Raw genomic sequence first — 288,358 nt, 5'->3', positions numbered from 1 at the left:
AGTTTCTCACCTATGAAGTAAGAACGTTTGTTTTCTTCCATCACTTTCATTTGTTTATCCATTTGTTTACTCCACGAGTACTTATTTAGTGCCTCCCATGTGCCAGGAATTGAGAACAGAGGAGGAAGCATAGCAGACAAAGCGTGGGTTATAAAGTTGCTAAACTGGAGCTTTAGTCTGAAGAAGATCTCCGAGATGATCTGGTGCCTCACACCTTATTGTGTGAATAAGCAAACCGAGGGTTGAATAACCTTCTATGCCTGGAGGTCACATAGTCAGAACCTCAGGTGCTCACACACCCAGCCTAGCACCTGTGATTTCCAGAGTGGACACAAACTCCGAGTGCAGGAAATGCGTTTACAGAAGACATGGGTATCGAGGAAAGACAGGCAGAATAATGTTGTTTTACAGACACAATGGGAACTTCCTCATAGATGTCTACCTTTGATCAAACATAACAGCCAGTCTGGAAAAAGATAAGATCTGTGGAATGTTCTAGTAGTGGAAAAGTTTAATACATTATTAGTAATAATAATAAAATTTAATACCTCTGGAGCATTCACAATATGCCAGGCATTGTGTAAAGAGTTTTATGGCCGGGAGGAGCCATTTAAGTTGCCTGCCCCCTTTTAAACAAGGGGCTACTGCGGCACCAAAGGGCAGGAACTTGCCTGCTGAGGTGGTGGGTGACATGGTCCCTGAGGGAGTCAGGGCTCTCCCGCTCCCCAGGCAGCCCTCCACCTGGGCGCACAGCCACAGGGAGAGGCAGCTGTAACTCCCCACATCGCACCGTGTATCCCATGGAGAGAAGGGAAGAGAAGAGTGGCCCTCCTCCTTTTCCTCCTCACCTGAATCTCTTTCTAGAACATTCTATGGATACTTTCTCTTTCTGTGTTGAAGACACGATTACAATTTTCTACCTCACACATGGCCACTGTGTCAGAGAGGGCGAAATCGTTGCTGTGCTTTGTGGCTTGTCCGTACGATGTTGTCACGGTGACAGAGAGAACAGGGACGGATTGGCAGGAAGAGCGATGGAAAGGTCTTATTTTAACAAAGTGGCCTCTCTTCAGGAATCATCACCCCAGAGCGGTTGCTTGGCAATCGAGCCCTCACTTGTTAGAAATGCCCATATTTCTAAGAGGCACGAGGCGCGGACAAAAACATCCCCCTGCCATCACGCGTCAGTTCTACCGCCCGGGATGAATACGGATGACAAGGAGCGGGCATCCTACATGGCTCCGTGCAGACTCATCGCTGAGCTCCTGACAGTTGACGAGCTGGTTTTCAAGCAGAACTTCAGGGCACGGGCTGGCAGTTGGTGGTGTCAACACCACGCACCCCTTGGGACCAGAATCTCTACATGAGTATTCTCTGCAGGGAGGCTGCCAGCTGCAGGGTCTAATCACACGAGCCACACTGGTGCATCTCCAATAGCTCGCAGGTAGAAGTCCTCCTGATTGAGGGGCTCTAGTCCTGCTTTTAGAACTGGAGTGGCTTGCTCTGACTGTCACGGCACCGAAGTGAGGGAATGGTGTTGTCAGGGAGGAGGGCTGGTTGGCTTAGTCATCGTCCTATAATTTGTCCCCCTACGTTAGCACCGTAAATAACACCGTATACCCTCTGGGAGGGGCCAACACGGACATTACGGGCACTGATCTTTTTTTGACTCTTCACATTGTCTCAATTAAACTTTGTAAAATAAGCCCTAAAATGGCAAAAAGTAAAGTTTTAAGAAGTCGCGGGGATGGCTTTTTTTCTTTGCTCACGAGGGAGGCTGGTGGTGGTACCTGAAGTCTCCTCGTGCCCGTTCCCAAGGCTCTGAGGTGGTCCCGCAGGGGAGGGGCTCGGGCGCCTACGCCTTCCCCCAGCACAGAGGAAGGGAGGGTGCTCTCCCTGCCACCCCTCCTCTGGAAACGGGGGTAGCAATGAAATGTGAAACTAACGCATGCCATCTAAAATTAAAAGGCCTTAATTTTTTTAAAATTCAGAATAGTGTGTGAAAATGACAATAACGGTTGTTCCTTAGCATCCCTGTGAAAGAATGCAGGGCTCAGGAAGGCGAGTGAGGCCGGGGAGGGTGGCAGGAACCCAAGCAAACCAACACTACCAAGAAAGGAATCTTCAAGAATGTACCAGAAGCCTAAGGGTGAGGGTGGCCTTGGGGATTCCAAGGATGAGGTACTCCTGGAGTGCCAGGAGCATGCTACTCCCTCCTCTCTCTCTTTTTCTCTCTCTTTTTTTAAGATTATTTATTTACTTATTTTTAGAGAGGGAAGGGAGAGAGAAACATCAATGTGCAGTTGCTGGGGGCCATGGCCTGCAACCCAGGTATGTGTGTGGCCTGACTGGGAATCGAACCTGCGACACTTTGGTTCGAAGCCCGCGCTCAATCCACTGAACTATGCCAACCAGGGCCTCTTATTTCTTGTTCTCATTTATTCTCCATCCTCCCCCCTCCTCCTTGCCCTCTCCTCCTCCCCTCCGCCTTCTCCATGGTCCCCTCCTTCCCTCCCCCTCTTCCCCCTTCTCCTACTCCTCCCCCTCCTCTCACTTGTGCTTGGCTCTCTCTGTTCCGTTCGTTCTCGTTCGTTCTCGCCTACTACAGACAGGATTTCCCCTGTGGGATAGGAAGCATGGATTCCCCCAGCAAACGAGGTTAACAGTTTCAGCAACCTGCTCGCATTGCACATCTGGTAAGAGGAAGAGCCAGGTGTCCCCAAACGCTGTGACACACGCTGCTCAGATACACAGGGGAGCCCCTGGGAAGCCCTACCTCGCACTTACTTAGGTTGTGCTCACAGTGGCAGAGTCAGCCGGAAAATTGGGGGAGTTTGACTTTGGCCATTGTTGGAAGAATGTTCTTCTCACCTGAGATCAAAAGACCATTGTGGTCACACCACATATTTCACCGGACAAGCTTATCTGGGCCTCCTGCCACTGGTGACGAGAACAGAAAGTGTGTCTCCTAACACAGCATCCCCTGTGGAGAGAGGACCTGGCGCGGGTGCTCTCTGCATACCCTCTGGTAGAAAGAGGAAGAGGGCGCCAGACAGGACAGGAACCCAGGGACACGAGCAGCAGGGAGTCCAGCCAGTGCGATAAAGAGGACTTAGAGGTGGACGTGTGGATCTTAGGGCTACTTGCCCGGAAAAAGAGGGAAGGAGTAAAGGGGGGAGGAGAGAGAGAGGGGGGCTTTCTTACAATACGAAGACTGCAGCATGGGAAGTTTGACGTGCACCTGAAACGTGGAGGGTAAATGTGAGACTGTTGCTCCTTTGGGTGAAGTGCTTTCCCCCAGGGTGTCTCCCAACCACTCCTCAGACACCAGCTCACAGCCCCCTTTCTCGCTGGGAACCCTCTTGACCTTCCAAACGAGACCAGCCCCGTTCCTCATTTCCTCCTCTCCTCAGCCCCTGCATGTCCCTTTCACACGATGATCACAGTTTGCAACAATATGTGGCATAATCCTTCATGAATGACTGTCTCCTTCACTAAACTACGAGTCACAGGAGAGCAGTTTTGCTCCTCGCTACATCCCCAGTATCTCACATACCTGGTGCCTAGTAGATGCTCAATTAACACATCTGGAATTATTATTGATTTTAATCTAGGAGATTTTTATCAGCCAACTAAACAAATAGAAGTAGTATATAATATGATACCCTTTTAACTAATTATATAGCAATATAAACCAAGTTATTTAGAATGCTTATGGGCGAGTAGTGGTATTTATATTTCAACATTCTCTAATTTTTCGACAGGGACAACTTTGTTATATAATGTCTAGTATAGTAAAAATGATCAAGAGAAAAATGGTTGTATTATCGAGGGATCGTATTTTAAAATGATCAGAAGTTTCTGGACATTTAGCCAGCCAAGTTCCCAGCCCTCGCCATCCCAATGGCACACACGTCGTCCCCAGGTTTACGCACTTCCTCTGGTAACACAGATGAGCAGGGGCTCCTGCGTGCTGACATTCGCGTGGGCGGGCGTCATTTGCATGCATGTGCGTCGTGTTCAGAAGTGCTGCTGTAATTTCAGCAAAATCTAAATCGGTCCCTGAATCACTTCACCAAGTGGCAACAGTCAGACGCAATGCTTCCCAGTTTCGCACGTCCTGGGAGGCCGGCCCCGCACTGTGACATGTCATTAAAAAGTGGTCCCTCCGTCTGCAGAAGTGTCTGCACATCTTGAACCTTAATTAAGTTTGCAGGGCGAAACCACTGAGGGTGTGAGAATGGAGGCGAAAATGTGTCCAGAGACTAACATGGGAGGGGAGGGCCCTGTGCACCAGCCCCAGCAGGTAGGGGCTGGGGACGCCCAAACGGGTCATCCGCCGACAACTCCAAAGCAGTCCAGCCCTGGTCACTCTGGGAGGCTCTGACCTACTTACCATCCTCAGAAAAACTTCCGCTGGAACGAACCACACAGGCCATCACTGTTGGAGGCTCTTTGTACATGGATATTTTTTTGCGATATTAATATATATCTTTATGTTGCTCATCTTTGGGGAAAAAACTGAATTGATTAAGTTGCGCAGTATGGAAGCACAAGCTTAAACTGATTAACAAGAGATGGAGGAAAGCTGAGAAACCCTGAATGGGGAGAACCATTGTGGATTTGGGGGACTTACCCATAAAATGTACTTTTAATCCACAGCCCAGTTTCCCTGCCCACTTCCCCACCTTAGTGTAGGGCCTTGAGGCCTGCGGCCTGAGACCTGAACAATTCCGGAAGGCAACCCACTCATCTTCAGCCTCCAGCGTTCTGCCATGTGGATTTCAGTAAACTCTTCATAAGCAAAACACTTTCTTTTAAAGCAAATGAGTGCCCTGGCTGGCGTAGCTCAGTGGATTGAGCACGGACCTGAGAACCAAAGGATCGAGGTTCGATTCCCAGTCAGGGTACATGCCTGGGTTGCAGGCCACAGCCCCCAGCAACTGCACATTGATGTTTCTCTCTCTCTCTCTTTCTCCCTCCCTTCCCTCTCTAAAAATAATAAATAAATAAAATCTTTAAAAAAAAAAGCAAATGAGCAATTCCCCACTCTAGAGTGGGATGCGTATTTGCAGGGTCCCCCCTCCCACTAGCCCTCTGCATGGGGGGCTCTGCCCTGCAGGCTATGTCACTCGGGGGAAGAATCACAGATCAGGGAGGGCCCCAGGGAGGGCATGGCCTCGCTGTCAGCTGGCGCCACACTCTGCCCTCGACTCTGACTTCACATGGAGCCTGTGTCTCTCTGATGTCCTGCTCGCCCAGGCTATAAATATCGGGTGAATGAATAAACACATCATCCACTCTGTGCAAGACACAGTCTGGGATGTTCTATCGGATTTGTGGAATCCCAGATTTAAAGACAAACAGGCAAGGGAGGTGGGGCCTGCAGATGAGATTCCTCAGAGGAGACACAGTCTGTGGAAGGCTGGGTTTTCACCAGGACAGAGTCCCCTGTCCCCGAGCAGCTTCTCTCATGCAACACAAATACCCTGACACGGCAGACATGCTCTGGATGTGCTAAAATGGAATGCCAGGTATGGGTCCCGGCACACAGGTTTAAAAATAAAAAAACAACTCCATTGAAGATTCTGGAATATACCTGATTAAAAAGCATTGATCTTAAATAGTGCTTTAAGAAATATCTGTTCTGCGGACATAATTTCCACTCTCTTGAGCACGCATCAGTGTTTCTGAGAAATCAGGGGGAACAACAAAGCCACTTCACATGGGGATGCTGAACTTTTTTTTTAAGATTTTATTTATTTATTTTTAGAGAGGGAAGGGAGGGAGATAGAGAGAGAAACATCAATGTGCGGTTGCTGGGGGCTGTGGCCTGCAACCCAGGCATGTTCCCTGGCTGGGAATCGAACCTGCAATGCTTTGGTTCGCAGCCCGTGCTCAATCCACTGAGCTATGCCAGCCAGGGCTCGAGATGCTGAACGTTTTAGGAAATTAAGACCAAAACAATAAGGTCTCGGATTGCATCTGAAACTGACGAACAAAACAGGAAGTTCTACCAGCAATCATCTCAAATCTCTTTGAAGTGATTGGAGAATATAAATGTAGCGGGATGTTTACACATACCCTCCAAGTCCCAAACTGAAATGCCAGAGACAGATCTCAATAGAATGATCCCAACACTACGAGCAGCTGCAGTGCTCATGAACCTCTCAGCACCAGATGTGAAAAGGTGGGCGTGAGCGTGGAGACAGGTGAGGCTCCGAGGAGAATTTGTTCCGCATGAGCTACACTGCAAGGTTCTGGGTGACAGATAGGTGCCTGCCCCTCACCCAGGGCCCAGCGAGAGAGTCCGGAGGACTCATGAGTAAATCTCACGGTGGACCCTTGTACCTGGGGTGCGGTGGGGAGCAGACACATGTCTGATTCTTCTCGAGACTTCTGAGGTTCTAGAGGCTGGCTGGCTGGCTGCTGACAGAGGATTCTAAAGACAGATGTCAGTGGTGTTGGGATTGGCTTCCTCCCAGATCAAGTTCAAGAGAGAACAGATGTGTGCGCGTGCAGGAAGCTCGTGGACTTGGATTTGGGCCAGCAGGAGTTGGCACGCAATGAGGAAGCTGGCTCTGTGTTTGGGGTCTGACTGCTGCCCACTCTCCAGCCTCACCACCTTCCCCTTGTGCCCCACGCCTGCCCAGGCTGCTGAGAAAGCCTGGAGACTCACTCCATTGGGGCCAGACTGAGGGTCAAATCATGCACACCCGAGCCCTTGACATGAAAGGCCCAGGGCTGTCTGCTTCCCATGACTCTCAGGACATTTGGGACCTGCTCAAGAGGCCTCCCTGCCCACCCCTGAGACCTCTAGTATGTGAGTTACAAACTCCTCTAACGCGTTCCAGTCCCTCTGCGTGTGCGCGGGGCCTGGCCTTGAGTGCCACGCTCCAGCCACAGGGCGGGGGCTCCCACAAAGGGCAGGGAGAGCCGCTCCCAAGCCCCTGTCCTCCTATGAGTCCGTATCCGTCAGTACAGCAGGCATGCGCACAAGCAATACTATGTAGTCCTTTGTGGTTTACAAAGCACTTTCCCAGGTGCTATCTCCAGCTTTCATAGCAGAAGCAATGCATACAATGCAACACGTATGTACACATGACGTTGTATGGTGCTTTGTGGTTTACAGAACATTTGCCCATATGCTGTTTAGCCTTGATGGCAGCCAACTCAACACAGTAAACCCACTTCAAAAATGTTAATAATTAGAACTGCTGGTCTTTCTTGTAGATGTTGATACTGAAAAGACTTTGTCCTTTTTCAGTATTTGAATGGGAACTTCTAGAACATGAGTGAAGCTTCATTAAGAAGTTAAGCATGTGACATTTCATTTTGGAAGGTTCTGATCATTCCAGGTTGTCAGGATTCCTGTAGACCTCCCCTCCTCCAACCCGCATGAATGTGAACCACTGGGAGACAGCAGGGTCCTGTGGTTAGGACTCTGGGCAATGGAATCAGAAAAACTGGGTCCTGATCTTGGCTCCTACCCTTTGTGGTGTTGGGTATATTTCCGTTCTTTGCACCTGTTTGCTTAGGTAATAAAGGGCTCATCATCAGACCTATCTGCTGCGGGTGTCAACTGCGATTCGTGTGTATGATGCCCAGCACAGAGCCTGGCAGATGCTTAGCCCTTGCTCACTATTACGTGTGTTTCTTATCGTTGCCCGTGGTGATAATTTGGACGTGGTTGATTTCCATTCCCAGAGTATTGGTTGACAGTGCCGAAGACAAGCCCTGTACTTACTGAGAGAAAATACCCCTCAGGAGACATCGATTCATTTACCAATCATTTAACATAAACACTAGCTTCCTGAATTTCTTTTGAACTTGACCCATATGTTTAGATTTCTCTAACCTACAAACCTAGTCATGCCTTCTACTTCAAGCTTTTGAAATTTTTCACGTTACTTTGTTCTCATCCTAAGTTCATTGCCTACTAGTAAAATTCTAAAATAAGCTGTTCTACAAAGTGTTTTTTTTTTATTCTGACCATCAACATGGGTTTTCTGCCAGGTATCAATTATTGCATCCACAATGTCTTTGTCAAAACGTGAAAGCGTGACAGAAGGAAGGGAGGAACTCATTCTTGCTCCCGGGCTGTCATCAGTCCAGACGTGCACTTGAGTCTGTTCTTCCCGGTTGCAGCGATGACTTTCGTATCTGTGTCCTCCAGCCATTAAATAAACAGCAACAACAGCAACAACAACAACAACAAAAACAAGGAAATCCTACCATTCACGACAACACGGATGGACCTTGAAGGCGTTATGTTGAGAGAAATAAGTCAGACAGAGAAAGACAGATACTGTATGATCTCACTTATATGTGAAACCTTAAAAAAAAAAAACCCTCCCAGGAAAAGAGATCAGACTTGTAGTTACCAGGGATGGAGGGTAGGGGAAGGGGGACTGGAGGAAGAGGCCCACAAGTACAAACTTTCGTTTCTAAGATAAATGAGTACGGGGGATGCGATCACATCAAGAGAGCTCCCGTGAGCACTGCTGTGTGATACACAGGAAAGTAGTTACGGGAGTCAACGGCAAATCCTAAGAGCTCCCATCACAAGGAGAATTTTTGTTCCTTTTCTCTGTTCTTTTCTTTTTCTTGCACCTAGACCAGAGGATGGGTGGTGAGCATCTCCCAACATGTGTAAATGAAACCATGATGCTGTGAGCCTTAAACTTATACAACGAGGTGTGTCCATTATGTCTCACTGAAACCAGGGGAAAGAATCATGTCCATACACGGGACATCAAGAAAGAAATTATGAAAATCATGATGGACTTAATGAGGTTAAACTGACATGCAAACTGTCTGATAAGGAGTTCTTCCAGCCCAACACGGAGGAAGCGGTGGAAAACAAGGAGGCGTACCTGCTCTCGGGCTCTGAGGGGGGAGACCACTACCTAACACGTGACCACAGGGGAGGGCGGACCCGGAGGCATAGCGGGATGCAGAGCGGGGGCCCTGGTGCAGGACAGCGCAGGCGCAGGGAAGCCGGCACGACGGCGTGGCGCGGACCCTCCGGCAGTGAAGCTGCTGGTCACCCTCATTCCAGCAGACCGGGCAGGCTCTGCCAGCTGCCAGGAAGCACGCCATTTACCCGGAGCAGCACGGGACTTGTGACGCTCAGACGGAACTAGACGTGTCATCCCTTGACATGTTCTGCCACGAGTCTGATTTCTCTCTCTGTTCAGCGCCGCACAGCTGATGTGGACAACAGTGTCTAGACAGAACAACACGAACAACTGTAGTTAAATTACTCTTTGTAATTAAGTTCATTGGGGTGACGTTCCTTAATGAGATTGCATAGGTTAGGAGTGCACATTTCTAGGGTACATGACCTGTATATTGTGTTGTGTGCCCATCGGCCAAGGCCAAACCATCTTCCATCACCACACATTGGACCCCCTTTCCCCTTTCCCGTCCGACCTTACCCCCTTCCCTCCGGTCACCACCATGCTGCTGTCTGTGTCTCTGAGTTGCGGTTTGTTTGTTTTCCTTGTTTGTTCCCTCGTTGCCTTCGGTCTGATGTTCCACGTAGGAGTGGAGTCACACGGTTTAACGACTGTTACGGACCTCACTGCTAACTTCTTGTTCCACTTCTGTCACCGCCATTCCTTACATCTGCCCCCTCCAGCCCCGCCAGCCTGGAGGTAGCGCAGGCTCCCCATGACGGCTGCTCAGAATGTCTCTCTGTCCCCAGGTGTCGCCTTCACCCACGGCTTTGTAAAGAGCTGGCTTATTAAAGCCTCCTCAACTATTCCATCTGGGCGTGTCATCTGGTCCTTGCAGGACTCTGCCTGATACGGCTTCCCTTTCTTTTTCTTTTCATAACACAGCCTTTTAAAAAAAGGGAAATAACAGAATAATTTCAAGGCATCTGAGGACACGGTGTTATTAGGAACCTCCCACATGGTTTACTCAATAAAATTGCCTGTAGTCTTTATGAGGGAGGTCTGTCGGATCGTGGCTGGGTTATTATGCAGGAACTCCTGCACAGAACAGCATGTATTTTATCATAATACAAAGCGATCTTTCACAGTGAGAGTTCCAAGAATGTGAGGCTGATGACTTAAGTCAGGTGATTGCATTGTACCCAGGAACGAGAGGTAGAAACCTAAGACCTTTAATAACTGCATCAGAAAACAGATGCAGCGGGAGGCGACACAGTTACATGAAAGGAACCCTAGGTCTGAATAAAACCTGTTTCGCTCCGTTAATGGCAATGGACTTGCGCTGGCGTCCAAGTGTGACCCATAGACCGTGGTACCGCGACACTGGAACTGGGTGAGGGCTACCCAGAGGGGCACTCTACACTGGCTGCAACCGTTCTTCAGAAGTTCATTTATTTTTTAAATAACCCTCTTGATTACAAACCATTTCACCTCTACTCACACACTGACATCTAAGAAATGAAACTCTCCTGAACAAAATTTAAATTTCAGAAAAGTCGTTCTTAAAAGCATGCTTCTTATAAACATCCACCAATCTTTTTTTTCCCCTTGCTTTATTTTTAGGCTAGTTTTTAAGATTTTATACACTCCTTGTGGACTACGCTTGTAAGAAAATAATTGTGTTATATTTTACCATGAAATCTGTTCCAGTTTAAAAAAGAAAGAGCTCTGGATGCGTGGGCGTCCGCCCCACCTGCGCTGTCGGGCGACGGGAGGTCAGCAGCCCCTGCTGCCAGCAGGTCCCGTCTCAGGTTTGAAGCTCAGTCTCCACTTCCGAGGCCACGGCGCTGGAGGAGCAGCCACTCAAGCCTGGAGAGCGTCCAATCCCCTTCCTGACCCCGCCCCCATCCCAGCAGGCCTTTTTCTCGGTCCCCGGCCCTGACCGAGAACTCTCCTCTGAGGAGGCGGTCCGCACAGGGCCCCAAGCTGGGCCATGGCAGCTGGCACTTCTCTTGTTGCCACCAGCCCCCGCCCCCACAACACGCGGCTTTTCTCGCAGCTCTGCCTTCTGTGTTGGAATGGAAAGCACGCTTCGGGCGGAGCTCCCCTGCGGGGTGCAGCCCTTGGGGTGCGCATGTGCTGTGGTGTGAGCCCCTTGGCCCACAGGAGTGTCTGGCACCTCCAGGCTGCCGCCAACCTTAGTCATCTCTTTGTGCTGTGGGCCAAACAGCCTCAGGCGAGAACGGCTCGCGAACAGGAGTGGATCCACTACAGGCCCCGGGCGCGCGGAGTGCAGACTGGACCGTGCTGAACGCTGGTGCCTCGGCCGTGCTCATCGTGGTGAACCAAGGAATCCTGCTCCCAAAGCCGCATGAGCGGCAAGGAGAGATGGCTCTTCTAGGAACCTTTTTCAGACTCCCTCCTCCTCCCCACACGGTCAGAGCCCAGACACTCCGAAGGCAGCCTGTGGTCAAGGTCAGCCCCCTCGCCATACTTCCTATTCCACCCGGAGTGCTTTGATGGCCCCCAACATGCTTAGGCGTATTTCCTGCAAGCCATCCGGCATGGCTGAGTGTTTCTTCCCAGGATGGATGGTGACGAAGAAGAGGACGAGGATGAAGATGACGACGGTGATGGTGATGAAGAGCCTGAAACAGTCTCAGACTGTGACTATGTTCAGCATATACAAGAATCTAATAAATGTTATTGCATGAATTGCAAAAAGTGCGTTAATACAGGATTTGAGATGGGGTGGACAACAAAATTGCCCTCCCCAGCCCCCCGCAACATGAGCCCATTAATGTAGCCTGCTGACATTGGGGGTTTTAGCTAAAAAGTAGTAAATGATATAACTATATCTATGAATCAACTGAGGGAGGAAACCCAAACTACTGGCTGCCGGACAGGAGAAGGAGCCCCTCCCCGCGGAGACACGGGGGACCTGCCCAGCCGGAGGCTCGAGAAAGTTGGTGACGAAGAGAGTAAGCGCACCGCAGAGCTGCGGAAAGTGAGGGTGGGCGGAAAGCGGACTGGGCGCTCACAGACAACCCTGTGGAGTGAGGGCGAGCCGCCGTGCAATTGGTCGGTCGCTGTCGACCCTCCTGCAGCCCTGGCAAGTGGGCACCACTCCTGGCATCATCCCACTTCACAAAGGAGGAAACTGAGGCGGAGAGACATTCAACAGTCGTAAAGCGAGGGGACTTCAGCAAACAGCCTGCCTCTGAGACATAAGCTCCTCGCTGTGGACTGTAAGAAGGATTATTTCCAAAACTGGGGGGTGGAATATATAGCTTTCTCAAGGGGAAAAAAAATCTAAATCAAGGAAACATTCGTCAGGTCCTAAAACTATTATCTTCTGTATTTGCTCTGAAAGAACAGGTAGATAATTCTCACTGTATGGATTTAATGGTTTTCATGTGTTTCTTCGACGGCCTCAGGATGGGCTGAATCCAAACAGCTGCGAGAAAGCCTCCCCGGCCACTGTGTAATCGGCTTTCTCCTCGTAGTTAACAGCGGTTCCCCCTCGTCCCGATCCTCCTCCCCACGGCTTTAACGGCAGCGTCTGACCCTCCTTATTACGTGTCATCTCCCTGGCAATCCGTCATGAGCACTGTTTATTGTCCCATCGTGCCGGAAAGCCAGTAGGTCTTTCTCGTAGTCAGTCTTGCCCAACAGGACGATTGGTTTATTTCTGCAATAAAATCGTTAAGCTCGTTCTTATGACCGACTGATGACAGAGCGTTTTCCCTTTGCATCTTAAAGGGAAATTGTTTTCTGCTTCCCCCAACCCTCTCTCCCTCCACACATCTCCAGTGGAACTGACTCCAGCCGCAGCAGGCTCCTTGGTGACCCCCAAATCACAGGGTTTCTGTGGCTCTCTCCTGCCTCCTGAGTCCCATTGCCTCTGTGCGCCCTGCCTTACAGTGGGAGGGGTGGGGGAGTCCTGCATCCCTGAGTCATCTGTCTGACTTCCTAGGGCAATTACCCGTTGATGTTCCCACAATCTCCCTTTCTGGTGTTGTCTGGGGCACTTCATTAAAGTCTTGTGCTCATGTAATGTTGTCTGTGTTTCTGCGCTGAAGTCTACACTCAGACTGTGACCTTTCTGGGGCTCTCATCTCTTTGCGTGTCCCCAGATACCTAGTCACTGCCCTCCCTGCAGCGGCGGGCCCCTGAGGGGCTGCCTCATTGACAGATGTGCTCCCCCCTCCTTTGCTCCTCTCTGTCCCAGTGCCCCCCCCCCCCAGTCTTCATGCTGGAGCAGTAGCTCAGCCCTATGTAGTGCAGCAAAGCCCACCACTCTGCCGTGAAAGGGACCTTCCTACTGTCCTCATCTCCCCCACAACCACCCGGGTTACTGCAACAGTCTCCCTGCTGGGATCTTTGCGCTGGGATTGCTTCCCTCTGGAATGTCCTCCAAGGAGGAGTCAGAGCAGACTTTTTCCTGTGTTTTGTAACAGCCTGATGGAGACGTAACTCACACACCATACGACTCACTCATTTAAAGTGCACAAGTCAATGGTTTCCGGTGCGTTCACAGGGCTGGGCAACCCCACCACAATCGATTCTAGAGCATTTGTGTTAACCCAGAGAGAAACCCCACACCCTTACTCATCAGCCCCTTTCCCCCTTTGCCCAGGGCCCTGGCAACCACCAGTCTGCTCTGTGTCCCGGGATTTGCTTCTGCTGGACATTTCTAACAAGCAGGATCATGTGATAAGTGGCCTTTTATGTCTGACTCCTGTCTCTCAGCACAATGTCTTCAAGGGTCACTCATGCTTTAGCATTTCTCAGCCCCCCATTACTTTTGCCGCCAATTAATATTCTACTGTGTGGATATAATGCATTTTATGTGGATTTTTACTATTTTTGACTATTGTGAACAACGCTTCCATCAACGTTTGTGGACTAGTTTCTGTGGGCGTGTTCTCATTTGTCTTGAACATATACCTCGGGGTCCAGTGGTTGGATCCTCTGGTAATTGTATCTCTTACCTTTTGAGGAACCTCCAGACTGTTCTCAAAGGCAGTTGCACCATTTTACATTCTCACCAGTGGTCTGTGAGAGTCCCGATGTCTCCACATCGTTGTCAACACTTGTTATTATCTTTTTCATTGTAGCCACCCTGGTGGGTGTGAAGTGGCATCTCACCGTGGTTTTGATTGGTAGTTCCCTTTGTGTGGTTAATGATGTTGAACATCTTCTCATGCTCGACATCACTGGCAGTTCGGGAAATGCCATTATGCCGTTTGTATTAGCCATTTGTCCATCTTCTTTGGAGAAAGGTCTATTCAAACTCTTTGCTCATTTATCTTTCTTATTATTGAGTGTAAGCATTCTTTATATATTCAAGGTATGTGTCCCTTGTCAGAGATACGATTTGCAAATGTGTTTGCACTTGCTGTCTTTTCAAAATTCTTTCACGCATGTCTCGTTACCCCTGTGGCATGCATTTGCTAGAGCTTAGATTTGACAGGCACCCATCTGCTCTGCCCCCTCCCGTTACCAGCCTGACCCCGTCTCTGACTACTCAGCTCACTCACCCTGCTCCAACCACACAGGCCTCCTGGACAGTCCTCCTGACTTCGCATCTGCTCTTCCCTCTTCCCCCCAAATATCTACGAGGCTCCATCCTCTCCCCCAAGTCTTCATTCAAACAGCAGTGTCTCAGAGCAGCCTCCCCCGCCCACCCCATTCCATCGGCAACCCCCCTCTGGTCTGGAGCTCCTTCTCCACCTCCCTGCTTTGCTTGTCTCTGCAGAGGTCATGGCCAGGGCACAGGACATACTGTACTGACTTCTCTGCCCACTTCCTGTCTCCCCAGCCGGGCTACACCTCCCTGCCTCTGGGGCCTTACCCGTTCTAGCTGCTGTATCCTCATCACCCACAAATCCTTGCAGGCATCGAAGCAACGATTGCATACCTGAAAACCTGCAAGGAAATCCAAGTTCCAACATTCAAAACGTATTTTGAATTCAACCGAGGAGCACATTTCTTAAAGTAAACACGCCCTTTGATTATATGTCCTTAATACAAAAGCGGCCCTTTCAGACCTGCCCGTTTTATATGTTCTCAAAGGTTTTTTAATGTTTTATTTTTCACACAGTACCATTGAACCGCCCCAAGGAGGCAAATATGACAAATCCAAAAAAAAAAAAAAGTGCAGGAGGGAGGAAATGAACCTGCAGCAGAGAGCGGGAACCCCCGTGTTCCCTCGCGCTGTGGAAGGCAAGGATGGGGCTGTGCTCCTGGCCCGTCCCGAAAACCAATTACGGGAGTAAACAGAAATGCGTTTCTGCCTGTGGTCCAGGAGCTCCTCTGTGTGTGTGTTCACTGACCCGATGTGCTTTTCATCCCGTAATTGGAAAACCAAACCAATAAAGCAATTTTATCCTCTCAATTTACTTGCGCTGCTCTCTGCCACCGTCTAAAATGAACCCGCCCCTGGACTGGTTCCGTGGTTTTACGGAGATGGACAGCGGCCACCCTTTGGCCGGGACGCCAGCCCTCTCCCTCTGCCGTGAGCTCATTCACACACGCCCGAGCAAGCAGCCCGGCAGCCGGAATCTGCTCTCACCGCTCCTTGAGCTGTCTTGATTGTCTTCACCTGGATTTTCTCACGAACTCCACAGCAAAGCCTCACGTCGCTTCACCCTCCTCCTCCTCTCCTCCAAGGACGGCGGGAGAACTCATTCAAGTCACCACCCCCTGCCCCTGCAGTCCCCTGGTCCAAGGTGTCACCATGTCTTGCTGGATTATTGCAACAGCCTCTTAAGTGGTCTTCTTGCTTCCACACCCCTGAGCAAGTAACTCTGCTCCCCCGGGGATCCTTTTGAAATCCGAGTCCCATCATGTGAGTCCCCTGTCCCAGACTCTCTGTGGCTCCCCTTTCTTTCGGAGACAGCCATCCACTCGGCCCCCACCCACCCCCTCTCATCCGACCCCTCTGGTCTTGCTATCCCTGGGGTGTGCCAGGAACACTCCCACCTCAGGGCCATGGACAACCCTTGCTGTCCTTTCGTCTGGAACATTCTTCTCCCAGATACCTGTCTGACTCTCTCCTCCTGCTCCTCCTTCAGGTCTTTACTCATAGGACACCTTTCCAGCAAGGCTGCCCCGGCCATCCGATTTAAAATCGCAACACCTCCCCCGACCCCAACACCCCTGCCTAACTTACCCCACACTCTGCCTGGGCAGTTAATCCTCTGTGTCTCCCCGCTGGCTTGTAAGGTAATAAGGGCAGGGTCCTCGGTCCATTTTGTTCACTACTGTTCCCCTAGACACGCATTCGGGGGGTGAGGGAGTGACATGAATGGATGCATGCTGGCTGCCCTTCCAGCCCAGCAGAAGAGGACGGGTTTCCGTTTCTCCTGCGTGTATCCCTGGCCGTGGCGTTGTTGGACCCATATGGCAATTCTGTGTTGAACCTTTTGAGGAACCCAGACTGTTTTCTAAAGCGGCTGCACCATCTTACATTCCCACCGGGGGTCCCGATTCACGCTCGTCCTTGCCAGTATCTGTCACCATCTGTCTCTCGGATTACAACCCCATGGGTCAGATCTCAGTGTGGTTTTGAGCTGTTTATTCCTGCAGATGGAAGCTGCCAGGCTGGCATCCAAGGGACCCAGGGACAACCTCTAGGAACCTGGGATCGCCTCCAACAGACCCTTGACCCGAGGGACACGGGAGACAAAGCTGGCCATGGGTCATGAGAAAACGTGGGTCCTGGGAAATAGAGGAGACCCAACAGGGGCAGTAGGCTGGCACCCCAGTTTGTCAGGCTTCATCTTTGAGGGTGAAGGGGGTTTACTTAAGGGTCTCCCAAGGAATGACTCTTATCTGAAGGGTGAGAATGATGAGAGTATTAGTGAAAACACCAGCCTTACAAATAATTGGAGAATCACAATGTCTATACAAGTCCAGCGTGTCCCTTGTACCTTGGCCTCACTACGCTGGCCATCTTTCAAGCTTGACCTTCAAGATTTACCTTCTGTGGGCGCCCAGGGGCCTCGGCTGGGCTTCTGAGCTGAGAGCATGAAGGATCTACGTGAGAACTCCATGGATTAACAGCCCTGTTGTCCCCGGGGCTTGAGGGCATGGCAGTCCCCACCCTTGCCCCCACCCCCGCCCCATGCCCGCAGCTGCTTAGCTGTTGAAAAGAACCACCAGGCTCCCCCACAGCCCTGGCTGGCTGAAGGAAACTTGGCCGTCCCCTCCCTGGTGCATAGGCGGCCCTTTGTGCTTCTGCTCCACTGCTGTGGAATCTTGGGGAAGGACCCTCCAGCCAAGGTGGTCCCCAACAGTCAGGACAGGCCCTCCCACATCTCCCTCAGCCGCCTGCCCACCTTCTGTGAGAGGACAGGGACTGAGAATGGGGGGTCAGCTGTAGGAAAGAGAATGAGGGTTGTGGGTCTTCCCTGATGCATCCTGAGTGTCAGTACCACCGGCTGCAGCTCTGGGAGCCAAACCAGTGGGACTCTCACTGAGGGTCCCTTCGTTTGTCCCGTCATCACCCCCACTGTGTTTTTATATTACGGTGCCTGGGCCGCCGCCTCCTCTCCACAGTGACCTTGGAGACTCTCCAGGGTTTTTGCGTCCCTCAGACACCTTGTCACTGTCTGTTTTTTCCCTCAGAGTGCTCACGGGGCCAGCGCCAGCTTCCCAGTGGGTGTCCAGCAGACTTTCGCAGCAGGCCACCCACCAGTGCCATCCACGCCTTCAGAATCTCCGTGACAAAGCGGAGAAATGTGCAGGGACACAGGTCGCATCAGGAGCAGCATCTTTTCCAGTGGCTCCTGTGACACCAATGGGAGCAGAGGCAAGGCTCATTCCATTAGGGATGGGCCCCTGCCCCATGGGCCCTCGAATCGCCTCCCTATGGCTGTTTCCCAGACACCTCTAAGCATCTGTGCACTCCCAGATGGCAACAGAAGGCAAGTCCCCAGCTTCTCACCTTTGAAGAATCTCAGACTCATGGAAACCACACTATTAGCTTCATCTTGAAAGAAAACTTGACTTTTGAGTCTGGCCCAGGTTTTAGCCTCTCCCTTCAGGCTTAACTCCCTGAGCCACACAAAGTTTTAAAGATTATTTTTAAAAAGCTCTTATCCTCTCTTTCAAAAGTCTAACTCACTGCTCAACAACAACGAAACCCCAAGTCAGAAATTGACAAAGGGCTTGAATAGACATTTTTCCAATGTTGGTATATGAACAACTAATAAGCTTATAAAAGATTCTCGACATCACAAATCTTCAGAGAAATGCAAATCAAAACCACAATGAGCCCTGGCTGGCATAGCTCAGTGGATTGAGCGCGGGCTGCGAACCAGGCATCGCAGGTTGGATTCCCAGTCAGGGCACATGCCTGGGTTGCAGGCCACGGCCCCCAGCAACCACACATTGATGTTTCTCTCTCTCTCTTTCTCCTTCCCTCCTCTCTCTAAAAATAAATAAATAAAATCTTTTTTAAAAAGTTCGAAAGCTTTCTGAATAATGGGACCTAGATCCTTTAAAAAAAAAAAAACAACCACAATGAGATACCACCTCACCCATCCAGATGGCTACTACTTTTAAATAGTCAGAAAATAACAGGTGTTGGAGAGAATGGAAAAAATTGGAACATCTGTGCGTTGTTCATGGGAATGTTAAATGGTGCGTCCATTATAGAAAAACAGTATGGAGGTTTCTCAAAAATTAAAAATCCAGTTACCTTGGAGTCCAGCATGTGACTCCGGTATGTACCCGAATGAACTGAAAGCAGGGTCTGGAAGAGATATTTGTCCACTGATGTTTATGGCAGCATATTTGCAACAGCTTCAGTGTGGGAGCAACCCAAGTGTCCGTCGGAAAGGATAAGTGAAATGTGGTCTGTCCATACAATGGAATATGATCCTGCCTTAGAAAAGAAGGAAATTCTGCAATGCACTACCACATGGGTGGACCTCGAACACATGCTGAGTGAAGTAAGCCAGTCACAAAAAAGATAGTGTATAATTCCACTAATATGAGGTACTTAGAATAGTCAGAATTATAAAAACAGAAAGACCCCTGGCTGGTGTGGCTCAGTGCATTGTGCACTGGCCTATAAACCAAAGGGTCGCTGGTTCAATCCCCAGTCAGGGCACATTCCCCAGTTGCAGACCAGGTCAGGCCCCCCTAGGGGGCATGTGAGAGGCAACCACACATTGATGTGTCTCCCTCTCTTTCTTCTTCCATTCCCCGCTCTCTACAAACAAATTTATATATTTTTGTTTTTCTTAAAATATATTTTATTGGTTATGCTATTACAGTTGTCCCATTTCCCCCCCTTTATTCCCCTCTGCCCTGCACATCCCCTCCCACCCACATTCTCCCCCTTTAGTTCATGACCATGTATTTTACATATAAGTTCTTTGGCTTCTATATTTCCTATACTATTCTTAACCTCCCCCTGTCTATTGTGTACCTACCATTTATGCTTCTTATGCCCTGTACCTTTTTCCTCTCTCTCCCCCTGCCACTCCCCCAACCCCTCCACCCCGATAACCCTCCATGTGATCTCCATTTCTGTGGTTCTGGTCCTCTTCTAGTTGTTTCTTCAGTTTTTATTTTTATTTTATAGATTTAGTTGTTGATAGTTGTGAGTTTGTTGTCATTTTACTGTGCGTATTTTTTACCTTCTTTTTCTTAGATAAGTCCCTTTAACATTTCATACAATAAGGGCTTGGTAGTGATAAACTCTTTTAACTTGACCTTATCTGGGAAGCACGCTACCTGCCCTCCCATTCTAAATGATAGCTTTGTTGGATGGAGTAATCTTGGATGTAGGTCCTTGCCTTTCATGACTTGGAATACTTCTTTCCAGCCCCTTCTTGCCTGTAAGGTTGCTTTTGAGAAACCAGCTGACAGTCTTATGGGAACTCCTTTGTAGGTTACTGTCTCCTTTCCTCTTGCTGCTTCTAGGATTCTCTCCTTCATTTTTACCTTGGCTAATGTAATTATGATGTGCCTTGGTGTGTTTCTCTTTGGGTCCAACTTCTTTGGGGCTCTCTGAGCTTCCTGGACTTCCTGGAAGTCTATTTCCTTTGCCAGTTTGGGAAAGTTCTCCTTTGTTATGTTTTCAAATAAGTTTTCAATTTCTTGCTCTTCCTCTTCTCCTTCTGGACCCCCTATAATTTGGTTGTTGGAACGTTTAAAGTTGTCCCAAAGGTTCCTAAGCCTCTCTTTCTTTTGAATTCGTGTTTCTTCATTCTGTTCTGGTTAAATGTTTCTTTCTTCCTTCTGTTCCAAATCATTGATTTAAGTCCCAGTTTCCTTCCTGACACTGTTGGTTCCATGCACATTTTCCTTTATTTCACTTTTAATAGCCTTAATTTTTTCCTCTACTTTGCAACCACAATGAACTAATTCTGTGAGCATCCTGATTACCAGTGTTTTGAACTGTGCATCTGATAGGTTGGCTATCTCTTCATTGCTTAATTGTATTTTTTCTGTAGCTTTAATCTGTTCTTTCATTTGGGCCATTTTTTTTTGTCTGGGCACTCCTGTTACATAGTAATGGGTGGAGCCTTAGGTGTTCACCCGGGCGGGGCAACCCACAGTGCTGTGTAGTGACACTGTTAGAGGGGAGGGGTCCTCAAGGGAACAGTGCGGCTTGCTCCACTCTCTGCTGGTTTTCAGTCACTTCTGTGCCATGCACAAGCACATTGGGCCCTTCTGGTGCTGATTCCTAGGTGGGTGGGTTTATGTATGTCCTAAGACCCTGCGGGTCTCTCCAATGGACTCTCTCTCCTGTGAGGCTGGGAGTTTCTTTCACTACCTCAACACCCACAGGTTTTTTCAGTCAGAGGTTTTGGGGCTTTATTTCCCTGCACTGGAACCCTGGGTTGTGCAGTCTGTCTCCCTCCCCAGTTGTTCCTCCAGGTTTATCCGCACATATCTATGGGACCTCCTGCTCTGCCAGCCACCACCTTGCCCACCCAGATCCTCCAGCTGCCACCTTGCCACAAGTCCTCTTTGCCTGCCTGCCTGTCTCCACCCCTCCTACCAGTCTGGATGTATGTTTCTTTAACTCCTTGGTTGTTGGACTTCCATACAGTTCGATTTTCTGTGAGTTCCGGTTGTATTTGTTTTTAAATTTGTTGTCCTTCTTTTGGTTGTGTGAGGAGGCATAATATGTCTACCTACACCAGCATTTTGGACAAAAAAGACAGAAAGAGTGGTGGTTTTCAGGGGCTGGAGGGAGGAAGAGCAATGGGGAGTTAGTGTTTAATGGGAATAGTTTCCTATAGATAGAGTCTTTCAAGATAAGAAAGGTTTTGTGGTGATGATTGCACAACAATGACAATGCAGATGTATTTAAAATCACTGAACTGCACACTTAAAAAATGATTAAGATGGTAAATTTTACATGTATATTTTACCACAATAAAAAAAGCCTAACTTGGTCTTCAAAGGCTGCCTCTTTCCTACTCACACGAATATCCCTTTGCCTTATGGTCTGCAGCCTGCTCATCGGACCCATGGCGTGAACTCAATAAATACGGTGAGCACAGTAAAGCTGCTGGAAGTATGTTGGAGCAGGAGGCCCGCATGAATTCACAAATTATTTATGACAGCACCCCATGCGCCCATGACAGTGCACTGGGGGCCCTCAGCAGATCAGGCCAAGCAGTTGAGCTTACGATTTGCTTTTCTCCTTCAGCATCCTTCAAATGCACTCTCCCTGGTGGACACGCCACCTCTTACTTCCTACCTTTTGTTTTGTGGGAAATTAAATCACACTGGGGTCCTTGAATTGACCACCTGACAGGTCGTACACATTTTAATTTTGAGGCCACTATTGCTGAGAACATGTTTTAAACAGATATTCACTCTGGGGCTGAGCAAGAGGCTGGTTGGTGGTTGCCGTGGCACTGGCTGGGCTGGCAGACCCAAGAGGCCAGCAGATCACAGTTTTGTTTTACAGTCAGTCAAATCCTTCAGCAGAAAGTCTGCAGACACTGCCCACCTGCCCCGCCAGACCTACCCTGCCCCTCACCAGTGGCCCTGGGCTTGCCAAAGAGCAGCAGGCAAATAGAAGGGAGAGCAGCTGTAGCTTTGCATGGAAGAGTGATTTCCCAAGTGGAAGTTCATGTGACAGAGTCCACAGCTCACCCAGCAGAAGATCCAGGACTCAAGAGAATGGACTATACCCTGCTTTATGAGCTTGGCATCAGCTCACACATTGTGCACGGAAGAACAGGGCTACCTGTTTTTGTCACTTCTCTGGGAGATCTCAAGGCGAGGGACAATCTAAGTCACATTTCCGTTTTTCTGAGCCAGCTGGGGAACCTCTGTTGTTGTGCAAGAAGGCTCAGTGAGTTTAAGCGGCATACGGAGGACTTGGCCCAGAGGTGTGCCAGCATTCTGCTAAACCTACCAAGCGTCCCCATGCAGGCTGTGTGACCGCCTCTGAGGCCACTTGCGTGTCACCCATCATATCCTGGAAAGAAGGCTTTCTCTGGTCTACAGACTATAACTATCTATCTATCTCTATCTGCTTAGCCTGCCAGTACATTGCCTAACGTCCTCATCCTCCTTTGATGGTAGTTTGTCCCTGACGTCAGTCTCTCCATGATGCTTGGGCCTGACACCATGAGAGGCTCACGTGGCTTCTTGCTGGATGTGATGTTTGAGACCCAGGACCGATGGTGGCACTGCACCCAAACTGGGGCTGTGTGTTCTAGAAAAAGCAAAATTCAAAACTCTCGCTAAAGGTGCAAAAGAAATTCAATGAAGGCAAGATGATCTTTTCAACAATGGTGCAGGAGAACTGGGCACCCACAGGCAGACAAAAATGACCCTGCCTCCAACTCACAGTTTTTACAAAAATTAACTCGGCATGGACCACAGATTTAAAGGAAAGGTGTGAAGTATAAAACTTTTAGAGGCTAAGACTAGAAGACTTTCATGACTTAAAGACAAGAAAAGAGTTCAACATAATGCAGAATATGGTCATCAATAAATTGAACTTCCTTAAAATTCAAAATTTGACTCTGAGAGATCCCATGAAAAGGATGAAAGGAAAGCAGCATTCTGGTAGAAAACTATGTTCAAGCCACATATTGGGCAAAAGATCTGTATTCAGAATATGTAAAGAATCCTCAAAACTCAACAATGGAAAAAAATAGTCAATCCAATGAGAAATAATCCAGTAGACATGAGACACTTCGCTAAAGAGACTGTATTGGCCACAAAGAAACACACGACAAAATGTTCCCTGTCATTAGCCATCAGAGAAACGAAAATGTAGACCATGATGAGGTAACACTTCACACCTGGCAGAAGAAGCAAAAGAAAAGATAGAGACTCTACCAGGATGTGGAGAGACTGGACCTTTCCAATGTTGCCAGGGAAAATGTAAAATGGCACAGCCATTCCGGAAGGTAATGTGGCAGTTCATCAAGAAACTGGACACTCCTGGGCACGTATCCCAGAGAAATGAAGAGTGATATCCTCACTGAGGCCTGTGCTTGAATTTTCATAGCCATTTTACTTGTAATTGCCTGAAACTGGACCAGATAAATGAAACCCAAATGTCCCTCAATAGGTGAGCAGTTAAACAAAATACGTCCACAGCACGGATACCGCTCAGCCAGAAAAGGAGTGAAATACAGGCATGTACAACGACGTGGGTGGGTCTCATGGAGGTGATGCCCAGTTTAAAAGCCATCTCAAAGGCTTATTTATGGCATGATTTTATTTGAGTAATATTCTTCAGATGACAAAATTATGGAGCTAGAGAACCCTGTAGTGTTTGCAGGGGTCGGGCGGCTGGGGAGGCGGCTGTACAGGGTTAGGATGAGGGACATCTTTGTGTGGGTGGAATGATTCTGTATGTTGGTTGTGGTGCTGCTTACAAGAATCTACACATACAAGATGGCATAGAACTGCACCCAACCTTGTACCAATGTCAGTACCCTGGATTTGATAGTGAACTACAGCTATGTAAAATGTAACCACTGGGGGAACCTGAGGCAGGGGGACATGAACTCTCTCCATCCTATCTTTTCACCTTCCCGTGGATCTGTAATTATTGGAAAACAAAAGCTTGGAAAGAAGCCCAACTTTCCTATTTAGTTCACCTGAAAGCACAAGGGACCTGTGAAAATAGGCAGGAACGTATAAGGAATGTGTTACTCCTTATTGCTTAGAAGAGATGGGGGAGGTCAACATGCAGGGACTCCTCTGCCTGGAGTCACGTGGATTCTGGAAACACAGTCCGCCCCATTAACGACTGACGGAGAGCACAGAGCTTTGATTTGTGGTGCTCATAAATCCAGCTCCTGTTTTAATGGCTGTGAGCTGCAGGTGTTCCTGACACCCCCCGAGCTTACAGCACCTGTGCACTTCTGATGGGACGTGACCTGGCCAGGGACAGCTGCGTCCTCAGCAGGGCCAGGTGAAGTGTGCAGCTGAGGAGCCCCGTGGAACCTGGGTTTAGGAGGGGCGCTGACCCTCATTGGAGGCATGCGTCTCTTGAGCTTATCAGAATTGTTCTCAAAATGAGGAGCATGTGTGGCTGAAAGGAGTTCTTAGGTGTTGAAGGGACAGGAAGGCGGGTGTGGTGCCTCGGGTGCAGATAAACGAAACCCCATGGAGTGGCCTGGGTCCCTGCATCCACAGCACAGGGTTTCCTTGTATAGATTTGGGTTTGGAACAAGGACTTCCTTCTTTTCCCGGCATGGCATTAAGGTCCCCAGACATAAGCCCACTGATTAGAGGTCACTGATGAAACCCCACAGTGGCCCTAAGGAGCACGGGGCAGAATCCAGAGGGTCCAGGTGTATCCAGGTTGCTCTCTGCATTGTTTACGGAGTGGGAACAAGTTTGTGACGGTGGCCAAGAGGAGAATGGCAGGCGATGAAAACGCAGAGCCAGGCTTCCAAGTCAGCGTTATTCTCAAAACATGAGCTTGTCATTGGCTATCTGTCCCTTAAGTACCTGTACTTCCATATTGTTTTTTGACCTTCTGCTACGTAAGCAACTTACAGTATGGATTGTGTGCTCTGGTCCCTTAGACTTCAGCAGTGAGCTCCTGCAGCTGCAGTAACAAGTTACTGCCCACTTGGTGACCGAAAACAACACAGATTTATTACCTTCCAGTTCTAGAGGTCAGAAACCCTCCAGGAAGTGGCCAGTGGAGCTGAGCTCCTTTTGGAGGCTCTTGGAGAGAATCCACTTCCTTTCTTTTTTTCAGCTTCTAGAAACGTCTGCATTCCTTGGCTTGTGGCCTCTTCCTCCACCTTCAAAGCCAGCAGGGTAGCACCTCCCAATCTCTGTCTCCTTGCTTCCACCCTCTCACCTCCACCCCTGACTCTGCCCCTGGAGCCTCCCTCTTGTAAGGATCCCTGTGATTACGCTGAGTCCACCTCATAGTCCTGGATACAGCCTCCATCGCAAGATCTTAAGTCAACCACACCTGCAGTGTCGGTTTTGCCACGTCAGGTAACACATGCACAGGTTCTACAGGGACAAGGCTGTGCATAGCTTGGGGGCCCTTATTCAGCCCAACACAGGTCTTCAAGAAAAGTGGTCGTGGTATTTTAATCAATGATTTCTTTAATAAATATAGGGTAAATGAATGAATAAATGGTTAAAATGAAACAACTAAACACCATTTATGAAGATAGCGCCACCTGAAACAGACACACACCCTACAGGAGAGAATCTGCAAGGACATGAGAATCATTCATGTTTGGCAGAGGAGCAGGAATCCTTTTTACTTTGTTAGCAAAGACATGTAAAAGGTAAGCACATGATGCAAAAGGAATTTCTTAAATCAATTGCTTTCCTATGTAGCATTAATAATCAAAACATGATCAAGAAAAGATTTCTGTCACAGTAGCCAAGAACTTAAAATGCCAATTAATAAATAAGTAACCTATTAATATAAATTAATAAGGAATGTATAAAACTTTTGGAGGAATATTTTGAAACTTTATGGAAGGACATAAAAATACTTAAGTAACTACATAGATTCTTTATATTCTGGATGGAAAAACTCAGTATAGTAAAGATGTTGTTTCTCTATCCAAATTTATATGTTCAATACGATAAAATTTTAAAAATGAAACTTGAAAACTGATTCTCAAGTTTTCAAGTAGTTTTAAAAAAATAAAAATAATGAAGAATAATTCAAATATTCTATCAGATATTTGGGAATATTTATAAAGTTATGACTTAACAAATAATGCTTCAGGCTGAAGAATCATTAGACAGGTCAATGCAACAAAACAGACATTCTTAAGCAGGCTTGAATGTGCAAATGGGAATTGAATATATTAGTTAAGATGACAAAAAAAATGTCATTGTGGAAAAAAATAATTATTGGATAAAGTCGTTTAGATTAACTAGTTTAGTATTTACAGAAAAAAAAATGTACAGTCCCATCTCCTACTATACTCCAAAGGAAATTCCTAGTGGATTAAAAAAAAGTCAACAATAAAAGTCCTGGAAAAAAGTTATCTGATGGGGATGAAAAAGCAAACTTCTGAACACACAAAAAAAATGATGGAAGAAGTCACAAAGCAAAAAACTCATCTCATAAAAATTTTATATGTCTATATGTTGAAAAACTAAACACAATGTTAAGGAACTAAATGAGGCAGGATGTGTATCACAAACAGCATAGACCAAGTGTCACTACTCTGAATACCTGACGTGGTTACAACCCAGTGAAAAACAGAGAAGAACTAAATCTGAGGAGGAACATAAATGACTAATTAGCATAGAATGTTCTGCCTCACTCTTTTGTAGACACCTTTTTTCATCTATCAAATTAACAAAGTTTCGTTTATTAGTTATTTTTTCTGTTGGCGACGTGGTCAAATGGGCACCCCTCTGCGTAGAAGCTCTTCCCTTTCTGGGAGCCCAAACAAGCACGTCTAATCAAGGGGATGATTTCAGAGGCAAGTTTATAGGCTCACATTTGGCTTTGTAACCAGTGGTGAGCATTTTTCTACCATGTGTGTCACGTGCTGATACCATCTCCAGTCGGGGATGTCAAGACAGGCCCATCTCGTGACAAAGGCAGCATGGCCAGAACCCTAACACACAGTGTCTCCTTGGCTGCTAACAGGATTTGCTGGGTAAGAGCATCAGCAAGTGGACGATTTGGGTTTCAGTTACCAAATGTCATTCACCTGCAACAGATCAGACCCTAGGCATCCTGGGAAGATGGTCTTGCATCCTGTGTATGAACTTTCAACCTAATGAACCTTCAAAATTAAATACAAAAAAGTTGAAACCTCAGAGCAAAAGCTCATCAATTTAACCTTGTGACAATCTGAACAGAGAATCCAGCCTCAGTGTGCTGAACTATGACCTGCAGAGCTGAGAGCTAACACGAAGGTGTTGCTGTTGCAAGCTGATAAGTTTGCAATCATTTATTATGCATCAGTGCAAAACTACTAACCAAACACTAGTATCAAGGAGACATATAAACAGACTTATAATGAGTTTCTAGAAGCTTCCTGGTTGCTAGGTAGAGGAGCTCCTTTTTTAAGTATATTTTACTAATTATGCTATTACAGTTTTCCCAGTTTTTCCCCCCTTATCCCCCACCACCCTGCATCGCCCAACCCTCCATCATCCCCCATTTACTTCATGCCCATGGGTTGTATGTATAAGTTCTCTGAGTTCTCTGTTTCATATACCATTTTGGACCTCTCCCTGTCTATTTTATGCCTACCAATTATGCTTCTTCTTCCCTGTGCCTTTTCCCCCCTATTCCTCCCCTCGCCCTCCCCACTGAAAACCCTCCATGTGATGTCCATTTCTCTGATTCTGTCCCTGTTCTAGTTATTTGCTTAGTTTTTGCTTTCAATGGTTTTTTTTAGGTTCATTTGTTGATAGTTGTGAGTTCGTTGTCATTTTACTGTTCCTATTTCTGATCTTTTTCTTAGATAAGTCCCCTTAACATTTCATATAGTAAGGGCTTGGTGATGATGAACTCCTTTAACTTGACCTTGTCTGAGAAGCACTTTATCTGCCCTTCCATTCTAAATGATAGCTTTACTGGATAGAGTCATCTGGGATGTAGGTCCTTGCCTTTCATGACTTGGAATACTTCTTTGCAGCCCCTTCTTGCCTGCAAGGTTCCTTTTGAGAAACCAGCTGATAGTCTAATGGGAACTCCTTTGTAGGTAACTCTCGCATTTCCTCCTGTTGCTTTTAAGAGTCTCTCTTTATCTTTCATCTTGGGTAACTTAATGATGATGTGCCTTGGTGTGTTCCTCTTTGGGTCCAACTTCTTTGGGACTCTCTGGGCTTCCTGGACTTCCTGGAAGTCTGTTTCTTTCACCAAATTGGGGGATTTTTTCTTTCCTTATTTGTTCAAATAAGTTTCCAATTTCTTGCTGTTGTTCTCCTTCTGGCACCCCTTTAATTCAGATATCAAAACATTTCAAGTTGTCCCAGAGGTTCATAAGCCTCTCTTCAGTTTTTTGAATTCTTATTTCTTCATTCTGTTCTTGTTAGATGTGTATTTCTTCCTTTTGTTCCAAGGCATTGATTTGAGTCCTGGTTTCCTTCCTGTCACTGTTGGTTCCCTGAATATTTTGCTTTATTTTACTTTGGGTATCTTTCATTTGTTCTTTAATTTTTCGATGAAGCTCAATCAGTTATGTGAGCATTTTGATCACCAGGGCTTTAAATTCTCCATCAGATAGGTTGGCTATCTCCTCATCCCTTAGATCTCTTTCTAGAGTTTTGCTCTGTTCTTTCATTTGGGCCCTATTTCTTTGTCTCGGGGCCCCTGTTAAGTTGTAAGGGGGCATTAGGTATTCTCCAGGGTAGGGGAACCCTCCTTGTTGTGCTGTGGTGCTGCCTTTGGGTGGGGGGGGGGGGAGCAGAGAGGGAACAATGGAGGCTCTACCCTCACTTTCCAATGAACTCCTGTGTGAGACTGGGAGTTTCTCCCACCACGGCAACCCCCGCCATGTCCACAGTCAGGTCTGAGTCTCAGTTTCCCATTCAGTCGCCCTGCCTGCATGGTCCTCGGCCTTGTCCCAGATTCTCTCCATCTGCCCGTCTTACTGGTCTGGTTGGTATGGTTGACTGTTTCTTTAACTCCTTGGTTGTTGAAGTTCCACACAGTTTGATTTTCTGCCCCTTCTGCTTGTTTATTGATTTTAGATTGGTTGCTATCCTCCTTTTGGTTATGCAAGGAAGCGAAGGGTTTCTACCTAGCCCTCCATCTTGGCCGGAACTCTAGAAGAGCTCTTAATATTGGTTGTGGGGCCATGGTGGCCAGACACATCCTGCATCAAAGGCAATTCACAGTAATTTTTAAGAGTCTCTGACCTGCCAAGTCCATATCCTGGAAATGAGGAAAAGATTGAAATACAAAGCTCATCAGGAGTTGTTTAAAGAATCAAAAAATTTTTAATTGACAAATAAGTATGTATGTCTACAGCCTTGCTTCTCAAAGTGTGGCCCGTGGTCCAGCACCAGGATCACAGGGGCGCTGGATGCAGAATCGTGGCCCCCAGACCAGACCTCGTAAAGCTGCACACCTGTGCTAATAAGATCCAGAGGACTCGCAGGCACACGGACATTTGAGAAGTGCTAATCTATGCAGTGGGAGAGCACGTAACAGTGAGAATCTTGCTAATTTTTTTAATACACCATGAACAAATTGGTTTATTTGAGGAATGACAATTTGGTTTAACAATTGAATGTCAGCTAATGTAATTGATCACATTAATAGATTGAACAGAAAAAATATGACCATCTCAGTAGATGCAGAAATAAATATTTGATGAATTCAATATTAATTCATTTTTTTTAAAAAACACATGGCAAGTTAGCAAAAGATGGCAGCACCTTTTTTCTGATAAAGTACAGTTATGAAATGCTTGGTGATGAAGTACTGGGAACCTTGCGTGGGGATCCAGAGCACCAGGTTACCCACTGTCACAGCTTCTACTCAGCGACGTACTGGGGGTCTCAGCCACTGCATCAAGGCAAGAGAAAGAAATGAGCCCTGGCTGGCGTAGCTCAGTCGATCGAGCGTGGGCTGCGAACCAAAGCATCGCAGGTTCGATCCCCAGTCAGGGCACATGCCTGGGTTGCAGGCCATGGCCCCCAGCAACCGCACATTGATGTTTCTCTCTCTTTCTCTCTCTCCCTCCCTTCCCTCTCTAAAAATAAATAAGTAGAATTTTAAAAAAAAGAAATGAAAGCTTAGAGACTGGTTAGTAAGAAACAAATCTCTCATTAGTCACAGGTAATAAGATAAAAAATCCAAATAAGTATATAGATAATTTAATAGAATTAGCAATACTTTTTAAAATGCTGGAATATGTATATATATATATATATATAATTTATAATATATAATATATGTATAATTGTATTTTTACTACCAGAGACAAAGAGTGTCAAAATGAAATTTGAATGTTCTTAATATTTTTTAAAAAATCAAATGTCTAGAAATCTGCTGGAAGATGTGCAAAAGCTCAATAGGCTAGATCCACGGGAAAGACTAAAAAGCTCAGAAACGCACACACCACCTGTGATCACTGATTCACATCAGAGGAGGAAGAAAGGGAGAGCGTGGAGTCTCACATACAGGAACCCAGCCGTGAAAATAACAAATTCCACAGGGCCGGCCCCAAAATTCTGTCTCTCATCAGGGTTCTCCAGACCTCGGGCAATTCTTGGTTTTGTCTGTTTGATTGATTGTTTATTATTATGTTTTGTGGTTTGATCTTCTGGTTATAAAAGGCTGTCTTCGTTGTCTGAAAGACAGAAGATAAAGCATGTGCTAACTCAATCTCTACCTTCTTGGTTGGATTGTGCTGGGGAGTGTGTTGTAGGTCGCAGCCAAAGTCACTGATGCATAAGATGAATGTGACGCCCTATCCATTCAGCCCTTAGCAAGCCCCATCATGATGAAATTCAAGTGTTCTTGTGATGTTCTATTGTCCTGGAATCAAAACAACACTGGAGGCTGCAAATACAAGATCAAGGTGTTGGCAGGACTGGTTCTTTCTGAGGCTGTGAGGGACCATCTGTTCCAGGTCTCTCTCAGCGTCTGGCAGTTGCTGGCGACCTTGGGAGTTCCTTGGCTTGTAGAAGCATCAGCCCAGTGTCTGCCCCCACCAACACATGGCCTTCTCCCTGTGTGTTTCCAATCATGCTTCAAACAGGCTACTGAGTGACCTAGAAAATGTTTCAGAAGTTCATAGTGAATTTTAAAACAGGAACGCAAAACCATTGCATAGTCCCAATTTTATAAAAATCGTCGTGGGTATGCATTTTTAAAGGTTAAAATAAAACAGAATAAGAAGCCAGAGATTATGCATGGTTTATTTTAGCGCTCATGTTTTCTAAATTTTTCGCTGAGAGCAAATGTTACTTTTACAATATGAACAGTAAACAAATGGAAGAAGTGTGGGTAGAAATCTTTTACGTAAGAGCGTCGGGTGCGTGGGAGGAATATAAAGAGATGGTCCACTGCATAACGACCCCCACAAAGGTCGGCACTCGCTGTGTGTCAGCGGTGCTCTCACGGCCCCGCGTATTCATACACAACCCATGGCACCTGAATGCAAGTCCCATGAAGCCGGCACCTCTTTTATGCCCATTTCACAGATGAGGAGAGAGCAGTAGGGTCTGCAAGTCTAGGACAATTCAAGGGCTGAGGTGACACCTCCTGGTTCTGTCCACTTGGTAGCTAACCTCTTTGGTTGAATTTACTGTTTTAAAGATAGGTTGATTGCAGCGCAATTAAATTCATTTGTTTTTTTTCTGGTGACCAGGGAGGGAACTGGTGGGTTGTTAACTATTTTGTTTTTCACTCATTTAAGTTGGGTTAGTTACATATTCATTCCCATAGTATCCAATAAATACTTTAACTGTATTTTTCACTTTCAGCCTTAAGTATTGTGTTTATACTGCCTTGCTATTGTTTACCCACAATTCACCCTGGCCATGATCAAACAGGAGTTTTAACTCCCTGGCCTCTCCAGCTCTTCCTGGAAGGGGGCAGGGAGAAGAAAGAAGTTGCTCTTGTCCCGACTCCGGGGTCCCCAGTCCCCTGCAACCCAGTGGTGAGACCTACCTCTCCAAGTTCTCCATCTACACAGGGGTGTCTGGGTGGGTCACCAGCCACTGCTTTCCAAAAGCCTCCGCCAGGAACCAGCAGAGCTGAGCTGACACTAGCTTCTTGATCCCCATGTCAACCTCACTTAGAACTTACAGCTCCTCTTTCTCCTGCCACGGATGAGGCTACAGAGATACCCGTCATGGTGTCCCATCATGGGCATTGCTTGGGGGCTGACATTCACCCTGCTGGCCAGGACTTGCCGTCAGCCATCCTCGTGTCCCCGAAAGCCCCATATGAAATGCTGACTGATGGCTTAGTGTCTGTGTGTCTGCCACGCCATTTGGAGCACCACAGTCCTGGGGACACTTTGCAGATGCTCACTGTGGCCACCACTCCTCTCAGTATATTTTATATACTTTCAGACTCAGCGTGCAGAACCCAAACTCACCCTCCCAGAGGAGTCATGGTGCTAGACTCTGTGCCACCCCCACGGCTTCCTGTTTTAATCACAGTGGACCCTTGGGCAGCATCAGTGTGAACTGCACGGGTCCACTTACACAGGGACTTTTTCCAATTCACACCGGTAGTGTTTCCATCGCAGCTGGGAGTTTGTAAATTTGGATATCTGATTCTATGCTTGTTCCATGCCATTTTATGTGGGAGACTTGAGCATCCATGGATTTTGGTAACCACAGGGGTCCTGGAACCAATCCCCCAGCAGTACCCATAAGTTTGGGGAGACTCAAAGGTTATGCATGGGTGTTTGACTGTGGGAGGTTGGCAACCCTGACCACTGAGTTATTCAATGGTCCACTGTATTGCAAAATATAGGCACAATCCATGGGGTAAAAGGTGTGGTGGTTTTGCAAAGTCTTTCGAATTTCAAACCATCCCTTGTGTCTCCTGCTCTCTCTAAAGGCAAGAGGACAATCTAAAGACATCAGCTGATGGTGGCTGGTGGCTCTGGCCAGACCCTGACCCAACCCTGTGGGGGAAAAGGGAGGGAACAGAGAGTCACAGGAAGGAAGAGAGAGGGACATTCCAGACTTTGCTGGTACCAAAGGCACAAACATGCACAGAGTGTGAGGTGTGAGGAGTTTCTACAAGGATCAGAGGAGAAATTGCCTGGCTCAGTAGCCCATGTCTCCCTGAAGAAGCTGTGCTAATTGTAGTGTGTTGAATGTGTTCCCCAGAAAAGATGTGTTCAAGTCCTACCCCTGATACACATGAATGTGACCCCATTTGGAAATAGGGTCTTTGCCAGCCTAATCAAGCTAAGATGTGGTCATACTGGATTAGGGTGGGCCTGGCTGACTGGTTTGTGTCCTCGTGGAAGAGGGAAATTTGGACACAGGCACAAACAGAGAGAAGAACTCCACTGGAAGACCAAAGTCAATATTGGAGACGCATGTACAAGCCAAGGAATTCCAAGGATTGCTGGCCACCACCAGAAGCTACAAGGGAGTCATGGAAACAGGTTATCCCCTGGAACCTCCAAACAGAACCAACCTGCTGACACCTTCATCTTGGACTTCTAGTCTCCAGAACCGTGAGAGAATAAATTTCTGTTATTTTAAGCCATTTAGTTTGTGGTAACATATCAGAGCAGTGCTGGGAATTTAAAACACTTAAGAGCAAAGTCTACTCCACAGTCACCTTCCAATACAGGAACCGTGCCTTTCCCACTAAGGATGACACCTTCTGGCTGAAAGATCAATACTTCCGGACCACACAGCCCAGTCAAGGCTCCGTCCGGGGTCACCAAACTGAAAGAACCTACACACACCATCCCTGCTCTGACCATAAGAAAATCTATAGCTAAAATCTTCCGAGGCCAACAGCCATAATCCTGCTTTGCCAGAACTTTGAAAAGGAGTTTTCCGGGTGAGTGGGCTGGAATGGGAGTAAAAGGGAGAAAACTGTACTTGAACAATAATTAAAAACAATTTTTAAAAAGAAGGGAAAAAAGTACAGGGAAGTTAAGACATTTGTGTAGTGAGTAGTACAGACTGGCAGGAGACAGTTTTGTGAATATGAAACTGAGTATGAATCTAACTGTCCATTTTCTGTAAAAAGTACATTTCTCTCAGAATGAACAGTAATGAACTCTTTCAACACTAGTAATTCACACCGAAATGTGACTGCCTTGAACAAAACAGGTTTAATTAAACATGTTGCACAGAGTTTAAAAAAAAATGAGTTTCCCAACCAACTATCCTTTCCAGTCCTTTCCAGAGGCACATTGTCCTTCAAGCAAGTTCTTCCTTAAGCTCTTCCCTCCATGCCCGTATTCCTAGGGTTTCTTCAGACAACAGAGCCAGAACGAAGGCCTTTCCCTCCAGCCCAAACAAGCCCTGGCACCCTGAGTCCCACAGAACATCCTTTCTATCGAGGTGACTGAAGTCTCTGGAACTCCTAGCTTTCCTGACCCCCTTCTAAACTCACATGTTTTGTAGTATCCAGTGTAACACACGGAGACAATTTACAAATGACCTTAAGAGAAGAATATAATTTTGTTTTAAATTCTGCCATCAGACACATTTTTAAAGCCGTAGGAAAAAATTACTCCTCTTTTTTTTTTAATAGAACAAAAAGAAAACCAAGAAGTAATAGAGTCTGGGTGTGGGAATCAGGCCACTGTCACCAGGCTCAGGCTGTCTGGGGGCTGAGCAGGGGGCGCTGGGGCTGCTTGGCACTGCTCCCTGCTTCCCAGCAAGGGCAGCGGAAGGGCTGCCTGCCGACTCAGCAAGGTGCACAGCCTCGTTCCAAGAAGGTGCATCGAAACCCCTACACTATTTTAAACCTGAAGTATTTACTGCCACCTCATAGATTTTTGCTGTAGGTCTTAAGAATTCCCAGAACACTCATCACATGGGTCATTAGACATCTATCCCTTAACTCGGAATAAGGTTGGATGCATGGCAAACAACACCCTCCGTGGCAAGGAGCATTATTTGTTTTGGATGGAGGTTTACAGACACTGAAGTTAGTAGTGGGAGTGTCATTTGTCATCTCATAAAAACTAGGAAATAGTTTTCCTAGTTTTCATAATAACTCGGATAATATTCATTTTCATTCTAGACCCCATGAATTTTACCAAAAGCAGGGGTTAGCATGCATTTTCTGCAAGGGCTCGATAGTAACCATGTTAACATTTGCCCCCCTTGTGATCTCTCTGCAGCAACAACTCAACTCTGCTCTTAGAGCAGGAAACCGCCACAGACTGTGCAGAAAATGGGGTGTCGCGAGAAAGAGCTGGAGCGAGAATCACCGGTGCAGAGGGAGATGAGCCGGCTTCAGAGCCAGATGATGTGAGTGCATGCAGGAAGTGTAACTAGGCACTCAATGAGTGTTTGTTTTCCTCCCTTGAACCAAGAAGGTCATTCATGTATTTAACACAAGCTGAAAAAATAGTACTCTACTAGCTGCCTTACAGAGTTGAATCTTTCAGAACACTATTCCTCACCAGTCTCCAGCCATGATGCAATAGCCCAATGAAGATACTCAGAGACAATCGATAAAAGCCATGGTTAATTATTCTCATATTTCACCTATCCAATCGACCCAGCAAATTCAGTTGCATCATCTGTGATAGGCTGGGTAGCCAAAAGAGAACTTTTTGTAGAAAGCCCACAGATAAATACGATGGTGGAACTTTGGATGACAGGCCAAACATCGAGTTTATTTTCTTTCTAGTTTTTGCTCAGGCTAGAGAGGTACAAGGATGTGACACTATGATTTGAGAACGCTGGAGATCGTCACCTGGGGATGAAATCATAGGCGATAAAAGCCTAACATGGTCTTTTATGTGATGGTGATTAACCCAGAAAATATTACCCTACAGCATTTTTATTGATGCATCATAATAGCCACTGAAAGGGCTAACACTTAAGCTCTTGCAATGCATGACGCCGTGTAAAGACGGCCAAAACTATTAGGTGGAACTCTAACAGTAATGGAGGAAATCCAAAAACAAGTCAAAGAAATCATCTATTTATCCAACTCTTGTACCATAAATATTTTCAAAATTGAGAAGAAGATGTCCTTTGGCATTAATTAAATATCGACATTAATTTAAGATATTCCACTATGAATACATCACATTGTGTAACTGCTAAGAGATAGACAGGTACAGGATAGTGAGCAGTTAGGCTTGGCATAGAGCACTGTAGTGTAATGGACTACAGACACAGGTAAAACCATTCAAGTGATGAAAAATTTAATGACATAGCCAGTACTCAAACCCGCACCTTTTGGAACACAAGGCATCCCTGGTCTCTTTGGTAGGGAAAGCAGGAGGGTCAGAGAGCAGCTCCTAGAAACTCTGGCCTAGAACTGACCTCCATGACCTTCTCCTTCAGCATATGGGTCAGGGGCTCTGTCTAAGTGAGCATGCAGACAACGGGTGGTGAGCGATAATCACAGAAGGTAATGTAGACACCGATTAGAAATACAAAAGGAGTGGTTGGCTGTGGCTTGGTCAGTGAACTTGAATCTGAAGCATAAGAGAGAGATCAAGGAGAAATCAGCTAAGGAGGGGAAGAGGAAGAAGGAGAGGGAGGAGAAGGAAGAGGAGAGGAAGAGGAAGGAGAAGAAGAGAGAGAGAGAGAGGGAGGGAGAGAAGTCCAAAACCCAACTACCTATCTGAATTTCATTTGAAAGGCAATAGCTTAATGACAGCAATGAGGATTGAAAAAAACTAAACTTCTCAGGAGATTATAGATACAGTATGAAGCATCGAAGCACAAATTTTAAATTAAGTTATATGAATAGAGTTATGTTTTTAAGAAAAGGGAGATGATATTCTGTTCTTGTCTAATCTGTCCAAATTACAGTTGGTGTACTATATTCAGATTGGAATAATGAGGGAAGGGTCTGGAAAAATTTGGAATAAGTTCCAACTGCATACATCAGGCTGCAGCACTGCCCTTCTCTCTGGCAGCTTGGAATGTGGCGAGAGGGAAAGAGAGTGTGTCTTTGTAAGTGTGTAAGGGTGTGTGCATGTGAGAGTACAGGTGTGTGTGTGAGAGCAGGTGTGTTTCCTAGGTGACCAGTGCCTGTGATCCTCGGAGACCGTGGGAAACCTCCTCTAGTCTTCCCTTGGGATGAATACAGACATCGCCAAGGGCCCTATATAGTCAGAAATTTGTATCCACTTCTGATCACAGTCAAGGAACAGGGCAACTCTCGGAGATCCTTAACTGGGAGCACCATTCCGAGGTCCCTCTGACGTCAACAATACGTTAGATGAATTGTTTTTATTTTGCTAGAGAGACATGTGACGTGTGTCTCACTCTACACTGTAATGATGTCCTCGCTGCTAGAAGTTAACGTTGGGCTAGAGAACTGACCTTGGCCACGAGCAGGGCTCCATTGCTGGGGGAAAGGGCGTCACTGGCTGGTTTGTGAGCTTGGGGCCCGGAAGGACCACAGCCACCCTGGCTTTGGTTCAGAAGAACCAAAAGGCTCCTGGTAGGACTGTAGCCATTTCAACCTTTCAGGGACACAGGCACATTTTAATATTCTGGGGGGGGGTTGTTTTTGTTTGTCATCAAATGTGTCACATATACTTATGAGAACAATCCTAGCACAATTTACAGTGGCCAAAAGCTGGAAACAGCCTAAGTACCCGCCAACAGTAGACTGCATAAGAGTGGACATGTTTACACAATGGGACCCTATACAGCCCAGAGAACACAGGGACCACGCCACAGGGTGGACGACCTCACATATGTAACACGGAAAAACGTTATGTTGAAGGCAGGTACAAAAGAGTACAGTCTCAGTAATTCTGCACATATGAAGGCCAAACTAGAAAGAAACGTTAATTGATGGGTTCAGGACAGTGGGAAAGTATTAACGAAGAGAGGGCAGGAAGGTTGCCTTTGGAATGTTAGAAATATTCTGTTTCTTTTTTCTTCTTTTTTTTTTTACTTTGGTAAGAGCGCTTAGTATGAGACCCACCCTCTTAACACAATTCAGGTGTGCGATGCCCCACTGTTAACGGCAGCACAGGCTTGTATGGAAGGTTTCTAGAGCTTACCCGTTTTGCACAACCAAAATTCTTTGCCTGTTGACTAAGAATTCCTCCTCCTGAGCTCCCAGCACCCACCACTCCACCCTGTTTCTGTGAATTTTGCCACTTGAGACACCTCACATACGCGGAATCACGCAGTGTTCGTTCTTTGGGACTGTCTCGTCTCACCCAGCAGCGTGTCCTGAGGCGCACCCATGCTGTAGCACATGGCAGGACTTTCTCCCTGTAAGGCTGAATAATAATCCGTTGTGGAAGCATACCGCATTGTCCTTATCCCTCTATCCATCAGTGGCCATGAGCCAGGCAGCTGTAGATCTGATTTGCCTGGTTTCTGAAGACGCTTTGATCTTGCACTTCCGTCCTCTACAACTGTGATAAAATTAAACCTCTGCTGTTTAGCCACTGGATCCGTGATATTGCCTTATGGCAGCCCTAGCAGACCCATACAGATGCCAAAGGGGTTGCCACAGAAAATAAGTTGTCACAAACACGCCTTTGTGACCAGGTAGGCTTGGTGTACTCGTCATTTTGTTGCACGTGTATTCTGCCATAGCCTCTCCAGAACAATCCTCTTGGACAAGAGTGGGGAGGAGCTATGCAGAGCTGTGGCTCAGCAAAGAGCACTCTAAAGCTAGCTTTTCACATAGCACCCGTCACAACAGCGCTGGGCAGGCTGCTCAGGGGCTGCTGCCCTCACAAACTATGAAAACATTTGAAAGAGGACGAGCTTACCATTTTCCCAAGCAGGTAGAGAAAGCCTTACAAAAAAGAAAACTGTGAGCTATGACTTATTCCAGGATACATAATCACTGTCTTAGGCAACCCGGAAGGCAGCCATGGGCGCATCACTCACCCCACAAACAAGGACATAAGCAAGTCCCTGTCCCAAGGCCCTGCCTGAGGGGCCGTGCCAGAGAGCAGATAAAAGACTCCTTCTGCATCAAATGCTAGTTATGGGGTGAAATGAGTGATAAGCTGTCTAAACCCATGAAACGGGTAGTAATGAGTTGTGCAAATATCAGCTAGCAAATATGCAGCTACAGGGGGCGGAGCTGTTCGCCAAGTTAATTTAGGTTATGTTTTATGGCGCCATATACCTGGAAATGATGCGTAGGGGCCGTGTTCTGTTGCAGATAATTTGGAAAGTCATAAGACCGGAATGGAGCCAACAGTCAGTGTGTGTTTAGAGAGTCTTCCCATTACAGGAAGATAATATTTGTGACATCTGTGAACTGCGTCAGGAGGCCAGACGTGCCAGCTGCCTGCCACCTCGCAGGCCCGGTAATGAGGGTTTGGATGACAAGGGACAATCTGGTCAGGAGAGAGTGTTCCCAGAACGTGAAAGGCACGGGGTTTCTGAACAGTGGCTTAATCCGTTTGTGTATAATAAGGCCACTCTTTTAAATATGCTTCAATACACTAAATACGCTAGCTGTCCTTATTCTTAGGTTCATACTATGATGCTAATGAGATATCGGTTTTGGCATCAAAATAGAAAAAAAGAGCTGGGTGTTTAGCTTTGAGACTAACAGTCTATCCCTACCGCAAACCAAACTGGTTAACTTTAGGCAAATCACCATACTCCTGGAGTTTCAGTTTTCTCAACAGGAACATGAGGAGGATTGAACAAGAAAAACTTCAAGAGCGTTTCCAATTTTATGACACAACAAAAGGTGAAAGGAAGCGTGAACCTGACTGACATTAACCTGGTGTAATTCTTACTTTTTCACAGGGCTATTAATAAAGATTCCTCCTTTCAAGATAGGTGTAAAGGCCATGAATTCTGTAACAATTGGAGGCCTGAGATAAGAGTGTTTCTGGGAGTATGGAACTGTCTTCTTTGCAAATTTCAGTTGAGGGAGACATAGGGGTAGGTGGAGATTTTTTAAAAAGCCAGAAAGAAAGTGATTTAAAATTGTCGGAAGTATAGAACAAACACTAGAAGGAACAACGTGAAGGAAGCAGAATGAATGAGAGAGAGAGAGGGAAGAATGCGGTGGGGAGAGCAGATGAGTAAGCAGATGGAGGGGCGCCCTCGCAGGCTGGCCGTGGTGGCTGTGGGGCTGTGGAGACCAGGATGGCCAAGGCAACGAGAATGGCAGGTCCCGCTGCCACCAGGTCCAGCCCCTTCTGCTTTGGCAATGAGAGAACACAGAACAACCCAGAGAAAACAGAAGAGAGAGGATGCTTAGGAAGCATCCAGAACGAGATCCACCAATAACATTTTGGGCTGAGCTCTCCCACCATTTCCACGGTCTCTGTTTTCTGACAGGTTTCCCTAGACCACGGCCCCTCCCAGCCACGCTCTGGGTGTGGCCTTAGAGTGTGTTCCTCCCAACGCGGTGCTTGTGAAGGAGTTTAAACTCATCAATCAGAGATGGTTTTGGAGCTGAAGTATGCTTGCCATCCTGACTCTGGTACAAAACCCTCATGCCATCCATGAGGTTCCTGGCAAAATGCTTAAACAGAGCTATGCCATTGGTCCGGGAATAACTTAATTCTGCAGTTTAAATCCAGGGTATTTCCCCTGTAATATCAAACTTCCTCCCATGTAAACATGTGATTTGCTGCACATTGGTATTTGAACAGTGGCTTTGGGAAGTGAAGGACTTGACCTCAAGGAGAGCCTGTGACTTTAGGCATCTCAGCAAAGTGACAACAGGGAACAGTCCACCACCATGTGGGGACCCCTCCTCTCCCACCATTCAGGACCTGCCCACGTACTGGCCTGAGCTGGTTCCCGTTCCCGGGCCAGCATTGAAGGACTCCATGGTCTCCCAGAAAGCAGACCCTTTTCCACTAAGACAGGCTCCTAACTGACTCAGCATCTCCACAGACAACTAGTCTACCGGACTAGGATGGTTCATGTCACTGTCACCTTGACCGGGCCACAGAATGCTCAGAAGGCTGGTGAAACATTATTTCTTGGGGTGTCTGTGAGCATGCTTCTGATTAAACCCCCTGTGAATCAGGAGACTGAGGAAAGCGGGTTGCCCTTCCCAGTGTGGGCGGGGCTCATATGATCCAGTGCGAGCCTGAATCCAACCAAAGGAAAGAGAGAGGAGGAATTCTTTCTCTCTGCCTCACTGCACGAGCTGGGACACCTGCCTTGTGCCCTCGGACTCAGACTGGCGCTGGTACCACTGGCTCCCCTGATTCCTGGGCCTTTGTTCTAGGGCTGGAATTACAGCACTGGCCTCCCTGGGCCTCCAGCTTACAGCCAGCAAGTCACGGGCTTCTCAGCCTTCATAACTGTGTGAGCCAATCCCTTACCATTCATAGGTAGGTAGATAGATGGATAGATAGATAGATAGATAGATAGATAATGGATAAATGGGTACATAGATAGATGGAAGATGGATAAATGGATGATGGGTGGATGGATAGATAGACAAACAGAGAGATAGGTAGAGGTGTATATGTCCATTGTTTCTGCTTCTCTGGAGAACCCTTACTAGTTTGTGGACCAGTAGTCATTTCTAATATGAAGGAGTCACCCAGATGTGACTTACTGTGCCCTGTGGGCAGAGAAAGAGCTGTCCACCCTGACAGGCTGACCTCCACCTCAGGGTGGCCTCGTGCAGCCCAGGGTCACCTCTGTGAACACTGATCGCTGTGAAGAGGACGTGAGGACAGACAGAATGGAGACAATGTCTTTGTTCCCACCTGAGATCCACCTTCTCTTTGAACAAACAGGTTTGGGAGGACCAGGTGCCGAGTCCTCACGGGGCGGCAGGAGCAGCCCACCCCCACCGCCCCCCTGGGCCAGCAAGAGTCTCATGGAGGGTGAGGGGGTTTTCAAACCACAAGGCTTTGCCAGATAATCTTCAGTGGAACCATAATTAAACGCCAACATGTAACGACTTTTGACTCAGACAATGGCAACTCTGAACAGTTCAGTCTAACAAGAGCTGACATTTATTGAACACGCTGCGAAGAGGCGGCTTATCTCATCCCATTCAGACCTCTAAACAGCCATGACAGCAAACAGCAGACAGTATTGCCGCGGCCCGGAAACACGGGCAGAGCCACAGAGAGCCTGGGCTAACACAGGCGACCGCCAAAGTCACCGAAACCCTTCAAGCCTGTGCCTGCGCCCCCGGACGCTGTGCTCCAATACCTCGGGGTGCAGAGGGATGCACCTCTCATCCCGTGGGCTGCAGGCACAGGGGGAGCTCAGGGGCAGGTGGGCAGGCTGTCTCCGTCCCCCACCCATGCGACATTGCCTCTCCGGAAGCAGGAGACCCTCACTGAGCAGAGAAGAGTCCGAAGGTCCCCGGAAATGCTATTGCACAAAACCGAGACGGCAGGTGGGGACCTCACTTTCAGTAAAGGCGCATGCGAGCACCTGTTCCCTCCTACAGCAAACTTGGCAGGGGAGCGTGAGAGGAAATGCCTGGATTGTTCTCGAGGGAGGATGAGAACAGCGCCCTGGAGAGGGGACGGCGAGGACGCAAGCCGTCCCCGAGGGGTGGGAGCTGCAGGGAGCCAGAGCTTGGCCACAGCCTGTGATCGTGAGCAACAGCAGCGGGACAGAGAACACGAGTAGGTGGCGGACCTGGGGGTCGGTGGCTCTGGGCTCCGGCTCTGCCGCTCATTCCTGGGGGAGACTGGGGGCGGGGGGGCCCTCTGTGCTGCGGGCCCACAGCGCCCTGCCCCTGAAACCCACACTCACGAGTAAGCACGCGTAGGTGTCGGGGTGTAGAGTCCAGAGACAGAGGCACAGGCTTTACCTGTTTCCATTCCTTTGGTCGTCACCTGAGCTGCCATGTCCTGAAGCCTGCTGCGAAGAAAGTTCCGGGAGAAAGGTTTCAAAGCGCACTTTGCTTGAACTCATACAAAAATAAGGTTAGTAAAGTGCAAAACAACGCGAGTTTAAACAGGGGGATAGCCACACGGTGTCTAGTTTTCTCTCTTTGCTTTAAAGATAACACCGCTGTCCCACAATTATGAAATATTTTGCAGATTCTTGGTTCCCCACCCCTGCCCTGCCTTGTTCTCATTATAGAACTCTGTGTCGCTGGTGTGCTGTCTCTGCCAAGCCAGAGAAGGTAACACCAGGGGACAAGGAGAATCTATGAGTGTGTTTTGCAGAAGGAATAAATACCTTTGAGAGAGCTCTGTCCACCTGAAGTCCGGCTGCACCCAATGTTGTCTGTGACTAAAGAAACGCAGGCGCTGTTCTCGGTTCCCGGGAACTCACGCTCCCCGCCTACCCAGCCGCAGACCACCCCCTACTTTGCTTTCCTGGGAGGATAGCTTTGAGAGATCTTCGTCCCGCGTCCTGTTGCTTTGGCCAAATCGAATATAACTCTCTCTCCTGGCACGGGAGTCTCCATGGCCTGGCTCACTGGCACCTCAGACACCCGAACCTGAGCGGGGGAGGTGACCCTGCACCTCTCTGTGCTCCTCGGAGGCCTGTGTGACGCCGGGATCTGGAATGAGTGGGTGTCTCACAAAGGAAGTCCCTTTGTTTTAAGTTAAGGAGACAGGCACTCAACGAAGTAAACTGCGGCAGCCACAGGAAGGTGCCTCGCAGACCTCCAGTGGCTGGGAGTGCCAGGGACTCCGGCCTCCCACCTTTGAAACCTGTCATCACCTTGTTTGCAGGAGGCCACATCCCCGCCCGCCAGGATGCTGGCAGCCAGTGGCCGGCAGGCTTGTGCCTGAGAGACACAGGCGTGCCCCACAGCCCTGCAGAACCTTCCAGAGACTGCAGCATGGCCGGCCAGGATGCATCCTCCCAGCCTTGCCTGCTTCCTTTTCCACATCCTCTCCCACCGTGGTTTCCCGTAATAAAACCACGCACATTTAATCTCATCCTGGCATGTGCTGCCCGGAGGACCCAGACAACACACGGTTTGGTGTGCCAGGAGATCCTCGCTCAGATTTCGTTCTAGTTCCAAAGCTCCCTCCTCTTTTCTGCACAATTCCTGATTGTTTCCGTCTCTCTCTTTCGGGCAGCTGCTGCAACCAGCATACCGTCAGACTTGTAGTTAAGCGATGCTGAGGTATGCGAGTTCTTTCTTCAGAAGACAGGTGACTCGCTGGGCTACAGAAGCACACACTGCCCCAATGCCATTACCAGAAAGGTGCTGACTTTTCCCTTCTTCCTGCAGCGCGTCCACGGCCCCGAGGAGCCTGCGTGGTGGAGCCAGCTCTCGGGAGGACACGGAGCTGTAGGATCAGCTTCAACGCCTCAGCCCAAAGGTAAGTCAGAGGCAGAATCGGTGACGCTGAGACATCTCCCCACGAAGCAGCCACACACACACGTGGGCAAAACCCTCTATGTCCTCCCCCTCGGAGCTGCAGCAGGGCCACCCGTCTCTGTGCAAACATGCCCACGTGTCCCTTCTCAAACAGCCACATCCAAAGGCCACGTAGTAAGAGTAGGAAGCATGGGTGACATAGAGCCAGTCTCATGGCAGCCAAGACTCCCGGTGGCCTCGGAATCCTACAAAGGTGTTTAAAAATCGTAGGCTTGACAGTAATCAGGTGTAGCCCTGCAGAAACGTGTCACCCTGCTCTTGGCGAATGTGCTCGTCTGAGGTCACTGGGCTGCGCACGAGCAGAGGCTCTGACCGGACGGGACAAACAGGCTCCCTGCCGGCCCACGGTGAAGGGCTTTTCCGAGCTCCAGGACCCCAGCGAGATGACAATGGCTTCACATGACTTCTCCCTGACCAGCCCCTCTGCCAGCAGGCTGCGAAAATGCCCGAGGGTCAGGTGTTGGCCACTATCAAATGGGGAAATACGGCGGGAGCCCCAAGTCCTCTATCAGGGGGTCAGTGCATCCTGAGTGAAATAAAGAATGTCCCTCACAGACTCTGCAATGAGGTTTTGAGTCGAATTAGTTGTTTCCAGCCCCAGTTTACCATGCAGATCATTAACAGGATTTGCGCCTGAAGCCCGTGGCATTCGGACCAACGGCCAGGACACGGTCTTGTTATTATGCATCGTCTTGGCCGAAGCAGTGACCGCGAGTACTTGGGATTGTTTGCAGGCCGCCTTCTGCGAGGCCCTGCTTCCGAAGCTGAACTGACAACGGAGCAGAGTGGCGTTTCCTCCTGTTGTAACAGCGGCGGCCGAGGCGGCGCCTCTCATGGCTTCTGAGGGTGTTGGGCTGGTGTTAACGAGAAACGAGGGAGCCTGGGCCCTGGGAGCCTCGCAGACGTTAGCTTTGATTACGAACGTTAACACGGGTGACGTCACGCTGATCTTTTTAAACATTTGCTCACACACAACACCAGCACAATATTTTGAGCAAGGAGGAGAGAATGACTTTTCCTAAATTCAGACTAGATGAAACTCCTGGATTCTTCTTAATCTCCTTATGAGCCTCAGTTCTTTCCACCCCTCCTCCCCTCACATACACCAAAGCAGGCTCCTTGGTCCCAAAACAGAACAGAGGAAGAGTGTGGCCAGTGAGCCAGCGGCCAGGGGTCTCCAGGCCGTGTTTCTGCTCCTCCCCCACCCGTGCCCCACCCACTCCAGAGGTGTTAGATCCGCCTCTTGTGCTGGTTAGGCCCCTCTGCACCGGCTCTAACCCAGCCAATAGGACCATCACCGGGACACCTTGCCTGTGGGCAGACTGGAGGGGAACCTGCTATGCTAGCAGACTGGTGACATGAATGATGGCATTACCCAGTCACCTCCCTTGGCACAAGGGATGAGCTTTTCAGACAAGCTGTATTTACGATCACAGAACAAACCGCGGGTTCCGATCCTCCCTCTGCCTCTGACTGTATGACTCTAGGTGAGTGGTTTAACCTCTCGCAACCTCCGTTTCCCCGTCTCTTCAACAAAGATAACAGCGCCACCAAGCTTGCAAGGTTGCTGTGAAGAACAAATGGGAAAATGGACCTGAAACACTCAGCCAATCAACTAGCACAGAGCACAGATCTTACAGTTGCTTCTGAATCTTCTCTCCTCGGGGGAGAGAACAAAGACACTGAAGGTGAGGGAACCCACTGGATCTCACAGCACAGCACCGGAAGGAAAAGGCATGAGGGCGAAGTGGGCCATCCTGGCCACACGGGCAGAGGCACAGTGACGGTCCCTTGACCTGCACTGCACACACACACCAGCTCCATGACCTTCCATACACAAGAAATGAGAACCGCTGTGGACACATAGGACGTTCTGAAAAGAAAGTACAATCAGCAGGAATCGTAGGTCCAACAAACTATGCCCACATCAAAGATACCGTATCTACTCACAGTCAATGGTTCAAGAAGCCATCTCCAGCCAACATCATTAAAAAGTCAAATCCTAGCCCTGGCTGGCGTAGCTCAGTGGATTGAGCACGGGCTGTAGACCAAAGTGTCGCAGGTTCGATTCCCAGTCAGGGTACATGACTGGGTTGCGGGCCATGACCCCCAGCAACTGCACATTGATGTTTCTCTCTCTCTCTCTATCTCCCTCCCTTCCCTCTCTAAAAATAAATAAATAAAATCCTTTAAAAAAAAGTCAAATCCTGACTACTTAAATCTTGTCATCACATTCTCCAGACCAGGAGGAGGTAGCCGGTAGCTTTTACAAGGTTCAACAGGAAGTGGCTTCCCAGAGTTTTCTGTAGAGAAAGATTCTGAGACTGAGTCGGGGTGACGTCCCCATTTAGTCATGCTGCCCAGTTGACTGTCAGAGCAGGGGGCATCACGCTACAGACGTGTCAACCCTCCCAGACAACTAGACATGAAAACCAGCTACACAAACACAGTGCTTAGAAATGCAGTGTCTTGATCACCGAGGAGTGAGGTCATCATTGTAAACAATACTGAGAGCAATCAATGTTCCTACAAATCTTTGGCTGACTTTTAACACCGAAGAAAATGTGGGGGGACATTAGCTCCTGGCTTTGTGGTGTCACACGGAGACAGCGAGTGGTGCTGAAACCAGGGTCCACCCACTCGTTGGCCCCTCGGAAGGGGGTCCTGAGGCCGGACAAGTGAGTCAGCCCCTGGTTTCATGCCGCAGTAATGAAAATTGTGCACACGCGAGTCATCATTTTGAACTGTTACTGTCAGACAACTGCAACATGAGTTCTTTAGCGGTGAGTATAAATGGGTAGAAAGACAATGAACGGAATGAATAAGATAGTTCGATTTTCATTTTCTGTATGACCATAAAATCCATCAAATTTACCTCTTGGTCATCAAGGTTTGAAAATAATAAAAGAATAGAAAAAAGGAACAAAAATCAATTACCTTTTATGTACAAAATGCAGGTTACTGGAATTCAAAGTATCGCTTCCCTTTCTTTCTACTCTCCATCTTTATAACTGCTTTTTTTTTATAATTAGCAAGTGGAGTGTATCCTCTAAATAAATCCACTGATTTCTTAAGCACATCACATGCCAAACTCGTTCTGAAGAAGCAAAGCAAAAACCTGCATGGCCCCATGGCTCCCTGGCCTTGCAGAGCTCATAAAACAATGATGTCAGATTTGCCAAGATTTTCTGCAAAGCAACAAAATTTCCATTTTTGGTCATATCAGCTTATCATAATCTCCATTTCTTACCCTGTGTGATAAACTCTCCATAAATTTACCACGGGGCAAAACGTCGGTGCTCAGAATCCTCCGGCTCACCAAGCAGGTCGGAGAGAATGCCGGGTGCTTGCTGGGGGGAGCCGGGCGGAAGGACACACCAGCTCCGGGCCAGGGTGAGGGGTCGGAGCCCTGTCCCCTGGGCCCTGGGGGAGGCTGTGGCCGTGGGACAGACAGGCCAGAAAGTCTCTGGGACAGAGAGCCGCAGCCCGTGCCTCCCTGCTGAGACTCCCTTTGGCCCTCCGCAGCTTGCTGACGTGAGGGCCCCCCAGAGCCGCCAGCAGCAAGCCCAGTAGAACTACACTTGTGCGGGCCCAGCTAGGGGCCACGGGAGCCAGGCTGCACGAGTATTTTTGAACAAGGGCGGATGTTTCCAAAGAAGCATGTTTAGGTGACAAGCTAGCTTTCTTCTCAGCTTCGTTTAGGCTCTCAGATGAATGAATGCAGATGCCCAGGCGGTAAGAGGTACACACGGGAAAAGGGGGAAGCCGAGAAAGGGAGATGCGAGAGGGACACAAAGAACGAAAAGGAGAGAAGAAAGGAGGGGAGCAGAGATGCCCGAGGAGAGGAGACCTTGGTGAGAACCGGGCCCCAGTCCCACAGCATGGCCCAGGATCCCGTGTGCCTGCGTGTGCACATGCCTGTGTGTGCCTGTGCGTGCACGTGTGCGTGCAATGCCAGCAACGTACACTGTGACAGCGTCCCAATGCTCACTCCCTGACATGAGGGAACTGGAGTGACACTTTTCACTCCGCCACAAGTGAACTGGATGAGTGTGTCTCTAGGGAGGGAAACGCCCATTTCCAGAGTTAAACCAAAGTCACTTTTCAACACGTAATTCCTTTTACAGCTTGGCCAAGTGATCTCTCTGAGGTCTCCCTGTGATCCAGTCCAGGCAATACATCCTGGCTGGAATCCTACCTGGTGGCAGTTTGTCCTTCTGAGGGCATCGTGTCCAGAGGCGTGGAATGTCCACAGCTGCTGGCAGGCGGCAGTCACTTTGGTCACCAGGCAGGGATCTGTCTGGGATCTCCACTGCATTCATAACCAACGTTTGGAGGCCATGCCAATTGTCCTTGCATAATTGAGTATCCACTGATGACCTTGTCCAAATTGGTCTTTGCTACAATGGTCAAGGTGCAAAACAACTTCAAGGTTCTTTTTAAGAACTTTTCATCAACAGGCTGAAGCAGAATATTTGATTTTTAACTGCAGCTAGAGAAGCCCATGAAATCACCCAGCCTTCTTTACTTCCCAAGGGAGCGCTTTCTGGGTCCCTGGGCTCCACAGCCCATCCAGGTGCAGGGAGGAGGACCCCTGGCAGGTACCATGTCCCCAGGTGGAGAGAGTGAGGGATTTCATCCAAAGTCCAAAACGGGACACCTGTTTCTCACATAAATGTCTAAGTGTTTATGCCAAACCTATAGCATCGTTTTCTGAAATGGAAATTACATGTTTTTCTGATCGTGACGATAACTCACCTTCTTTATGAAACAGAAATCAGCAAACACAAAGGCATGGAGAAAAAAGGAACACTGCTGCTCGACTCTGTGTATCAGCTTGTTCAGTTGTGCTGCTGCTTTGGCTTCCACGCATGCTCGCGCCCGTTCCCACCTTTGATTTTCACGACCACACTGCATGCAACACGGCTGAGCTCGGAGCGCTGCATTCCCCTGTTTTCAGCTGAAGATGCTGCTGCCACGGGAGATTCCTCCTGGAAGTCTCCTTCTGTCTGCACCATATCCATCACCTTGCCCCAGGGACACACGAAGGGAAACGCGGTCGCAACTGTAACATTGATAATGGCTAACAAGGCCACGTCCTTACCAGGCCTCTGAAGCTCTCAGCCATCGTAGGAGGCAGGCACGTGGAGAAAGTGACGCTCTATGAAGAGAGGCAGTTACTCAGTCTGTCTCCCAGCCGGCTCGCAGGGGTGGCTCTGGGACTCAAACTCAGGCCTGCCTGGGTTCTATGCAGAGTCTGTGGCCACTATGGTCTAACCACTTTACAGTTTTTTTAAATCAGTCTCACCACAGCTTGGTTTGCAGTCAATCAAATGCACCCTTTTCAGGGTACAATTCCATGAATTTGGGAAAGTTGTACGTGATGCAACCATGACCACACTCAGGACTTTGAATACTCATGTCAACCCCAGAAGTCTCCCTGTGACTGTGTTGCAGCCACTGCCCGCCCCCAGCGCCGTCCCCAGGCAGCCACTCCTCTGCCTGTTGTCACCGCAGCTTCGTTTGCCTTTGTAGATGGTCGCGTCAATGGAATGTTACCCTTTAGTATAACGAGGCTGAATTTGACCTGAGCCCTGTGCTCCTGGAACACAGCAAAGGTTGAAGGTGTGCCCCGCCCTTTCGCGGTCCGAGAAACAACTTACCTCGAAGAGCACCCTTCCCCAAAAGGTCTTGTAAGACTCCCAGGTGCCCTCCTTGTTGACCGATGGCCGTGCCTGACTCGGACCCTGCCAAGCCCCTTCCCTCACCTCGCAAAGACGCGCAGAACTGTTCGTGCCATTAACCGTCAGAATGACAAGCTTGTCAACCCACCCTGGGTCAAGAGTCTCTCCTCCCCCAGATCTGAGCTTCAGCCTGCCCTCAGCCCGAGCGGCAGACAGCCCCGCCCAGAACAACGGCCTCCCAGAAACACCCTGGGTCTGCCGTCCGCCACCCCCATTCCACATACCCCCCACCCCGTCCCCACACTCAGCGGCCCCCTCACTCCTCTCTGCGAAAGGAAGACCCCGTGCCTGACCCTCCTGCAGACGCCCCCTGATTGTGGGTCTCCTGTTACCACGGCCTCGGAACGAGGTCTCTCCCCACAGGGTCCACATTGCTTGTTATTTGACACACGTCTGGCCTCACTCGCCCAGCACGACGTTTTTAAGACTCAACGTTTTCCCACATGTCAGCAGTCGGTTTCTTTTTCCTGCTGCGTGATGCTCCACGGTCTGACTTCCCGACGCATTGTCACCTGTTCCCGCTCGAGCTGATGGCCATTCGAGGTGTGTCCTGGGTATGGGCTGCCAGGACCCATCTGGACCAGGTCTCGGTGTGGGGCTGTGCTGCCCCGGCTCCAGGTGGACATCAGGAGGGCAGCGGCTGGGTGACTCACGTGGCATGTAGGGCTCGCCCGTCTCCTCCGACGATGGTGTCCGCCCCGTGAGGCGGGGCAGAAGAGTGTTTTCTGACTGAAGAGCTCCCAGTAGTGAGCTGCGGTGTGTTTTCACTCATGCGTCAGCACAACCCATGATTCTTTCAAAACCGTGAGCTTCACATCAAATTCTGCCGTCCCCATCCGGGCAGCTCCATGTTCCGCACCATTGCAATGGAGAGATGGAAACACGTGCCTATGAGTTTGGAGCAACGCGCATGTCCTGCCTGCTGACGGACCGACTTAATCTGCCCACTTTTAACGCCCTTACTGTGCCCTGTGTGTGTCATAACCCGTACGCCCCTTTTCCACGCATCTGCTGCCCCCCTCCACCGTCTCCTGGAAGCCTGGTTGGTTGTGTTCAGAAATATGAAACGCAAACATGCACTCTTTTAAAAAAAAAACCCAGAGGCACATTCTTGTTCATCCAAACAAATTAAGTTCAGCTATTCTATCAGGTAAACATTACGCGAGACAGTTCCAGAGAGGAAGGAAGAAACCAGCCTTTGAAACAAAAGCACCGTCGGAATGAAGAGGAGAGAGGATAAACGAGGGTGCAACTCAAGGCTTCCTCCGTGAATTTGCATTTCTACCTTAAATGGCTTCCGCTCAAATGCTCATTGAACCTTTTCTTTTAAATTTTATTCAATGTTTTGGGGCGACACTGGTTGCTAAAATTATGTAGGTTTCAAGGACACAGTTCAGTGAGCCGTCCCCTGCATATGGCGTTGCGCGTTCACCGGTCCTGCCAGGTCTCCTTCCCTCAGCACGTGTCTGACCCCCTTACCCTCTCCGACCATCCCCCACCCCTCCCCTCTGGTAACCACCTCGCATGTGTCTGTGTTTGTCTGGGTCAGTTCCAAATCCCACGTATGAGTGGCATCAGTGGTCCCTGGCACTTTCCGTCTGCCATTTCCCTTAGCTCGGTTGTCTCAGGATCCATCCATGTTGTCACACACGGCAGCATTCCGTCTTTTCTTAGGGCTGAGCAGCGTTCCATTGAATGGCACATCTTAAATTCGAAAGCCTTTATTCATAAAGATACATGTACCTTTATGTGTGCTGCAGCCTTATTCACAGTGGCCACAGCGTGGAAGCAGCCACTTACCTCTTCCGCCTGGGAGTGTCCTCCTGTCCCGTGCCCAGAGCAGGGAGCCGAGGACGCGGGCGTGGACACAGCCTGGAGGGGTGAAGGGATGAGACGGAGCAGGGACCCCAGGGAGGGGCAGAGCTGGCTGTGGGTCTTTGTTCCACAGTCTTCCAGTTCTGGAAAAGAACTTGCCGGAACTCTAGTTTTACTCCGGACATCTCCACCTCCCTGAGGAGACGCTTTCCAGCCTCCCGGCAGCCCCTCGCCCTGTGCAGTGCTTGTCAGAAGCAGTGACCACTGCCATCGGCAATGTGTAGGCTTCCGATGGGCAAGCTCTACTGTTCCCCAGACACAGGCTTACCTGGATACGGTGGACTTTTAACAGAAGCCCGTAGACGTAGGTTAATGAAGGAGGGCTCACGGCTCCACTCTCCAATTAACGCCATTGAATCCCCCAGCGATAGCCTGCAATTTTATCATCGTTGCCACCCAAGCTGTAATTACAGATTTATAAAAACAGAACATTGAGCCCCATATTAAGTAAGACATTTCGAAGGAGTAAATAAATACACTTCTTGTTAAATGTATCTGTCGGCTTATTTTGCTGCTGGTTTCTTTTTTTTTTCTTTCTTTCTTTCTTTGTCTCCCAGAACAAAGCAGCCTGTTTCTTTGCTTTTGTTTTTCAGCAGGAGTAGGGCACAGTGTAGTCACTTTTAAGAGGTTCCTTAACCGCCCTGTTGTCGTTGATCTCTCTCTTTCTGTCACTTTCTGTCTCTTTCTATGTGGTTGAGTATCACAAAAGGGGAGCAAAGTGAGGGGTTACTCTCCGGCCACACTGCCTCTTTCTAGGCAACGTCAGCACCAGCTGAACCCCAACCCTGGAAGCAGACAGGACTAGACTGGGGCCGGCGTCCCTCCTTCACCGCCCAGAGCCAGTTCCTCCGATGAGACCGTCACTGTCGTCCAGATAGTAGAGTCGCCAGCTTCGCCAAATGCAATCACAGGCTATCCGGCTACATTGGATGTTCAGGTAGCTGCAAAACAAAATTAGCATAACTATGTCCCAAACAGTACATGAGACACTAAAGACAATGACTCCTTTATCTAAAGTTTAAATTGAACTGGGCAACCTGCATTGTATCTGGCAACCCTGCCAGGCAGGGCAGCCCACACCCACACCCACACCCAGAATTCCACGGGAGGTCTGCAGTCTGTGTTCGATTCTTGGAAAGGTCTAACTGGACTTAAATAATGACGATCAGGAATATAATTTCATTGACTCTTTGTTTTTACGGACTAGATCCTTTGCTGAGTACTTCCCCTGCCTGGATCACTCATCCCTACAGCCCCCTTATGAGGCAGGTATTATTGTTATTACCATTTCACGGAGAAGAAAAAAGAAGGTGTACAGAGGTGACGTCAGCTGCCCCAGGCTCTGAGCAGTCCCCCTGGGCCCATGCTCTTCACCTGTACGCAGTACTGCCCTCTCCGTATATTGCTGCTTCCCCATTGCTGTTGAGTACGACTGAGAGAGAGCGCCAAGGAAACCTCCTGCCAGCAGACACACGGACTAGCTGCTCCGAGACTTCGGCTGCACGGGAATTTCCTGGGGGAAATACTTGGCATTTCTAACCATCTCCGAGGTGCTGCTGATCAGGTCGGGTCCCTGATCTGGACCCAGGGGCTAATAGAGAAGGGAATGAGCAGAAACCTGCATGGATACAAGCCGTGAGCCTTGACCTTTGCAGGCTGTGGGCCGGATTTCTTCCTGCCGCCAGCAGAGAGATGGAGCCGAACATTCTCATTTCCAAATCAATGGTCACACGATGTTCTAACATCACTCTCAAGTCACCAAAGTGCATCAGGCTGGCTTTCCAAGCTAGCGTCACACCAGGGTCTCCTCCCTGGGCCGATAACACACACCGCAGAGCCTCATTCTCTGCAGATGCAGTATTTGCAAATTCACTGGCTGTATAAAATCACTGGCAGCCCCAAAACCAATACTTGTGGTGCATTCATAGTAATGTGTGGCATGTGCAAAGCGGGGAACACTTGAGTCACCTGACAGGCGTGTCCCGGATGAGGAAGAACAAGGTGACCATCTGCCCTCTTGTTTCAGTTCTCAATACCGTAAACAAGTGCCCTCCTCTTGGTCTACTTAGTGCCACCTTTTTGTTTTACGTGGTTGTGCATTTTGCTGGTGGCATTGCCGTTTGAAACGGCCCCGAGTGAGGCGTGACAGTGCTGGCCAGTGTCTGTCAGTGCGAGAAGGCTGTGAGGCTCCTTAGAAAGAAGATGAGCTTCCTCCAGGCTTCCTGGGTGATGGTGTCGTTGGCCACGAGGTTCATGTTAAGAAGTCAACGATACAAATTCAAAGAGGCGTCTGTAACCCTCATAAATACATAAATGCATAGATACAACATAAAGCATGGTTATATATTGGTCAGCTGATGAGACGGTTGTGACCAGAGGCCCACGGGAACCTGCCTTCTATTGCCCCCGGAAGAACAATTGATTGTCCCTTATTTTGACATCTGTGGCATCGTGAGAGGCTATGCCCGCCACAGGTAATGAGAACCAGTTGTGCCCAGAGAGACTTGGGCCGGGTCCCAAGCCCCCGTAGGAGAACAGGGGAGGCGGGGTGAAAGCAAATCTCCCGTGGGTTTAAGCCATGACCTGCCTTACTCTCTTCCACAGCCCACGTGCCCATGGGCATGATGCATTATGCACATTTTTAAATAGGCTTTTATATTTTAGAAATATAAATTTCTGCAGTATCACACGGAGCATCACCGCTGCACCACACGTCCTCTGTGCCGCCCCCGTTCCCCCTTCTCCTCCCTCGGCCCCGAGCAGCCACTGGCCACCTGACAGCCATGGTAGTCCCGCCTTTTCCAAAATAGCATCGAGTCAAATCACACACTTCCCCACCTTCCCAGATGGGCCTCTTTCACTGAATAATATGCACCCCTGCATACGGTTTGGACATATCAGGGATTCAACGCCACACTTTCTGGTCATCGGCAGAGGGAACCAGGGGCAGTTACTCCTCTGACCGCTGGAGGCGCCAGGTGCCCGGCCGGGGCCTGCTCGGCTGAGAGGTGATGGCAGCCACAGGAAAGCCCATCCCAGGCTCTTCCTCGGATGGGCCACGTGCAGGAGGAGCTATTTTGTAACAGCCCGAGGAAGTGATTTCTAAAAAAGAACCGAAGGTTAAAGATAGTCTTCAAGGGTTGTTTTTTTAAAAATAGCTTTAGAGAAGAGGTGAATATTATTTAAAACCTACTATTTCCCTGCTGTTTGAAGTAAAGCCTTGCCTAGAAATGCCCAGCAAAGCCGTGTGGTCGTCTAGAAAACATTTGCCTCCACCCCCCTCGCTGTCAGGGGTCCATGCCCCAGTTAAGCCAACCCCGCCTCTCTGAGTAGAACACAACGAAAGATCAAACCTGGACATTTTAAGAATCAGGGTCCTATTTACGTGGAAGGCCGTGCCACAGTGTTCCACTTTCTTTAGATGTTAACTCTTCGCGCTGCCGCTTTATTCCGAGCAGTGCTTGCAGTGACACTGGTACGGCGTCGCTGGTGTTCTGCCTGGGCCCGGCTTCCCATCAGCCTCTTGGGTCAGGGCTGCTGTTCACTTAGGCTCTGTTTGTTTCATATTATGTTTCCAGGCTCTCGGGGCTAACTTTCTGCTTATTCATTGTTTGCCCCATTCTTTTAAAGCTACAAGGCTCAGAAACACATTCTTGGGAATGTTTGCGGGGGGGGGGGGGGGGGGGGGGGGGGTTGACCAAGACGCTGTCCTTGACCAAACTTCAGTCCGGCTCCCCTGAGTGCTGTCCTCAACTCTTCCTGACCTTGGCCTTCATGGCTCGTCCTTGCGGAGCTCAGTTTTCACAAGGATTCCCACTGTCCTGTGCTCAAGTCTTAATTTATTAAGGAGACTGAGTGACGACATGAGTAGTAGGTCAATACCATTGAAAGACGCGTTTAATGCCACTTGCAGCTGCCCTAGGACTGGGAGATGCCACTCGCTGGGCAAGGCCACAGCAGACACAGCACATGTTGCTCAGGAAGCAGAAGCAGGAGTGAGGGGGAGGCCTGGGCCTTTATTGGGGTCCTTGTGGGGAAGAGACCCACAACATTCATCGGGGTCCTCGTGGGAAGGAGACACGGAGTAAACCGTTTAAGGGCAGTTCGTATGGATAACTTTGGCGAGCTTTGGGCTGTAGGGCTGTCCCTAGTTGACTGATCCCTGGCCCCAGATTGGCTAGGGGCTGGGGGAGCGCTGGCTGGGTGTGCGAGCGTCAGGCAAGAATGTGGGTTTGGGGGTGAGGGGGCGTGGATCAGACTAGCCCATCTGCTCCTAGAAGTCAGGCTCCAAGCACGCTGTTCACCCCTCCCCCCAATGAATGAGCTAAGCCAGGGAGAGGCAGTCTCTCCTGAGGTCCTTAAGGTCCCTGACAGATGTCAAAACATCATAAGACAAAAAATATAAGCATAACTAACATGCCTGCTAAGTCAGTTTAGCGAGAGGCATCCTACCCTTGACATCGAACTCCCAGACCTGCTTCAGTAAGAACTCCCATCCCCGGGGCTCCTCTCAGTAAGCCCCCCCCCCCCCCCATGCGCTCTCTCTGCACGTGGGCTTGAAATGCCCGCTGTCTGTGCTGTTCGGGCTGTCTCCCCCACTGCAAGTCCTAGATAGAATCTTCCAGGACACTTTAGCAAGTGTCTGAGTAATTTCTTAAACTTGACTTTAATGATGACTGCCCTTCCCTCCCCCGCCTGTTCACCCCCCTGAATCGGGGACAAGGGGGCCGCACGTCCGAGCACAGCGCCTCTGTCAGGTGGAAACGCCTCCGTCAGCACATTGTCAGCTGCCTGGGCCGGGGTTTTGTTCATTCAAACTCATCTCACTCAGTCTGAAGACGTTTTTAAGGCTTTGGCGGAAAGAATGTCTGTTTTCTAACCGCAATGGGACAGAAGTGATTTTTGCATAAAACCGATGGTAAACATCAGTAATCTAAGAATTTAGTAACCCAACGTGAAGCTGAAAAGTATTCTAGAAAAAAAAGGAAGAATCATTATCGAGAGTATTAGTTACCAGAGAATGCTAAAGAAGAAAGTTTCTGCAATTAAAGCAATTACCATCAAACTCAAGCTGCCCCAAATTCTAGGACTGCTCAGGGAATTCATGAAGATACTAATGTATCGTAGTGGGTGCTGATGGTATGCAGCCCAGAGGCCTGTCGCCAGCCAGTACACCCTGGGGTGCCAACCAGGAAGTGCCCACAGCTGCCCTTTCCCTGGAGAGCTGGCCTTGGCTATGAATGCGCCTTCCCACCAGCCCTGCCCCCAGCCTGCAGCCAGTGACCCACCGATAGCAGGACCAAAAGGCCACCGTCTGCTTTCCAGGAGCAGGGCCAGGCTCTGTGGTGGGTGTCAGGCCCCAGAGTCAGGCCCAGGCAGGCAGGCCTTCTGAGCCCACGGCCCTGCTCATCATCTTCCCGCCCTCGCCAGCATGGCCCCTGACAGCGCGGTCTCTACCAGCCAGGGTCTCTGCCCCCCCGGCCGCAGGCTCAGCCTCCAGGAAACCCAACGTGTTCCAAAGGCATAGGAAGCTACCCGCCCTCACCTGTTCCCACCACGTACCTCACACCCCAAATGTCACCAAGAGAGCCCCTAAAGGACAACCCCAAGCCAGTCTCCCCAGCATACTGTTCAAGGCCCTCTGTGACCCAGTTCCATTTTCATCTTCCTGCCGTGCCTTGCACTCGATCGTTCAGAAATGTAGAATTACTTGTGTTTGCCTGGCCCTCCCTTGCCAAGTCCACCACACAGGCATGCAGGGCTCACACAGAGGCACACACACACACACACATAAACATGCTCTTGCACATGCACACATGCAGAAACAATTTGCACATACATACATGCACACGTGAATAAGCATGTATACACACACAAACACACATGCTCACATTGACACACTACCCACATTCCTCTTTCTTGCATCTGTGGCTTTGTCCATCCTCCCCTCTTCCTGGGACGTCCTGCCCCCCTTGCGGGCTAGCTAGTGTTAGCCACACTTCCAGGCTGATCTCGGGGCCACCTTCTTCACGAAGCCTTCCCGTTTGGGTTCATTTTCCCCCGTGCTCCTGGGGCGCCCTGAACTTGCTGCTACCATAGTCCCCGAGTGCTGTAGCAGTGTGACCTGCCCATGTCCGGTCCTCTGGCTAGACCTGGAGCTCCCTGAGCTGACTGAGGTCACGGGATTTTTTATGGATCCCGCCAGACACTGTTCACTATCCAGAAGGTACTCATTCAGTGCTTCCTGGATAAGCTGGGGAAGAAAAAGATGGAAAGAACTTGAAGATGAAAAGAACTCAAGGTAATCTGAAACAATGGCCCAGGTTGACTTTAGTTTTCAGAATAAAAGGGGTTTTTATTTAAGTATATATAGAATAAGTTCTTTCTAGAACAAAAGGTCTAATATCTCCTTTGAGAGGTTTCAACATCTCACAAAATGAAAGAGAAATGGGAGGCTGGCAGCCAGTTCATAAAGCAGGAACAGGTGGGGTCTCTGATGGGAAGGGGGCGAGCCAAGCACAGTGTCAGGGGTGGCTCATCTGGGGGCCTGAGTGTGGTCCTCCTCGGTGGCAGCTGCCTGACAAAAGGATGCTGAGCCTCGGCCCTTGCACCTGCCTCCTACCCAGGCAAGGCATTCTGGGAGCTCCTCTGCCTGCCTATCCAAACCCTTGGGGGTGGCTCCACCCTCTCCGTTTCAGCGATGGCCCGCGGTGACCAGAGAAACGGTGGCTGGAACAACGGCTAACAGTGCCAGCCAGCGCTCTACAGTCCCCTTGCTGGAAGAACGGTCCAGGTGTCTCCCAGTGCTGGGGCGTCCTCCCCTGCCACCAGGAGCTCGGAGGAGGCGGAGTTCAGGGAGGAACCACCCACCCCCGGGGCGGCCACCCAAGGGGCCTGCGGTAACAAGGGAGCACCGAGGCTGCACGCTCAGCTCATCTGTAATCCGCCGTCTCACGGTGCTTCCTGCCTCCTCTGCTGACTCTCCCTCAACCCCCGCCCAGCCCTCCTGCCAGGCCCCACCCCTGTTCGCCTCTCACTCCCTTGGCTTCAGGCTCCTTCTCATTGTGTTCTGAGGGAAGGGGCCCAGGCAGCCCATGGTAACCACGGTTACCAAGCACAACGCCAGCCCAGGCTCTCCTATTTGAGACACTGTTCCACGGACGGTCCTAGCTGGTACAAGTCTGTGGTCTCAGGGACGTGGCAGATCTGAAGCTCCTCTCCCTTCCCCTGCAAGGCCCCACCCCAGCCATCCTTGTCCTAAGCAGCCTTTCAGGCGATTCTGACGGCCGTGAAAGGGGAAAACCAGTCACCACATCCCTATGGCTTGATGGCCATCTGAGGCTTTTCATGTTGGTCAGCAGGAGGCCTTGGAAACGCAGCGCCACCAGGGACAGTAACGAGGACATGGGAGGAACGCATTTGGTCTCGGCCTCTCCAAGGCCAGCCGCCCTCTGCATGTGGGGCAGACCAGACACAGACATCAGCTGCCATCCCCTTCTTGCCTTTTTGGATTAATCAAGATCCATGATCTTTGAGAATAGTGGACCCCAACCTAAGAGACCTTATGTGAAAAGGGTAGTGAATCACAATAAGGTGGGACTTATCCCCAGACTGTAGATCAGTTTAATATTCAAAAAAGCAAACTAAAAAAAAGAAAAGAAAAAAAAAGCACATGGTCATCTCAACAATTGCAGAAAATACATTTGACAAACTATGGTGTTCATTCTTGATTTTTCAAAATATCTTAGCAAATTAAGAACAAAAGAGAGTGTCCTCAACTTGACAAAAACATGTATGAAAATCCCACATTTCCCAGCCTCTTAATGGTGAAAGCCAGGAGGCTTTACCCCTACGAGCAGTAACAAGTCAAGAAGGTCCGGTCTCACCGCGCATAGTCAGTGTTGTCCTGGAGGTTCCGGCCGGCGCAATCGGGCAGGGAGAAACAAGAGGCATCCAGACCAGAGAGGAAGTGGTGTGACTGTCTTTATTCACAGATGACAGGGTCATTTGTGCAGGAAACCCTCTGCAACACACCAAAAACTCATGAGAGTGAGTGAGTGAGTTTAGCAATGTTTCGGGATACGAGAACGATATACAAAAGGTGATTGCATTTCTATGGACCAGTAACAAACAATAAATACTTAGGAATACAAGTGACAAAAGATATGAGTAACCTATACACTAAAAGCTAAAAACAGTGCTGACTGAAAAAATAAAGACATAAATTAATGGAGAGATAAGCCTCTTTTGTTCAATGATTGTTACTTTGAAAATGTAACTTTTCCCCAAGTTGATTGATCAAGTCAATGCAATTCCGATCAAAATCCCAGGAAGCTTTTTTGCTGTAATTGATAAACAGATCCTGAAATTCATGTGGAAATGCCCACCTAGAATAGTCAAAGCAACGTGGAAGAGGAGGAACAAAGCTGGAGAGCGACCACTACCTGGTTTCAAGAATTATTATGAAGCGACAGTAACAGAAGCCAGTGCGGTGCTGGTGCATGGACAGACAAGGCATTAGAACAGGACAGAGAGTCCAGTACAAGACCCACACGTACACAGGGAATACAACAACACAATAATCCCATAGAACTTCACAATCAATGCTTGTCCTACAGTGAAATAGACACCTCCTGCCATGCATCGTGTGTTCATTCTGTGCCATGCACAGAGCTAAGTGCTTGAACAGACTAGAAAATGGTCCATGTTAATCTGTGAACTGCATTTTACAAACGACTGTGCTGGAACCAGAGATAAGAACGCCCTTGCCTGAGTCACCCAGCCTCAATGGCAGAGCTTGGATCTGATCGTAAGACGTACGTTTTTACCCACCTGGGGAAGGAAGGGGCCCCCATGTGGTGACCAGCTACACGAGCATGGTGAGTACCCTGTCTGATGGGCCCCTGCCTCACTCTTCCATGTTACGATGTTGGGATCACTGATGCATGTGCAGGTGGGTGTCACCTGTTCTCTAAGACTGGACAAGATCGGTCAGGTGACCACTCACTCCCCACCAGGCGCACACGTAGCCTGGCTGTGGGATTGGATCTAGAAATCCACCCACCTTGTCTCATGTCCTGGATGTTTATCCTGCCAGCCTCCTACGCAGGGATGCTGTTCGCAGCAGAGAGGCAACCAGCCTCCACCAGGAGCTTCTCCGCCCTTTCCTGCCTCCGCAGGGGCGTCTGGCCCAAGGCCAGGGCTCCAATCTCTCAGACTGCTACTGTAGTCGACGTCCCGGAACAGGACAGGTGCGGCCGGCTGCCTTTCTCAACAAGCCGGCAAGCCAGCCTACAGTGACACCAAGCAACGAGGGCTGACAACAAGCTGTCTCTCCCATGTGGGTGTCCTTGGCGGATAAGGTGTCTAATCACGTCTAAGCTGCTGATTCCAATCAGCATTTGGGGGGCCCCTTCTGTTATCTGAACCCACACCCTTCTCTGGTTGGAGTTTTGTAAGGAGGAGCAATGGTTGATGTTCTATGAACGCTTGAATGACAACATCCATATACGGTCTGGGGAAGTTCTCTGTGGAAGACCCAAAGACACCTGTTCTTGTAAAAAATACTTCCCAGAATCTTGGCTCTAAAGGTAGATAGATATGTGATATGCAAAGATATTGAACAGCATGAATAAAATGTTTACAGAAGAGAAGGTTAAAAAGAGGAACATGGCCTGTGTTAATAGCCTGGTCATCAGCGTTATCGGCCACTGCTCCGTGATTCATCTCTAGATGATCAAAACCTCCTCAGCTCACCTCAGAATTAATTCAAATAATTGAGCTATTTTAATGGACATTGTTCTAAAGTGCACAGCGTGGTTTCCTTCTTTCTAAAAAAGAGAACAATGAACACAATTGCAAATTTCCCTGGTGAATCATGGTTATTTAATACAGTACACTAAATAAATACAACGTCATTTCTTTTACCTTCAGTGTTTCTGCTGTTTGTTAGCGGGTTTGCTCCCAAGACCTCACTGCTTCTCACTTGCTGTGAGCTAGAAGTCTAAATAATCACGTTTGTTAGGACTGGATGTAAAGTAAAGGTCAGTAAGGAATACATAGTGAAACGCACCATGTGAACACCAAATGCTTTGGAAATTTTATTTTCCGTATTAAAGGCCTTTATTTGCACATTCAAGGTTACATTTTATAAAGCTGATGCATAGGAAGGGAATATTTCCACAAAATAAATGAAATACAAGGGATATAACAACAACAAATAGCTACACACTTATAATAAAAAAGCTTTTTGGTCAGTGGCTTTTTTGTTCATTCTCAACACTGAGTCCCGAGGTCAGTGAGCGATGCTTTAAAGCCACCTTGTCACTGTTTAGAGACGAATTCTGGCCCGAAGCCTGCGTGCTTGTGCGGAAGAAGCCAGCGACTTGCGGAGCGTGGAGCGTCAGACACGCGGTCCGTAGAACAAGTTTGCGGAGACTGTCCCGGGCTGGGTGTTGGTCCAGGCCGAGCTCGACGTCTTCACGTCTGTCGCAGCTACAGTCTGGCGACGACAGTCTGCATGCAAGGAGGAGGCGAAGCCCGAGTGACTCCCCAGCCCTCAGATAAATCATAGCCATCACGCTCCATGTAATGAAAATGAGTCTATTTCCTTATCCTCCAGTAACGTGGGCTGTAGTAATTTATATGCGGATCAGATGATTCGTTAACACAGCACCCCTCGACTACTCTAAATAAACATAATTTTATGCAGGGCAGGCAAAATGTATATCAAGGGCTGGTCACCTGCTGTCACACACACAGCTGCATCAGAACACAGACATACTCATTGGTTTACCTGTTAGCTATGGTTATGTTTGCTCTACAATGGCATAGGTGAGTAACAAAGTCGAATATAGGGGCCACCATGCCCAAAATGTTTACCATCTGGCCCTTTAAGAAAATGTTTTCCCAGCTCCTGGCTTATGGTATACATCATGATAATATTTCCAAAGCTCACATTTGAAACACGGCCTGACAAATATCAATGTATTCCCAGGATAATGCTCCGTTTATTCAGTAAATATTATATCCATGGAGCGTGGCCTGTGGGTCGGGCACAGATAGGGAGCAGTGATAAAAAAAAAAAAAAAAAGAAAGAAAAGCAACTCCCACCCTTCGAGACAGACAGCAGTCACATAATCCAACATCAAAGTACAATGACGACTCGGGTAAATTCCACAGAACAAAATCGGAGCATGCTTGGAATCCGTTGCCAGGGCTGGGATTCCGGCAGGGCAGGGGGCGGGCAGGGCCGGCAGGGCCGCACACTGGCTGCAGCTGACTTCACGAGGAGTCTCTTTCTCCAGAGAAGGCTCAGCTCCACTGGGATGGAGTTAGGCCCACCCAGGCCACCTAGGAAAGTCGCCTTTCCTTCAAGTCACTGTTTAGGAGCCTTAATCCCACACACTAAATGCCTAGATTAGTGCTTGATTGAATAAATGGGGACTTGGCTTCATCGGGGGTGACACGTCAGAAGACTATCACAGTGCTAAACTATTATATTTACTTTTATTTTATTAGATTTTTATTTTCTTATTTTTACAGAGATAAGGGAGGGAGATGGGGAGAAAGAGAAACATCGATCAGTTGCCTCTCACACACCCCCAGCTAGGGACCTGGCCCGCAACCCAGGCATGTGCCCTGACCTGGAATCGAGCCAACAACCTTTTGGTTGGCAGGTTGGTGCTCAATCCACTGAGCCACACCAGCCAGGGCTACTTTCCTTTATTAGAGATGTTAATGTTTTTAACAGTTCTATTGCGGTATAGTTTACATACAATAAAATCCACCCATTGTATTTTTTCCAGTTTTATTGAGATACAATTGAAATACAACATTCTATTAGCTTAAGGTGTAGAAAATAATGTTTTGATATTTGCATATATTGCAAAATGATTACCACAACAAGTTTAGTTAGCATTAATCACTTCACGTAATTACAATTTTTTCCTTGTAATGAGAACTTCTAAGATATTTTTGAAGGCACCCATTTTAAGTGTACAGGTTGATGAGACTTGATGAGTATATACATTTGTGTGTGTGTGTGTGTGTGTGTGCAAACATCACCACTCGATGGTGAAAACATTTTTATGTCCCTGGCTGGCATGGTGCCGCTGGTTGGAGCATCATCCCATTACCCAAGGGTTGCGGGGTTTGATTCCCAGTCAGGGCACATACATGGATTACAATCCGATCCTCAATCCAGGTATGTTCAGGAAGTTTCTCTCTCTCCCTTCCTTTCTCTCTAAAAGCAATGGAAATAAATGTCCTTGGGTGAGGATATACGTATATAGATACATACATACACACACACACGTACATTTTTATGCCCCAGAGAGTTCCCCTGCACCTCTTGGGAGTCCATTGCCAGCCCCACTTCCAGCCCAAAGAAACCAGGATAACAGCCCCATTTCCAGGTGTTTGTCCTGGATCGCATTTGCAATGTCCCTTTTTCCATGTAAGGTTTGGGGGATTTAGAACAAGGACATCCTTGGGGGGAAGAGGAGTCATTATTCTGCCTACCACACGTGGTATATGACATTCATGGATTTAGGGAATTATTTTTATTTTTTTACTTTTAATACATATTATTGATTATGCTATTACAGTTGTACCATTTCCCCCCCTTGATCCCCCTCCACCTGCACCCCCCTCCCACCAGCATTCACCCCCCTTAGTTCATGTCCATGGGTCATGCATGTAAGTTCTTTGGCTTCTACATTTCCTATACCATTCTTAAACTCCCCCTGTCTATTTTGAACCTACCATTTATGCTTCTTATTTCCTATACCTGTTCCCCCATTCTCCCCCCTCCACCTTCCCACTGATAACCCTCCATGTGATCTCCATTTCCATGATTCTGTTCCTGTTCTAGTTGTTTGCTTAGTTTGTTTTCATTTTTGTTTTTTTAGGTTCAGTTGTTGATAGTTGTGAGTTTGTTGTCATTTTACTGTTCATGGGTTTGATCTTCTTTTTCTTAGATAAGTCTCTTTAACATTTCATATAATAAGGGCTTGTTGATGATTAACTCCTTTAACTTGACCTTATCTGGGAAGCACTTTATCTGCCCTCCCATTCTAAATGATACCTTTGTTGGATGGAGTAATCTTGGATGTACATCCCTGCCTTTCATGATTTTTAATACTTCTTTCCAGGCCCTTCTTGCCTGTAAGATTTCTTTTGAGAATCAGCTGATAGTCTTATGGGAACTCCTTTGTAGGTAACTGTCTCCTTTCCTCTTGCTGCTTTTAAAATTCTCTCTTCCTCTTTAATCTTGGCTAATGTAATTATGATGTGCCTTGCTGTGTGCTTCCTTGGGTCCAACTTCTTTGGGACTCTCTGAACTTCCTGGACACCCTGGAAGTCTATTTCCTTTGCCAGATTGGGGAAATTCTCCTTCATTATGTTTTCAAGTGAGTTTTCAACTTCTTGCTCTTCCTTTTCTCCTTCTGGCACCCCTATCATTCAGATGTTGGAACATTTAAAGTTATCCTGGAAGTCCCTAAGCCTCTCATTTTTTTGAGTTCTTGTTTCTTTGTTCTGTTCTGGTTAAATGTTTACTTCTTCCTTCTACTCCACACCATTGATTTGAGACCTGGTTTCCTTCCCACCACTGTTGGTTCCCTGTGCATTTTCTTTTATTTTATGATCATAGCCTTCACTTTTTCCTCTATTTTGTGGCCATACTCAACCATTTCTGTGAACATCCTGATTACTAGTGTTTTGAACTGATAGGTTGGCTATCTCTTCATTGCTTAGTTGTATTTTTTCTGGAGCTTTGATCTGCTCTTTCATTTGGGCCATTTTTTTTGTCTCAGTGCACCTATTACATAGTAAGGGTGTGGAGCCTTAGGTATTCTCCAGGGTAGGGCAACCCACATGGCTACCTTGTGGCGCTGTATGTGGGGGAGGAGTCAGAGTGGGAACAGTGCCGCTTGCTCAGCTCTTGTCTGGCTTTCAGTCACTTCCTCCACTTCCCACAAGCAAATTGGGCTCTTCTGGTGCTGAATGCCAGGTGAGTGGTTTTGTATACATTCTAGAACCTTAAGGGTCTCTCCAGCAATCTCTCCTGTGAGGCTGGGAGTTTCTCCTGCTGCCACAATACCCACAGGTTTTTTCAGTGAGAGGTTTTGAGGCTTTATTTCCCCACGCTGGAACCCTGGGTTGCTCTATCTGTCTTGCTCCCCTGTTGTTCTTCCCGGTTTATCTGCACTCAAATGTGGGACTTCCTGCTCCGGCAGCTGCCACAAACCCCGGTCCTGCAGCTGTTGCCTTGCCATGCATCCTCCCTACCCAGCTGCCCACCTCTGCCCCTCCCACTGGTCTTGATGAACGTTTCTTCTTTAACTCCTTGGTTGTCGGACTTCCATACAATTCGATATTCTGGCGGTTCTGATTGGTTTTTGTTTTTAAATTTGCTGTTGTCCTTTTTTTGGTTGTGCGAGGAGGCACAGTGTATCCTCCTTTCCCTCCATCTTGGGGAAGGTCTCAGATTGGGAGAATTCAAACCCACCTTGCATTCCCAAGGTGAAACCCAGTTGGTCTTAATGTATCATCATTTTTCACACACTGTTGGATTCAGCTGGCTAATTTTGTTTAAAACTTTTACATGTATATTCCTGAAGGATATTACTCTCTAGTTTGGTATCAGAACAATGGTAGCCTCATAAAATGAATTAAGAATTAACTCTTCTTCCTTTACTGAAAGAGAACTGGTATCATTTCTTCCCTTAATGTTTGATAAAACTCATCACCAAACTCACAGTAATTTTTGCAAGAATATTTAAAATTACTAATTCAATTATTTTATTTCATATAGAAATAGTTCAATGTATTATTTTTTCTTGTGTCATCAAGATGGTGTGTTTTTCAAGGAATTTATCTATTTCATACAAGTGGTGAAATTTGTTGAGACAAAATTGTTCATGGTATTCTTTCATCATTCTTTTAAAGACTGTATTACCCAGGTACTGATAATATGTGTCTTTTCTCTTTTTGTCTTCATCAGTGAGCTAAGCTTATTCTATCTGATTAGTTTTTTAAAAACTAGCTTGACAACCCAATTAAAAAATGGGCAAAGGACTTGAACAGACACTTCTCCAAGGAGGACATACAGAGGATCCAGAGACACATGAAACAATGCTCAGTATTGCTAGCTATCAGAGAGATGCAAATTAAAACCACAATGAGATACCACTTCACACCAGTCAGAATGGCCATCATAAACAAAGCAACAAACAACAAGTGTTGGAGAGGTTGTGGAGAAAAGGGGACCCTAGTGCACTGTTGGTGGGACTGCAGACTGGTACAACCACTGTGGAAAACAGTATGGAATTTTCTCAAAAAAACTAAAAATGGATCTGCCTTTTGACCCAGCAATTCCACTGCTGGGACTATATCCTAAGAACACTGAAACACCAAGCCAAAAGAACCTACGCACCCCAATGTTCATAGCAGCACAATTTACAATAGCTAAGTGTTGGAAGCAACGTAGGTGCCCATCAGTAAATGAATGGATCAAAAACCTATGGTACATTTACACAATGGAATTCTATGCAGCAGAAAGAAAGAAGGAGCTCCTACCCTTTGCAACAGCATGGATGGAGCTGGAAAGCATTATGCTAAGCGAAACAAGCCAGGCAGTGAAAGACAAATACCATATGATCTCACCTTTGACAGGAACCTAAACAACAAAACAAAGAAACAAGCAAAATATAACCAAAGTCACTGAAATAGAGAACAGGCTGACAGTGACCAGAGGGGAGAGAGGAGGGTATTTCAGGGGAATTTCAGGGGAAAAGGGAAAGGGTTTACAGGAACAAATATGAAGGACATGTGGACAAAAACTGGGGAGGGTGGTAATGGGAGGGAAGTGGGGAGGGTTGGGTGGGGAGGCTGGGATGGGAGTAAAAGATAGAAAACTGTACTTGAACAACAATTAAAATGTTTTTTTAAAAAAAACTAGCTTGACACTAATTGTTTTTCTATGTTTATTCATTCTTTATGTCATTGATCCATTCTGACTTTTTTCTTTTTCCTTCTCAAATTTACCTTGATCTTCCTTTTCCAGCTTCTTAAAGTGAAAACTTCAAGCATTCACTTTGGGTCTTCTTTTCTAAAGCTACAGTTTCTAAGATCTATCTTAACTGCATCCCACAGATTTTGTTATGTTTACATAGTCACGTTATTATTTTCACATACTTGGGATTTTCCTAGATCTCTCTTTTTTCCTTGATTTCTAACTTACATGGCGAGCACAGAATATTCCCTGTATAATTGAAATTATTTTAAATTGTGGGGGACTTGTATTATGAATGTGCACATGGTCTACCCTGATAAATGTTCTATGTGCTTAAAAGAATGTATATCCTGCTCTTGTTTGGTGCAGTGTTCTATAGTTGTCACTTAGATTAACTTGGTTTATAATGTTGCCCAAGTGGCCAATATCCTTACTGATTTTCAGTCTGTGTGACCCATCAGTTACTGACAGAGGAATAGGGGAATTCTCAACAATAATTGTCATTCGTCTACTTCTCTTTTTAATCCTGTTAGTATTTGTTTCTTGCATCTTGCAGCTCATTGTCAGATACATATGCATTATGATTGTTTCATCTTCCTACTGTATTGGACCTTTTATCATAATAAATGCTCTTCTTTGTCTCTAGAAACATTTCTTATTTTAAAGTCTATTTTGTCTGATACAGATGCTTAATCCCGCTTATGTTTCTGTTTGTATGGTATACTTTTTCCATTTATTTTACTTTCAACTTGTACCTTTGAATTTAAAGTGCATCTTTTATAGGCAGCATATAATTGGATCTTGAGTTTTTTACTGAAAATATCTACCTTTTGATCACAGTGTTTTGTGCATTCATATTTCATCATTATTGTGTGATGAAATTTAGTTTTGCCAATATGCTGATAGTTTTGGTGTCATCTTTTTTTCCCTGTTTTTGTACTACTTTCTTTTGTGTTAAACACATATTTCTTAGCATACAATTTTCCCAATGACATTAGTTATATTTCTTTGCCTTTTTCTGTCATATGGGTATACTAATGAGAAGAATGGAGTTGCTTTCTGAAGGGGTAACATTTACTTAATTGAGTGTGTAGCCTGGTGATTGGATGCATGTGGTATTCTTTTGGTACAACCATATGCATTCCATTAAAAAACACACAACAATGCTTTCCCATCTAACTCAGTAACAAAAGATCCACACTCGAACTTCATTTTTCTCTCCATTTCTTATTTTGACATGATGATTATGCAATAGTAATAAAAACATATACAGAAAATGTTGAAGCCCACCTCATATTTTCACAGATCTGTACATGTGCCCAAGTCTCTCTGATCCACACCTACATTTATCACCGGCACACACACTCTTGTGCAACGACAACTGACTGAGTTCACCTAGATTTAACCCAAACGTCAGCCGACCTGCATTCCACCCTCGGGCCCTGGCAGAGATCCTTTCTTTGATCTGTTTTTGCACATCCTGGCTGCAGAGTGAAGGGTACATCTGGAGTCCTCTTGAACTGCCCACTGTCCCTCAGCCCTGCAAGTTCACTCTCAAAGCCACCTCGCCTGGGCCACCATCACCATGAATGACAGCATTCTGGAACCCTGAGAAGGGTCTGCAATTGGAAACTTCTTCCTCCCAAAGACCTCAACAGAGGAGAGTAAATGGCTACGGTCATGATCAATCTGCCCCTCCCTCTGTCTAAAGCTGAGACTCCGATGCTGGCACCTAGGACTCTCTACTGAGAGCCTGGGATAATTCACAAAAGAAACTTCTGCACATGAGAGAAAGGGGGAAGGGAGGTGCTAAATAGGTATTTCCCAGAACTCACAGGGAAAGCACCTACAGCTTGCTCACAACAGTGACCTCATGGGTAGGTCTCAACTGGTTTACTTGACATAGAAAAAGTGCCTCCCTCCAAAAATTCCTGTCAGATTTTTCTTTCCCGAATCTCCTCCCACCTCTTGGAGACCATCACCCTTACTGACCCAGAGGGACTCGCCTACACACAGAGCTTCACGGGTCATCAGCTTCTCTCCTTCCATTAATGTATTTCCTGAACACGAGGCATTTAGCCTGGGTGTCAGTATTGGTCCTCAGCCCTCCGGGTTCCATGGACAGGTGGATGGAAGGGCCTTGGGCCCCCAAGGATAGACCTCAGGTGGGGTCTGTTAGGGCGACCTTGGAGTGCTGTCAGCTCAAGTTGCAGACATACCTGCTTCTATCCCTGGCCTCTATTTATTCTGGCAACACCACCCACACTCAGACATATGCCTGCACACGCACACATACATGCCTTCTTTTCTCTGAGGCACACACTCATTCCCAGGGATAACACTGACTACACAGTAAGGGAGAAAACCCTTTTGCAATTTGAACAGTTTCCTTATCTGCAGTTACTCAGTTGATTTCCATATGGGTTTTGCAAAGTAAAAATGGCTCCCCATCCATGGTAAATAGCTTTTCCCTTAGTGACAAGAGACTCTTTGAAAGAATTCTCTTAATAATGGCTTGATCAAGTTCTTTTCCAAGAGCCTTGGTTCTCCATAGTTATAACTGAAGGGAAAGGAAATGGGTAACCTATTATTCCATTAAAAATATAACACTTGACCTGTCTGGTGTAGCTCAGTGGATTGAGCACGGGCTGCGAACCAATGTGTTGCAGGTTTGATTCCCAGCCAAGGTACATGCCTGGGTTGCAGGCCATAACCGCCAGCAACCACACATTGATCTCTCTCTCTCTCTCTCTCTCTCTCTCTCTCTCTCTCTCTCTCTCTCTCTCTCTCTCTCCCTCCCTTCCCTCTCTAAAAATAAATAAACAAAATCTTTAAAATATATATATATAACACCTAAGACTGCTTGATGGATTGCAGCCAATTGTTTGGGGTGAGGATAAGAATCTTCTTATCCATACATGTCCACATGTGTGAGTGTGTATGTTTTAACTGTCTTGTTTTTTACAATTACCTGGGAAACAGAGCTTCTTGAAAACCCATCTGTCAAGTCCATTTTTTCATCCAAAAGCACCATGAATATTTCAATAGACCAATTAATAATCTAACACCGTTGCTGTTCAGACAAAATTTATTATTAAAGGAAAAGGAACAGTGTATGATGTGTTTCATTTCAGGGAACTACAAACGAGAATTCCCCATTTCTGTAAACCCTGTGATTTATCGCTCACCCTGTCTCAAATCATAACTTACAACCTGGCTGTGAAGGAAAAAGACATACATCAGAAGAGAAATTAAAATGTAGAAAGATAATTTTATGCTCCCTGCAGGAGTTAGACAGTCAGGATCTGGGTCATCGTGACCATGGCATTCTGGAGTCTGTGGTGCCACTGCCGCAGGTCACACATGGGACTTGGTCCTTGCTGCTGGGACCTTGCGAGTCAGCGATGAGCCAGAGCCACGTAATGGTGTGAGCCGGAGTCCACCGGGCACTTCGCTGTCTAGCAATTTACTTCACATTTTATTTGGCTTATCCACAGTCACCTAAAAGCATAGAGTTCTTTTTTCCCTCTCACTCTCCTTCAATTAAATATATCCCAAGATTATTTTCTCCATTATGAGGAATCCCCATTTGTCTGAATTCATTGGTTAATATTTATCATTTAAATACCCACTGAGATCCATTCCACTCTGAGTTAAGAACTGTGGTCACATAAAAGAACCAGGAGATGTGTTCTATTACTCTCTATTGTCAGCTATAAGGGCTAACAGAGCAAAAGTGAATATACAAATAAACAAACAAGCAAATAGCAATGCACACCTGTGAAGACTGCTCTGTTATGAGAAATGATCTAGCTACTTCTGTGGCTGCTTGAATGCAACATCCCCAAACATCCAACATGTCCAATATTGCAGTAATAGAATTCATTACCTGGTGTCTCCTGATATTTGTAACTCTCTTTGTCTACTGAGTTAGTCATTTCATAATTAAGAATTGATTTGTCCAAGACTCCTCCTGTTCCTACTGAGATAATCAGGTTATCTAGAATTCCCAGAATCCACTAATAATAAAGAATCCAAAATAAAACAAATAAATCATACATGTCTACACAGAAATAGCAATGCTTTGAAAGCCATAACCTGAACTTCCATCCACTATAAGTCTCAGGACTGGAGAGATGACCGATGTTTTGGGATCCAATCGGTGATGGCATCCTTAGGAATGAAATAGATGCTTCCGCTTATTGCTATTGTTCTGCCTATAAAATCAGAAAAACTTAGATCTGGAGGGTGGGTCTAATTCTAACTCAAGTTCCATTCACGGGGTTCATAGCCTCCTACCCGTTCCCAGACCTAAGTCAGCTCTAAGTCCAGAGTCCCATGAGGAGGAGGAAGTCGGGTCTTTAAGGAAGAACCCTGCAGTGTGGTCACAGATGTCAGCCAGGGAAGGGTATGGAGCCTTCAGGAAGTTCCCGTAGGAGGATCGTAGAACCAATTCTTGAGCTTTAGAAATAAAGCCATGCTCTCTTCTGCTAGCAGCAGGCTTCCATTTGAAAAGCAACTCCCTGCTTGATTTGGGGCTCTGGTAAAGATGCAATGCCCACCATGCATCACCAAGAGATCATGCAACTCAAGCCACTTCTCATTAAGTGGCTGTTACCTGATGCTGTGAACCATCCACACTGATGGATTCTGCTGGTTTTGCCTGGGCTCACAAGGGCAGGCTGTGATTCCCTGGGACTGACTGTTGCTGTGATGGTGCAGCATGTGTATATGTAAGACAGGTCTGATCAGGTCTGGGAAGCATGAGAAGTTTGAAAAACAATGGCCAAGAGAATGGCCCAAGACTACTAGATAGTTGCTACTACGCTTCTCCTGTTCATCAACACGCACCTATCTTAGATGTCTTAAAAAGGTAATTTGCCCAAAATTGCTTAAATTTCTAAAGGCTGTATTATTGTCTTGTTGCCCCATAAAACTGGGCAAAAATCCATCCAGCATTCTCTTATTATCTTGTACCATGTTTCTCTCCTGAGTTATATTTATTTGAAAAGGATCACATAACTCTGTGGGAAATAAGTTTGTGCCTTCCATATTTGTAGAACTATAAATAATCTGTCTGATACATGACACAGAATGGAGGAACTAGAAACTAGGGCAAGGAACAAGCCAACAGAGGTCAAAGTTGAGAACCTACAGTTTCAAGGAGAGGAAAATTATTCTGGGGGAAGAAGGAGCAACAGTAAGAAATAAGCTAAACATGTAAGAGTTGGTGTCAAAGACTTTGACCTTGTCAGAAAGTGCTACTGACCAGAGTTGGAAAGTGGAAATGACTCAACCTGTTCAGGCGACATAAGCAGCCTGGGGCGGGGTGGGGTGTGGTTCTTCACGGAACCCAGAGAAAGTCTAATCTCTAACACAGTTTTTCAGTTCTGGTCTGTGGTTCTATCATCTCTACACTGTTATTTTTAACCAGTGTTCTCTTTCCTGCCACCTGGTGGGTCTTGAGTCCACAGTAGTGACAACAGCAAGGTGACTGCGACTACAAATGTGATCCGGTCTTTGTTAGCCTCAAGCCGTGGGTTGCAGGGATGCGGGTGGTGGACCACAGCATCACCACACTTTCCAGGCCGGATGCTTGCTTTCCGTGTGAACTCTTTGGAATTTTTACTGGCTCTGTAGTTCATTTCTTCCACTTTAGTTCTAAATAAAGAGAAAATTGAAGGCAAAAGCTGAAGGCTAAATAAATCACTGAGTGTTAAGAGTTACTCTAGCAAGGCAACGTGAACCTATTATCAATGGTTCCTGAAGTCTCCTACGAGCAGGCAACTAGATAACTCTTACCACGAACTATTTTCCACAAAGAGAGGGAGAACCAAACCTCCTTGTGTCGCAGTGAGGGGGTTACATGACGCTTGCTGAACATTTACTCTCCTCTAGTCCCCTTTGCTTTCAGCCCGAAGGGGAAATAGTTGGTGCCAGAGCTTTGAGTCCCACTTACTCCGGACAATGTTACAACAGGGGTGTCCCAAGTTCAGCTCTGCTGTTAAGTTACTTCCTGAATGTTGATTAAGGTGCCCTGCTCCTGAGTCGCAGTACCAGAACTAGGCAGAAATAGGAGCCAGGTACCAACAGACCGTGTCTACTCTCAGCAACAGTAATTGACTCAGGGGTGGGGCTTAATGACTCATCAGAAACCATAAGAAACAGCCCTGGCTGGCGTAGCTCAGTGGATTGAGCGCAGGCTGCAAAGCAAAGTGTCTCAGGTTTGATTCCCAGCCAGGGTACATGCCTGGGTTGCAGGCCATGACCCCCAGCAACCGCATATTGATGTTTCTCTCTCTCTCTCTCTATCTCCCTCCCTTCCCGCTCTAAAAAGAAATAAATAAAATCTTAAAAAAAACCATAAGAAACATTTTCAGCATTTTATTAGTCCTTGAAGAGGGGCTTGACACTGAGTTAATAAAAAATACGGAGCTTCTTGAAAAGACACAATCCTGAGTTTGCTCGATCGTAAAGCATCACCCGTAAGTTAGGTAGCTGACATGTATTAAGCATTTACTATATATCGGACCCTGTGCTCCACTTTTATATGAAAATTATGTCATAGATGTAGCGACAGGAACCCTGTGCAGTAGGCAATGCTGTCATTTCCATTTACAGTAGACATGGAGGTGTGTTACCATAATCCCTCTTCGAGAAAGAACTTGGCCTAGCTGCTAGAAGGCTAAGGACACAGCTTTTCACCCTCAAATGCAGGCTCTTTGACTCAGTAAAGAATAACTTAATGGTCCATTTTATCTTCAGGGCTCCCAGTGGGATTGGCCCTGGGGCCTCCTCTGCCCACTCACATTTAATCCCTTCCCTTCCCTCCCTTCCCCAGAGGTTGGTCCCGTGGACATAACATCCCTTAGCAATGTCCCCAAAGAACCTCCAGCACAGTAACTGCATATCAGCATCTGCTTTCCTATGAACCCTGCGACACTACCTCACCAGTAACTAATAAAGCGGGAGACCCCTGGTTAAACTCATCACTTAGCATGGACCCTGCAGCACAGACAGCTAAAGTACGTCAGCCTTGCTAAGACCACCAAGGCTGATCTGGGGTTTGGGGCCGGGCTCTGGACCGGGTCTCTCGGAAGGAAGGCTGGGAAGACCCCCAGGGGGAGCCAAGGAAGCCTACCGATGCCCAGCGGGAGCTCCATCTCTATTGAAAGCCAGCAAGGTCTAGTCCATTAGTGACTGCGTGGCATGCAGGGTGGCAGGAGGGGTGGCGCACAGACACTGCAGCAGCATACAAAAGGAGACACTTCGTCACATCCTCGCCTACTCAAAGCCTCTGCCAAGAATGTCAGCAGAAAAATAAATAAATAAATAAAGAACCTGGGCATCTTAGCAAATGGTTAACTGCAGAAAGAAAGAGCCTCTTTCAAGTTCGCTTCCTTTTTTTTTTTTTTTTTTTTTTTGCTTTTGGCCTTCTATGTTTCTGTTATGCAGATTTCCTGTTAATTAAGCTTATTTCCAATAGGAAGCCCAGGAAAACTGATTTACACAATTGTTTGCCATCATCACCTCCTGTGTGGCCTTTTGAACCCATTATTGTATATTTGAAGCTACCATGGTTTGCTAATTGCAAAGAATTCTTTGTGGGTCATTGTGATTCAACAGGGCAATGCCTACTAAACAATGAACAAATAAAACATTCTATGAGAAAAATGTATCAGATGAGTCTTCAGAGTCCATTCACTTACCAGGTCATGGGCCACAAATAAGAGTGTATAATTTCAAAATGTTTATAACCATATAATTTAAGATTAGTAGGAATAGTGAATGGAATTCCAAAGCAAGGAGAATGTGTAGGAGATAAGACTGTATCAAAAAAAAGAAGTAATAACTGAATGACTGAGGAAAAAAATGCTAACAATTGCCACTAACATGCCCAGCATGCTAAAATCCATCTGAAACACACTTCTTAGCAGAGTATCTTAATTGTTTATATCTGGAGATATTTATTTTTTTAAGATTTTATTTATTTATTTTTAGAGAGGGAAGGGAGGGAGAAAGAGAGAGAGAGAGAAACATCAATGTGCGGTTGCTGGGCGCCATGGCCTGCAACCCAGGCATGTGCCCTGACTGGGAATCGAACCTGCGATGATTTGGTTTGCAGCCTGCACTCAGTCCACTGAGCTACACCAGCCAGGTGGAGATATTTATTAAGAATGTATCTCCAAATTTATAATCAAAATACAAAAAGGAAATACAATAGCTGCTTATAGATATTCCCTTGTCATAAAGCATGGATGAAACCCATCCCGTCCATGGGAAGTGGAGCTGTGGAATAACTTTTAAATTTCTCTTTCTTGATTCTCTTAAAGATGTCCTTTTATCATTAAAGTAAATTATTTAAAAAGCATACACCCATGTCAGCATTTTAAAGATGTTTTCTATGTTGGGTTTTGGGGGTTTTGTGTTTTAGTGGAGGGGGGTTGGGAGGGAGGGAGCAACATGGAGGAGGAGCTGGGTCTCTGGAGTAGCCTATGGTCCTGAATGTTAAAAAGTAGACAAACTAAAGATAAGCCAGAGAGCAGAAAGAGCCACGCACCTTAGTTCTAGTGCGGGCCTGCCCAAAGCCGGGCCAGGGCCACACGTGGGTGAAGGAGATAGATTGGGCTGCAAACTGCCACAATCAGCGACAGAGAAAACTGAGATTACCCCCAACAAATGATACCCAGGGGTGATTCAGTTAGTCAATGTTGCTACTAATGAGCCTCCATTACAGTCTGATATGTGAGGGAAAATCCAGCCTCATCCATTCCAGGTTCAATCAACCTCAGGAGCCACCGTCTTTGCCAGCTTTGGAGCACTGACCCACCCAGAGATGGAAGGAGCTAAAGGCTTGGAAGCCCCCCACTCCCTGGCCTTATCTTCATCCAAAATCATGAAATAGATACATAAGTTAGATGCCAGGCATGCTGAACACAGCATCGTCTGAGACAGGGCTCTTGGAAGCTCAGAGCCCACCCCATCTGGCTTCAGGGTGTCACAGAAACCCCGGGCTCCACCCGTGCCGGTCACCGTCTGAGCTCTGACCGGAACTGATGGATTCGGTCAGGCCAATCGCTCTTGTACCCGCCGTGTTCATGTGACCTGTCTCATTTAACACGGGCTCCCGCACCCCCGGGAAGAGGGGCAGCCCGCAGCCCCTGGCAACTGTTTCCAGTTAAGGGATTTTCAAAGTGTTGCAAGGAGATGCCCAGGTTGTTTCACTCCTTCACTCACTTATTCAGTCTGATGACTTGCAAGAAAGAAACTTTGTGAAATCGTTCTACAAGTGGGAACTTATATAATAATCAGAATTAGTGGGAAGATCCTTAATTTGATCCACAGATCAAAGGGAATGCTCTTTAGACAAGGAGCCAATGTGGGTCCTTCCTTTCGTGCCCAAGAGCTGGTTCCCCTAGCATCCTGCCTCCTTCATCCTTACTCTGCGACCCCCCAGGCAGGTTGAGTTCCGTTGTTCCTGGGTTATCTGTATCTCCGACACAATCACTAGCTCAAGCGAGCACAATGGAGCATAAAAACCACATACGACCCTTACTAATATCTTCTGCACACAAGACACGGGACTCAGAAGCAGGAGCAAGTGAGATTACAGCCTCTCGGGGAAAATCAGCAATATGAGCTCGAGGCTGTGTGTGCGGTGGATTTGAACACAACTGTCGATGCAAATGGAGGGAACTGTGTCTCCACACTGAAGACATCTTGACAGAGCAGGCAGCTTTCTTGAGGGGCCGACGGCTGTGCAAGTGGAATGCATGACTGCAGGATAAAATAATCTTGGACATGAGAGGTCTCCATCGGCCCTTTTTATGGAACAAGGCCACCGTCTTGGAGACGGAGACTCTGTGTCTTGCAGAGGGAAAGCCACTTTGCAGAGTGGCACCGAATAGCCAGTTGTTAAAAGAGCCATTACCGCCCTGGCTGGCATAGCTCAGTGGATTGAGCGCAGGCTGGGAACCAAAGTGTCCCAGGTTCGATTCCCAGCCAGGGTACATTCCTGGGTTGCAGGCCATAACCCCCAGCAACCACACATTGATGTTTCTCTCTCTCTCTCTCCCTCCCTTCCTTCCCTCTCTAAAAATAAATAAATAAAATCTTTAAAAAAAAAAAGAGCCATTACCAAACTACCAGCCAATTGTATTCATTGTTCTTGCAGTGTGGTCGTCAACCCACTTATCCCCAGGGGAAAGACAGGAGAAGTAAGTTGTGGAAAGGCTTTGAAAATGTGGAAGCATTGTTTGTGATGATCATAAGAAAAAGAGGGGGGTGCAGAAAGGCACATGGTGAGGTGCGTCCCGGATAATGATGCAAAGCAAGTTAAAATCAAAGGAGGGACAGGGTGTCTGTCCAAGGCAGGACGAAGTCAACTTTGAAGGCAACCTGGATCACGCCCGAAAAAGGCCTTCTCTGTCTCCAGCGCCACCAGAGACAGCAGGGTGGGATGGGCGTTGCAGCGCTGAGCCCCCGGTTCCAGATGCAGTGGACAGGACAGACTGAACGGAACAGCGGGCTGGGCCCTGGTGGGTGCAGCGAAACCCTGGGGTGTGAGCCTTGCCCTCCCCTCCCATCCATCCCGCCCACTGCTCCCTCTCCCGGCCGAGGGGACCATACGCGCACTCCAGCTCCGGCGCCCTGGCTGACTCTCCATTTCATCCCAGAGGGAGAGAGTTAACAAGACCCCCTTCTGTCCTGGTGTCGCAAAGCCTTAAAGAAGGAGCCCCTCCAATCAACTGGTAAAAGCTGATTCCCGAGCTACGGCCCTTACTTGCTTTCCAGGTTTTTCTCTGGAAATTACTTACTTGGTGACATGGGGGTAAAGGTGCGAACAGGGTGGCTAAATCCACGTTTCCAGTTTGTTTCGGAGGGTGGGGGAGAATTGGTGGTTCCGAGTTTGGGAGAGGTCGGTGGAGTGCCACCCCCTCCCAACCTGGGCCACTAAGAGCGACAGTAAAAGTCAGGATGGGCGGGTGGGCATCCGCCGGTCTCCGGCTCCGTCCCTCGCCTCCCCCGCCCCCACCGCGCCTCTCCGGAAGGGACCCTGCGTGGCCGCTGTTCTCCAGCGCGCGGCGCTGCGCTCGCTTTTATCTTGGGAACCACGTTGGTTCTTGCGCTGACAGCGGGGCTCAGCCAGTCAGTCGGCTGGCATTGAGTAGCAGTCCCTGAATCTGCGGCTTTCATGACGTCTCCCTGCGTGGTCCATCACTTTTCCCCCAGCCGGAGATTCTTTTTTTTTCCACCACTCTTGTCTTTTCCCTCTCCCCTCCACCCGGTCTCCCTCCCCCGCCCCTGCCCTAGCGCACACGGCCCCCTGCCCCTCCTCTGGCCCTGGCGCGCAGCCCTCCTCCCAGCGCCCGGCCGGAGGGAGCCGGTGGAGACGACCGCACCTGCCGGAGAGGGCGGGCAGGCGGGCGGCGGGGTGAGACCCGCGGGCACCGGGAAGCCAGCCCCAGAGCCGGATGCCTCGCGAGGAGGATGGAGTCTCTTGACAGCCTCAGGGGGCTGCTGTGACATTTGACCATCTGATATCAGTTTTTTTTTCTTTTTCTGTTTTTTTTTTTTTTTTTGTAATTTCCTCCTCTTGCCATCCAACGTGTAGTCAATTATTGCATCTTACTCCGTTCCAAGAGAGGAGACCATGATTGAGTGAAGCCACCGTCCGCAGCAAGGTAAGCGGTGCGCCTACTTGTTCGAAGGCGAGACGCGGGCATCCATCCGGGCAAGACGTTCCGTGCCCTCGGGTGCCCGGCTCCCCCTCCCCGGTCGCCGCCGCCGCCGCGCGCATCTCCGCTCCTCCGCTCCTCCGAGGAGGAACAGGATGCCCAAGTCAGGGGAAGGGAGCAGCTGGTTACATAACAGAAGGGAAATCTGTTTCACACGGTTTTCGGTAGCGACTGAAAACTCGCAGGGGGGTGGGGAAGAGAGGAGGGGTCTGCAAAGCCCCGGCGCGGGGACACCCAGCCAGTTACTGCGGACGGCATCTCGGCGGCGTGGGCAGGGACCACACAGGCTCTGGCGAAGTGGCAGGGGCAGCTCGCGCCGTGGTCGCTTACAGTTGGGAAAAGCCCATTGTCTTAATGGACAGCTGCACGCTTGTTCTTTGCTTAGAGGAGAGAGAGAGGGAGAGGGAGAGAACCAGAGAGAACCTGGGGAGGAAAACGGAAAGTGCGGTGGGAGGAAGCGGGGGGGGGGGGGGGGGGGGGGAAGACTGGCAGAGAATGGAAACCAGCAACTCCTGTGTTCTATCGGTATGACCAGAAATGTGATATGACTGTAAACAGTGAATTAGCAGCTCTCCCTGTAAGCCAACCGAATTATTTTGCAATGGGAAGCGGGGTGGGGGGGGGGGGGGGGAGCCTTCAGGTAAGATGAGATTTTGTGGCATGTAGGGGGTTGGATGAATCCACTGACTCGCTTCCTCCCGGGGAATATTTTCATTTGCATCGAGACATGCAGCGAGGATTTAGTTGTAACAGAAATAACATTCGTATTCCCCAAAACCCAGTAATACCTCGGGTCGATCCACAGGTATAGCTCTCGCACCTGACTCAATATGGAGAGACTCTTTGGGGAGGAAACATATTTTAATAGAAACAGCCACAGAAATAGGGTGAGGTTAGTGGAGAAACAGAATACCAGAATTTTCCAAAGAATCCCGCCTCCACTCCTAAAAATGGAAGTGGGGGGGGAGGGGGCTCGTGTTTGGGAGTTGGAGATTTATTATACGTCTGGAGTGTCTCCTGCCTGCCATCACCCAGATTCGGAAGGTCGGAGGGAGCCCACACGAAGCAGGGTGCAATGCCACGCTCCTGCTAGCTCCGTGGCCTGCCCACCTTTCTTCTGCTGAAACACGGAAGAAGGGGTGCCCAGTAGCCGCTGGGAGAGAGAGAGGGGCTTGTTCTCTTCGCGGCTGAGCTAATGAAGCTTCGCCCATTTTGCCTGGAGAAAGAGAAAAAAAAAAAAAAGCTCGAGTCTCCATGGCGACTCAGGTGGGAGGGGAGAAGGCAGCGCCAGTTACCAAAATAATATATATTGAAAAAAAAAAAAACTGTTGGACAAAACTTTCCCAGCTCCAGGAAAGACATAAGCCAGCCGCGTGCCCCGTGGAGGGTCCCAGGCCCCCGGCTCTTCCCAACTCCCTGCCTGCGACCTTGGATGGGGCGCCTAGAACCCGCTGTGGTCCCACGAACCTCCCCCCAAGTTGTCCTGGGGCCACTGAGACAGTGAGGGCCTGGGGTCCGGATTCAGCACCAAGGCCAGAGCACAGGCTTCCGGCTTGCACCCCCCTCCACCCCCGCCCCTTGCGGCTGCAGCCCCAGCGAACTGTATTCGCTGTTAGGTCGCGGGAAGTCAATCACTTTCCACAAAAGACTGCTTCCCTTCCCGTGCACAGTCTGGGTATCTGATCCTCCGCGGGATTGCGTGGGACAGAGAAGCTTGCAAATCATCCATTTCACGCGTGGCGGTGCATCAGAGTAGCTGTTCAAAATCAAGGGCACGGAAACAGCCACAGATCTGAGGTGAACTGAGAATGGAGAAAGATCCGGTCCTTGGGGGGGACAAGGGACAGGAAGAGAGAGCGCGACATCGCAGATCAGTCCCTGAGGACGGTTGTTTGGCTTTTGGAAGCCAGAGGCTTCTGAGGCATCCATTCGTTCCTCACCCTCCGGCTGTCCTCTCTGCAACTTTCTGTGGGAGGTAGAGGGCAGAAAGGCGCTTCGGCTGGGGAGACACCAGCCAACCAAGTCCTGCGCAGGGGTCCTGAGACCCACCTGGGAGGGTGGAGAAATGCTGTTCCCTGAGTCCCACCTGGCAAGCTCCTCTGCGGCGCCCTGAACTCCAGGACACGGGAGAGGGTGTGTGAGTGAGAAAGACCAGGTGACTGTTTGGAGCCAGTGTGTGAGCAGAGGGGCCCCGTGCCTAAGCTTGCTGTCGGCCGTAGGAAACTGAGAGCAGGACTCACTTTTCTTAATAGAAACAAGGAAGAAACTGCAAGAGGGGGCAGTCGGTTTTCACTGGAGTTGCATTCAAGGGAACGCAGGTGAGTTGCTCTCGCATCCTGCCTTCAGCTCAGGCGAGGCTGGTCTCTGCCCTGCTTGCTCTCCTCGCCTTTGGTGGTAGGTCCAGGCTCTCCCGCCCCCCAAACTGAGGCTGATAAGGAGAATAGCAGGGAAGGTGATAGTTACCTTTCAGGTAGGCAGTTTTTTTTAAAGTGGCATTCAGGTGTTGCAGGCACAGTTGGAATGGCAGAGCCCGGTCAAGGTTTGGCAAACAGTTGGAAATGCCAGTCAAGCCTCTAGCATATCCCTGGAGATTTTTCTCTTTGGAGGATACCATTGTGCGTGTGTGGTCTGGAGCTGGTTCTGGTTTGTTATTTTTGAGGGCAAATAAGGTACATCTTGGGTTTTCTGGCTGGGCATGCCGTGGCTTTCCGAAGGCGATGTGTGCAGAGTGCTCAGGACTTGGTGAAGACGGTGTGTTTATGCCTTCTGGTTTGTTTTGTTTTGTTTTGTTTTGTTTTTCGTGATCACTAGTGAAGGCCGAAGCAATCTAGAAATCTATTGCAAAGCTGGGCAAAGAGGAAGATAGTACACTGTTTCTTCTATTTCAGTTTCCGATGGATATTAACAAGTTTACCTCTGGTGTACTGTGTAAAATTGTTGCTAGGGAGAAGTGATGCATACTGTTACGACTTACAGCAGCTGTATCCTGGCCTTGCTCCATCTGATGTGATCAGCAGAAGGGACAGAGAGACCACGTACAAAGATAAAGCCATGCAAGCATATGGGTTATTAGATAAACAAAGTAATGCGTGTGTGAGTTTTAAAGTTCAATTTCTCTCGTGAATTAAAAAATAAAGATGAGCATGTAAATAACCTAAGTGTAGGGCATTGGTCAATCAATAATCTTCAGTTCTGGTAGGTTCCCTGCTCATGTCTTCAGGGCTAATTTACCCAACTCGGACTTGCTCCCTCCCTTGGTGGCTAATTGCTGGGCAGAGCGTGATTACGTCCTTATGCAAGTCAACATAGCACACTCCAAAATTATTGGTTTGCCCATTTCAAGTCAGGTTTGTTGAAGATAACAACTCAAAATTTATTCCTGTGCACGCGAAGCCATTTTGTAATTTGTTTAAAAATGTACTGTCTCACTGGTATTTCCTAAACATCAGTAAATAACATATTGGCTCGTATGAGCCAGGTCTTTGTTTGCTATGTAGGATTTACAGAGGTTGTTTCCTTTGAACATACCCAAATGTTTAAATTTTCTTTCACTTTCCTCCCTGTCTTCTCCCAAACGATCTCTACTTTACAGGCTAAAAAGAAAATAAGAGATGAGAATAGCTATTCAATGAACAATAGGGAAAATCACTGGAGATTAAGAATCAGGAAACATAGCCTTATGGAAGCTAAACCCCATTCACTGGTTCTCACCAGGACCAAGTGCTACTTCCCTCAGGGGCTGAATGTGGATCATGTGAATCTCCATGAAAACAAGATAAACCCTCTTAATTAAAATGAGCAGGTGGGCAATGGGAAGCTCTTCTCTTTTCAACTAATTTTTTCGTAATCAAACATTATGTAAGTAATATGTAGATTAATAAAGGAAATGGACCAGAGAGAGTCAGAGTAAAGGGAAGGAAGGAAGCTAGGGAAGAGGCAGTTTATTCAGTTTCACCAGATTTAAAGTGATGACACTTTTAGAAGGTGGGCCTTTTAAAAAAAACCATCATATCAAAACTTTATGGTTGGTGAAATGAAGATGTTTAAATTGAACAAATATGGATGTGTAGCTTATTATGATGGCATTTATTGTTTCTTTCTTTTATTTTTAATAATGTTATTTAAGTACCAGAAGGGAATTGATTCAGCTTGATGTTTACAAAATTATTAAATTTATAATATCAGTAAAAGGGGAATTGGTAGCTAAGTTGAAAAATCAAGACACCTTTGTGGAATGAAGGCTTTCTTTTTACTGGTAGTTCAAGTGTCAGGGAGACAGAAAAATAAAATGAAGTCATTGGGGGTAGAAATACATTTTTAAATGGATTTTAAATAATTAGTCCTAGAAATAATTAGGATCCTGTAGAAAAAAAAGGAGATTGTTATCATTGCAGTCAGAGCTCTCCTGGTCTTCTGACTCTCATCTGACAAAACAATATGACAAAATAACTGTAATGTATACATATTTGATATCATTTTACCAGCTGTCACTAGTAACACGAAGTTATTTTCCTCAACTGAAGAAGGACAGTGTCATCTTAAAAAGAAGGTTCAGTATTTCCTAAACTGTAGAATTAATCAGTCTCACATTTCCAATTTCCTCTCTGTGGCTGTGCTTAGGACCAGGGACCCACAGCACACATCTCTATAGTGAGGCAGTTCCTCCAGTGACTGGATTCTGGCTAATACTCACTACTACTGATACCCCCAGTCAAAAGGATGTGGTTTCTGGTACGAAAACGTGACCAAATGAGCCAGCAAGTGAATCTGTGGAGTGAGAGATGAGTCTTTTCATCTGTGGATGAAAAGATCCACATCGTTGCCAACAGTTGTTTTGCGGGACTACGTCTGAACATGTTGTGTGTGATGCGAGAGACAGATGTAGGCGTCCTGTTTGAACCCTGGTGCTGTAGCGGTTTCCTCTTTCAACTCACAGGCTTCCAGGCGTCCACCTCTTCTGACCCAGAATGAGAGCTGGTTTTTTAAGTGATGCGTCATAGTTTCCCCACACTCTCTAACAGAAATGTGTGCAGGTAGAACATGTGCCTGGGAGGCTCTGGCACCCATGTAAATGCACTAACATGGAGCTCTAAGTATGTTCATCAGCACTCACGAGGTCTGGGGTGGTCACATCCATCCCAATGTCTCGGGGACTCACAAAACAAAGGGCTGTTTCTCCTTCATGCCTACATGCCTTTGCTGGTCATCTGTGGCTCTGCCCCCTTCTGTCCAGTCTGAGCAGGGGCATGCTGTTCCAGTGGCACAGGGAAAGGAGAATGCTCAGGTATGGTGCAAGTTATCCACTCAGATTCCATCCACCAAAGACATGTCACACCAACACCAACAGTCAGTGAAGTGGAGGTGTGCATTGCTGCCACAGTGAGGCACTGCAAGTCATGTAGCAACAGGCGGAGACCCAGAATCTTCTTACAGAGAGGGAAGGGAATAATTGGGGACAATGTTAGTGTAATGGATTGATCAACCTCCAGCTCTTGGTTTGCCTATCTATACAATAAAAGATAATAGTAATGACATCTACCCCAGAGATGTTATGAGAATGAATGTGATCGTGTTGGAGTCCTAGCATGATGCCCAGCACAGAGCAGGCACTTTATAAATAGCAGATTTATAAATCTGCTGTTTATTCATTTGCTCCAAGGTGTCCTTTAAGTTTCATCCTCAATAAGGCTATGTGGACTGTATTAATTAGATGGCTGCTGCAACTGAACAATCCCTAAATCTCAACAGCTTAGCAAATAGAAAATTATTTCCCGTTCCTGTAAATCTAATTGGCTGATGTCATATAAGGACTCAGGCTTATCATCTTAAACCGTTGGCTTCCATCGTCTTCTGAGTATTGATATCCAGATGGCAGATATGAAAAGAGAGGAAGGAGTGATTATGCAGGAGACTTGGGATGATTCAGGCCTGAAAGTGATTCTGTCACTTCTGCCCATATTCTGTGGTCACACCTGACTACAACCTAACTGCCAGGGTAGCTGGAAACTGTAGTTTCGCTCTGCATCCAGGAGGAAGGGAAACTGGTGGGGCGAATACACTTGAGTCTTTGGCATATATACCCAATCTTAGACATGCCCATTTGACTTATTCGGTATGAATGTCTGGCCTCAGAGAACTGTAGCTAATGTGGGTCAGGAATAGAGTAAGGCAGAACAGATGACTTTTCCCAATGTTGAAAAGATAACAGTGGAGAATTGTAACTCACCCCACCACTCTTTGGACATTGTTTCTGTAAATGCTGACTCTCTGACTAATATGCAGCTTGTAGGTAAATAGCATGTTTGTATGAGAACTCTCGGAACTAGCTTCAGAAGATACAAACTCCAACCTTTAGTCATCCCAGCTCTGGGAGATTTGCTGACCTCCAACCATGAAACCAGGATGACATAAAACCAAAATGCTGAACCACAGACCATTGTTTGACCAGTTTCAAGATCCTGATAGGAATGGACTGTGCTGGTCTGCAAATAGAGAACTCCTCAACCCCCTCCCCTTGATCTCTTTGTTCTGCTTTCCCTCTCCCTCCCTATAAAAAACTTCCGCCTGCACTAATATGTAAGGATAGGCTTTGGAACAAGAGTCCCCCATCTTCTTAGGTGGCCGGCACTTGAATCTCTTTCCTTCTCACCAGCACCTGTCTCATGAGTGTGGCTTTTGTTGCAGCAGGCAGCCAGACCTGCATTCAGTAACAGAAATAGTATATTGTTGAGCCCTAGAATCATTCTTCAATGATTTTTTTTAAATAAATTAGTGGTGTATTTTTAAAATTAAATTAGTTGGGATCTTTTGACTTTTGTAGTGGGTGTATTTGATTCTAACAAAAGAGATGCAAATTCATATTGTTTGACTTCTGGGAGCTGAACCATTAGACACAAGGAAGAGCTGACTTCACAACTCATGCACAGGAGCAAGTTTCTAATCTTGACAGTTCCACCCACATTGTGTCTAAGAATGCTGAAGAATTAGATGCTGTCTTCCAGTATCTAGTACTTGCTGTTGACTAGCAATTTGCATTTTGTTTTGCATTACATAAACATCTATAGGTTGGACACATGCTCTCAGTTTAGGCTGAATTAATCCAACAATAATCTTTGACTCCTGATAATAGTCCATGCAATTTGCAAATAATCTTGGAGAACTGCTGCCTGTCTCAAGAAGAGCAGGTACATTTGGAAACTGAAATCTATACCTTTTCATTAGAAAGGAGAGGCCAGCTTTAATGACAAACTTACAGTCTAGAAAAGAGAAATGTCAGGGGGAAACATGAGAAAGCTATGATAGAAAGAGCCAGAATAAATATGACGGTGACTCCTAATGCCTCCAGCTAGCTGTGTCTTTTCCACTCCTCAAACTTGGGTGCCAAAACCACGGTCCTTTGATACAGGGCCCAAGGTTACCAACCTGAAGTAGTGAACACCTACCACTAATATGTGATAATCCTTCCATACTGGATTAGAGAATTCTTGGAACACTCTAAATGCCTTGTCATTCCCAAGTAAATAATGTTCTTTAGTGGAATTTCTGTTCAATGAAGAAGGTCATACCAGTGAAGTCCCTCAATATATATTCACCCTCTTGTACATTCCCTGGCCCTTCTGGAATGCCCAGGCATAAGAAAGGAGAGGAAACAAGGAAGGAGACAAATAAAGACCCTATTGTGGACGTGCTGTTATAAAAGGGATTCTTTCACAGAGAGGCTGAGTTAGATGGCCTCCTTTCTTTTCAGCAGCTGAGGACTGTTAAGCCCCAAGCCCGCACCTCTTGTGTCACTTTTCTGGCCACAGGTGGGTCTCTGTTGGGCAGAAGGAAACATCAGGGCTGATAGAAGTCAACTTAGGTCAGCAGTTCTCCAAGTGTGTCCCCAAACAGACAGCATCAGCATCTCCAGGGAAACTGATTTTACAAACAGAAATTCTCAAGCCCACTTCAGACCCAGTGAATCAGAAACTCCGGGCCTGGGCCAGCCCTCTGCAAGTCACCACTAGGGGTTCCGGTGCACATTAACGTTCGAGAACCACTGGCTCAGGTCTGCCTCAAATCTGCTGTGGGTGAGGGAGAGGAGGAGGCAGCTGCTCTTCTCGCAGGCTTCTTCTCACAGTGAACCCCTCTGGTGCACTCTCTTGAGAGCCATGCACAGCCACACCTGGCGCTGGACCACCTGTCCGTATCTCCCCATGCAAAACGTGCTCTAACCCAGACTCAACGCCCGTGGGAGAAGACAAAAACACAAAGGCTTTCATTCCAACAGATAAAATACACACAATCACACTAAGTGGCAAAGATCCTGGGCACAAAGCAAGGGCTTCTCTCTTGCCCTCGTTGTATAAATAAACTGCTTGGTCTTTTCGAATTCTGGTGAATCCATCCAGCAGTGTTAAATTCTTATTTTAATTTAATAGTCTCAGCTATTATCCTTTAAATAAAAGGCACTGTCAGTGAAATAAGAATGGTGCACTCTCGAGAAAAGCCACGTTGGGAAAATTAAATAGAGGGCTTATCATGGCAAACCCTCATGCAGTCCAGTGAAGATTAATTAGAGTTATGTAATTATTCACTGTTACTTAAAACATCCCTTGACCATCTGCATCTCTCTAGAACGTGACTTTCTAAATCTATACCCTGTAGCACCATGGCTCCTTGGACCAGTCTGTCAACAAATCTCTGAGGGGGTCTACTACGTGAAGGCAGAGGGGGATACAGAGAAAATGTCTTGATTCCAGCCCTCATTGGCATTAGACTTGAAGGACACAAGAGTATCAATCAATAAAATAAGAATGTACAACACAAAGAAGCATGGCATTGAACAAGACAGTGCTAGACTTTGAGTGAGGGAGAGGAATCTTAATAAGGTCTGGCGTCAGTAGGAAACATCTGAGGGTATGGTGGCAGGCTAAGGAGTCTTGGAGGAAGGATTGGGTTCTGGTGGGGAAAGGGTGGAGTGGGGGTGCTCTCCAAATGAGCCATTCGTCTGCATCCAGGGAGCATTGGAATGCAGGTGGATCGGCAGAGAGATGGAGAAAAGCAAGAGCCATACACTGGCATGAAACCCGAGGCCCTAGACCATCAGAAAGTAACTGCTTTGATTGGGAGCAAGAGAGAAGATGCACAGAGATGTTAATTTGGCAGCCAGGGCAAGGCAGGCTTGAGAGGAAACACTGGGACCATGAGACAGCCGGGTGCTGACAGCAGGGAAGAAGACCAAAGGACGCTCAGAGCAGTGAACTGGCGATGGAAAAACCATCCCACTTTAGTGCCCCAGCGATGCCGAAATCGCTCACCGGCTGATGATGGATTCAGCCCAAAGAGAGCCCTGACATCGCACCCCATGAGCAAGAGGGATTGCACATGGCCATAGTCCAGGTGTGCAGCTGAGGTCGTTCCAGTGAATAAATAGCACAGGAGGGAGCAGGCTGAGGGAGCGCTACAGCGGAGAGCTGGGGCTGCGCTCAGAGCAGTGGCCTGTCATGGTCTCGTACAAGCAATTGGCTGCAGCCTTTAAGAGCATGTCTTGGGGGGGGGGATTTGTTCTTCCAGAGGCCCATAGGGACAGGTACACCCAGGCTTACAAATGGGATATTTGTTCATTCTGAATATGATGGGACCATTTCGTGCTGTGATACAGGGCAGAGAGGAGATAGGACCGCTTTCTTGTTTGCAAAAACGATGTTGCTTAATGTTCATCTCACAGCCACTCATAGTTATGGGTGTCAGGCAACAGCATTTCCTCTGCCCCTGGGGCAGCACTTGCTTAAGGTTGATGGAAGTCCCTGGAATTTCTTCGCCTGGCTCTGAACAGCAGGAACCAAGGCCACAAGGAACCTGGAGTCCTAGTCTCAGAGTCCCCAGTGGGCTGCCACCAATGAAAAAATATACAATTACATGGACCTGCCTTGGTCCACAAATTACCTCAGGGGACACTCAGCGTAATATGAGGTGGGGGCAAGATCTGGAACTACCAAGTAAGCAAAGATCACTTTTATAAGACCTCAAAATCATAAAAATTATAAGCTAAAATACCCTGCTCTGAGTTTTGTTTTTCAGGGAAATCATTTGTTTGGCATGCGTCACTGAGATTAGATTCTTGATTCTCTGTCCCTGTGGTGTGCGTAGGTGGGGCTTCTTTTATTTTTTCTAAGATTTTATTTATTTTATTTTTAGAGAGGGAAGGGAGGGAGAAAGAGAGAGAGAGAGAAACATCAATGTGCGGTTGCTGGGGGCCGTGGCCTGCAACCCAGGCATGTGCCCTGACTGGGAATTGAACCTGCGATGCTTTGGTTCGCAGCCCGCGCTCAATCCACTGAGCTATGCCAGCCAGGGTTTGGGGCTTCTTTCAAATTAGCATTGCCGACTCTTTTGTGAGACGCCTGGGAGAACAAAGAGGTCACGAGGGGCACTGGGTAATAATGGCTATCAGTAACGTGGGGTTACCGATTAGGAAGTAAATCTTGCCTGAAAATTCCTGATTGTAAATAATCACCAAAACAACACCAACATCTTCCACCATAGCCCACCCATGAAGTGTGTCAAACCTGGATTGTAGAGCAAGTGATGAAGAAGACGACACTGTGGCATAGGGATACACAAATTTAGAGATGGGGTCATTTATTAAAATCCACCAAACATTTTCAAATACACCTCCAATTTTTGTCTCTGAGTTAATGAGATTTTTTAAAATAAGCAGGTGTTAAACTATACTAGACCTTTGTTTGGTTACCCCCAACCGGTCCAAAGTAGATGGTTCTTTTATTGCAACAGTGGTATCCGGAGGCTGTTAGCACTAAGAAGGGACCCTGGGTGGCCTTGTGAGACAGACATGGTAATCCTCATTCGACTGCTCAAGATCTTTCAGTGTGCACGTATCTTTCTGGTTCATTCCTCTCTTCATGTAAGGAATCTGGACTCGAGTCACCTCTTCCCTTGCTAACTTTCCAGATGACTCTACAATAAAGCAACACCGGCTCCAAGGACAGCCCTAAACGCTCAGCGCACTAAGTGACAAGCCCTGTCTGCCCATCCTGGCTTCTTCCCACGCCTGTTTCCAGACATTGAGAGGCTGGCTGAGTCATGTGTGCCTCATCTTCTAGCCACAAGACAGATCACTTCACTCTGTGCCCTGACGGTACCCCAAGATTTTGTAAACGACCCATACCATGAGGAAAACCAAGAGACGTCCCATGGAGTTGAGGGAGGAGCCAGGGACACCTTGAGGAGGCCTTGGAGCCTCTGCACAGGAGAAGGGTCTCAGCCAGTGTGAGGGGGCAGGACAGAAGTTTCCAATGAGCAGAGGGAAAATATGCGGGGGGGTGGGGGGTGTATGCAAGAGGGCCTTGCCAAAGCCAGAGCTGTGGACACCCTGAGTTTCCTAGAAAGGAAGGGAGAGCTCTTCTTTGCTGCACCTCAGAGGAGTCAGGGGATGAACGAGGGGATCCCTCAGGTTAAATGCCCAGGTTACTGAATGTGAGATGCCAATTGGAGTATATTTGAAAATGTCACCAAAATGCAAGGTCATGTTCTCATGGCCGGCCTTTCTCCCTCTCACGGAGGCCACCATCCCGTGGACCTCATGGTGCCGGGGGGCCAATGTGTGCCTGCACGCTTCACTCCTGGGCCCGGCTCAACCCCTCACTGGCAAGGGGTACACTTAGACCTCGCTGCGCCCCTTTCTGGTTTCCATGGAAGGTTCTTCAACGGAGGGTGTTGGAATCATATTTCTATAATGTCTAACGTGTTCTGATTCCCTATAAAACTATGGGAAACTACTCAAATTATGTAAAAATAACTCTGTCTGGAAAATGAATATAGACTATATATCCCATGCCATCAAGCAATAGCCATCTCAGAAAGATCAGGGAGGACCCACTGAACCAGAAGTAAAACGCAACCTTCTGTACGTGGAGGTCACAGGGGAGACGTAAGAGAAAGAGAACTTGTTATCCTTCTCTTAGAAACCTGTGCGAGTGAGAACACCTATCTCAGCTGTCGCTCAGCCACAGTGCTTGATCGGAGCGGGCGAGGGAGTCAGTGTGTGTTTCCAGTGCCACCGGAGACCATACTCACTTCCCCGAGCTGTGTCCAAACGGCAGCTCAGTCATTTCCAGGTCATTGCTTCCCGGCACATCTGCATGGGTATTTTCCTCTGGGTTGCTTTAAAGATCTCTAAAACCTAAGCCCTGTGCCCCCAGCTGTAACCACAGTTCCTCTCGTGAAATCTGAGATGGGAATTCACTTTGAGACATGTGGTCCTGGGGAATGAGCTTTTTTTTTAAGATTTTATTTATTTTTAGAGAGGGAAGGGACGGAGAAAGAGAGAGAGAGAGAAACATCAATGTGCGGTTGCTGGGGGTCATGGCCTGCAACCCAGGCATGTACCCTGACTGGGAATCGAACCTGCAACACTTTGGTTCGCAGCCCGCACTCAATCCACTGAGCTATGCCAGCCAGGGCTTGGGAATGAGCTTTGACAGACACAGAGCCCTATCAGATGAGTTCTTAAGCTTCCTTCAGCGTCAGGTTTTCCAGCTATAGAATAGGGGCGATTTGGGGAAATGAACTCAGTAACCTAGTGCGCTGTTTTCTCTATCCTCTGCTTCTCAGAGGATGTGGGAAATTATAAGAAGCAATTTCATGAACTTAACACTGTTTTTAAATGCCCAGTATATATGTTACTTCAGGAGGCAGGTGCTATGTATAGTTCGACTTGAAGGCCTTTAAAAAAGAAATAAGTTTACAAGAAAATAATTGACCCAGACCCATGGAGGACACCCACATCTTCCAAGACTGGACTGTGTCCGGCACAGCACAGTCACCGGCGCATGCCAGTGAGCTCATGGTGTAGAAAGATCCTCAACAACTGAACTTGAAATGCTAGGTTGTAATTTTGTTTACTCCCAAATTGAAGAGATGACCCAAATAATTCAATGAAACCAGACCATCCAGACAAAGTCTTGGTGCCATTCAGCTCAGGTCCGTAGGCCTGGGCACCAGGGGGCCTGCTGCTGTAAATCTCAGTCTGCGGGCAGGAGAGCAGGGAATGAGGTGTCCCAGCTCAAGCAGTGAGGCAGGAAAAGGAAAGGTAAACACCTCCTTCCCCCACCTTCTGTTTCACTCACGCCCTCAGTGGATCAGATAGAGCTGACCCACGCTGGGGAGCGAGAATCCACTTTACTGAATTCACTGATTCAAATGCCCATTTCACCCTAAACGTTCTCACAGACACACCCAGAAACATTTAATCTGGGCTCCCCGGGGGGAGTCAACCTGACATGAAATTAACCACTGCACTGGTGTAACCCTGGCATCACAAACATTGCCCCTCACACAGTAGGTGCTCAATGTTGTTGAGTAAATACAGACCATTATTGTGATGGATGATGCATTGCAAGCAGTTCTCACACGTGTTTACTGTGCATTTCGGATGTTTGGACACTTGGTTGTTTTCCTACTCTTGGTGTTGTCAACATCCTACACATGCTATACATACCGTATCAAAACGTCTCTTTACTGTAAAGTGTTATAAATGTAGTAGCTAAGTAAAAGCTTTTGTTACATTTCACCAAATCACCCTCCAGAAAGGTCACACCTATTTACCTTCCCCTGGAGTCCATTAAAAAGACACTCTCTGATCCACTGGTCCACTGACCCCACAAGCAACCTAACTAGATGCAAAGATGTGTAAAGAAACCGAACCAGGTCCGTCTCAGCTGCGAGAACCTGTGTCTACTTGAGCCACTCAGCCACACAGGCCAGGCCGATGATAAAGAAGAAACTAAGCCCTGGCTGGCGTAGCTGAGTGGATTGAGCGCTGGCTGCAAACCAAAGTGTTGCAGGTTCGATTCCCAGTCAGGGTACATGCCTGGGTTGCAGGCCATGACCCCCAGCAACCGCACATTAATGTTTCTCTCTCTCTCTCTTTCCCCCTGCCTTCCCTCTAAAAAATAAATAAATAAAATCTTTTTAAAAAAGGAGAAGAAACTAATATCAGACATTGGGGGAAGACTTTCCTATGGAGGAGTTCACATGATACGGGTTTTCAGAAATGAAGTGGCGGTTGTTAAGCCAATTGATTCTCACGCCATCAGGAAGGGAGCAGGCTATTGTCCCATTCAGCAGATGGTGAACCAAAAGCCATGCCCACATGCGTAGGTCATGCAAGATAACCAGGACTCGTCATCAGTCACAAGTCTTGACATCTGGCCTTGAACTTGTCCCACCTCTGTTCTTTCAGCAATCCCCCGAACTTTAGGAAGATACATTCTTCAGGCTGTGAGGTTTGAAGGGGGCCAGAAAAACAATGGTAGTATATTAGCTTCTTGAAATACTGTTATGACGTTTAGACTTGAGGGCTAGGGAGTTGGGGAAAGAGAGCAAGAGGGAGGGAAGGGCGGGGAGGGGGGAGAAAGAGAGAGCAATCCGGTTCCTACTAAGGGCAGTGTCCTTAACAATAGCTTTGTAGTCTGCTTGGCCGTAGTTCAGGGCCAAAACAGTTTTCCCTCTGGGTTCGCAATCTATTATTAGTTTCACATGTGCAAGAATATCATGAAAGAGAGGCCATTATTTCTACCAAGATTATTCACAAAGACAAAAACCTCTTCCTCTTGCCATGATTCCTCCACCCCACCCCCCAGGTGCATCCCAGCATAACCTGTCTCAGGAGGCGGGGCCCTCCCTCCCTTTATTAGCTGGTTCCCCCTCAAACATAAGAAAAGCACACCCATTGGAGAGTTGAAGGTTTTTCCTTCTTAACAGAAGGAAAAAATCCTTCTTAACAAAAGGAAAAAATCTTTATTTTATTTCACTATGTGGTATTTTTACCTGTCTTATTTTAAAGTATTGAAAAATACTTTCTTGTCAAAACAGTTTTGTCTGCATCCAAACATCAACAGTGAAAAGATAGCAAATCATCATTAACATCCACAGATTTTGCATAAACTAACAGGAGAAGAAATCTCTGTCCGTGACCACGACTTTCATTTTGAGAAAGCATAGATATTGGAGGGATTCGGTTCTCCCAGCCCCTCTGACGCCCAGTGCTCTGGCGTTGCCCACGTGTGACAGATGGAAACGCCGAGGCTTGGAAGGAAAGATCTCCGGTCCCAGCAATGCATGGAGCTGGTGGATTCCGATCTGTAGCTCCGCCTACCAACTACTGCCCTTCTAGAGAGAAAAAAACAGTAGCACATTATTGGCTTTTTGTTTAATGTAAAAGAAATGAAATCCACTGGGAACAACTCTGGAGAGGCACTTCGCAGTGGCCCATCTGGAGTGGAATTTTCCAGACCAGGCGAGACTCGGCAGCCAATCTGATGACCACTCAAATGAAACACAGCACCTTCCGCGGGGGCCAGGCGGGGTGAGTGCCGGAGGCACTCGGACAAACAACGCTCCAGAGCGCCCTTGGCCAGCCCAGCCACCCAGCTTTAACGGGTCTGTGGTGACCACACACGCACACACACACGCACACGCACATGCACACGCATGCATGCACGCACACCCCGCTGCTACTTTCTCAGAGCCTCCCGGGCGGTCTGAAGGGCAGCCGGCGTGGACAGCCCACAACAGCAAGTGCTCCGGCCCCGCGTTCAAGCTCCGCCGCAATGACAGTGAGAGGAACCTCCCTCGTCCGTTCGTTCTCAGGGGCTCCGCTCAGGAAGTGCTTCCCCATCTCATCCCATCGATCCTCCCTCCCTCTGCACCCAGGGGCGGGCTCCTGCTGGGTCCCAGGCGCTGTGGTAGCTCAGGAACCAAGGAGGAGGGCCTGTCTCACCGATGTGTGGAGCAGAGTACTGTGGCTGTAGTGCTGAGCACATCCCCGAGATGGCGGTCCCCGGTGGGTAGGGTGCAGTTGTGACATCTGCCCGCACCCATAGTACAGCCAAGGGTCACAAGCGCAGGTGCACCCCAGCACACCCAGGCATTTGACATAGCCCTGGGGAAGGACAGAGGCTTGGCGGGTGAGGCACAGAGGGCAGTGTGACAGTGAGGAGGGGCCCTGGGGACCAAACTCGGGACCCGGGGCTCTGGGACCAGCACCTGAGAGTTCATCTCAGTGGGGAGCCAGTACAAGATTGTAAACAAAGCGGGAGAACAGACAACTTTGCTTCTAGAAAAATGCTCATCGTGTGGACCCCATGGTGATGTTAGTCGTCAGCACTTCCTGTGTCGGAAGGACGGACAGTTGGGAGAAGAAGCAGTTTATTTTTAAAACCACAGTTTCCTGGCACCCCCCCCCCACTAGGCCCCCCTGCTGAAGCTATGCCCAGGAGGCCATTTCTATGGGATCTACAGCTAAGGGCTTCTTACTGAGAGTAAGTGTGTAAGTGAAATGTGCACTCCGGCAGTTGGGGGACAGTTGGGGGTTGGGAGCACCCACCGCGTGGGGTGATTCCTCCCACCCTGAGCAGTGCCGGCCAGAGCTTCCCCCTCCCCACCCCCACTGCCTCGCCTGGTGGGCCTCATTCTCATCCGGTCACTGCACCACAGGTCCTGTCCGCCCTCCTTGATGGGCAGCACCTTGGACAGGGCTGACCACAGAGACAGGCTGGGGAGTCCACACCCCAACCAGGGCCCTGCAAGGTGACAGTAGCATGGCCTCCTGTTAGAGCCATCTTCCGAAGGTCGCCAGCAGAGGTGCAAACTGGTGAACACAGGCATTCAAGGTGGCCCTCCTTTGGGAAGCCGGGGCAGCCTTCCAGGTGGAGAGAACCTGTCAGTCCCAGGACTGAGATGTTCTGTTTAAATCCCTCAGTGAAAGGAAGCCCAGCGCAGGTGCCTAACTGGCCCCCTTCTCAGCTCTGACCCCGCCCCCCCCCAGCCTGCTGGCCTCCTCAGGAGCAAGCCAGGCATCAGTGCCCATATTCTGAGGTGAATTCCCACCAGTCTCAGCAGCAGACACTAGTGTCTTCTTTTGCTTTTTGAAGTTCAAGTGATTTTCCCTGGGCAAACCTGTGCTCCAGGCTTCGCTCACCTCTCTTCCTGCAGGGGTGTGCCTGCCAGCCTGCGGGCCCCGCGCCGCTGGGGCTGGGTTCCTCCTCTCCGAAGGCAGCCAGCTTGTCTGTTCCCCTGACAGATGCTAGCTCCTGCCAGAGCGACATCCTGAATGTTCATTCCTCCGAGGCTTCGGTTGAGTCTGTTCACTTCCAAGCCCACACACCACGCTCAAGTCTCGGGAACACAGCGGCCCCCATCCCAGCCACGCTGTGTTCTCCAGGCTCACCTTGAGACCCAAGAAAGGTCGCCCTTGCACCTGTGGCCCACGAGAAAACGGGTGTCCCACACCCAGATGCCCCAGGCACCACCCAGCTGAGACACAGCTGAACCCACCATCGGGCCAGGGAGAAGCCCCAAACCCCACCCCAGCCTGGTTGTTACAAATGAAAACAAGTGCATGAGATCATTGCACATCACAAAGGGCTGCCGAACTGTGATTGTGGGCCAAGAGGCACGCAGCAGACTTTCGTGAGAAGCAGCCCTGTTTCTCGTGTGATTTCCTTCCGGAAATTCCTTAGAAACGGCAAGATTCCACACTGAGGAGGCTTCACCTGGCCTTCTCACCTTTCAACACGGGGGCCTGGACTGGATGCCACTGTCAGGCTGGGGGTGGGGAGTAGCCTCTGATACCCTTTGTCTCTACCTCTGTCCCCAGTACCCTCCTGTCAGTCCCCCTGCCACCAGCAGCAGCAGCAGCAGCCCTTACAGAAGCGATCAGAGGGTTGACATGCTCCCCACTCCATCCTGGACGATTCTAGGCCCCTCCCACTTTGGAGAAGCTGAACTTGGTGGGTCTCGATCACCAGACCTCTGAGGACAAAGCTATGTTGCCCCCTAAACACTTACGAAAAACCTTTTTCTTGCTCACCTCTGACCACCCGGACTATTATTGGAGTTTTGGAAAACGTTCATCTGGCATAACAGGGAAATTGTGTGTATTTCTCTTCCTGGCTTAGCAAATATAAGCTTAGTTAGCAAATAGTAAATATGATGCCGAGTCCAAGTGATAACCTAGAGATTATCACTTTAAAAATAAAGTGATTTTATTTTTAAAGTGATAATCTCTAAGTTCCTTTGAAATATGTGCAGTTGGAATCCTTACTCCTGTGTTAGCAAAAGAAATTTGGAGAAAATATGGATACACTGGTGCTTCTCTTTCCCTAACCACCCAAGAGTGGTCCCCAAAGTGGGAAGCCACATTTTCCGGGCAGGGACATGAGTGTTGCATGTGGGAGCTATGGGGGCCAAGGGTCGACTTGGTGCTGTCAGTGTCTCTCCAGGTCCGTGCACAGGAGCCATTGGGGGCTCTTAATAAAATGCACGTTCTGATTCAGCAGGTCCGGGGTGGAGCCTGGAATCTGCATTTCCTTTGTTGATGCTGGTGGTGCCAGGCGATGCGTAGGGTCCCTGTCTGCCAAGTGCCTTTTTCCTTTGATGAGTTTAAAGAGACATCAAGGGAGGAGAGAGGAGCAAGCTCCCAGAAGTGAGCACTCCAGACCACCCCCTGGTATTTCCGCTTTGAATGGCTAAGCATGAATGAGCAGGCTTCCTCACGTGGAAGAGTGATGGGAGGTGACAGGCGCTTGATTAGATCACAATTTAACCGATCGCTCTGGGAATGCAGAGGGCATGATGTCGGGGAGAATCCGGAAGGAGAAAGAAAAGATGAGGCCGGTGCTGAGCACGGCTTGTGCGTCTATTTTTGACACCGCTCTGGGTTATGTATATAGCGGCTCTCTGCCAGAGCGAATTACAGGAACTTGGAAGAGGTTATTTATTGAAGTGTCTTAGAATTAAATTCTACCTTGTACAATCTTTTTTAAAATAAACATCGTCAAGTGGAAGGGCCAAAGAAATCCCAGCTGCTGTCCTAGGAACATAGTCCAGAACCCGAGGCAGCACTTGCTGGACAGAAATGCCGAAAAGCAGCAGCTCGGAGTAAGGGGCAGCAGCGAGCGGAGTCCAGCACGGAAAGACCTCCCTCTGCCCCTGGTGACAGACGGCAATTTGTCACTTATGTGGGGGCACTGGAGCTGTTCTCATTAAAGACATAAACATCCTCCTGCCGAAAGGAGGACGGAGTTGAAAGCAACACCCGGAAACATCATGAAGAGCTACAAAAGGAACAAGATGGGGGACACAGAAGGCTAAAATTCTTGGGATGGCTCGTTTTCCAGAATAGTGATTTCTTCTTAAAAGCTCCTTAATTAAAGAAATGTTTTTAACTCCTTAATAAAAAATATGATAACCTCCTTGCTTTGTGAGCCGTAGACAAACTGGGGGTCGCCTCAGACATCCTAAGCCTCAGACCCGTTCTGCACTCCTTTTCCCAACTTGCCTCCCCCTGTGAGCCTGGGCTTTAGTCTCTACCAGCGCCTCCACTCCATTCCGTCACTTATACTAAAGTGTAAATGACCCAGAGGAGACCTACATGAGCAACATACCTTCCAAATACATTTGCCCAAACATACTCCAAATATCCCCATCCATTCCTATCTACCAGATATTTTTAAAAAGCATATGTCGAAACTGATACACAGGGAACGTAGCAGGATCCTCATGTCTGTCAGTTCTGGAAGTGAGAGGAAGAGCAGTCTCTGGTCTCCCCTGAATCTCTGACATATTTTGTAATAACTATTAAGGAATGAAGTGACGGCTTTTGTATCAACCAGACTGATGACAAGGTTCTTCCCTCGGAGGAGGAGGAGGCGGTGCCAGCTGCATCTCCCTCTCACCATTCCTGCACTTAATGGGGATGCTCTGTTTGACCGGCACTGGCCCAACACCCTGGTGCACATTAGCATGTGCTGGGGAGATTTTAAAATACTTCCAGGTCTGCTCCTCACCCCCAAACTAATTAAATCAGACTCACAGCGAGGAGCAGCCTCTGCACTGGTATGTTTTAAAAGCTCCCCACATGGTTTCAGTGGGCAGCCAGGGTTGAGAACCATTGGTTTAAAAAATAATCATCAGGATGCTTTAAAAAGGAACCTGCAAGTTCTAAAGCATTTAAGCTCCCAGCATGAAAATGTTATATCTTATTGCCAAAAAAGTATTTAGAAGTCATGTGATAGGTATCCTCATCCGCACCCTCCTGTATCCCCTCTCCATCCCACACCTACTACCCTCAACCCACACGTCAGCATTTTCACCACCAACATCACCACCACCACCACCACCATCATCACCATCACCACTACTCTCATCACCATCCCCACCACCACCATCACCACCATCACCATCCCCACCACCACCTCCACCATCACCACCACCACCTCCACCATCACCATCTCCACCACCACCTCCACCATCACCACCACCACCACCACCTCCACCATCCCCACCACCACCATCACCACCTCCACCATCACCACCTACACCACCACCATCATCATCCCCACCACCACCATCACCAGTTCCACCACCACCATCACCACCTGCACCACCACCATCATCATCTCCACCACCACCATCACCATTATCACCACCACTCTCATCACCATCCCCACCACCATCATCACCGCCACCACTATCACCACCTCCACCACCACCATCTCTACCATCCCCACCACCACCATCCCCACCACCACCATCACCACCTCCACTATCACCATCATCACCAGCTCTATCATCACCAGCACTGTGTCACCACCATCAATCACTACCTCTACCATTCCCACCATCCCCATTATCATCTCCACCACCATCATTACCACCAACATCATCACCATCACCTGAACAACAATAAAAAGAATTTTAAAAGGGTAAAATACAGAACTATAGTATTTATCTTAAATTATCAACTTTTGTATTGGGCTCTTCAAATCTTTAAAATTTGTGTGGGAAAGGGTCACTGGGGAGACTGGGAGCTAAAACAGTTGCAACCTGGACTCCAAGGGAAAGCCTAGGTTTCACTGTGCGTAAAAAGCCCTGGAATTAGCCTCCCTTATCCAAACAGCCCACAGGTAGTCAGCCTATCAGTCTCCCTTTACACGAAATTAAAGTATGCATTCAAGTTTATTATTTTGGAGATTTAGGGACGCACTTCTGAGAAATGCTTCATAATCCTTGCTTTCCCCTCTAGTACAAATCTCTGATAGGTGAGGCCAAGGTTTGACCAAGGTATAAATGGTATGTTTGCTACCACTGAAACGACATACTGGGCGGTGTGAGCAGAGAGAGAGAGAAAGATCCCCTAACTCACTAACTTGCTTTGCAGAATGGTCGCTCACCTTTTCACCCACCCCCCACGTGCAGCTGAGAGGTCCAGCTCAGGAGCGATTGTTCTGTGAGAACAAAGAGGTGAAAGGCCCCCTGGCCCACGCCTTTTGTCCCTCTCATTCCCTCCGCCACCCGCCTCACCACCCGCCTCTCGGGGGTAATTGAACGCTAGTTACCGAGACTCAGGAGACCAGGGTATGCCCTCAGAATTCCTTGTGTTTCATTTCAGGGAGAAATCTCTAGAATTTAACTCTCAATACACATTATTTGACAGGAAACAGTTTTACAGAGTTGCCCCCACATGCCATCCTGCTGTATTCACTTTTGAAAAGCCTTTGGGGGAGAACGCAGCAGGTTACAGCCTCCGTGGGTTGGCTTTGTTTGCTGTTTTGCTCGGATGGGGGCAGGTGAGCGGAATCACCGCCGGTTCTCTCCTGCATGGTGCCTGCGTGGGGCTTCCCGTGACTGTGGCACATGCAGGGGAGAACCTGTAGACACGCAGAGCTGCCACCTTCTGGTTCTTTGTATGTGAGCCACATTCTCATGATTCTGTCAACCCCCAGAAGCTAGGAGTCTGGAGCTGTGTTTCAGGCGTGGGAGGTCTGAGCCCCGTCATGAGTGGGTGTGCCGTCCGGGCTCACACTCCCCACCAGACCAGAGGGCGAGGGCAGGGGCGGGGGCTTGGAGCTGCGTCGGCCACAGCCGCAGGCAGGGGGCCTGGATGCAGATGGACTCTGGGCTAAACACTGTCTGTTAATACTCCCTGGGAGGAACGGGCCTTTCCTGGAGAGTTCGTGAACAGATTTCTAGGTCTCGAGCTCTTGCCTCAGGAATGTGAATAAATTGTAAAACACTTGAGAGAAACGTGTTAAGTTCCACGATCTGATTTCCCTAAATCTGGCATCCAGACCAGGAGGCAAGCAAAACCAATGGAGCCCTGCAGCCTAGCTCACCGGCACGAGTTGCCTTGTGTCCCCCGCGGAAGACACGGAGGAGCCCCAGCCCTGGCACCTAGGGATGTGGTCTTCTTTGGAAATAGTTCGCAGGTGTCATCCAGTCCACACGAGGGCCTTAGGGTGGGCCCTAACCAGCATGGCACTTGTCCTTTTAAGGAGAGAGAAGGCACTGTGATATCGGAGAGGGAAGGAGCCCTGTGCAGACAGAGGCGGAGGCTGAAGGGACGAGTCTCAAATTCAAGGCACTCCAAGAACTGCCAGCCGTGCCGAAGAGAGAGGCACAGACCAGATTCTCCCTGCAGCCCTCAGATGGCTCTGCCGACATCTCAGCTTGGAGCTTCTGGCCTCTGGAACTGTCAGGGAAAACCCTTCTGTGGTTACAAGCCACCCAGTTTGTGGTACTTGGTCACGGCGGCCCCCTGGGAAACAGATACACTACCCTAAAACCTCCCTATCGGCGTCAGCTGGCTCTGAGCAAAACTGGGCACACAGCGGTCATTTCTGTAGCCCTGCCCCGCCATCTGGACCTGCTCCTGCGTTCACCCCTCTTCTCCAGGGACCCCAGCATGCGGAAACAGTTTGTAAGGAATTGCAGACAGGAATCACATCATCACAAAACTCAAAGCGTTCGGAGGCCACACTTCACTTCCTCAAACCTGAAGACCACACAAGACCCTGTGCCTGGGAAGTGGCCGAGAGACTCTCGCCAACGGCCAGTCAACCCAGTGGCTCCAGTTTGCACCTGTACTCAGCTGCTGCTCGCTCAGCCCCTTCCCCCTGCAGGTGCACATGAGCTTGGGGAAGGCCGACGCACAGATGATCTGCGTCTGCTGCCGCCAGGTCCCCTCCCTGGCTCTGTGTCCTAACCTCCGGGTCCCTGTCGGCCCTCCAGTGCCGCTCCCAGTCTGGTGTCGGGCCCTCTAACCAGTTTGCAAGTTCCCTGGGCCAAACACGAGCAAACCAGGTGCAAAGGTTTCCTCTGCCCCCTCCAGGTCTCCAGCTTCAAGGAGACGGCTGGTTGAGGCCCACACGCCTCCCCCCTCGCCACATCTTCTCCACCTTCCTCCCACGCCCAGAGGAAGGCTCCGCTCTCCTCGCTGGTGAGAGACTCCTGCAGTCATCCCAGCTCCTCTCCAGATCTGACATTCATAAGCTCCGTGCTCCTCCGAGTCTCCCAGGCTGTGTGCCTGATATCTGAAGCCAAACTTCGGAGAGCTTAAAGATGCATCTTTCCAGATCTCTCCTCCCAGAGCCCGGGCTCCCGAGCCTGCTTTGCACGCCATAGCCAAGAACGCTGTCATTTGTCTTGCAGTGTTCTTTCGTGTCTCCCTGCCCTGGGCCAAGGAGCTTCAACCTGTGGCTTGAACGGAAGAGACAAAGCTAAGGGCATAAGGAGTGACTGGCAATTCATGGGAGCATTAGGAGGAGGGAGGAGGGGAGGTAACTGGGGGAGTCACAGAAGTGTATCAGCACCCCAAAGACCCTGTACCCTGTAGAGAGGCCACTGGCAATACCTTCGTCCACGAGGGCCAACCGTGTCTGTCACGGGCCTGCTATGGAGAAGACGGGAAACTGCCTATCACAGCTCTCGTGGACCCGCCCCAGTCCACCCCCAGATTTGCTCACAGGTCCCCAGACGGGCAGCCACAGCAGCAGCAAGACAAACACTCGGTCTGGCTGGCCTGCCACCTTGCCTCAGTGCCCCTCCGCTCCAGAATGCTGACGGTCCAGCAGGGGCCGCCAGTAATAGCCAAACAGGTGGACATTGTAACCTTCCTTGAACCCTGGTTCCTCTGCTCGAACCTAACTCTCCCTCCACAGTTCCAGGAGGAAACCCAGAGAGGCTATATCTGAGTCACCCAGGCACGTCCAGGGCTGAAGTGTTGGAAGCCAAGCTTCTGGCAACCTTGGGACCTTTGCACTTACTACTCTCTCTGCCTGCATCACTCCCCCCACCCAGGAAAGGTGCGTCTGCTTTCTTCTCAAATGTCATCAGAGAGGCGAGCTCACCCTAAAGAAACCGCCATCCTGTCACTCTTCATGTTCCTGCCCCCCTCTAATGGGTAGCACGTGCCGTTTCCTGAAATTCACATCCATCCTAAAAGCCGTCATTTCCTGTTTTTATCTCCCACCCACGTGGAGCCCCCACGAGGAGGACGTGGCTGTGTTGCCAGGGCCTGGAACAGGAGCTGGCACAGACCAGGCCCTTCGTAAAGATTTGTTGGGAGAATGACGACAGCAGCCAAGTACAGTGAAACTTGAAGAGGGATTGGTCTTGCAAGGAGCCACCCCGAGACTGGTGCATCACTGAGGGCCCTGGGCTGACCCCGGGGTAAGGCGGGATAACAAGACAAGGCGATCCTACCTGGGTCCCACAAAGCTGGCACGAGTTCTTTCCTTTGAGACGCTTCCCACGCACAGACTCCACCGAGGGCCTCGGCGGTGGGGACCAGAGCTCCCTGGTTACAAGGAGCCGGCTTCTGAGCCCGCCGGCAAGCCCGCAACGTGAGGTATTCGAGAGGCTGGGGATGGAAGAAGCTGGTTGGGGAGCGAGAGGGGTGGCCAGGCTGGACGGAGACAGGAGCGACATTGAGAAAAACCTGAGACCCAGAGCGCACGCAGGCAGGGAGAGCAGCGCGTGAGTCTGAACTAGTGAAAGCAGCAGACCCCGGCACGTCTGCGTGCCCGCAAAGGGCTGCGGCAGAGGAGACAGCCGCAAGTCACACCGCCAGCCTTCAGGACGCATGGACCAGAGGGCCTAGAACTGCTGCGACTGGGAGCTAGACTTTGCAGGGGCTGGAGCGTGGCAAAGGGGAGGGGGAGAGGAGACAGGCAGGCTCTCCTCTGCCAGGAGGCACACACTTAGCCAGAGGTGATACTTAAAGTAGCCTCTGAGCACGATGCCTCATTACAGGTGCCTCCCGCCGACTATTTTTGGAGGATATTAATCATGTTACGGCTGCATTTGAAATTGGGACAGGTTAGCTCTAATTACATGAGCTTGCTTAAGGAGCCTGAAAAGATCCAGGTGCTGGACCCCAAACCCACATTACTGTTGACCCTCTGCTCACGCTCTCAGGGAAAAGCCACGTGTTGGCAGCAGAGGGGGACCCTAGAGGCTGTACCCGAGGGCTTGATGTCACCAGGCAGGACTGGGAACCACAGGTCTTGTGGTCAGACAGCGAGCAGCCACATAGCCGCATGCCCTAGCCCACCATAAAAACCATGACCCAGTCTCTGCTGCAGAGTTGAGGTTACCCTGGAGCTCTGATAACAAAAGGTAAAGGATCTTTTCATCCCCCTTTCTGTCCATTTTTTGGATGGCTGTGGCCAGCAGTGCGAAGTTTGACAGCAGATGCCGCTAAAAAGAGCCTTTAGAACCTGCCGAGAATTCCTTCCTTCACCCCACTGTGTTCTGGGGGGATGGCCCTCGTGCCATTCCGTCTGCCAGGCGACAGCCCTGCCAGGACACCCTTGTACAGGTCACGGGCTTGGTCAGGGCAGGGTATTAATAAACCACAAAGGGAATGATCTGGAGAGAGGAGAACGCAGCAGTGACCCGGCGCTGTGTGACAATGGCCACAGCCTGGGCAGCCTGCAGCTCCGCCCACTTACTGGCTGGAGGTTTCTGTGGGTCGGAACCAGGAGCCGCCCACCAGGTCCCCGGCTCCGTCCAGGTTGCACAGGGCCGCCCTCAGGGGTCAACGGGGCTGCGTTCCAGTCTGCCAGCTCAAGTGGCTGCTGGCAGGACTCGGTTCCCTACGTGTGAAGACTGAGGTTCCCGTTCTTCTGCCGGCTGCCGGCCGGGATGGTGCTCGGCTCCCGGGATGCCCCCGGCCCCTCCCCCTGGGCCCCCTCCGTGTCCCCTCACACCGAGTCCTCCTGGTGCTGTAAGTCTTTCCTGCAGGGCGCTCGCCTGCTCAGGGCAGGCGCACCCACCATCACCTCCCTCTCTTAAAGCGAACTGATGCCCGACCTTCGGTGTATCTGCAAAGTCCCCTCCCAGGAGCCGCTAAGTGAATATTTGAGCGGATAACCAATAGGCATGTGTGGCCCAGGGTAGGGATTTGGGGAACCACCAGCTCTCACAACACACACAAACACCATGTCCATGTGTCTAGGTTTTGGGGGGCTGTCAGACAGCAGTGGTTGCTCTGAAACTTTCCTCTGTTCCCCAGCTGTCCCACCCCAACTAAGGGAGCCAGTGAGCCCTGCTGTGTGGTGAAGGCACTTTTCCTAGGAAGCGGTTCTCAACTCACATTGAATCCAAATCCCCCCTCAACCAAGCTCTCCGGGTGCCGCCCAGTCGGGAGTGGGAGGGGCAGAGGGAGACGAGTGTGCTGGACAGACGGGACCTCACACACACGATGCCATCTGCTGTGATCGGGGCCGTGGCAGAGCAAGGCAGGGCCGTGGGTGCTGAGACGCAGTGGGAGAGGGCTGTCCTGAAAACAAGGAACTGGACCGGCGTGGCAGGCGAGCAGCGGAGCCGGGGCAGGGGACTGCAGCAGAAGGTGGCAGAGAGGCGGGCGGGCGCAGGGCCGAGCTCCGGTTATTTATAACAAGTGACCTTCCCTGTTTTGTTCTGGCTCTAGAAGTGACACACATTTTCATTTACAAATTCAAGGACTCGTGAATAGACCAGCTTGGCCTGCACAGAGGGATCCCGCAGGCCGAGGCTCCAACCCACTCCCTGGGTCCCGTCCTGACCAGCTCCGTGCAGGCCCCTGGGGTGCAACCCAGACGTCCTCACTGGCGGTGACCTTCTGAGACAAGAATGGGGTGGCAGGCCGAGGGCAGGGCAAGCGGAAAGTCTGAGGTTCAGTGACATTTGCCTTTTCCTTTTGGCTTTGGGCACTCCTGAAATTTTTCTGAATAAAAGGCAATGTGTGACATCAGTGGGCAAGTAGCCAACTTCGGAAGGTTAATGTAGCATCGAGATAGATAACGAGCCAGAGAAAAAGATGAATGACAAGGGCACAAGGGAGGGTGCGTGGCAGCGGTGGACGCAGGGCCCGGGGGCCGTGGGAGACGCAGAGGGGCACTCGGAGAGGAACCGATGGGGACGCAGACCAAGGCTCACCCACTGTAGCTCGTCTATCGAGCTGCCTGTGAACTTGGGGGCAGCGACAAGTGACTGCCTGTGACTCTCCAGAGCCACAAGAGGCATGTCCACCCCTGCCCTTCTAGCTCCTTCCTGGGAGGGACGGGTGCCAGGGGCAGACACGTGTGCGTGCAGCCCTGACGACCCCCCGGGCACATCAGGCTCTTACACATCAAGCCCCGCTCAGCACAGAAACGCTGGGAACCAAGGGTCCTCACAAGTGGCTCCCAACCAGGAAGGTCTCTATGCCGACCATGCAACATTGAGGCTGCATGCCTTTAGCCATTTGAAATAGATGGCAACCTCCTGGAAACCCTTTCTGCCATGGATACCCCGTGATGTGCAAAGAGGAAGAACAGGAACCAAGTGGCACTCACACCTCTGTCCACGGCAGCCTCACTTCCTGCAGGGCCCGGGGTCTGAGGTCACAGGCCTGGATGGCCCGCAGGGGCCCACTCAGGTGGGCTGCACAGGTGGAAAGACCGGAGGAGCCGCATGCTTACCTGCAAAGGAGCTCTAACCGCTCAGCTACCGAGCCTCACTAGGGTACATCCTACAATTTCAAGTCTGAAAGGGGTCTGAACGGTGGTGAACACAGTCGCCCAGGCCACAATGGAAGTGACGTGACATGCCCAAGGACACAAAGCCAGGAGACAGCGGCATGAGGATTCAGACCTTTCCTCCAGCAACAGAGGCAAAGGCAGTACCAGCCTCCCAGCCCACGAGCAGGACCATGTCCTCACGACCCCTGTACTCAGGCATATACACAACCAGCTATAAACCAGAGGGTGGGTGGACAGAGAGAGTGTATCAAGGAGCATCATGGAGGATCTCCTTTTGGGGGGGGTGAGAGAAAGAAGACAGCCCTCCAGAGGGGTCAGTGCTGGTCCTCCACACCCCTAAACCTCCCCCCAGCATGCCATGTCCACCTCCCTTTTCTTCTCTACCCTAGTATCCCCATCCTGCCCCATCTTTATGTTTTCCTTTGTGGTTCAGTGGTAGGCCTAGCCTACACGATACCCTCAGCTCCTTGGTGGGATTTCAACTAAGCAAAACTACAAAGCAAACAAACAAAACACGATCGGAACAAACAGGTGTCCTGGTCTCTGCCGCTGGGCACTGCCTCTGGCAAGAGCCCAGTATGGATGCCTTCCATCATCCTCACTAGTCCTGGCCCCTTGCTGGAGGGCTGAGCTGTGCTTGGTGAGGAGGAGGCTGGTTGACCAGCAAGCCCACAGGAGGGCACCCTGATCTACTCAGGGACTGAACCTGCTCTATCACTTGCCTCACTTAGAGCGCTGCCCAGCCCATCACTGTCCCCCCACAGAGCTATTGGCTTGGAATTTCAAGCCACAGTTTAAGAGAAAAGGTAAAATATGAGCCTATTTAAAAGAAACATTTCCTAGCTTGGTTTCTTTTTAAAGAAGGTAATTCTTTAGAAAAAATAAATGCAGCAATAGTTACAATGCAATGTGCTATTACAATTCCATGCTACTCTGAAACTAGCATTTTTTATTTAATCTTTGTTGTATTTTTTCCCATTACTGTTTAGTCCCTTTACACCCCTCTCCCCTCAGACTAGCATTTTGCTGAGCTTTCTCCCCCGAGCCGGGGCCATTTAAAGCCACGTGCTCACTGCTCTCACGGTGCAGGCCGACGGAGGACAGGGAGTCTCAGAAAGAGCTCAGCCCCTCAGGGAAACCACGTAGCTGTCTACTCCTACTGCGGCTATGTTCAGAATTAAGTCATTATTTATGTAAATGCTTTAAGAAAATTCACGATTCCTTTTCTTTCTCTTTCATTGTCTCTCTCCCAACTTCTGTTTTTTTAATCTTGCAAAATGTCAGACGAACCCTATGGCCTTCTGCTGTGGTCCGGAGGAAGAGCTGGACAACACACACCCACCAGCTCCATAACCTGGTGCTCTGTTAAGTTCCCACTGAACAGTAAAGTGTCCAAATCCTCTGTCCTGGGAAAGAAAGCCTCTGGGGAAGGGGAGGGGGAGGGAGGGAGACGAGAGCCCCAGAACACACTCCTGCCAGTCTGGCGGTGCACGGGTGGGAACACAGGTAACCCAGTGACACTTCTGTCCCAGCTCTGTGAGGAAAAGCAGCAAGCTCACCTGTAAGTCGAAATCCCAGTGGCCTGTTAGCCTAGTCAGACTTTAACATCACTCACTCCAGCTTGGATGTGATAAGCTAACAAAACATCCCAGCTCTTTCCTTTCGTTTGGTGGAAAGCAACTTGTTCATCGGATTTTATGCTTTGAAGGCAGAGGCATGTCACAGACCAGCAAAGTCCCATGCACACCCTGCAGAGAGCCATTTTGATGGCATTAGATAAAAATCACAGAGTGCTCCCATGTGGTCCCCTCTCCTATCAACTGTTGACTGATATCAAAGCTGCAGAAAATGCCAGTGGCGGAAAACAAAGGCAGACCTGCTTGAGGCTGTTGCAGTTGTCCAAGGAGAGACCTGGGAAGGAAAGGTGCATGAGGGGGTTTAATCACAGTTTAATCACCAGAACTAGATCAGCGGTTGCTAGTTTTCACACCAGGCGTGGGTCCGCTTGCCTTTCTCTGGGATCCTGCCGCTGGGAATCCACTGTCATAAGACACAGCACTTTTGTTCTAAGGACCTGGGCCACACAAGATAGAATGAACAGTGCAGCCACCGGTATTTGCAGGGAGACTCATCCAGCTCTGAGCACTAGCATTTGGTGATTAGTTGGGTAGCTGAGTTGAGGTTGCATCAAGTCTGGTATGTTTGGGATCTTGTTTTGTTTTGCTTTTGATGTTTTATTCTTACTCGAGGGCATTTCTTTTCATCGCTTTTAGAGAGGAAGGGAGAAAAGGGAGAGAGAGAAACAGCAATGCAAGAGAGAAGCATTGATTGGTTGTCTCCTGCATGCTCCAGGGACCAGTTCCCGGACCAGGGATTGTGCGCTACATGTCTGGACTGGGACTCAAACCCACAACCTAGATATGTACCCTGACCAGGAATCAAACCCGTAACCTTTCGGCTACAGGACGATGCTCCAACCAACTGAGATACGCCATCCAGGGCATGTTTGGGCTCCTGTTGATGCTGGCCATGGCCAACGTGCCCATTTGCTGCTGGGTTATCCAGGTGTGTTCACCTGGCTCTGCCCGTGTACATCTCATAGTGTGTGTTTGTTCAGTGAGCAGCCCACAGGGATGTAAGGCTGTGGCTGGGAGTTGAGCCTTCCTGCATTCACCGGCAGCTGTCTCTTTGAGGGTTGTTGCTTGGCAGTCACTGTCTGGATTTGAACTCTGACTCCCAATTATTAGCTGGGTAGCTCTGGCAAGTGATACAGTCTCTGAAAACCCCAGTGTGCCCATCTGTAAAACAGAAATAAGGAGAGTTCCTACTCAAAGGGTTTGGTGAGAATGACATGAGACCACATGTGTAAAGCATGATCTTCAGCACCTCCCACGGTTGGTCAAGTGCCCAGTCATGGCCACTGCCTAGTGCTCAGGGGGACCCCACACTTGGTTTAACACTCTGCTGGCATCGTCTGGAGATTCTTAACAATTTCTGAGCAAGAAGCTCTGCATTTTTGTTTTACAGTGAGACCTGCAGATTATGTAGCCAGTCCTGAGCCCAGCAAATGTTAGTTCATATCGATCATCCCCATTGGTACTTCATGATTGCCAAGCTCAACACATCATCAAATCTTATGGATCATTACTCATCACCTTTTAGCTGTATAAACCACTCAGCAGACCATTAGAACTCTGAATCATTCCGTAATAAAAAATAACAGGGACTGAGAGGCCTCCCAGAGGTATCACTTGCATAGAAGCGCCTGTGAGCAAATGTGGGGAGCTCCGTTTTTGGGAAGATGGGGTGCCAGCTGCTGACGGGAGCTGGCCCTCAGCTGGCCGCTGTGGGAAATGGTCAAGGCTATCCTTCAGCCTTTGAGCCTGGTTCAAAGAGAAAATTACTCAGCTTTCATTTTCACATGAGCCTTGAAGTATGAGGCTGGTAAGAAGGAAAATCAAAATAATGAGCTGTTAGCTGCCTTGTATTTGGCCCAAACCTCAGGAGCACACAACCTCCAGCAATTAAACCCAGGGATTAGCCAGAGCAGAAGGTGGGGCCTGGAGGGGCCTGGAGGGGCCTGGACAGGGCCAGGGTAGGGTGTGTGATTAGAGCTTGACTGTCTATCCATCCCCCACTCTCACAGGAGCACTGGGATAGAGGGAGAGGAGGAAACAGGATGGGAGTGGGGGGGGGGGGGGCGCGGTGCTTGGCATTAGGAATTCATAAGAAAGGTGCAGATTCCCAGAGGAGAGCTGGGCTTGGGGAGACAGAATGAGTGGCTCAGGCTGCAGGCTTCTGCTTTTTAGGTTCTTTTTCCCTTTACAAAAATAGCACCTGCTTGTTGGAGGGAGTTGTAGTTCCCTTGAGAGGGGCTGACCAAGTCTAGATCAGTGATGGAGACAGAACAGACACCCTGGGCTGGTGCTGGGTGGAGGGCTATGGAAGAAACACGCATCTCCCACTAGTTGGTCACTGTTCTCTGGGTCCTTGAGGCTCCTAGGAAGGGGGCTTCTGGGCCTAGTGTGACTTTGGCATTGTTGGAAAAGGGGAACAGAAGGAGGGTTTGGGTCAGAGGACTGCCAGGACCCAACATGGCTGTGGTGTTGAGAACGGATTTTCAGGGACAGTGATGGACACAGAGAGGAGGGGCAGGAGGCTGCTGCAGAGACAAGGGCTCGGATCACGAGGGAGGGGGTGCTGGAGGCAGGAGATTTGGCTGTCTGATATATGAGTCGGGAGTTCAAGGGAGGACCAGGCTGGAGATGTAAGTTATAAATTTCACTGCCATCTGCACTAGTTGGGTATTTAAACCAGAGTGAGAATGGAGAAGAAAACAGGTGTGAGTGCTGAGCCGTGGGGCATTGCAGATAATGAGGAACCTGCAAAAGAGGGAGGGAGGGGGAAGGGGAAGGAAAGGGAAGGAAAGGGATGGGATGGGAGGGGAGGGGAGGGGAGGGGAGGGGAAGGAAGGAAGGAAGGAAGGAAGGAAGGAAGGAAGGAAGGGCACAGCAATGAGAAGTCAAGTAAAGACCACATGTCTAGGAAGAGAGAGTGATCAAGTGGATCACCTACTGCTGACGGATCAGCAAGAACAGGACCCGTTTACCAGTGGTGACAACACTGGGTGGGAAGGAGCTGGAAAATGCTAAGAAATGCTGAGCCACGGTGCCCTTGGAAAGCAGAAGGCACAGGATCTAAGGTGCAGTGTGGAGATGGGCCGCCTGGGATGAGGATCTGGAAGGTTCGTGGCTACTAACAGGACCCAGGGCAGAGCAGACAGGAGAGGAGACAGGTGGGTGGGCAGACGTTATCCAGAGACCTGTAGGTATTTCCTCACCAAGACATCAGCTTTCTCGGTGCAGGAGGACGCTGGGTCTTCTGCTGGGAGTGAGGGTGGGGAGAGGGTGTTGGAGGGTTGAGATGAGCAGAACAGGAGAGTGGGAAAGTAGGTAACCTACTCGTATTTCTATCTCCAGGCCCTATGTAGTGGGCTCTTAATAATGGTTCTTGCATGTATAACTAAAAACATATACATAGAGGTTAATTAAATGGCATCCGGTCTAGATAAGTCCGCACACCTTAACAGATCACTGTATGTCTGGACACATCTAGTCTGCGCTGCCCTGGCTGGCCCCAATCCAAACATCCCACTCACTGCCAGCAATGTGATTTCTGGAAAAGCCATTCTCCTGGTTTATTCTCGGTTTTCTCATCTGTAAACAAAGACTGAGAAGGGTATTTGTCCCATAGAGTCACTGAGGTTTTACTGGAAGGATTCATGTAAAGTGCTTGGTACTTGATGATCCAGGAATGCATAGCAAGCCCCACCATCCCTCCTGGTAGTTCACATTGACACGAAATGACTGCAGTGTGCGCACAGTTGGGTAGCGATGCTGTCCTGGAGGAGGCTGGCGAGTGATAATTGGGGTGGTCATCATGTTCCAGGTGGCCATGTCTGGCCCTCAGGCCCCAAGAGCAGCAACGGGGTTGATTAAGGCCTGTAGACATGGCTGAGCTCAGGAGGCCAAACTCACAGGAACTAAAGTCACAGCAGACTGATGTGCAACCAGAGCACCACCTTAGGAAGCATCACTGCCAGGAGGAGAATCTACTGAGGGAGCCGATTTCCAACCAGAAGTCTATGCAAAGAGTCTGGCTGAGTGAAACGAATGAAGGGACATCGTCAGCCTGCGATAGCTAGTCACCTCTCCTGACCCTCTACAGGTTGTGTCTCTCGGGTAGACTGAAACCTTCCTGTCAGTAACCAGAGTGCCCTGTTTTCTAAACTAATGCCAGGGACATGAAGGAGGACTCGCCCTTGGAGTCTCACGGATCCTGACTCTGGGAAGCCAACTTGCTTAGGTTCCTCCATGTGTTCTCTTTAGAAACGTCATCATTTAGGGCTTGCTTGACATCCAGGCAGCCTTGATTAGACCCATAGGCCTGGGCAGCGCTGCTCTGTCCTGGAAGACAGACTCTCTGTTGATGACCCTGCAGATGAAATTTCACATGCCAGGTGATGAATTAACCAGCTTAACTCTCAAAGGGCAGCCCCAGACCTCTGCCTGGCCCTGTACTGATCGATCAAATCAGCCCTTCGGGCACTCATGCCTTACATGGATTTATATTGATTTGCGTATAAACAATTGTTTGCTTAATAATTAAACTCCTCTCCCCCCACAAAAAAAAAAAAGCTAAACTATATTTTCATAGGAAATTGCCTTTTATTTAGAAAGACACACACTTATTTTTTTTAATGAACTCCATATGTTTATACCTTATTTATTCTAAATCCATCCAAACATTTTAACAGCTACCTAATGCCCAAGAATCAGTTTGATGTTTCTTAATAGGGTTTTAAAAAGCTTTTCTTTAGAAAAATAAAAGGAGAAACAGGTGGTTGTACTTTACAAATGGGAAATATATCCAAACACCCAACTTCTGTTGCTTTGAACACATTCTCTGCTGCAGACTCCCCTCTCCCCACCACTGTTTATCTAGCAGTCCCCCCGCCTGTCTGCCAGTTTACTCACCTGTTGAAAAGGCACAGTGTTCTCTGAGTGACTTCTTCCAGATCTGAGGAGGGAGCCATGACTCATGGGTGAAGACTACCCAAGAATCAGGTCCTGCTCCTATGCAGAAAGAAGTCTCAAAGCCCAGCGTGTGATTGTGTGCAGACTCCTGTCCTCCTGTCAAGGGTGCAGTTGACCTCTGGCCCGTATCTTGGCTGTCCCCAGACCCTCCACCTGATCGTCCTCCTAGGAAGGTGTGCAGGAGGAGCTCAGGCCCCACCTCAGCCTTGCATGTCACATCATGATTCCCACCCACCCAGAAAACTCAGCCCCTGACTTTGGTTTGAGCTCTAGCATTAGTCTGAGGTCCTCCAAGCCACATGTTCAGGCCAGAACCCACAACTTGACTAGCTCTGCTTATCCTGTTATCCCCCATGTTAGTTCTCATCGACTCAAGGCTGTAGCTCCATTGCTATGAAATTCCTGTGTCAGTGGATGGCCAGTGGCAGTCTTTCATTCACTGTCATTGGAGCCCTCAGTGTCAGGGAAAGGTAAAAATGGGAACTAGAAGGTGATGAATGAAAAAGAAGATTTGGCAAAATAAGAAGGGGACCTGAGTATGACAAAGCAATCTGGGGAGACAGAGCCTCTGTGGTGTGTCCCCTGAGAAAGACTAGGATTAGTGTCTGAATCTATGAGGTGGACAAGGAATTCCTGCAGGTCAAATGCAAGGCTCTCGTGAGTGTCCAGACCCAGGTGCAGGGCCAGAAACAGAACCCCACTCAGGCACAGGTGCCAGGGAGGTAAGAACAGAAAGACCATCACGGACAATGGCCTCATCAGCTCTCCCTCGAAGAGTCACTCCAGAATGCACAAACTTCTTCATCAGCGTAAACAGGACAAGAAAGAACCCAGCACATTCGGCATGCACTGTGCACATTCTCTCTGAAGTGATCTAAAACTCCTCTAAATCCCTTCCTAACATCTGATTTTGAAAACAAAAAAATTCTTGAATTGCTTCAGGTTTTTCTGAGGGGGAGGGGGGCTCTTGGTTTTTAGGGCACTCTCGGAACATCTCAGAATTCTTCTACTAATGCTCTGAAACCCAGAAAGGCCATTTTCAATTCTGGCTGACTGAATTTTTTTTAGATCCCAAGAGGCAAGCCCGGGCCTGGGTTTGGGTCCTTGCCAGCTAGGTACTTGGACCTAAGCCAAAGAGATAAATAGTGGGCTTCAAGTAAAACAGATGCTTAAAAGGTCTATTCCGCTCCTGAGATCTCTGTTTAATGGTGGCTATTGCTGACATTATTGCTTTCAGATCTTTAATTTACCCAATCAGACATATAATGCCAGGCATCCATCTGTGTTTCAGCAGGCCAGAGAAACACCATCAACGATGTGCCCTCTTAGTTGTTGTAATGAGTATATGAGCAACAGAAAAGGGACAACTCAGCATCTAGCCAAGACTCCTGCCTCCCACACCTCCAGGATATAAGGAGTTATTATGTTAAATGCCCACTTGAAAGAGCTGCAGTGTCTTGTTCCTTCCCTACATCTTCCCAGGGACCTGTGCCATTCTCTGCCCTGGGGTACCTCTGCTTGTGCCGGGGCTTTGCTTCCCAAGTCCTACTACCCAGAGCACATCAACCCTCAGGCCTGTCCTTAGGGGAGCTCTGTCCCTCATTTACACTGCTTAGTGTCTACTAAAGAGGCCACAGCCATCTGGTCAACCAACATGCTAATGGAAGACAATGAGTAGGCTTTCCAGGCTCACTTTTTAAAGGATCCTAAATAGAACTCTGCTGCTTTATTTGAAAGTCTGAGTATCACAGTAGATTTAAAGCATATGGAAAGATAATGATGCCATGTTCCCTGATGGGTGAGAGAAGCTACAAAAAGGTAGATAGAACCTATTTACTTCCTTCAAATCACTACAAGTCATCAACCACCTATATCACATGGATAAATTGTTCAGACTCTTAATGGGGACTGAAATGAACACAGTGTGCTAAATCTCAGTTACACAAATTTGTGAAGGTCTGAGGCAAATGTTCCTCTCGGAAACCAGCTTAAGCAGACACAGGAAGGACTGAAACTGACAACTCGGGAAAGTAGTTGGATGGTTAAAACACAAACTAGCTAATTTACCTGATGAGTTTCTCCACTTGAGTCTATAAAAACACCTCTTGGATTATTTCCATGAATTATTACATGAGGGCATAGAAGGCAATACCTAGCATATAGCAGGTACTCAATAAATGTCATCATTATTAAGGGTAGAAAAGGGGCTACTCTGTGAGGAATGTGCCTTGGACATGTCAATAGCAGGCTTGTGTCCATAGTAGTTTATCACCGCAGGAGCTCCTATCCTTTCCCTGTCTGTGATTCATTATTTACTCCCAGATCCTACAGGCAATTGACTCAGGCTGGTTTGACAAACCCCAGATTCATGGCCTAGTGCTCAGCTCTGGGATCCACAAAGCCTGGTCTCCTCATCCTCCATCCCAGGGGCTGTGAATTCTTGCAGAACTGGCAACATGCACTTTGTCATTGTTCCCTCCTCGCATTTTTCCATCTTCTGCAGTGTGAGCGACACACCAGACACGCAGCTTGAGAGCCGTGTTTTAACACTGCCACTCATAAACAACTTCCAAGAATATTCTGTACTGTGATTTCAGAAAAACACTTTTGATTTATTTGAAAAGTGCCAGCTTGTTATTCTGCTCAGGACGTTGCATGGGTCTTGAGCTCTGAATTCACGTGGTGATGCTTGCCTGGCTGGTTATCCCCGGGGCTCAGCAGCTGGCCCTCTGAAGTCCCCGTTTATGCCCCACTCCTCCTCCTCTCTGTCCCCCCACAGGGACTGCTCTTGCCACAGGACTTCCCGAGTTCCTCTCTATTTCCCTGCTTATCCCAGGGGGATGTGCTTCCTCCTCTGCCTGGAGCTCAGCTTTAGACTCTAGATCTTCCCCTTAACAGCAATCCCTGGATTGTAAGAGAGTTAATATTTTATCTCAGTTTCCTGAATGCTTTTCTTCATAAACAGTGCAGTTTGCTTTCTGAAGGTGAGCTACTTTTTTCATAGAATACATACACATTCAACTGAATTCTGTGACGTTTCCCTTCCAGAGGGCTTTAAGACAATATTTTAGTGGTACATCGAGGGCAGTATAAACCTCTGCACTCACAGATCTCATTCAGCTCACCCCCAGGTTGGTAGTACTCATGTCTACAGGCACAGTCATGGGTACTGCGGGAATGGTAGAATGAACATACATCTCTCGGCTCCATTTCTTCCATTGTTTACAGAGTGGCATTGCCATCCCCACCCTCACCGTGGCTCTCGTGACAGGATGTCCAGGTAGAAAGAGCACCGTAGGAGCTGGAGACCTGGGCTCCGATCCTCCTTTTCCCAGCTGCATATGGCAGCTTAGGGAGGGGACAGTCCCCATCCCTGCCCCAGTGTTTCCAATCACACAAGAGAACCAGCCATGGCGGCTGCCCCTCCTGCTCTTTCCTGCCCCCACCCACCTCCAGTAGGAAGACCAACAGCATGGTGAAACCAACCCGGGCTCCCTGGAGACTCTTGCCACCGAATCCAAAGCGCAGGTAGCATCACTGTCTCAGAGCTGGAGATCTTGGGTGGCCCCCTGCCCCGAGTTTCCTTTCTGCTCATCACTCTCATTAGTGGCCTTCTTGGGGTTGAATGTATTTACCACGTAGCCTTCTGTTATTTTTATCATATGGTTTTTCACCATCTGCTCTGTGGTCCTACAGATGACATTGCTCTTTGCAAGCTCTGACCTGCTACGCAATCTATCATTCTCTCTCCTGTTACCATTTGGTCCATTGCAAATGTGGTTTTTGGAAGCAGGTAAAATATTAATCACACAAACAAACAGATGTCTGTTGCAATAGGAGTTAACAGAGACAGCATGGAGCCCTTCCTCAAAAAATCTATAAAAGCAGCGCTTGATATTAATCTCAAAAGGCAAGGAAAAAAGTATCTGTACTTTACATTAATTAAAAAATAAAAACTTAAAAAGTTCTTCTAGTCACATCCCTGCAGCAAAGCAGGGCAGCACGGGCCTTTCTGAAGTTGATAACCCCTCACTGTCCCCACGGGGCGGACTCTTGTCCCTTGTCACTGAAGACAACACAGCCTGTGGCCCTCCTCTCCATGCACCCAAGGCACCTCAGGCATCATTAGAGGATAATTTTTTAAAAGTAACATCATGACTCTCATACAAATATAAAATAAACATGCACCAAAAAATTTATTTCACTTCTTCATTAAATAAGGAAATCATACAGATATCACAACAGGTTCACAGAAGTCCAAGAACTGCAGATTTTATAGAGTATGGAATGCTGAAGTGGGTTTTTTTTTTTTTGAAGGGGGAGGGAGGGTTGATTTAACCTCCACCCGCAGAAGCATGCACAGTTCCTAACCAGGAGTGACTTTGCATGGGCAGTTGTGATGGCGTGGCCGTCAGCTCTCCACAACTCACGGGTTGTAAAAACAGCTCCATGGCAACGAACAGCTGGAATCAGAAAACACACAAAGGTGTGCTTTAAATGATGCATAATTTTCCCCTGCAAAGCCGCGGTCAGCTCCATTGGTTGTTCTTGCTTCTCTGCACACGAAGCCTAACTCTGGCTCCGTGGCCCCCATTGTCTCTCTGGAAGGCCCTGGCTCTCTCCAGCTCAGCCTGTGACCTCCCACCTTGGCCATGACCTTGTGGCAGGTGAACGTGCCTTCCGCACTGAGTTTCTGATCTTCGCTTCTCTGGCCCAGTGTTCCCCTTCTACCCGGTGGCTGCTGGGCAGCGAATCAATGTCCAGCCAGTCATTGCGTTAGACTCCAGCCCTGGCTTCAGAGCCCAGCGAGAGCAGGTCCAATCCTTCACCAAGAGCTGCACAAAAGTATATGAAAGATCAGGCTTCTGGTTCCATGAAGCAAGATCATGGTCTGTGGCCTTACAGAGCCTTGATTTCTCTTTCCATCCATATGTGGAGACCTTGGCGTCCACTCCATTACATCAGATCCATGTTTTAATTACCGTTGCTCCCTTGGTGTATCAGTCAGGGTTCAACCAGAGAAGCAGGGCCAGCAGGAGATATACAGAGAGAGACTTCTTGGAAGGAATTGGCTTCCATGTTTGAGAGGCAAGTGAGGCACCTCAGAAACCCATAGGGCATACTTTTGAGCAGGGAAGACCAAAACTCTCAGGCATGAACTGAAGCTGCCATCCATGAGGACCATTTCTCCTCCCAGACAAACCTCAGGGGTCCCTTTAGGGAGCTTCCACCGATTGACTCAGGCCCACCAAGTTTCTTAAAAGCAAAGTCAGCTATTATGGGCTTTAATCACATCCAAAAAAATACTTCCACAACAACACTTAGATTAGTGTGTGCATGAGTAACCGAGGACAGTGGCCTGGCCAAGTTGACACACCACTTGGGAAATGAACCGTTGAGCTACTCGACACAAATCAGGGTGTGTTGTGGCAAAAAAAGAAACACTTCATTTGTGGTAGTGGCAAACCCAGGGTTCTAGACTCGGGTCTCTCGCTGGAGCCCCCAGCCCTGTGCACCTCTGTTCCTTCCTGTGCACAACGGGCACACCTGGTCTGGCAGGATCCCTGGTTCACCGAGCCTGTCAGGGAGTGATGCTTTACGTGAGTGAGGGGTTGTTAGCAATCAGCGTATTGACAACTAACTGGAAATGTGCGTATTTTCAAGTTTACTTTTAATCAACTAATTTTCTTCTAGTTTTAATGAGTTGCTTAAGGTGAGCTGTCTCCTATGGGAGTGGGCTCACAGAGAGGCTGTCCATGGCTGAGGGACCTGGCAGGTGAACAGGAGCAGGAATCTGACAAGTATTCCCTTGTCCTTTGACTTGTTCCAGGTAAGAGTGGGGCGGCCCAGGTTGGGAAGAAAACTCTAAACCCAAGTGTGTGGAAGCTTCACTCTCAAGGCACACAAACACCAACAAGAGGGAAAAGTTTCCTCCCCCAGGTCCCTTATTCTGAGGCTCCAAGACTGTAAGGCCGTGCCCTCTATGAAGGGGAAATACTAGACCCTTAATTTGGAGAACTTGCATGTTGCCAATTTGGCTTTCACACCATTGAGATGAAGAAGTGTTTGTTTTGCCTTCCATTTCTTTAACCATGAAAAATTTCCACTAACGCTTCCACCATCTAGTTCTCCTAACCTCATCTCGGCCGCCGTGGGGAGGGACTGGAGTCTGACCAAATGGAAGGATCTTCACTCCTCAGCCTCTAAGGTCCTGAGAGAAGCCACCCATGAGATAAGGCCTAGTATGATAAAATTCACTTGCCCTCAACATAAAAAGCATCTCTCCCTTTAACACAGACTCTTGGCTCTGTACTCCCCCAGGAAGTGGTGAGACACAGCACAGACACCATATGTTATTTCATGTCAAAGGGCCCACAAGCTCGTTGCTCTTTCACGCCCATCCAATGCTCTGTGAGATGACGCGTACCAGTTCCTTCTCAGCTGGCGTCTCCATTCACAGGATGGATGATTCACTCCGTATGCCAGGGCTGCTGGGTCCACCTCTGGCGTTCCAGCAGAGGGGTTGGGCGGGATCCCAAAGAAGGAGCAAAGCGAGTTCTCAAAAGCTAAACACGGTGCTCCTCCCTGCGCTGTCCCTTTCTGCTCCTTCTTTTCCCTTCCCTGTGAAATGGCCGAGAACCCGAGGGATGTGGGTGCCAGAGAAGAATATCTGAAAAGTGTGTGCACAAAGCCCCTAACACTCTCTTTGTGTACCTTCTGTTTTCCATGTCGGTGGAGGTAGAAGTTGTCTTAGCTGTTTCAGCGTCACACTGAGGACACAGCTCTCTCTCCCCAGACACACACACTGCACAACACTTGGAATGTACATTTCAATTCAAACATTCAAACCCTGTGTAAATCACCTGGTCCATGGTGACCCCAGCTTTTCCAACACTCCCACAGGATTTTCTGAGCACAAGTCAGGTTTGGGGTTAGGACTGGAGATCTCCCCAGGCGACACTTGGGAGCTTGCTCTAAGCAGGTAAGGCAAGGACACCAGCGTCCTTGAAGTTTCAAGGACATAAAGGATGCCTTGTGCTGCTTGCCTTTTCTTTTTTGCTTATTTGGGGGGATATTGGAGGCTCATGGAATCCTAGGAGTGCACTCCTCTGTCCCTTCACTCCAATAAAAGCAAAACAAACTATTGTCCTCTCCCTTTAAGGAGGGACCATTGGCCAGGCCTATGTTTGTTGACAGCAGGTGCCTTTGTAAAGGCCACCCTGTGACAGTCCAGATTAAGGCAACGCAATCACATGACCAGAGTAGACTGACCTTTCTCAGGAGCTGACTCCTCCCATGAGCTCCCAATATGGCTCCCAATATGAACCCTGGTCATATTTTCAAACTTTTGTATTGCATTGTAAGATATTCACAAACTGGGCTTACAAGCATGGGTAAGTTGTTGTTTAATTCTGTAAGCTTTCATCTCTTCCCTGGTTTGCTTTGCGATGTACTGAACAATCATAAATATTTAATTTGAATGCCAGTACTTTTAAAAAGAAAAACTACTAGCCCTGGCTGGTGTGGCTCAGTGGATTGATCTCCGGCCTGCAAACCAAAGGGTCACCAGTTCAATGCCCAATCAGGGCACATGCCTGGGTTGCAGGCCAGGTACCAAGCTAGGGGTGCGCAAGAGGCAACCACACATTGATATTTCTCTCCCTCTCATTCTCCCTCCTTTCCCCTCTCTCTAAAAATAAATAAATAAAATCCTTTAAAAAAAGAAAAATTATTAAAAATTAGACCTTCATTTCCTGAATCTCGGTCAGACATCAGGTATAAACTGACACATCGATGCAGGCTGTTCTCACCCCAGCCTCAACCCTCCAACATGACTCGTGACATTGGCCATGAAAAGCCCACATTTTCAAAGGTCTCTCCCAAGTTCCAGTCAGTTCAGACGGTTTAAGTTGAACTTCCAAACTACCAATATAGTCTAAGCCCCACTCCCTATTACCTTGCCAGAAAAAAATTAGCAAGCTGCATATTTTCAAATTGCTTAAAAAGCTAATACAAGGCAATAAGACTTTTGTAGATCATAGAATAATTTATTTCTTATATAAGTCACAACAGTGCATGTAAGTAGCAGCTGAACATTATTTTAGAAGTGAAACTTTTATGTATAATGGGTTTATAAACCCATTAGCTCTTCATTCCTGCTAATCATGCATTGTGTCATGTGTAGCAAAGTGCCTGTGAAAACCTATTTCAAAAATATTTTAATGTTACTTTCGTATGCACAAAAATCGATTTTAGATGTCACCCACACACTGCGAATAAAGGAAAAGTGAGTCTCAAGCATTAGAAACACGATTGTCTGGCACCAGATGTATTTCCTAAAGAATGAACTCCCAAGAACACACGTCAGAAAACACCCAGCCTTTTCAAGCCTGCACCCACCATAAACCAGAGCTTTGCTAAGTCTGCATCGGTACCTGCCGTGTGTCCATCAAAAGGAAGACATCAAAGCTATAGCACATGGCCAGACAGCCATGCAGTGTCTCCTCATCATCACAGCCACTGTCTTGGTGACTTTTAAAGGCACCATCCAGGCACTAATTCATGTTCTAATGCATTTAAACAGACACACCAACCAACCAGGCATTCCTCCTCTGAAACACTAGTGAGTCAAGCAATACAAAGTTGGGCACATTTTTGAAAGGATAGAAGGAAGACTACAAAGCATGTTTGCATCACCCCTTGAGTCTAAGTCTACTGCCTTGACCTTCAGCAAGTTTCTTCCCAACTACGAAGGTCACAAGTCCTCGTGTCTCCTGGGTACTAGCTCTGCTGTGCGTTGTTTTGAAATCACCTTGTCAAAAATCTCTTTTGCCTTTTTAAGAGTCTCTGTTCTACTTCCTAGAAAATCTTCCAACTCGAGTTATTCTTATGTAAATCTGACCCTTTCATCTTTGCCTCTTTTTTTTTTTTAGTGGCAGCAAATGATGTCACCCGTCAGTCAAAATGTCTGCCCTCAGCTCTATCCAATTAACCCTCAAGCTGTCTGAGGAAATGAGTCAGCAACTTATACTTTGGGGGCATTGTACTCTCTCACAGAACACCAAAATATGTTCAGCTAAATCCACCTGCCAGACAATGCAAACATAAGTGGAAGCAACCTGATTTCTTCTCATTTCTCTGACAGTCCCTACCTGGTAACCAGTCACAAAGTTGTGATTCACCACTTAGTGCTCAGAGTAAGGCAGCATTCCTACACTGACCGATGGTGTCTCTAGGCTTTTCATGGTATTTTAGCTTGAACTGGAATCGTGTTTTCTCCGTAATTTGAGCTACTTCATACAGTGGTCCCCTTTTTGATCTGAGTTAGATACTGGGTCCTCACAGAGGCCAAGGCAATGGGTGTGTGTGTGTGTGTGTGTGTGTGTGTGTGTAAAGGTCACATTTTACAAAATAGAAGAGATAAAGTAGAAGGCTCCCTTGATTGCCAGAAGAGGCATACTACTTCCTTTAGGTAGTGCCCTCCCTCTTACCTATCATGCATCTAAGGTAGACTTGGGTTTCGGAGGCACAAAAACCTCTGTGGGATTTAACTGTAGCACAGAGTGAGGGTCACCTGATTGTAATTAAGTAAAACCAAGCCCTTTTCTACAGCCTTCACAGGAGCTATGCCAACCATTGGAACCCTGACACCTCACGTATGGTTGAAAGCCCCTTCCGAGAAGGGCTGGCTGTCTCCCAAGCCTCAGTGGGGCTGTTGAGGAACAGCATCAAGGACTGGACACTGGTGTGTCTGGTTAGAATGGAAATCCATCCTGTGGTGGGGCTTGCAGCCCTGCTACCCCACCTTCGCTGTGTGTTGAACTGCAGCCCTGCCTCCAAAGGCTCAGGAGTTCAGTGCCTCCTGTCCTCTCCAGTCCCTAAGTCAGGCGGGTGGACCCCTCCTTGCCACCGGCCTGTGATGGGGTCATGTAAGCCCCAGTCTGGTGTTTCTCCAGCACTCAGTGTGGTCCTTATGCAAGGCTCAGCTCCCCTGTGCTTCATGGACCCAGACAGAGCAGGAGACACAGGTAGGGATGCTCTGGTGTCCTTGAGGGGTAGTTGTTGAGAAAGGAAATGTACTAAACATGTTTCTAACTATTGAGATAAGAATTCATCAGGCCTACTTCTTGCCCTCCCAATGTTATGAGTTGAATTGTGTTCCCCAAAATTCGTATGCTAGAGTCCTAACCTCCAACCTCAGCACGTGACCATATTTGGAGATAAGATCTCAAAAGAGGCAATTAGTTAAAATTAGTTCCTTAGGATGGGCCCCCTAATCCAGTATGACTGGTGCCTTTCTCAGAAGAGAAAATAAGACACAGGTGGGCACAGAGGGAAGCTGTCATGAGGACTCAGGAAGGAGGTGGCCATTGACAGGCCAAGGAGAGGGGCCTCAGAGGAAACCAACCCTACTGACCCCTTGATCTTGCATTTCTAGAATTGTGAGAAAATAACTTCCTGTTTTTTAAGAATACTCAGTCTGTGGCACTTTGTTCCTGCAACTCTGGAAAACTAAGACTGTCACCAGAGTTGACAGCCTAGGTTGGGAATCGAGCAATCATGAGAAAATACCAATTTTATAATTAATAATAATAGTAATAATAATAATAAAGACTTATGTTGTCTTCATCTTCTGCCTGCCACTCTTCTAAGTGCTTTTTATCTCTCATGATAGTTCCATATGTGGCCTATCACATGATACCCATTTCGCAGATGAAGAAAGTAAGGCAGAGGGGAAAGTTAAGGACTTGCCCAGTGTCACCCAGCTTAAGTAATGGAGCTGAAATTCAAACCCAGGCAGCCTGACACCAGGTTAAGTTTTCCATTCTCCTACATAGCGAAGACGAACATGGCAAAGAGAAATCAAGCAGGGGAAGGGTTAGAAAGTGATGGGGGGATGTAGAGAGGAGCTCTACACTAGGTAAGATGTCAGGGAAGGCCTTAGAGGAGAGGACATTTTAACCATGACCTGAAGGATGTAATGGACAGAGGCATGCAAGAACAGAGAGGAAGAACTTCCCTCTGAAGTATGATGGCCCCAGGAGGGAGGGAGCTTGTAGGGGAGAAAGAAAGAAAGAGAGACAGAGAGAGAGAGAGAGAAAGAGAGAGAGAGAGAGAAAGGAAGGAAGGAAGGAAGGAAGGAAGGAAGGAAGGAAGGAAGGAAGGAAGGAAGGAAGGAAGAAAGAAAGAAAACCAGAGACTGTAGGAGTGAGTTATAGGAAGTGTGCTTGGATATCCTGCAGGGACTAAGAAGCCCCTGAAGCTTAGATTTTGCCACAAGTGTGCTGGACCGCACATGAAGGGTTCTAAGCCCAAGACTGAGATGATCTGACTTAGGGCCAAAGCCAACAATGGCTCCAGCTGCCCCATGGAGAAGGAACTACAGAAAGCACAGAAGGGCTAGCGAGGGGAGCAGGCAGGCACGGCGTGGACCAGGCGAGAAGTGATGGTGCCTTGAACTGAGGTTGGAGCTCTGCACATGGTGGAAAATGGTCAGATCTGGGATTTATGGAGAACCTGGAGACCCATGGTCTTCCCCCAGAAGGAGCTAAACTCAAGATGGAGAAAAATAATCTCAGATGACATGTTAGCTGTGATTATAAAAAAAGACTCAGGGGAGAAAGGATTCGATGTAGGAATGGATAGCAGGTGGGTTGGGGATTATTCCCAACTGGAAGGCGGCAAGAGCAAAAACGGAAATAGGATCGGGCATATGGTGAGCAACCCACCTGGATGGAGTGATAAGTAGACGGGGACCACATTACTTGGGCTTTCAGAGCCAGAGAACAGAGTGTGTTTGGTGGAGTGCCTACAGGGAGCCTGGGGGAAGGGATCAGTGGGGTGAAAAGTGGGGCAGGGTGCAAATTAAAGGACAAAGAGTCCAGAGTCCAGAAGAAAGGCTAAGACACATTCTATGAATTCAGGGTAGTTGAAAAGGAGGCACTAACATTAAGACAAAATAGAATGGGCAACAGAAAGAGTCTAACCCCCTAGTGCTTTATTACATCGTAATTGAGACTTTGTTTTTTCTATTTTTCAGTCGACTATAATGTCCTATTGAAACCAGAAAAGTTCAGGTGCAAATAAATCAATAAGACTGTCTGCTGGTCTGCCAACCCTACGTGAAACTGAGGGACAGCAGTCATCATCTTCATCCCTCCTGCTGAGATAGTAAAACCATCATTACATTTTTAGGAGCCCTAAAATGGAAAACCAGGGCTGCTCAGCTCCTGATGCAGGTCGGAATTACTGTGTGGCATTTGAAGTATTATATATACTTCAAAAAAAAGTACTAAAATCCCATAGTTAAAATTACAAGTAGAAAGCCACAGACAGGGAAAATCCTCCCTAGACTCCAGTTCTCAGCCTTCTGTTCCAGAGGCATCTGCTACCAGTTACCTTTATTCCCCTCCACCCTGCACACCCCCTCTCATCTACACCCCTCCCCCCACCGTTTAGTTCATATTCATGGGTTGTATGTATAAGTTCTTTGGCTTCTACATTTCCTATACTATTCTCAACCTCCTGCTGTCTATTTTCTACCTACCATCTATGCTACTTATTCCCTGTACCTCTTCCCTCATTCTCCCCTCCTCTTCCCCACTGATAACCCTCCATGTGATCTCCATTTCTGTGATTCTATTTCTGTTCTAGTTGTTTGCTTAGTTCATTTTTATTTTTGTTTTTGCTTTGTAGGTTTGGTTGTTGATAGTTGTGAGTTTGTTGTCATTTTACTGTGCACATTTTTTATCATCTTCTTTTTCTTAGATAAGTCCCTTTAACATTTCATATAATTAGGGCTTGGTTAATGAGCTCCTTTAACTTGACCTATTCTGGGAAACACTTTATCTGCCTTCCCATTCTAAATGATAGCTTTGCTGGATAGAGTAATCTTGGATGTAGGTCCTTGCCTTTCATGACTTTGAATACTTCTTTCTAGCCCCTTTTTGCCTGTAAGGTTTCTTTTGAGAAATCAGCTGATAGTCTAATGGGAACTCCTTTGTAGGTAACTGTCTCCTTTCCTCTTGCTGCTTTTAAGATTCTCTCTTTATCTTTAATCTTGGCTAATGTAATTATGAGGTGCCTTGGTGTGTTTCTCCTTGGGTCCAACTTCTTTGGGACTCTCTGAGTTTCCTGGACTTCCTGGAAGTCTATTTCCTTTGCCAGATTGGGGAAGTTCTCCTTCATTATGTTTTCAAGTAAGTTTTCAATTTCTTGCTCTTCCACTTCTCCTTCTGGCTCCTCTATGATTTGGATGTTGGAACATTCGAGGTTATCCTGGTGGTCCCTAAGACTCTCCTCATTGTTCTGAATTTTTGTTTCTTCATTCTGTTCTGGTTGAACATTTATTTCTTCCTCCTGCTCCAAACCATTGATTTGAGTCCTGGTTTCCTTCCCTCACTGATGGTTTCCTGTACATTTTCCTTTATTTCACTTCGAATAGCCTTCACTCTTTCCTCTATTTTGTGATTATACTCAACCAGTTCTGTGAACATTCTGATTACCAGTGTTTTGAACTGTGCATCTGATAGGCTGGCTATCTCTTCATCACTTAGTTGTATTTTTTCTGGAGCTTTGATCTGTTCTTCCATTTGGGCCATTCTTTTGTCATGGTGTGACTATTTTGTAGTAAGGGGTAGAGCCTTAGGTATTCGCCAGGGCAGGGCAACTCACATGGCCGTGTTGTGGCACTATCTGTGGGGTAGGGGTCGGATAGAGGAAACAGTGCAGCTTGCTCAGCAATCTGCTGGCTTCCAGTCACCTCCCTGCTACCCACAAGCAACCTGGGCCCTTCTGGTGCTGGTTCCTGGGCGGGTGGGTTTGTGTACATTCTAGGACCCTGTGGATCTCTCCAACAAACTCTCCTGTGAGGCTGAAAGTTTCTCCCACTGCCGCCACCCCCACAGGTTTTTTCAGTCAGAGGTTTTGAGGCTTTATTTCTTTGCACTGGAATCCTGGGTTGCGTGATTTACTGCATGTAAATGCGGGACCACCCACTCCACCAGCTGCACCTCGCCCAATCTGCCTGCCACAGCATTGCCGGCCCTGGTCCGCCAGCCACCACCTTGTGCCATGTCCTCTTCGCCCAGGCTGTCTCTCTTCACCCCTCCTACCAGTCTGGATGAATGTTTCTTCTGTAACTCCTTGGTTGTCAGACTTCTATACAGTTCGATTTTCTGTCAGTTCTGGTTGCTTTTTGTTTTTAAATTTGCTGTTGTCCTTCTTTTGGTTGTGCGAGGAGGCAGTGTATCTACCTATGCCTCCATCTTGGCTAGAAGGCCCTTTCTCAGTCAGAAGTTTTCTATTTCTATGTTCACACATATGTGTGCATGTGTGATAACATGTGCTTAGCTATATAGCCTATAAAACTTAAGGTACATTTATGTACCTTTTCAACACAAGTGGAAGCCTACCCATACACTCCCTTTTATAAACAGCTTTTTCATTTAACCATGTGCCTTGGAGATTCTCCCCTAATAATTGTGAAGAGCTGTATTTTGGTCTTTTATTTACTAGAGTTATTATTTACATTAAGCCTTCAAATTAAAAATATGTTTATTGTTTTTTATCTGTATTCTTTATCTGCTCTGTATTTGCTTTGCTTACTTATGCATGGTTTTTGCAACTTGTGATTTTGCAAATTTGAACCAATAGTGTCATTTTATTCTTCTGTAATCTATTCTATACTAATATCTCTGTTCTTTACACAGAATCTCTTGCCTCCCCACTATGAATGTACACTCTTTGATCTTCATCCACCTCACCTCTTCTTCCTTCACTACCTGATTTTGACTGGTGATGCTATTATGGCGAGTATCTAGTATTGACACATATTCCCTGAAATGATATTCTTATAGTTCTCTACTTGAAATTTTAGCTTTAAACACATCTGACCTCTCTGCTCTGTAAGGTAAGGAACTTAGCTGTCTTTCACTGCCTTCATCTTCTCTTCCTCTCCACCACTTGGCTTTTGTTAGTTATAGTATTACTTTAACACTGTGATAGTTTTCACTTCTCTCTTCTGTCCTATAATTGTAATTTCCATGACAGTTTTATCGTACAGCTCCATACAAATGGATTCCTCACTCCCTGCAAAGTTTGTCATGGCTTCTCCACTCTTTTCTTAGGCAGCTGAGGTTTGATATCTTCATGATGTCTTTGAAAAAGGTTCATGGTGAACTGTGTGTCTTAAGTGCTTGCATCTTTAAAAGATATTTCTCAAGTATATTTCTGCTTGATATTTCTGCTTGCACACTAATGTGGCTGGATAGAAAACTCATATTTTTATCTCATTTTTTTTCCTAAACACATGTTTTATCTTCTTCTATCATCAAATGTTTCCAGAGAGAAGTCTAAAAACAGTCTGGTGTTTCTCCTTTTCAGTGTGTTCTTAGTGCATACAAGCCTATAGAATTCTTTCTTTTTCTTTGAAATCTAGTCACTATATCAAGATATGTATCAATGTTCATGAATCCCCTTCCTTTTCCAGGACATGGTATGCCCTAACAGCATGAAGCATTGAGCTTCATCTGAAAATTCTCTTCACTGACATGTTTGAGTATATTTTCTACTAATTTATTCTGTTTTCTTCTCCAAAGGCACAAATTATGTTAAGTCATGTTTGTATGTCTTTCATGTTCATTACGTATGGCTCAATCTTTGTCTTAACTTTTTTTTGTTTCTTTTCTCTTTATTTTACTCTATTTTCTCAAGTCTCTACTCTGTGTCCCTGGGTGTATTTTCATCAGAGTCCTTTCTCTTTTGGCTAAATCCAGTGTGGCTTCTATTATTATGTGCACTTTACTCTTCTCTTCTAGGTCGGTTTTAATTGCATTCTGTTGCTTTGTCGTTTTTCTCCCTATGGTTCTTGGGTCTCTGCTTCTAGTTCTTGAAATATTGAAGTAAAATTTTCACTAGTTCTTTGAGTGTATGAAGAATCATTTTGCTGTATTGTTTTCATCTATTCTGTCACAGAAGGTTTTCCTGTTTTTCCACAACAGCCTCTCATTTGTCTTTTGTTGTTGTTGTTTTGCAATATGTTGGATAGATCTGCTGCTCACTCCTCAAGAATGAAAAAGGGGTTTCCCCTGGATCAGCTCTCTGTGACAGGCCACCCTGGGAGGGTCGAGAGCACAGGGCTAGCAAGTGGGCCCCTCTCTGGCTCACAATGAAGCTCCCATACCAACTCTGGTCAGAGGGTCTAAGCCTTACACGCCCACAGCCAACAAAGACTGGCAGCCACAGGAATGCCGATCATCACAGTCATTCAACCTTCAGGGAGGCTGCTCCTTAAATGCTCGGAGAGATCTGAGCATTTCCGCATTGTTTCCCTGTTTCCTCTGGCCCCTCTGTGGGGGTCAGACACTGTCCTACCCCTTCACCTTGGTCTAAGCACTGCTCATGCCTTCGCTGTGCCCACAGGACAGGGAGGCCATGCTCTGCTGTGGATGTCACGTGTCCAGTGTCCATCCCCACTGACCTCCCTCACTTTGTCCCAGTTTCTGCTACATCCAGGGATATCCCTCTCCATATACAGTCTGGGGTTATAGACAGTTCCCAGTCTCATCCACCGTGAAGATTTCTTTGCTTGATCTCTTCGTTGTTTTCTAAAGAGGCAGAGAGAGAAACCTTTGCCCTATCCTCTTAAAATTAGGTATCTCCATAGAGAGTGGTTAAAAGAAACGTCTCCTCTGGGCTTCTGTCCCCCAGAGCTTTCAGTTCAGTAAGTCAGCAGTGGAGCGCAGCGATGTTCTCATTCACGTCCGCGCCCTACCAGCCCTCCTCCCCCAGGGCAGAGACCGTCGTTCAGACTGGGGGCTGAAGAGAGCTGGCTGACTCCCACCAAGCTGCCTTTCCTAATTTTTTTTCTACATTTTGAAACATTTCAAACCAACGGAAGAGTCGCAAGAGCCATCCAGTGCACACACTCGTACCTTCACCTAGATTCCTCTGCTGTGAGCACTGTCGCATTTGCCTGAAGGGCGCGGTCTCTCTCACCCTTTGGAACCGCTCGAGACTCCGTAGTGGGAGCCAGGATCTTCGCCCCTAACTACTTCTGAGTGTATCTCCGGAGAACTAGGACTTTCTGCGCAGGGATGGCAAGTCCACCCGGTCCCAACGCTCACTCGCTTACCTGGGTAGACATAAGGTCAGGAGCAGAGGCTGGCTCAACCTCAACTGCTTCCCCCACGTGGGCCAGAAGCGCAAAATCCCCCCTGAGTTCAGGAAGGGAAAGCAAGGGGTGGAGAGAGGACGTGAGAGACGACAGCAGGGTCTGCAGAGGACAGGGCCCGGGTCCCAGGAGGACATGCAAGTGTCTGAGCTGCTTGCCGTGTAGGCACAGCCATGCCGCCGTCCCCCTCCCACAAGGGAATGTGGCCCAGCGACTGCCGGAACCCAGAGCATCGCATAGAACTGCCTCTGTGACATTTAGAAAGCAGAATTGTGTCATCTTAAAATGCAGGGAGCTTGAAGAGCTTCAAAAAATGATGTTTCAACACCCCCGCCACTCTGCTTCTGGCCTCGGCTCTCTGACTGCCATCTGCCCCCGTGCCCAGTACCCGGGAGGGTCCAGCCATAGGAAGGAAGACTTGCCTCCCTCCCTCCCCCTCGCCGTCTGCTCCCCTCGCAACCCCCTGGGACAGGGAGCCTGAACAGCTGCTGCCTGTCAGAGACCGAGGCTCCCAGCCGTGTTTGGCCAATAGCCCATCTTGTAATTCATGGTGGCCCGAGTCATTTTTCCTTTCCTACTGATAATTATCAAGCAGTTGGGGACCTGTGTCAGTGAGCATCCTGTGATCAGGAATACGTGGCTCTGAGACATCCCCCCACACGGGAGCTGGACCGGGCTTCACGGCTCAGCAGCACTGGGAGCGCCTGGGGACCACAGCGCTGGTTACGCAACGGCCGGTCCCCGGGGGACAGAGGGTCCCCGGCAGATGCCTCAACTCTCCCTCCACTTCTGCCTTTTGAACTGGAAGTTGACGGTTGAATTTTTTGCTCTCATAAAGCATAAGGGAAGCTATTTTTTCTGCTCCATTTATTTTTTTTTGTCACAAAACTGCTTCAGTTACACAAATGATGCAAACCCCTTTCCAGTTTGTCAACAAGGACTCAGGTGTCAGCTGTTCTCCTCTCACCTCTGGTTTTATCCAGAAAGGTCCCGGGGACGGTCAGGACAGGCACTGTGGGGTCACAGTAATTCACTCCAAAGAGAGGCAGGGTTCCAACAGAAAGCCTTACAGCCGTGAAAACTCTCTTCCTTTCTTCTCTTTAAAGCCCTGGGCCAGGAGAGCCTCGTCCCACTCCAGAAACTTCCCACAACCTGTGTTCTCACTGCCCTGTGAGTACGGCAGCCTGTGGTGACAGGTTGTAGAGAGCGGCACACAGCAGAAAAAGGGGGAAAGAAACAAGAAAAGACTAAAGATAAAATTAACATTCTTTTTTGTTGCTGTTTCATTCCATGGTGGGTGGAGAACATGATCTGTGTGATTTCAGTTCTTTTAAGCTTGCTGAGGTTGGTTTTATGGTGCACTCTCTTGCACACACTCTGTGGACACCTGAAAAGAGTGTGCATTCCGCGGTGACCGGGTACAGTGTCCTGTAATATTGATTAGATCCAATTGGTTAATGGTATTGCTGATTTCCTCTGTCCTTGCTGATTTTCTCGCCAGTTGTTCCAGCAATTGTGGAGAGAGGGGACGCTGAAGCGTTCCGCCATATTTGTGGGTTTGTGAATTTCTCCTTTCAATTCTATCAGGTTTTGCTTTGTATATCTTACATCTCTGTTGTTTGGTGCATTTGCATTCAAGGTTGCTATGTATTCTTGGTTGGCTGACTCTATCATTGTGCAATGATTCTCTTCACCCCTGGTAAAGAAGTTTTTTTTTTTTTTTGCTCTGAAGTCTACTTTATGTAATATAGCCACACCCGCTTTCTTTTTATTATTGTTTGTGAGGTATATCTTTTTCCAGTCTTTTACTCTCAACCTACCTATACAATTACAGAAAATAAAAAGCCTACAGTATTTACCTATATATTTGCTCTTTCCATCTCCTTTCTTCCTTTACAGTGCTCCAAGACTCCTTCTTTTATTATTTCCTTTTTGTTCAATAATTTTTTTCACCGTGTTTTTGGTGTAGGTCTGAGGCTGACAAGTTCTCTTTGTTTTCTTTCATTTGAGAATGCCTTGATCTACCCTTAAGCTATGAAGGATATTTTTTGCTGGTATAGAATTCTGGATTGATGGCTCTTTGTTTCCGTAATTGAAATACACTGTGCTGCTTCCTTCTGGCCTCTGTGGATTCTGATGAGAAGTCCATTGTCCGTTGAATTATTTCCCCCAATGGATAATGCATCATTTCTCTGGATGTTTTCAAAAGTTTCCAGAATTTTGATTGTGATGTGTCTTTGTGTGGATTTCTTTTATTTTTTAAACATTTTATTTATTTATTTAGAGAATTTTTTTACTGACAGGGGAAGGAGGGAGAAAGAGAGGGAGAGAAACACTAATGCGTGCTTGCTTCTTGCGCATCCCCCACCGAGGACCTGGCCCTCAACCCAGGCCTGTGTCCTGACAGGACATGGAACTAGCAACTCTTTGGCTTACAGGCCAGCATTCAGCCCGCTGATCCGCACCAGCCAGGGATTTGTGTGGATTTCTTCAGATTTATCCTGTATGGGATTCACTCAGCTTCTTGAATCTGTAGATCTTTTTTTTCTCCATAAATTTGGGAAGTTTTCAGCCATTACTGTTTTGAATACCTTTTCCATGTCACTCTCCTCCTCCTTCCTCCTGGTATTCTATGGCACAAGGGTTAGACCTTTTATTATAGCCCCGCATGTTCCTAAGACTCTATTTTAGCCTACTTTCTATCTATTGTTCAGATAGGATGATTTCTATTATTCTATCTTCAAGTTCACTTCAATTCTTTCCTCTGCCCTGGCCACTCTGGTACTGAACCTACTCATTGTTGTTGTTTTTTGTTTTTCAATTTCAATTAGTGTAATTCTTAGTTTTTAAATCTCCAACTGGATCTTTTCTACACCTCCTAATTGTTTTTGCTGAGGCTTAATATTTCTTTTATATATTTTTTTATTTATTTCTTTTTAGAGAGGGAAAGGAGGGAGAGAGAGAGAGAGAGAGAGAGAGAAACATCAATGTGCGGTTGCTGGGGGCTGTGGCCTGCAACCCAGGCACATGCCCTGACTGGGAATTGAACCTGCGATGCCTGGTTCACAGCCCGAGCTTAATACACTAAGCTACGCCAGCCAGGGCAAGGCTTAATATTTCTTTGCTGGGACTTTTTAAAAATTTGTTTCCATGTGTTTGTAATTGCTTGCTGAAGCATTTCTATGACAACTGCTTTCAAATCTGCAGATTATTCTAAAATCTGTGCCACATCAGTGTCGGTGTCTGTCCTTTCTCATTCTGTTTGATGTCTTTCAGATCCCTGTTGTGACAAGTGAATTTTTTTACTGAGACCTTGACATTTTGGGTGTTATTTTGTAAGACTCTGGATCTTATTTAAATCTCGGATCACAGCAGGCCTCCCCCTACACCACTCTGGTGGGTGAGTGGGGTTTCTGCCTCATCACTGCCTAGTGTGATATCAGCCTCCATTGACACCGGGGTGGGGAAGACCTTGTCACTGCTGGGTGGGGATGAGTGTTCAGGCTCCCCACTTGCCTCCAGGGACATGACCCTGGCTGGAATAAGAGGGGCACCTCATTCGTGCTTCCACGGTGGTCTCCACTACACTTTGGGGGAGCTGCTGCTGAGTGGCTGTGGCAGTTCTGACACTACACTAGGATTCTTCTAGTGGAGATGGAGAGAGCCAATTACTGCTAAATCTGGGGACAAGTCCAGGCTCCCCCTGTAGTCTCAGGACGGCTCATTACCCTGCAGCAAGGATGAAAGCCTGGGCTTCCCACTCTGTCTTCTCTGACATACCCTGGCGAGAGGCTGGAGGTGATTTGTTACCTCCTGGCAGGGTGAGAGTCTAGGCTCCCCACACCTCCTCTGCTCTTGGGGTGGGGTCACAGTGTTTTCTGTGGCATTTAGCTGGAGTAGAATGGTTATTGTCTACAGGATTTGTATCTTTTTTTCCTGGTCTTCGGGCTAGAGAGGGTATATTTTTCTTGGGGCATTTCTTAAAAGATTTCACTTATTTATTTTTAGAAAGAGACAAGAAGGGAGGGAGGAAGAAAGAGGAGAGAAACATCAATGTGTGGTTGCCTCTCACATGCCCCCTACTGGGGGCCTGGCCTGCAACCCAGGCATGTGTCCTGACTGGGAATCCAACCATCAACACTTTGGTTCACAGGCTGGCACTGAATCCATTGAGCCGCACCAGTCAGGGTTCTTGGGGGTATTTTTGTCTGTATTCATTGACATTTTCAAGTTGCAGGCTTCTCCAGTATCCAGTCTGGGATAGAAGGGGGGAAAAAAACAGAAAACCCACTACCATGTTGTTCCTCAGGGCTTAAGGTCTCTGGCCAGTTAGCCTTCTTGTCTCCACTTTTCATGTTTGTTTTATACATAATGTCCAGGAGGAGGTTAGTTGTACTTATTGGGAAGAATAGGAAAAAGCGCATCTATTCCATCTTCTCAGAAGCTAAAATCAGAAAGTTAATTATAAACATAGAGAAAGAAGAGACAGAGGAACAACCACCACCACAACAAAATATTAGAGAGCTATTTTCTTGTTTTTCTTTTCTTCTCAGAGATCTGCGCCACGCTGCAGAGAACCCCTTGTGGGGTACCTAATGAAGGGGTGACATTCTCTTCTTTCCCTCCCCTGCCCAAACAGAAGTTCAAGCTTAAAATATGTGGCAGAAGCACAGAAAATGATACGATTTATATCGAGCCCACTAAATGTCACATTTGGTTATGAAATTGAATTTTGCAAAGTAATATTTTTGAAATATCCCTCCAGCTTAGTGTCTTTTATAACTATTGACACAGATGACAGGTTGAAGAATCGTGTCTGGTTCCCCATAGCCTTCTCGCATGCTTAAGCAACAGACCAACTTCCGGGGTGACTGCAGTCTCTGGGGCTCTCACATGCCCTTTGGGCTCCATTCACAGCACTTCCTGGACACTGGCAGAGCCCAACTGTGGTCTCGTTTGGGATAGAACTGTGATTGTGCTCCGCTGGGTTCCCTGTCTGATTGTGGAGTTTCCACACAGGTTACCCAGTATTGGGTAGCTTAGCCTTGACCTTTGGTATTCAATCAACCTCCTGTGAAAAAACTTGGTCATAGCCTCCCCAAGGCAATGCCTTATCATAGCCTCCCGAGACTGAGCCATGAATCAATCAACCAGTCAATCCCTTGCTCTCCACTACAATCCAGTAAGTTCTTGAGGGAGAACATGAAAAACTGTCCCACACACCATAGCACAGCCCTAGGGGAGGAAGCTGGCTCCAAAGAAAAATATAGGCACAAATTAAAAAGTACAAAGCTTGGGCAGTGAGCAATTGATTTCTCTGAGTAGCCAAGGGCTGCCACAGTGACTTGGCACAGGGCTTCCTGATACAACGATGCATCATTAGGCAAACACCAGGCATTCTAGTGATCATCTCAATCTCACCATCTACCTGAGTGACTCCGTAAGCCAAGGTCAACCTGCTAAGTCAGGTGATTTTTTTCTAAACATCCCGTATATGTCAAAGTAGCTAACCAGTCTGTTAATATCATCAGTCCCACTTCACCTCCATCACTACCCCTACCACCCACCTCTGACTGAATAAAAGAAACCACCCCATATAAACAAAACCAAAAGGAATCAGGATATTTTCCCTTGAACTATGACCACATCCCTGAAACAATTTTAGTATTGTTACAGGTCATTTCATTGCACCACTTCCCAGAGCAGAAATCCTTCCAGAACCTTCTGTACAAATGATTAGTCAGCATCCTATATCAGGAAACTCATGACTTCTCCAGAAAACCCTGTTCATTCTATTGTTTTTGGTTTTATTTAGGGATTTTGTTTTTTATTCTTTGGGGAAAAAGGGATCAATCCTTTTTCTGGTTTTCCAATTGTTTGTGAAGTTATCCTAACTATTGCTTCTGGTTTGCTCTGCTACTTGGGAAGTCCTGGCTCCAAGAAGGACACATCCTACAACAGAAGTAGGCACAGATATGGGGGTTCAAAGAGAATTGTCACCAGGAAAGGGGTAGCCAGGGACAATGTCAACCAAGAAGTCAAACCTGAACTGAGTCCTCAAAGACAAGTAGGCGTTAACTTTGCAGGTGAAGAAAAATGGAATGGAGCATTGCAACGTGTTCAGGTACAAAAAGGGGCTTGTCTGGCTGGACCACAGTTTAGAAGCCAGGAGTGAAGGACATGAGCCTGGGATCTTAAAGGGTCCTGACTTGCTATGGAATGGGGCAGAGCTGGGAGAACAGAACAGCTATTGGAGGATTCGATGTGTCCAGAACTTGTATCATGAGAAAACTGAAGGGAAAAAATGAAGGGAAAAGAAAGGAAACAATATGTCACCTGCTCCCTTTCTTCTTGTGAACAGAAAAGGTTTAGCAAAGCCTGTGCCTCACATGAAGGTAGGTGGGAGAGATAGCAACCATTATAAGGTTTACAGTTCCTATAAGATAGTCCTGGAGTCAAGAAAAGAGCCTCAGAGAGCTGCTGTTGCAGAAGAGAAGCAATAGGTTGAGTGAAGTGAGACCAAGAGGAGAGTCCCTGCTGCCTCCAAGATTCAGCACTTTGCAGTGGAGTCCTGGGGAGCACAGGGCAAACCCAGTGCAGATGGGTCCTGGGAAAAGATCTGCTCGTGGCTGATGCAGCGCCAGGGTTAGGAGTGTTTCAGCTGCCCAGATATCCTCGGCACCTCTCTGTAACCTAGCTCAGTAATTTCTTTAAAGGAATCTCCTTGATGTAACTTTGGTGATAATGCTTGTCCTATATTTTATGATATTTCCAGGAGTTCTAGGAAAGGAGGAATGACTCACTCATCAATGTTCCAAGAAACCAACCACCTGGGCATTCAGGAAACAGCCTGGATGTTGATGCAGGAGTCTAGAGGGGGGCACAGGGTTTCCAGCCAGGCAGGAACATGCTATGGTGGGGTGCTGGGCTGGAGGGTTCCCATTTTAACCTAGAGAGGAGCTGCAACTGAGGATACCAGGTCACAACATAGCATATTAGTCCCCACTGTATAGAAATGTTTCTTTAAATGGTTGTAACTTGAAAAAAAAATCACAGTTTTCTGATGAACATAAGCACACATTTTAGAGAGACAAAAATATCTGAGATGCAAATATGACTGTTTTGAAATATATCAACTGTGATGACTCTCCCCTTTATCCTTAAAAGCCTACTTGTGGAGAACAGAAAGTAAGGCACCAGCACTGCGCAACATGCAGACCTCACCCAGGTCCTTGGACTCTGTCCTCAATGGGTGAAGGGCCCCGCCCACAGGAGGGCACGTCCGCCTCCCTCTCCAGAAGCTTTGATTTTCATGAGTGTCTCTCTCTCCCTCTTTCTCTCTCTCTCCCTCTCTCACACACACACTGTATTATCTTAGCTTTGAGCTACAGTCAGGCTCTGCTATAATTGCCCTCATTAAAAACCCCTGTATCATTTCAGACAGTCAGAGAGAAGTCTCTGTCTGGCCTGGTTCCAGTAGAAAGCCACACTCTCCTCAGCTGAAACAGAAGTGTGTGTATAAATCACACAGATGCACACACACCCCAAACCATTGAATTTTATTTCCATTTCCAGGTGTGGTAGAGAGAATACAGTCAGATAAAAAGAAACTTAAATAACCACTAAGGGTTAAACATCCTTCCCAGGATGTTAAATATGATTTTAACAAAACATTTAGGATATTTTTCAACATCTGTAGGCATGTTTTGCTCAAGCATGTCATCATGATTCCCACAAACTTTAATTTTTCTCTTTTTCCATTAAATGTATGACAACACAATTATAAGTGGATTGCCTTCTAGGGCAAAACTGAGCTCTTCCAAGAGGCTTGTCTAGATTCTGTAAGGTTGTATTCTGATGGAGGGTATTGGAAATGGGGTGTACCCCAGGGAGCAAGCAGCCTTTCAGTGGCAGAGACTTCTGGTCTACCACATGCTTCCTCCCAGCCATGATGTTGTGCTGGTGGGAGCCTCCAATGAGGCTATTGGACAGCAAGGCGTGGCTTGTCCAAAGGGACTGGAATCCCTAGTCCCCGCAACAAATTGTGCAGTGTGACACATGGCCACTTTTGTGCATGAAGATATTTAGAAATAAAATTTGGAAAGATGGCCAGCAAGAATAAGGGGAAAACTGGAGGTTGATGGTGTCCAATAGAGTCCTTAAGGATGTATTTGGAGAGCATGGTAGGAAATGGAAGTTGAGGGGTCTAGGCGATGGAAGCAGTGAGTGCCAAGTTACCTCTAACTAGAGTGTGAGTGCAGAAGACAGACAATGGCCCTGCCTGAAAGACAAGGGCTGCATCCTTATGGGCTAGAAAAGAACTGAAGACTTCCAGCAGCAGTGCCTGGGTCCCATTTGCATTTTAGACAGATCCCCGAGGCTTGTTTATAGATAATCCCTCAGGGTTGCAGTTGAGACTGGAGACAGGTGGAAGCAATATCCACAGTCCCTTCAAGACATGGCAGCAAAAGAAGGTCAGCTTTAATATGCAAAGTACCAGGGGTAAGGAAGAAAAGAGGAGGTGGAATGTTCCATGTTTCTGGCTTAGGCACAAGGTGGGTGGTGAGCTCATTAACCAAAGACAGGATAAAGAAAGAAGCCTGGATGTGAGGGGCTGGATGGGGGGCGGGGGGGCGGAGTGCTGGTAGAAGGTGTTGGAAGTTAGAGAGTAGTGTTGCCTCTGTTGGTCTGGAACATCCGTTGAGCAGCTGGGTGTGGCTGTCCAGTATGAGCCAGAGTTCCATGGGAGGCTAGAGCTGACAACATAAATGTGGGTGTCATCAGCCATTTGTGGGAATCGGGGATGTTGTTGAGGATGAGGCTGCTTGAACAAAGGATGCAGGGAAGACAACAGCACCAGGATTTGTGTACAAGGAATCATGGCTCCATGTTTTATGTGTGCTGGACTTTGAGGTTTCTAGGGCAGTAGGGGTTGTTGATGAGGGGAAGAGACCAGCTTGATGTCAGTTCTTTTTTTGACATAAACATCAGTTCTGCCAACCTCATCACTATGAGATTGGTCTTCACAATGTCTAAAGGGATCTCTTCCACATTTCATACGCTACAATTCTAAATCCCCTTCCAGTGATATAAGCCCAGCAAATTTACTTTGGAGGAAACTCTTGACTTTAGGAAAAGGAGGGGAATTTGCTTGGGATTGAGAATGGAATGTCCATACCTTATGGGAACATGTAGCAGGCAATTGGGAACCTCAACTTCCCGATAAAGAGGAAGGACATAAGGAGTTTAAAGACACTCCATAGAATGACTATACTTATCCAGAAACATATGTCATAATTTCCACCATAAGTTATGGTATAGATGAGTCAAACTGAGAGAGTGAAATTCGGGATTTTTAAGGTCCCTACCCCATTGATGTCAAGTTTCCGTTTAACTACAAGGAAGAGAAAACTACAGGTGGTACTTGATTTTTCTGGGCCTAGGACATCCAACACACCTGAATAAAAATAGCTGCAAGGACCACCCAGTAGAGAGACTAGAGTACAGAAGGTGGCAGGGTCCTAGGTCGCGAGAGGTAAAGTGGTGATGCATAAGGGGACAGGCAAACTGGACAGGATCTTGTAAGGCCATGATGCCTGGATGCCTGCAGTTTGGGGGGGGTGTCACCCCTGGGGCCATCAGAGGAGGGTCAGCTGAGGAGGCCAGTGACCACAGTGGGGACCAACAGGCATAGAGCCAGGAAGGAAGGGGGAGCAAATCCCAGACCAGGATACAGGAGAGACGGACCCTGCAGCTGAGCCGGCAGTTGAGGCAGGGAATCCATGGCAGAGTGGACAGAGACAGGACGAGGGTCCCACAGGTCAAGGAGGAGTCTGCTGAGTCCTCACCAGGGGCTTGCTTCTGCGCATGAATTGTCACAAACCACTAGGGACAACCTGTCTCTGAAGAAGCCTCCTCTGTGTGCTCCTGTGGACCCATATTTCTGTGACAGGCTCCTCATTACCTGCCTTGTTTGCCTCTGCTACATGACACTCTTCGCCTCCCCAAGAGCCAGGCTATTTCTCTGCATCGCGATATGAACCACATGGCACGGCAGGCTGAGTGTCGTGGGCAGGTGCCACTGCAGGCTGATGGTGGCTCATGGCTCCTGAGCTCCTTCTGTTCTCAAAGGGCTGTAATTCGTGTAAGAGGCGGTGCCATGATTTCATCACTGTGACCACAGGGCTTGTGAAAAAATCAAACATCAACTTCCGATGTGCAAAGTTGTGTGCTGACACTCAAAGCGCACGCTTCTGGTTTGAGACTAGTGGCACCAGACGATGAATCCCGGTTCTGTTAACTGCATTCCTTCACCTGAGCCATGGCTCATCAACTCACCAGCCGGCCAGGCAGCTGCGAGGTTGCTCAGCCCTGTGCTCTGGCTGCGGGGAAGGTAATGCCGCCTGTGGCTTCTCAGAACAGACACTGCTGATGGCAGAGGAGCTGGGGCCCTGTGACAGGAAGCCGAGAGTCCAGGACATGCAGCTGACCTGTGACAGAGTGCCCGTTGTCCCCACAAAAGGGCCAGAGAAATTAAACAGTATAAAATAACAAGATACCACTTTTTGTCCATTTTGGGGGGCAGATTGAGGGGGGAAATGTACTAATGCCATTGGCAGGTGACAAGAATGTGAGAAAACACTTTCATCCACTATCAGAGCTGAACTTTGTGGGGACAACTGGCAAGGTTCTTAATACTCACACGCATCCCTAGCCCTAAGATTCATCCTCAGTAGTTAACGGGCCAAGTGCATAAAGATGCGCGTTCAAGAATGCTCATCACAGCATCGTGTAAAATGGTGAAAAACTGAGCAAATGAAATGGAATCTGGTGAAGGACATGATAGTGCAACCCATGATAAATGCTTTGTAATCACTCAAAAAATGGTGATATATTCTAACTTTACTGACACAGAAAGATAAATCATAGAGTATTAAATGAAAGAGCAACTCATAACATTGTATGTAGAGTATAGTTATTTCTGGGTATAGAATTGGGATCATACTTCCCTGTCTGGATATATTCACAGGTACAGAAATGGAAAAAAAAGGTGCTCACCAAAATATAATAGTTGTTTCCTCTGTGGCTGGTATTATGAGAGGACTATATTTTCTGATTTATAGTTTTGCAATAGTTTCTGAGTTCTTAAATAATGGGATGTATTAGTTTCATAACCAGAAAAAAGAATAAGGCTTCAAAAAATCCTAAAATAACAGTGGCAATGTTTCAGTTACTCTACATATCAGGAACCCAAGGACATGTTTTAAAATGAGGACATTGAAGAGAACATTTTAATAGATTTGACCATTATTCTTAATCTCTCCAAAGTAACTTTTTTAATTGGGACAGACTCCAGGCCTGTCCGTATCCTTGGCTCCCAAAACTCAGTGCATGATAACCTCCATCCCCGTTGAGACAAAATGTGTGCAGCCCAAAATAGACAAGGCTATACACCCATCGAAAGTGATGACTTTTAAAAGACTCCAGGAACTCACCAAAGTAAGACAAAGAAAAATGTATGAAATCGACTTAGCTTTTAGGGGGGAAAAAAAGAAACCAAATGACTACAAAAATACCAGCTCCAAAAATACCGGGAAAGCTTCAACAGGAGGCAACGGAGAGCAGGGGGCTGGCATATGGATGTCAAAACTCCAGTGTCAAAGAGGGCTTGGAAACTGGTCGTGCGTCACCGATTATATATATCCGAGATCACTGTGGCGGGCGCTTAACTCCATCCAACAGCAATGGCAAGTTTTTTAATGTCCTAAAAAATCTCTTTTCTGTGACTAACTGATCATCTGTCTATAACGTGAGATTTTTAAATTCCTCTCATCAGTGTAACCAAATGTTAACATAGGAAAAATAAGGGAGAAAGATAGAGCGGTAGCAGACCTATCGTGTTCATTGCCTGTCCAAGATGTGCTTTGTACCTAGTTGTCTTTTCTTCTCACCTCCAGGCAAAGCACCAGGAAGAAACTACAGCCATGGCCAAGTTGACCGAATCCATGAGTGAGTAACTTACGTTTATTCTTTGGTTTTGGTTTGGTGTGGAAAACCACACACTCTGGCAAATCACAAGCCACATCCCCTTTGTGATTATCTGATTGTTCTTCCACTGTTGCCATAGCCAAGGTCTATCCGACACAGACCGTGCTGTGTTGATGTTACATCATGCATTATTCAAAAATCCATCTTGTGTGGGGTCAGGTTCTGCGGCGAAATTGTTACTGAATGTGTGGAGGTGAAGAGTCCGAATGAATTCTATCCGTGGTACTGCCCTGGGGAATCAAGACCCACAGTTATTTAAACCTGACCTTTAGCAGGTTTAGCCCAAGTCAGCTGAAGCCTTATGCGCACATATTGCACAGGCTGAATAATCTCAAGAGAGGAAAGAATGGTTTATGAGCCTCAATCCCTTCAGGCGCTATTCAGGAATTTCAAACAGAACTATTAAACATGGAGTGCTTGAGGTAGAGGTAGTGTGTAATAATGATCTAGGTTGGAAACAGAACAGTCATATAGTGCTTGAAGCTCTTAAGCAAAATAAACAGGATACTTATTTTTAAGAAGAAAAAAGAATGAATTAAAATAAATTCTCCCTCAAAATGAGAAATGTAATCTTGTATGTTGCAGTGTAAATAGTAAAGACCACAAGAGTGTGAAATAACCAGACAACGCAGACTCTTCTGTCTTTGAAATCATACCTTGTCCCTGGCGATAGATTTTACAGCTAAAATTAAAAGGAAAGCTCGCCAGCACTTCTCTGTTATTGTTAGGGCCATGAACACCTTATGAAGTTTGGCCTGCGGAAGTCACCATTACTCTTGCCTACATTTCACTGGGTGCCTGCTTCCTCCTTCTATTATTCCTCAAATCATGAAACTATTAAAATACAAGTGTTCTTTTATAGCATCGTCAAATAGCCCTTATCCCCAAAGGTCCGCCCCCTCACTGAGAAAAGACCAAGTTAGACAGCTCTTTACATTGCATCTCTTTCATTCCTTACCCAAAGCCCCGTCTCACTTTCTGTGTCCCGAACACAAACTTCACCAATTGCACAGTGACCCAAAAGGACTGGGGAAGCCCAGCTGCCCACAGTACTTACTGCCTCTCTCCACTCTCACTTCTGCACCAGCCCGCCCCCTCTGCTCCACCCTTCTTCCTACCTGAAGTGTGCGAAGGGCTTGCCACGGGGTTTAAGGCCCCCAACACTGGTTCTCTGGGAGAGGTAGCTTGGGGAACCTTACCATCATGGAATGCACTCTTTTAAGGCCGGAATGAAATGCGTGGTGCCCCTGGAAACCCGAGGAGGCCGCCATGTTGGAATATGGGGCGGGGCCATGGCCAGCATCATTGAACTCGCGGTCCTCATCTGGTTTACTTCTAATCTCTACATGCAGAGGCACCAATACAAGAGACCCGCAGCACCTCTGAATGCTAGAAAGATGGCTAGCCTGGAACCTAGCATTGCCGTCGGTGAATGGAGTGTGGAGTGAACTAAAGTAGGGTTGCACATGGGTTGTGATGCGAAGAGTTTTCACCACGAGAGGCTCCTGTTAGAAATCCAGTGGGTGTTCTTTTTAACTCACCTAACTGAATTATGAACCATTAAAGGCACTGCAAGAGATCCACTGGTCAATATTTTCAATGAGGGTATTTTAATTTTCCTATCTCTATTGGATCCAAATGCATTTAAATGAGAGCCCCTCGCTGGACTGCTGATTGGTTGGTTTTAGGTTTCTCATTTGCCTTGGCAATAATGGTAATGACTTTGATCTATGACTCCATTGGCTTATAGGAATTCTGTCCAAATGGAATTCCAAACCCTCGGGTAACTGAAAGGGTACGGTTGTTCTTCTCATTTGCTTTGGCTTTAGGGAAAAAGATCGCATGGATGCGTTCCATGCACAGGAAATTTAAAACTTCAGAGCAGACCTTGGAATCATACCCAGTATTCCAGTTCACTGACCCTTACCAACATAGAGGACACTATGAAATACACAAGACATGCTCCAACTCCTCTAGGTTCTTGCTGTGAACGTTAATCAGGCAGTCAGTGCTAATAAATATTTCATCCAAGTTAAACTCCCGGAGAATTCAGATACAACTCCACATTTATTCTGCATGGGAAATCTACAAGGAAATAGATACACGATTGTGCAGGGAAATCCTACCAGCGGGCCAGCTCAGGATTCACGTGCAATGACTGCACAGTAAACTTGATGGGAGCATGGAACCCACGGCCATCGGAGGGGGGCGGGGTGGTGTGAACAGAACCCAAATGCCTAGGACACAGGGCACCGAACGGTTTTCTCGAGCCAGTAGACACGTTGCTAGTTCAACTGCACAGAAGAACCAGCTGGTTCGCAGAACAGCGCTGTGCTTAACTAGAAGGAGAAAGAGAGTGAGAGCCTTCTCTGTCCAGAGGGCGTTGATGGCGGTGCAAGTACCCGGGTGGGGCCGGTAACCTGCTCACCTTCTAGAACAGGGACAAGCGATGTTCCTTTCTCTCGCTTGCTGTTAATCAACCCCAGTCCTTTTTTAAAAGGGCAAGCAAGCAAGAGACCCACAAGTCTTAACAGGCTCTCAAATGTTTCATTGAAATCAACTTTAGTAAATGCAAGGTCATACTTCAAAATATGTTTATGTCACACTGCTGAAATGAGGAAGGGGCCTGATAAGGAAGAAAAAGCACATAGAGGGAGAAAAATAGATGTGGAGGAAGAAATAGAGAGACAGCAAAAGTACACGGGAGAAAAATACATGTACACATATATATTTCTCTTCTATATATATATAAATATATGTATCTAAGAAAACTACCCAGAGAAGGGGCTGTTGAGGAGCAAAGAGGAGACTCGGCCAAGAGAGGGAGGAGGGGGGGCATGACAGAGAGGCCCAGCAGGGCTAATCCACACTCCACACTCGCATTACCCACTGTGGACTTTCCACCTCCCAGAGGCCGTTGATTTCCGACCACTGCCCTTGGACATGTTAGTCTCTGCTTGCATCTTGGAAATGGATCTTTTCAGACTTAGGCCCCCAGAAGCCCTGCTGCTGCGGGTGCAGCCAGAAACCCCAGATTGGAGGAAACTGCTGGGAGCTTGCCCGTCTGTAACCAGCGCTGTCTTACCCCACCCGCTAACGGCGAGCTGAAGGCCTGTGCGCGCACAGACTCCCAGCCCATGCACAAATGGGAAGACGGCGACCCAGCCAAGGGAATCCCACCCTGCTCTGTGCTGTCCTTAGAAGGGACGCAGGAGCGGCAGGCTCTGTCCTGGGCACTGAAACCTGAGCCGGGCAGTGACAACTTGGAGGCATCCAGAGGCGCACACACAGCCTGGGAGGTCTGGAACCCTGGTCTGTGCAGAACCTCTGTCGTCTGTTCTTGCATCAGTTTTGGTAACGATTCATGTATGGCTGTTGATGTGCCCCCCGTACAGTCAAACACAGCAAAGGAAGCCTCCCCACGTGGCTCATTAGCAAGGTGGATTCTAATCAAATATCTGGTCTTGTGCGTGGTGACAGGGAGCGTGGGGCAGCTTGCAGGTGGGGGCAGAAGGAGACAAAGCAGCCAGGAGCTGGTACAGCAGGGGCTGGGAGCCTTTGAGGGCCAGGTAAGGGTGCACTGGAGGTGCATGAGAGGTGGAGACCAGGGGGATGTGGTGGGGAGGAAAAGGAAAGACGTGGAAACCCTGCCCATGCTTTTAGTTTAGGGGAGGGGGCTGGCTGAAGCCCCTCTGAGCCCCCGCAGCTGGAAACGCAGGGGAGAGAAGGAGCAATCTGAGGATCTGATGACAATGCGTTCGAATGTGAAAGCAGTGAGTTGAGGAAATGCGCAATGGTGGGGTGCAGGCTTCAGTCATCTGGAGCTGCTGTTAGCACATCATCAGCGTGGCTTCGGATCGAGTCCCCTCACGCTGAGGATGCTAATCGGGCAGGTGTGAGCGCAACAGAAGGAGAAGTTGGGTTATGCTGCAGTAGTAAAACATCTCTGTGACTTAGCGCTTACATGCATGTACACACGTGTGCACACACATACACATGCATGTCTATTTTTCTTTCATGTCCCTTGCCCACACTAGTCACCTGTGCACTTGGCCTTTTGAGGTCACCCAGGGCCCCAGCCATCAGAGGCTCCATCTCCACCTGTGTCTCACGTTCGCTGCCATGGCGGGAGCAGGAAGGCCAAGCAGACACCCGCCCCCGATTCTTCTGCAGCGATGGTGGGAGGTGCTGGTGGGCCCCAGCCCCGCCCCAGGTTTTGGTCCCCAGCATCTGTCCCTGCTGCAGCCTCCACCTCCACGAGCTTAGGGCTGGGACAGTCAACCTGAACCACTCCTGGAGGCCACTCAGAGCATCTGTCTGCCTCAGCTGCCTGACCTTGGGGACAGCCAAGCCATTGGTATTTCTATCTTATCGATGATGCAATGGAAAGATGGAATTTTTTCCAACGTGGTCATGTCTAAGAGGCGACTTGGAAATACCCAACAGTTCTTGGGACAGGCAGGGGTGGGAAGTGGGTGGAGAGGGGCGTCAGAGACCCCCATTCTCCTGGAAGCAGGTAGGAATGTCATTCTCTCCAAAACAGCAGCTCTTAGGACCTGCTTATTGGCTCACTCAATAATGATTTTTCTCACTGACTTTGCATTTCTGAGCCCCTGACGGTGTGAGGCCCGGGTGTGGGGCAGCCACGTCCTCTCGGACTTCCTCCACTGGCTTCCACTTGCCCCGCTCGGGTCGGGCTCCTGGGCCCTCTGAGCCAAGGCATCGGGGTGCCCCGGTGACGCCCAGGACTGTGGGGGAGCCACGGCTTCCTCTCAAGACCCGAGTGCAGAGCCAGCTCTCCAGGCGGCGGGCCCGGCCCATGGGGAACGTGCACCATGCCCACCCCCACTTGCCCTTACTCCTGCCCAAAGTAAAAAAGTAAACAAATACATTTTTAAACTCTCTTGCCTCCCACTTCCTCCACTTGCCTTCCCTTCCTCCCACCAACTGCCACCCCAGCTCACTGTCCTTCCCCTCCCTCCTCCCACGAGCTGCCACCTGGCTCTGAGAGCCTGCTCCACCCTCCCACCACCTGCCACCCTTCTCATGATCCGTCCCCTCCCTCCTCCCACCACCCGGGTCCTCCCCTCCCCACACCAACCGCCAGACCCAACTCCCCATGCCTCTGGGAACAACAGGTTTCATGGAGGAAGACAGGGGGTGAGGGGGTGTGTCCCTGGGCTGGGGCAGGGTGGCAGGGGCTGGCATTTCAGGTCTCAAGCTTTATTCTGTGTCTTCACGTTGCAGAGAGAAGGGTCCCCTGCCCAGAGGCGTGTCAGTGATAAAGGCCAGAGTGTAGGGGACAGATGGCCAACTGGGCAAGCAAGTGTGGCCAGCTCATAGTAGGAGACTGTGTCTGCATGCATATTTGGGAAGCTCTGAGCCTAGGATAACCCGCTGGGGATGTGAGTGAGCAGATAGACTGTGGGAGGAAGCGCAGAGAACACTGGGTTCTAAGGTCCAGGCTCCCAGAGTCAGCCCGCACCCGGCACACAGGCCGTGGCTCAGACCTGGACGGACGTGGGCCCCTGGCAAGAGGGGTTTGTGTGTTTCACCTGGTGCATCTCTCTTTGCCTCATTGCCATTCCCAGCGAAAGGGGACAGATCCCTTCCAGGAATTATGGTCAGTGACCTGCCATCCACTTGTTCCCTAGCTCAGGGCTGCTGCGCCCTCCTCCTCCCAGCCCTGCCCTTCCTCCTGGTGGCAGGTGAGTGTGAGCTGTGACAGCAGCTCCCTGTGCCTCCCTGGATCTAGGGAGGAGAGGGATGCAAGGCAAGCACCTGGCATCGGTCACTGAGGAAGATTAAATTCAGGCAGAGGTGGGTGTCACTTGCTGGGAGGCCACACAGATCTCAGATCCACCCGAGGAATGAGCCGAAGGGGGATGTTCGGCGGCAAAAACACCGCAGCCTACCTTGCGGGTGTGCTTTCCTGCTTTGACTTCATCTCCCTCACAAGATATTACATTTCAGGCTCAAAGGCGTCAAAAGGGGGAGGCATCTCAGTGTTTAAATATTGACTCAGCAACCTGCTCCGCAGCCCACAGCTGCATTCACGAAGGTGTCTGCACAGTTAGCAAACATCCCCGTGCGCTGGCGAGGGCAGCCTCGCCGGCCTCGGCCGGGGACCTTCCGAGGCACAGAGGTGGGTCCGGGGGCGCTCAGCCACCTCCTGGGTGGGAGTTCGCCTGCAAACGGCTTAACCCTCCTTCCCTGAGTCTCTGCATCTGAGTGTACCACCACCTGGCAGTGTGGGAAGAATGTACATAAAGCTAGTGCATATGTATCTAGAAGCCAACAGGTGTGTTTATGTACATAAATATGTGTAAATAATTGCATTTCAAGATGCATATGCATGTATAAGCTGATAGGTACATCAAAAGCTAATATAAGTACATGGATATATATTCATATATTGAAAGCTAATACGTAAGGTATGCTGACCTAAAAATAAAAGGCCTTAAGAAGTTAGAGACAAAAACACATTCATTTGAGATCATGAGAATAGCAACTTGGGAATCATTGATTCAGGCAGAAGTCCAGCTATTGCTCCAGTTTTAAGACAAAGGCACAGGTATTGACGAGGAAGGAAAGTGGGGCAGTGGCATCAACAGAAGGAAGGCATTGTTGTTGGTGAGGATGGCAGAACATAGTGATGCTAGTTCTAAATAATGTTTTTAGTTTTCAGTCCTGTCGCCATCAACCCAGGAGTCATCATGGCCACTTTCTTTTCATCTTTGCAAACTTCTCTGGGGCACAAGGTTGCTGAGGCTCGAAGGCTGTTTGGCGCTGTCCTAGCTGTTCTAGCATTCCAGGCTTTGAGGCATCCGGCGTGGGGGGCAGTTTCTCTGGGGGAGCAGCTCCGCTCCGTTTCCTTTGTGGGTTTTTTTTTTTGACATGCATATGAAGCATTTAGCATAGCAACTGCCCCATACAAGGCACTTGGAAACAAAAACAAAATTGAAACAAAATTGAAGATTACTCTTCCTATACCTCATTTTACCTGCTTTTGTCCCTGAGAAGGATATTTATACTGTCAAGTTCTGTCACCTCGTATATATTCAACTTCCTTACAGATCCGAGGGTCATGGCGTGGCTCTCTGGTTTTATAAGTTGGCCTCAGGTACTAAACAATTCTTGTGGACCCATTCCTGCTACTTGGGGAATTTTAGTATGTGGTGTTTGCTACCTGTAGCACCTTGGTTCTGAGAAGGAATACTGCACCTTACACATGAACGTTCCTTGTTGCCAGAGTCGACTCAGGGGCTTCAAGTCAGTATCCAGATGCTTCTCTCCCGATAGCGAAGGTGTTTGCTCCGTGGACTCACGCGGTCCAGCTCACAGACGTAAGACAGATCAAGCTCGCTTTCGACTTCCTGAGGTCCCACACAAACCAAACCGCAGTCCCCTCGTGCTCACTGGGAGTTTCTCTTTGTAGACATTTACTTAGTTCCAGTTATGGCTCCAGCCCTCACCTGGGAGTAGGTTTCTGGTGACGTCACAGGAAAGGAGCCAGTGGTCAGTGTGCCCCGACTCCTAAACCACCCCCTTCACCAAACGATTTTCTCCTCCACGTGGTGAGTCCCCAGCCCACAGGGACACACTTTGGCTCTCCTTTGCATGAGCACACACTCTCAACAAGAATGCTCTCAGTAAAATAATGCATAGAAAACAAAAGGAGCCTGGACATATTTCTAATCCAGAACACTCTCCTTCATGTCTGATTCACATTGTCTTTCTGTGGCTCTAACAAAAGGAAAGGAGTATCAGACGCTTCCCGGAGACGCTCCCACGGAGAAGGTTTTCTTACCCTTCTCTCCCGCCAGACCCGCGCATGCTGCTCCAGCACCACCGTGGAAGCAAGAAATAACTTTTTCAGGAAATCAGGAGTTGAGCTCCTCAACATTATTTTACATGATTCTTCCCTGTGTCCTTCTAAAATATAATTTGGGGTTTTTTTTTAACAAATCAAGGGTGCGTTCATCACAAATAATTAACCAAGTAATCAATAAGTGCATACCAGAAGTCACTGTGAGTGTGTGTGGAGGGAGGGAAGTTATGGAGCCAAGGCCACGCCCTTAAGGCCAAAGTAACAGTTCAACACTCCTTCGGACAACAAGGCGAGGGCTCTGCTGTAGACGATAAAATTCCGGGCGAGTGGGGTCCACCTGCAGATCACCCTCCTTTTTTTTTTAACCAAGACACAAAATCAGAGGAAGTTCGGCTCACAACCCACTTCCCGGAGGAAGCTCAAGATTATGTAGTGATTCACCTCCCTGTCTTTCTGTATTGGCAAAACAACAAGATTATTATAGGGATAACTTTGAACCCGCTCAATGCAAAACACAAAAGTAACAATTTGCGTATTTCTGGACTCGATTATTATTGACGCTTGCACATCTCAACACTGAAGCTGAGATTTGAAGAGAGAGAGACTCTTTCTTGGGGGATCCAGGAAGACTTCGGGGGATGGTCAGAGCTCCAAGAAGGGGAAGAAGCAAGTAGCAGAGCTGCAGATTAAGGGGGTGCAGAGCATAGAGGGGTGAAATGGAGCCGATGGTCCTTGTCTTAGGGGAAAACTACGGCAGCAAGCAGCACAGGTGTGTCTGTAGAACAATGGTCAGAGCTCGTTGACTAAAGCTGGAACTTCGAAGCAGGGAAACAATAGGAGAAAGCTCCAGGAACGGTGGGTGGGCTCAGTGAGAAGTCTGTGAGCTGTTCTGTAGACCACAGGTGGCAAACACAGGCCTGCAGGCCAAATCCGGCCCCCCACCTTGTTTTATCCAACCGGGCACCTTGTTTCTACCCGGCGGCAGTGCCGAGCTCTCGCTTAACTGTTAAGGAGTAGTTACATTGATACAGTCCTAAAATGATATTCGGCCCCTTGAAGGCAGCCACAAGGCTGATGTGGCCCCCGGTGAAAATGAGTTTGACACCCCTGCTTGAGACGAACAATCTCTGAAGTACACTCCTAGGGAGGTCAGTCCCATGATATCCTCCGAATGAACATTTAAAAAGCAGGGTGGATGAAGGGTGCTGGTGACTCGATAATTTTAGGAAACTCTTGCCCCCTCAGGAGTCCCAATACCTACGAATATACTAAAGGCTTTCAGATGCCCTACATTAAAGAAACCTGCTTAACTCCTGCAGCCAGCTAAAAAAAATAGGCCTCCACCGCGGCTCCACATCCTAATCCTTGGAGCCTATGACCGTGGCCTTGTATGGAGGAAAAGCAGAAGGAGAGCTTTGCAGACGTAATTAAGTTAAAGATCCTCACTTGGGGAGACTACCCCGCTTTGTCCAGGTGGCCCTGAAATGCAATCCCCTGCGTCCTTATAAGAGGGAAGTGGAAGGAGGGCTGTCCTCGCACGTGGGAGCGGGCCTGGTGAGGACGGAGCAGGGAGATGGGAAGATGCTGGCCTCGAAAACCCGAGTGAGGCGCCCACAAGCCAAGGACTGCCGGCAGCTGGCAGGGGCCGGACGATGCAAGGAAGGACTTTGCCCGAGGGCCTTCCGGGCGAGCGCCGCCCTGCTGACCCCTGGGGCTCAGACTTCTCCCCTGCAGAATGCGAGAGACTACATTTCTATTGGGAACCACCAGGTTTTGGGAATTTGTTCACGGAAGCCCTAAGAAATGGACACACACCGGGAGTGTTAGCTGAATGACATTTCGTTTCAGAATTACATTTGTCTAACAGCTATGATACAAAAAAATTGCCAAGGCGTTAAGTGTGAAACTAAAAGGAAGAAAGATCTGGCCTGTAGGTCCAGTGGATTTACGAGTTGGGAATTTGGAATTGTCCCGACACTCACCAACCCTCTCATTGACCAGAATACACACCGTTTTGTGTCCACGCCACGGAGGTAATCTGTGCTGTCCTACAGGCCACGGTCTAAATGTGCATTAGCAAGGGCATGGCCCCCACTGCGGCCCCCAGACGGAGCGGCCAGCAGCCCCCACTGAACCCAAGACTGTTTCTTATCAATGAGAAACGAAGCCACGGACACTGAGCTCTTTGAGAAGTTCCCAGTCACGGGTCCCCAGGACCCAGCTCCTGCAGAGCCATGGACGCCAGCATCCGAAGTGAAGAAAGGCATGTTCTCGTCTCCAACATCTCATCTCCGCAAAAACGTAGCTGTCGCTGCTCAGGAGGGGGACACCGTTCAGGAGCCGCTTCAGCCACAGAGACCCCAGGTAAAACCACAGCCAGCGTCGCGTAGAGGCTCTGGTGCCGCGGGCTGTGCGGGCCTCCGGAAGCCAGAGCTCCGGGCTGCAGGAGCTGGTCCAGGGAGGCTGGCTGCTCAGTGGTGTTGGGGAGACAGAACCAGGCACCCCACTTTCTCCACCATGAGGAGTGGAGTGACTGCCCTATGCTGCTGACACACTCCTCGTTGTGAGACGGTGTCTGAGGGCCACTCCTCAACTTTCAGACCTTCCGTCACGGGGGACTGTCCTCCTTTGTGTGTCCTGGGATGTCCAGGGTAACCTCAGGGGGAAAGGGGCATCCCAGTGGCAGTTCAGTTCCAAGTGTCTCCCTGGAAACACTGTCACGTACATTTTTAACAAATTATAGTTGTGACAGTCCTGGGTTCCTGCAGGTTGCTTCTCTGTTGTAACCTTTGCATTGACTCAGGTATAAACCCACACTGCCTGCCTCTCTGGACTTCTGCTCACCGAATGAAACCTTTAAATGATGCAGCTCCTTGACGATATAGACCCTAATCCTTAACGGTAACACTCAACCATCCAGCAACTCCTGTGCACTTGCTGTGTGCCGGCCTTTTGTTGAATAAAATGCAGGGTGTCGACTGTGTATGGAGTAGAGCTTCCCAGCTCACCAGCCAGACCCCGCTGGGCAGACTCTTCCTATAACCACACACAACACATACATTTAGGGGAAAGTACGAGAATGGCAAGGGGGAAAAGGACTCAACATGCATCCCTAACCGTAGGCACAAAATATTTGTGAAGGGGATGACTGGAAAGGGAGATTTTGATTAAAAATAATTACCCTGTGGGTTGCTTAATGAGCGCGGGATTCCTTTTGGGGTGATAAGCATGTTTTAGAAGTGGACAGAGGTGGCTGAACAACGTTTTGGGGACGTATTAAATGCTAGCACGTTATTCACTTAAAGGTGGTTAATTTTATGTTATGTGACTATAACCCCAATTTTTTAAAATTACTACTTCCCATAGTATGTCCTGAGGACAGAGCTAATCTAGTCACAGCTTCACAAAACCGTGCGGCGGCGGCTGTGGTGACTGAGACGCAGGAAGGTTTATAACCCATTAGGTCGCTGTGTGCCGGGGGTCCTCACGCTGCCAGACTCCTTGAGAACACAGCAGCACTTCCAGAAAAAGTCCATTTGCCCTTTTAACTCATGAACTTCTGAGTTCGAGCATCCGTCTTAGAGCCTGGGCTGCCGAAGCCTTTCCCGTAAGCGTGGGAGCCCTCAAAATGGAAAGAATATTACATCCTTGACTTCCCAGGCACCGGAGTTAGAAGACCTCATTTCGTGGACTAGGGTACTGAGGTAAACCACTGGTTAGTGAATGGGCTCAAGACAGGGGAGAAGAAAGAAGGGGGGGGGGGGGGGGGACCCAGAAGCCAGTCTGAAGTAGAAGCCTCCAGATTTGTACATTGAGGGAACAATTTTTTACATGAAAGTCAGGGTTGGGAGAGGCATCGTCAGAGAATAAAAATGATTAAAACTGCAACTTGGAGGATGGGCCGAATTGGAGCATCATCTGTGTTGATGATGTATTTCGGCAGAAACCGGGACAAATCCCCAGATAAAGCCTCGAGCCCCTCACAACAATGCCAGAGGAAAGTGACACATTTGACAGTGGCGTGCACAGACAGCCCGGCACTGGGTGGGGCACGGACAGCAGGCACCGCGAGCGACTTGTCAGTTAGCGAGGCCTTGCGGCATAAAGAATATCTCCCCAGTCCCCCTCCCGGGCCTGGCACAGAGCTTCAAAAGCCCGTGGAGTCTCCTGAGTGATGAGCGCGTCTGTGTTCTCCGATGGGGTGGTTCGCAACGGCCTCTGGGTAGCCTCTGGATGGCGGCGAGAGAGCGAGCTCAACCATGTGGCCAATGATTTGATTAATCGTCCTGGGTAATGAAACCCCAAGAAACACTGTGGGCACGAAGCTCGGTGGAGCTTGCTGGTCGATGAGCTGCAGACACCTAGGGAGGAGGGAGGGGGTGTGGCTGGAAGCCTCCAGGCAAAGGACAGGTACCCCCAAACCCCACCTATGGGTACCTTTACAGTAAAATGAATCTCAAGCATAGTGCTTTCTTGGCTTCTGTGAGTCCTTCTTGCAAATTATTGAACTGGAGAGGGTCCTGGGAACCGCATATTCACAGCCAGAAGCACAGTCAGAGTCTAGACCAGAAGTGTGGGTGGCCTGCGGTCCCCAGGGGGCGTCTGGTGTCTGAAGTAAGGGCGGGGCTGTGGAGCACTGAGCCCTCGCCATGTGCGTCTGGCGCTGTCGCCAAGTGGTTAGCGTTGGCACTGAATTGCGGGGCACCCAGTTCCAGTGCAAACACATACGACGTCTATTTCCATTCCTACCTGACCGAACAATGAACATCACCTTAAACAGGTAACGGTCCGACAGTTTAACGGGGGGAGCCAAACCAGGAAACCTCCTTCAGAACTTAACTAGGCAATTTATTTCCACTCACAATTGTGATCTCTGGTGTATATTCCCAAGGCTGTGTCTGTGACTCTTTCTTTCCCAAGCAGAAGAAATATTATTTCTCTTCACATGAAATTAGACATGTAGGTGGTTTTTTTCTATCTGGTTTTTCTCTCATGCAGTTTCCAGATCTTTCTGGGAGGAAAAGCACTTAGAAATTTAATCAATGACTTCTTGGTAACTTACCTTTCTTGACAGCCAAATATCAAACATAAATAAATCGACTTTTGAAATGCATACCTGAAATCTTTGAGGAGCCTATACTTATATCAAAACCAGTAGTATAAAAATACAATGAAAGTCTTCTTAAGAAGACTGAAAGATCCAAGGAAAAGAATAACCACATAATTTCTTAAGTAGTATGCTGTTTGACAGGCAGTATGGTTTTGGAATTGTTTCTTCAAATGTATCATTTCCTTTCAGACTTGTGGAATGGAATTTCAATTTCCAAACATCCTGAAACTGGAATCTCTTGTCATAATCACTCTAAGACTAGGAATGATGCTTTTCAAATGCCAGGCGTTAAGGAGTCTCAGAAGCAAATGGGAGAACCTCTGAGGCCTGATGCAGGGACCCTGGTTTCAGTCCCAAAACTTCGGACAACTTAGCACAGTTTCTTGCTCACATGATCTGACCCTGCAGTTTAGCTGCCTAGAGCTTCCAGGCAAAATGGTCAACCATTGAAAGGACTTTGGCATATTTCCCTATGGGCTGCTCCCCCAACCCAGAACCACGTTGGAGGACACTATAGGCACAAAGTAGGACAATAACCACGGAAGGCGAATGTGCAGCTGGGTCAGCCTGGGCAAGACCGCATGACACGGAGCCCCGTTCAAAGGCCCAGACGACCGCCATGACACGGAAAGGAAGGCCTCGCACAGCCGTGGGGGGGACAGTAACACACGTGTGGAAAACCCCTGGGCTGTCCTGTGTGTTAGCTCATCAAATATCTGTTTTACCCCAGCTGTTAATGTGTGTAAGCTTTGAACAAACCTTCGAAGCCTAGTATCCAACCATTTATACCTTTTACCATAAGGACTCATCATCAGCTTGGTCCCTGTCAAACGTGCGAAGAGATTTAGTCTGCATTGTTCAGAGCCTTGCTACCCCGCCTCTCATGGAGGAAAGGTGGAAGAGAGTGAGGGAAAGGTTATTTAAAAATCAGGCTGCTCCGCCCTAGCTGGTGTGGCTCGGTGGACCGAGTGCTGGCCCTCGAATCAAAGGGTTGCGGGTTCTATTCCCAGTTTACGGCACAGGCCTGGGTTGTGGGTCTGGTCCCCAGTGGGGGCCGTGTGAGAGGCCACCACACATGAATGTTTCTTCCCCTCTTTAAATAAATAGATCTTTAAAAAATCAGGCTATTCCTGTTAAGATTACTTCCATTTCTCAGCAGATTGAGAAGTGCCACTGTAGCCAAAGAACGAGGGAAAACAGGTGGGACCCAGAGGCAGCTGGGGTGGGGGAGGGGAGTCCTGTCGTGATGGAGAAATGATCGTTTTAACTGGACGGGACTGCAGGGTGCCCCAGAGACCCGCGTGCATTAGCAGGGTGGGGAGTGGTGAGCCCACCAAAAGCTGCTTGGCAATCAAGACCTGCTCTCTGTGACCATTTCACGGGGTGAAAACATGGGATTCTGTCATCACATGGGGGCCACCAGCCGGTTGGGGTCCCGAGGAAGGGATGTGGCACTCTAAACCGGCCTGAGCTGTGTCCCCTACGTTGCCTCATCAGACTCCACCCACTTCGCAGACGACACGTTTCTCTCTGCAGAGCCTGAGGGACGGAGAGGCTGGTTTCCATGGAGATGGTTAGCAGCTTTGCTGGTACCCCCTGCAGAAGGGAGAGACACTCACATCCATGCACACGCACATGCACACTCATACATATGCACACTTTTTTTTAATTGTAGAATTTTTTTAAAGATTTTATTTCTTTATTTTAGAGAGGGAAAGGAGGGAGAAAGAGAGAAAAATATCAATGAGAGGTTGCTGGGGGCCGTGGCCTGCAACCCAAGCATGTGCCCTGACTGGGGATCGAACTTGCGACACTTTGGTTCGCAGCCCGAGCTCAACCCACTGAGCTACGCCAGCCAGGGTAGATATGCACACTTTTTAGCTAGACAAACCAGGTGAAACTGCTGTCTACGGCGGGGGCGGGGGGGGGGGGGAGTGCAGTGTGCACAGCAAGAAATGTGAAGTAACTGGAAGGGGCTCCCGGGCGTCGGAGAACAAGGACAGGATGAGGGGATGTTCGGGGGACATGCCTTTCTCAAGCCCCTGTAGCCTGTGAATTACGTTAGTGTGAGGAGAGAATGCCGTCGTGTCTGCACGCCGGGCACAGGCCGATCGGCCTTGAACAAGGCCGCGGCACCCAAATGGGCAAGGCTTTCCCCCAGGGCCCGGACAGATGTGGATCTAGAGCCAAGCCCTCCCGGTGGGACGGGAGAACCCCTTGCCCGCGTCACTGCCTGGGCGCATCCCACAGCACACCCATGGCAGACCAAACCACAGTAACAGCGGCGGTCTCTCACGGAACCGATGGGGGTCCAAGGTCGGCTGGCTGGGGCAGGGCTGTGCACAGCCTCGTGGGAATCCCGGGGCCGTGGGAGAGACTCCCTCTCACTCTCCCATGGGAGTGTTGGCCTTTGGTTTGGAGGTCTGGTTTCCCCACAGTCTCAGCACCGCCTTCTGTTGTCTGTGCGACTTCTGTGAGACCAGGAAAGTCACCTGGCCTCGCTGCGTTTTCATCTGTAAGACGAAAGTCATAAGTTACTGTTTGTAAAGCACTTAGTACGTAGCTGGGGCTTTTCCAAGCACTTAGTTTCTCCTTACTTTGTCACAACAGCCATCTGGGATGACTCCGGTTATTATCCTCGTGCGGTGGGTGAGAAGCCTAAAGCAGAGAGGTTAAGAAACTTGCTCAGAATCACACAGCGAAGGACAGTCAGGATCCCAACCCAGGCCACCTGACTCCAACCCCGTGCTCAGCCCCCCTGCGGCGGCACCTGGCTGTAAGGCTAGGGGGTACGGAATCATGTTTATCCTAAATGCTTTACATGCCTTGGTGTATTTAATCTCCACAGTTCTAGGAAGCTGGTGGTCATAGACTTTCAGATGAGGAAAGGAAGGCACAGAGAGGTAAAATAACTGACCCAAAGCTCCACAGCTAGAATGGGAGGGGACTGGGATTTGAACTCACATGGGCAGGCGCTGGAGCACACAGGACGGAGGATGTCAAAGGCCGTCGAAAAGAACCAGCAGAGCAGGGCAGCCTGTGGGTCCCAATGAGGCCGGTGGCTAGGGCCAGTCCAAGGGCGTCTCTCAGGTCCACTCAGCTGCATGGGGCAGACAGAGATGATGGTGGTGGGAGCGGGAGTCTTGCTTCCCACGGGATCAGAGCAGCGGACCAGCCCACGTCCTGCCCTTCAAGCCCCCTCCCCTGTGAGGAGATCCACGCCAGCAGAGTTCACAGCGGGGCCCCTCCCCGGCCGGCACGGCCCTGCCACCAAGGTCTGGGCCGCTACCTACCCTTGCTGGCGTCCGCAGGACTTACAGCCTCAGACAGCTCACGACTCACACAAGAGAAGGGGAGGGGTGAGAAAACACGTCGTGACAAAAAGTGGAAGCCAACCGGACCCTGGCACGTGCGACCTGTCATCACAACGGCCTGTGTTCTAACGGAGCGGCAGCAACGCCGGCAGGAACTGGGACCATTCATTTCGCCTGCAGATGCCGCTTGGGACTTGGGGGCTTCCCGGTCCTGGCCACAGCTCCTCCCCTCTCTCCGCCACAGACTTCTGGGTTGGCTGTCGGAAGTCTCAGCCCACCCTCCCCAAACACAAGGACCCTTCTCTGTCCTTGGCCCCCGTGGCACCCGCACAGTGGCCGGCACAGAGCCAGGGGTCACTGAAGGTGCCCCGGGGATCCCAGCCCCAGGTCCTCCCCGGAGGCTGTCCCAGACACCAGTGCAGGTGGGGAAGCCAGCGGGGCTCTGGGCTTGGCCGCTGCCTCGGGCTTCGTCCCCTTCAGAGGCCAGCACGGCCATCGCCTGTGTCCTCCGTCAGCTTCCAGGGAGGAGACTGGGGAGGGGCTGGAGGTGGGCGGGCTGGGGTGGAGCCTGTGCTCGCCAAGCCCCGCCCTGCACTCTGTGCCCTCGTGCCAGTGGGTGCCACTACCGCCACCCACGCCACATGCAGGGGGCTCACCCGGCCTCCGGGAGGCCCCTGAAACATCCTGGAATGTCATGCATGCTCCAGTTTTCGCACGATGGGCAGAGAGCCAGGGGTTCAAAGATCTTCCCAGAACCCCAAAGCAGAACGGTTCCAGGAAACAAAGATCCCTGCTCCCCAAAATCTGCGCTCGGAGTGCTCTTCAGAGAAGTCCCCCGACGTGGTCCAGGGGGTTCTGTCCACCCCTCCAGAGACGCCCACCTGTACCCCACCCACCCCAGCCACTCATTCATGCGGAGCCCTAGGCCCTGGCCTGTACTCCCTCACCACCCGTCCAGGACTCAGAGTGACGAGGAGCCCAGTGGACATGCATCGGCTGTGTCTGCTGACCCCACAGGGCCACCTGAAGCCCCTGCTTTGTCCTGGGCCAAGCCGTGGAACCAGACACTCCCCCTGAGTGCCAGCTTCCCATGCCCACCCTGGGGGGACCGAGTCACCAGCCCCCTGTTCTGGAGACTCCACCCAGGTACCCGCGCCCTGTGGCTCATGGGGCTGATGTCCACGGCCACACCGTGCGGCGCCGGCACCTCACCGCGGCCACAGCCGTCTCCTTAATGGCCGAGAAGGGGGGTCCCTGGGTTGAGCTCCTACTCTGATGCGGAGTTAGCCTGTACTCTAGACTCTCGGGGCCCCACAGCACCTGACTGCTCCCCGCTCCCGGCTCTGAGAGGAGCCCCGGGCTGCGACTCCACAGCAGGGCTGACGTGGGTGGCAGGGGTCCCTTTTGCCAGGAGGACCCCCGAAAGGCAGAGTGACATGCCCTGACAGGATTCTGTCAGAAAGGTTGGTGTGGCCAATGCATTTTTATTCCTAATTCAGAGGGCAGTTGTACATCCCTTCCAACCCCAAGGGCAGTGTCCCTTCAGGACCTCGGCTGTTTCCATGCGTGAGACTGCCCCCCTCCCTCCCCGCCCGCCCCCCACAACCATAGAAATGGCCCCGCACCTCATCGTCCTGCCGAGCTGGCGGCGCAGGACCCATGCCCCGGGACCCGTTCTGTCTGCAGCGTGTGTTTTACCGAGGTTGCCCCGCGGCTGGTCTCCCGTCCCTGCCCGCCCAGGTCCGTGGCGTGATCGCCCGCAGGCCTTCCACGGGGCCACGCTGCCAGCCACGTGCCCGGGACGCGGCTGCAGACCTGCTGCTTCCCGACGAGCCTGAGGTGGGGAGGGGGCTCTCGGAAGCCCCCCAGGATCACCTCCATTTAGGTGCTTGGCTGCTCTGTCCGTGACAAAGCACATTCCCCTGGGGGGAGATTCGCGCAGACGCGAGGAACAGAGGTCAAGCTCCTGCAGACGGCGTAAACAACACAAACCCCCCACAGACAGAAAAACCGTCCGAAGACACAGGCCGATCCTTCACAAAAGAGGAAACGCAAGGAGCGAGGGTCCAAGGCAGTGAAAAGAAGACCGGTACTCGAAGTAAGAAGAGAAATGCAAGTGGAATCACTGCGGTGGCCTCTTTTTGCCCGTTACCTGGGCGCAGGCTGGCACGGGTGAAGCACCCGCGGGTGACAGTGAAGAACACGGGGCCGTTCGCTGCTCACTGCTTGGCAAGCAGATTGCCGGGACTCTCGGAGGCAGCGCGGCCGCGTGGCTCCCTCCTCTCTCGCTGTTCTCCTGCCGACGCTTCATCCCGAAGCTGCGACTACACAGGTGCCCAGAGGGGTGGACGCCAGGTCCTTCACTCTACGTTGCTTGTGATCGTGAAAAACTGGGGACAGGCTGAGGTTCTGTCTGTGAAAGATTAATCTGTGGCGCAGCCATGCCGTGGAATGGCATGCAGCCTTCGGAAGGGTTGTGCTTGTTAGTGAACACGGTGCGTGGAAACACCTGCACCAGCAGTGGTTGAGCAAAAGAGACACTGTGCACAGCGCGACCCCACCAGGAAAGAACTGTTTGTTTGCCTGTGTGTGGGCATGGGCACAGCTCCACGGACATGACTCAGGAAGCGGTATCTGGAATGGCACAGGGGTGGACAAAAGTAGGTTAATAATAACGCATAGTGCAATGGTTAGTAAGTAAATCATAGTTCAAGAATAGACTCTGTGTTTCATGTACTCACAGCTATAAACCGACTTCTCCCAGCCCTGTATTTAAGAAAACGTTACACTGTTATCTCTGGTGGTAAAATACTGTACCAGTCAGCGTAGGACAGGCTGTGCTGCACTAAGAAATAAAGTCAGGTGTGTGATGAGCCAGTCTGGAGGGATTTTATTTCTCAGGTCAAGTCCAAGTGATCGGGGTGGCTGGTCATGGAGGGAAGTCAGGCCCCTGGCATTTGCTGCTCTGCCATCTCCAGCATGCGGACCCCAGGGTCACTGTGGGGGACCTCTCCATCCTAGACGGACAAGGGAAGAAAGGCCAGACGATGTCACAGGAGAGGAGGTAATGAGCCAGGCCCGGAAGCAGCGCATGCCCTCCTCGTGGTTGCCCCGCGGCCTGCGGCTGGGCTGCCCGTTCACCTGCATCTCCACAGGTGGGGAGCAAACCTCCCAAACTCCAGATACACCACGATTTTCACTTTTTCTACTTTTTTTCTGCATTGCTTGAATTTCCCAAATGAGCTTGCTATTATCTTTATAGTCAGAAAACATTACAGCCGATTTTCTTTCTTAAGCACAACAGCATCTCCACTTTACAAAGAGAGAGAATGACCGGGGGAGAGGGAGAGATCAAGGCAATGTGGAGAAATGAAGGGCAGATAAAGAGCTTACCAGATAAGAAAAAGCTAAAGGAGTTCATCACCACCCAGCCACTATTACATGAAACATCAAAGGTCTTCTTTTAAGAAGAAGAAAAATTTTTTAAAAAAATGAACAATAAAACAGCAATAAATACAAAGCTATCAACAATTCAATCCAAAAGATAATAATAATAATAATCACCTGAGCAGAACAGAAACAGACCCATAGACACAGAGAACATGATGACAGTGGCCAGCTGGGAGGTGCGTCAGGGGGATGGGCAAAAAAGGTGAGGGGACTGGGAAGTGCGAACTGGTTATTACAGAGCCATCGTGGGGACACAGAGGACAGCACAGGGAGTACAGCCAGTAACCTTCTAGTAACCATGCACGGTATTCGATGGGTGTGCAATTTTAGTGGGATGACCATTTAGTAAGTTATAGAATACGGTGTACACCTGAAACTAATATAATAATGTATGTCACCTGTAGTTGCAAAATAAAAAATTTTTTTAATGATTTTTTAAAAACCTGGGGAAAAAAGACAATGTGGAGAGTTAGCCCGAGAGAACCAGGCACTGCCCGTCACGCCCAGCCAGGGTGCCCATGCCCCTGGCTTTCTTATCCCGGGGACAGGCGCCCTGGGTGCCCCCCCCCACTTCCACATCAGCTGGCAAGAGTGTGCAGAGGTCTTAGCCCTGGAAAACTCATCTCTCTGTTATAGCATCTTAGATCTCTGGGGCACTGGAGGAGGGCGATACTACTGAATCCGATTTTTAACTCAAGGAAAAGGCAACTGCATTATCAAGGGATTAGCTGCTGTCTACTTAAAAGTGTGCGCCCCGCCAGGCATAATGCCATAAAAATGAGCGAATCGTGCGTTCCTGGGGTGGAGCGAGGGAAAGCTCACCCAGGTTGCCATTCGAGTGGCGACCGTCCATCTCTGAGTCCTTCTTCTCGCTCGTGACCTCTCCTTAAGGCCCACTGGGGTCCCTCCGCTCCTTGTTCGAAATGAGGCAGCAAAGCTAACCTGGTAGCTGCTGGCCGGCACCGTCAGCCCATCTGATGTGACGCAGGGTTGTAGTAACACTTTAAACATAATGCTCCAGGGCCCTGAAATAGGATGAGTTCCACACATTTCAGGACACTCGCCGTTCGAATGTATTCTAAGGTCGTCTCACTGCCGGGTTGCTGTTTGTTATTTAATTCATAGGAGAAGCCATGCGTTTCACACGAATCTTATTTATATAGCAAATGTGTGACCCCTTAGAGTTCTACAGAGAAAGGTTTTTTGCAGAAGGGAGAGTCACAGATTTCCAGCGTGGGGGGACAGCTTCGCAGGACACAGCCTCTGCTGTGGCTCCCGTGTGCCTGGTAAGTTCCTGGACTCACCACTGCCTGGGGGGTGCAGGCCGCTGCGGAAGCAGGTGAGGTTTGGGTCTAGCCTGACGTCGCCAGGCTCTGCAGAGACATCAGGCCAGCGAACCAGGGCCGCCCCATCTGCTTCTCAGCCAGAAAGGAGGCTCCGAGGCCTCCAGTTCTCCCAGAGGAGCTCTGGGCGCAGAACCAAAGCATGCTGGGTCGTGTGCATCTATCTATCCTCCATTGTGACAACTGCCGTTGAACCTCCCACAACTCTTAGACCTTCAGGGTCACATACTTGTGACTTGGGGGCTTGGGAGACTCACTCCGGGGCTAGATTGCCACATTCCTCTTTCCTGCTTTGATTTAATTATGGCACACAGGTTCCGGTTCATCTTTCTCAAGGCCCCAACAACATCGGCAGTTGCTCTAATGAAAGTAATTTTTCCAAAGATTGTAAAGCGTTAGTTCAACTACACTCAGGACTCCTGGCCTAGGGGGTAAGTGTAGGTCATCGGAAGTTAAAAGCTGTCCCCAAATGCACAGATATGTGAGCGACTTCAAAAGAAGCCAATTCTCATAAAGATTTCGTGGGGAAGTGGAGAAAAAAAAATGGGAAAAACAGCCTTCTTCATTGTTATAGAACGTTTTTAAAGAAAGCATGCTGCAAAAGGAAACATCTTTTATAGCCTATTAGAATCATCTCCATTCACTACTCCCAAAATCACAAAACAGGGTAACCTACAAATATATTTTTTAAAGATTTTATTTATTTACTTTTAGAGAGGGAAGGGAGGAAGAAAGAGAGAGAGAAACATCAATGTGCGGTTGCTGGGGGTCATTCATGGCCTGCAACCCAGGCATGTGCCGTGACCGGGAATCGAACCTGCAATGCTTTGGTTCGCAGCCTGCGCTCAATCCACTGAGCCACGCCAGCCAGGGCAGGGTAACCTACAAATATTTTATATGCCTTTACAGAAATGTCGGTCAGCTACTTCCCTCGCCAACACTGAATGCTGAAACTCCCTAGTCAAGTTTAAGGCTTAGTGCTCCATGTTTTATTAACCAGTCACCAGTCTTGGCAATTTATGACTGTTAAAAAGGCAAAAAATATGTTGCATACATTAAAATATTACTTTCGTTCTGCCGATTAGAGAAAATGCTTATATATTTTTTAAAGATTGTATTTATTTATTTTTAGAGAGGGAAGGGAGGGAGAAAGAGAGAGGGAGAGAGAGAGAAACACCAATGTGCGGTTGCTGGGGGCTGTGGCCTGCAACCCAGGCATGTGCCCTGACTGGGAATCGAACCTGCAATGCTTTGGTTCACAGACTGCGCTCAATCCACTGAGCTACGCCAGCCAGGGAAAATGCTTCTATTTGTGGATTTAGGTCAACGTCACTATAGTCAGTGGCTAGAAAACTGGAGAACTGCAGTAGCCACGTCACAGTGCCCGGCTCAGGCTCGAGACTGGGCTCCGCTCTCTTTCCCATCTTCTCTCGCTCACTAGAGGTTGCAAGATCCTAACTGGGTTCCAGGTCCCCCACTGTGCTCCCTACTTGGGGCGCGCCATTTCTTCCCCCTCTGGACCCCTCACTTGTAAAACCGGGAACTAGCATTCCAACTTCCGACCAGCCGGCAGCTGGGGCTTCTCCCCATCTCGGCTATGACCGCTCCTGTGGAAGATGTTCGCTCCGCCACCGCGCTTGGGTGTCGCGGGCCAGGGTCCACACTGGACACTGGAGGGGATGCTGTTTGTGTGAATTGTCACACACCAGGTGGCTCGCCCCAGCAGCGTGTTGGTCTCACACAGCTCTGGAGGGTCCAGATTCAAATGCCAGGTATCACCCGCAGGGCGGGCCCCTCCTGGCCAGTCTAGCCAGGGGGTGGCTGGTGCTCTTTGTCATGGAGCAAAGTGCTCGTGTCGGCCTCGATGCCAGGTGACGTTCTCCATGTGTCCTCACATTGTCTCCCCTCTGCGCATGTGTCTCCTCTGTCTTTCAAGGACTGTATCAATGGGATTAGGGCCACCCTCGGCCATGGTGACCTCATCTTACCTGAATATTTCTGCAAAGACCCTGTTTCCTAATGAGATCACACTCGAAGACACTGGGAGTTTTGTGGGACACAACCCACAACAAAGGGGGGTCCCACAGGAACCAAGGCACTCAGGGGGCTCACAGTCAGAGGCTCTGACAGCACATGGGTTGGACTCGGCACCGGGCAGAGAGAGACCCCAGGCTCGTGCTCCCTGGGGGTAACACAGGGTGCTGGCTGCCAACGGGAGAAGGAGGTGGCATTGGCGAAGCATATTTTCCCTTCTGCCACCATCATCTTTATCGTCATTAAAATAACGCAGTTTTCAAAATCCAAGCAGAAGAATAGCACCACCTTGCAACCTCAGCCTCCCTCCTCAGAGGCAGCTGTTTTCTCATAAAATTTTTTAATTGAAACATGACTCACATGCCGTAAAATCAACACCTCTAAAGCATACTGTTTAGTGGTTTTTAACATCCTCATGATGTTGTGGGACCACCCTAATCCAGGACATTCACTCACCCCGAAAAGAAATTCTTTGTCTTTGAGCAGTCGGTCCCCATCCCGTTCCCCACCCCCTGCCGTGGTCACAAGTCCACTCCCCGTCTCTGTAGACTTCCTGTTGCAGACAGTTCGTGGCATTGAATTTAACGACAGATACGTCTAGCTTCTTTTACTCAGCATAACGTTTTCGAGGTTCCTCCATGCTCATTCCTCTCCATCGCTGGATCATATCCGATGGGGTGCATATACCACATCGCATTTGTACACTCACCGATGGACAGGCATCTGGATGTTCTGACTCTTTGGCTGTTGTGACTAATGTTTTCATGCAGTAGTTTTCGTGAGGACGTGTGTTTTCGGTTCCGTTGGCTACGTCCCCAGGAGTGGAATTGTTGGGTCACGTGGTAACTTTATGTTTAACTTGTTGAGGAACTACCCAAACGTTCTCCAAAGCAGCTGCCCCATTTTACAAACAAGGAACGAGGCTTCCAATTTCCCCGCATCCTCAGCAACACCTGTCATTGTCCGCCTGCTCGACGACAGGCATCCTGGAGGGCGTGCGGTAGTGTCTCACTGAGGCTTCGATACGCATTTCCCTGATGAGTAGCGACGTCGTCCGTCTTCCCCTGTGCTCATGCGCAACCTGAGCATCCTCCTTGGAGAAATGACTGTCCAGGTCCCTGCCCACCCGTTCACTCGGTGCAGAGCGTTTTTGCTCACGCAGACTTTGAGCCCAGAAATAAAACTCAGAGAGGGAGGTTTGCAAAGAAGGGCAGGGCAGGCAGCATCAGTGAGAGTTTTCCCCAGAAGGATCCCCACTCACGGGGGCCTCACCCTCCTTGCCCCCACCCCTGGGCTCCAGGAAGTCGGGGGTTACGTGGAGAAGACACAGCTCACCCAAAGGTGAGCCCAGCAAGCGCAAATGCTGCGAGAGACACAAGTACAGGTAGAATCCTGCCATTTCTTCAAGTGCATAGCAGGTGTCGCCCGTCCGTTTTAATTTAAAGCCAACAGGGACCCCTTTATTGTCTCCCTGCCTCTGGTCCGCAGTCTAAAGTGAGGAAGCTCAGAAATCACCTGGGGCTGAGGCGGGGGCGGTGGGGGGCGTTCCTCCGCCAGTTTAAGGCTGCAATCCCCGGCCCAGTGGTGCTTTGCGCCGCAAAATCACCCAGAAAGCACATTCCTGCGATGAAATACTGCGCGACGCTGTCTGGGGAAGAGACTCTTAAGCCAATTAGAGGCAGGAATTATGACAAATGCGGTAATTACGATCCCGGCCGACCGACTCCAGCCCATGAATCTTCTGCTCGCCCTCGGGCTCCGGCGTCCCACAAGCTTGTCTCTGCAGTGGATGGTGTCTTGCGCTGGCGAGTACATTGCGAGATCATTCCAGTGCCATGCTATGGGGGCGTGAGTCTGAGGTCATCGACTCTCAGGCAGAACCGTGGCCGGAAGGACAGCACCACCACGGGAAGTTGAGCTGCACAGTCGACTCAGTGCTCTGTGGCCACCAGGGTCAAAGGACGGGGTTAACTTTTTTTTTTTTTTTTTTTTTTTGCTCCTCATCACATTCTGGTTCTTCCAGCTGGCCCAGGGGAGAACATGATAATTGTCGGTGTAATAGTCAACGGCTTGAAAGTTTACCAGGCCCCTATGCTACGGATAGAGAAAACCACCCATTGGAAGTTCATCACCTTCGAAGGTTTTCAAGTTTTTACTGAGTCTGATATTGTGGAAAGCTGGGATGATCATGGGACATTTGCACAGTGGAATACTACTCGGCCATAAAAAAAAAAAAGAAGAAAATGTTACCCTTTGCAGCAGCATGGCTGGACCTGGGGAACACGATGCTAAGTGAAATAAGCCGGTCAGAGGAATGCAAATACCATATGATCTCACTCCTATGTGGACTCAAAGGAGCATAATGGACTAACAAGCAAAATAGAGACAGACTCATAGATAAAGAGCAGGAGGACACCGGGGTAGGGGGCGGTTAAGGGGTGGAGGGATTGAGCAAAAAGGAAAAAAGGACTCATGGACACAGACAACAGGGATTGTGGGGGGCAGGGGGAGAGGGCATAAGGAGACGAAATGGTAATGGAAAGAATACAATTATGAAAACAGAGCATAGTAAAAGCACGTGGAAACTACAGAGAAGAGAAAGCCTTGCTGAGACTCCCGGGTAAAACGAGCCAGGAGGGAAGGGTCTGCGTGAGTGTGCTGGGGCAAAGGACCCCCGTGCCTTCCGGGGGGAGATGCCACTGTCTCCACGCAAAGCCTCACTCCCGTGGCGAGCTGGCTCTTTGCCCGGAGCTGACACCCTCCTCTCTCCTCTCTCTGGGGTCTTTCTTGCACCAGTCTCACAGGAACTACTAAGTGATTCATTAGAATGCTCTTTTCCGGAAGGAGGAGCTACAGAACACCTACATCCTCCTGGTTTCGAACCACTGAGTCTGTGCTTATGTGTGACTGTGGCAGCAGAGAGCTAACCAAGATACGTTCTCTCAGAGCTCCTGCGGTTAGGAGCTTAAGCTGCTGGGCCTGGCTGAGCTCCTCGAAGAGGCAGAGGGAAGAATCCATTCTCGTGCCTCTTCCAGCTTCTAGTGCCGCCCCTGCCCCTGGCTCATGGCCCCCTTCTTCATCTTTAAAGCCACTGGGGTGCATCCCCCTGTGGCTCCGCCTCTAAGCTTCGGTCATCACGCCGCCTTTTTCTGACGCTCGTCCCTCCCCGTCAGAAGGAGCATTGTCACCACAGGGGCCCATCCAGATGACTCAGGACCGTCTCCCCATCTTGAAAGTCCCCTTAACTAAATCCCATCTGGAAAGTTCCTCGGCCCGTAAGGTAGCATGGTCGCATGTTCTGGGGATGAGGGCGTGGACGTCTTTTGGAGGGGCCCCTATTTACCCGCCACAGGCGCCGTGAGGTCAAAGCCATAAACGCTCCGTGTCTGTGAAAGGAGCCAAGGACGTGGCATTGGCTCCACCAGTGTCTCCACTCACAGGCGGCCCAAGTTTGCGAGAAGGATTCCTCGGACAAAGCGGGGTGCACTCGGACGTGGGGCGAATCACACCGTCTCTGAGCAGAGTCACTGCCGCGACTATTTCATTAACTCACTTGGGGGACAGTCTCCTGTCCGCCCCAAAGAGTGACTGAGAAGAATAATTTTGGAAATAATTTATGCCGTAGGAGCTTTTAGAAATAAAATACCAAATAAAAGTAGGTGGTTTGACGTTACCTACTTTGTCCTGCCCACACGCCTCAAAACAAGCGTTAGTGATCTGAAGTGGAGACCCGCCTCCCCGGAGCTCTGCCTTTGTGGGGGCTTGGAGGGACGTTTGCACATTAAAAAAAAAAAAAAAAAAAAAGACACACACACACTGCAGTTGCAAGAAGCCAGCGAGCCCTGTGGAAAGTGCCAAATTTACATAGATGGCAGGACCACCAACAACCCAGCGTCCCAGAGTGCTGCTTTGAATAACAGTTGGATGGATTTCTCCAGAAGGTGTCCAGCAGAAAACACAGGGGCCAGGCCTTTGTAGAATCCTAGTTGTCTTAGATGCGGTTCCCCGAGCAAATGGGAGTGCACTTGGATCCAAAATACCCAGGAGAGTGAGGCCAAATGGCTTGGGGTCAAACATTCCCATGATACAGAAGGGTCCTGGGTACCCAAGTCTGAGGAGCTGGAAGACGGAGGGAGGAAGCAGAAGCTGTCGTAAACAAGAGCACTCCACCAAAGAACTGGCTACTTTTTTAAAAAAAAAGATTTTATTTTCAGAGAGAGGGAAAGGGAGGGAAAAAGAGAGGGAGAGAAACATCAATGTGCGAGAGAAACATGGACCCGTTGCCTCTTGTACGTACCCCAACCCAGGCAGTGACCTTTCGCTCTGCAGAGCGACATCCAGCCCACTGAGCCACACCGGTCAGGGCAAGAACTGGCTGCCTGTAACCACCGGCTCTCCCCACCTCTCCCCGCCTTTACCACCACCATCTCTCCCCGGCAACCCCCATCAACCCCCACTGAGCCTTCAGCCCCTTACAGGCCAGTCTCTCTCGGAGTCACAGATGCTGCCTGATGACCCATGGCCAGTGGGTCACAGAGAGAAACTTGAAACCTGGCCACAGGCGCAGGGTTTCGTCAAGTCAGTGCCAGCGGTCAGGTTGGGGCCCTCCTGCATCCCAGGGGAAGTTGCTGACTCGGTGACCCGCAGGGGTGGGCCCGTGCCGACCAAAGAGGAGGACACGAGGAAGACGGCAAGGAGGGCGTGCCTTCAAGAGAGCCAGTGAGCGCCAGGAGGTTGCCAGAGGCCTTGGGGAACAAAGCCCCTGCCTATTTTTGGAGAGCTGACCCTCCTTATGGCCTTCCTGATAAGCTCAGTGCGTAAAAGAAAAGCTCTCTGATTGTGTTAACGTTCAGGGTCGCCAGAAAAATCTTCCCGATGAAAAAGGAGCACTTAATTTGTCCAGTTTTCTCAGAACTCCTCCGAAGGGGTCATGATAACCAAAAGCATGTTCAGTGGACGATAAGAGGAGCTTATTTCATAGTGTCTGTTCCAGTGTTCAAGTCCCGACAGTGATCTCACTCTTCCCCCCGCTATTCAACACCAAGTTTTGGTCCCCATTCTGCTGACGTGGGTTCCGTCACAGCCGTTCTCCAGCCTAAGGGGGCTCCCTCGCTCGGGCCTCCCTGCCGCCACCCAGTGTGGGATGAGTAGGCGTCTCAGCCGCCACCAGCTCACCAGCCCTGCTCAGGTAGCCCAGCCTAGATAGCCCTACACAGGTAGCCCAGCCCAGGTAGCTCTGCCCAGGTAGCTGTGCCCGGGTAGTTGTGCCCGGGTACTCATGCTCTGAGGAAGTCTGTACTCCAGCAAAACTGGGCACACTTTGTTCCCGCTGCGTTTCCTTTTTTTTTTTTCTAAATGCAAGGCTTGTTTTTTTTAAACATTTTATTTATTTATTTTTAGAGAGGGAAGGGAGGGAGAAAGAGAAACATCAATGTGCAGTTGCTGGGGGTCATGGCCTGCAACCCAGGCATGTGCCCTGACTGGGAATCGAACCTGCGATGCTTTGGTTCACAGCCCACGCTCAATCCACTGAGCTACGCCAGCCAGGGCTCCCTTTTGCTCTTGGTAAAGGCTCTACTTCCGATCTCTTCTAAGTCTTGAGCTGAGAGTTATCACCAAGTAACGAGCCTCTTCTTACCAGTGCGTCGGACATGTTTGTCTTGGTGATGTCCTAGGGCTGAGGGGTCCAGGCTGTAACAGATAGAAGCATGTGGTGCCTTTCTTACTAAAAACCACATTTTCAAGACTTCGAGGGAGCCTGAGTAGAGGTTGGTCTCGGAGAGAATCTGTCACTGCTGAGCCCCGTGTCACCCTGGGCTGGCCTGTCTCCCTGCTTCCACCTACCCCTGACCCCCTCTTTCTCTCTCCTCCTCCCCCACGAAGCTGCTGGGGCCCGAGCCTGCCTGTGCAGGACGGCGAGCTAACATGCTTCCCCTGCAAGAAGCACTGTGACTTCTTCTCCGCAGCCTCACTGAGATACAGTTCACACGCCACACAATTCCCCCATCTGAAGTGCACAATGCTTGTTTTGTTGGTATCTTCCCTGGTGCATCTAACCAACACTGGAGCCAACGTTAGACCTCACATTTTTATCTCCTCTAAAAGGAAGTCGTACCTGTTAGCCTCCCCTTGCCACCCCCATGTCACCCCCACCCTGTCTGTCACTAGAGACTCCCCTACTCGGGACATTCCATGTGGCTGGAATCATATGATCCCGACATGCGCTGTTGTGTCTGGCTTCTCCCACTGAGCGGGTCCCCAGGGTCCCCCGTGCTGGAGGATGTATCCATACTTCTGCCTTTTTACAGCTGGCTGACTCGCCGTTTTGCTTACCCGTTCGTTAGTTGGGGGACACCTGGGTTGCTCCCACCTTTTGGCTATTGTCCATAATGCTGTCACGAACATTCACAGACGGGTTTTTGTTTGGATGTATGTTCCTTTCTCCTGGGGAAAACATTGTTATTTAACCACGCCTAAGTGCACAGACCCCCACCCCCCCACACCAGTCTCCTTAAGGGGATACCAGGGGCGAGACTCCTGGGACGTGAGGCCCATGAGAAGGAGGGTCCCAGGCAGGGACAGAGCCTTTCCTGGCCCTCCCCAGAGCCCACGTGGGTGGCTGCCTGCCCGCCTGTGCCTCGCACAGTCAGCGGCTTGGAAACACATGTTCGAATCCTGCCTCAGCCGCGCACCAGCCACATGTTTAAAGGCCAGTTGCTTCTACCCTAGACTTCTGTTCCTCCCGCTTTACACAGAGCTAATAATAGCTGTACTTTGTGGGACGGCTGCATTATTAGAGTGATACATCAAGCAGCCCATAGCACAGTGCCCGGGATACAGTTCTTACACCATTTGTTATTGATTATCAATTAGGAAGCTCTGAACTGCCAAGTGAGAACATTTTTAAAAAGCGACTTGACTGGATGGAAAACGTCCCAAGAGTAAGGCGGCCAGGTGTGCTCACGGCCACGGACAGGACAAGGGCGCGGGAAGACTGACGAGTGCAGGGGCCGCTGGCCCGGCGCGGGCTGCAGGGCATTGCCTGCCTTTGCTGGGAACCCCGCTCCTTGCCTGCAAAGTGCAGGAACAGTTAAACCGATAGTGAGGATGAAACGAGATAAGAAGCCAAAACCCTTAGCCTGTGGTAGATGCTCGATAAACTCCAGCCACTTACTCCTCGTTTTCTCTCCCTACGCGACCCAACTCCAGGATTGGGGCTCTTCCCACAGTGTGGCAGAAAGGTTTGCTTGCTGCTTGCAAGTGTTTAACATCAGGCTCTTCAGAGAGACGGGCAGAGACGGTCATTGTTGTGCCTCTCCCAGCAGGCCACAGGGACAGATGCAGAGAGGGGCCGGGCGCAAAGGAAACAGAAATAATTAACTTGGTCATCGAGCTGGGCAGCTGCTGGCTCAGCCAGTGTCCGAACTGAGACCTCAGAACCAGAACTTCACCGAGAGCCGTGCGGCTTGGCTGGAGACCCGGGCTCTGCACCCAAGGGCGGCTCACCACAGAGCGGCAAGTGAGAGGTGGCCGCCCACGCACCAGCGTCCGGGCTCAAGGACTGACTTCCCCCTTCACTTGCTTTCTTTTATCTCACCTTCAGTGAGCCCGCAGCCCCCACACACATCCACTGGGGATTCACTGGCCGTCAAAGAGACCCTGTGACAGCTCAGCCCCCATGAGGAAAACAGCACCTCTCTCTAGTACCAGGAAAAAGCATTTACCCAGGTCACATGCAGAAAATAAAGTGGGAGGAAATAGGGACGTTTTTAAAGCAGGCCAAAAAAAAATATATCTCCATCTTTGCCAACAGATGAGAAAACCAACACTCATAGGCCTTCTTGACTGGCCTGTCGCCTGGAGAACAAAAGCAAACCGACAAAGAAAAGCGGGTGACAAGACTTCCCAGCAAGGAAAAACCTCTTCAAATATTACATGACAGTGCTCAAAACCCTTCTAGAATTACATATTCTTTTGCATACCCTGGTTCTTTCTTTTATTAGCAGTGATTGATGCCAAGAAAAATATTGTTGGCCCAGACACCTGCCCACCTCATGAGATATTCTAGAAAACTTTCTTTCTCCTTGTCAAAGGACAGTGTGTGTCCCCCACCCCGGCGGCCGGAGCCCTAGCAAACCTGGCCTGCCGCTCAGTGCCCGGCCACCCCAGTGTGGGCCACGGGGGCTGCGGAGCGTAGGCAGATGACGGCACACTGGCATCTGGGTCCACCAGCCCCAGGTCCCAGGCATTTGGGAGTCACACTGTCGCTTTTCTTCAGTTTAGAAGAGAAGAGGAAATGCTTTATTTTTTTCTCTTACTGTAAGGTTAACCGAGTCTGCCCCGGAGGCATGGAAAGGGACGAGAGTTGTGCTCAAGGACAGAGCCCTCCTGTGACCGCACGGCTGGTCCAGAGGACGCGTGTGGCTGAGGACAAGGTCCCCTCAGAGCGTCCAACGGCACCACGAAGCCAAGGCTTTGTGACGAGGCCCCCAATCGGACCGTGAGACAAGTCTAAAAATAGACAGCAAAGATCTGGCAAAGGAGAAATCGCAACGTAAATTGGCTTTTGCAATCCAACTGCAATAAACAGTGGGGAGTAATGGAAATGTAATTGTGGAGCCTTGGATGAGGTATTAAGCTTTGAACAGAAAGGATTCACAGTTGCAAACGCTAGGGTGATTCTTCAAGGATTAGGGGGGGGGGGTGTGATTTTGATTTGATCAGCCTTACCCTTTCAGTGTCTGTATAAAGCTTTTTCCAAAAGCTTGCAAAAGGGGAAAAAAGGAAGTTCTCCAGCAAAACATTACCCTTGCATTTCCAACGCCCTAGAGCCACCATCCCCTTAGGCATATGGGGGTCACCTGCAATGATCAGAAATCCACACTGGTTTTAAATCGCTTGGAGTCCTCACACAAGCCCGTGCAGCAGGAGGCTGCCAGCCAGGTGAACCCCGCCTCTGTTGGCTTGCTCTGCACAACTCAGGGCAGGCACTTCTGCTCCCTAAACCTCAGTCTCCTCCTCTGCAAAATGAAGAGAAAAACTTTGCCTGGAGCCTCGGGCCACTCTGAAAAATAAACAAGAGAATTCATGTAAAATATCAAGGGATCCAGCCTGGCAAAAAGAGTGTAGACATCAACGTGAATTATTGGTTTTCAGGTTCAAGGGTATTAAAGGGAAGGCAGGCACCCATCCCTCCCCGCTGCTTCCTGTTTCCCTCTACCTGCCTTTGATAAGAACATCTCAGGACGTGACTTCTTCTCCCTGAGGGCAGTTGCTGCTGAAGAAGGCATACCTGTGAGTCACAATTCAAGGTGTCGTGACCCTATGCCCCAAGAAGCCACAAAGAGGGTCACTGATTTCAAATGTAGTTATCAGCAATGGAAAGGCTAGACTGGTCCCAGCTGAGACTAGTAGACTGCAGTCCTTTCTGACCCTGTATTGACCGCCAGTCCTACCCGACCTCTCACTCACTCACCTGGACTCGCATGGCCTTCGACTTCACTGTGTGCTGTACGAGTTTCAGAACCACTAGTCTTCCACTCGGACCACAAAACCAATGGCTGTGTGTCACAGGGGCTCAAGACCCCACAGTTCTGATCCACAGGACAGTTGTGTCTACCAGCATCCCTTAGGGATGCTTTGGGCTGCAAACAACAGAGAAGCCTTTGGACACTGGACTACCCCGTGGGGAGGGGCACACTTTCCTGACATCATGTGGAATCAATGGTAGGAGTGATTAGCGTGGACCCAGTCACCCAAGGTAGAGACTCCTTCCTTCATCTCTGCCAGTTTTAGCAAGTTAACTCTTCCTTCTCGGGCTTGTCCTCTCTCTTGGGGTTGCCTCAGTCTACTGCGGCTGCCAGGACTTAACACTGGAGTCTCAGGGGCTTCAACGACGGAAATGTATGTTGTCTTGTCGCATTTCTGGAAGCTGGGGGTCTGAGCCAGGGCGCCAGAGGACTGTCTCTCTAGCTTACAGACGGCTGCCTTCTCCCTCCACGTCCAGGACTCATGGAAAGTGAGATGTCTCTCTTCTTCTTCTTGGAAGGCCACTGTGCCTGTGAAATCAGGAGCCCACCCTTGTGGTTCATGTAGCCTTAAGTACCTCCTAAAAGCCCTATCTCCAAATACAGTCACAACTGAGGTTAGAATTTGAACACGTGAATCACCAGGGGGGACACAGTTTGGTCCATAGCAGGGTGTAAAAGGGGCTACCAAAATCCCGGCATCGCATTTCCGGCAGGAAGAAGAAATAAAGAAGTGCGAGAAACATATGCCCCCTTTTCAGGAAAGAACCCCTTGACTTCCCACATGTCCCACGGTCACTCCTAGCTGGAAGGAAGATGTGAAGTTGGGGGGGGGGGGCTGGGGAGAAAGAGGCTGGACCTGGCTGTGGACACAGTGCGCCAAGGTTAATGCCACTGTTCACCATGATTTTCCTGGGAGTAGTGAGATGGTAAAGCTTCCAGAAGGAACTTCAATCATTTCGACGATGAGTCTACAATAAGGGTAATTGTATTTTCTTTAAGGGGTTCTTGATAGATGAACAGAAGTAACCCCCTTAGGCACTTTGGCTGTATGACAAACCTCCCAAAAGTGAGTAGTCTGGTGGGTTGGCAATCTGAGTTGCGCTGCTCCGGATGGCTCTTCTTCTAGCCGTGGTGGGACCCACACGTGCATCCAGGTCAGCTGTCCGGTGGGCTGCGGCTGGCTGAGATGGCTTGCCTCTGCTCCGCGTGCTCCTCCTCCTCCCGCCCGGGCCAGCCTGGGCTTACTCACGTGCACCTGGGCCGGTTCCTGGTGAGGACGAAGAGAACAGGCACCTTCTCTTCCGCTCCATTCCACTGGCCAAGGCAAGTCCCAAGTCAGCCCGGGTTCAAGGGGTTGGGAAGCAGACGCTACCTCTGCTTGGACAGAGCTGCAAAGCCCTATGGCAAAGACCCTGAATAGGGAGATTGTGGCCATTTTTACATTCTACAGTTGTGTTGGTCATGTGACAGGAAGGGTAGTGAACAAATGTGGAGGTAAGGGGAGGGGTGCTCTAAATCAGAATTTTGTTGTGCTGTGTGCAGATTAAGGTGAACATTCTGTACTGTATCAAAAAGATCAAAAAGAAGCTCTACATTCCGTGACTAGCTACTGGAATCAGGCCCCAACTCTGTTACATCTTCCTCTACTCACCTTTCATCAGAGCAAAACTGGCAAGCACTTGGATGACTATCATCTCTCTAGCACCCATGCAGGACTGAGGAGGAAAACTGGAACTCCATAGGCAGTGCACTGAGTGGTCAGCAGGAGGTGGGTGGGACAGAGACTACAGGGGACAGAGAGCTGCCGGGGACAACACAGATGTCTCTTCCCATCTCCTTGCGTCTGCCCGCTCCATCGGTGCTTGGGAATGTGGGAGCCAGGCCGTCACCACATGAGCTTTCTGTCCCCGGCCTGAGAGAAGAGGTCTCTCCGTGCAGGATGGTAATGACACGGGAGGGAGGGCAGAGGGCATCCGACCCCAAGATTCATGACCTTAAGGAAACCATTTCTGACCTTTCCATGACTAGGTTCAGACTTGTAACCTTCACTACTGCATTTTGCCATGTATAATGTGGATCCACGTTTTTGTGCTCATTGTACATGGGATTATTACACCTAAGGTACGTAATCATTATACCCACGTATAATGCGCGTCCTTATTTTCCCTCAAAAAATTGGGCAAAGCATAATACATGGCAAAATACAGTGATATCCCTCAGAGTCCTTGTGCCATTTTTCTTCTAATTCCATTTCAGACACTCCTACGCTCATTCTTCTCTGTAGGCCAATTCCCACATGCTTTTAAAACACCATCAGTATCCAATTCCCACAGGCGATGGGCACCCTCTTTTCCGTATGATTCCCAGGGTGACCGTACCCATTAGAGTTCACTGCACACTCCCAAAGAAATGCGTCCACGTGTTGGGGGAAACCCAGTAGACCAGCACACCCACGTCCTCTTGGACATGTCGCGTAGAAGTTCCAAGGCTGTCAGACACCATCTTCCTGCACGAGAAAATGAAGTTTCCTGACCTCCTTTGCTGTTCACCTTCCCCCTCTCTAGCATAAGTGTTCGGCAGTGACAGATATTGTTTTAATTTGTTAACAGTGCATGCTGACCAGTGCACATGTTCTCATCCTTTGTCACCAACATGCAAACCAAATGTAAGAGTGGCGCAAACCCGATGCACTGAGGTAGCGCCACATCCCCCGCACCGCCATCCTGAGTGCTGAAACGTGGGTGCCGGTTCACTGTGGGATTACCATCATTTACCTGTGAACAGGTGGTTTCCCTGGGCTGGCACTGTGCTGGTCTAAAATCTCCTTTTAAGTGAGTTCGAGCATTTCTGTAATGGTCAGAACCCACTCATACCCTACGTTTTCCCAGTTCTCCTCACCCTTGGGTGCCTATAGAGTCATGTAAACAATGATAACATGGTTCTCACCACTGGTCCCCAGGCAGGGCATCAGCGCCCCTTGGACGCTTCCAGATACAATCGCTAACTCAGGAAATTGCTGCCCCTGGGTGGGCTCTGTGAACTAAAGAGGCACCTCCTTTATCCCCACCCCAGTTTTACTAAAACACCTGCTATAAAAAGGGGTAGGTATGAGTCAGCAGGGTCTTTGAAAATACGGCCACAGACAGCCCCCGACTGTGCTCAAAACCACATATCCCCCCAATGCCTGAGGCTTAGATGAGCTAAGAAGCATAAAGTGAGTTTCTGGAGGGAAAAATTAAAGTTGCCTAGAAGAACGATTTTTATGACAATCCTGAGAGCATTTCCAAGAGACGAGTCACAACAAGCAGATGGAGAAGCTGGGGTGCTGGTGGGGTTCTAACGTCCGGGTCTGCCAGAGACTCACACATCCCCAGAGTCTGGCAGGCACATGCTCTCTGCTGAGAAACACAGGCCCAGCCCCAGACCTCTGAGCAGCAGAACAAGTGACAGAGGGCAGCCCAGGACACGCGTGACTCAGCATAGCAACACCCCACATCTGGGTGCTGAGATTCTTGGGAGGCCCCATGCTAACTAGGAGGAGGCACCTGTCCCAAGGGGCCAGTGTGAGCCCTGACACCTGTAATAGGTGGGACGCTGGTGTCCTAGGGCTGCCACCCACAAGTTGCACACACAAGGTAGATGGAAACAACAGAAATTTATTCTCCCACAGCTCTGGAAGCCCGAGCTCTAAAACCAAGTTGTCAACAGGGTTGCACTCCCCCGAAGTCACTAGGGGGGATCCCTCCTGCCTCTTCCAGTCTCCGGTAGCTCCTGCTATTCCCTGGCTTGTGGCTGCATCCCTCCTGTCTCTGCCTGCCTTCACGTCACTTCTTCCCTGTGTCTCAGTGTTCCTGCCTCTCCTTACAGTTTAGGAACCACCCTAAGTCCGGGATGACCTCATCTCAAGATCCTTACATGATTACATCTGCAAAGACCCTGTCTCTCTAAGATCACATTCTGAAGTTCTGGGTGGACATGAATTTGGGGGGAATGCTTCATTCCCCTGCACGTGGCCACTGAGGAGCCCAAACTTCCTGCAGCATCAGAAGCAGAGGGATGGGTCTGGCTGAGGGGGGAAGGTCTGTGGACAAAGCAGTCTTCTTGAAGGTCCATTCGAGCGGGACAGGATTTTAACCTGGGAAGCTGCGACCAGTCACTGCAAGGTGGGAGGTCACTGGCAGTCAGCAAGACAACTTGGTGACTTTGCCCTGCAGGCCAGGCCACAGTGCAAACACCTCAGTGCCCTGCTTATCAGAGGTGAACAGTTTATGTTTGGAAGCAGAGCTGTGAGCGGGAGGGGGAGCAAAAGCTGGAAAGAAAGGGGGTGCACTTTGAGGCTCTTAAATCAGGAGCTGACGTGGACTCCGAGGGAGACAGTTGTATCCGTCTGCATCGGCTGCAGTAACAAAAATCCACTCAGACAAACCGCAGACATTTACTTCTCACAGTGCTAGATGCTAGACGTTTGAGGTCAAGATGCCGGCCATTACCACGCCTGGTGAGACCTCTCCTCGCTGTGTCCTCACATAACCTTCCCTCGTGCGTGCGAGTGAGGAGACATACACAGAGCCAGAGAGAGCTCTATAAGGACACTAACCCTGTAGGATTCGGGTCTCACCTTAATGACCTCTCTTAACCTCAGTTATTTCCTCTAAGTGTCCATCACCAAACAAGCCACACTGGAGGCAAGGGATTGCACACATGGGGTTTGGGGGGTAGGGAGGACAGAAACCGTTCCATCCACAGCAGCAACAAAGACTGCTGAGCAGGGGAAGATACCTGTTCAGGTGCCAGGCCTGGCAGGCAACACAGACGTTTGGGTGCGGGACCTCCTTCCAGACTCTTGGGCTGGAAGACTGGATGCGAATTCTGTCCTGCTCCTCGCTGACCAGGCGCTCCTACCCAGGGACTGAATCTCTCGGTATCAGCCCTCTCCCCTGTCGAATGGGATGAGCAGGCCTCCGTTGCTGCCGTGACTAAGTAAGTTTATGAAGCGCTCCCACTGGTGCCTGGCTCACGGGAAACGGGGCAGATGTCGCCGTCATCACTTTCCTCCTCCTCGTTTGCACTAGAGCGCTGTATGCTCCTCTGTGAGTGTGAGTTCTCTTTCTCTCTTTTTCTTTTCTTTTTCCTTCTTTTTACATTGTTGTTCAATAACCGTTGTCCCCATTACCGCCCCCCATTGCTCTTCCCTGCCTTTCCCACCCCTACCTCCCACATTCAATCCTCCCTCCCCCACTGTCCTTGTCCATGGGTCCTCAATATACACTCCTTGCGAGTTATCTTTGTTGTGAGCAGTGAACTCCTCCGGTCTGACTGTGGCAGCGAGACCGGCCTCTCGGGGCTGCTGTGTCGGGCGTGAACACATTCCTTCCGTCTAAACCTAACCCTGGGAGTCCCTGAGAACACCTCATGTCTGCCTCCTCACCCCAGCCCCTGCCAAGGTTTGGGTTATGCTCGTGCACGAAAATATTTGTCACACAGTGAGGCACCCCAGGTACCCTGCAAAAGAGGGGGGTTAAACTTGACATCCTCCGGGGGAAGGTTTGCCATGTCAAGAAGCTTCCATCATGACCCACCAAATGGAAAATTCCATCTGACTAAGAGCAGGCCGGGTGGCGGGTTGGAAAAGGGCAGCGGGCTGTTGCAGCCGAGGGGACGGGGGCAGACGCGTGACGTGAGCTGTGTGACAGACTCCACACGGGAGGGGGCCACGCCTCGGCCCATCCCCACGACACTTCCCTCCCTGACACGAATTTTAGAGCTAAGGCCCTTTGTTGGAAGATGAAACAAACAGGCTTCTTCCTTTCTTCTTTCCTCTCTTTCTTTCCAATGAATAGACTTTATGCTTTAGAATAGTTTTAGGTCTACGTTAAGCATCAAGTGTAGGTAAGTCCCTCGTGTCCTCCCCCATCAGTTTCCCCATTATTAACTTCCTGCATTAGTGCCAGGCATCTGTTATTGATGAACCAACATGGATACATAATTATCCATTAAAGTGCACAGTTCACGTTAGGGTTCACACTTGGTGGTGTCCATTCTGTGGGTTTTGGCAAGTGTGGAACGACACGTCCACCATGTGTAAAATACTCCGTGTCATACAGCACAGTTTCACTGCCCTACAAATCCTCTGCTCCACCTGTCCATCCCCCCCTCCCCCCTAACAACTCCATGGTTTTGCTTTTCCAGAATGCCACAGAATTGGAGTCACACATGCAGAATGCAGCCTATTCATTCAGCTTGGCTCGTTTCACTGAGTAACAGGCGTTTAAGGTCCCCCCTTGTCTTTTTGTGGCTTGAGAACTCATTGGTCGCTGAGTAATATTACATTCTCTCTTTATCTTATTCTCTCAAGGTGATAATTCTGATCCCTGCTCTGTCTCCAAACCTCAAACAGGCTGAATGACCTCAGACCAATAGAGGATGAGCAGGCAGTCGGGGACCCCCATTGCCCCCCACCCCAACCCCTTACACACACATGCACACACCTGTACAGTGAAATGACACCAGAGGTCCCCACAACCTGGTAGGTTCAGAATCCAGCCGTGAGCCAACCTAAATCACACCGAGTCCAAAAGAACCACATTCAAAGGCATCATGCACTGCCACATTTTTATTTCAAGAGGAAACGGTGGTAAGTGTACAGTTTTACTTGCAACCCCAGAATGTTCACCTCGGCACCACGTGACCGCACAGGCAAACCTTCAAAGATCACGGGCATCCCAGAATCCATGGCTTGTGTTCATTCTTTCACGGAAGTGCCAGCCCCTTCTGCAGGTGCTTCTTCCTGCTTGAAAGGGAAGCTCCTGGGACCCAACCAGTCTTTGAACTTCCCCTGCTCCCCAGTGGCTGTTTCCCTGAGTCTAATTCATCTCTCCCAGACAGCCTCCGCGACTCTCCCCTCAGATGAGCACTAACGTGGGAAGCAGGGGAAATTCACTCCCCAGGTGTGCAGGGGGGTCTACAGGCAGACAGGTCAGGGGCAACGACTGGGCTTCTTACAAGTTCAGGGTCCCCGTGTGGCTGAATAACCAGCTTCCCCCAATCCCACTGCAGCACCTTAAGTAAACCCATCAGCAGGTCCCTCAGCATGGTGCCCCTGGAAGCCTAGGAGAGCATCAGCTACAGAGAGGGCTAAACTGCCAAGCTTGGGATCATGAAGCAAGTTTCCAGGGATGCTTCTAGCTGGAGCTGCAGGGAGGACCTCAGAAGTCCAAGACCAATTGGGGAGCTGGGGAGGGGTGGAGCACAGCAGCCCAGGACAATGAGGGGACAGGAGTGCAGGGCTGTCAGCCCTGATGTAGACGCTGGTGCTCCATGGCGTGGCTGGGGAGGATGAGAGGTGACGACTGCAGTGTGCAGCTTGTGAAATTCCAGTTCCCACGTGAAGCACACAATTTCATCATAAACGGGTGTTGAACCTTATCAAATGCTTTTTCTGCATCTATTGATAGGATCATGTGACTTTCATCTTTTCTTTTGTTTATGTGTTGCATTACGTTTATTGAGTTGCGAATATTGAGCCATCCTTGCATCCCTGGGATGAATTCCACTTGGTCATGGTGAATGATCCTTTTAATGTATTGCTGGATGCGGTTTGCCAATATTTTGTTGAGGATTTTAGCATCTATGTTCATCAGTGATATTGGCCTATAGTTTTCTTTCTTTGTTGTGTCTTTATCTGGTTTGGGATTAGGACGATGTTGGCTTCATAAAAAGAGTTTGGGAGTCTTCTCTCTCCTTAGATGTTTTGGAATAGTCTAAGGATAGAGGTTAAATGTATTTAACTCCATGAATTCCTTAAATGTTTTGTGAAATTCTCCTGTGAAACCGTCCAATCCAGGGCTTCTGTGTGCTGGGAGTTTTTGATTACTGCTTCGATTTCATCAGCTATTATCAGTCTGCTCAGGCTTTCTGTGTCTTCATTCAGTTTTAGAAGATTATACTTTTTTAGAAATTTGTCCAGTTCACCCAGATTTTCAAATTTCTTGGCATATAGTTGTTCATAGTAATTTCTTTATCCTCTTTATCTGTGTACTATCAGTTTTAATCCCTTCTCTTTTCTCTTTCATTTCTGATTCTATTTGCTTGGGTCCCTTCTCTTTTCTTCTTGATGAGTCTGCTTATAGGCTTGTCCATTTTGTTTATCTTTTCAAAGAACCAGTTCCTGGATATAAATTATTCTTTTGGTCTCTATGTCATTTAATTCTGCTCTGATCTTCATTATTTACTTCCTTCTACTTGCTCTGGGCTTTGTTTGTTATTGTTCCTCCAGTTCTTGTAGATGTGGAGTTAGGTTGATTATTTGAAATGTTTCTATCTTTTTCAGGTAGGCCTGTGTTGCTATGAATTTACCTCTCAGGACTGCCTTCACTCTGTCCCATAAGTTTTGGACTCTTGTGTGTTTATTTTCATTTCTTTCTAGAAACTTTTTTATTTCTTCCTTGATCTCATTATTAAGCCATTCGTTGTTTACTAGCATGCTAATCAAGCTCCATGAATTTCAGCGTTTCTGAGTTTTTCCATGAGGTTGGTTACTAGCTTCTAGTTTGTGGTCCAAGGAAATGGTTGATGTGATTTCAATTTTCTTGAATTTCTTGAGGCTTGTTTTGTCTCCTAGCATGTGGTCTATCTTTGAAAATGTTCCATGTGCATTAGAAAAGAATGTGTATTTTATAAACCCAAGTTTCTATGGTCAATTAATATTCAACTAAGGGAGCAGAAGCATAAAATGGAGTAAAAATAGTTTCTTCAACAAATGGTGTTGGGAAATCTGGACAGCTACATGCAAAAAAATTAAATTCAACCACCAACTTACACCATACACAAAAATAAACTCAAGGTGGATAAAAGACTTAAAACATAAGTCATGACACCGTAAAAGTCCTAGAGAAAAACACAGGCAAGAAAATCTCAGATATTCCACACACTAAAATATTTTTACCAATATGTCCCCTAGAGCAAGGGACTTAGAGGAAAGAATAAACAAATGGGGCTTCATCAAAATAAAAAGTTTCTTCACAGCTAAAGAAAACATCAGCAAAACGAAAAGGGAACCAACCATATGGGAAAATATATTTGCAAATGATACCTCAGAGAAGGGCTTGATCTCCAAAATATATAAAGAACTCACATGACTCCACTCTAGAAGACAAAAATGCCAATTAAAAATTGGGCAAAGGTCCTGAACAGACACTTCTCCAGGGAGGACATACAGAGGGCCCAGAGACATATGAAAGGAAGCTCAGCATCACTACCCATCAGAGAGATGCAAATTAAAACCACAGTGAGATATCACATCACACCGGTCAGAATGGCCATCATAAACAATTCAACAAACAACAAGTGCTGGCGAGGTTGTGGAGAAAAGGGAACCCTGGTACACTGTTGGTGGGAATGGTGCAAGACTGGTGCAGCCACTACGGAAAACAGTGTGGCACTTCCTCAGAAAGCTAAATATGGAACTGCCTTTTGACCCAGTAGTTCCACTGCTAGGATTATACCCTAAGAATCCTGAAACACCAATCCAAAAGAATCTATGTACCCCAGTGTTCATAGCAGCACAATTTATAATAGCCGAGTTCTGGAAGCAACCTAAGTGCCCATCAGTAAATGAGTGGATCAAAAACTGGTGTATATTTACACAATGGAATAGTATGCAGCAGAAAAAAAGAAGGAGCTCCTACATTTCAGAAGAACATGGATGGAACTGGAGAACATTATGCTAAGTGAAACAAGCCAGGCGGTGAAAGAGAAATACCTTATGATCTAATCAACAAAACAAACAAGCAAGCAAAGTATAGCCAGTGACACTGAGATAAAGAACAAACTGACAGTAACCAGAGGGGAGTGGGGAGAGGGATAATGGGGGAAAATATGGGAAGGGTTGTCAAGGAACACGTATAAAGGACACATGGACAAAGCCAAAGGGAGTAGGATCGAGGGTGGGAGGCGGAGATGGGTGGGGCAGGGAGGAGTGGGGGGGGGGGGGGATGGAGACAACCGTACTTGAACAATTTTCTTTAAAAAAAAAAAAAAAAAGCAATTTCAAAAAAAGTCCACAGTCCATCCTCCCCTCTGAAGAACACGTGTCCATGGTGTACCCCCCTACCACATCATTATCCATTCATCCGCGGGTGCACACTTAGGTTGTGTCCACAGCTCAGCTGTTGTAGTTAATGTTTCACTGAACATTGGGGTGACTCGGCCATAAAAAAAGACGAGATATTGCCATTTGCAACAACAACACAGATGGACCTTGAAGATATCATGCTAAGTGAAATAAGATGGAAAAGGACAAATACTGTACAGTCTCACTCATGTGTAAAATAGGAAACAAAAAAGAGGCAAACAAACAAATGTAACAAAATCAACTTATAGATACAGACTACAGATTGATGGTTACCAGAGGGGAGTGGAGGACAGAAGGGGGAAGGAAGTCAGGTGGAAAGTGGACTTTCAGTAGTGGGCACACAATGGAGTATACAGATATCAAATTCTAATGTTGTGCACCTGAAATTTATATAATGTTATCAACCAATGTTACCTCAACTTAAAAAATAATAATAATGGGAGGGGGGAAAAGAATCTCCACGTGGCTACACTGTCCTGTGTCATCAGAGGAGGGCAGGGAGTGGTGAAGGGGGCGTGATGAAGGGCAGGGATCATCCTCCAATAGTTACTTAGTGCCTACTGTATACACTCAACTGTGTCACAGCACCCCAGGGACACAGGAACCCACCCGGCCCCGACACTGCCCTAGAGCGGCTAATAGTCTAGTAGAGCAATAGACGGGTGCAGAAAAAGGTAGCTCTCCTCACTAATGCGATTTTGCGAGTGTGTTGTGGGTGAAAACAATCGTTCAGATGAACTCACCCTTTTTCCTGAGATGAAATCACTTCACAGAGCCCTGCTGAGTTAGCGCTGTGGCATATTGTACAAATAGCATAGATAGTGGAACAGTGAGACACCGTGGCCGACACCTTTCTACTACTGAAACGTGTAAATTATCTATTTATACAGTTTTAAATGTACTTAATCAGACTTAGCAAAGAATAAACATCTTTAGAGTGTAAATGAAAAGACGTTTTAAAAAATGTAAAAATAAAGGTGATGAGAAAGCCAAATAAACTCCCCAAAAGTTTTGCCTGCAGGAGAGGCAAGAGCGAGAGAAACATACGCCACACAGACGAAAACTGGAAAACACGAAGGTGGCAGCATAATCAAAACATATTTCCTCCAAATCCCTGGAGCTTCATAATTCAGTCTCTTCAAATTAAACCCATTTAGAATATTTAATTTTACAACATTGCTGTTTGTGCTCTTCATGGTTGGAAAGATCAGAGAGTAGAATTGAAGGGTATGAGTCCCAAATAAATATTAAGTGCCTGAATAAAAATAAAACAGGTAATTTCCACTTTCTGTAACCTGTAATTTGGTTGAATTTCTACTGTAAAAATGTGTATGTGAGCTGAGCATGCACGTGTGTGCATGTGTGTGTGTGTGTGTGTGTGTGCGCGTTTCTATCAAGGAATCCTAAATGTACAAATGAAAAGATTTCTGCTTCGCCAACTGGGTGCAGACATAATGCTATCTGCACTAATAATAAATTCTCAGCATGCTGTTCCCACCAGGCAGCCTTTTAAGATTAGGCTATGAACATTCTTTTTTTCAAATATGGTTTTGAAGTATGCGTTAGTTTCTGATTTTGTTTCTATTATAAAATATCTTTAAGAGTAGGATCATGTCTAATTATAATTTACCATGGGTGAAATAAAAGGCAAACTAACAGGATAAGAGGCTTTTTATTCAGAATTTTATTTATGGATTATAGACGTGTGGATAACGGTTTCCTAAAATATCTCCCATGAAATTCTAGTGCTGCAGTACCCACAGGGGCGGGAGGGCGATAATTGCTCCATATTCAAGTGAGATTAGGAGGCATCTCATATCGTGTTCACTCTTGGACCTCTCGCGCCCAGTAGCGTTGTAAAGGCTATGAGGACTCCTAAAATAGACAAACCACTTTAACATCATCTCTCCACTGTGTCTGGCCAGAGAATGCCCTGCCTTTTTGGTTTCCCACCAAGCATTCTTTGGGAAGCTCAAAGTGATGCACCTAGAACTATACCCACCGCAACCAAAACACACGAATGATAACCTAGGTGGTCCTTACAACATTACTAACTATAAATCAAAACTGACTATCTGGGAAGTCTCCAGGTCCTGAGCCCCACTTCTGAGATTGATGAGAATGTACCCTTTGCACACCCACCAGAAGTTTAGAAAAAAAAATGTATCGGTCAAGGTTTTCCAGAAAACCAGAACCAGTAGAAGACATACATTCAGATATTGGCTGCCGGGAGTTGGTTGACAGCATTGTGGAGGCAAGTCTGGAATGCAAAGGGCATTTCCGAAGCAGCAAGCCAGAGCCCAGGCGCGAGCCGAAGCTCATGTCCACATGCAGGGTGTCTTCTCTGTGTGTGGACATTAGCTTCTTGGGGGGGCGGTGGGGGGGGTTCAGCTCTGTGATTAAGGACTTGCAGCCACCTGGATCAGGCCCATCCAGATTATCTAGGATAATATTTTTTACCTGAAGTCATCAACTGATTATGAAATGTAATCACATCTACAAAATCCATTCACTGGCAACTTCGACAAGATTCCGTGTTGGAGTCAGTAACTGGGGACTGTTCCTTGGCCATGTTGATAAAGCTAACAGATCCCCATCTTTGCCTAGAGGGGGGTGACCCAAGTCTTCCTTCTTGAAGGGTCTGGACCATTATCCATCCTGCAAGGACTGGGTTTTGTCATTTTCCATTGACTTTAGCCACAGGGCATGAGAGAGCTACAGATGCTTGAAAGGATCGCCTGTATTCCAGACAACTCTTTGTCGCCTGCACTGTGCAGCAGCAATCTGATTTCCCCTTGGTACTCAGGGTCAGTCACCCCCGCAGCAGTACATTAACCCCCTCCTTCACCTGTTGATTCTGAGGGACAAGCTGCCCAGAGTGGCCAATGGCCGTCACAACTTCCAGTCCAATGGAGTTGCTGTGTTTCTCGGTGGAGGCATTACTTCCTTTGGGGGTGAGATCTCCAGGCCAGCGGAGCCCCCGGATGACAGCATGGGAAGCAAGCATGTTTCTGGCAGCTAACGAGGGCTGTAGTGAGCGGATCTGCGAGTTCTGGCTCGGAGCCAGAACCTGTGGAGCATTCGCACCACATACTGCAGGCAGAGTTAGCGCGTATAGCTCATCCCAGAGCACACTGTCCTGGCCCTGCGAGGTCTTTCCACCTGGATCATGGTGCTCTCTGTAAAAGGCCGTCCCACCATCCCCTCAGGCCAGCTGTTCCAGGATGAAGGGGGAAATGGCAACACTAGCGAATGCCATAAGCGCAGGCCCATTACCGTACTTCATTAGCCGTGAAGTAGATTCCTTGCTCAGGAGCAATGGCAGCAGGTGAGACTTCCTCTAAATCCATGGGTTGCAGGTTGGGCAGCAGCACTGCATGCAGGGAAGGCAAATCCAGACCATGTATCTGTTCATGCAAAAGCAAAGCCCCGCCCCTGCCAGGGGGAAGTGATCAATGTAATCAATCTGCCATCAGGCAGGGGGCCGGGCGCCTCCGTGCAAGGGCGCCATACTGGGCAACCTGCATGATCCGATCTGCCTCTCAGAGGCTGCGCGTTCGGCAATGGTTGCAGGCAGGTTGGTCTGGTGAGTTTCCGGCGCATGCACAGCCTGCATCCCTGCCACCATTGCCACTTTGTTCTTGAGCCCATTGGACAATGACAAGAGTGGCCGGGAAAAGAGGCTGACTGGTATCTACGGAACAGACCCTTCTACCCACGTGGTCATTAAAATCTTCTCCTGCAGAGGTTGCCCTTGGATGAGCATTTACTCGGGACGTAGATAGTTTCACGTTCTTTGTCTGTTCAGAGGGATCTATCCGCATACCTTCCCTAGACTGCCTTGTCACCAAGTTTCTAATCGTGTTCCTTCCAAGTCTCTGTCTATCGAGCCACATGATTGACCACAGCCCACGGATCTGTGTCGCCTCCTACCTCCGGCCGTTCCTCCTTCCAGACAAAATGAACAGGCAGATGCGCTGATTGACGTTTATATCCCTCTCGCAGACAACCGTCTCAGACATATCAACCGTCTCAGACATATCATTTCCACTTGATGACAGAGTCCCGCTGTGTCCGCCCAGCATTATGGCGCGGTGGATCAGACAATAACCCATTCATGACGGGCAGCTGAGTGCAGACGGGTGGTAACCTGGTGGCCGTGATTAAGTGTTTGGTCTCTCCAAAGGACTTTTTCCAAAGAAGAGTCTTTATCCACAGAGGATGGCAGTGTTCTGCTGCGAAACAGTAAGGATCTGCACTGTGATTCCACTGGGGACGCGTGCCAACGGCTTCAAACAGCATGTCTATCTGCCACTGCCACTCCAAGCATGTGGCTTTAGATCTGCTGGATCATATGGCCCAAGTGGCAGAGCAGCTGGGACGGCAGCCTGGACCTGTTGCAGAGCCTTCTCCTGTTCCGGGACCCACTCAAACCTAGCCGCTTTTCAGGTCACTCGGTAAACAAGCCCGAGCTGCACCCCCGCTCAGGAACACGTTGCCTCCAGAATCTCGTGGGGCACACTGGGTGTCGTGCCTCGCTCCTGGTATAAGCAGGGCCACATTCAACCACCAGTCCTTCACCTTACAAAGGGCAATCAACATGCCCATGCCACTGCCACATTTCCCTGGGGTATGAGTTCCCTAAACTTTTTGTGGGATGTATTCCGCAACTCCGGCATGCAAATGTCTCACCAGCGAGTCTAGAATTCTTGCTGCTGCTTCTTGCCCAGTCAGCCTGTCACCAATTTCATGACCCAGTGTGATGGCCTGCAAAAGGGAGGTGTGACCGATGTCCCTGAAGGCTGTAGTAGAGTCAATATACCCCTGAGGTAGGAGAGTGGCGTGCATTGCTGGCCTTGCTCATTGAAAGCAAACTGTCCTAGGTGGTCTTGAGTAACAGGTACAGAGAAAAAAGCATTTTCCAAATCAGTACCTGCATACTGGCTACTAAGGAATCTGTTGGTTTAAGCAGCAAAGCTGCATCTGGAGCAGCAGCTGCGGTTGGAACCGCCACCTGATCGAGCTCATGGTGACCCACTGTCGCTCTCCCAGACATATCTGTCCTGTGTGCAAAGGCGAGCTGAATGGGGATGCGGTGGGAATCCCCACCCCTGTATCCTTTGAGGCCTCAGTGGTGGCGCTAAGTCTCTGCAACCCCTCCAGGAATAAAATAGTACTTAGATTTGCTACTTTTGTAGGTAGAGGCAATGCTAGTGGCGTCCACGTGACCTTGCCTACTATAATAGCCCTAGTAAAATAGACCAGGAATCAACGTAGAGATTCTGTAGTATCTAGGCATGTCTATTGCAATGACACATTCCAGAACTGGGGCAAGAACGGCAGGATGGGTTCCAGGGCCCTCTGAGCCCACTGTGACAGGCCAGGTGACACTGAACACCTGCCTCGGAAGCGCCTACTCTGACCTGACTGGTGGCCCACACGGGTGTTTTGGGTGTCCTAGAATCAGCGTCCATTCAGACCCAGCATCCAGTAAACTCCGGCATGTCTGATTATTTCCTTCCTGAATGCATAGTAACCCTGGCCGAAGGCCATGGGCCCTTGTGCAGAAGCCTGGGAGGAATCAACAGTATAAAACCTGGGTCAGGTGCTGGGCTCCCCTTCATTAAAGAGGTTCTGAGTCTATAAACTGGCCCAAATCAGAGAACTGACTGAGGGGGCCATGACTATCTGTCCTGAACTAGACTGGAACTCTTCTACAGATCAAGAGCAAATTTAGTAGACTGTCCCTCTGCCTCTTCCCTGGAGACACCGGGATCAGTAGCCAGTGCCATAGGTCCCTGTGAGTCAGACGACAGTGATGGCTGCTTCGGCCCACCGTCCAGGAGAGTAAGCACGGCCACCCTGCACTGTGCAATTAAGTGCCAACACTCGGCCCCTGCCCGCTGGGATCCAATTACCCTCATTGTGCTTGGGGATTCGAGTTCCAAAGTAGCTGTTACCACTGTAATTTCTGCCCTGCAGAGAAGAGAGAACACAGAATGCCTCAAGGATGCTGGAGTTCCTCGCACCAATTTATTTCTCACACTTGCGGGGTGAGATGTGTCCCGCAGGCCCTCCCTGAGCAAGCGACCAGGTGTCCCACGACACCGCCTCCTGAAAACCCCTGTCTCCCTCTCACTGCCGGCTACTCCCCTCTGCCGAGGCCATTCTGACATTTCAGCTTCATTCAGTTTCAGCACTTTTGGAGGCCGTGTTTTAGCCAAAGGGACAAGCAAATGTGCAGAGCCCTTTCTAACCCTCAGGATAAAATACTGCATCTGGAATTCCCGCCCTGTAGGCCTGTATCCACAGCAGGGTGAGTCTCGGAGACAGTCCGCAGGGTCTTGCTAGGGGACCGCCTTGGGGGTGGAGGCTGTGGTCATTCGGGCAAAGTGGGGCGAGCCGTGGGGGGAGGACTGCTTCCACTCACAAAGCAGACCGGGCAGAATCTGGGGATTCGATCCCCCGGTTCCAGAAGGATGTGCCCACACGCACAAAAAGGATCACTTTTCAGGATCTGATCCCTTCCCAGTCGATTCCTGAACTTGTGGCAATTCACAGATGCCTTCTTTTGTCTGTGAACCACCTGAATTTCTCTGAAAACAAGACGTTCTGCTACTAAAACAAAAACAGGGCCAAATCAGCTCTTAACTCTTTCTCAACTAAGAAAGTCTGCAGCCGTGTAAAGCCAAACATAAGGCAGTACACCTGCCATGGGGAGCGGGGTGGGGTTCACGGATGGTCAGAGGCAGGCGCAGACGCACTGACACCTTTTGCCTGTGACCCCACATTTTTGGGGGAGTGGAGAGTTGAGTTTTCACCTCTAGCCTCACACAGCTCCTAGGGGAAATGACGTGCACACGCAGGGCTGCGTAAACTGACCGAGCGTCAGGGCAGCCTAACCTCGGCCTCCCGAGCCCACTCCACCCACCCCCGCCTTCACCCCATGCACTCCGGGACCCCGTCACCTGCTAGTCCGCTGGTCAGCACTGGTCTGACCTTGGGGCAAGCCAACCATGGCACACTAAGTCTGGGCCTGATGACCCCAGGTTCCCACAAGGGGACTACATTCCCCGTCCCGAGACGAAGAGCTGAACGATGTTTTAACCAGAATGCAGCTCAGTCCACTACCATCTCCGGAACCCTCACAGTCACTACCCAGGACGGAGCTGGTCAAGCTGACTCGTCACAGCCGACATTCCCCCCTACCTACTACACCTGTATACAGGTAAACTTCCACCTGTGCTGTGGCTTCCCCTTCACATAGCCTGGCTTCCCAAAAACATGTTTGCACACCAACTCAGACGTGAGTTGTGCTTTGCCATTTCCCTGTGTCACCTACCTCATGCTAAGAGGCAGTCAAAGTAGGAAGCCTGGAGCCCGACCCCGTGTGTGGATTCGAGGCCAAGTCCACACTGGAAGCACGGGGACAGCTCCGCCCTCACCTGTCACCTCGTGGGCTTGTTGCAGATCATAACACCTACATGGAAGAGTATATACTCATCACACAAATCGAGTGTGACGAGCTCACAGCACAGTGCCCATCACACATCATGAGGGCATTCCCCCCTTGCAGGAGCAGCGGGAAAACTGCAAGGGCTCGCGGTGGTGCATGTTACATAATTTCAACACCACCTCCCTCTGGTCAATTCAACTGTTTGATTTTGGTGGCTTCATTTTTTGGTTTTCCTTTTCTTTTTCTTTGCTTTTTCCTTTAGCTCAGTAATTTGGTAAGAATAAAAGACTGCCAGAAATCTCAGAGATACAAGCGCAGTAACTCCTGGACTAGCTTAGATGTCTCCCTGGTCTGTTAGTATTAAGGCGGGAATTCAGAAGCCATAATAAATAAAAGCTTGTGGCCCCTCAGAGGGTCCCCTGGATGTCCCAGATGCCCCTGCTGCCATATCACACAGAAGAGGGCCCTGAGTGTCATGCCACGGGAGCCATCTCGGACTGCCACGTCACACGGCAGATGTCCCTGTTTGACACAGCCCACGGTAGTTGTCCCCAAGGGCAGCGTCCCAGGGACCTCTGTGGGGTGGCCTCAGAGAATTAACTCCGCTAACCCAGCAGCTCAGGGAGGACACAGAGGCTGACATATGGCTGAGAAGAAAAAGTCAGACAACTCTCAGTGACTCACACAGATACTTGAATATAAAAAATCCATACAGAGCCTCCTACAGTATTTTAATTTAAAAATTGTATCCAAGCCCTTCACAAATGCGACTTGCATGGAAGCCCACGTTGCTAAAAAGGCTCTCGGCTCTCACGTGCGATTCCCCCGGACCGCCAGACTCCCGTGTCTCCCTCTAAACACAGATCATGTTCCAAGCTCTGGTATATGAAATACAAACACCGATTTAAGCTGCAATCTAATCAATTCATGCTTTTTGTGGAAACATGAAAATTAAATTTAAATTCTCATCTCAGAGGGTTTTTTTTTTTTAAGCCATCTTCAGGATTTGGGAAGCAGAGGAAAAACAAACCTTTGGGCCACTAACTCCTCCATCTGAGTTTCTAACTTTCCCGCCCCCTCCCCGTCCTTCTCATCTTGGCCGACATGTGGGGCAATTGGGCGGGTTGGGGGGTGGCCCAACCTCTCCCCTGGATAGGTCACCGGTCTGCTCTGGTTGTTTCCTTCTCCAATGAAGAGTGGAATCTGAACTAGAAAGTTCCATGGTCCCTTGCAGATCTTACGTACCACAATTCTACTCTCTTTGGACCCTCCTCCTCCATCCCGTTTGCCATTCGTAGATCTGAAAGCCAACCTAGGAACGCATATAGTGACAGACAGACACCTGGGGTTTCTCTGGGATGGGGACAAAGTGACTTGGCTCCTTCTCTGTCCTCTCTTTCTCCCCGAGACCAAGGGGTATGTCTCACAGTTCTCAAAGCTATCAGATAATTAGGTTCAGCTCTGAGTTGTGGTATACTGGGGGCAGGGAGACCCTGGGAATATCAAAGTAGGCCTCCCAAGGGTTGCACCCCATTTGTCTAGATTCGGTCTGCGTGCCCTTTGGTGCAGTGTGCTTCTGCCCTTCCTGGGGGGCCCTCCTCGCGTCCCCTCAGCTCCCCGTGCCCTTTTGGTGGTTTCTGCTGCCCGGGGTCTTGGTCAGAGTTCCCCATATTGACTTCTCACCCCCAGAGCTTCCCATCCTATTCCTGTCGTCAAAGTTTAGGGGGCCCGATTGCCACTTCTTCTGACTTCTGCTCCAGATGGACTACAGTGAGATCTAACACATTCAACGCATGATCAAAATCTTGCCAAAACTCCAGGCAGTTACTATGTTACCCGCCCTCCTGCCTTCTGTCCCCACATCCATCCCGTTCTAGACTAGTGACAACCCACCTGTCTCCAAAAGGGCCCATGTCAAGCACTGGAGACAGGCCCCCTTGAGGGGCTATTTAAGGGGTGGTAGGGAGACTTTCAGTATGCCCAGAAGGCATTGCAAGAGCTGACCCCACCCCACCCAGCCCTGACGCCAGCCCCCACGTGCACTTGCATTCATTCCTACCCCACCCCGGAAAGTAACTCACGAACACCTTGTGTAGGACACCTAACGGGGACAGCACCTGTAACATCAGAAAACTTTGCAGCCTCTGAACAGCGGTGTGCTGCTAAAGGTTTACCAATAGACTCCCCAGAAAAAATAACACACACACACGTTTATAATAAATTGTGCTGATCTAAAGGATGTATAGCACACAATTGACAAATAATACGCATGAAAATTGTATTGCAAATTCCACCTACAGAATGCTTTTGTTAAATTTTGCTGAATATTTGTTTCTAAAGCCAAACGATGGTTGCAGTTGACAAATGAGTGTCCTTCCAGCATGAATGCTGGTTGAGATCTTCATCTAGTGAGACGGAGAAAAGAAAGAAGCCTGTCAGAAAGCCACTCGTTCATTAATGACCTCAACAATTCTTTGCTAAATCAAATAATCATTTTTGAACACTAAAAGAATATTTCTTCAGTTTCTTTCGTGGTACTCACAATGTAGCAGGTAGAGACACGGGACAGTTTTAAATTTAAGTAAGGATTCCCTGCAACTTCCTTAAACCTAGACGAGGGTTTCCCAGCCTCGCCCGCGGCACATTGGATCAGAGCGTGTGCCTGTCCTTTGTTGCGGGGACAGTCCTGTGCAGTGGCATTCCTGGCCACTACCTACCAGGTGCCAGGAGCACCACCATCCCATTCGTGACCCTCAGAGTGTCTTCAGACACTGCCAAGTGTCCCCTAGGACCAGAATTGCCCCCAGGTCAAAGTCACTGACCCTGACAATCAACAACACAACAAACCAAGCGTGGACCGGTTTGTGTTGGACGACTTCCCCAGTATAAATACTCCCACCATGGCCAATCTCCAGCTGTCAAAGTGCCGTCACCAACACCCCTATGTGGTAATTTCCTCTCACAGATACAACAGACATAAATCACCTCAAGCACATAGCCAGGGTAAAATAAGCAAGAAGACGATGAGTTTGGCGTATTGGTTACCTTGGTCTCTAATATAATCAATTTAATCATAAATTGACATCATTTAGTTTGTAACAACTGGCTCATCATCCTGAAAACTTGCCCATCAGCTCTCGCAGCCAGGACAGCTTTCTGCCCCATGAGAGGGTGCATTTTGGGGGTGAGATATTTGCACTGCCTCTGGGTTCCCCTCGGAGTGGGGCATCTGCTTTGTCTGTGCAACTCACTGGTCTCCGACGCGGCCCCGGTGAAGGCATGCTGTGAAAGCACTTCCGGAGCACCTGCAGGCTGCAGGATGGCCAAGTGAGCACTCACCCTTCCAAAACAAGTGGCAGCAGACTGCCTGGGAACCCACTGTGGAAGGTCCCGTCAAAAAGCAACAGATTCCTTCGAAACTTTCTTTTGACCATCCCAGGCTAAAGTGCCCCGCTTCCTCGGCTCTGGCCTTCATTTGCCATGCTTCCCAGATTCTCTGTAATGTAAGGAACAGCCAAACTTGTACAGAATTTTTATGAGCTTCTTTGAGCCAAACTGGCGATATAATCTGCCAGAGAGCAAAATCACAAATGCTCCCAGGAATAGAAGTTTTGCAGCTTCTTCTCTGCATTTGAAATTATGGCAGGAATGTAAAGAAGATTACATGGGGGTGGGAGAAAGCCAGGCAGGGGTGGATTATAGGATAGTTAACAAAATTATGTGCTCTCCTGAGGATGGCTATGGTTTTGGAAGGAGGGGACTAAAAAGAGGCATTTTCAAAGGTGTGGTCACTGAGACACACTGAGACCAATGGGCAGGACTTGTCTGAGGCGAAGACAAACTTCTGGAGGCTTGGGCGTGACCTCTGACCATGACCTGCCCTGTTAGGAATGTCTGATCAGACCACCCACGGAGGCTACTTTCCATAAACCCCTCTCCTTCCGCATCTGCTAATGGCTCCGTTTTCTCAACCTGTACTTTGGGAGGGGGGCATCTTTTCAAGCCAATTGCCTCTCTCTTCATTTCCATGACACGACACCTCAGGCAACAGCAGTCCTCTCACCTTGCTCCCCTGGTGTCTTTACAAAGGGGACAGTGACAAGGGCCAGCTTCTACAGCTGGAATCTGACCTGGAATTCAGCTTCATTTTAAACACAGCCAGTAGCCCTGGCTGGCATAGCTCAGTGGATTGAGCGTGGCCTGCGAACCAAAGTGTCACAGGTTCGATTCCCAGTCAGGGCACATGCCTAGGTTGTAGGCCATGACCCCCAGCAACCCCACATTGATGTTTCTCTCTCTCTCTCTCTCTCCTTCTCCCTCCCTTCCATCTCTAAAAAATAAAAAAATAAAATCTTTAAATACAGCCAGTGTTATCATAATCCATTCTGTGGATCCAGACTCGGTTCCACTTCTAGTCAAACATGGCCCTTGAGTGCGTTGAGATTCATGGCATGAGTTGGGGGAAAACAAAGGATTTCAAACAAGCAAAGGCTGGTCATTTATTTATGACATTTTCATGGAACTTCCTAGGAGCCAAGGGCAGGCCACACAGACATCGTCCCTCCCCTCCTGCAGAGGACACTCAAACATCCCTCAACTAACACCTCAAATACATCATCACAAATAAGGAGAGGGTGGCCTCAAAGCCTCCATTTCCTTGCCTAGGAAATCTCTAATTCTTGCCTCCTATGTCTGTCAAGTCCCCTGCTTGCCTCCCTCCAGCTCATGAGAGCTGCCTGGTAGATACCGGGGGACTTGGTGAAGTGGTTGTTTAGCTGTGGATAAGCTTGAAGTGAAGGGGAATTTGTACCCTGGGAATCAGCAAACACCCAAAGTCAGGGTTTTCTTGCACACCCGTCTGCAGAGAGTGGGTGGCCGGCCTGCCACCGTGTCTACTCTTGCTTGAAGGACGGAAGGAGGAGGTCGTATGTACGGCCCCTGGTGCATGATAACTTCCCCCCACGTGGCTCCTGTTACCCTACACACGTGCTCTCAGACGCAGACCCAAGGACCTCAGAACACACCTTCAGTCGAAAGGCCACCCCTGCTCTGTGTCCTCGTGTTCCGTGTCGAGGACTTCCCATCCAGAGACACAGAGGGAAAGGCAGCTGGTCCCCATGGCCGGGGGAAGCCTGCCCCCCATACCAGGCCAGGGTCTCCTTCAGCACCCCGCCCCGCTCCCCTCCCACTGAGGACTGGAGGCTGTGTCGTGCCCGCACAGTGCTAGGCAGTCATTCATGGGGTGGGGGGCGAGCCGGGGGACCAGATGCCAGGGTACGGAATCAAAACCCAATCTGACCCAAGGGCCTGAATTCAGAAGGCTTCCTCTTCTTGTCTTCATGTGGAACCGTCTGCTAAGGGAAGCTTTCTGTGGTGGGACTGGATTTCAGGTCAGACGGCCTGGGCTCTAACCGGGCAATGACGAAAGGCGTGACCTCATACAAGTCAAGGTCACTGTCTCCTTCCCTGTAATGGAGAATGATTGCTTTGACCATAAATGAGATTAACGTGCTGTGACGTAAGGCTCACCACGGGCTACACGCCCCCTCGGTGGTTTACTCCGTCCGGGCCACAGAGCAGGGCAGGAGGGGCGCGTGCCAGCTGGTGGCCCTCTGAGAACCAGGTGGGAAATACTTGGGTGTGGCTCCGAGGGCGGGAGCCCGGGCTCCAGAATGGGCCTCTGCCTCCACGCACATGGGCCGTCCTCTCCCAGGGCCCCGAGCACAGTCTCTGAGAGTGGCCTCGGTGGCCCACACGGTCTCTCAAGAGCTAGTCTCATGCCCCACTTGTCTGTTATGAAAACAATGCCCCGCCCTTCATTTCTGACACGGAACGATAGTCTGTAGTACCGTTTCCTTTCTCTGAGTCTTTCTACTTTTGCTCATCTGTGACAATGGCTCTGCCCGGGTCATAGAGGAGGCCAGGGTCCCCCAGGGAGCTGTGGCACCATCTGTCCGTCTGCAGAGCCCAAGACAGCGCTCACCCAAAGCATCTCCGTGACACTAAGACACTGAGTACCTACGTTCCCTCCCAGTCTCTATTGGGTGGCCATCTGGAGCCACTGAGGAAAGGCGCCGGCCCACGCCCACCACAGGAAGCGCCCGCCCAACGCCGGGCTCCTCAGAGCTCGTGGCTGCACCGAAGACCGCCGGGCGCAGCGTGCAAAGGCCTGAGCTAACCAGCAGCCTCCGCTCGGCTGAATGCCGGGCTCCAAGACCTGCACCACGTCCTTGCCTCCATCTCTCTCCCTCCAGGTCGGCCCCTGGGTAGCACCCACGGGTGCTGGAGAACCAGGAAGTGGGGAAGTCACCCCAACATGCTCCTCGTGATCTGACCAAGCGCTCCAGGCCCCCTTTGCCTTCAACTGCCACTCCCTGGCACGGTGCCCAAGAACCACATTTCTAAGGCCACTGTGTTTGTTTTCAAGAAAACCTGGCTTTCTTTCTTCTGGGTTTGCTTTCAAAAAAAAGACTTTCAAGCTCAGATGAAAGGCTCTCAGGGACCATTTGAAGATTTGCAAGACTCGGATAACAAAGGAGAAAGCCTCAGAAAAGCGCCTTCTATCCCCAAGGCACCGTTTCTTTGAGAGCCTTGGCGGGCCTGTCGGTGTATTTATCATCTCCGCCGTGGCCCTGGGCACATCCATCCCAGACACAGGGAACGTGGAACTGTAAAACGAAAGCCAGCCAAGTGCCTTTTGATCAACTCCCTCTTGATTGTCATTTCCATTCCTTCCGTGGCATTAGGAAACTCTATTTATCTTGCCTTCTCATCCCCTAAGCCAGTCACAAACTTTCTTCTTGGGTTCATAAGTGGATCTCCTGTGGGTCCCTGGGGACTTGAGACTTGGTCTCAGGCAGATTTGCCGTCCGTGGGTTTTCCTGCTGAGCACGTCTTAGAGTGGGCTAGAGGGTGGCGCTTCCCTCCAAGCGGAGAGGCCTCAGTCCTTCTGGAATCTTTGGGAGCCCTGGACTACCACACCTGCTCTTTTCCCACCGGCACCGTTGCTCAGGTGTGCTCACAGGTGCCGGCCCCGTGGCCAGCAGCCCCGCCGCCCTGAGACTGTGGCCGAGTCCCAGGGAGCCCCTAGACGGGAAGCCAGCTGCTCCCAGGCCTGCAGGAAGAGGCCCGGGGGGTTCCTCACCACCGCCACCCCAGATAGGCAAGGTGGGAAATATGCCACAAGCCGGGGTCAGGCAGACGCTGCCAGGATAGCAAACCCCAGAGATAACACTCCTCTCCCCTCCCTCCATGCCACCACTCCGGTGCACGCACCCCTTCGCCCGCGGCATCCTGGGACCTCCCACAGCCCACTGCATATGGGTTCACTGAGGCACGCCACGGTGTTAGTCCAGGCCCGCCCGCTGCAGCACAGCCCAAAAAGAGATAGGCCAGGACCCCAGGAGATAAAGACACGGGGTGTTTCTTCTTCCATGTAAACCCTCATTGATGTATTCACCAGTGTGACACTGAGCGGTGGCCGACTAAGGGACTCGCACTAAAAAGGCACATCCTTTCGCACCGCGGGCTCCAGGCTACCGCGCAGTCCTGCGTTCTGCTGACCCACCGCCGAGTCAGAAAGCCCTGCGGAAGCCCTCGCCCTCCCTCAGCAGCCCCCTGGGGTCTCAAAACGCTGGTTTTGTTTTGCTCAGCAGGCAGCACCGGAGAACCAGAATGCCTTGCCTCGTCAGGATCCCAGAAGCCCTCCTTTCTATCCAAAAAAAGAAAGAAAGAACAGGCTGAATCCTCAGAAGTGCCTGGCACAGGCCTTGCATCTCCCAGGGAGTCCCTCCCTCCAGTGTGTCTGTTCCGTACGCAGAACTCAGAGAACGAGCTGCAGGTGGCACCCGTGTGCGCCTCTCTGCTGGCTGTGGTAGCTTCCGTACAAGGGGGGGATCCCAAAACCTGGAATTATCTTCTGTGGGGCGGGTCCCTGGTAGTACAGGCTTCCCCTGCGAGGCGAGTGTTCTAGGAACCCATCTGTACTGGTGCACCAGCTGGGGTTGTTGTGAGAGGCTGCGTTTGGCTTCAGTGGATTTTCTTTGAAAACTCAATGCATTTGCCCATTTCATATCAGATGATTTACGAGCGCACCTGCTCACACCACGCTGAGTGTTCAATAGTTTTTGACCAAAAATGGCATGACCCCCATGCCCCACCTTCCCTGTTCACCTGATCTTGCCCCGAGAGACATTTTTTTTTATTTCCCCAGATGAAAAAAGGGCTCAAAGGGAAATGTTTTGCTGACTTGGAAGAGGTGAAACAAAAAATGACAAAAGCACTAAATGGTATCAAAACCGACAAGTTCAGAAACTGTTTTGAGCGGTGGAAAAAAACATCTCAATAGGGGTATTGCATCAAATGGAGAGCACTTTGAAGGTGGCTAGAGTTTAAACATGTAAGAGTAAACACACAGTTTTTTTATAAATAAATCTTGGGTTTGGGGGTCCCTCCTTATATTACCTGGCTCCCGATGTGTCAAACGTTCATGAAAACTGTCTGCAGGCATGCCACTTTTAACCTCGGACCCCACGAGTGCGTGGCCCTGTGCTCCCAGGTCATTTATCGGATGCTCAAGGGCCCAGCCCTGTTCCCAGTGGAGCAACACCAGCCGAGGGAGGCAAGGCCATCAGACAGGAGTGAGGATACGGGGTCAGGTGCCCCCGAGGCCAAGAACAGTGAGGACTGGGACCAGTCCCAGCCGTGACAATCGGAGGGCCCTGGCCGTTCTTTTCAACTCACCTGGAAAACCCACGACAGTGCTCCCTTGCTCTGCAGGTGACGGTTTCTTCACACAATGAAAAGAAGGAAGAGGAAGTAGAACAAAGGGCCCCCCAACACCCACTCACCCTAACATTGTCCACCCCACACAGGCCTTCACCTGCTTTCTAGATTTCCCGCTCAGCACCGGAGCTGAGCTGGGCGAGAACATTATATTCCTTCGTGGCTAGCAGGCAGGCGCAGACCACGCTCCATCTCTGCAGACGCGGCCCTCTGTCCCTGTCTTGTCTATAAGGCCGGGACAGAGCCTCGCTGTGTGAACAGAGCACTCTGCGGCCCTTCACAATTTACACCTGGCTGAACCTTCGCACGTGGCAGTCCACCGACAGACATCCCCGACTCCCAGGAGGAAGCAGGCGGGCCCTCCATGTTCTGCTTGCGGGGCGCTAGGGAGCACCCAAGGTCACGGCCGTCAAACAAGCCAGCAAATGCCATCTGGGGCCCTAAGCATTCACACCGGTTGTTTTAGAAGTTCAGAGTGGCACGATTCCACCCCTGGGCATCAGGAGGCCCAGAGACTTGCAGCAGCCCAGGCCGCCTTCCTCACCACGGGGCGGGCATTGGCCACACGTGAGCGCATGCTCGCAGGTGCTTCTACCTCGCCATCACGCCCAGGCCCAACACTCGGCCCCAGCGCAGGGCTCACCTTCCCCCGCTCCCAGCCCCTAATTTAATATATGCCAGCTTGGGTTTTCCTCACATCTGCAACAGAGGTGTTAGTTCCTGCCCAAGCAGACAAAGCCTTGCCATTTCCTAGAGTCCCCTCAGCCCCCCCAGAGCACACTGAACTCTACAATCACAGATTCGAGGCTGCGTCTTCCAGACCAGCCTGGCTTGCCGTGTAGACCCCAAGCCCAGGGAGGTGAAATTCGAGAATGAGGTTTCTGGAGTTTGCCTGGGGTCACCTTGTTGTTTAAATGCCCCTGTGGCCACCTCACCATGTTTCCTGGGAACTGAAGCTCCATTTGTCATCAGGATGTATCAACACCGTTGGGTCCTGGAGGCTCTGGTGACCCAACAGCAGCGTGCCCACCATGTCGGGGACCCCACCTCCCCACCCCTGCTCCTCTCAGTGTTTGCCGCCACCCACGACTGCTTTAGCTAGCTCACATTCACACCTGCAGGGAGAGAAGAGACTGAGGGATCAGCCACCATCCAGTATAGTCATCTCCTATTGGACAGATCTCCATGTCAGGCCACCTCATTGGCTGCGGTCAGCCTAGAGCAACTCCCTTTTTGATCAGGTGTTCACCTCTGGTCCAATCAGCTGTAAGCAGGGTAGCAGGGCCTCTTAGGATGAATCAGGGCAGTGCGTCCTGGAAAATCCCTGTGAAGGGGCTTGCAGACAGGCAGGCTCGGGTGTCCATGGTCCGGTGAGGACACAGAGCTGCCTACCTTGCAATGCAACGCTTCTCTGCTCCCCACCTGGTGAACGAGGCATCCTTGAGACTCCTGGAGGGTCTCCTTTAAGTGGCATGGCTTTCAGGAGCCAGCAAAGGCTGAATTGAGTGTGCAAGGAACACAAGTGCTGTACATTGTAGATAGATTTCCATCGCTGCCCATCCTTTAGCTGTGATAGTACATTCTTTTGAGTTTGATACACCCTGTTCGCTCAGTAGACCTGTCTTCCTTCCTTGGTTTCTTCCTTCCTTTCCTAAGAATGCACTGAGGATTTACCATATGAAAACCCAGTTCCTGTCTTAAAAGACTCATAATAACGAAAAGGCTTACAATATGTTGTCCACGATGTGTTCATCCTTTTCCCACACCATTCCGCCTTCTGGTGAAGATTTGGGAGGAAGTGTTTTAGAAGGTGCCATAACCACACTTTTAAACTCTGGGCACAGTAATGGAATTGTTTGTAGTCGGGACCCTTCTGTGGCACCATAAACATGGCATTTAAAGGGGACGCCATCCTTGGAGCTGGACTGTCCCTGGACAGCTGAATTCCCTGCAGCAGCTGGGTCTGCTGAGCAAAGACACTCCCTGCACTCACTGAGGTGCAACAAACTCGCTCCCAGCACAGGGGCATCCAACCGGGCCTCGCTCCCAGAGCGTCCTCCCATGTCAGGGCTGAAACAGGCGCCTACTCCCTCCCACAACAGTCGGTGTCCCGCCCTCCTCCACTCTCCCGGGCCACATCCCTGCGGAGAGATGGGACAAGCCTGAGCTCCTCAGCTACTCTAGCCCAGCCCTTACCTCTCCTAAAATAACTTCCTGCTGATCATCAGTTCACACACGTTTGGAGCTGTCTTCGCAAAAACCGGGCAGGCAGGATATTGCCCTTTGCCCAGTGCCACCCACTCTCCGAGACGCTGGCTACAAACAGAGGCAGTGGCCGGCTCCCTTTCCCCTGCGCCTCGGTAGACTCCATCCCTGCAGCCTGCTAGAGGACTTGCTCAAGGTCATTGGTCATCCTCCAGCATCTGTCAGAGTCCATCCTTCAGCTAAGAGAGTGGAAGTCACTCAGGGTCATAACCCCCGAACATAACTTTCCTGGTTCCCTGTAGTACCAGGAGCTTAGACCAGAAGCCTCCCTTCATGCTGGAGTCTGAATCCTCCTGGAAAGAGGCCGGGACAGCCTGGCCATCTCTTCTCTGTCTCCGCAACACGGAGAGTCACAGCTGGACCCCAGGCACTATCAGAGCTCCACCTCCCGGCGCCTGAGGGCACACCTAGCCTTGTATATGGACACAGCAGCCCCTGCAGGGCCCTGGCACCAGCCGCACTCTGTCCGCTGCGAGAGGATGTGTCTTCGGGCTATGCAGGTGTTCGCCCAGCCTGACCCACACACACGCACTCTCTGCTCAGCTGCGTCTTCCCAAGCTGAGCTTCTCTTGGTACAAACCACCTTCCTCACAGGACGCCCCTGCCCACAGCCGCCCACCTCTCCCAGGGCAGAGGTGCCCTGTGACCAGCTGGTTGACATCGGCATGCTTGCCGCTGCTGCATTAGCAACACACCTCCCGCCCATCGCCTAAGTCACTCGTGCCAGAACTCGAAAGGCAGACATTATAGAAAGGAAGACCTAAAATGAGTGCACCCAGTCAAAAAGTGTGCCTGTAAGGACGTGTGTGTGTGAGAGATGTACCTGTGAAATCTGACGGTTAGCCATCCATCACCTGTTCGGCACTGATAGCTCATCACCTAGTAACCCAGCACAATGCAAAAGCATCTTTTTTTTTAAAGATTTTATTTATTTATTTATTTATTTTTAGAGAGGGAAGGGAGGGAAAGAGAGAGAGAGAAACATCAATGTACAGTTGCTGGGGGCTGTGGCCTGCAACCCAGGCATGTGCCCTGACTGGGAATCGAACCTGCGACACTTTGGTTCAAAGCCCGCGCTCAATCCACTGAGCTACGCCAGCCAGGGCGCAAAGAGCATCTTAAAGTACCTAATGTTTAGGTCTCTCCCTCGGTTTTATCCCCCGTCCTTCCCATGTCATTGCCGCTTCATGGCCTCCCACGTTTCAGGACAACAAAACCCCAGCGGGGACCCTCAGGCCCACTGGGTTTGTCCCTTGTACTGCAAAACCAAGTATGAACTGGAGTGGAGTGAACAAAAATATGAATCCCACTGCCAGCTCCTGGAGCAGCTGTCCAGCCTCCGGAAGGCTTGTTAGGACTCACAAGGCAGTGGGCGGAGCCAAAGACCTGTCTCCTACAGAAAGACTCCGAATCTTTGAAATTCTCTGCTGCGCCGAGACCTGACCTTTCATTACGAGCTCTTCCACTTTCTATCACCAGTAGAGAAGTCCATCACATTCTCACCGACATAATGGCAAGCTCTGAGGAAACCTGACACGTTGTTGAGATTTCTAGAGAGGGATGTCTGACATCCATTTCTGTAAATCTTCCCTCCTCCTGTCCTCGGTGTCCTCCCCCTGCCCACCACCCCCACCCGTCTCTCTGGTGCGCGTGCTCCAGCGAGCACAGTCCTGCAACAATCAGCACGTGCTTTGAGAAAGTCCTCCACTAGCCCAGCAGCCGCGCCCGCTCACAACCCTCGGGGGCAATCACATCATACCTCTTCGTTTTCCCCGACTGGGTTACACTGGGTCTGCGCGTGCGCCGTCCAGTCGTCAGTATCCGTCATTGCGGAGGGACACCACCTCTCCCTGGGGCACGCAAATGGCCCAAAGGGTTCGCACAGCCCACCGAATGCACAACGCGGCTCCTGGTCTTGGTCTGCGCGGCTTCACGACCATCCGCACGGTCCACTCAGAGGCGCAAGGCCGGGTGCTTGGGGGCGCGTGCGCTCCTCTCGCTCTGACGAGGGCCTCCAGCAAGGCCCTCCAGACCTTTGGGGGGCCTCCCCCAGACTCAGCTCTGTGGCTCCGCCCCCACGCAGCCCCAGGTCACCCGGGGTTAGCCTTCTGTGGCTGTTATAACCAGCTGTCACACACTCGGTGGCTTAAACAACACAAACTTCTCACCCAACGACTCCGTAGATTAGAAGTCTGAGACACAGGCCTGTGGGCTCTAGGGGAGAACCCATTGCCTTGGCAGGCCCACCTTCGAGACGCTGCCCACGTGACTCACAGCCCACCACCTCTCAGCAGAAGCATCCGGCCAGGGCCGAGCCCTTCCTGCATGCCGTTTCTAGTCTCCTCTCCCTCTGCTGCCTCCCTCCTTTACTTGCAGGTGCCACCTGGGTAATCCAGGATGCTCACTAGCTTACGGTCCCTTTGCCCTGTGACATGCACAGTCACAGGCTCCAGGGATCAGAATGGGAACATGACTGGGGCCATTCTCTTGCCCACTGTATCCTTACAGAGAGGTTTGGAGGGGAAACTGTATTCTGCTTTGTGATCCGAACAACTCAGCAAAACCCTAGCACCCACTTCCTGCCGGCAAGTTGCGGATGACGCGCGCCCGCAGTCAGCCTGGGCTCTGCTCTTGAATATCTCCGGGGCTTGCTCTGAAGGGTGTTGCATAGGAGATCAGTCACTGGGGCTTCTGACTCTCGAGTTATTTTTGCGGGCCCTTCATTCAGCCACCACTTAGTGCCTTCACTTCAATTATCACTGTAAGTGAAGGATAGTCTTTCGAGAAAGGCTTCGGACTGGGGGTTCTGCCGCTTTCGTTGCCCCTGCCCTTTACGAGAAGACGGTGCGTGGGAAACCCTGGACAGGCCCAGAAACTGACCTGACTTTTTGCTCACTGGGTCTCTGATTCTTTCCCTTTCTTGTGAACCACAGGCCACTCGCGCTGCTTCCCAGTCACGTCCCCCTAAGTCCTTTCATCTGGAAAAATAGGCAGAGTGCCATCCATTATTTACAGGGCCATGAGCACGCACCCATATCGATTAGGGAAAAGTGCATTTCCCTGCAAGAAGTTCAAAGCGTCTTCAAGAGTAGGTGACACTGGACTCCCCACCAAGTCTTTGTAGGATTAATATCACCTATGGAAGGAGGAGCAAGGGCGGAGGCAAGGACAGAGAGGGAGCACAGAGCACGTTTAAAGGTGACAACTGAGTGTGCAATGGTTGAAGTGGCTGCCCGTGGAAACAGGTGCTGCGTTTTCTGTCCGGTCACGCTGACGTGCGACCAGTCCATCTACGGATATGCGTGTGGGAACACACAGATTCGCACAGTCTCGTCCACCCATCCACTCAGGCCGTGTCTACGGAGCCTCTGCTGTGATTCTGACACTGTCACGGACACTGGGCTGCGGGGAAATGACTGCCACGGAGCTGCTGAGCCTTGGGAGCTCGGGGCCTATCAGGGTGGGCTGACGCGGCAGCCAGCCCCTGTCACCTGACGTGCCAAGTGCCATCCTCGGGGCAGGCCCTGGGCCCAGGCCAGGCTGGGAGCTCGCTGGGTGGGGGCACCTGAGCTGCGTCCTGAGGTCTTAGGTGAGTTGTGGGGGGGCAGGGGGCGAGGAAGAGCGTGGTCGACAACAGAAGTGTCATGTGCAAGGACACCCGCGTGAGGGGCCACACTGCCTTAGAGAACTCTCCGTTTGGCCGGACCAGGACATTGTCAGAGAGGGCCGGGCTGGGGAGTTAGCTGCCATGTAGCCCACCACACCTCCGTGTCATCCACAGCGCCGCCCGAGTGAACACGCACCCGTGAGAAACACACACACAGACCAAACCTCTCCTGCCCCACCCGAGAGCCAACTGGAGGAAAATGTCTTTGGGGCTCAGGGAAAAGGAGATAGTAGCAATATTAGGTTTAATGTTTGTATGCTATTAGGTCTAAGGTTGTATCATTTAGATTGAAGGGTAGGAGCCCCAGCCTCTCTCGATTTGTCATATAAGCCAAGAGTTTGCAAAACAGGGGAAGGCATGATTTTCCAGGGACGCGTCATTTGCAAACGCTGAGCTTCACAGTCAGGGCCCAACCGAGAAAAGAGCCCTGATTTCTATTCTCCTTTAAAAAAAAAAAGAGCAGATGTAATTACTTCAGTGTATGTCCTTGTGTTGAGAATTCAATCAAGTGCCTTTAAAGAAATCGAATAAACCTCTGCTGGAGAACCAAAGGCGAGAATGATTCAGCGGGAGGCTGGGCCCGGCACACAGCAGTGCCCATGGCCCCGGGGCAGGAGCTCAGAGGCAGGAGAAAACGTCGCTGGAAAGGACCGCATCCCAGGTGCACCGCGCCCACGCAGCATCGCCGCGGGCAGACGCAGGGGCTGGGAAGCACCAGGCCATTCGTCATCCAGGGGCTCTATCTAGCAAGTCAGCCCCTGGAGACACAGAATGCCAAGTGGAGAATCAGGTACCCCCAGGGCCACCTGTCACCGCGGCCCCTGCCGGTTGTCGTGTGAACAGAGAATCAGAAAGAGCTCAGTCTCACTGTTTAAAAAAAAAAGAAAGACATGACATGAACATTGAACAAATACTGTGTTAGAAAGTTCTAGAAGCCACTGTGCCGGGACCATCTTTCCACCCAGCCTCCCCCAGAACTGAGCCCATCAGAAGCCCCTCACATGGAAGGTGAGGGTTTTCTCCCTTTCTGCCAGAGGCATCATCCACGAGAGTCACGTCTCAGCCCGGATCCTTGCTCCTTGGCCCATGCATGCTCACAGGCATCTTACAACAACAGACCCTTGAACACCCAGGACCAGGACAGCCGAGAGTCCCCAGTTGGGGCCGCTGTGGGGCTGCACAGCTCACTGTCAGTCACTTGCCCCTTTCTGTACAGAATCAGCCTAAGGCACGTGGCTGGGTGGACAGAGGACCAACCTGAGCTTTTGCTAGGGCTTGGACCCTGTGTGCGGAGCCCGCCCAGGCAGGCCTCGGCCTCCCAGGCTGCCAATGGGCGGGGGGGGTGGGGGGACAAATAGCCCCCCTGTTTCCAGACCTGTTCCCACTCCTGAGCTCAGTGCAAGACCAGCTCTGGTCAGGGCTGCCCAGAGTGCCTCCAGATGCAAGGTCATTGCATTTCTTCCTCTGTAGCAAGACGACTCCAGGAAAACACAGACAAACCCAAAAAAATCTTGGCAGAAAACTGCAGAGAAATTGCCCCCCTGACTCCTGCTCCACTTTGCAAGCGCACACAATCCTGCCGGGGAAGCATGCTGCCTGGGCCGGGAGAGGAAGGAAAATGCAGGTACTCCCGATGTCTGATGAGCGTTCCCCCAGCACCACGGTTAAAGGGGAAACTCACCTCAAGGAGCCAAGGAGTGACCAGCCTACATCCCACTGGCTTCCGGCCACTCGGACCCCAAAGGAGACTTTTCTCCTCCAGCAAACCTACCCAGGGAGGCCCAAGCGACCAGGTCTTCCCTGAGCGTCAGGCCCTGACATGGAGCAAGAGATCGGCTGTGCGTCCTGGGGACACTCTGCGATCCGCCCCTCCCCGCCCCAGCCGCCAACCACACATCCACACGGGAAGAGGACGACGGAGGACTGAGGCGGGGAGCCCAACAGCACAAAAGCAAAACCGTGGTGCACCCAACGCCATCCTTTGGGAAGATGATTACAGGAGAAAAGCCCGGTGTCGCTAGTCACCAGGGTGGAGACTTGGGTCTGATTTGCATAAGCCTCTTATTGAGGGTGGGACCCCCAGGCCGGTGAGCACGAAATGCTGAAGCTGGTTGACGCTCTGGGGCATGCATCACAGTCACCGGTTATTAATGACTTGCCAGACGTTGTAGCCTGGCTCCCGGGGCGGCTGTTGGCGCCAGAGACTGTACAGGCGGATGGTACGTGAACAGGCTGACGAGAGGGGCGACCCCTGCCTGATGCCCTCGCCTCTCCCCGTCTCCCCAGGGCGGGGCAGCAGCCGCGGGCAGCATCCCAACGTGATGTGTCCCCAGCTGTCCCGGTGGCACAGCCCTGGCTGTCAGGCTTAGGCAGGCGGGAGCGCAACCTCCCAGAGAGGTTGGACTGCTGGGTTTTTAGCATCCGAAACAGTGATTTTTGCCTAACGTACAAGCTGATGATGTAAAGCACATAGTTCAGGAGCGTTTCGTCCTTGAAAACGCTGCCCAACTACCTCTCGCAAGTTCCACACATTGTCACCCCCCGAAGGCAGCCCACACCGCAGTCACCCCCTATTTCCCAAACGACATTAGAACAGTTCATCTAATTCCAAAACCTACCTCCCCCCACCCCGGCCCTGTCCTCTGTTTCCAGCCAGAGCTCCGTGACTATGTTTTGCTCAGCTTAGGTTCCCAGGGTCCGGCACACGGCGGACACCCAGTAGGAGTCCCGGGGCCAGAGGGGCAGAGACAGGGCACCGTGTCTGTGCTTGGGGAGGCTCACCTGTCTGAGCCAAGGAGGGCTTCACCTCGTCCTAGACCCGGGGTGCCAAACTCGTTTTCACCGGGGGCCACATCAGTCTTGTGCTTGCCTTCCAAGGGCCGAAACAATTTTAGGGCTGCATAAATGTAACTAGTCCTTAACTGTGAAGGAGTTGAAATTGCATTCGGCCCTCTGAAGGCAACTGTGAGGCTGATGTGGCCCCTGGTGAACACGAGTCTGACACCCCCGTCCTAGACTGTGCATGAGGTCCGACCGAGACCCAAGCTACCTGGGAAGCCGGGGAGAGCCAGGGAGAGAGAGGGGTCTTTCCTTCATAGGGTCCTGGCCCCGCAGCACATCCCAGATGGGCACCGTGACACCGTTCCCTCTCCTCGTACCAAACCCAGCCAGGGGACGGCAAGCATTTTTCAGGGAAGGGCATCTGATTGGGCTCCTTTTCCCCCAGGAGCTCTGTCCGGCTCCACCAGCAGCAGCTGCAGCCTCTCGGGGGGTGGGGCTGTGCCCTCCGCCTCCGCCACCAGGCCGCTCTGGGCCTCTCGTAGAGCAGGTGTCCCTTGGTGTTCTGCCTCCAGCTGTGGGTTTGCACCAAGCAAATCCTTTCAAGGACTTCCAGGAACTTCAGGCTTGGAGCACCCCTTCCTCCCTGCAACTCCCGGACGTTGCTCTCTGGGGGGAGTGGAGGTCTTGCATTGTGCCTTGGGGATGGGGACCCGTCTGGATACTGCACTGGCCCTGGCGCCAGCCTCCTAGTTGCCAGGGCTGGGAGCTGCACCCAAGAGCTTTGGGGAGCAGAGCGGGGGAGATGAGCTCACAAAAACATCCAAAGCCTGGGTGCCGAGGTTTGAGGGGCTCCCTGTCCTCCTGAGGGGCAACGCCACACTCGAACACAGAATGACCCTCTGACCCTTCTCTCCAGCCCACAGGGAGAGATGGACCAGGTGTGCAAAAGTGCCCTGACTTGTCTGTAGGGAATGCCCAGCCTTGGGTCGTCCCCACTTTCTGGTGGGGACCCTGGTTTAGAATCTTTACTTTCATCCTGCCCTCTGAGGCCAGCAACAGAAACTAAGCTAACGCCCATTTGTGTCAGAGAATCTTCCTCTCTTCAGATAGCGTGTCACTCCCGTGTCTGCTCATGGCTGGAGGACAGAGTCATGTCTCTCTTTCACCAAGCGGGGGCGCTGGCAGGGAGCAGGGGTGCGGGTGTGCACCAGGGACAACAGAGGGCTCCGAGAGACAAGGGCAGGCTGCGGCCTAGGGCTGTGTCACAGGGAAACCAAGGGCAGGAACTAGCCCTGAGCAAGTGAAGAAGAAAGAGAGTGGATCTAGCCCTGGCTGGCATAGCTCAGTGGATTGAGCGCGGGCTGCGAACCAAAGCATCACAGGTTCAATTCCCAGTCAGGGTACATGCCTGGGTTGCAGGCCACGGCCCCCAGCAACCGCACATTGATGTTTCTCTCACTCTCTTTCTCCCTCCCTTCCCTCTCTAAAAATAAATAAATAAAATCTTTAAAAAGAAAGAAAGAAAGAAAGAAAGAAAGAAAGAAAGAAAGAGCATGGATCTGACAGTCTCCGAGCCCCATCCTCGTTCCAGGAACCACCAACCCAAATACAGTCCCCCTACCTTTATCCATAGAGGTATGTCCCAAGACCCCCAGTGGCTGCCTGGAACCTCAGGTAGCCCTGAAACCTATATACCAAAAGTTTGTCCATAAAGTACCCAGCCACGTACTGTGAAAAATAGAGACATTTATTGAAGAAGATACAAGATACAAGAAACATTGTACATAGGACAATGATGTCTCAGTCCCCTTCAAAGCAGGCACCTTGGGACCACACATAGTTCTCCCAGTAGCCATTAGCTGCCCCATTATATTTTCCTGAATCTCATTGATGCTCTGAAATCTCTTCCCTTTCAAAGGTGATTTTAGTTTTGGGAAAAGTCAGAAGTCACAGGGCACCAGATGTGGGCTGTAGTGGGTGCTGAGTCACCTGGGTGATTTGATGTTCCACCAAAAAACTCTGCACGAGATGTGATACGTGACCGGCCATGTTGTTGTGATGAAGCTGCCAATCACCACTTGCCCATGGCTGCAGCCTTCTGAATCATCCAAATAGTTTCCATGGAGGGACGTTCAAGGTTAATGCAAAATTGGATGCAGATTCATTGCTCTACTCACTCAGTCACTTTGAATGGGACGGCCACACAGTACACAGGCTCACTCAATGGCATCTACTTCCCCCACTGACTAGTGCAGTGAAGTTGCATTGTTCACACGTGTGCATTCCAGTCCACGCTCCTTGGCTGCCAGGTCACATCAGTGTCGTGCAAACCATTCTGGTGATATTAACAATAGCTGGGCTTTTTCTGGACCTCATATATTGTTTTTTTCTATACACACATACCTATAATAAAGTTTAATGTTTGACTGAGGCATAGTAAGAGATTAAATAATAATAAAATAGAACAATGCTAACAATATAGTGTAGTAAAAGTTATGCAAATGTGGTCTCTTTGGCTCTCGTTCTGATAACCAATCTGATCATCAGGAAGGTTACTGAGTGGCTGGTGGGCAGGGAGGGGGTGCTGCGTGGATTCAGTGGACACAGGCGTGATTCGTGTCCCGGGCAGACAGACCGGGATGGTGCAAGGTTCTATCACACTACAGAACAGCACACAATTTAAAACATGTGAACTGTTTATTTCTGGAAGTTTCCACTTAATGTTTTCAGACAACTGTGGATAACAGTTGACTGTAACCAAAACTTCAGAAAGCAAAACCCCAGCAAAGGGAAGACTGTCAAATACGTTTTCTATAGATCTTAGATGTACATAGAGGTTGTCTTGATCGCCAATGAGCTTGAAAAATTCTCAGGGAAACCAATATATATATATATATATCTCAGAATCCCTAATATGCTAACTTGTTCTAGAACTCTCCAAGACGATGACAGAGTAGGCAGTGTTTTCTGAACTTATTATCCCTTTATTTCCCTTCTTTTCATTGTCACTCCCCACCATCTCCCAGCAAAATGGGGTTCCTTCACCCCCATATCGAGGATGTAGGATGTGATCCAGGGCAGTGCTGAATTCAGCTGATACCAGCTCATGAAAGGTGATTGTTCAATATTCAGGGATTTTGAGAGCTGGTCAACAGTTGATACTATATTTTGAAATCAGCCATGGTGGAAACTTTTATACCACAGAAATTGGCAAACGTTCAAATCAAGTCTTGTTTTGTTGGTTTGTTCCTTTGTTTGCTTGTTTTACTTTTCCTATAAGCAACTTTAACAGCATGCCCCTGGACTTAGCCCAGTTACAGAGTCTCTTGGGCTTGGAGCGGCCTCAGGGGCCTGCGGGTTCTCACACCTTGCTCTCCCTCCACACCATCCAGACCGGGCCCCCTCTTCGGAGCCCACCGAGGCCCCAGCAATGTCCCACTCACACGGGAGCGGGGAAGACCCAGGCAGGGAGTCACATGCCACTCAAGTCCCCCCTAAGGACCCCTGAGACCGTCTTCCCACTCTCAGCCCATCTTGGGTGGGCAACCCACCCCAAGGTGTTTATAAAGTATCCATGGCCAGTAAAATGATTTTGAGAGGAAAAATGATACTTCTGGAACGTGGCAAAATAAAGAACCGGAAACCCGCATCTCTGAATCCGGAAGAATCGGACCTCTGCTTGTCACACTTCCAGCCTCCAGGGGGCAGCACGCCACGAGTGCAGCCAACGAGAAGAACACTTGACACGCAGGAGGCTGCCGCAAACAGAGCCCACGAGGCTGAATGCTCCCCCTTGGCTGGTGCCTTGCTTCAAGGGCCACTTGGAAGAGAACCCAGAATGCCAGCACAGCTCATAGAAGACTGAGTTGCTCGGAAAATAAAGACAGAGCGGACACAGTAGGGGAGTCATGTTCTTCTCTGAAACCCAGGAAATACAAGCCTCGAGGAATTTCGTCCTCCACGCAAGAAGCCTTGTCAGAATGTATGGCTCAATGATGCCTGATTTGGTTTCCAGAGAAAATCAGGGGCAGCATACTTCACTGGACACACACCATGCTAAAGCCAATTGCAGGTGGTGAATATTTATCAGGGCGAAGGCTGGTGGGGGCCGCCATCTGCCAGTAGTCCTGAGGGGGGAGACCGAGGTATGAGGAAGTGAGGCCCAAGGTAAGGGGCCGAGTGATTGTTTGGAGACTTGGAGCTTCTGACCCTAAATCAGGGCATTTTCCTCTGCACAACTGTGGGTAAGGAAATGCTCTTTTTTTTAAAGATTTTATGTATTTATTTTTAGAGAGGGAAGGGAGGGAGAAAGAGAGAGGGAGAGAAACATCAATGTTCAGTAGCTGGGGGCCATGGCCTGCAACCCAGGCATGTGCCCTGACTGGGAATCGAACCTGCGATGCTTTGATTCGCAGCCCGAGCTCAATCCACTGAGCTATGCCAGCCAGGGTGGAAATGCTCATTTTTGAGGGCTGAGACAATGGCCAAGAAGAGCCGAATTCTCTTCAAAGGACCCTGACCTGCCAACTGCAGACTTCTCCAGAACAACACAGACTTAATGAAGTGCACATTGTAAGCCTTTTGCATTCAAGTTTTGATAGGAATTTAAACATCTCGGTAAAAGCAATTCTGTTTTATTGATGCAGGAATTAGTGTAGCCACTGAAATACATGCAGAGCACGCCAGCCTCCACGGGGAAAAAAGAAGTCGGCGTTAGTCTGTTGAAGATGCTAGCTAGCACTTCAACTCCAAGCGCAAAACTAAACCACACAATGCCTGTGCGGTATGCATTAAAGGTGAAGGCCAGGGTGGGGCAATGAGGCCAGGAAATAACTGTTTCCCTGTGAAATTAAACACACCTCGTTAAAGCAGAGAAAGTACCCTGAAAGCCTGTCTCCCAGCCCCCCACCCCTTCTTGGCTGGTGGCAGGCGGTGCCACCCAGCAGGTGTGGGTGCCAGACCCTCAACTGCGTGGTCAGCACCCCAAGTGAATCCCCCAGGATCCTGCTCCTTCTCAAATCCGGTCATTGTCACCCCCAGGAGAGGGGCAGCAGAGGAAATGAAATTCGATTTTCCACTTGCTACAATTCTTAACAGTGTGGGGTTTGCAGACAGTGGCCTGAGACTTTTGTCTAAAATTGGAGCTGTGGCTCATGGGAGGGCTGGACTGGCCGTTCCTTCCTCCTGTGTGAGGGACCACGAGGTGGGGTGGTCTGCGCGTGCCCCCACCAGCCTTGCAACAGAAAATACACAAGGAAATGCCATGCTCACCGGGCAGCGAGGGACGGGTGACCCTCACAGGGCTGCCGCTGCCCTCACTCAGGAGCTGAGCAGAGGCTTTGCAGGGTTTGGCATCCCCCAGTTCCAGAACCTGTGCGAGGGGCCCTGTGTCTGTCTCCGCTCTGGTAGGAGCTGAGAGCACACGTTCGAGCCCCTCCCTGCCCCACTCACGCCCCGTGGGGAACTGGATCTATTCTGTGGGCTCCCAGGGTGGATGGCCGCAGTCCGTGGGCAGGAAGGAGAGAGGACTGGACTGGCTCTCTCTGTCCTAAGCTGGGCACGATCTTGTCACCCGTGCTGTTCCTTGCGTGGTGCCGTCAGTAGACGGGAAAGAGGTGGTCTTCTCTCTGAAGGCGATGCTTGGCTTTGCGTTTCATTCCTTCCCAACCCCTGGGAGACCTTGTTCATTCCCTTCCAGAATTTTCTTTGCTCCATTTCCACTGCCTCCTAACCTCCTTCATTTGGAAGGACCACCCTGCCACCTCCCTTCACCTAGAGACAGAAGTCCCTTGCAGCTTCAGCCCATCGTCACCCTCTTCCCCTGCAGCCTGACTCATCCTGACCGCCCTGCTCAGAGTGGCCGGTGGTCTCGGGGCTGCCAAACCCAGCAGCCCCTCCTCTGCTGAACGCACCAGAGGCCTCTGTTGGGGCCTGCTCCAGAGGAAACCACCGAGTCCACGTCTCCCGAGGGCGGAGAAGCTCCGGCGCAGCCCCCTGCCAGGTCTGCTGGCTCCTTCGGGCCTCACTCGCTACACACTGGATGAAGAATGGAGGAGAAGGAGCTAAACGGTGCCCAAGGTCCCAGGACTGGAGCCCGCCCATACGGTGCCCTGTCCTCCGAGCAGACTCAGCCCGAGAGCAGGCGCACGGCTGAGTGGGCAGAGCCCAGACCACACTCCGCCCCCGCGCCCCCTCGTGCCCCGGCACCTGCGCAGCAGCGACCCCCACCGTGCGGGCAGCGGGCCTGAACGGTGCCTACAGGCTCTAACTGCCGAACGTTCTAACTCTTGAAACCACCTTTAAAAGAGAAATGAGGATACGGAAGGCCAGTCTCCTCGGTCCGGCCCAGGGTGGCCCGACATTCCTGTCCTTGAAGCAATGGAATGGCTCATTGCACCCAGTCCTATCGCAATGCAGGGCAGCCGGCGTCAGCCCTCTGGCCTTGCAGCGGGGCCCGGACCTTCTAAATTGAGGTTCCCAGGGGGGGCCCCCAGGGCACAGTTTCGGCAGGACCCTCGGCCCTTTGGTGGCCGTCATGTGTCCCCAATGGAATGGGGGAGTGTTCTTCCGCACGGCGGTGACTTTATTTCAATCACCTCCCATAGTCACAGTAGCTCGAGGCGCAGAACAAGCCAGCTCGCCTTCCCAGGATGCAGCAGACACAAGTGACAAGCGTCACCACCAGTCCGCAAAGCCGGAAGATCCTCCGATGAGGACTCACACACAAGGAGACAAGCGGCGGGGCCAAGGGTCCAAAGGAAACCACCGACTTTACACTGTAGGCACCACCGGCGACTGCAGCCGAGTCTTCCAGTCCTGTCCGGGCCGTGAACCGGGGGCGTGTGTCCGGAAGCGTGTGGACGGCGGTCACAGGACAGGCCCCCTGCCCCATCTGCAGCGTCTTCGCCCGGAGCCACTGCGGTCTGCGAACCTCCTGCTGAAGCCTTGTAGAAACTAATCCTCCCTCATTTAGAAAATATGTATGCTTTGCTTTTCCTGAGACAATTTATTTTCAGTGTGGTAAAAAATACATAACATAAAATGTACCATTTTAACCATTTTTAAACATCCAGTGCTGTAGCATGGAGCCGAGGTCGCACTGCTGTGCAACCATCGCTGCCACCACCCCCACCCCCATGTCCAGAACTTCCCGATCTTCCCGAACAGAAACTCCACATGCATTAAACATTCACCCCCTCCCCACCCGGCCCCTGGCACCCGCCATTCTGCTTTCTGCCTCTGTACATTCAGCTCCTCGGATACCTCTTGTGTCTGGCCTGTGTGGCTTGGCGTGATGCCCTTCAGGTTCCGTCCTGCTGCCACAGGTGCCAGAACATCCCTCCCTCTGAGGCCGAGTGGATGGACGGACCACATTGCGCTCACCCGCGCCTCAGCGCACGGACGCTCGGGGTGCTTCGGCCTCCCGGCCACTGGGAACGGTGCTGCTGCGTGGACCTGGGTGCACAGCTGTCTGCTCCCATGTCTTTTCCTGGCCCGTGAAGATGGGGAAAGTGTTGCCTAGCCTGGGATTTTGCTGAGTCCTGCTCTCTGCGTTGCTGGATGCAGGTTTAATTCAGTACATCTGCCGAAATGCGGTTTTCTTGACATTCGTGCTGGAAGACGAGCCAGCGTGAGCTCCCTCACGACACAAAGCCTGCGAGAGGTGTCTCCCGCGTTCCCTTCCCATCTGGCTCCCTTCTCCCCCCACCTCGCACCTGCCTCTCGGGGAGCAAGTGTCATCCCTTTGGCTGTTTCCTGTCCCTCCACCTCTGCTCTTGACCGTGTCTCATGTTGGCTGCCACTCCGCCAACACCTCCCTCCACCCCTGCCTCTTCCTTATAGCCCCAGCCTCTCCCCTCCGGCTTCTTCTCCGCATGTAAATATGCTCAAAACTCCCCCATTTCTATAAACATCCCTCTATAGACACACACACACACACACACACACACACACACTCGCACATGCGCATCCTGCTCCGTCAGCCAACACACGCCTCCAGGTCCTCTCTCACCTCCCTCCAGATCGACCTCTCCTCCGCCCACAGAGACCTGGCGGGTCTAGAACCCCCACCGACCGGACACCACTCTCACTAAAGTCGCCAACTGTATCCGTTTCCTGGGGCAAAGCCACAGATCTGAACCTTTGTCTGTGGGCTAAAACATTTGGATTTATAGGTCAAAACCAGTTTGCTCTTCTCTTGGTAGCGGAGCATGGACACCCCCGTGTATGCCTTGGTTTTATTAGGAACCAAAACATGGGAAGAGCTGGAAGGGGCTGCCTGAAGCGTGCTCTTGTTACACGCTCAAAACGGCCCTTCTTACGGGTTTAGGGTTCGTAAAATGAACAAAGCGAACTACAGAGCCCCTGGAATGAGAGGAGTCGGCTTGTGTTTCGGTGTTGGGGGTCCTTCAAAGACGCCGAGAGTCACGTAAGGAGAGAACACGACACGGCAGCTTAAATGAATCCTCTCCCAGAAATGTATCCTCTCCCAGCTCTGGAGGTCCTAGTCCATGAGCAAGGTGTCTGCGGGGCCCTGCACCTCAGGGTGCACTGGGGGAGGGTCCTTCCAGCCTCTCTCGGCTTGACCCTTACATTCATTACATCTGCAAAGACCCTATTTGCAAAGAAGGTCACAATCTAAGGTTCGGGTTGGACGTGAATTTGGGGGAGACGTTGCTCGACCCAGTGCATTTGTGAATCCCAGTTTTCAGGCCCTGTGGACCCCCCTCAGGGGCCCTACACGGCATCTGTTCTGAATTTAAAACAGAAACGGCTTTGTGTTTCCTACTTACTTTTCAGATGATAGAAGCATATTAAGGGAAAGTTCAAGTATAGAAAAATCAAAGAGAAAGCAAAAACACCCACGAACTTACAACTCAGAGATGGGTCAAATTATCATTTTGGAGAAGGTTCTTCGACACACACATGCACCAACACACACACGTTATTGCCAGAAGGTAATAGACGCCAAAGGGACCATTAGGTTCTCATTCTGCTTTTTCACCCAGCTCGATGGCACGGGCACCTGCCAGGGCGGTGAACACACGCCCATTCGTTCGGCAAACAGGTCCTCTGCACTGGGCACTTACTCCAGGGCCCGAGGTCCACCTGTGAATAAAACACACAGAGATGCCTGACCTTGACAACGTCCCCTCCCACAGGGGCCAACAGACAACAGAAAATTGAAAGAGTAAATAGCCTCTCATGCTAGAAGGTGGAAAGAGCAATGAAGAAGTACATGGTGGTACAAGAAGGGGACCTCAGTATTGGGCAGCAGCAATTACCATTTCCAAAGAGGGGTAAACATGGGCATCATTAAGAAGGTGATCTTTGCACGAAGAGGTAAAGACCCCAAAACACTGGGAAATCGTGTTTCACGGCTGCATAGTATGCCACAGATTACGTCTGCAACGATGCGTTTAACTAGCGCTCTGCCGATAGATACTGAGGTTGTACCCAATTTTCCACTGCGGTGAGAGAGGCTGCCACATAGCCTGTCTACAGCTGAGGAGCGTTTGTGAAATTATTCCCTTCGAGTAAATGTCTCGACTCCACCCCAAGACACCTAACCACTTCTGCATGATGATACGTACTGCCACCCTGCCCTCCGCGGACACCGCCGGTTCACACCTCCACCACACGCTGCCTTCCAACGCACACTCCCCACGCCGCACTTGTCGTGTGTTTTTCATTTTGCCAACTTTAGGGTAAAAAATGTTATTGTATTTGTATCACTTTCACTTTGCCATGGTTGAACGGTCTTTGCAGATGCTTATTATTCTGTGCACTTCTTCTCTCATCGGCTCCCTGTTCACTTCCTTTCGTCATGTTCTCTTAAGGGATACGCATTGCTTTCGTAAATTGGAAATGTGTATGTTTGTGTCACAAATGTTTTTTTCCTGGTTTGCCTTCTTACTTTTTTTTTTACAAACATTTAAAATGTTTATATTGAGAAAAATGCCAGTGCTTTAAAGTAGTTTCTGGATTCCTATCGTGGTTAGAAAGGCTTCCCAACTTTTGGAATTCTAAAAATGCATTTCTACCCCTGTCATTTTTCTTTTTCTTTTTTTTTTTTTTTTACATTTAAGTTTTGAGTTCACTTGGAATTTATTCTGATATAAGAAAAAGGAAGGGATTCATCCTTTTTCTCCCAAGTGGGCATGAGCTAAGAAGCACCCCCATGTCTGCCCCCTGAGATGCGGGGCGCACCTGGCCCCCGCCCCATTTCTCTCCTCCTTCTCCTCGCCTCTCTCTCCCACTCCCTCTCAGCACCTCCTCCGACTCCTCTACTGCTGGCTTCTGAATGCACTTGTTTCCCAGGATCCCGCCTTCTAGGTTCTCTTCTCCCTCTGCACCGTCCCTCCAGCACTCGCATCCACGCCCGTGATCACAGCTCTCCCTCGGATGCACTGAGAACCTCCACCGCCAGAGCCCGGCCAGGTCACTGATAAGCTTCAGCCCCACACACCTAACTTCCCACAGGAGAGTTCTCCTGCGTGTCTGCAGACACCTCAGACGGAACCAGCCCAAGCCAGCACCGTCCTCGGTCCCGTTTGTCTCACCCAGCCCACTGGCCGGCCCCCACACCTCCTCCTGCCCCCCAGTTCTGCTCCTTATCCATTGCCCCGTCTTCACCCTTATGGCTGCTCCCCTGATCCATCACCCCGCCATTCCTCCTTCTAACGGGCATCGCTCTGGTCCACGGTTCAGCAAATGATAGCCCCGAAGTCAAATCCAGCCCATGGCCTCTCTTGGCACTGCCCATGAGCTAAGAATAGTTTTACATTTTTTAAGAGTTGTAAAAGTTTTTTAATAAAATGGAAAAAGTGGGCAATGGAGGCCTATGTTGCCTACATAGTCTAAACTATTCACCGTTGGCCCTTTACACACAAAATGCTCACCAACACTCACCTCCAATCGCCACCCCACACCACTGCCCCCGCGGGGGTCCTTCTAAAACACGTGAGATGTTCGACCACCTCACCCCCCAGTTCAAGACCAGTCTCCTCAGTCTGGCACAGCCAGGCGCTCTTCCGCCGCCATCTCTGCCCTCCCCAGGCAAAGCCGTTTGGTGCCTTCGAGCCTGTTACACCTACAGTTGCCTCTCTTCCAGGGCCCCAATACCCCAGCCTTTGTCTGCTGGGAACACCCCCAAAAAGCATAGAGCACCCCCTCACTGAGCAAACCCGTCCTGCTCTCCACCCAAGACAGGTCTAGGGTTGATATCGCTGCCGTCTTCCCTTGCCTCTCTCTCCACGTCGTGTGCCAGCTTGTGGCTCACGTCCTGCCCGAGGCACGCCTGCCCAGGGGGGACCTTGCAAAGCTCAGTGATGGACCTCACACGGCAAAGCAGCCTACGTGTTAAATCGCCCCCTCTACTCAAGAGTGTTACAGCAAAGCTACCGTGCTCTTGGTTCATGGGGTTGGGGGGCGGGGAGTGCAAGAAAAGTGAGCTGTGTCTGACACACCACCAGGGACTCTCAGTTGCATAAGATCTGTTCGGTGGGTTATTTTTTTAATTGTGGTAAATGATATGTGACATACAAATTTACTATTTTAATCACTGGAAGCATATAATCCAGTGGCATTAGGAACACTCACGAAGCTGCACAACCATCACCACCATCCATCTCCAGAACTGGTTTATCATCACAGATAAACCCCGTTTTCTTCCTGCCCCCGGCCCCTGGCCACCTCTGTTCTCTCTCTGCATGGATTGGTCTACTCCGGCTCCTCATAGAAGTGAAATCATGTACCATTTGTTCTTTTGTGTCTGGCTCATGTCACCTAGCACCCTGTTCTCAGGGGTCGTCCCCCCGTCGCACGGGTCGGATTTCCGTCCTGTGTAGGGCTGAATGACACTCCGCTCTGCATGTTCGTGGCATTCTGTCTCTCCGCGCCTCCGCTGGGGGGCACCAGGGCTGTTTCCACATCAGTTACCGTGAGTGGTGCCGCTGTGAACACCGGTGTGGGAGCCCCTCCCTGTCTGAGCCCCTGCTTTCAATTGCTGGGGCACATCATTCTGTTCACCTTTTTGAGGAACCCACAGAAGTTGCGCAATTTACATCTCCCCCCAAAAAAATGCACCTAGGTTCCAACTTCTCCACATCCTCACTAATGCTTATCATTTTCATTTTTTATGGGGGGTGGGGGGGAATAGAAATCCTACTGAGTATACAGTGGCATCTCATCGTGGCTTTGACCTGCACTTCCTTAACCATCAGGGACCCAGTGACGCTGAGCATCTTTCCATGTGCTTCCTGGCCATCTGGTCGTCTTCTCTGGGGAAGTGTCTATTCAAGTCAAGTCCCTTGCCCATCTCTGAATTAGGTTTGTTTTGTTGTTGTTGTCGACTTGGATAAATTCTTTGTATGGTTTGGACAGGAGCCCCTGATCACCCCCCGCAGAAAGGCAGGGGCATGGGAGGGGGCGCAGACCCTGTTGAAGGCCAGGAGGGCACGCCTGTCCCAGACGGGCCAGGGCTCAGCACGCGGCCACCCCTCAGAGCAGAGGCGGCCAGGAGGCGTGCTCCGGTCCCGAACTGGAAAGGGGGAAAGCAGATCTGGAGGGTCTGCTGGCAGAACCCCAGCGCCATCTCTTCCCCGCCCAGACAGGTCCTGCCAGCTCAGGCCAGACGGCTGGAGCTCGGAGGGTACAGCCGAGCCAGGAAAAGGGGGGAAGCAGCTTCCACGTGGGCTGTGGGGGTGGGTGTAGATTTCCTCCGTGACATTTTCGAGTATGAAACAGCACTGAAGACGGTTAAAAAGGAGCTAATCCGACCAAGCACCTTCTTCCACTGAAGGCCTTCAGTAGGGAAGGGCTCAGGGGGGCATTGCACAGCGAGAGCGCTCACGCCCCCCCCCAGGGCGAAGTGAGACCGTACACGGGGCGCCCAGAAAAGGCCCCTCAACCCGGAAGGGCCTGAGCCCCGAGCTTGTCCCACATGAAATTATAGTCTGAGGCTCCCACTCAGGGCAAAATTCGCAGGGAGAGCCCTGCCGAGGCCACTCCGGACCACAAACATCACACCTTCTAGAAGGTTCTGGCAGTGAGAGGGGCATCGGCTCACTTCCATATAGATTCACCATCCTGTCCCGACCTCAGGGGCCATCCTCTGACTCCTGTCCTGACACCATTCACAGAGCAAAAAGCAAAGCCCTCCTCCCTTACCAACGAAAGGCCATCGAGGGCAGGGAGTCGAAAGTCCAAGTTGCCAAACCCAGGAGGCTGCTCCTCACGTGGACCAGCGGCTGTCTGTCCCCTGCGCCGAAAGATGAAAACAGATCTATGCGGTGGATGTGCAAGGAAACTCACCGCCAGGAACAAGGCTCATCCATAGGTTTAGTTGGTGCCACTCCAGTCCCGCCCCCAGCTGTTTTCTGAACGAGATAAGTGTGTTCCCAACAGACGGCATTCCGCCTTGGACCAAGGGGAAACACGCATTGCCACGGACAGGAGCCCGGGGCGGGACACTGCTTCCGAACCCTTTAGAAAGACTCCCGGGTACTGGCTGAACCAGTAACTTCGCATGGCGGTTTATACGAGTTTGCACAGTAACAGTGCCGGTTCCAAACTTCCCCCCGCACTCGGACTCTGGAAGAGCTTTCCCAGTGCATCAGTAACTAAGGTGACACCCGTGCATTCATTCATCACAGCGGGATGAATTTTTCCTGAATTTTTCAGGAACAATAACCACAGGCCAAGACTGCAGAGATTCAGTGTCGAGGCAGACACCAAATCAAATGTGTAGACACTGAAAAAGAGAGCGATTTTCCACACTTTGTTTAACCTTGACATTGAATCAACCAACAAAAACTGGCATTTTCTTTTAAACACTGAAATTTGACGATTTAAAGACCTCACTCAAAATTAGTACCCCAAGCCCTGGCTGGCGTAGCTCAGTGGATTGAGTGCAGGCTGCAAACCAAAGTGTCACAGGTTCGATTCCCAGTCAGGGCACATGCCTGGGTTGCAGGCCATGACCCCCAGCAACCACACATTGATGTTTCTCTCTCTCTCTATCTCTATCTCCCTCTCTTCTCTCTCTAAAAATAAATAAAATCTTTAAAAAAAAATTCGTACCCCAAACATAAGTAGCTCGGGAAGAGTTTCTGACAGAGGAATATTTATTGCATGTCTGTCCCGAGCAGGTATGTGGCTTTGTCCGACCTTAAAACAACCCCATACACTAGGTTCCATGGTGGGCACCTCGTAAATGTGGAAACTGAGGCTCGGTGACTTCAGATAGTATCTTAAGTCTACTGGGGCTGCCACCACAGGGCGCCACACACTGGGGGGGGGGGGGGGGGGCTTAAATGACAGAAATGTATGGTCTCACGGTTCTGGGGGCTGGGGATCTAAGGTCCAGGCACCAGCAGGGTTGGTCTCTGGAGGCTCTGGCTGGTCTAGAAGACCTTCCCTCCTGCTCGCAGACAGCTGCCCCCTCCCTGCCCTCACACGTCCCTCCCTCTGTGTGCACATCCCTAGTGTGGCATTTCTTCCTCTTCCTTCCTATAAGGGCACCAGTCCTATTGAATTAGGGACCCTCCTCATAGGACCTCATTTAACCCTAATTCCCTCTGTAATGACCCCATCTCCAAATACAGTCACATTAGAGGCTAGGGCCTCAACAAATGGGTTTGGCGGGGCGAGGCTGGGGCACACTTCAGTCCATAGCAAATAGCGTGCCCGAGACCCCACGCCTGCCGAGTGGAGGAAGGGAGACTGTCGGGATCTGAGCATTTATCGGAGTGAGCAGCCTCCCCCGGGCCCAAGCATCTCGGGTGAGGTGGGGGGACCTCTGGCTCTAGGAACTGACTCTTGGAACTTGCTGGAAGGGGGCGGTTTCACAGCAGGGAGCTCTGCCCTGTGTGCACACTAGGATGTGCTCGCAGAGGGTGGGAAGGGCGGGGGAGTTCTTACACAGAGGGAGTCCGAGTCAGCTAGAGACCTGTCCAGATGACGCCACGTAAAAACGGCTTCATCTGCCCTGTTAACCGCTCCACAAACGGTGTCTGGCTTCGCTCTCTCACACCGGACCCGGTGTGGCTTCCACCACCACCCAAGGGCCGCTTTTCACTCGGTTTTTCTTTTCTCTTCCCCAAACCACCAGCTAACGTCCTGGAGGGCGACTCCATGGACCAGGACGTGGAGAGCCCCGTGGCCATTCACCAGCCAAAGCTGCCTAAGCAGGCCAGGGACGACCTGCCGCGGCACGTCAGCCGGGACCGGACCAAGAGGAAAATCCAGAGGTACGTGCGGAAGGACGGCAAGTGCAACGTGCACCACGGCAACGTGCGCGAGACCTACCGCTACCTGACCGACATCTTCACCACCCTGGTGGACCTCAAGTGGAGGTTCAACCTGCTGATCTTCGTCATGGTGTACACGGTGACGTGGCTCTTCTTCGGGATGATCTGGTGGCTCATCGCGTACATCCGGGGGGACATGGACCACATCGAGGACCCCTCGTGGACTCCCTGCGTCACCAACCTCAACGGCTTCGTCTCTGCTTTTTTGTTCTCCATAGAGACGGAGACCACCATCGGCTACGGCTACCGGGTCATCACGGACAAGTGCCCCGAGGGCATCATTCTCCTCCTCATCCAGTCCGTGCTGGGCTCCATTGTGAACGCGTTCATGGTGGGATGCATGTTCGTGAAAATATCGCAGCCCAAGAAGAGGGCGGAGACCCTGGTGTTCTCCACCCACGCGGTCATCTCCATGCGGGACGGCAAGCTGTGCCTGATGTTCCGAGTCGGGGACCTTCGGAACTCCCACATCGTGGAGGCCTCCATCAGGGCCAAGCTGATCAAATCCAAACAGACCTCGGAGGGGGAGTTCATCCCTTTGAACCAGACGGACATCAACGTCGGGTACTACACCGGGGATGACCGCCTGTTCCTGGTGTCCCCGCTCATCATCAGTCACGAGATCAACCAGCAGAGCCCCTTCTGGGAGATCTCCAAAGCCCAGCTGCCCAAAGAGGAACTGGAGATTGTGGTCATCCTGGAAGGGATGGTGGAGGCGACAGGTAAGGCACGCTGCATCCCGGGGTCTCTGCGGGATCCGGCTCGCTTTAGACCGGCGTTCCCGGTCTCACTCACGGTAGGTATGGGAAACGGAGCCTCACTCACCACTCACACCCTCCCCTCGCTTCGCGGAAGAGCATGCCTGTGTCTTATAACTCAAGTCCGCCCACCACGATGTCTAATCATTGAGCTTTTTAAGAGCCCTTTGGAAACCAATTAAGAAATATTTTTAAAATATTGCTTATAAAATGGTAAATATTTTTAAAATATTTCTTAAAATGAAATGTATGTTAAAATTCCAGACGTTTACTTAACATTTATCTCTAAGGTGCTTTTTAAATGGCTCTAAAACATGGCTTAATTTAAATACTTGAGGTTATTAATGGCCAGCGCAGGAAGGAGAAATTACGCCTTTCGAAGGAGGCCTGACGAATTGCTTTAATAAAAAGGTACTTTCCCCCTCATCTTTGGGAGCCGCGTGCAAGGCCCATCGCTCTGTTTTTTCTTTCACACCAAGCGAGTGCCTGGCGTCCGTCTCCCTCCGCACTCTGCCCGCTGAGCCCCCAGCAGGCACGGTGCAGCAGACCCAGGGAGTGGCTCTGGCGAAGCAAGAAAAAACGGAAGATCCACTCCTCACGACCCTGCTGACCCTTCTGCTGTCAGCAGCTCATCGTCGGTATGTTTGGGGAAAGATGCTCTGTTCTCCGAAGAGAGAAATGGTCAGGTTTTAATTGAAGTCCTCACTCACAGCTGGACTTCACGCATATGACACACCCCAACGGCAAAGCAGGTTCTGCCTATATTTATCTGGAACGTTCCACAAAGCAGAGCCATAAATTCTGACTTAAGCTAACGGTGGTGCTCCACAGGAAACGCACGAAGGTCATTAATTTCTTGACTGCTCTTCTGAGTACTGACGGTAGCCTTGGGCTCCTCTTTAGTTACACCACTGGCCCTTCTGCGCGTTGAAGGCTTCCACGCGAGGCTTGGGGTCGGTCGATGGGCTCTGAAAATGCACGGCCATCAGCCTGGCCCCCGATTCCTCATGAGCCCATCAGCTGGCCTCTGTCACCCCTTCAAAGGCCAGGCATGGGCCCCACGTCCCTGCCTCCCTGTCCTGAGCAGGCACGGTTGTAACCTCCAACAAATTTCACTCACTGTGCTGGGGGCTTCTGCCATCGGTTTATGAATGCAGCAAGCAACGAACTTGTGAGTGGCAGGCTTCGCGTGGAGCTCAGGGACTGAGTGGGCTCTTTTCCATAGAACTAACGCCACCTGGACCTAACCTGGAAACGGATTTAAAGAATAACAAATTATTATTGTGAAATATGAAGGGAATGTGATAGATGGGAACAGGGCTATCGGTACCTTTAGCCTGACTTTGGGTGTATTTGTGAAGCAATGGTTGGGGGGGCGGGAAGGGAAGGGAGAAAGGAGGAGGGAGGAAGGGAGGATGTGATTGAACAGGAGCTCTGTCATTTCCCACAGACCGGGCCCTTCTCCCATGGGGCTGAGCACAGGGACTCAGGATTCCCCTGGGGGTGGCCCCTGAGGCGCAGCCTCTGGCAGCGTCCACTGGCCCCTGGTGATACTCGTGTAATAATAGGTTTCTCACTACAAATCTCCCAAGAGGACATGGGGGGTGACAGTGAACAAGCCTTATTATCGTTGCATCTCTGAGCCCAAGAAGCAAAAGCCACCGCAACTATGTACCTTCTGGTTAGCGGTGTTCCCCTGAGCTTCAACCTAGAGGAGCTGTTCCCTCAAAACAAAGCCCAGTCTGAAAAAAAAAAATTAATGAATTCGGAATAAGCAAGTTATCCTGGCGACACCCCTGAGTCAGCATCCTCCCTGGGGCATACCTGGTCTTTCTGGTGACAGCTTGTAATGAGTGAGCCTTTCCAAAGGCGGGAACACTGTTTTCTTGGTAATTAACAGTGCTACTTGCCTCTGAGCACCTGGCAGGCTTCCTGCTGCTTTCTTAGAGGAAAAATAGGTAGGTGCCAGGGAAAAAATCGTAACGCGCACCCCTGTTCCTGGAAAAAAGGCGACTACTATTCATTTTCTTTTAAAAAAAAAATAGTTTTCTAGCTTCCGGAAAGTGGAGGGAAGAGTGTTCTAGAAACTTCTGAGTTTGTCTGGAAGCTGGACATGCCTTGATCCTTTCCTGATGAGATTCACACAGTTCAGGGCTTTGGGCACATCTGATCTCTTAAGCCTCAGAGGGACACTTTTCTCTGTGAGTGAAAAGTGCAACTGGTATTTATGGGCATTAAACAGACCCCAGGGAGAGAAATGCTTCAGTGAGTCAAAGTCACGGGAACAAAACCGCGGTGGACCAAGTGCACACCGAGGAAAAGTTCGCAGGGGTCTAATTATTCACCGTGGGGCTGCATGGGGCATCAAGAGCTTTGACAACAGCGAGCTGGCCCACAACGGCTTCCCCTTCGCTCATTCGTCCTTTCAAAAATGTCTGAGTTAACCTTAAACTTCTGTCAGTGACCTCCACTCGCAGGCCTTTCTCAAGCATGAGCCCCACCCCCCGCAGCTCCGACGCTCGGCCCTCTTCCTGTCACCCACAGCCTGCGCACACCCTGGTCACCACATGGTGTCTCCTGCAGGGCTGAGCCACCCTGCAGGAGGCTGACAGCAGGGTCCTTCAGCCCGGTGCGTCTCAGGTCACTCGGTTCCCCACCTGTACTGCCGCAGGCCTGCTCTGTCCCGTCGCTCAGAGCCAGGCTCATTTCTAGAAAATGAAAGTGAGATCCTTGAAGGCAGGGTGTGTGCGTACTGCCCAAATCGATGCCCTGCGGGTCCTGGCCCCCGTCCTCCCCTCAATGAGGTCACTGGCCTCATCAAAGACAGACCCACCTCCTCAGCGGGAGGCTGCAGCCTGGTCCTGCCCAGACTCGGAGGGATGGGCACCCCAGCGACCTCTCCAGGACCGCCCAGTCATGTGATTCTATTTTTGAAAACGAACCCAAAACCCTGGAAAATTCTGACAGCAGCCACCCAGACATCTGGGAGCTGGCCGCGTGTCTCATCCCACAAATATATTTCTAAAGGGGGCCCTTTGTGCTCCTGACACAGGGGGCGATCTTGAGACAGTGATGTTTACAGAAGGGCTCGCGGCTTCGTAAACAAACACGCTCCGCAGCTGCGGCGAACGCGCGTTAAAATAGTAAAGCATTCACAGAGTCGGTTATTTATAGAGGGCGGATCGGCCTGGAGGCGAGATGACAGGCGCGCAGAGCTGGGCCCCGCGCCAGCCAGCCCGCCCCGCGCTGGAGCCGTCCTGGCTGCTGAACTTCCATATTTACCGCCGGCGATGGCGATCGATCGTGCCGCGGTGACGACGACGAGCAGCCCGCTGCAGCGCCGCAGCCGTGCACGTGCCTCGTGGGGACGAACCCGGTCCAGCCTTTTTTTTTTTTTTACACTTTTTATTATGGAAACTATAGAACTTATACAATAAGACTCCAAAGAGTGTAATTAACTCCCATGCCCCCATCATTTCATTTCTGTAATTGTCCACGCACGCTCAAAACGTGCTCCGTCTGCATCACCCCCCACTGACTGCCCTCCGGCGTCGTATGTGATCGGCAAAAATGTCAGTATGTTTCTCCAAAGGATAAGGATCCTTTTTGAAAAACAACAACAACACCGTTATGACCCGTAACATAATGAGTGATCATGTCTTCAGATCTAATATCTTACGTGTTCCAATTTCCAATGGTCTCCTAAACGTCTTTTTTAAAAAAGTTTTAAGACCGCTTGCTTGAATCGGGATACAAGGGAGGTTAAGACACTGTGCTGGGCTGCCGTCTCTTTTTAGCCCCTTAATCTGCGAGTTCCCCTTCCATCGCCTTTTTTCTTCCAAGTTTGTTTTTTTCCAAAGAGGAAAACGTCTGAAAGATTTAGAAACTGGGGCAAAGGGAGGATGTGAGGAAGCCAACTGAGTGGCGACACACTAGATAACACTTCATAGACGAGGAAGCAGGGAGGGCTTGCCGGGACTTAGTGTTCCTGGGTCGCCAAGGAGAAGGGGCAGCGTGCACCAGGAGTAGGGGAGGGCTAACCGGAAGTCAGAGGCTGGGAAACCGGAAGTGGTTGAACGGAAACCGGAAGTGGGCGGGCATAAACCAGAAGCGGGGGAAGGTGAACAGTCCTCCACCGGAGGGAAGCTCAGTTCCACTGCTAGAATAATATTAGTCACCTGAAGAGAGTCATATAAGTCACGTGGCAGGTCACAGCATTTTTTAATTGGAAGCAGTCTTCACCGGATTCTCACCTTATAGATGGGAAAACGGAGGCTTGGCTACCCGAGACCACGGATGATGGTGTTCAGCCTCATGGTTTAGTGCCTTTTTTTTTTTTTTAAGATTTTATTTATTTATTTTTAGACAGGAGGAAGGGAGGGAGAAAGAAAAGGAGAGAAATGTCAATGTGTGATCACCTCTTGCCTCTCTTGCACCGCCTACTGGGGACCTGGCCCACAACCCAGGCATGTGCTCTGATTGGGAATTGAACCAGTGACCCTTTGGTTCCTAGGCAGGCACTCAATCCACTGAGCCACACTAGCCAGAGCTTGGTTTAGTGCTTTTTGTATCATGAGGACTCTGTAGGGAAATGCACCAGAAAGAGACAACTGGTGTTTCGTGTGCAGACCAGCTTTCTTCTCTTGGCTTCCACCATTAGTTCCTCTTTTTCTTTAAGGTTTCTCTGTTAGCCTCCAAAGTTATCAATTCAGTTTAAAATGGTTAATGGGCTTGTGTGAACTTTTAAGAACCATGTATTCAAAAAAGATGTGTTGCAAAATAGTTCTAAAATTGAAATTAGGTAGGCATTGTCTACAAAATTATGCCTGGAAGAATACGTTGTTCCGTCAGATCTGATTATCAAGTGCCATTTTTCTTTTCTGTAATCAAAATGCCATTTCACTATAATAGGGGAGAATAGGAGATCACAGAGTTTGAGAAATCAGCATTTCTCAGATAAGAGGATGAAGATTGGCATTACAGTACTCTTGAGCTGTTTCTAGTAATATTTCATACCCACTACCTTTTACAAATCCATTTTCTCCTTTCGATAAGTTACTGCTAACCCTTCTCTTGGCAAGCCATTTTCTCCAGATTTACTGGTTTTCTCTTAAGAGTTATAACACCAACTACCTAGCAAAATAGTTAATTGATGAGATCAGAAATGCTAAGCACTTGGATAAAAACCTCCTGGTAAGTCTCTGTAAGAAGTAATGGGCTGAAGACTTCAAAGCCGTGAATTTATTCTCCTGGATGGACATCTACCATTCTTCAACATCGAGAAATCCAACAGTCCCTTCTTCTTTGGGCACTAGGTTCAAGTGAACTATTCATGGCCTCCTTTCAAAACACCCACCTCAATGTAATCTACCCGAGAAGTAGCATTAGCTGGATCAAAACTGGTAACATTTGCTCCCCAAATATGGTAAACTTTTTGTGATCCTCAGTTTCGGGACACTGTGTTCTGGTTCACCAAATGTCCTAACAGCCTGGGTTGGGTGCCGCAGGGCACACACAGAGTTTTCAGGTTTCTAACAGGAAGAATACCGCCACTCCTTTACACATCTCCTACAACTTAAAAGGCATTTAATGTCCCAGAACAGGCAGTGCACTGAGGTTACCGAACAGTATCATGGTTAATAAAGCCAAAATACTAATTACAGAAATGCTATTATTAAAACACCAGTTTCAGAAAATTCATTGTTCTTCCTTCTCCAAATGGGCCAGGAGGCGCTACTAAAATGAAAGTTCAAAAGTCAGTGATGGTCACATAATATATACAATTTGGAATTCAAGCCCAAGGGGGAGAAAATGGACTAGCGCCTAAAAGTTAGCTCTGATTCAAACTCTAAAGTCACCACTCATGTTAGAAAGACACTGCACCATCCAAATGAAGAGATAGTGTCAAGTAGTGGGAAGCCTCTAATTAGCATACCCTCCGTAAACAGAGCTTTATGATTTCCTAGGGCATCTGGTGATACGAGCACAGACAGCCTGTGGTGGAGAAGCAGTTCCACCCGGCGGTTTCTAATGACCGGAAGAGGCTCACTGGGAAAAACCACAGAAATGATTCACATACACACCAACACTCACACAAACACAGCAAAACAGCCAGAGAGGCTCTTCTTCCCCAGTTAAGTGTGCCCTGGCTCCTCCTCCTGTACCAACCTCCTCACGGACCTTGTTTGTTATACTAATCACTTAGCACAGCGTTTTCGGAAAAGGAATCTCAGCTTTGGTTCAGTGTGTCTGCACTACCTTGCGTCATTTAGTGTCAGACCATCGTGGGTCTGAACCATAGTTGTTAAACTCGCTGGCTTGCTCCACCTCTGTTACGCCTCAGTTTTGCCACTCTAAAATGGGAACAAAAATGATACCTACATCCCCAGTGACCTTTCAACATCCCCAATTCTACCTGATCATTTCTCCCCCCACAGACTGGGAGGGCAGCGGGCAGCAAAACTGGACGAGGATGGGAAGCCAGGCAGTTGGAAGTGGGGCCAATCCCACGGAGTGGCCCCACTGTTCCCAGGGACCTTGCAGCTGGCACCTCCACAGAATGGCAGGTGACTCCCCTCTGAAGGCCATCTGAATGGTCAAAATGGCAAATGTCCCCTGTGATGACAGCCAGCACAAGAAATGCACACCCACGGCATGGGAGTGAATGCCAGCCTGGCCTCTGTCCCAGTTACCTGCCATGAATTACAAATCGATGGATCTGAATTAATGAGGATCGCTGGACTCAGAAAGACTCTGCCTTGCTATAAATAGCAACATGTCATCCTTATCATTTCTGCTGGGAATGGACATACGTTTAGAATATTCTCAGGTCTTCTGAGGCCACTGTTCCGTGGGGACCGGACCATAGTCTGCATTTGAAAACCATATTTCTATGTTCCCGGTTCCCCTCCTAGGTTTTTCATAACTCCAAGGTAGCAGTTGAAGCCTCAGTTGCGAATATATTTTTGTGCTGCTAACTCAACTAATGCTTACTTACATAATAAGTCCTTACAGATCCTTCTGCTTCAAAGTATAGATGTACTTCAACAAAGCGGACCACGCGGGCGAATTTCTACATAGCCAACTCCCTTGTTTCTTATTTAACCAGGAGTGATGAGTATGCCGTGGCTGTCTGCTTTGGCCAAGTCACGCTGGAGTGACAACCCCAAGGGTTAAAACTCAAGGTTCAGCTCTCACTCGCAGCCCGCGTCGGGGGCTGTGCGCACATCCCGCTCACCCCAGGCTGCAGGCCGAAGAAGCAGCCCCGTGCAGACCACGCCATTCTCGGGGCAGGAAGAACAATGAGACATGGCGGACTGCCTCACGTCTGCTCACCACTGACTAGTCACAGCACGTCACAGGGCAGTGCCTGGTAGTGACAGAATGGGCCAACACAATTCCCTCCTGGGAAACCACTAAACGAGAACACAACAATGCCGTCTACCACAGACACCCAGGTGGTTTGGAAAGCCAGCAAACTGGGCTGGACACTTTTTGCAAGTTAGGGTGTGACCATGTGCAGTGGCCATTAGTGTTGTTCCCCAGGTGGGTCCGTGTCTCCTCCTTCCAGACTCAGGTGAGGCTCCCATTTCCCTGCTCCTGCCCAGCGTGGTCCTGTGACTCACATCTGTCCCAGCATCATAAGCATAAGCCACGACTGTCACCGTGATGGAAACTGTGCAAGGCAACACCGACGCATGTTGGCACGTTCCCTTCCCACTTTCATGATTCTCACAGGAGCACATGTCACGATGAAGCCTCTGTCAGCTCTGTCATCCCGGGCCCTGGACTGGCTTTGGAGAGTAGATTCCTGCCGAGTCACTGGGTCATGGGACATGACTGGGAAATAACCTCGTGTTGGGTTAAGCCACTGACACTGGGTTGATGTGACCACAGTAAAATCCAGTCTGTCTTGCCTGATACAAAATGCCATGCTAACATTTTGTCGAATTGGCTGCTGGCCACTACTATTAGCTCCCAGCTGGCCACGAAACGAACTCACGGCTGGCTAGTTTGCAGAACTCCTCCCTCCTCCACAGTTTATCTTCTCGGGTTGAGACTCTGAGATCAGACGGCCCGACTCGAATGGTGCCTCCGCTCCTGACCACCCACGTGATTGGGCATATCCCATTCCTATCACCGAACGTCTTCTTCCATCCCGAACAACGAGAAGGACACACGCAGAGAACAGACGGGTGGTTGCCAGATGGGAGAGGGTTCGGGGAAGTGGGTGAGAAAGGGGAAGGGACTGAGCAGTGCAAACCGGCAGTTACGGAACAGTCAGTCACGGGAACGTCAAGTACAGCACAGGGGATGTAGTCAGTGACACTGTAATGACTGCGGACGGTGTCAGGCGGGTCCCAGACTCCCTGGAGGGGATCACTTCCTGAGTTATATAAACATCTAAACACTAGGCTGTACACCAGAAACTAATGCAATAGTAAATGCCAACTGTCATTGAAAAAAATTAAATTTTCGGTTTAAAAAAGTAGGAGTGCTATGTATAAGAGAATTCCACGAGGTAACGCAGGCGAGGCGTCCATCCTGAGGCCTGGGCGCATGCACGGGGTGCGCTCAGTAAATGCAGAGAGCGGATCAGCGGGGCTGCAAGCCAAACCATTCCGCCTGCCCCTCGCTAGCTGCCTGGCGGGTACCCGTTACTTTATCAGATGCCTTATAGAGGCTATTTCCAACCCTCAGAACAATTCTGAAACGGAGGTGCCCTCCCCCATGTAACAAGTGCGGAGGCTGACTCTTGCGTGGGGAGCGGGTCACCCCGCTGGTGCGGCGGTAAAGCCGGGGCGCAGCCTCGGGGCTGCCCGCCCTCCCAATCTGTCCGCCCCAGGGCCGCTCCGGAGGAGGCCCCATACACAAAAGCACGCGGCAAGCAGTGGTTACTGATTAAAGGTTATTAACGCACTGACAGTTAGAGCCCGTGATATAGTCTCTTTCCGTTCCCAGCCTCAGCTTCTTTGTGGGGCTCACCTCACCACGCCACGGGAGGCCAGCGGGGGTGATCTGTCCCCCCCATAAACGTCAGCAGTGAGGCTCTTCAAAGGGCACCCCCTGGCTCACAATCTCAGCCTCTGCCCAACTCAGCATCTCCAGGTGACTGTGCCAGCGGACGCTCAGGGCTAGCCCCATGCAAAATGGCATGTGCCGTGCCAGGGCCAACCCGAGGTGCAGCCAGGCAGCCAGCTCGCCAGCCCGGAGGGGAGAAAAGAACAAAGTTTAACATTGAAAGGGAAAAATCAATTTTGACTCTGCCAGAAAGAACCGTAATAAAAATATGTAGGCTCCGACCAGCCTAGTGAAACCCAGTGGCGGTTTCCATCTGCAATGTGTCCAAAAAGACCCTTTCTGGGTTTGACCATCATCATCATCATCATCATCATCGTCATCATTATCATCATTTTTCTCTACTCACCGAGACCATCCTTAGAAGGCTGTAGCTGAACATTGCTAAGCAAACACAAGTCCTGTGTCATTTTCTCAAGCATATTCTGTGCAGGGTGGCTATCAGCAGGAATCTGGGGGAGTGAACGGTCAAGGAGGTAGTGGCGTAAGGGAAGAACGCACAGGAAGGAGCGCCGAGGAGACAAGACCGAACACGGAATCCAAAATGGACTAATAATGCTACGTTCTCACTGGACCAAGAGTAAACCCACTGCCTACAACTCAGAGAGCTAACATCGTGATACAGTATTGTCATTTGTCTGCTTTAGGCACTTGGTGACAAATACTGTCCGTCTCCCCAAACCAAGTTGGAAGGAAAGGAAAAACGGTGCTGGTCTGTGGTTCTTGCAGAAACTCTTAAGAATCCCCAGGGCCCCATGCGGAGCAAGAAAGCCTTGCAAACACGTCCCTGGGTCGTCCCAGCACGAGGCCCCTGTGTTCCTCCAGTGGCACCTCCCCAAGTCCAGCCGGGCCTGCAGATGCCTTGTCAGCCCCCAAGGCTAAGGCGAGAAAGAGGTTACGTCCGTCAAACCCCGACCAGATGGGTCATGACTGTGTGTGAGGAGACAGCGACCTGATGGGCAACAACCCAGGCCAAGGGCGAAGAAGGGCAGGGTGTTCCCCGTGCAGCTTCACGGCCTCTGCTGCGGCAGGCGCGGGGGGCACGCCCTGCATTTGGTAGGTGAACTAGCAAAGGTCTCACTGGGGGCTGGCATGCACGTTCCTGGCACTGAAGGGGCCAGCTGTGGGCACTTTGAGTTCTCCTTGGCAAAGCAAGGTGGCCTGCATTGCCTCCTGGAAGGGTAGAATGACACAGTAGCACTTAGCATTTTTCTTGAGTTCAGTCTGATACATGCACACTCCACCAGGGAGAAAGGGCGTCTCGTGAACAGCGAGCGTCCGTAACCTGGGACGGCGGCGGCCCAGTGGGCAGGAGACGGGAAAGGGTCAGACGAAAGTGCACAGTTGTCTTTGGTTCTCCTCGCCTGCCCCGCCCCGGGGTCTCTCTTTATGCCAAAACAAAATCCACAGGAGAATGCAAGCAGCATGCGTTTAAATGTAAATGTTTAGCATGGGTTTTTATCTACCCACCAAAAGTCATGATTTTCACTTTCTCATCTCTCTTCAGTCTCCCAGCACCACTCCCTCTTAGATAAAAACCTGGCTTCGCACTTCGTTGAGAAAACAGAAAAAAACAGACTGGAGCACTGGCATCCTCCCCGGGGCTTACCCACCATCCCCACCGGGGCCTTTGAGCATGGTCTGCCTCCCCTCCTGTTCCCAGAGAGCCCCGCGCCACCCCGGCCAGCCCCAGACCCACCCCTGAGCCCGGACCAAAGGCTTAGACTGTGCCCTCTTCTTCCTTTCCTCCATCATAGATTCTTTTCTTTTTTTTTTAATTTGAGTCGGGGGTTTTTAAAGATTTTATTTATTTATTTTTAGAGAGGGAAGGGAGGGAGACAGAGAGAGAGAGAAACATCAATGTGTGGTTGCTGGGGGTCATGGCCTGCAACCCAGGCATGTGCCCTGACTGGGAATCAAACCTGCGACACTTTGGTTCGCAGCCCGCGCTCAATCCACTGAGCTACGCCAAGATTTTTTTCTTATTGGTTTGTTTCCATGAGCATGAGAATATTCCCTAAGACCTCCCATCTTTAGGAACAAACAAAACGAAACTGTACTGTTCTCCGCATCATGTCTCTTTCCAGCGATGTCCCATTTCTCACCTCTCCTTCCCACGTCACTGCCAGAAAGAGCTGCCTGCCATCTCCACTGCCAGCGGCTCACTTCCCGACCCAGCGTGCACCCACTCCCAGCACAGCGCTGACAGTGTCCCTCACCGACAGTGTCCCTCCCGACGAGGACTCCAAGGCCGCCCCTGCGTTCCTGTCCCACTGACCGCACCACATGGGCACGGCTGACCGCTGCCTCCCTCCCTACCTGCTCCTCCCTGGTCTCCGTCTCTGCTCCTGCTGTCCCTCCTTCTTCCAAGAAAGCTCTTTTCCATCCTCCCCTGCGGGCTGGTTCTCAGTTCCCCAGAGCCGCAGGGCTCGTCCCATTGAGAGTTGTCTTCCCCATTTTCAGCCAGGCCCTTCCTTGGCTTCAGTGGCCATCCTTTCTGCATGGGACATAAAATTTCTGTCTCCGGTCCTGCCTCCTCCCCTGAGCTCTGCACTCAGAAACCCAGCTGCGTGGTTGGCGCACCTGTTTAGATGACGAGCAAGCGTGTCCCACTGCCGTGGCCCAAGCAGAAACCCGAGACTGAGAACCCCTGTAATCTGGTCCCGTCTCCGTCTTCCCCGTGTTCATAACTGTCCGCATCAGCCATGCAGGGACTTACGTCCGACACTGCAGCACCCTCCTTAAGTCCTCCCCTTTCCTTACAGCCCTGAAGTCCTATCGATATGGCTTCCCAAATATGTCTGTCTCTGGTGACCAGCCCAGAAGAAGGTGTCATAATGTGGCATCCAACTGTGTCTCCCTGCTTTACATCAACCCCCCATACAAAAGTCCATCTGCACGCAGCAGCCAGAGTGATCTCAATAAAACGCAAACCAGAGCAAGTCCTGCCCATGCTCACACCCTCCAGGGGTTCCCACCGCCCTCGGGAAACCCCGGTTCCCTGCCACAGCCCCAGGGCCCTCCAGCCCACCTCCCACCTGTGCCTCTGGCTTTCACCTCCACCCACTCTCCCACCCGACTCGCCCCGCTGCGGCCACACAGGTTCTCCAGGCTGAGCACAGAGCTCTCGTACAGAGAAATCTTCTCGGACCACCTGATAGAAACCAAACCCATCGCTGTGCACCCACCATGCTGTGTGGAACTCATTCCAGCTGATGTTATCCGGTTAACTTGCTTGTTAACCATCAGCCTGTAAGCTCCGTGACAGCTGTGTCCTATCCTGTTCTTTGCTGCACCTTCAGCACCTGGAATAGTTCTGGGACCATAGCAGGCACTGGATAAGTGTGTAAGTGCAGAAAACATAATCAGAAGAAGGAATGAGTGAAATATCATATATGCTCTCGAACTAGATTGGCCTTGTAAGCACTAGAGAAAGTCTAGAGTCATTTAAAATTGAAAAAAAAAATTTAGCCTGGTCTGGGTCAGCCTGAAGCTTCCCGCTCCTGACATTAGGAATCACTCCACCTGGCTGGTGTAGCTCAGGGGATTGAGCGTGGGCTATGAACCAAAGTGTCGCAGGTTCGATTCCCAGCCAGGGCACATGCCTGGGTTGCAGGCCACAGCCCCCAGCAACCACACATTGATGTTTCTCTCTCTCTCTCTCTATCTCCCTCCCTTCCCTCTCTAAAAATAAATAAATGAAAATCTTTTTAAAATATATTTTTTAAAAAAGGAATCACTCCAGCAGTTGGTTCTGGCCAGCTGTTTCCAGTCCCTTAGGGTTCCTTTGACCCTGCCAGCCCCAACCCCCACGCCTAGTGCAAACCTTGGTGGCTTCCCTGGGTCTGTTCTGGGCCCTCATCGCCTCCTTCTGCACTCTCCCTTCCTCCCAAAGCAGCCCTGCCTTTGGCATCCACTCCTCTAGGTGTGCGGGGCGTCCCCCAGGTGCAGTCCAGCACGTGACGTCCCAGCTGAGACCCAGTCAGCTAACTGTCCTCCGGGAGGACGTCACCCAGGAAGTGGCCCCCTCTCCTGTGTTTCACCCCTTGACGAATGGGGCTGCCAGTCTCCCAGGGGCCCAGGTCAGAAACCTGGCTGCCACCTGGAGCTCTCCTCTCCCTGGGGCTCCCTAGCCTCCTCACTCCCAACCGTAACGTGGAAGCAAGCCAGGTGCAGGGCTGCTGCCAGCGGGTACAGCTCCTTGCTGCAAAGGAGGGAAAGAGGCTTGCCTCCTCAACACGCTCTACTGCCATCTGCTGGGACTCGTGTATTTGTGCATTGGTGGTAAAGCCGATCTGTACCACCACCACGGCCTCCCAACCCTTAGAGGTAGCAAGCTGTGCCAGGTTGTACCTTAGAGGTAGCAACCTGGGCCACACTCTGGAGCAGCCCTGGCTGCACGTGTCCCTCCCCCACCAACCCCTACACTCACCCCTGTCTCAGTGTCTCAGCCTTCTCCCCACTCCAGCGCGTTGCACGGGTTCACACGAGTCCTCTCCCCTGGACTGTCCCGCCCCTTCCATACCAGCTGCCCCAACTACAGACTCTCCTTTCTCAAGGCCCCCTCCTCGAGGTTGTCCCAATAAACCTTGTTACCTGCGGACCCTGTCCCCTTGCTCCCCAGCTCAAACGTTCTCAGCAGCCTTGAAGTAGCTGGAGAAAAAGACCAAGCTCCTTTGCAGGTGGCGGTCATGCCAGGTGTCCGGGTGCCCTTGTCACTTTCTCCACGCGCACGTGCTGCTGAAGTGCCTGGCCACGCCCCCAGTGACTTTGCATCTGGCCTGCCCCTGCGCAGTGACGTTGTCCCCACCCACAAAACCCTCGGTAACTCTGGCTCGCGCCCCAGCCCTCCCGGCGAACACAGCCTCTCGCAAAGCCCTCCTGACCGCGCGACCTCCCCCGCGTTTCTGCACATCCCCGCGGTGCCTGCCGCACTGCGGGTGCCCGAGCGCGGGGCCGAGCGCGGGGCCGGGTGGCCCCGGCAGGCTGTACGTTTCTGAGGACGAAGATTATGCCTGTTACTTCTTTATTCCCAACATCTAGCGCAATCCGGCACTTGGTGGGCGCTCCCTAAAAGACGGGAGTGCGTGAGTGGTGTTTCCAAAGGCAGCGGCTGGCCTTTCCGAAAGTGGCGCTGCCTCTGAAGCTTCCGTCCATTGCCTTTTCACCTGGCACCGCGCTGTCTCCATCCGCCAGGAGCCACTCCCGCCTCCCTGCCAGGCTGTGTTCTACCGTTTAACTTGGAAATGAAAGACACGTTTTATTCAAAGAGCCTGCTTATGCTCCAGGATCCTTTCCCAACCAATAACTGCCATGTGTCTTATAATAAACTCCATCCCGTAGACACACAGGCCATTCACAGCAGAGACCCCACAGGCAACCTGGCCCCGGGATCTGGTGCCCAGCCACACAGGAGGCCTGCGGCGCACAAATATCCCTCCGCCCTGTTGGTCTAACGTGGCCTGGTCCCCTGCACCGTCACCGGGCCAGGAGCCTGGACCTTGTGCAGAGTCTGAAGAGCCCCTCTGCCCCTGAGGAACTTACATTGCAGAGCACGAGGTTGGCAAACGTTTCCGGGAAAGGGCCAGGGGGTGAATGTCCCAGACTTTGTGGCGGCCCTTCTCACGGCGGCGCAACCCTGCAGGCAAGGCGCTCGAGCAGCCACGGGCTCCAGTTTACAAATGACCGTGGCTCTGTCCCAGTAAAATGTTATTTATGGATGCATATAATTTTCCCATGTCATGAAATATTATTCTTCTCTGGCGAGGGTTTTTTTTTTTCCCATCCATTTAAAAATGTCAAAAGCGCTTTTAGCTCTCCCCTGCTCTATTGGATGAGACTGACATGAAAACAGATGACTACAATCCACGATGGACTGGTGGACACAAAGGGAACATTTTAAATGGTGGAGGCGAGACAGCAGGTACCTGGCTCCCCTCTCTACTCTCGGCCAAACACGCCCCACGGCCTGGTTGCTGCTAAGATCCAAGAGATGAAGTCATTTGCATGCACATTTGCATGCACATTTGCATTTGCTTCCCCCCCCACCCCCCGAATGAGAGAACAGAATAGGATGCAGAGGGTTCCTGGCCTTTGAGAAAAAGCCAAAACTGAACTTTCGTTCAAAGCAGAGATTCATCAATGAACAGTGGGATTAACAACTTCTTGTTTTAAGGGAAAAGAATACAAGAATGGGAGCGTTTTCCATTTGACGAGTATTTGCGCTGACTCTCCCATTTCCTTCTTTTCTCTTTTTTTTTTTCATTTTTAATCCTCACCCAAGGATATGCTTATTGATTTTGGAGAAAGAGGAAGGGGGAGAGAGAGAGAAACATCAGTGTGAGAGAGAAATATTGATCAGCTGCCTCCCGTATGCACCCCAGCTGGGGATAGGGGATCAAGCCTGCAACATTTTGGTTTGCAAAATGACGCTCTGACTAACTGAGCCACCTGGCCAGGGCAGCCTTTCCTCCTCGTGGGCTGGGAGAGCTCTCTTCCTCCTCTTACAAGGACCCCGGTCCCATGGGATTAGGGTCCCACCCTCTGGCTTCGAGTGCTCTTTACTGTCCCCATGTAGGCCTGTCTCCCGGCACAGTCACAGTGAGGTCCGGGGCGTCGGCACACGGACCTGCAGGGACAGAGGTCCAACACATTGTGCGTAAACTCCACACTCACAGCCCGTGGACCAAGCTGGAGTGGTGGGGACTCACGCCGGGTGTCCATCCTCACTAGCAGTGCGCAGCCTCCACGGCAACCCCCACACTCCAGCAGCAGCTAGAGTGCAGGCCCTGCCGATCCCTGGGCTGGGACAGAGGAAGGAAGGACCACTCCTATGACATTAGCTGTACTTCATCTAACATTATGTGGAGCAAAACGCACTAAAACTCGGCTCGTTGTTGCATAATCAGGCAGTGGGGGGAAAACCCTAAAATGCGTCATCATCTCTTCCCCCAAAGCCTCCCACAGCCCTCCTCTCTGCCGAGGACTGTCTGGGCTGGGCGTCCCTCCAGGGTGGGAAGGGGGGCGCCTGAGTGCGGGTGCGGCATTGCCGTCCTGGGGAGAAGCACCCACGAAGCGCATCCGTGGGGCCAGCCGCCGTCTTCACAGGAAGTGCCTGCAGGAGGAGCTCGCGGGTGTGCAGCTCCCGAGGCTGCAGTCCAGGGCACGTCCCCCAGTCCTCCAGCTTGGGCCTTTCTCCTTCCGGAAACTTCTCTGCAGTGCCTTTCGCGCCCCTCTGGCAGGAAGGATGCTGTGCACCCAGCGTCTGGCACAGCACATAGCGTGGTTCATTGAGTCTGGGAACTCCACTGCAGTTCACTGAGCGGCGTCTCTGCCTTTAATCCAGAACCACCTATTGACTCATTCTGCACTATCAGCTGTGCTGTCCGCCCCTCCCACAATCCCTCCTGCCTACGCCTGTCTGAGGGCTCCAGGTTCTCAGAGGTGAGCTTGCCCGCCCAGCACAGAGGCCCAGCGCCCCAAGCAAAGCTCCCACCTTTGGTACACAACCATCCTGCCCAGCTCCTGTCCCGCCCCAGGGCCACGCAGCTGGTCTCCCCTTAGACCCCTCCTTGCCCACAGGCCATTTGGACAGTGGCTGTCATTCCCAAGCCTTCCCCCAGAATCCCGCCTTGTGCACTCGTCCATCACAGCCTGGAGCTACACGCTCCCCTCTGCAGCTCGGGCACACCCCCGGGTCCCCTCCTTCTCAAAGGATGTTGAGACACCATCACTCATCTGGTGACATTAATTAAGAGACAACAGTGTTCACACGCCTGCTCAGGTGTCATCAGACTAGTCATTGCTAAGTACTGTGTAAAACATCATTCTACCTTCAAGAAGCGAGAAAATACCTACAACACAGCACGAGGAACCATCTATTTCAGAAGGGAAAATTAGGGCACTTCAATCGTCGATCTGATAGATTTCCAGATTGGATTAATGTTGTTACTTTCTTGTCAAAATAGAGACTGTCAGGAAACTGTTTCTCTCTACCCATTAACCCTTCTAATGAAAGCTGGAAAACAAAGCAGAACGCGCACGGAGCAGCTCGTCACTAGTGAGGCAGCTGCTACAAGGCTGCTTGGAATCAGCCTCATTGTGGTTACTGACAACACAAATAAAGACATGTAAGAAGTTGCCCTTCTTGATACCTATATTAAGAGTAAAACTTACCATATCTAATCCAGCCCTTTTATTCTAACTGTAACTAAATAATCAAACTTGAGGGAAAAGACTTTAGACACTTGGGCTAAGCAGACGATCCCTTGGCTGCTGCCGGGTGGTAGTGGATCTCAACAGGCAACCTGCTTCTTAGAGAATGCCAAGTTGTCAGTGTCTTTGAGGTGAATTGTAGGTGCTCGCCCATCCTCCTGTTCAACGGCACAGCCAGGGTCTGAACTCTGCACTTCACAGAGAGGGAAGGACTTGGCCACTGAGCCCAGAGTCTTGTGTGGACCAACAGAACACCACACAACACCCCATCTGCCCCTTCCTCCTCACAGGGGTGGCTGGAGCATGCTCGGCTTGAAATTGAAAAGGAACTGAAGGTGCACCAATGAACACATTACCTTGATCTATGCATGCGTATGGCCCATTTTGATTTAGGGTTTTTAAAAATTCATCTTTGTGTCCTAAGTGCAGCCAGAGGCAATTAACTGGGCTGGATGCCATTCTCGGTAACTGTGGCACTGTCTCCAGAATTGAGGAATATACTCACAGGCCTTTGGAAAGTTCAAAACTCTTGAGGTTTCTGAAGACTCCCACAGCAAAAGACTTTTTATCCTACCAATGCCTGATACAAATACAAAGATATATAGACAGCTGCTGAAGTCAAAAACTGACAACTTCCAGCCAAGATGGAAGCATAGGTAGATACAACATGCCTCCTCACACAACCAAAGAACAACAAACTTAAAAACAAAAAACAACCAGAACTGACAGGAAATTGAACTGTATGGAAGTCCGACAACCAAGGAGTTAAAGAAGAAACATTCACCCAGACCACTAGGAGGGGCAGAGACGGGCAACTGGGTAAAGAGGACTCACAGCAAGGTGGCGGCTAGCAGCGTGGGTGGTCCTATATCCGTGTGCAGATAAACCAGGAGGAACAACTATGGACTGAGACAGACCATACCACCCAGGGTTCCAGCGAGGGGAAAATAAAGCCTCAAAACCTCTAATTGAAAAAACCTGTGGGGGTTGCCGCCAACAGGGAGAAACTTCCAGCCTCACAGGAGAGTTCTCTGGAGAGACCCACAAGGTCCTAGAACATATACAAAACCACTCACCTTGGAATCAGCACCAGAAAGGCCCAATTTGCTTGTGAGTAGCAGCAAAAGTGACTGAAAGTCAGCGGACAGCAGAGCAAGCCGCATTGTCCGTTGTTGGGCCCCTCCCCAACATACAGCTCCACAACACAGCGATGTGAATTGCCCCACCCTGGCAAATACCTAAGGCTCCTCCCCTTACTATGTAACAGGTGTGCTGAGACAAAAAAAATGTGGCCCAAATGAAAGAACAGATCAAAGCTTCAGAAAAAATAGAACTAAGCAATGAGTAGACAGCCAGCCTATCAGATGCACAGTTCAAAACACTGATAATCAGGAAGCTCACAGAATTGGTTGAGTATGGTCTCAAAATAGAGGAAAAAGTGAAGGCTATGAAAAGTGAAATAAAGGAAAATGTACAGGGAACCAACAGTGAAGGGAAGGAAACTGGGGTTCAAATCAATGGTTTGGAGCAGAAGAAAGAAATAAACATTCAACCAGAACAGAATGAAGAAACAAGAACTCAAAAATATGAGGAGAGGCTTAGGAACCTCTGGACAACTTTAAAAGTTCCAACATCCGAATCATAAGGGTGCCAAAAGGAGAAAAGGAAGAGCAAGAAATTGAACATTTATTTGAAAACATAATGAAGGAGAATTTCCCCAATCTGGCAAAGAAAATAGACTTCCAGGAAGTCCAGGAAGCTCAGAGAGTCCCAAAGAAGTTGGACCCAAGGAAGCACACACCAAGACACATCATAATTACCCAAAATGAAAGATAAGGAGAGAATCTTAAAAGACCAAGAGAAAAGGAGACAGTTACCTACAAAGGAGTTCCCATAAGACTATCAGCTGATTCCTCAAAAGAAACCTTACAGGCAAGAAGGGGCTGAAAAGGATTGCAAGTCACCAAAGGCAAGGACCTACATCCAAGAGTAGTCTATCCAGCAAAGCTATCATTTAGAATGGAAGCAGATCAAGTGCTTCCCAGATAAGGTCAAGTTAAAGGAGTTCATCATCACCAAGCCCTAATTATGTGAAATGTTAAAGGGACTTATCTAAGAAAAAGAAGATCAAAAATATAAACAGTAAAATGACAAACTCACAACTGTCAACAACAGAACCTAAAAATACAAAAACAAACTAAGCAAACAACTAGAACAGGAACAAATTCACAGAAATAAAGATCACATGGAGGGTAATCAGCAAGGAGGGGGTGGGGGGAGGATAGAGGAAAAGGTACAGGGAGTAAGAAACATAAATGGTAGGCAGAAAATAGACAGGGGGAGGTTAAGAATAGTACGGGAAACGGAGAAGCCAAAGAACTTATATGTATGACCCATGGACTTGAACTAAGGTGGGGGAATGATGGTGGGAGGGGGTGTGCAGGGTGGAGGGGAGTGAAGGGGAGGAAAAAAACAGGACAACTATAGTAGCATAATCAATAAAACATATTTTTAGAAATGCAAAAGAAACCTCCATAGGGTGCCCCGTTATTTCACTGCAGAGATTTTATTAAAGGTCCATGGTAGGCGGTCTTTGAACTTTTATGAATTTAAACAAGATTCAAGTGGAAAACAGTTACCATCAGGTACATGTTGTGGAGTGAAAAGCATTGAATGTAAAACAATTTTTAATGGAAAATGATAAACCTCTGGATATGGAATAGTTCATGATGGTGACATAAAAATCATAGTCACTGGTCACTTTTTCATGTACATGGATATTGTAAAGTAATCTGCAATGTGCTGGTTCAGTGCAATGTTCATTGCATGACGCTATATTGAGGAGGAAAGGGTTCCTATGAGGACGATCGCGAGCGAGCTGGTTGCAGTGACGGCTTTCATCTTTCCCAGGCGCTCCTGCACAGTTAAGTCCCCTAAGGACAGGGGACACGCGCCCTCAGTGAAGCATAAGCTGCCGGCTTGGCCATGCGAGAGCCAACCTTTGCCTCGGCCTGAGACCCAAGCCAGCCTTGGTGATGGGGAGGGGCTACCCCTCCATGAGGTCCATGAAATGGGCAAGAAAAGGAGCCCCATCCAACTCCCGGTGCCTGGCATGAGACTCACAAGAGACCAGCACAATCCGTCGTGAGCGAGGTTCAGACAGCCGCAGCGTGACATGCCGTTCATTCTGACACTCGGTGGCAGCCATGTTCTTGCCAGTAGGTCATTAAATCTAGGGAGGGAGGGAGGGGCCTCCTGAGGGCCTGTGTACAAGAACTAGGGACTGAGGTTGGGTGGGTGGATGGATGAGCGACACCCTAAGAGATCCAACCTGGGCTGTGGATGCCTCCTTCCTGGGGGGCTGAGGAAGCAGACACAGCGTGAGGACGCAGAGCCCTCCAGAGGAAAGAGAAACGCGAGGTGGAAGCCAGTTGAACGGGGAAGTGAGAAGAAAAGGAAAACCCACATTGCCTACCGAGTTTTCTCGTCACCCTTCTCTCTTACAACCCATCAGATCTTTGTATACTTGTAATGTCAAAGTGATTCCAGAGCAGACAATTCACCAAGATTCCATCTCCTTTCTGGCGGTGGGGGCGAGTGGGAGGGCATCATTTTCTTCATTACTAGGGCTCTGTCACTAGAAGGACATCACTTTTTTAAAATATTTTATTTATTTATTTTTAGAGAGGGAAGGGAGGGAGATAGAGAGAGAGAGAAACATCAATGTGCGGTTGCTGGGGGTTATGGCCTGCAACCCTCTGCCAGGCCTGTGCCCTGGCTGGGAATTGAACCTGTGACGCTTTGGTTCGCAAGCCCGCGCTCAATCCACTGAGCTATGCCAGCCAGGGCCAGGACATCACTTTTTAAAAGCTGTAGACCCTGATGGCTCTTCTGCACATGGGACGTTTCACCTAAGTACACTTTCAAGAATATATATGCACATATGTGCTATATAGCTGAATGTGTACATACATATTTGGATACTATATACATACATACATGCAAGTATACACATTTAGATACATCCATGATCCATATATTTAATGATATAGTCACAACAACTGAATTATATTAGTTCGACATATATGCAAAGACTTCCCCACCCACCCTCTGCCTTGCTCTCTTTGGATCCGATACTTTAGCCAACACTTCCACCCCATAATGTCACTGTGCCTATGAAATTCCTTTTCCAAAACAGTGATGCTGAGAGAAAATACTTCCTAAGCAACCAAGTCTGGTCTCCAGCCAAGCGTCCGCACAGACAGGTCTTATTAAGGAGCAACATCAGGCATCCGTGTGACACCCACGTTGCCCCTCCCCGCCTCCTTGGCCATCAGAATTCAGCATCACGGAACAGGCCTGGCCAGCGTTAGGGAAAAATGAGCCCGACAGTAGTTCAAGTGGTAACGGCAGATTTTAATCAGGAACTGCTGCAGTAGGGGCAAGAGACCTCAGTACCGAGCGGGGCGCAGTTCCAAACACAGCAGAGCTGAGTGGGGGTTCGTAGCCCACTTGCCGGTGGGGGGCGCCAGGGAATGAAGAAACACTGAGAGGAAACCTCGGGGGTCGGGGGATTCTGGCTAAACTGGCCTAACGGGACCCTTGCTGAGGAAGGCAGGATGGGGTCATCAGACATCACCTGGGGGACAGTGGAGGGTGAGGACCCCGATCTTATGCTGACGGTGATCAGATATTGGGGGTGGGGGGCTCCGGCTAAACAGGCTTAGCAGGGCTTTTGATAAAATTGGGCGATGCAAAGTCTCAGAGGGTTTGAGGGGGCGGACTAAAGTTGCTCAGGGAGAGAGTTTGTCACCAGCAGTGGGTGATGTTACCGGCTGATGAGGCTGCGAAAGCGTGTGAGGTTCACCAGGCAAAGCCCAGGGCTTGTGCTCAGAAGATGTGCTCATGCCTTGACCCTGCTGCTCTTGACCTTGGCCAAGACACCTGGTTTACCTGGACTGCAGTTCCTCTGCCTGAGGGGAAGGGCTGGTACCTGCCCAGCCTGGTTTGGGTGATTACCGAGTGAAAGGGTGTAAAAGACCCTAGCACAGAATCTGTAGCAGACCATCGAGAAAAAAAAGGTTGCTTCTAAAGTACAGGTGTATCTCTAGTGCTCAGAAGTTCTACTCACCTGTAAGGTGGCAGATGGTTCAAACTTCTAAAAATGTCCTGTTAGAAAAAAAGTGCTCATCCTCCTCATTAGCTGGCAGCTCTTCCTTACACTGAATGTCAACAAAACGAGCTGGGAATCCCCTCTCATGTAATTCGAGTACGTCAGAACACTTCGGCTCCAAAATTATCTTCACGAGGGGAAGAAACACCTGTCTACCGAGTGCTTACTAATGCACCAGCCACGCAGAAGGGTGCTGAGGCTGTGTTTCCCACTCAGGTGTTTTATACCTGGAACTGGCCAGACAGGAGGGGACGCCTTCTATCTCAGATGGTAGGACTCAGGACAAAATCATTTTAAGTCACCTAGAATCATTGACTATGCTACAAGAACAACAAAAAAAAACCTTTGTGATCATCTGGCCCTTGTTTATCTGGCAACTTAACCCAGATGTGAAGAGAGAAACGTAGCCGTGAAAGACGCCACGTGTCCATCAGGCGTCACGCACTTCAGCCCAGTAACTACTCAGGTGAAGATCCGTAGAACCTGCTTCTTTCTTTCCTGATACGAAACCCTGACAAGTTCAGCGGACTGCATCCCCCAGGCCAGGGAAGCAGCGAATGGAGAGAGGAGATGGGTTTGCTGGACGCGGGCACACTGAGAGCAGTGAGAGCCGAGTCTGGCACTGAGTGGGTAACGCCTGGGGCTACAAGTTGAAGACAGAAGAGCCCGAACACATAGCGGTCTGGCACACGCAGCATGAACACGTAGCGGTCTGGAACTCGCAGCACAAACACGTAGCAGTCTGGCACACGCAGCACGAACACGTAGCGGTCTGGCACACGCAGCACGAACACGTAGCGGTCTGGCACACGCAGCACGTCTGAGAGGAGGCAACATTCCCACCCACCTTCAACCTCCAGGGTCAGCTCTGCGCTGAAGTACAGACTCACGTTTGCGGATTCAGCAGGTGGCACCAAGACATGAAAAACACGCTTCAGTGACACTGAGCGTAGCCATCTGCGTGCAAAGGAAAGGAAGCACTGGCCAGAATTCACAAAGATTTCTGGCCTCGCCTGAGACGTGCTTGTTTACCTGTACTGCAGTTTGAAGGGGGAGACCCTGGTTACCTGGAAAATCCACCCTGCGGCGCATGTCCCCACGTTGCTGAGATACTGGTGGGACCCCTTCCCGGCTTCCCTGGCTCCCAGCTGCCGACTCTCCCAGCCCAGGCTGTCCCAGGGGAGAAGACTCCTGTTCCGCTGCTCTGACCCAGGCGTCTCTAAGGGCCTGGGCCACTGTTTTAACTAACGTGAGTGGACCGTGCCCTCGGTCCTGAAGTGCCTCCCTGTGTCCTAGAAGGATGCTCTGGGCACCCTGCTCTTCTAGGGCCCTTGGGTGCAGGCTCCCCGGAGTGAGCGGGCAGTGACTGCTCTATCAGCCACCACCCTTCCAGGTCCCTAGGGGCCAGGGCTCAGTGAGAGGACAGCATGGCTCCTGCACCAGAGGACAGAGCTCCTGCACTGGCCAGCTACGACACCACCCATGCATCACCCTGGGCCTCACTTTCTCCAGAAGGGACCTTTATTTGGCAGAGGATTTCTTGAGAGCTTGGGTCCACATGCCTTCAGGAATGGCTGGCGCTCTTGGCTGGGCCCAGGCCACGCCCCCGGCCCCAGCTCTCCTTGTCACAACGCCCCACCCCCACCCCGCCACCTGTCAAGTCTGTGTCCAGGCACCCGGGTGCCCAGGGGTTGAGACCTATATCGAACACCAAGGTCCATGTCTGCACCTGTGTCCTGATTAGCATCTAACAGGAGAGGGGACATGTGCAGGTCACAAACCAGAAACACCAGATTCGATGTATATTTTTAAAAATCATAGCAGTTCTTTCCTTCCCAGAGGACAGCACCTAGTCCGCCAGCTGTGTGGCCACCTCGACTTGGGTGAGGGATCCCCTTAATTTGCTTCAGTCTGAAGCGATTTCATTTCGCCAGCCACTGACCCCAACTGTGTATCAAGGGAAAGGTTCTCAGAGTGGCCCAGGGCGGAACCTCCTTCTTGCCAGAGAAGAATGAACTTCTTGTTCATTTCTCTCATCACAACTTCAACGTTTTCACATTAAAAGTAACACTCGCACATGGTAAGAAATCCAAATAGCATTAAAAAAAAGAGTGTGTCATGGAAAACACACCCCCTGCCTTCCTCTGCTCCCCATCCCAGCCCTGGACACACCACCGCTCCCTCGCACCCCCTCCAGAAATGTCCGAGCACACGTGCACACGCACGAATGTGTATGTGCATTTACTACACAAATGGGAGCACACATTTGCAACGTGGTTAAGGCTTTTTTAATGTAATATGTACCATAACTCTTTATTAACCCGTTAACATATGCTTCCAAACTGCAAAATAATATTCTGCTTTAGGGCTGTACCGGCATATAATGAGCGCTGTATTGATGGATATCTAGACAGCTTCCGACGTTTTTTTCCTGTAGCCAGCAACACGTCGAGGAATTTGATGTCTATGAGCTAGATTCTCAGAGGTGACGTTCGTAGGATAAATGCGAATGTGCGTTGTTTGCTTTCAAAGATGCCGCTGAAGGGCCCCGCGCAGGCGCAGGTGGACGGGGTCGCCCCGCCTCCCTCCCGAGGGGCGGTGCTGCGGGGACCCACTGCCGCCCGCACCGGCTGCGGACAGCGACAGCTCAGAGTGCGGTGGGGCATCCTTTAACACGCGGATTGGTGTTTCTCTTCCTGCCCCGTGCCTGTTGTCGCTAATGCATTTTTAGTGTTCTCTTATCGATTTCGAAAGGCTTGTTCCATACGAAGGAAATTGGCCCTCGGTCTATTATACGTTTTACAAACGTTTTTCCCAGTCTGTCCTTTATCTCACGGCTTCCTTTGTTCCTTGTGGCTGGTTCGTTCCTAGTCTTGCGCCCGCGGAATGTTTGTGCTTGATACAGTGACACGTACCAGTATTTTCCTTGACGAGCGCTCGCTCGGTTTTCTGTCGTTGGAATGTTTGTGTTGCAGGGAGACAGGAATAGCTCGCGCTCGGGAACAGGCAGGCTCGCCCTACCCCGGTGCTACTGACATTAAAATAGCTCCACCGTGTTCCCTCGTAGCCCCGTCGTCACCGCCGAGCCTTTACACTGTGATCTTCGGGCCAGCCGCGCTCGGCTGGGCCAGGCGCACTGCGGTGAACGGCCAACTGGCTGCCCAAACGCTGTCCGCTCAGTAACCCCTTTTCTCAGCTTTGCACCCCGACCCTCTTCGGCAAAAGAAAGCAAAAGCCGATGCACATTCCTGACCTTCGGGCCACTGTGACTGTGTCCAGTTTCGGTCTCAGCTCCCCTAAGCTGCCTCTGCCAGCACAACAGCTCACGGGGGACGCTGTTGCACTGCGCCCCCCAAAGGTCGTAGGGTGAACTCCTAGGCCCCTGCCCCTGAGAAGTTTGCGTTATCTGGAAATACGGTCATTGCAGATGTGACCGGTTAAGGTGAGGTCATACTGGAGTGGGGTGGACCTAGTCCACGGTGACGGTTCTCCTTGCAGTCGGGGGAGTTTGGGGCAGACGCGCACTCCGGGAGGACGCCCCGTGAGCAAGAAGGCAGAGATGGGGGTGCCGCAGGAACCGAGGGACACTGCACACTGCCAGCCCTTGGAAGCCGGGGGAGAGGCCTGAACAGCTTCTCCCAGAAGGAACCAACTGCCGGCCCCTTGACCTCAGACCTCCAGCCTCCAGAACGCGAGGGGGCGGATCTCCGCTGTTGAAGCGGTCCAGTCCCCGCACGTTGCCGTGGCAGCCCTTGCAAACTAACACCACCGTTGGAGGGAAAGCTAATGATGTCTTATTCACGACTGCAGACCCGTTTGCTTGCCTGTGGAGAAGGTGCAATGCAGAGGGCCTTTCTCTGCCGGTCATCCCCACGGTCAAGGTCACGGTGCACCACGAACCATCAGGGAAATGCACATGCACTTGGCCCCGCTTCCAGCCACCACGCGGTGTGGCGCCATAGGCTGCCAGCTCACCGTGTCTCCTGCCTCAGTGACGCCCCCTTCCCTGTGGCACTCCAGGTCCAGGCCACTGTCCCCAAGCGAGGGGCAGCCCCCTCCCCAGCCACACTCAGCTCCCCACATCAGGACTCTGCCCAGCTCACTTCCAGGGGCAGGTGGCTGGGGTTCCTCCAAAGCCTTCAGCTTAATCTTGTCTTCCTGAAAACAAACAAACAAACGTGCTGAGCTGGGAAAACAGATGTTCTGACCCTTAAAGAGACAGTGCACGCCAAGGCGCCTCCGAGGGGCAGCGTCACCAGCCCCATGCCAACAAAGCACAGAGAAGCCACGGGGTGGAGAGAAGCAGAAAGTGGGAGAGCAGAGAGATGACCGGACAGGGAACCCCGAAGAAGGACTGAGTCAAAGCTGCTCTCTCCTTCCATGCTGTTTTTAAAACAGCAAGAATCTTGAAAATCCCTCTGGGAACAGAGGCATCTCGGCCACCACGCCACCCGGCTGCCTGCAGCCATGTCTGTCACTGGGGAAGCCACGCTTGCGGGCTTCGCTTCATCTTTTCCTGCTGGGTTTTCCGTGGGGCTTGCTGTGCGCTCCTGGGTGCGTGTTCGGTCATGTTCTGTAGCTGGTCGCCTCCCTCCGGGAACACACAGCTGGAGAAATCAGGGTGCCAATCAGGGTGCTGACGGGATTCAGCAGACATACTTCCCCGGAACGCTTCCCAGCCAGACTCCAGGGACTGAGAGCAGCGGGAGGAGCCAGGGGGTGAACGCTGGAGCCCTGCCTCTGCCCCCCACCCCACCCCCACCCCCACCCCCGGAAACGCATCACCTTCCCCGCAGGCTGCAGGGGCAGATGGAGCACTCTGGTCCCCACCCAGGCACCAATCCAGGCATCTGTAGGTGGTTGATGGGTGGCCCCCCCCAAAAAAGATATGTTCCTATCCAGTACTGCTGAGTGTGAGCTTGTTGGGAAGGGGGTCTTTGCAGAGAATTTAGAGTTTCGAAATGAGACCACCCTGATTACCCGGGTGGATACCTCTGCATCCTGTGACAAGTGTCCTTACAGGAGACAGAAGAGAAGGAGACCCAGAGGAAAATGCCACGTGAAGGCGGAGGCAGAGACCGGAGTGATGCAGCCACAGACCAGGGAATGTCAGGAGCCACCGGGAGCCGGAAGAGGCAGGAAGGGCCCTCCCCGAAGCCTCCGCAGGGAGCAGGGCCCTGCAGACACGGTGGTTTCGTACTTCCGGCCCCCAGACGGGCGAGAGACGAACTCTCTGCTGTTTGCAGCCGCCGGGCCTGGGGTCATTTAGAGACGGTCTAAACAAATAACATCGGCGGAGTGAATGACCCGACGGACAGCCAAGCGGCAGGCCCAGGGCAGTCCCCAGCACGTGGCACCCCTGACCTCTCTCCCTTAACAAAGAAACACAGCAGCCAGTGGCCGTCCCCTCCCGCGGTCAGCGGGACAGGCACCGCACACCCGCCCTCGGCCTCGGCCTGCACAGCGGCTCCAGGGCGGCATCTCAGCAGGCCCTGGCGGCTGCCCAGAGCCTTGACCTTCAGAAAACTTGGCCTCAGTCACTCCCTCTCTCCCTTCTCTGCTCGTGGCTGCCAACCGACCTCCTGGGTATAATTCACCGGCCACGTGTACATTCGTGGAGAGAAAGGCTTTTCCTTTTGGGTTGAAAAGGCTTCTGGAAACCTGACTCGCGCAGGCAGACCGTCCTAAGGGAGCACGCGCTCCCGGCGCCGGTCGGAGTGAAGCCGGGAGCTCCTGACCAAATCTCGGGTCCCTGTTCGGCTCAGGACGGCCGGGACCCTGTGCGAAACTCACCAACAGGCACCTGTCGCTCTCTCCTCGGGCCACAGCCCACGCAGGACTTACCCGCAGAGGAGGAAGGAAAGGGCCCGTCGGGGGAGAGGGGCCGGTTGTCAGGTGACCAGCCGCCACTTCCAGATCACCCCCATCGGGTCCCGGCGTCCCCACCGGCGCCTTCAGAAACCTCCTCCCCTTACAGAAGAGCTTCGGGCCACTGACAACGAGTGACAACTGCCAGGAAAAGTGAGCCCTGGGAACTCTGGAGGGCTCCAGAGACAGGGGGTATTTCAGACCGTGGCACAGCTATTTCTGACCGGGGACCTTGACTTTCCTCCCCGATATCTAACGGTCAGCTTCCTTTGGCTTTAGTGCAAGATCTTGCCGTCAGCTCTAGGGTCATAGCTCCCTGCACAGCCAACGAGGACCCCTGCCCAGAGCCCTTGGTAGGACCCCCGCAGAAGCAGAAGCAGGGGACTCCCGGCCAGCGCTGAGATGCCGGACCCTCGGGTCAGGAGAGCCCCACGGAGGGCCGAGAAGACGGCGGCGGCGGGTCCTCCGCAGTAAGGGGAGCGGTCTGGGCCCCTCAGAGGGGCAGAGTACGAAGACAGAGCTGGCACTGACAGACACAGAGGGAGACATTTATTGAAAGGAGTCGGCTCACACGTTTCACGGGGCCGAGAAGCCCCAGGTCTGCAGACGGCAAGCCAGAGACCCGGGGAAGCCGGCAGTTTCAGGTTCCCAGCTCAGCCCAACCCAAGGGCAAAAGACTGACGTCCCAGCCCGAAGGCAGGCAGGGGACAGACGCTCCCTCTGGCCTCGCCTTCCAGTCCGAGCCCCGCCCGCAGAGGTTGGGTGCTGCCCACACGTCCAGGAGGGCGGGCAGTCCTCTCCCCTCAGCCCACCAGTTCAAACACCAGCCCTACCCAGAAACAGCCGCACACACACCCAGAGTGGTGTTCAACCACCCGCCCCCCCGTACCTGGCCACCCCCGTGGCCCATACACTGAACCATCACAGTGTGGACGCCCCAGGTTTCCACGGCGGCCACGTGCAGCCCAGGGTTGGCCGGTCAGCTGCTCTGGGGCTCGGCATTGAGTAGCCTTGGATGTTGGCACAGTCTCAAACCTTTGGTGTGGGGACAGGGGTGACTCGGGCCAGAGGGTCCCAGGAAGCACACACCTTCGGGGAGAGAAGTGGGCGCACCCCGTGCACAGCAGCCGAACTCGTCCGAAGCGGGAAGAGTGAGGCCGGCCTGAGGGCCGCCCTTCCCACAGGCGCCCCTGAGAGGAGACACCCCGCAGCCAGCAGCTGGCCTGGGCCCTGCCTCCTCACCCCGGTCCCCCAGGCCACGGGGAGAAGCGCTGCGTGGCCTTCACACAGGCCACTCCCTCCTGACCACGTGGGAGGTCCCCCTGCTGGGCCCCACGAGGGCTTGCTCCCTGAGGCATTTCTGTGAGTCGGATCTAAACAACCTTTCTTCGCTCCGAGCGGGACAACCTGAGCCAACCACACCGGGTAAGTCAGCTGTTGTTCACGCGTCACCGCGACAAGCAGCTAGACCAGGAGAAGAAGAGGGAACAGGGTCTACCAATCGAGCTTTTGTCTCGAAGGGAAACAAGGGCCTAGCTCACTGGACGCCCTTGATGTGAAGCCAAGCACCGGCCTGCAGCCAGGCGGGACTTGACCAAACCCGCGCTGCCCGGGGCTCACAGGCGCTCTCGGGAGCTTCAGAAAGGAGTTGTGAGGGTTGGCAAAACTTTCTGAGGTTAAGATAGAGCATTCTTTCTGCATATTAGAAAGAGTGTGACATAGGGAGTAATCGTAAAAGGGGCCATGAGAATCTCCCGAGACGAACCGGTGCTGGGCTATGGGCACGCCCGGGGCACGGACGGTCCTCTCCCGCCCCCACCCCGGGGCAGGTTGGTTCCTCACTCCCGCCCCGTGGGCCCAGGCACACCCCCCCACCCCCCTCCATGCTGAGTGGGGAGCAGCAGGGCCCGCCCCGTGGTTACGGCGAGTGCTGACTCCCGCCCCCCACTGGCTCAGCAAACACTCCGCTTCTCCCTGATCCTCTATCGCACCTGCACCCAGATTCCAGCGATTCCCACGGGTAACAGTGCAAACTCACATTTATCCAGCCTTCCCGCAGCTGGCCCCTGCTCTCAGTACCTCGTAGGCATTAAGTCACACACCCCCTACTGGTCTTCGGAGGTGTAGACGATGTTATCACCCCAACATCATGGGTGACAAGAGCCACGGGACATTTAATGACTGGGCCAAGGGCACGCGGCTTGTATCCCTTGTTACTCAACTTAGTGGCCGAGAAGAACAAACGTGTGTCCTGTCGCGGGTCAGGAAGCCGGAGCTGCTGAGCCACGTGGTTCCGGGTCACAGTGTAGACCTGGTGTGCCTGGGCAGCAGCGCCCCCTGCCCCCGCCTTCGCTCCAGCGGCCCACGTCTCAGTCCCCATAAACCACCCCCTTGCTGCTCCTCGAGGTAAATGCTGGTCCCACGGCCCTGCACGTACCCTCCAAGGCTCTTCTGATAAGCCCCCTCCTCTTTGAGATCCCCCTGACTGCACCCCAGTTAGCCAGCAGCTTCTCTCGGGTCCCACAGGACTTTCTGTACACGCCACTCAAATTGCACTTAACACTTCACACTGGGGATGTCTAGTCTCCGTCAGAAGGATGCCTCTGCGAGAGTAAGACCTGCGGGCTGGGCAGACCGCAGGCACTCCAAACGGTTGCTGATGAGCAGATGGACGGCCAGGTAGATGGATGGGTTGTTGGCTGGACCGATGAATGAGTGCGTGGACAGGAGAGTAGGTGAACAGGTCGAGGATCACTGGGTGGATGGATGGTTAGATGATGGCTGGTGGATGGATGGCTCAGTGGCTGGACAGGCAGAGGGATGGTGGTTGGGTGGATGAACAGTTGGGTGGGCTGGTATAGGGGTAGATGGGTGGACAGATGGATAGATGAAGGAAGAGACACAGCTTCTGAGCTCAGGGAGCTTTCAACAGTCAAATAAAAACAAGATTAACTATATCATCTAGAGAAATTTACTAAGGAAAAAATGTTATGGAAAGTAGCCTAATCAGGATAAGACCCTATGGAAAACAAAAGCATCGATTTTTAACACAACGACAACACAAGGGGAGGAGGAAGAACGGAAGGGATGGGAGAAAGGAAAAGGCGCCGGTATTTTTGCAGCCCCAAGGATTCGGCTCTCCTGAGCAAAGTAGGGCTGTTTGAGATTGTTTTCCGTGATTGCCCCCCAAAGGACTGGAAATGAACTCACTCGGCCAACTTGCTCTCTGGGTGGGACACGGAAGACTGCACATGCCCAGTGCGCAGCAGGGTGGGGTGGGCAGGAGCTGCTCTCCCAGCTCCCAGCGGTTGCCATGGAAAAGCCATTGTCTCCGAGCTGTGCTCACCCGAGCCCTCTCCCACCCCCGCCCCAGGCTGCCACGCTGCGGCAGGTGGGAGCTTGCCTTAGGCCACCGGAGGGACGGGTCCTGCAGTCCCAGGCAACAGTCTAAGGCCAGCAGGACGGTGGGGCCTGCCCACATCTTGGTGCCTGGGAGGCGGGACTTGAACCAATTATGGATTTTTGCCACTGGACCGTCAGAGCTCCCGTGCCCAACGTCAGCCTGGCCAGGAGGCCTGTCCCCACAGTCAGCTGGGACCAGAACTACAGACACTCCTGTGCGGTCTCAGGTCCCAGCACTGGGGACAGCGGAGGTCATGAAGGGGGCGCAGAGAGACCACATGAGATCAGAACTCTCCACAACACTGGCAGGAGAGACACTGCTTTCTGTCCCGGCTCCTCCGCCCGGGCGCTGCTGGCACGGGGGGCGTCTGCGCGGCGGGGCCGTCCTGTGCATTGTAGGGTGGTCTGCAGCACCCCTGGCCTCCACGCCCGCCCCTCCCCCAGCCAAAAGTGCCTTCAGACATGGCCGCTGTCCCCAGCAGGCAAAGCTGCCCCACCGAGAACCGCTGCTCCGTAGGGGTGCCCACCTCTCTGCTTTCCCCTTACGCGTTCATTGAGCCCCTTCGCCGACGAGCCGGTGACCCAGGCAGACCCCGGCTGCTCGGCATCGTTAACACACGTCCACGGCCCTGGTGCTCCCGCTGTGCCTTCCACAGGGCACGCTGTCGGCGGTCACGCTCCGTTCCACGCAATGCCCCCGGTGCCTGCTACGGGCCGGTGTCAGGGCACAATGGTGAGCAAACCACAGGGCCTGCTTCAGGAGCTGAGCACCCGCCCTGCCTCCTGACCACCTGCTCCCTGAGGTCACAGCACGCGCACCGGACCCAGGACAGGGCCATCTCCCAGAAGAAGGCCCCTCAGCGGCTCCTCTCAGCGGCCGACCCAGCGGTCAGTCCCCCGGCTGTGGACCCCACCAGCCTTGCTCACTGCGCTCCGACCTCGGGACCCCTGCCTGTACTCATTCAGTTTTCAGGTGCCCACGGCCCCTGTGGGGGTGCGGCCTCCAACTCTGGAGGTCTGGGTTCTGCATGTCCAGCCGGCACCGGGACTGCCGCTCCTGCTGGCCAGGGACCACGCCGAGGGTGGACAGCCGCACTCCACATGGAACACCCGACAGATGCACCAGGCTCCCGCGGACATGGGGCCTCAGCGCATTGGCCCTAAAGATGCCTCTAGCAATAGGAATTTGGGGATCGGGGTAACACAGCAGCAGACTGCTCAGAGGCGAACCTCCACATTCTTTCCCCAGTGCAAGGAGGTCTGCTCGCTGGTCTGACATTGCTTCCAGGAGAAGCAACGGCCCCTGTGACGGCTCCAGAGCTGGCCCGTCGAGGTGTCCACTCTTATCACACAGCCTCTCCTCGCGGGTGGAGACTGCTCTCGGGTTGGGGCAGAGTGGAGGCACCCAGGGCCTAAGGCAGCCTCCCCTCCCAAATCCGGGGTCCCAGGAAAGATGGAGGAGCTGCTCCTCGCAGAGATGCCGGGACCCCAGGACCCGAGAGGCAGCCCAAAGCGCGGGCTACGGTAGCTTCCCTCCAGGCGGCCGCGGTGACAACCTGCGGTGACAGCCGAGCTCCTGCCCAATACAGCGCAGTCAGCACCGGCCAGCAGGCAGCCAGGCGAGCGCGAGCGCCACCTTGTGGTGCAGCGGCCACACAGCCCGCCCGAGCGGGCCCACCGGCCAGACAGTGGCTAAACCCAGTGCAGTCAGTCACTTGCTGAAACACAGCCCCCAACTTTATTCCTTCCTTTCTGAGGTGTAATCTGTGCGGTGTTTGTATCCCCGAGGTAGAGCCATCGTCTCTGGGAGTCCAGGTAAAGGGAAAGCACTCTGGGGGTTGCCCTGACCGGGCGCTGAGTGTCGTCAGACGCAGAACCCGAGCTCCGAGCCCCACTTGAGACCAGGGCCCCATTGCCCGTGAGGTTCCTGAGTCCGGGGCTCACCCTCTGAGATGTCACACCTGTGACTGACGTGGCGCCGAGTTCCCGGTCGGGGAGACAACCTCAGAGTCGCACGTTCTGCTCGAGGAACCGGGTCCTCCGCTCAGGCTGCCGTCTTCGCAGGCGCCGGATGCAGACAGCGCCAGGCGCTGCCCGGAGGAACCACCCTCTGAGCCCAGCAGGGACGCAGGACCGTGGTGCGCTCACTTCCAGCGGGTTACGCCCTGACGAAGCCACGACGAAGCCACGACGAAGCCACGATGCGTCCGAGGCCGGGAGCTCCCTGGAAACACATCCCATTTGGAAAAGGGGCCAGGAGTCTCTGCAGCTCCGTCTCCAGCTGATGCAAACGCAGAACACCCATCACTCGTTTGGGGAGCGACGGCCAGGCATTTTGTGTTTGAAGCGTCGGCGCCAGCATTTCTGGAGACACGCCTAATGCTTTGGGGGCAGAATGGAACCAGGACCGGCCTGGGGACTGGGGGGTGGGGTCTCGATGAGCCTCAGGCTCTGCCACCAGCCAGGCAGACAGTGTGGGGCAAGCGGATGCTGCCTCAGTTTCCCCATCTATAACAGGAGGAGTTGGGGGGGGTGGCCTCCAAAGTCCCTTCCAGCCCCGAGGAGGCAGAAGCCTGTGCCACAGAGTTTTTTTTGTGGGGTTTTTTTAAAGATTTTATTTATTTATTTTTGGAGAGGGAAGGTTCCCTCTCCAAAGGAGGGGGATAGAGAGAGAGAGAAACATCAATGTGCGGTTGCTGGGGGTCATGGCCTGCAACCCAGGCATGTACTCTGACTGGGAATCGAACCTGCAATGCTTTGGTTTGCAGCCTGTGCTCAATCCACTGAGCTACGCCAGCCAGGGCTAGAGGAGTTTTTGACCTCGGCATCGCTCCCCTTCCCACCTTCCCTGCCTCTGGGGTCCACGTCACCTGGGGGGTCCCTACGAATGAGCACGGTATTGGGGCGCATTTCTCTTTCTGCCCATTCTGGGGACAGGCAGAGAAGAACCTCTCTGTCACCACCACCCGCTTCTGCGGGGCTTTGCACAGCACCGGGAAGTCGCACCCCAGTGTCACGCGTGCCCGCCCGCCGCACATCTTAGCACGCGAGAAGCTGCCCCCCCACGCACGGCGCTGCAGATCCCGGGGACCGACTCCGAGCGGCTGCACAGCCACAGGAGCCCCACGGAGACCCCCGCGCATGCACGCCCGTGCAGGCGGTCCCAGCAGCGCTTGGTTCCCTCACCCACACCAAATCGCGATGTCACGCGGGTCCTCGGGGACCACGCGCTCTGGCTCTTGGTCTAATTCGCTGCACACCCCTGCCATATGCTGGCGACGCTCCGACCGCGCTTTCCTTTTCCACTTAATCCCCAGAACGAGTGTCTCGGTCACACTGCGCGGCTGCTGTGAAATCGGTTACGCGGGCCCGTCCCGTACTAGACAGCGCTGCCCACCCCCAGCCCCGCCCGCCCACGGCAGTGCGGCTCCAGGAGTAAGGAAGGAACCGGTATTTACAGGGACAGGGCCTCCCGTTCAGGGAAAACACCCAAGTCAGAAAAATGAGTCTCGAAACTTGGGTCAGTCCGGCACCGCAGGGCGCGGTGAACTCGGACGGCCGCCAGGTCGGATTCAAACCTCTGACCAGCACCTCACCGGCGTGCGGCGCAGCCACGGGAAAGACTCCTCAGACCTTTCCGAGGCCGTGGCCCCGGAAGCTGCTCCCCACGGTGCAGGGGCCTTGCCAACCGGGGGGTGGCCCAGGTGGCCACTTAAGAGAAACAGCCACATCCTTTAACTGTCCTTCCACCAGGAGCAACAGGGCAAAAGTAGAGGAGAATGGTTTTCACCAAATGCAGAAAATCAGGGTCCCCCAGGGTCATCACAGCCCCCTGACAGACCCCAGCCCCAGGGACAGAGCCCTTTAAAGGAAGGGGAGAGGGCGCTGGGTCCCTACCAGCTTGGGCCGGCTTCTGTGCTGCTACTCCCCGGGGACAGGGAGCAGGGCCCCCCAGCTCAGAGGCGCTTCCCCGCCCACCCCCAGGGTTCACGGGGCAGAGCAGGGAGCCCCCAGGACACACAACTGTCTCTCGTCCCATCTCTTACCAGCCAGTGGGGGTCCCTGGGGCACGTGCGTTCACCTGTCAGGTACGCCCAGGTCCCCCCATGGCCGCACACCGTCGACTCTGAGACTCGAGGCCACGCAGGCCTTGGGAGCCGCACCAGGGCCGTTTGCTCAGGGGGCTTCCAGGTCCCAGGCAAGTGGGGACCAGTGGGGGGTGCGGAGTGGGTGAGCGGAGCCCTCGGAGCCCGTGCCAGTGGAGGAAGGCAGGGCGGGCACCAGGGCAGGGGTACCATCTGCCTCCTTAACCGCAGAAGTGCCTCTCACTGTTCCCCCAGACCTTCTGGCAGGTCAGGGCAGGGCGGGGCCACCCCCATGCTCCCTGGGACTCCTCTCTGGGGCCCAAAGGGGGCACAAGCACAATGGCAACTCCCAGAGAAGGGCCCAGCAGAGAGAAGTGACCCCCTGGGGACATCGAGTCATACCGCCAGTGGTCAGGAGGGGTCTGAGGGTGGCAGGTGCAAACCGGGCACGTGTCTTCTGGAACGGAGCCAGTCAGGACCCTGGGACCGTGGACACACCACGGAGGGACCCCCGGAAGAGCAGAGGCGCTGGCCTCCAGGCGTGAGGTTGCTCCCTGAAATGCAGGGGCGAGGAGAAGGGGTGGAGGGCAGGGCCGCGTGGAGTGGGGAGGGCACAGCCGGGCCACGCCGAGCCCGGGAGCCACTGGCCGCTGTCACGGGTGCAGGATGCACCGTGTGTGTGCAGCTGCCCTGCCCCTCCCCCGCCAGCCCTGCCACAGCGGTGCCCAGCAAAGCCCTGATGTCCACAGGGTCCCCAAGGGCTGCCTGTGCACCACAGGGACACCGAGAGAAACCAGGGCGACTAAGGCAGCTCAGGCCAAAACAGCATGAACCCTCCCTCTCCTCCTCTCCCCCACCACACACGCAGAAGGCCCCAGGCCCCAGGCTGGATGTCAGCCACCTGGGGGAGCCCTCAGCCATCAGGGGGCCTAAGCAAGTGTGTGCCCCGCCCCCCACCCTCTGGAAGTCCCCACCAGAGTATCTGAGTCTGAGCTGCTGCAGGCAGGACCCCCACGGGGCGTCCTGTGCTGGCCCTTCCCGACCCACCCCAGGCTTCCGGCTCTCCCTTCAGCCAGCTCCCCGCTGACCTTAGATATCCATTTAGATGTTAACTTTGATCATTGCATTTTTATTTCTAGTCCTCCGTGGTTGCGGGTGCAGCCAGAGTGACAGTCTCGGTGGATTTCACTTGCCTGTCTCAATGTTCCAGTCACTTCACCATCAACATGCAGTTCTTTTACGAAAAAAGAAAAGCCATAAAGTTATTTGATCGCCTTTGTGGTGTCCTGTTTGCGTCTAATTCTGAGCCCGGACATCCCGGATGTCCCGTCGCCTCGGTGCCCCCAGCCCCCACGTCCCTCCCACACGCACAAACCAGGAGTGGGAAACAGGGGGACTCTGGGCCACGAAGGCAGGGGAGGCTGAGCAGCCCTGCCAGGCCCGTTTCGGGGGGAGCACTGAGAGGGCGGCATTCGGTCTGGGGTCAGGAGTGCGGGCTGCACCCCTCGCCTCGGCTCCTGGCACCTGGTGTCTTCCTCCAGCCCGAGGAACCAGCACACTGCTGGGGGGGCCCTGCAGCCTGAATGCTCCTGGGCATTCATTCACCCACATGGCCCCCGTCTCTGGTGTCGCCTGTATCCAGCACTGGACGAAGGAACCCAGGCAAGAAGAAGAACTTCCACAAGTCCAGGGTACCTTTACCTCGATAGGTGGTCTGATCCATCAAAAAATGTGACTTAGCCCTGACAGCTGTAACTCAGTGGATTGAGTGCAGGCTGCAAACCGAAGGGCCGCCAGTTCAATCCCCAGTCAGGGCCCAGGCCTTAGCTGTGGGCCAAGTCCCCAGTAGGGGGCGCATGAGAGGCAACCACACACTGATGTTTCTCTCTCTTTCTCCTTCCCTTCCTCTCACTCGAAAAAATAAATAAATATAATCTTTAAAAAAAACATACTGTTTAAAAACATGTGAATTTTATTACATTTAACAACTCTATTAATATAAAGATGAGTATGTTAACATGTTCCCACCTAAAAGCTTATTGTTTATTTCTGGTTTTAAAAGGTATTAAAGTTTTCCGTGGGTGCCTGAGAGAAGCCTGGGCCCCGGGAACCGGCCGCCCCCCCCCACCCCCCCGCAGGGAAGCCGGTCCTCAAGGCAGGACCCAGTGACTCCGGACGCCTCCGCACCCCGAGAAGTTTTACAAGAGATTTCAGGGGAAAGCACACCCACTTCATCCCCACGCTTTGCACCAGGCCTGCTGCCCCATTTTCCTTGCAAAGGGGACAGGTGGGGGCCCCCTCGTTCTGTCCCTTCGCACGCACAAGAAGCTGCTCCCAGCTCCCGGCCGCCAGGCACTCGCCGGCGTCTCTGCGCACAGCCAGGAAAAGGCCCCTCATGTTTAAGAAGAGGAGGGGGTTCAGGGCGCCGCACTGCCGCACAGGCCAAACTACCACCGCTGGGGCCCGGGCGGAGTGAAACGGGGTGCGTGAAACGGGGTGCATCCCCCTCAGCCTCCCGTGGGGGCCACGGTCGCGGCCTGTGGGACGCGGCACTGGGAGGGCCACAGCGACACGTGGCCTCCAGCCATAGGGCGTCTGAGGTGCAGGTCCCGAGCACAGCTCGCCTGGGTGTGTGACCAGCACTCCAGTCCCAGGGGGACTCGGGCAAAGCAGGGGGAGGTCGGAGTCGTGACCTCGGGGCTCTCCCAGAGCAAAGAACGGACGGGGACACGAGCACAGGAGTGTGCGTGTCTGGGTACACGCACCTGTGCCCCGCATGTTTGTGCGCGGCCCGGCGGCGGGACCCAAAACCCTCACTTGCCCCCCCCCCCCGAATCACACGGGGAGGCCTGGAGTCTCCACCCTGGGCTCTCGTGCGTGTTGGCACGTGTCTGCACCATGAGCTCCGCCCCCCTCGTCCTGCCCCCCTCCCCCGCCCATGCAGGCGCAGCCGCCCCGCCCGCCGAGGGCCCGCGGGGGTGGAGAGCCCACCCGCGCGTGCGCACACTAACCCTCTGCTCCTCTCCCCGCAGGGATGACGTGCCAAGCCCGGAGCTCCTACATCACCAGCGAGATCCTGTGGGGCTACCGGTTCACGCCGGTGCTGACGCTGGAGGACGGCTTCTACGAGGTCGACTACAACAGCTTCCACGAGACCTACGAGACCAGCACGCCCTCCCTCAGCGCCAAAGAGCTGGCCGAGCTGGCCAGCAGGGCGGAGCTGCCCCTCAGTTGGTCTGTGTCCAGCAAACTCAACCAGCACGCAGAACTGGAGACCGAGGAGGAAGAGAAGAACCTGGAGGAGCAAACGGAAAGGAACGGCGACGTGGCCAACCTGGAGAGCGAGTCCAAAGTGTAGCCCCCCTGGCAGGGCCACGCCCTCTCCTGTCCCCCACAGCCTGTCCTCGTCTCTCATCCTCTCGCCTTTCTGTCTCCCCCACTTCATTCTTCATTCACATTTAATTTTGGCATTCTCAGAAAAAAGATCTTCAAGGTGTAAAATATCTACCTGCCCTGTCTCGGTTACTCAGATGGACGAGGCCGACACGGGGGCGTTGGAGGTGCCGGGTGCCTGTCTCTGCCCCAAACGCCACATGCCCGCCTCCTAGAGCTTGACGCCACCCCCCTGCCCGTGTCGCGCCACCACAGCTCACTCAGAGGAGCGGGTCACAGACCTGACCTGGGACATGCATCAGGTCTCCGGTCCTCCCCATCCGTGCAGCGGGGCACAGAGCCCAGACCCTGGCACGCCCCATCTCCGGGGCTGGGCGCTGCCCCAGGCGGCCGTGGTGGGGTAGGACCCAGGCGAGGCCCAGACAACACACTGTACATATACCTGCCTTCTGTGACTTATTTTCTGTTGCAGTTAGTACCAACACCCAGCATGTACAAAAGTACTGTAGAAAACAACTTCTAAATACTGTACATAGATATATAATTAACGTAGGTTTAGATATATCACTTTAGGAATAAGATGTAAAAAAACAAAAGAAAAAGAAAAACGATTCTCAATGTGCAGTAGGCATTTCTGTGCCGGTGTCTTTGTTTCCTGAACTTCTCCGGTCCCGTCGACCTCTGGCCCTTTAGTGCATGGCCTTGGTTCTGTGTCCCAGACGGGCCACCCGTCTGGGTACCTCACTGTTCTCTCTCTGATCCTTCCATTGAATCTAATAAGCCATAGGTCTGGGGGACATTGGGAGGTCCATCAGAAGGCAAAACCCACCACCCATACACTGAGATACTGTGAAATGTTTACAAACCGAGGTCTCTTTTTTAAACGTAACACGGGCCTCGCTGACTAGCCCGGGGAAGAATTCCGGGAGGACATTCTCTGGCACGCCACCCGATGCTTTTCCCAGGAGCCCTTGCCCTTTGCCCAAGTGCAACAGTGAGGGGAACTCTCCCACAAAACCGTGGGTGGTTTTGGCTGTTCCACTCTGTGGCCAGGAGGAACTGCAGACTATTACAACAGGGCCGTGGCAAGAGAGCTGAGGATGGTTGGGTCCAAAGCCACAAACCCACACAGGCCTGTAGTGTCACTGACCCCATACACTTTGACTTGACCTGGCACTCTCCCTGACCCTAGGGGCTTATCCACCCACTTCCGGCATCAGTATTTATTCTTCCTCTCATTCTTGTCTGGTGATGAAATGACCAGAGTTCAACGTTCAAAGATTAGTCCAACGGTCTTGGTGATCGTCGAAGCAATCTCTCAAGAGTAGGCCACGGGTTAGAAATCACATCCAAAGTGTCTCTTAATCAAAAGAAAACAAAAATCTGCAGCCTTAATTCATTTTAATCTGCAAATATAAATGGAAAGAGAGGAAGAGGAAGGAGAGAGAAGGAAGGAAAGACAGGGAGGGAGGGAGGAGAGGAGGAAGGTATTTCGTACTTAAAATCTAAATTTCAGTATTAAAATTTTTTCACCTAAGAAAAAAGACAAGGAAGAGAATCTTAGACAAAAGGGCAGGTGGAGATTTTGCACTGTCACAGACCTTTCTCGTTAATTTTACGATTTTAAACTGTTCGTTCCCTATTGCAGTCACACGTCATAAATACCCATTGACTGGATTCAAGTTCATTTTCAGCCCCTACCGCTGTGCGCAGTTTGAGGCTTTGCCCCACGGAGGTCGAAGAACTCAAACCAGCCGGCCCTGCCTGCGATCCCGACCAGACCGCCCAGGCCGTCGCCGCCTCGCGGGGACCCTGTTGACCGAGAAGCGGGCCACAGCGCTGAGGAAAGCGGCTCCTCGATTTGACAAGGGGGTCTCTCCTGTCCCATTTCCAAGACTCTGCGCCAGGACGGCTGCTGCCCGGCACGGACTGGACGGAACAGGAAACTGCAGGCCGTAGTCCTGGCCTGTCCGCCAGCCTTTCACTTTCTGCAGCGAGCGTCTGTTGAATCCCTTCTTCGTTCCACACTCTGAGGAGGAGGCTGGCGTCCAAGAGGAGGAGGGAGCCCCTTACCCTTCCCGCCAGGCTGTGGGGAGGTGCCGTGGCCTTACCTCCGCGTAGCCTTACCAAGGGCGCTCTTGGCCCCAGGGCGCGGACCCTGCAGCGTCGCCAGAGTTGCAGGGCTGGGCGTGGTAGCACGACGCAAAGTCGAGCAGGGGGTGCGACGGGTCTGCTGATTTCGCTCTTGAAGACTCGCTGGGCCTCTTTCAACCCGTTGCTAAGGCGTAATGAACAACGCACACGCTGCCGTCCGGGGGACCGCAGCTCGGGCCCGTTAGCACAATCCGCCGGGCGAGGAGCCTCGCCAGCCCTCCGGTCACGCACACGGCGGCCCTGCGTCTGCCACGGGCACCCAGGCGAGGCCCTCCCCCTCCCTCTGTCGTTGGTGTCGCCGTAGGTGGAGACAGAACATGCACCAAATCTCGTTTTTGTAACGTGAGCCTCCGAATCTTTAAACAAGGATGTTCCAGAAGAACCTTTTGCTAGAATGTCCCGATCAAACGTCTATTTTTCTACAATTACTGGTAACACCGTTTCACGGTGTGTTTTGTGTCAGCTGTTCACATGTGGAATAGAAAGCAGCTCCTTCAGACTGACTTTTCTCAGCAGCACGCACTGAGTGGCGTTTTTCATTACGACAGTTCAGCAAAGACGAGCCCCACGATATCCAGTCCCCGTATTCCCCTTCCGGCCCCCATCCACTCACTTTGTTAGCAGACCGAGTGCCATGAAGATAGATGAGCCCAGCTTAGCGCAACAGTGCCCATAACGACGGAGGACCCCTCCCCCCTCGATACCCTGGTCTGTTTGGTTGGTGTGCCGGAGTCTCTTTTCCTCGAAACCGTGGTGGAGTCACAGGATACGCACTTGGAACTAAAGGGTTAATGGTTTGCTTCGGGGGACCCCAATCTGCAGAAAAGGGCAGATTCCACTGGAAGCACGACCACAAGGGTGGCTGAGACCCTCAGATACCCACTTCCACCCACGCGCCACGCTCTCCAACCAGAGACGCGCCTGTTCCCTTACGGTCCACTTCGTGTGATTAACACCATTGTTTGTGTCTCCTGCTGTCCCCCGGGCGAGCGGCACACACCCGCAGTGACGTGAGGTCGCTGCTCTGCTCTCCCTGGGGGCCCAGGCGTTCCAGCCCGGCCGGCCCAGCGCCCAGCCGCTCTGTGTCCACGGGAAGGAGCTCTGTGCCCACTCCCTCCCTCCATCGGTCCCTCTCTCACGCCCTTTCCCTCGTCCTCCAGGTCCAGATCCACCCCCTTAGTTCAGTGACTTATGTTCCCTAACAGAAGTCCAGCTGTCTCCAAACATGTCAACCTATCTCTTAAGCACAATTTTCTCTTCCAGGTTTAACCAAACTAGGGCTCTAAAATGTCTATGTTCCACTCCATTCTAATTAAAAAATCATCTCTGACCTAACAGAAAGCCTAAATGTCGCGGTCTCCAAAGCGATGTCCTTACGCTTCCCTCCCCGTGTTTTCTTACATTTCAGGTATCTTACTTTTTCGCCTTTGCTTCTGTATTTGCATTTAAGCGGGGATCTTAGGGGTGCTCAGAAACTGTCGATAAGGGTGGGAGCTGCTGGAGAAAAAGACGATAAAACGGCTATTAAGAAACTACTTGAACTCACCGATAGAATGTGAAATCATTTGACTAGCGGAGTGATTTGAGATTTTTTAGAAATTTTAAAATATTCGTAGTCCTTTTCAAGACAGCTTGCCATTTGTCTACTTTTCAGACTTTCTTTCCTTGACCCGGGTGATACTCTCTGTGTGACTCAGAGCAGCCAAAAGGGTAGTTGACAGTTACACGTCCTACGTACACAGGAAACATTATCTTCCCCCAGTTCCGTTCAGGGGATGGCTACAACCTCAAAGATGTAGGCAGCATGCACATCACAGACGATTCACTGATAATAATATTACCTGGTTTCTAGACCTCATGGCCAACCTACATTTAAGGGAATGTGACCCTTTAACTTTAAATGGAGTGAAACACACCTCTTCCTAATCCTTCTGCCCCTGAGTGTCTTTAGAGCTTCGGATGTAGGTTGTCGTCTGCCAGTCAAAACCCCCTCAGGCCACCTTGAGACGCTGACCAAGCACAGTAGGTACAATAACAACAAAGCTGTAGCAAGCCCCACTGTGCACGGCAACCGTAGCACTCAGAGCACTGGTCTGAATTATTTCATTTCGTTCTAATCTGCCAGGAGAGCTTGAGAATTAGAATTTACATTTTATAAATGGACATCGAGGGTCTGGGCAGATGGGGTGACGGCCCCATGGTTCCCAGGCCTGGTTGCGAACCCGGGGGTGGAAGCTCACGCACTGAGCTCCTTTTACCACAAAAGGGCCGTCGGCAAACCAAATCCACTCACGAAACCCTAGCCCACTGCCTGCATTGGGAACCCTTGCCAGGCTAGAAACGATTTTACGTTTTTAAATTTCGGGGGGGGTGGGGGGCTAAAACAAAAGGAGAATATTTTGTGACGTGAAAATTACATGAAACTCCAAACCCAGTGTCCATAAATAAAGTTTTATTGGAACACGGGCACACCTATTTGTGGTTATTGCTCACACGCTCCTCAGAGGGGTAGCTAGGAAAAGGAAGCCTTGAGCCCGTACCGTACAGCCGGGGGCTGAAATATTTACCACCTGGACTCCAGAGGGACCGTTTGCGGACCCCGGCACTGTACTGTCAAACACTATCAGGACCATCGAGGACTATCCATTGCTCAGTATCGCACTTTAGCACTAAGAGATCCCTGGACAGCTGAGAACAATGGCGGTCTTTGCCAGTGCACATTGACCAGTCACTCACAGGTCCGTTCAAAGAAAAACATGACACATCTCCTGGTACGAGGGACAGCGGCTCCACAGGCCCCCGAGCATCCCGTCCTATAGAGTCGGGTCCCAGAGACAAACCTCTCCCTTCTCAGAACCGTCGCTCCGGCGCAGTCGAGAGCGGAGACAGCCTGCCAGGGTCCGGGGCCAGCTCAGAAAGTGGTGTCAGAGGACTCATTGCTGAGCAATAAAGCAGCGGGAGTGCCCGGGCCAGAAGCTGAGCGAGAGCTTCAGTGGCACCCACACTGGCACTCACCTGGCACCCACACTGGCACTCACCTGCGCAGTCGGGCCACCACACGCCGCTCAGCCGGGCGAGCGGGACTTGCAGTGGGACGTCTGCCCAGCGCCCCCCGCCCCACATGCAAGCCTTCTCTCCTCCACTCTCTGGCCTCTCTGGCCTCTCTGGCTGGACAGTCTCCTGAGCTGTCTCCGCTGGCCTGCACAGGATCAAGGCACTGAGAGGGGCCCTGAGCTACTGTTTGGGGTCAGTTGTACCAGTTCTGGCTTCCTCCGGTAGCTTAGCTAGAAGTTTCATATATGCAAATAAGGAATCCAATGCTTCTCTTGGAAAAGCAGCAGGTTCTTTGAAAAGCAATGAGGAAGAAACAGGGGTAGCAAAGGGTTATTACTGGGCTGTCTGCTGCTTTCCGAGGCTGAAGCAGAAAGGATGGGTAACAACAGAAACATTGGCTGGAGGAAGCCCAGACAACGGGGATCAGGGATGAGTCAAGGTTAAATGGCATTGTTTCGTGTCACTAAGGCGAGCCCACTCATGGTCTAAGACGGTGTTTCCAAAGCCAGAGGGGTCAGCCTAGCTCAGTTTTTCACCTCCGGTCGTATTGAAAAACACATCAGTTTTCTTCCAAGCGCTTTCCTAGACATTGCGAAAGAGAAAAAATTGTAACAAATCAGTGATGTCATATTGCCGCAGATAAAGAAGGAAAGTGAGACGGGTTTGGTCCTGGGTCTAAAACTAAGGAGGTGACGAGGCCTGCCCCCCGGGGCACTCAGCAACCCCGAGACAGCACGGAACAGCATCATCACCGGGCGGGAAGGGGGAATCTCAGAGTCCAACACCATGACACTTACATACACGTAGAAGGAGTCAGACTTCCACTTGGCCTCGTTGCCTTGGTGAAAGAACGTCCCTGCACCCACCCAGTTCACACAGGGGCGCTCCGGGGAAGGGGGCAGAGCACTTAGAGACACACAAGGTAACTCTCGGCAGCGCTCAGTGTGCCTGGGTGATGGAGAGTTATCGCCAGTGAAAAGGGGACCTACAAACTTCTTTTCAGACGCTACCGGCCTCACCCTGTAGGATCCTACTCTGCCCTGGGGTTGGCGGGAGAGCTGTGACCACACAGGCAACAAATCTTGATTTCACAGAAGGAAATGTTCCTGGTGACAAATGCAACTGACGTTAGCACTGACCATGGGCACCAGCCGGCCGGTCTTTCTAAGCATATAAAGGGCAGCGTGTTTTTCTCAGGCCACGTAAATGTCAGGCACTAGTGACATCAATGTGCGATTCATCATCATTTCCAAAAACCTGATAGAAGTCCTAAAACGTCCATCCGAAGGAGAGAGACAGCCCAGCAGCCACAGGCCAGACCCCGCTGGCTACGCGAGCCCCGGGGCGGGCTGACTGCCCACGGAGAATCCCAGCGCTCCTCCCATGGCTTCCCCCCATGGCACACAGCTAGCGGCACTGGACCGGCTGGAACCAGAGAACTGGGCTGCCCTCGGCCGTGCATGACCAGAACCCCTGGGTCCACGGCCAGCACTCGCAGAGAAAGGGAAGGAGCCTCGTCCACAGGTCCGGCCACGGCATGTGCCCTTCTGCCACCATCTCCTGGCACTGCTGCCCACGGGAGGAGGTAAGACAAATACTCTCCCCAGCTCAGCCCTGGGTGGTCCAGAAGCCTGGGCCGGGGGCGTGCCCCTTCTGGGAGACCCTCTCCTTCCAGGTCCACTTCCTGCCCATCGGGACAACGACCCCCAGCAATGCCTTCCGGGCACCCCGTGTCTTCCAAGCTTACCTTGGCCAGCACTGTCGGCCCCCCAGAGCACCCACTGGGTCAGGGATGATGAGCCCCCCCCCCATAGAAGAAGTAAAGTAGACCTTTGGAAGCCCCTGTGCGCCAGGGTGCCCCACCCACACGTAAGTTAAAATCAAACAACACTACTGTGTAGACGGAGTGAGCTCGAGGGAGTCCGAACAAGTTACTTTTCCACGGGGATCATTGTTACGCTTTCCCCCTTCACACGTCTCCTTCTTCGACTCCGGGGAATCGTCGCGGTGTGGTCTCCTGACGCCGTGAGCACAGTCTCAGCCGGTCCACTGGGCAGTCCCAGCTCTCTCCCTCGGTCGTCTGCCCCTGTCCCCTCCTTGTGAGTGCAGGAGCTTGATCTGTGCAACCCCCTCCCACAACCAAAACACATGCCGCCCTGGCCGAGAAACCCCACATGCCTGCCCTTCCCTCTGACAGAGCCGCCAGGGAGGACAGCCAGGCCACGGACCCTGCACAGCCACACTCGGAGACACCACTGATTACGTCCCCAGGTGCCACACAGCTCGCAGGTCACCGCAGGTGATCGTCCAAACCTGGTGCCCCACTCCTCTTTCTGAGTGTCCTCCCCCAGCTCACCACCCACAGCTGTTCTCCAGGCCCCTTCTGCCGAGTGTCTGAGTGTCCGCGCCACTCCCGAGCAGCAGCCGGGGACCTGGGGTTGGGACTCGTCCTGTCTCTTCCTGCTTGCTTGTCCACCACCAGCTTTAACTGAGCATGCAGTGTGTCCCCAGCCTGGCCGCCTGAGATCCGAAATGTCAAAGAGTGTGTTCCTGCCCCGCGGGCCCCCGGAGAGCCCACGAGTGCTGGCTGGGCACCGTGACACCAGCCCATAATTCCACACAGACGCAGGAAGGCCTCGTGCCAGCGGCCAGCTGGGCTTCTTTCTCCAGGGTGGTCTTCTCATCCCCTGCAACACTGGTCAGGCCAGCCGGCCTGCCAGGGGCGGCCCTGAGCATCCTTCTCCGCCCCGGCGGTTCCGCAGGGAGAACGAGAGCCACCCAGGGAGCAGGCGGAGCCCACACACCACAATTCTGAAACGAGGACCCAAGTCCTGCCTGTGCTGGCAAAGTGGTCTGTCTTCCCGCTCTGTCTGCACAGGCTGCGCCCTGGTGGGGGACACCCAGCACCCACGAGTGCCTGGTTACCCAGGACGTGCGTGGCTGCTGCCAGGCAACCTGCGGCCCATCAGCCTGGCTCTCGCCGTGGGGTCCGCAGGAGAACCCGCAGAAGCCCTGAGCTGACGCCCTGAAGGCGGCTCTGCGGCAGACCTGAAGGAGGGCAAGGTGCTGGGGGTGGCGACCCCGAAGACAGTCCCCGTTCGGCCTGTCGTGCGCAGGGTGTCTCTAGGGACAGCCTTTATCCTGGGACAGCATGTGCTCAGGTGGCCAAATTGCCCCTACGAAAAAAAGATCCTTTAAGCCATCATCTCCACACCCAAATCATGTTCGCCTGTCAAATGATAGGTTCCAAAACAAAATGCACACGATCGGACGGAACACATGTCCGAAAGCTGCCGGCTTATTATTAGCCACTAAATAAGCTCAGCCTGAAAGACGAAGATTGACCCCAAACAAATAGTTAAACAGTGTTCCCATAGCGGCCTAACTACCAACTGGAGTGACTTAAAATTTTCACTTACAAATTCTTTTTTAAAAACCTGACTTCAGCCATATCACTCTTTTCCACTAGTAATTGAAAGGTAATTTATTGTATTTGCCTTTCCTAAGAAAATAGCACAATCCTAAGGCCTGAAATGTTTACCATGGCCCAGCAAACATGAGGTTGGTTCTGTGAGCCATTTCCTGAGACAGAGAGAAAACTATTCTGGAAAGTCAGTAGGTTAACCATCTTTTAAAATCCTGAGTCTGCCCTGGCTGGCATAGCTCAGTGTATTGAGTGCGGGCTGCGAACCAAAGTGTCACAGGTTCGATTCCCAACCAGGGTACATGCCTGGGTTGCAGGCCATGGCCCCCAGCAACCGCACACTGATGTTTCTCTCTCTCTCTCTCTATCTCCCTCCTTTCCCTCTCTACAAATAAATAAATAAAATCTTTAAAAATAAATAAATAAAATCCTGAGTCTATGAAATTGAAGATAAATCTTCATCTAGTTTGCAGGTTGCATGTGTGCAGACATTCATGGTTCTTCTGACACGGGACTGTCAGGAACCTTTTAGACAAACAAAGCCACCCCCACCCCACCCCCCAGGACTGGCTCCCCCAGCTGGGACACCCCCCTCCCCAGGGTGCACGCGGCTGCTCCAGTCCCAGATCCCTCCCCGGAAAACACACGTTTTCTAAAAAGAGGCAAGACAGATGCACTTGCTCCTCAACACTGTCCCCTGAAACTCTTTTGAGAACTTGAGCTTTTGACGAAATGCTCGCATCCTCCAGAGAAGTAACATGTTTCGTTTTCAAGGTCCTTGAAGTCCGCCCACGCCGGGAGCAGGCGCCCACTTGCACTTCTTGGACCAGAGCAGCCCGTCGGAACGAGGCAAGGACAGAGGCCCCACTCAGAGTGTTCTAGAAGCTGGCTGGTGGTGCCCTGCGTGTTCCCAGTCTCCATCCCCACTGGATGGACCGAGCGCTGGCCCCCAGACACGGGCGGTAGGGTGGGCGACGTCCCAGACCAGGCATTCCGGAGACTCTGAGAAACGGGGTCACCCGCCTGCACCCTCAACGAGCCTACAGCCTCCTGGCTCCCAGCCCCCACCCCGGGACAACGCTGCGCTGAGGGCGCTGACCCCACAGACGCCCTGTGAGCACACACGGACTCCCACCTCCCCAGCCACGACCCGGAGGCGCAAGGAGGGCCGCTGCCTCGCCCTGGGTAGGAACGGGGAGCCTGATCAAAGGGAACAAGGGCTCTGAAATGTAAAGGTGGCGGGTCAGCTCTGTGGAAGCAACCACGGGCGGTGGCCTGGGGAGGAAGGGACGTTTGTCCGGAGGTTCCCTGACCCAGGGTGGGATTCGGGAGGTGGAGATCCGAGGCGGGGCGGGGAATGGGGGGGCCTTCCTCTCCGTCTGAGGGGCCCGCATGGGAGAGGCAGAGCGAGTCTGGGGCTGGTGTCCGGGCCAGCCTGATGGGGTGGGAGGGCTTATCGCAGACCTTCACAGAACGTGCATTTTGAAAACTGGGGTGAAACTGCAGGATACCAGGCACTCCGGGCTCAGGGACACCCACCGGGGAAGGAGAGGCACAGCAGCGGGTATTAACAGACCCGCCCGAGAGCTCGTAGGTCTTTAGGACTGACTTAAAAAATTTTTTTAAAAAAGCAAAAGAATAACTTGCAGTGGGGGAAAAAGCAAAATCTCCTTGACAAAACCATCAAACACACTGAAATGATTCGGTGAACCTGTGAAGCCCCCAGTGGAATTGCAGCGGCCTTTACTAGTAGCCTCCGTGGCCAGTGAGCTCACCAAGCAGGGGTCACTCCAGGGGAGGTTTACAGACATTCGCCAACACAGCGCGCAAGAGCGAGTGGCGGAGCGACCCCTGAGAGGTGGATGGGAGGGCGTGGCCCCGCAACACCCCTGCCACCGCTCCCACGCCTCCCCGCGCCGAGGAAGCCGGGGCTGCTGCTGCAGACAGCGGGCCGGCCTCCCCCCCACGCTGTTCGAACAGGAAAGCCAGGCAGCGCCCCAGCACAGGGGGGTTTGGCTCCGGACCCCCCTTTCGGTCCTTCTGTAACGCCCTCTGCGCAACTCCAAGTTCGTCTGCGCACGCGCAGCGAGGCGATCGCGTGCTCCAAGCGAAAGCACAAACTGCGTATCGAGAAATGACTCCAACGCCAGATCTTTTCAGGGTAACACCCGTATCTCTAAGGACTCGCTGTGCTGGGGAAACTGTTTACATGTTGAGGCGTTTCCCTTTTGTTTTTGGTTTGTTTGTTGTTTGTTGTTTTTTTTTTTACTGAAACAGTAAAAAGTTTCTGATACGGCTTTGGTTTCGTGTGTCCAAAAGGGGCGGCCTTCCCTGTGGGTGGGGATGGGAGTTCCCACGTGCGGCAGCCGGCCTCAAGGGCACCAAGGAGTCCGACCTCCCACATGTCATTGAAGGACAGTGTCATGGGTTTGAAATGACCTTCTCTTCCCTCTCCCCCGTCCTCCTCCCCCCGTCCTCCTCCACCTGCCTCCTCCATCTCTCTCCCTGTCTCTCTCCCTGTCTCTGTCTCTCAGTCCATCCCTCTCTCTGTCTCCCTCCCTTCCTCTCCTTCTCTCCTTCCCTCTGGGTCTGGGCCCCAGGAAGACACCACCGTCAAGCCCTGAACTGGCAGGGAGGAGTCATGACAGTGACAGTGCACCTTTGTCATCGTCCCAGGGACAGGCCCTGTCCCCACATCCCCAAGGGAATGGGTGGGTGGAGGAGCACGCACTGTCTCTCCATCTCGCAGTGGCAGGGGGCGGGGGGGCGGCCCACAAGTGCCCCACTGCACGGCTGTGACCTGCAAGTGCCGCGGGACAAAGTCGCCCGCCCACTTAGAGGTTAGTTAGAGGCAATGCCAGGGTCGGATCCAGATGGCTGGTCTTGGGGGGGGAGCTCTTCCCCCACTGTCCAGGCTGTGTCACCAAGTCAGAGAATCGTGGGAAGGAAGAAGGGACTGAAATCCGCCTATGGGGGCCCCGTGGCCACCCAGAGGAAAGAGCGGCCCAGGGGGGAGTGCCCCCTATGCCTCTGGGAGAGGGAAGGAGGTGGATGGAGGGAGAGGGACCAGGGATTCGGGCTGGCCCTGTCCACCAAAGGGGACGGCTGGAGCAACTTGGAACGTCATGTAAATGTGATCCCCTGCTGTGGCCGGTGGCAGCCGCTGCCGTGCAGCAAACCGAAGGCACTGGCTGTGCACCCGCCTCTTTGGAGGGAGACCCCGGGGGGCTGGGAGGGCAGCCACGCGCAGGGGGCAACATGAAAACCGGGAATGCGGGAGTGGTGCGTGTTCTTCCTGCGTGCCTAAGTGTTAGCTGCACGTAGTTGCACTTTTATAAAAAAGGAAACGATAAACAGCCTGGAGGTCTGTTTTGGCCTCTCCTCTGGCTACAACCCACCCTCTGGGGGCCACGGTCTGTCTGCAGGAAGCCGGAGGCGGGCTTAGGAGGGGCTCTCAGTGGGCAGAACCCACCCCGTTCCCATCCACAGCCACCCCGGGGCCCCATGAGGGAGAAGGGGCTCTGGGGTCCTTCTGAGCGATCCATTTCGAGGGGGGGGGCGGCCAGGGGAACAGCTCCACCGAGAGGGCGGGGCCAGGGCAGGTTCAATGGATGCCGGACCGACTCTCCCCACTCAGGTGGCACCAGGATGTGACAGGCTTCCAGACGTTCCCCAGGGACAGTGCAGCGGGCAGTGCCAGGGGTCACCTGGCCCAGGACCAGGGGTCCCGGGGAGGTGGGGGCGGGGGCAGTACCAAGCCGGGATAGGTCTGGAAAGTCCACCACACAGCCTACAGTCCGGCAGGGGGCGCTGGTGCAGCACCTACTCGTGGGCACCTTCCTTGCTTCCTGAGACTCCACAGCGACCTGGACCTCTAAGGAGGCACGCCAGACTGCGCAGCTGAAGGCCGGGAGGAGAGGCAGGTAGCTGAAGTCACCTTTCTGGCAGTGACAGCCAGAAGCAGGACCCCCACCTCCTGCCACCCGTCCACCAGCCGCACTTGCCTGCACCTCGCATCACACCCAGGGCGACAGCGTTTGATGGCACCTGTGCGCATCGACCCTGCCAGCTCCTTGAACACAAGGCCCCGGTGGCTCACGGTCCGGGACGGAGGACCTGAGGTCAGTGCATGCTCTGAGTTCACTGGGGCCACCCGGGGCGGGGGGAGAGGGGGCAGGGGGGAGGGGCTGACAGAGGAGACAGCCCTGGGGGTCCAAGGTGGCACGGGGGTTACTGCACCTGCCCTAGGGCATAGAGAGGAGGAGGGCTCGCCTCTGCCAGGCTCTGTGCTTCTCTGGGCGAGTCCGCCAACCTCCTCCCTGAGCCGCAGCGCCCTCAGCAGGCCACTCCTGGAGTGGTGTGGCCAGGGTGCATGTCCGGCTGTGAGCAAAAGCTCAGTTAGGCAAGCTCCTGGACCACCCTAGCGTTCACAGTCAGAGTCAAGAGACGTCATCAATGACCGTTCATGCTGCTGCACTTGAAAAATCTAGGCGGCTGTGTAGAATGTCCACCCAAGAAAACCTGAGCACAGAACCCGGAGAAGGGACGGGAGAGTGACCCATGGCCCCCATCACCAGAGCCTGCCTCCCACAACCCATCCTGGTGCCCTCACTGTCCCCCTGAGACCAAAGCAGACCATGCTTGGTGTCCCAGCCCTGTCCTCCCTGGGCCTGCCCCAGCAGCAGGGGCCGGCCACTGCCCAGCACAGCACAGAGGCCCAGGCTGCCCAGCTGCCCAGCCCAAGGCAGCACCATTGACTTGGGAAAAGTTTGGGACCACGGTGGCAAAACCATCCCTCCTGGAGCACACACACAACAGCAGAAAGCGGCCGATCGTACCCCCAACCTCCCAGTCTTTCCAGATCCCATTGCCCGCAGCCTCACAGGCCCGGCCAGAGCAAGTGACACCCTTGAAGTCTGGAGCCTTAAGCCCTTTTCTCGTCCATCCTTCAAACACAGCAACTTGGACGAAGCCAGGCCGCTGCCTGTGTGCCATGTTGAGCCCTGAGCCCTCAGCTGTGAGGGGCGGGGGCACAGAGCACACATCGCAGCCACCCCCACCCCCCTCCAGCCTCCAGCTGCCGGCCGGCGCTGAGAGCTTCAGGTCCGTTCACTCACAAGACTCCCCAGGGCACCTGCAGGGCTGGACATGATTACACCCATTTCCGAGATGAGGAAACTGAGGCTCAGAAAGCTTCCGGGACCTGCGCCAGGCCCCTCGGCTAACGGGCAGAGGAACCATGGTTCAGGCCCACATCCCATCGCCCATCTGCACACAGCAGCCTGGGCATCCTCTCCGGCGTATTCAGACCCTCAGATGTCTGAAACCGAGATGCCCATGCGCCCGGTACCCATTAGCTGACAGAACTTTCCGGAAGCTTTGAATGCCTGAATGGCACTCCTCTAACTGTAAAATAATTGTTTCTGGTGGGTCTGGCTGTCAAAATGCCTGTCAGTCCCATTTGTCACCCCAAATTAAGAATGTCAGCGTTATTAAGACTGAGGACCCTCGGAGCGGCCAGTTCCAATTATTTCATTAGCAGCATTCCGCTTGTCACCACCCCGAGACGAATATTTTGGGCATGATTGAACGTTGTCATCCCTTCCCTAAAGTCGCTCTCGTGCTAGCTAATTGAGCCCCCCAAGTCAGAAGGTCAAAAGGTTACAAAGGACTGGAAATCTCAGGGAAATGAGAAGTGACCTTAGTTAGAGCAGGGGGCCCCCCCCCGCCCCCCACCCCGTGCTGCACCAACAGGGGGCGGGGCGACGGCGCGCCGGGCATCACTGAGTTCAGTCCAGATGCCCCAGGCTCCCAGTCCTGGCTCGGGTTGCAAAAACTCGGAGAAGGTGGTGGCCCAGCCCCTGAGCACCTCACGTGACAACACACACACACACACACACACACACACACACACACCCACAGCGGGAAGGCCGCGGAGATCAGACTCTCGCAGCTGCAAGCCGGGATGCGCGCAATTGCAGCGAGGGGCTGGGGGAGATCACGGCCCCGCCCAGAGCGGCCCCGCCCTCTGGTCTCCAGCCCTGCGGAGCATGTGCGAACACGCGGCTCCCACGTGGACATTGGCAGGAGTTTTAGGTACCATTAAAGGTGGATCTAATTTGAATGGGGGTGACCGGGGGTGGGGGGAGGCGGGTAGACAGGGAAGAGAAGGGGATCCTGGGGAGGTAGAGGGGAGCTTTGCCGGCATCTGTGTTGTTTTGCTCCTTAAAGAAGTAAGAAGCGAGTGTGACCAGACGTTAGAACTCAATACTGCTGAGAGGTGCGCGTGCCCCGTTTGGTAGGGACTTCTCTGTGGAGTGAAACGGTTTGTGCCTTAAGAACTCCATTCCAAGGTGTGCCTCCTGATACAGTGAGCCTTCCTTCCTCTCTCAGCCCCTCTGTGCCCCGGCGCATGCACGGTCTATACCCCCCCCACCCCCCACCCCCCACAATTTCACACTTTGACCTTGACCCTGCCCAGGCCTCTGTCAATCAGGAAAAAGGACGAACGTGTCACAGTTACACAGGCTCCTGCCCAGCAAAAGATACCAGGGAATGTCTTCTCGTCCTTTGGGAAGTGGGCTGCCGCCCGCTGACCACTAGGGGGACACCCGCTTGCCGGATGCCGCATCCACACAGCGAGGTCCCAGGCCCGAAAGGCCGGCTTCTGCAGACGGCACTGCACGCGGAGAGCTGCTGGCGGGACAGTCCCCGGGTGTGCGTCCCGGTTCCGAGGCGGCGCCTCTTTGAACTCCTGCTGAGGCTATGTATTTGGGGGGCAGGGAGTAATGCATTTCTAATTCACACAAGCTTCCACTGGAATTTCCTTCGGTCCGTAACTGGTTTTTCTCTGGCTAACTGGGGTTTCGAGAAGGAAGAGGAACATGGAAAACAGCATTTATGGAGTATCTACGAGCTGGAAAACAAACTACAGCCTTATCTCGTATAACCCTCAGGCTCATCCTTCAAGAGAGGATATCATTTCACTGTTAAAGGGGGGGAAGCAAAGGCTGAGAGGTGCTAGGTGCCCGTCACCCCACCGTGCGTGGCAGACAGCAGGTCTGCACCCCCCACCCCCGCTCTCGGCCTGCAAGGCTCGCTCTCCTCCTGCCGCGCTCCCCCCCCAGAAAGCCTGTGAGAGACAGAGAGAGAGGAGGACATATTCAATATCATCCAAACACCTTGAGGTACGACTGTAACAGAAACAGATAATAAGAAAACAGATAAAAGGTCAGTCACCTCCTGGTTCTGCCTGAGCCAAGAACGCCAAGTAAAATAAAAAACCATTACAGCGCATTCTTTCCACAAGATGAGTGTTTAAATAGAGCGAAGGGTCTAGGGAGCTATGCCTAGATGCCGAGAGTGAACAGAGAGTCCCGGTATAGTCTTCCGACTCGGGATTTCATGAACTGGGTGGGAACGGATTCTGGGGCTCACAAGTGGGGGGTGTTGGGGGGGACGGGGAGGGAACCCACTCGCTCGGGCTGCACGACACAGCCCCACGGGGCGGGCGGCCTAGATCACAGAAGATTGTCTCTCGCAGTCTGGAGGGCAGAGGCCCGCAGTCAAGGGGTCGCAGGGTGGGTCACATCGGCCGCAGACCTCCCACTGCTCCCGTGTCCTCACAGGGTCGTCCTGCGGTCCCGCCCTGGGTCCCCACGCCCTCTTCTTACAGGGACACCAGTCAGGCTGGACTTGGGCCCACGCCAGTGCCTGCCGGCGAGCCTAAGACCCTGTCTCGCATGCGGCCCCGTTCTGAGGGTCAGCACCTCCACACGCGAGTCTCGGGAGCACCAGCCCAGCCAGCGTGCGACAGAGCACCCCCAGGCCGTGAGGGGCCGGGCCAGGGCTGCAGGGCCCCATACAGACAGTCACAGCAGGGGACACGGCCTCGTCTGGCCACCCAGCTGGGAGAAAACCATCCCCTCCAGAAAGACCCCAAATGCCTGTTATCGGTGGTGGACCTGATATCAGTAACCTGGGGGGAGGGGGTTAAAATAATCCTTTGAAAATAATTACGACAAGGATTCTGGGAAGACGGTGGGGCATCATATTTTAATACCCCCCGAATTCCCCCATGAAAACACACCAGGCAGCCAGTGTATCAAAATCAGAGACTTCGGAACTTCTCCAGCATAACCAGTGATGAGGTCTCCCACTGGCCCTCAGCAGAGGAGCCTGCGGGTGGACCGCCCACGGCCCCTGCGAGACACAGGCAGCGGAGCAGCTGAGCCCACGGGGAGTAACAGGGTCCCGAGAGCCCCGCAAACAGGAACCGACAACAGCCCTCGCTGACCCCCGTTCCCGGAAAGCTCGGAGGTCCGGTTTGCGGAGGCGGAGGGTTGGCTCCCGGGCGAGGACCGGGGCCCCACGAGGCGGTGCTCTGACCGTGAGGGCGCAGGCGGGCTGACAGTCCTCAGGGACAGCGCGCGGGAGCTGCCTGTCACCAGTGCCCGCGACACGGTGTGGAGCCCACTGCGCACAGAAAAGCGATGACGCAGGCAGGGCGTGGGGGCCCGGGATCCGAGCGCCAGGTCCCAGGTCTCGGAAGGCACAGGCGATCTTTTATCACTTTGCAAAAGCGGCAGAAGAGGGCGTGCTCGAGCCACGGAGCCAAAAACTTGTCTCGTCTCTCCCTCTTAAAATACAGAAACACTCATTTTAGGTAACAGAGAGAGAGAGAGAGCAATAGAAAGGGATCGTGGTCGACTACAATGTAAAGCTACTACAAGGGAAAAGAGGGTAAGAACGTAGCATTGTCCCGACGGACCAGGAAAGCGGAGCAGGAAGGCACACCGCACCAGGCCAATGGAAACGCAACCTGGTGTTGGAACTGCGGTCAACAGGCTAAGAAAGTGGCAGGTGCCGTTCAAGGGCAACTTCAGCCACAGCTGGGAACGTCCAGAAAGGCCTGATGTGAAAGGCCAGGTGACAGGCCGACCTCGGGACGTAACTCGAAGGCCCAGCGGGGATTTTCAGAAACAAACGCCAAATGAGAAGGCGCCTGGGAGCCAGCAAACAAAACAAGGAAGAGCTGAGAAGAACAAGATGGAGCAGAGGGGATGTGACAAACTAAAAAAGAAATAAAGAGCTCCCCCCACCCCGATTAAAATGTAAGAGCTCACAAAACTGACCGTGGCCACAGCAGAGCGGAGCGCTGTCGGGCTCTACAAGGTCCTGGTCTTTGAAACGCCGCTGGGCTGCGGATCGGAGAAGTCCCAACAGACCGAAACGCAGAGAGGCACAGGGCCCTCTCAGGCGAGCCCAGACCAGCGGCCCCTCCTTTCCCGGGGCACAGGGTCAAGTGTGGGGACGCGCTCGGGCAGAAAAGCCAGTCCACGGGGAGAGAGGGACAGAGCATCTCACAGCCGGAGTGTGGGCCCGAGTCCCGGCGGCGGCGGCAGCGCCATCCGCAGACGCCCTCCCGCAGAAGCGCACGGAGTGGGGGGTCGGGGGGGCCAGGAAGCCCAGCAGCGGCGGCGAGGACCCCGAAAAGCCCGGAGAGACTGCGGTGTCGGTGCTCGCAGGTCGCAGGGCCCTGATGGAGGGAGGGGCCCGCGCTGCAGACAGTTAAAACCGGAGTCACACCCAGTCCCACTTGGGCTCAGCTAACCAGGGGGCGGAAGAGAGCGGACGCCAGTCCGAGACGCCCCACTCACAGAAGGACAGGGGCTTCCTGGGGAAAAAAGAAAGTGCTGGGGGGGGGGGGGTTCCCAGCCTCCATTGCTCTGTCGTACACAGCCTGTGCCATTGAAGACATGTGGAAGCTGTAAGACATGTGCATAAGCTAGCGAATACAGCCGTAACGAAGAGGAAAAACCAGCCAATAGAAACAGACCCACAGAAAAACCCAGGAGCGGCCTGTGCTCATTTAAATATATACTTCAGATGTAGTAAAATATGTGTGGACACTTTTAGCGGGAACCAGAGGACAAAATGGGCAAAAATATAAAGAGTGTTAGCGAGACATAGAAACCCCAAAAAGAACCGGATGGAAACGACAGAACTGAAACACACAGTACCAGAGTAAATAGTTCAGGGAGGGGGCTTAAGAGCGCCCTGGACGAAAGAAAGGGCTGGTGCACCTGAGGATACGTCGGTGGAACCGCTCTCCATTGAAGCTGGGAGAGGGGGAGGGGTATGAAGCAGAAGCTGAGAGAACTGTGAGATGCCGTCCAGCAGGCCAGCATGCCTGCCATCAGGGGCCCAGAGGAGGAAAGAGGAAGGACAGGTCGGGACAGGCGTTTGGAGAGACAGTGGCTGAACTGCGTTCCCCGGAACGGACGCGTGACATCGACATGCGGGTCCGACCGCTAGACCGCTGTCCCGGAGTCGCACTTCCCCTGGTGACGGGTAGACAGGAGTGGCCGCCGCAGCTTCGGAGAGCATTAAAATGTAAGAGCTCACAAAATTGACCGCGGCCACAGCAGAGCGGAGCGCTGTCGGGCTCTACAAGGTCCTGGTCTTTGAAACCGCCGCTGGGCTGCGGATCGGTGAAGTCCCAACAGACCTAAACGCGGAGAGGCACAGGCCCTCTCGGGTGGGCGAGCTCAGACCAGCGGCCTCTCCTTTTTCTGTAGTCGCACAGAAGAAACAACTGCCAGCACAAGGCCCAAAGCCGTTAACTTCAGTGAGCATTTGCTGTAGTTGTGTTTTCTAGCCCTGGCTGGCGTAGCTCAGTGGATTGAGCACGGGCTGCGAACCAAAGTGTCGCAGGTTCGAGTCCCAGTCAGGGCACATGCCTGGGGTGCAGGCCGTGACCCCCAGCAACTGCATATTGATGTTTCTCTCTCTCTGTGTCTCCCTCCCTTCCCTCTCTAAAAACAAATAAATAAAATTTTAAAAAAATAGTTGTGTTTTCTTTTCAGGTTTTTTGATGGAGTACTTTCAGCCCACAAATCAACTGGGTTTTTCTTTGAAGAGTCCAGTTGTAGAGATGCCATGACAAATCTGCCCAAGCCTTACACTGTGGATGTAAACAATATTGTTTCAACGATTTAAGAAAGAAACCCAAACACAATAGGAATGCCAAAAACTTATTCAAAAAGTGGACAGGACTTGACTATGCCGATGTAACTGCCATTTGAAGAGATATTTTGGACTGCTGCGACAAGACAATGGAGGACGTACAGACCCCTTATGCAGGAATGTTTAAGAAGTGCCTTCTTTGACACTTTACAATGTGTTACAGCGCCGAGAGAAAACACACCGAAAATTAATAGAATATTTAAAAAGCAATTTATAAGCAATAAAGGTGAAAAATGAACAACAGAAATTATTCCAATATCGAAGAGAGACTTTTAATAACAAAAAGTTTAGATTAGACGAAAAGTAATAAATCATTAAGACAAAGAAATACATTTCCAACAGACAGAATAAGTGGATTCCTGAATGATTTGCTACCCGGTGAATAATGAGAAGCGAATCATGGCCACACACGGGACGTTCCCATTTCCTGTGTATGCGACGGGACACCGGCCCCGAGAGAGACCATGTCATGCCCCTCGCAAGTCACCGTAACAAGGACACTAGGGACTGTCTGCTTCGTGAGGAGCGCCCGTGCAAACCACACGTCAGAACAGTCCCCCACAAGAAGGCCGAAGCGCCTTGAACCCTTAAAGCCCACACGGGACAGAAGCTCCGTGGAGACTGTCCCAAGCCCCATGGCAGCCCCAGACACGACACGCCCCGGCCCACCGTGAGCTGTGCCGGCAGCGCGGCAGACACGGCACTCGCTCATTGTGGGCAAGCCCGTAACCGAGACCTGTGGGTGGGAGCTTCCTCGACGTGTTACAGGTCCGACACCTGCACGAACCTCAGAGGGAGGTGTTACTGTCGCCCCCGGTCTGCACACGCGGGCACAGGCCCAGAGACGAGGGCCAGGAGTGTGAGCTGGACCTGACGCCCTCCACCCCACATGGGGTCCTCTCTCCCACCGAACGGCTGGGTGGATGCGCTGGGGCAGCTTCTGCAGAACCTTCTGCATTCTATGCACACCCAATAAAGTGTTAGCGCATCTGAACTGTTCCTCCATTTTAAAAAGGCGAACCAACAAAACAGACCTGAAGGCTTAGATCTAAAGCTATGGTATAAAGAGCAGTCACATCTCCCACCAGTGAGCCATGGAAAGCACGATGATTATATAAGCAGAATACAGCCCTTCCTGTCGTCACGCCTCGGCTGAAGACGGACAGTAAATGCCTGGACGTGTAAAGGCCTGGGACAGGGGCCGGCGCTCTGGCCCAGCAAGAGCCACCGCGGAGAGGCAACGGCCAGGGAGGGTGTGCGGGTGTGCGGGCGAGCTGCGTGAGAGATGCAATCCAGTGCCCAGCGGGCAAAGCGTTTTGCAAACCTGGACGAAAGCCACACAACAGTTTCAAGCAAATGCCGAAGTTAGGTCTGGCTGCAAAGGACAGCAAATTGTCAAAATCAACTTTTTCTCAGAGCTTTGGGTGCTCACCCAAGGGTGTGCGACAATTTGAAGAGTTTCAGGCAAGAAAAGAGGACTGAATCTCTGTGAGAACTGTGAGCTTGACGGCATTGTAGCTTGCCCTCGGCCCAAGGTCCTCTTCCCAGCTGGGGCCGGAGGGGCATGGAGCCCCCAGGAAAGCCCCGACGCCCAAACATCATCATCATCTGTCCTGCCTGGAAGTTCCCTAGAAACCCCGGTGGCTACACATGACGAAGAACGGATGTGCCAGTTTTCGACAACGACAACGAAAACTGGTTAGACTGTGAGGACAGGAAACACGACCCACCGGAGGAGAAGAGAAGCAGCCGGAAAGAGCCCCCGAGGAAGCCCGGAGGGCGCAGCCACCAGGCGAGGAGGTGAAAGCAGCGTCACACATGCAGTCAGAGAGCTAACTGCAGGAGGCTGTGTCTGCAGGGCGGAAGGAAAGGGTGAGGACCACGTCTAAAAACACACGCCCCATAAATCCTGGGCCTGAGCAGTCAGAAACCACAGTGGGAAACGGGCTGGCGGGGCTCCCCAGCAGATTGGAAGGGACATCAGCGGAGGGTGCCCAGGCCGAGGAAGGGAAGGGTCGCCGCCAGCGAGGCGGCTGTTAGCAGGACTCCTCAGACTGGGGCTCACAGGGCACCCATTTCTCCCTCACGGTTCGGGGCGGGGGGTGCTGGCAGGTGAGGCTGCCGGTGACAGGCCTCTCCCTGCCCGCGGACAGCTGCCTTCTTGCTGCGTCCTCCGCTGACAGAGAGGGCGCTCTCCTCCCTGCATCCAATTCCCAGGACCCTGCGCCACCTAGGGGCTCCACCCCCATGACCTCATCCAAACCCGGTCACCTCCCAAAGGCCCCACCTCCAAACGCTGTCCCGCTAGGAGTTAGGGCTCCATCCCATGAATTCGGAAGGGACACACACATTCAGTCCACAGCGGACAGAAGAAAGAACTTATCGAAGAATGAGCA

At 50.8% G+C, this 288,358-nt stretch overlaps 1 protein-coding gene and 1 long non-coding RNA gene across 2 annotated transcripts; one reads left to right on the top strand and one right to left on the bottom strand.

The window, feature by feature from the left end:
• The first annotated feature begins 79,007 nt into the window (after positions 1-79,007).
• Positions 79,008-266,909, top strand: KCNJ6 (potassium inwardly rectifying channel subfamily J member 6). The gene is made up of 4 exons (XM_028505152.2): positions 79,008-79,601; positions 143,233-143,284; positions 226,133-227,053; positions 265,942-266,909. Exons 2-4 carry the CDS (start codon positions 143,260-143,262, stop codon positions 266,265-266,267), a joined length of 1,272 nt encoding a protein of 423 aa, XP_028360953.1. The 5' UTR covers positions 79,008-79,601; positions 143,233-143,259; the 3' UTR covers positions 266,268-266,909.
• On the bottom strand, positions 92,909-94,256 carry LOC118498764. The gene is made up of 2 exons (XR_004901220.1): positions 93,649-94,256; positions 92,909-93,441 (listed from the first exon to the last, which is right to left on the bottom strand). It is a non-coding gene; the product is annotated as an uncharacterized LOC118498764 (long non-coding RNA).
• Positions 266,910-288,358: the final 21,449 nt, after the last annotated feature.

Source organism: Phyllostomus discolor, chromosome 2, assembly GCF_004126475.2.
Source record: "Phyllostomus discolor isolate MPI-MPIP mPhyDis1 chromosome 2, mPhyDis1.pri.v3, whole genome shotgun sequence".
NCBI classification, from domain to species: Eukaryota; Metazoa; Chordata; class Mammalia; order Chiroptera; family Phyllostomidae; genus Phyllostomus; species Phyllostomus discolor.
Note: the sequence above shows the minus strand (reverse complement) of the source record. Positions and strands in the feature narration are given on the sequence as shown.

Coding starts and splice junctions, on each gene's coding strand:
- KCNJ6 (XM_028505152.2), top strand. CDS start 143,260: ATGGCCAAGTTGACCGAATCCATGA. Junction 143,285..226,132: donor CAAGTTGACCGAATCCATGA/GTGAGTAACTTA, acceptor CCAAACCACCAG/CTAACGTCCTGGAGGGCGAC. Junction 227,054..265,941: donor AGGGATGGTGGAGGCGACAG/GTAAGGCACGCT, acceptor CTCTCCCCGCAG/GGATGACGTGCCAAGCCCGG.